Raw genomic sequence first — 288358 nt, forward strand, 5'->3', positions numbered from 1 at the left:
CCAAGGACAGGTTCCTCAGCTCCTCACCCTCACTCAAGAATGAGCAGGGCATCACCCACAGGTGATTTTACGAGACTCACAGTTCTTCAGCATACTCAGGCTGCTTAACAGCCGCTCAGGGCTTCTCAACTTAGCATCGGTGCCAGCTTTTGCCTTCTTAGTTGGCTTTTCTCCTCCACCTGGCTGCTGGGCATGCACAGGCTGCTTTTGGCCTTCAAGGCCCACTGGCCACCCCCAGATTCTCAAAAAAAACATAACCTGCCAAGGTCCTCCGCCTTTTGGCGGGATTGTCAGTCCAAGATCATCAGTTCATCAGTCTATCAGTCCAAGTCCATTGGCCTCTCCCTGCTTCAGCAACGGCCTGCTGCCTCAGGGGTCATTGGCTGGTCCTTTCCGGTGTCGTTGGCTGGTCCTATCCGGTGTCGTTGGCTGGTCCTTTCCGGTGTCGTTGACTGGTCCTTTCGGGCGTCTCCTTCACACCAGGTCTCATCCTGTAGCTCGTGGACGTATCCATCTTCTATACCGCCATGGCGCCTCCAGCGTCGTCACAGGCAGTCTTTTACTCCTTAGTCCCTCCAGGTCTTCGGAGGGCTCCAATACCCGTCTGCATGGATCCTGCCGACTTACGCCAATTGTAAAGGGCAGGAATGGACGCGGTGCAGGTTTTCCGATCCCATGCAGACCGGGTAAAGGAGGAGTCAGAGTCCTCAGTTGTTTTGCAGGTTTTTTATTTGGGGTTCACCAGGCATATGGCAGGCAGGGGTGCTGGCTGGGGGGCTGGGAGGCTGGCAGACCTCCCAGCCCCCAGCAAGTCTTCACTCTATCTGGGCTCTCTGGCGTTCTCTGCTTCTGCTTCGGCTTCTCCTTCAGATTCTGCTGCTGCTGCTACTGCTGCTGCTAGCTGGTGCTGCTGGCGTCCCCCCGTGACGCCGCCCTTAAAAGCAGTCTTAACTCAGCTGAATCCCATCTACCTATGCCCACACCCTATTCCAGGTGCCCGCCATCAGGCATGCATTCAGGACAAGGATCCATCATCTATCCTGATGGCGGAAGGGCAGAAAAGCCTGACATTTTCTTTACCCTACAGGGGTATGTGAGTTTTTTTCTTTCTTTTTCTTTTTTAAAGATTTATTTTTATATAAGAACCGGGGGTACAGGCCAGATGCGTGGGAGTATGAGAGGATTCACCAAGAGAGGGCGGGGAACAGAACAGGCAGACTGATGAAATACACTGCTGAGGGGAGCGTGGGCAAGACAGGAGAGGTCTGCTTTGCCATGTGGGATTCTTGTTGGCCAGCTGGATCGAACTCATGCTGCAGAAGCTGCGGACAGCTTCAAAGTGCGACGCTCAACAGCCTGCGCCATCAGAGAGCCTGTAGGGTAAAGAAAATGTCAGGCTTTTCTGCCCTTCCGCCATCAGGATAGATGATGGATCCTTGTCCTGAATGCATGCCTGATGGCGGGCACCTGGAATAGGGTGTGGGCATAGGTAGATGGGATTCAGCTGAGCTAAGACTGTGCTTTTAAGGGCGGCGTCATGGGGGGACGCGAGCAGCCCCAGCCAGCAGCAGCAGAACCTGAAGGAGAAGCCGAAGCAGAAGCAGAGAACGCCAGAGAGCCCAGATAGAGTAAAGACTAGCTGGGGGCTGGGAGGCTAGCAGGCCTCCCAGCCCCCCAGCCAGCACCCCTGCCTGCCATATGACTGGTGAACCCCAATAAAAGACCTGCAAAACTACTGAGGACTCTGGCTCCTCCTTTACCCGGTCTGCATGGGATCAGAAAACCTGCTCTGTGGCCTGTCCTGCCCCTACAGAGCCCCTCTTTTTTTTTTTTTTTTTTTTGTTTTGTTTTGTTTTGTTTTGTGCCCTTCCACTGTCTTTATGCAAGTCACTACTCACTCCTCTCATTCATTTAGGCCTAACTTTTTAAAGTTGGCAGGTCTTTGATAAAACCCCCTGTGTTAGCAGATGAAACACTAACCCAGAGAGGTCAAGTAATGAATGAGAAGGCTGGGAAATGGATCCAAGCAGTCAGTTAGGAGCAGGGCACCCCAGCCCAGGTGTCCCAAGACCATTTATCAATATGACTGAGAAACAATTGGTGGGAACCAGGAGGGTGCCCCAAGTCTTGGTGTCCCAGGTCCAAGTACCTCAAACCCATCCATCAAACAGGAGGAGAAACAACCCATGGGAGTCAGGGTGACCCTGAATTCAATTAAATGAAATGTTCAGGAAAGCAACAGACCAAAGTTGGTTCCAGAAAGACAGGGAGACTCAGTGGGCCTCTGTAACCTAGAAGACCCCATGGGCCCCAACCAGTCAGCAGGAGACACAATGCCCAGTGACTGAACCCCCACTCGTTGCCCAATATACCCATATAAACATCGACTTCTCACCCCTCAGTGGCCAATCATTTGGGAGCTCTCTCTGCTTAGAGAACTTCCCTGTCTTTCCTTTTTTCTGTCAATAAATTTCTTGCTTTGTGGTCTAACTCTGGTCTCGACGTTGCCTAGACAAGAACTGAGAGGAGCCCCTTCGGGTCCCCAGGTCCCTGGGTGCAACTGAATGCAATTCTATCAACTTCCCATCCAGTGCTCTTTCCAATCAATCATTCTTATTACACATGGTTAGAATTGTCCTTGGGGGCTGGGTGGAGATGGGGCATCACCTCCTCTCACTGACAAGGCTCTAGGAGGAAAACAGACCTTTTCTCACATTCATATTTTTTCTAGAAGATGTCAGTATATTGATGCTCCTTAGTAGTTCCTTTTCACGAAAGATAGGAGGAGGCAAACAGTGCATTGGTGAAGGAAGACAAATCTTCCTTGGGTAAATCATGAAAACTTGGAATGAAAATGAAAAGCACAGGATGAGTTGGCTCTGCCTTTTGCAACTTGCGTGAGTGGTAGCCTGGAACTACAGTTGGAATAGAGGGGAAGTGTCAGAAGGCTGGTGGAGGGGACATTGTGGATCAAGTAATCTCTCATCCTGTGAAGGGAGGGAGGTTTGTGGCTTTGTGGAGAAGCCTTGGCTGTAGATATCAATTTCTGGTCTGTAAGTACTCCAGTAATCATGTTTTTGTAACCAGGTTGGGATATAATTTTTTATGTCTTCAGCTTTTAGTGGATTTCACTTGCTAACTCTTAACCGATGTGCTAACTCTTATTGATGTGCTCCAGGAACTTTTTCCACAAGGGGTAGAAAGAGTACTTTCCCCTTAAGATTTGATAAAGATGATGATTCATTTTGGATGACATACTTATGGAATGGACATACCATTTACAGAGAGTTAAATATAATTTAGAAGCAGAACTGCAATCATGACATAGTGTGATTTTTTTATTACCTTATCTCTCCTTACTAAGAAATGGCAAAAATTTTAGACATTGCTAGTTTATTTTTGGTTTCTCTTCTTTTAACTTTGGTTTCTAATTTTTTGTCTATGTCCCCTACAGTTTGCGTTCCATACTAGAGTGCCTTAGCATATCTTTTTTAAAAACTCGAATGACAGATTTTAATATCAATTAAGCAAACATTTCAGTGTCTTTGCAAATAATTACTCAAATTCAGACTGAATTTCGAATAAACTCTCTGAATAAACTCTCTGAATAAACTCTCTGAAACTCTCGCTACCTTAATTCCCACCCCTAATGTTCCATTTCATGTTTAAAATTTCTAATTCACACTTTAGGATATTTCTGGTATTGGCAAAGACTGTTGGGTTTTGTATCTCTGAGCAGGGCTGGCCTGCTCAGTGGATTTTATTCTGATCCCCTAAATCCAGAAGTAAAATATGTCCCCTTTCCCCCCACCCCAACATCTACTATGTCCCTCTTCCAGCTCCAATCAACTTTCTAGAGAAGGGTTTCCTCAAGTTAAACATGCCTGAGAGATGCCTGAGGATCCTGATTCAGTAGGTTTGGAAAGGAACCTGAGAAATATATATATATATTTTTGAAGATTTATTTATTTATGCATACAAGAACTGGGGTACAGGCCAGAAATGCAGGGCGTGAGAGGATTCACCATGGACAGAGTGGGGAGCAGAACAGGCGGATTGACCGAAGTACACTGCTGAGGGGAGCAGTGGGCGAGTCAGGAGAGGGGACCCGAGAATATTTATTTCTAACCAGCTCCCAAGTACTGTCGATGCTGCTGACCACTTTAACTGTTAGTACTTGAAGCGGTACGTTGTAGTGATCAGGGTGTGTTTGTACATACATGTGAATCTTTGCAAGTGCTGTTCATCCACATAAAGAATATGGAAAAGGAACTGATATTTTCTGAGCATTTTCCATGAGAGGCAGAATCTTTTTCTTTCTTACAGCTGAGAAAATTGTGGTTAGAGAGGATAAGTAACTTAGTGATAACAAGCGAAAGAGATGGAATTCACACTCATTTTTCCTCATGCCAAATCCCGAGTTTATTCACCACACTAAGTAAGGTCAAGGTCTTTCAGGCCCATTAACTGAGAAGTGGCAACTACACCCTGGCCACATTCTGAGTAACCACATGGCGCGTCAGCGGAGTTGCAAGGCGACATGGCCATCAGGCTCGTGGTCAGCGTGGCACCTGTGGATGAGATCCCCTTGGAAACAAGACACCATGTACATGGAAGCATTTCAGAGTTCTTTGCCTGCTCTGTAATTTTCTCCAAATTATCCAGACTGTGTAATCCTCTGTAATTTTCAAAACCCAATAGCTTTTAAAGCCTTTTCCTATTATTTATTCATTGTTCTTCTGATTGGGGTGTTTAGCTTTTAGCCAAATGGCACACACAGATGGGTGCTGAATGCCAGGAAATAGCCCTGTGGGACTAGGAAGAGTGTTACTCCCTGCTCTTCCCCCTCACTCTCTATTTCCAACCCTGCCCTACATTCTGACCACAACTGTGGTCTTTTTTTTTTTTTTTAAATACATATATATTTAAGATATTCAATTCTTCTTCTTCTTCTTTTTTTTTTTTTTTAAAGATTTATTTATTTATTTATATAAGCCCTGGGTACCGTCAGAAGTGCGGGAGGGTGAGAGAATTCACCAGAGCCAGAGCTGGGAGCAGAGCAGGCAGAAGGACAGAAGTACACTGCTGAGGGGAGCAGCGGGCGGCAGGAGAGGTCTGCGCGCCATGTGGCCATGTGGGACCCTCACCCGGTTGCCGGGGATCGAACCGGTGCCACAGAGGCTGCGGGCAGCTTCGCAGCCCAGCGCTCAACTGCTGCGCCACCAGGGAGGCTCACACAACTGTGGTCTTTTTGTGGTCTGGGGAGTGGAGTTCTGCCAGGTCATTTAGCCGTGCGCAGGGTCTGTTTCACACACTCATCTTCTGGTACCTCCTTTGCATAGCAGGGGCTCCCAAATAGGGCAGGACTGCCCTGGCCATTGATTCCCTGAAGGTGCAGCAGGAACAAGTGAGCTCAGTAGCTCTCAGATCCAGCAACTTGTCAGTCACTTTAGAAAAATCCTGATTCCTAACCTTACCCAAACCTAGTGATTCTGAATCTGTGTAGATGGGGGTTCTGTGCTCTGAGATTTTAGCAAAGATTTCTAGGTGCAACTGAGATAGCTGGTTCTCTGACAAGCCATCAGGATCCTTGTGTGTAGAAGGAAAAACCCCTTACAGCAGACTGACAGTACAGGCAGAGCCCTGTCACCTGTTATCCCTGGGCTCTTGGGCAGATCATTTCCCCCATTCTCGGCCTCTTTCCAATCTGTAAAATGAAGGGGCCATGTTAGGCAATTTATTTGGCTTATAGTTTGAAAGTCTTAAGACTCCATTGGGATTTCTCTAGAGATAACACAGAGTGGTCTCCAAAAAGCCATCACCAAGGATCCCCCAAGGTGTGGCTCCTCAGTTAGCCTTGCTTAGTATCCCCTCTTCAGAAACAAGATGGAGTTCTTCCCCTTGGAGTGTCAGGAGAGGCACTATTGGCTTTATTCACTGCTAGGACTTGCTTCCTTCCCCACCAGTCACGTGGAGACACTAGATATTACTATTTTCAGGAGAGTCCTATTTTAACAGGCTTAATTCAATTTGGCCTAAATTCACTTAACATTATGATGTGTCTAGCACTCTGCAAGTGTTTATGAGTGACGATTCCTGCAGATGAGTGTCTTTCCATCTGGCTGCGGAAACACAATGTCAATACATTGGACTCAGTGGTGACTACAGACAGGATCGTAGGTGTTCAGGCATGGAAAGATGAAAATGGGCTGCAGGAGTGAGTGAGGTTTCATGGAGAAGCTGCTGTGGTTTTAATAGTTTCAAGGCCCAGGTAGAAGTCAGAGATGAAAGGCAGAGGCTGAAAGAGGAAGACAGCCTGGGTATTCTGGACACATACTCTTGGTTATTTGTAGAACAGATAGAAACTGTTAGCATTTGTACTGGGGAGTGTGAGATGAGGATGGGGAGGTAGATGGACACTCAAAAGAGTTCAAACACTGTCCTGTGGCAACAGGGAGCCATGGAGAGTCTTGAACAAGAACAAGGTAGGGATATGATAAAAGCACTATTCTGGGAAGATAGTTTTGGGTAGAGGTATATATAACATCTAGAGCCAAGGATAAATAATTAGACAAGGAGCTCATCTGTGGCTGTGGCCACTATCCTTGGAACCCAGTTCTGGGTCTTCCCTTGGTTCTTTGACCTGATGAAAATTCTTTACCTCGGGTTAGTTTCTCCTGGTGCACTAAGATCTCAGCCAATTCAATCCATCCACATTTATCAAACATTTATTATTTGCAGCATTTATTACACCTGGTAGAGAATATGAAGATAATTAGCACAGGTACACTCATTTCAAGAAGATTGTAATCTAGTAGGTAGTTGTGTTTCTCACTGCCAGCTAGGTCCTTGCCCCATGCCAGTGAGTTCAAGATTTGTCTGTTTGGCATCTATTTCTTTATCCAGTCTCTGAGTACCTTACTGTGTATCAAGAACTTTCAAAGATCTCAGGGGAATTCAAGTCACTAAAAAATAGTGGTAAGCCTTGAGTCTGTATGAAGAAACCTGCAGGCTTGGGATGACAAAATTACCACCTGGTAACTTGTGAGCTATATGCTCCAGGTGGAGTAGACACCAAATGGGGAAGACCACATAATGATGAGAAAGGGGAAACGAGACTTTGCAGGGTGCAAGCATTCATCTAGCATGGGGGTAGGATGTGCCCAGGATAGCATGATACAAGCCATGCAAGTCTTTCTAAGTTTTCTAGTAGCCACACTAAGAAAGTGAAAGAAACAGATAAAATTAACTTTAATATATTTAAAAAGTGTATAATTTGAGTGTTTTATATAACTCAGTCCAAAGTATTGTCATTTCAACATATAATCAATACAAAAATAGTAATGAGATATTACCTTCGGGTACTAAATCTTTGAGGTCTGGCGTGTACAGTTCAGGAACACCACATCTCAATTTGGACTAGCCACATTTCAAGGGCTCATTAGCCACATGTAATTGACAGCACAGGAAGATGGGGGGTGGGGGATAAAAGCAATTCCACGTAGCTCTTGTGAGAAGATAAACTGAGCATATTAAAAAATGTAAGGGCTTACTTGAACAAAAATTTATTCAAATCATACAGTGCCAAACCAGAGTGGTGAAGAACTCTGAAGACTGGAGTGAGGTAGGGCTGGGGAGCAGCACAGGGGACTAATCTAGAGGCAGTACAGTAGCAGAGCTATAGCTTAAAATCTAGTTGTCTGCTGTGACTGACCATCTGTAGCTTAGCATTTGGTTGGCTTACTTAAGGCAGGGCATTAAGGACATATTAGCCTAGTAGTCCCCTTGTTTAATTGCTTTAACTCTGTGTTACCTCTAAGTATATGATCTGGGAGCTGGGGCTGAAGGGAAGGCGGTACCTAGGTGGGTAGGGAGAGGTCTAGGTGCAGCTGTTATAAGCAGGAGAAGCCCTGGGCCAAAGAATCAGATGTGCTGTAGGAAAATGAGGAGTGAAATAAGTGTTAGTCCCAGGACTTCAAAGATTTGGTGCAGGGAGGTACTGCATTTTCTGACACAGCGAACAAATTCTAAATGGCTCTGGGTGAAAAGAGGCCCTGAATAGGAACTGTATTTCCAGAGAAACGAGAGTCCTTAAAGCTGTCTGAATAGAAAATAAGGTTATCATTATGCCTTATCATTAGAAGAGAGAAGAATATTAAAAGGACTCAGTTCAGCTTGAATAAAAAAGATAAATTTCAAGTAAACTGGCATACAGTTTATCCATGACTGGATTTGCTGTAATAAAGTCAGTGAGGGAATAAGCTGGGTGATTTACAGGGAGCCTGCTTCTGTAAAATTTACAAACTGCTGTGATAAAATGTCACCTTTTATGATGCATTCCACCCGGGCTGCATATATAAAGGGCACTGCAATGGAAAGAGTTGCAAAAACAAAGCAGTCGCCTGGCTCCCCAGCTGCCTTTGTCTGCTTTTCCAGCAGAATTGGGGATTTATAGAAAGATGACCCAGCCACTCGCCTTTTATGGTTGTGGATTGCAAACTGCCAGTGAAATGGCATCATTTCCCTTAGTTTTTATTTTGTCACCTCAGGGACTGCTTTCAATAATTTAGACTAGGAAGCTTGGATTGCAGTGGGAAGGTGGAATGGGGTAAGAGGAAGACCCCTGATTCCAGGAGTTCATAGTCTAGTGGCGAAGGCAGGCCTGCCCACCAGCAGTTTAAACAAATGTTGCAGGTATACATTTTAAATACAATTCATATTATAATCCTTTACTTTTCTAGATGAAATTTTATCTCCTATGAATCCCCCCCATCTGTCTGTCTGGTAGGAAATTAAATCTCAATCATCACTGGGGTTCCCTCTCTATGAGATCAGAGACAAACCCTGGACTTACATGATGTCCCAAACCAGGGAGGTACCGTGGGATTTCCAACTTCACATATGCCCTTTTGCCCACACAGCAGCCCCAGGAGAGTGATTATGCCCCTCTGCCTCCCAGTCGTTATGCTTTGGGGAAACTACTGTGCTAGTGACCACAGTCTGCCCTCCCATAGTTCCCAATCTCCTGTCCCTATCCACCATGGCACTGCCTCTGGATAAGGTCACTAGAATCTTCTTTTTGATATGGTAATTTCAGGTTTTCAGGTCTAGTCTCCTGGCTAGGAATGGATTCCAGGCTGCAGAGGCAGCATTGAGTCCCAGCCACTAGACCACCACAGGCTGGTGTCTCATGAATCCGCAGCAGGAACTTCGCTGACACTCAGACAAACCCTCCAAAAGAGGCAGATTTGTTTAGAGAAAGAAAAAGTTGGGCCTCCCTGCTGGCACAGTGGTTGAGCGATGGGTTGCGAAGCTGCCCGCAGCCTCTGCAGCACCGGTTCGATCCCAGGCCACCGGTGAGGGTCCCACATGGCGCACAAACCTCTCCTGCGGCCTGCTGCTCCCCTCAGCAGTGTATTTTGTCAGTCTTTCTGTTCTGCACCCCGCTCTGACTCTGGTGATTTCTCTCATTCTCCTGCACTTCTGACTGTACCCAGTGCTTGTATAAATAAATAAATAAATCTGTAAAAATATATATATATATATATAATCTTAAAAAAAAAAAGAAAGAAAAAGTTTATTGAGGAGAAAAGGAACAGAATAAAGTGGGACTCCCAGGCCAGTGAAAAACCAGGCCAGGGAAGGGCAAGGAAGCCGAAGTGGCATCGTGCCCCAGGGGATATAGACCTTCTCTCCCTAATTATTCTAAAGTTCCACCTGTCTCTTTGTGATTGGTTAGTTCTTGGTGGTCTCATTCACTGCCTAAATGTCTTTGTACCCAGAACTAAGTCTCTCTGTCAGCCCTATCTAAGCATACTTTTCTTTATCATCCTTGTTCTGGAATGTCCTGTTGCCCCTAGTCCTGGGGTGTTTGATTAGTCTCCTTTGGAATTTATTGCCTTTATCTCTGGCACCCGCCTTATTCCTCCCAGGCTTTTCCTATTCTATTCTGGATCTTAAGGGCTCTTTGCTTGCCCTGTGTCTCACTTTAATCCCTGTTGCAAAGGAAACAATGCTTCCTAGGCCCTTGGCTTCCCCCTTTAGGCTTTAGGTCTCCCCTTTGGCTACCCCGGCTCAGTCTTCCTCAATGAGTCTGCAATATAGCTTTCTGTAGGTATTTGTGTTTGTGTGTGTCTGTATATGTGTGTAAAGATCAACTTGAATTAATTTCTCCCTCAATAATTGGCCTAGTGATACTGGGTGTTCATGCTCTAAGTGGGACTGGAGGCAAAATGCTTACGTTATCAAGGATGGAGAAGGAGGAGCCAAGGAAGACGCCAAGGAAGAGGTGAGATATGATGAGTGCTGTGATGGAAAGAAGCTTGCTCTGTAGGCGGGTCAATTCAGGCCGAGAGGAAAGCTTGGGCAGGCCAGCAGTATGGGGAGCTGGAGTCCAGAAGAGTGAGTCTGGTTTGTGTACAAGTGACGTGGAAGGCTGGGGAGGAGGAAGTGGGACTAGGAAGCTAATACATAAAAGAGGGGCTGAGGGCTGTTGTGTGGGTGCTAAGTGGTATGAAAAAGAACATGGCTAGATCAAGACCTCAAGCTTGTCCTTGGCAGTTCACAAGTGGTGTAAATAATTCAGCTTTATAAAACTGGCTATATGTGTGGCACTGAAAACAAAAATACTTGTCTGAGACACTACCACTAAAATGTTTGTCTACCACATGCAAGTAAAAAATCCAGGCTGTCATTGCCAAATAGGCTACTTGGATAACTTTATTCAAAGTATGTTCCTTCCTACTAACTTACGTGATACCCAATTCTCCGTAGAGCTTGGGATCAGGAAGCAAGTGTCATTAAGATCCTTCCCCAAACTGAAAGGGAACTGCTAAGCAAATAAAATCTTTCCTGTTTCCTGCTAAAGAGTCATAGGCCTGGTGCAGTAAATAATGCAAAGTAAGTATAAATAACAAGTTTAATAAGCATGTCTAAAGGAGGTGACATTCTAACACAGTCAGACCACTTACCAGGCTGATTGCTCTCCCAGGATATCTGCATTTTCCCCCCTTTTGTCAAGAACTTTTGTGCTCACTGACTGATGTTATCAATGTAAGATGGTTATGTATAAAAGAGACCCTTTGGGGCCTCCCCTTGTGGTGTAGAGGTTAAGTGCTGGGCTGCGAAGCTGTCCGCAGCCTCTGCAACGCTGGTTTGATCCCCTGCCACCTGCAAGTGTCCCATGTGGCGCGCAGACCTCTCATGCCACGCCCGCTGCTTCCCTCAACGGTGTATTTCGTCAGTCTGCCTGTTCTGTTCACCACTCTGGCTCTGGTGAATTCTCTCACCCTCTCACGCTTCTGACTATACCCAGTGCTTGTATAAATAAATAAATAAATCTTAAAAAAAAAAAAAGACCCTTTGTCTCTAGACCAGTGCTCAGACCTTACGGGGCTACCCATGTCTGAGACCTTATGCATGAGTAATAAAGCTTCTCCTGACCTCACCATTCCTGAAGTACCGCTTGTTCTTCCCTTGCCTGGGTAAAAGGCTAGAATTTATTTCTGCAACAATACTTCACCCCTCCAGATTCCTACCTCACCTTCCCTCCATCCTGCTCATCAGCTCTGGACAATCCTGGGAAGGGGGAGACTGTTCTATTGAGGGTCAGAACACAGCAGAAGCTCCTGGGCTTGCTCTAGCCAGGAAGCAGCCTTTGCTGGAATGGGATCCTAGGATATAGTAGTGGGAAAAGAATGATTATGGGAAGCACTGAGTTGGGAAGACAACAAAACAAGCAAGGGGTTCATTTAAAGCAGCTGAGAATTGAAAGCAAGTTAGTCCAAGAATGGGGTTCAAGGCTTACTTTACCAGCAGGGACATATTTAATTCCTCAGTTATTAATTCTTTTAATGCTGCTCAGTGTATATGGTACTGGGCATGTGTGGGGATTTGCAGGCACTGTAGACCTAGTTTGCTTATTGGACATGACTGATTTGAACTCGAAATTCTCTTGCAATCTGCTCTCCCTTGGTCAGTAGGTACCTGAGGGTCTGGTCAGAGCATAGCCTGGACAGTCCCATTTCTGTAATCAAGTTGACCACATCTGGATAGGACTCCGAATCCAAACTGCTGGGCTCTGTCCTTCTATGCCTTGGTTTCCTGCATTCTACTGTCCGATAACGATCTGTCACTTGCAAAAGATCTATCTCCCAAATTAAGCGTTTAACTAGATTTCATTCTGGGAGCTGAGCAAGAATTGTCAATAATTTAGCTTATAAAACTGTAGTTTAATGAAAGCGTAAGACAATAGGCTTTGCAGAGGCTTTTTACTATTGTTAAGAGGAGAGTTTCTGTGGGCTGTTCCGACAGATTTACTGTTGTTTTAACTTAATAAGCTATTTCTGCTTTAGCGTTGTTATTGTTTCCGCAGTTACAGGACACTCTGTTTTGTTTTATTATATTAACCCCCCCTCCTCAGGTTTATGGTGGCATTTTTCTCTTTGCTTGGCTTGTAAATACACACAGCGCCTCTGATCCTCCCAGCTCTCCTAGGCACGTGCAGCAACAGTGACTGGGATGAAATTTGCCCCAGCCACGGTCCCTGATTTCCCTCTGCCTCATAAAAACAGACTCCTCTTGAATTCAGTACCCTTCCCCAGATTATTCTCATTTATTTCCTCAGGTCACTCAGATAAAAATAACATTTTTATCTTTATGTTTATAAAGCGATTTTAGCTTTAATTTCTGTTGTCTGATGTGATCTTTATGACCGCGCTGTGCAGTGCACCACACTGAGGGCAGAGATGTATAAATATCTCTATTTCACACATTGGAAATGGAATTTCAAGAGAACAAATAAGCAGGTGAGACTTTCCTAGCAAGCTAGTGGCAGAGCCTGGACCAGAACTCACATTTCTGGCTGGTGGTTCAGGAACCCCCAAGATGGAAAGAAGGACCTGGTGAAGGGCGAAGGAATCTTCCAGCAGCAAGGGCTGATCCTCGAAGTGGTAGCCTGTTAACCGTAGAGCACTCCATCACCTGCTCCTTGACCAGCTCAACAGGCGATGCAGATCTTTATCTTCCTCTTTTTATCTCTTTGTATTCCCCAAGAGAGAAATGGCAGCTAGGAAAGAAAAGCAAATTTAAATCTATCTCCTTCATTGTCACTGGGCAGAGGTAGTCAATGTTTGCTAAGCAACAAGGTGGTCAAAATCAGTGAAGAGTTTTAATATTCATTGAGGACTGGCTCATGGGGAAATCTCAAATCAACTAGGGTGAGGAATAAGAAAAATAATACCTGTGCCAGATACATTGTCTCAGTTAATTCTTTTAACAGTTCTGCAAGGTACAGGAGTCCCAACTTACAAAAGACAACCTGTGGTTCAGAGAAAGTCTGAACTCCCCCCAGAGGGATGTCTTCACTATCAAGCAGAGCTGGGACTCCTTTCTTCTTTAATGCCCATGGTCTTGACGCCTGTTCACCCCTGTTTCTGCCTTTCACCCTCCTCGGGTACCCAGGAGCCCATACTGTTATAGGGCAACCCCGGTATAAAACGGGTTGCCTGGCTGTGGGTCCTCACCCATGCGCTTAAAAGGGACTTATTAATACTCCACTGCAGGCACACACAAAAGGTTAATAAAAGGTTTATTTACAAGGGAAAGGGAATTAAGGAAATGTACAACTCAGGGAGAAATTAGGGAAATAAAGTCTTTAATGTGTCCTACCCGATCCGCCGACCTGGAAACCCAAAGGCACTCTCAGAGCTGGCTGGACGCTGCGAGCTGGCGGGGAGCCAAAATGGGGGATCCCTCCAAAGCCCATGTGTCTGGCTTTATACCACACCTGGCTGCTTAACCCCACCCTCAGGTCCCAGCCACCTTCCCTTTGGTGGTGATGGGATTTGGAGTTCCCAGTGTCTTTTGGCTTTGGCCTGGGGTGGGGGTGGAGTCTACAAAGCCTGTATGGAATTAGCTTTTGGACATCCTTTTCCCCCTAACAATACCTTTAGTGAAGAAGAGCCCATTATCTCCTAGGATTGGGGATTAAATATCTGTCAACACCTGGTTAAAAAAATCTTTTGAGGATGTAACAAACCTAAATCTTTTTGCTATATTTGGATTTTAAAGATTAAGTAAATTGACCCTTTGACTGATCTCTTTTGAGAAGACAATCTGGGACAGGAAAGGTGAAATGCCATAGGCTGCCAATCAGGTCGGGACTGCAGGTCCTCAGTTATCCATGTCCATCAGCTTCCTATTCCTCAGATATAATGTGAAGATCATTTCTGTTCTGACAGCCTGTGTTTCCATGACTGATATTGTCTGAGCTAACCTGTCGGGGCTTGGCGCCCATGTTCCATTCAGGATAGGCGCACACCTTGTCTGTGCTACCCATCTATAGAGTTTCCATTTGTGGGAATTGGTTCCCTACCCAGTGCACCTCCGCCTTCCTCTGAGCATTTCCTGCCCGAAACCAGACCTAGCTGAAAATCCAGAATGTGGGGAAGAAGAAAGTCTCAGTCTTTCAGGGTCTGCATTCTCTACTATGTCTCTGCTTTCCCTTCCTTCTGTATTCTTCAGTCTTAGATTTCTGGGATGTGAGTTTAAGAAGGATAGGAGAGAGTATTTTCCTAGAGATTGGAAATTCTCTTTGACATGAAAATAACTACTTTATCAAGGCTTCATTCAGTGTTAACTTTCTTCTCTTCTCTGTTTTCCCCTTCTCTCCATCCTGTTCTTCTTTTTCCTTTGACTCATGGTTTTTATGGAGAATTTTTTTGGAGGGAGTATCAGAGGGAATGCTAAGCACGATGGATAATATAGGTCATCCTAGGACCATTCTGGTATTTTTAGGGTCCTTGCTCAGCATGGTTCAGAAGTGCCAGAACAGCTAACTTGGGGGTCAAGCATCTTGAATTCTTACATTGCAGGAGAGTATTTTTACTATTATTATTAGCATTCCTTTTTTTACTGTTTTTTTTTTTTTTCCTTCAGTATCAGCATTCCTGGCTCAGGGTGACTACCTGATTTATAACCAATATTTTAATTTTAGCCAATTCTGCTATTTCTTGGAGCCCCAACTCAGCATTTTCAGGTTTCGGCATCATAATTCTAAGAGGAGATAGTGTACAGGCAGGATGGACACAGAGCAGGTTTTCTATGATTCGTCAGACCAGGTAAAGGAGAGTCTTGGAAACCTCGGTGGCTTTCTCAGGCTTTTACTGAGCTTTACATGTAGTGCAGCAACCAGGTACATGGCAGGCAGGGGTGCCAGGGGGCAGGAGGTGGGTAGACCTCCAAACCCCCAGCAAGTCTTCACTCCCTCTCTGGCCTGGCCTTCTCTCCTGTTCTTTGTTTGCCTTTCTCCTGCCTCTGTTGGCGAATACCTCTCTACTGCTTGTCATGCATGGCCCACAGAAGTAAAGGACATAACTTACAACAATGTAACAAATGCAGGTACCCCATTAGGCAGGGCAATCCTAATGAGGAGGGCAGAAAAGCCTGAAAACCATTTACCCTACAGATGACATAGGGCATGTGCCCAGCCTCCAGTATGGTTATTGACAACTATGGTAGTTAATTTGTAAACATTGAATTGAATTGTACTAAAAACAATCCTCCCACCCTCCAGGCCAAAGACAAGAGAGGTTTTAGGCAATGATTATGGAAACAAAAAACTGCCAGAAATTTTGAGGAGAGGACAAATACAGCCAATATATTACTTTACAAAGTATTTACTAAAGTTTTGAATTACTTCAGGTCAGTCACTGTGCTTTATTCATCTTTGAATCCCTAGTGTGGCGCTCAGCACTGAGCATGTAGGGGCATGAATGCTGTGAGTAGCGCTAATGAATAAATGAATGAATAAATATGTACAGGGCACTGATTGTAGAGAGGAAAAAATCAGAGGCTGAGAGCATTTTCAAAAGACCTTTGTAATAGTGAGATAAAATGACATGGTGATTGATCACACATGGAGGGAAGGGAATAATAAAAACTAATTCTAAGCTTATTATTGAAACTTTGGAGAATGGAGATATTAAGTCTTTAGAAACAGAGAAGTTAGGTAGGGAGCTGGATTGAGGGAGGGAGAGGAAATGTCAACATTCAGGTAAACATGTTGAGACTGAAGTGATGAGCCCAGAACAGATAGCGAGATAAAAGCTGGGGAACCAGGCCAGGGGTTACACCTGGGGGTGAGGTTGCTGGAGTTCACTTTTTTTTTTAAATTAATTAATTAATTTTTTATTTAAATAATAAATTTTATTTTTATATTCCCCCATACAATTGCAAACCCCCCATTCTGACCCCAATCCCTCCCCTCCCGCCCCACACCCCCCAAAAAGTGTCTCTGGTTCATAGTTTTTTGTTGATTTTGATTTTCACTTTCTTATATTCATTTTCCTGGTCCCTTATTTAAGTTTTCTAGATTCCTGCTATGAGTGAGACCATCCGGTATTTTTCTTTTTCTTTTTGGCTTATTTCGCTGAGCATGATCCCTTCCAACGCCATCCATGCTGCTGCAAATTGCATGTGTTTATCTTTTTTGAATGCTGAGTAATATTCCATGGTATATATGTACCACATCTTCTTGATCCAGTCATCTATTTTTGGGCATTTGGGCTGTTTCCAAAGCTTAGCTATTGTAAATAGTGCTGCTATAAACACAGGGGTGCAGGTGCTCTTTGGAATTGATGTTTCTGTGTCCTTTGGGTAAATACCTAGGAGTGGAATTGCTGGATCCTATGGAAGCTCTATGTTTAGTAGGTCCAGAAATCTCCACACAGCTCTCCATAGTGGTTGGACCAGTTTGCACTCCCACCAACAGTGCAGAAGAGTTCCTTTTTCTCCATACCCTCGCCAACATTTGTTGTTGCTAGTTTTTTTAATATGTGCCATTCTCACTGGTGTAAGATGGAGTTCACTTTTAGGGGGTGGTATTGTCTGTGGGTGAAAGTTAGCTTTCTGAGGGAGGGAATGCAGAGAGAATAAATGATTGAAAAATGTAACTTGCTGGAAAACTACTATTAAATCCTTAATTGGACTGATGGGTTGGTTTAAATATGCTTCAGGGACATAGAAAGCTAATTTAGTTATGAGACCACTTCCAATGCTTACTCCAATTCCTAATGACATAAAAGTACTTAAAAGTACTTCTGTCCTAAGTACTTAAAAGTGCTTTCTGTCTGAAAGCAAAGGATGAATTTGTACATGTAGGATAAGGATCCACCCATTCATTTACCTATCTATCCATCCATCCATCCATCCACTGACCATTCCTGTCCACCTACCTCACCATCCATCTATTCACTCACTCACCCACACATAATCTCTCCAGTGTTTGTTTTTTCCACACAAGGATAATGAGCAGAGATCTTTGAACACTATGGATGCATCTTAACACCTAGCTGATATTAAAGTGAGGGCTTGGGTCTCCCCTGATGGCGCAGGCGGCTGAGCGCCGCTCTGTAAAGCTATCCGCAGCCTCTGCAGCACCTGTTTGATCCCGGCCAGCAGGCTAGCCGGCGAGGATCCCACGTAGCATGGCAGACCTCTCTGGTTGCGCCTGCTGCTCCCCTCAGCAGTGTATTTCGTCAGTCTGCCTGTTCTGTTCCCGCTTTGTCTCTAGTGAATCTTCTCACCCTCCTGTGCATCTGGCCTATACCCCAGTTCTTGTATAAATAGATAAATCTTAAAAAAAAAATAAAGTGAGGGCTTATTTGGAGCAAAATTGTCGAGTATTCTTAACCCCTGAAACCAATATCTGGGCCTTTCTGCTTTTACTTCTGCAGTTCCTGGGGAAATAACACTGAAGAGGGATTTCACAGCCATTGGAGATCAGATGTCAGCTCTGAAAATGGTTTATAAGCCTCAGCAGTGAGTTTGGACACTGTGCCCTTTATTCTGTCCCTCAGCAAGTCCTTTCTTCCTTCTTTATCCCCAGGTCTAGAATTACATCATCTTCTTGTTTATGGAAAATACAGTGATTGATATCTTCAATATGGATGGGATCTGAGAACAAAAGAGTCCAAGTTGGTGGAGAGGGGATGCATTGTTTTGTGGATAGTTTTCTGAAAAGACTAACGTGGAAAATGTGCAGGGGTGAATTCATCCACAGAAATAGGAGGAGAAAACTCAACCTGGCCAGTTAGTTAGGTCTGGCAAGGTGGGGGCCTCGAGCCATCCCTGTCTTCTTCCTCCTTTTTTTCTTTCCTCCTCTATCTTCCCTTCTCTTTTCCTCCTTTCTCCTGGAGTTAAGTCACTCACCCCTTCTAGCTTAGCCTTCTTGGGATTCAGAATGAACTGTGTCCTTTCTTTGGTGGGGATGATGCTTTGGACAATTCAGTGTATAGCTCACGTGTGCCTTTGGTCTCTGTCCTGTCACATGAAAAGGGGAATTTCAGGTATCTCCATGCCTACACCAGGGTAGAAAACTCACCTCTTCCCTCCTTACAAGTCACTTTAAGGAACCAGCCATTTAGGGAAAGTAAGTGAAGGCCACATTTGCACTGAGTCTGCCCACATTGTATCCCAGTAGCACCAGTCTTTAACCGGATGTACTTCATTTCACTTTTGCTCCAGAGCATACAAAAACATGACCCCCAACAACCAACAGCCCCCAGTGACCTGGTATTGCCCCTTCTGTGACTACTTGTCCCTCTTGAGCCCTCCTATTACCATCTTAGTGCAGCTCCTGCTCCAACCTGATCTTCCCAGATGATGCCTCCCTCTCCAGTCCAAACCCCCCTCACCCACAAAACCTAGAACAAAGTCTCTAATCCTGAATTTTATTCTCTGGTGATCCTTTTGTGGCTGGCCATATATGTATTAGTTGGACTGGATGGAAGGGGCCTGCTTTACAGAAGGAGCTTGCAGTGAAATGCTTTCCCTTGAAGGACTCGTAGGCACTTTGGTTGATCATGGGGAGATGTGTTGGATGCAGGCACTTTCCTTCAGGCTCTCTGTGATACCTACTCTGGCAAGGCTGCTCTTTGCATAAGTTCTAGTGGTCAACTGCATGGATCTTTTTTTGAAATTGAACAGGCTTGATTTGAATCTGGCTTTGCCAGTTTCTATCTGTGTGTTCTCAGATACCTTCTAAGACTTGGTTTCTACGTTACCAAAATGCTGATGATAATTATCTCACAGGGCTGATGTGAAGGTAAAATGGGACAGTAACAATAACTCTTGACTCTGGATGCTTAGTATATACCAGAAACCAGTCTAAGTGATCTCTATGGGAATTGGGTTGCTTACTCCTTACAAAAACTGCATTATCCTCATTTGGTAGCTGAGAAAGCTGAGACTCAGATGGGCTAAGTAACTTACCTATGATCACATAGCAGGTGGAAGAGTTGAGTGTGACTCCAACAATATGAACCTGTGGCTGTGCGCTCAACCGGTTCACTGTACTGCCTCCTAGATAACGAGGGTTGAGCCCTTGATATGTATGTAGCACACAGCAACTGTCAACAGTTATACAAACACCTCCCTTAAGGGCTATATTCAGTGCCTGAACTCACTTATTCAATCACTCACTCAATTTATAGAACATCAACTCCATATGGGCAGGCATAGAGTTTTTTCCTGTTTTATTCTGTGTACCTGGAACAGTGCTTGATATAGAATAGACACAAATTAATAAATCAATGGGTCTATTCATCCATCTATTACAAAGGTACATGGAGTACATACTACATGCCAAACTCTGTGTCAGGCACTGGGATAGGAGAGAGTCTCTGACATTGGGGAGCTCATGATTTCGTGAGTAATACAGACTTGTGCCCAGTAATTCAATTCAAGAAGAGTGCTGCTAAGTGTTAGGGTCAATGGAGAAGACGGTTCTCTTCCCTTTTAGATGCTGCCTCATTTTCATTTAGTGTTGTCACCTGATATTTCTTTTTTTTTTTAAGATTTATTTATTTATGCATACAAGAACTGGGGCACAGGCCAGAAGTGTGGGGGGTGGGAGGATTCACTAGAGACAAAGTGGGGGGCAGAAAAGGCAGATCGACTGAAGTATAATGCTGAGGGGAGGTCTGTTGTGCCATGTGGGTAGCTCCCTGGCTGGGGATTGAACTTGTGCTGCAGTGGCTGCTGATAGCTCATAGTGCTACGTCTTAAACCCTTGTGCCACCAGGGAGGCCCCACCTGATATTTCTTTAGTCAACAAATTCCTATCTATTCCAGTAAGCTCACAGTCAGCTGGATGAGCTGCAATTTCCTGCAAGGAGGGGGAGGAGGAGGCAGGGGTGAGGTTGGAAGCATTTTTCTGTACAATCTCTGCACTTCACATCTTTAGAAGGTGCTATTAACGGAGACTCTGATGGAAAAGTTGCCATTAAAATGTAATGTGGAGGCCATATGACAGCTACCTTGAAGGTCACTAGGAATCACTTCATTAGGCCTGGATTGGAGATGACTTAGATAAAGCCTTTGGAGTCATTTCCCAGTATATTTTCTAGGTCTAAGTCACCTGTGTGGAGAGCTAGGGCACCATCTAGTAAACAATGTGAACAGACTGCCTTGCTAGAGGGAATTAATTCCTTTGGGGTCGCTGCTGTTTAAGCTAATTGGGTGCGGGTCACACTGACATTGTTGACATCAGGAGGGACATAGTTGTAGCTCCAGGCTTCTTCTTCTTATGCAAACTTAGGCCCCTTTTCTCTGCTTCATACCCTCCAGCCCTGTCCCATGATTTAAAAGCTGTGCCAGCCTTGTGCAATTTAAATGAGCAGGTTTTTGTGGTTTTTTTGTTTTTTTTTTAACAGCAAGTTTTCTCAGGCTTTCCCATGTTCTTCTACTGGGGGTTAGGGGAGCTTCTGAAACTCATTACTCTGGGATGGTATGGACTTGATGCCAGGGCTACCTAGGTTTTTAACAAAAGGCTTTAGCAAGCAACAACGCTTGCTGACTAAGAGAGGAGGGTGCACCAGTGATGGGGTTTAAGTCTTGCCAACTAAGCTGGGTTCCCCAAGACCTTATAGATGTGTCCTGTTTCCAGGTGTGGGGCTCCTCATAAGGTTCATGCCTGTTCCTTGTGCCAGGAGTAAGGCCACCATACAGAGTTTTGAAGGAAAACCCAACGTGTGACCCTTTCCATGACACATTCTTGTCTTTCGACTTAGGGTCTCCAAAGAATGGGTCAGAATTTCGGGGTAGAGTGGAAAAAATTAGAAAACTGAGCTCTAGATTTGGTTTGCCTGCATTGGCCATATAAGTTTTGTGCAAATAACTTCCCCTTTTTGGGGTCACAATTTCTCCATCTGAGAATGGAATCATCAATTTTGATAGCAACATCACTTAGGAGGATGGCCTCCTCGGAGAGCTCTGATGAAGATAAAGTGAGATTAGGCATGAGAAGCTGTTTGAGATGGCTCTTGTGCTCTCAGAGTGTGGGTGCTGCCTCAGTGGGACTGATGGGCCTCTCCACATAGGCCGGTGCCTTTTACTTTCCAGACATCAAGGACTGAGCCTCATGCCATGGCAAAGCATATAGCAGCAGTGAAGAGCACCCAGAGCTTCCTTTGGACTGAAAAGCAAACCTTTCATTAAATCTGTATGCCTAACAGGCTCTATTGGCTGCTATAAGAAATAAAACCCCAAATTATCAGTAACTTCAAAGCACTAGTTGATTTCTTATAAACAATCAAATACATGAGTCTGTCACCAGTGGGCGGGTTTTCTCCTTGCGCTGTTTGAGATCCAGGTTTCTCCCATCTTGTGGCTTCACCGCCTGCCTGCCTTGGGTAGTGGTTCTTAGTCCTGACTGACCACTAGAATCACCTGGAGCTTAAAAATCCACGGTGGATTCCTGTCCCCAGAGATTCTGATTTAACTGATTTCTGGTGTGGCTCTCATGCTGGGATGTTTTTAAAAAAGCCGCAGATGATTCCAGGGTTTAGTTAAGATTGAGACGCACCAGCGCTTCTGGCGTCCTCTCTGTCTGGCCATCAGAAGGGGCAGAGATGGAGAAGTTGTACATCTGCTTCTTAGAAACTTCTGCTTGTGCTTGGCGAACCTCACTTCTGCTCACATTCCATGGACAAGAGTGGCCGTGTGGACACCCTGCTTGCAAGGTAGGCTCTGAGATGTGGTTGCAATGGTGCTATATTCCAGGAATGGCTGCTCGCTCTGGACGGGAACAGGTGTTTTGTTTGGTTATTTTGCTGTGTCCTGGAGGCTGACAGGTTGACCTCCCAAGGCCTTGTGAGACCTTTCGGTGGCACCGAAGCTCATGCAAAGAGCCTTTCCCAGGAGTTGGGAGAGGAATGAGTATCTCCTAATTGTTCTGGATTTAGGAGCTGTGGGCGCCTACATTTGTCCTCTCTTCTGGTATTAGAGGACAGTTTATTGTTGTGACTAAGAGCATACCTTTGGAGGCGGGTGAATTTGGTCAAAATCCTCACTGCTTAGTAGACTTGTGATTTTGGGCATGCTAATTAACCTTTCATTTCCCAAACGTAAAATAATGTATAATTATGCCATGTTGAAAGGTTTCATAATAATGCAAAAATGCCTACCTGACCTTAAATATGGTAATGACTGCAGAAGTGCTGAAAATGACAGACCTAGGGCAGGGTGGCATCCCTGTGGAATCTCTCCTCACTGAGGGAGGAGGGCGGGGCCCTCTGTAATGCAGAACCAGGGTGTAAGGAGAGAGACTGTTTCACTGCAAAAGTAGAGATTTTCTATACTTCCCCTATCAGATTGGAATCATGGGACCGTCTTCCCCTAAAAGACAGGATCACCCAGAAAGTAGGGGGACCAGGCTCCTCATAGTCCGGGGGCACCAGGTGATGAACTATCACCTCTTTCCTCCTGTTTCCCAGTCCCACCTCCCCCAGCCAGAAGGAAACCTGGCTCCTGGAGCCCCAAGCAGTTTGGAGGCCAACTATGACCTGGGTACGGGAATGTTCCCGCAGGGTTAGGGCTCTGGAGCCTGCCTGAAGGTCTACTTTGGGGTTGCTGCAGCTCCTGCCTGGGGCCATTAAGGGCAGATGATGGAGCTAGCAGGAAGTCTTCTGTTAGTGCCTTGGTATACCTGGGCACAGGTAACAAGGCTGTGGCTTAGCCTGGAGTGTGATGAGATTGGCTTTGTGTGACTCCAATTAATTATGATTGTGTCTAGTTGGTGTGTGGGGTGATGCGACAGTGAGTGGAAACTGGAGGAGAGAGAATCTGGATTTCAAAACTGAGATTAGGGGGTTTCCCATTTCCTGTCTTTAGCACTTTTGGATCCCACCCAACACTTTCCCTTGGTTGGCCTGGATGGAGTGAGTTGGGGTTGGGGTTACCAGGTTCTTCATGGTGATGATCTGTGAGCACCCCAAGACAGTAAAGGTGAAACAGCCTCTGTTCAGCCATTGCCTGCCAGTTCTAAGCCAATGGCTGCAGCACTGCATCACCAATACCGGGGAAGATCCTTCTCACATTGTGGCTTATCTTTCGGGGTCTGTAAGCCCTCATCTTTCAGTTTCTCCAGGGATGCAAGAATGGGCAGGTAGAGCTTATGTGGTCATTCATACACATTGCTGAAAGTGATATCAACATCTAGTATGCGCGGTGCCCTGGGCTTGACGGTTTTTCTAGTGATGGTTCAAACCTCACAGCGGAGAGTTCCTATTTTTACAGATGAGAAAATAGGCTCAGAGAAGGTAAGGAATGTGCCCAGGGTCATGTTCAGAGGTGCTCGGTTGTCTGGTTTGAAAGCTGCCTTCTCCTCGCTCTGCTCCTCAACTGACTTTTTGAAACACCTTTGTAGATGAACAATGGATTATTATATATATAAGAGGGCTGCTATTTTATGAGCCAGATTTTGACAGACCTGAATCCAAACACATTACCCCTTATCCTTTTGGGAAAAAAATATGGCTCTGTAGCAATTAAAATATGCCGAGGGTATTGTCTTTGCCCACTATGTCTCCGTCACCCTATTTTGATACTGTCTTCAGCAAGTTCTCTCATTCCCCACCCCCCTAAACTACCAATATTAAGCAGCTTCATTTTATTTTGTTGCTTATTGTTTATTTGAGGTTGCTGTTGGTTGTTTTTGATTTTAACATAAACATGTTTCTAACTATGCTTTCAGCTAGTTCTAAGTTGGGACTCAACCAAGAGTTTGGGGTGTGGTGAGTGTGTGAGCTTCATGAGATGGAAGGATCAGGATATCTGGAGAGTACCTGTTTTTAAAAAAGACTTGTCATAGTCACAATACTTAACTGGCTGTGATAATAGTAGTTATCACATTGGTAGTTGAAAAAAATACATTGAAGACATGCATTGAATACCTATGTTTATCAAGAAGGAACATAGTTAAAGAAATACAATAACTCATAATAACGTGTGAGTGATAACATAGGATGTCTGACCTTTCCCAGAATATTTTAACATGTGTCTATGACAAAGGAATACTGAGATTTCTGTGTTGGGCAAATCAGTAAAAGATGAGGGAGAGGGAAGTTTTAGGAGTGGAGGGGTTCCTGAGAAGCACCCCTAAATCATCACCTTCTACTGAGTTGAACAATAGCTTTGAAGGCATGTTGGGGAGAGTAGTCACCTGATCCTTCAGGTGTAAATCTTTCTCCACTAATGCTCCTGGAATAACTGCTGTCAGGTGTTATTTGTGGTGGGGGAGGTGGGTAATGAAGGAGAGGAGGTCTTGTTTGGAATGAGGAGAGAATCCACTGGAGCCTTATTGTCTAGGAGGCCCTGATTACAGGTGTATTCATTGTGATTCATAAACTGGGGGGGAAAGAGAACACCATGTTACCTACATTTAGTTTTAATTCAGTAGGGAGATGTTTCTCTGGCCCTGGAGGAAAATTCTGGCAGGCTCTATGGTTATAGGCTCATCATTAGGAAATATAGTCGAGTGAACTCTAGCATCTGTAGAGACTCAATTCAGGAATTAGAATATCCAGTCTAACATGTGTATTAAAATTCTGAACTTCACCAACATGAACTAATCCCCTGTCCCACTCCTAAAACTGGAAGCCTTACTGTGGGAGTCTTCATGGGAAACAATTTTTGCCCTATGATTTTCCTTATTTCTCTCTCTTTTGCTGCTATTTTGATCCCCAAGGGGTAAGTGTAAAGAGGAAACGGTGGCTAATTTTCATTGGTGGGGTGGCTGTTTTCTTTCTGGGCCATATCTAACCTGGATATGGTTAAAGAAAAGTCTCCCCATTGACTACTACTGGGATTTCCCTACTGTGTCCCTTTCCCACACTTCCAAGAATGCCCTTGGTATCCCTTCTTCAGTTCCTGGACATGCGTGCACCCCCAGCCTCTTTCAGCTGAGGTCTCCCCCACCCCCTCCTACAGGTGCCATCCTCAATAACCTGTCAGCTTCTTTTCTGGATGGTTGACATGGAAAACAGGGGAGCTCTCGCATTCCTTGGGAGTGCAGGCTCCCCATGTAGCAGCCTCTCCCAACTCCCTCCCAGTCCTTGCTCTTTTTTTAGAGTCTGTTTCCTGGGTAGGAGGTAGACCTCAGGCTACCTTCTTATGATCTTCTAGGAATGAGCTGGATGTCAGTCTTTAGACCCCCTCACATAGCACCAACTAACTGCAGAATCGGGTACTTCAAAGCATCCTGAGTGCTTTCCCTGGAGGCCTGCTCCAGGAGAATTGTTCAAGGTATTTCTATTGCTGATATGAACCCCTGAGAATGGGATGGGGAATCAGCCTACAAATTCTCCCTGCAAAGAAATCTCCCAACCCAGTTTCTCCTAAAAACCTTCTCTCACCCAGGTTTGTCTCCTTGATCTTGCTGAGGAATCCACACACCGGGGACCTTTACAGGCTTACAATCTGTGTCTGTCTGGGAGGTCTGCTTTTCACTTCTTTTGATACCCTGATGTTTTTGATAGATATGCCACCTCCATCAAAACTGCAGCAAAAAGTGCTGCTGATAGGCAGGGGATGATGCAACTAAACTGGGTATTCTTCAAGCAGACTATTTTGGCTGAGTGGAGACACAGTGGACTTGATGGTGATTGATGTGAGGATACCAACCACAAAGCAGTAGAGTTTGGGGGTGGCACAAAGAGCAGAGCAGAGATGAGCAGGGCTGGCAGAGGGGCAAAGTGGATGTAGGAAATGGTACCTGACATCTCTGTGTTCTAGCTGAGGCTTTGATCCCCTTAGAGCTGACTGCAGCCTCCCAAGGTGTGGGGTATAATCCTATATCCTTATAGGTCCAACTGCCCAGCCCACAGAAGCTCAAAAGTATGGTGACCCCCAAACAGTAGGAGGGGGTTTCCTGGGATGCTAATACTTGGGATGCTAATACTTTCACTTCAAGCCATGCCCTCCTTCATGGTTCTGCCCTGGTGTTTTCCTCAGCAACTTGTGAGTCATCCCCCTGCATCCTGTTGAAGTCCAATAAAGATGGGTGCTCAGGTTTAAGTAGCTCTCAGGCGCAGAACCTAAGGCTGAGACCAGGTAGCCTGATGCCCAAAGCAGCAAAATTGCTGCAATGTTCCGGTTGATGGCAAATCACACAGCTTCTGGCTGTGCAGGGCCTCTGCCTGGTGCAGGCCTCCACCCATCACAGCTAGGGCCCAGTGCAGAGCTCCTGGGAGGCTTATAAACTCCTTTAGGACCTAAGCGCTTTGGTATGTGGGATCCTCACAGAGGAAAGCAGCACTGCACAGGGGTAGGGACTCTCTTGAGTGAGTTGACTTAGGTATGACTCTACCATTTAAATTGTAAACTGTATAAATTTGAGCAGGTGACATTTTTTTCTGGGCCTTAGTTTTCCCATTTGTAATGTGGAACTAAAAGCAGCATGATTAACTAGACAGTGCATGTGATTACATAGCATGTAACTATTTCTCTCTAACCATTATTATTATGAAAGTTCTCTGTAGAAACCTCCAGAAAGATAATATTTGGTACTTGGCAAACACTCAACTCCTACTTCTGAGCTCCTCCTGTTGCTTGCCACCTGCCTTTCCTCTATTTTGTCTCCATATATCTTTTTTTCACACTGGCATGTAAAACTATTCTTAAATGAGTAGTTGAAACAAAAACATCAAATTATTGATTTCTTAAAAGTGGCCTGTGTTTATTCACCAAAATAAACAAAAAAAGCATAAAAGCAACCCTATATAACCCTAGCCCTAATCCCACCCCAGCCCATATCCCTTCCTCACACCACTCTTCAGGTGACCCAAGTCATGGAGAATGTCTTGGGGATAGGCCCTTACTTTGTCAATCAATCACAGAATTAATAATATTCCCACACCATGGTTTGGGCACAGGAGGTGCTGCCCTGTTCCACTGGAGTGCAGATTATTCTTTCTTAGAATTGCGTCTCTCTAAAAGCAGCCTGGATTAGTGAGCAAAGGGCAGTGAGAAGGAACTCGGATATACTGGGCAATCTTGTTTAGAAACCATGTGTTTAATTCCCAATTCTCTGCTCCCACATCCGTAGTTCATCTACCATCTTGTTAATATTTATCGTTGCATTTTGCCGCTCTGGTAGAAAAAGTCAGAAGTGCTCACGGATCGCCTCATAAAAGAAACTCAATTTAGAAAGTCTTATTCACTAAGGATTTATTAGTTCTTCACACTCTGGAAGCCTGGAGTTTTATTTTGTCTCAGAGTGGGTTGTGCACCCAAACCAACTGAATAATTCTACCCTGGAGACAGCAGACCAATTGGAGACAATAGTTTTTCAGCTGTCAGCAACTTCCCCTTTGATGATGGCCTCCAGGGAAAGGGGATGAGCAGGTGGGTTGCAGAGGGTCTTCTTCCCCTGGGTTACAGTCACCCAGATGTGTGCTTCCAAAGAGAGTGGGCTCGAAAGCCCTAAGTTCTAATTATTTTTTAACTTCAAAATTTTTAAAAAATTATATTTTTTACATCATTCTTCATTTTTATACAATGTATGCTTTATTGTCTCAGGTGTATTCCCCATGGAATTCCCATCACCAATTCACCCATGTACCATCACCATAGTCCTTTGTGCTCTTCCACCCCTGTTTTGATTTAATTACTGAAATGATGAGGATGGTAGTGGGTCCGATATTTCTACATATTCATCATCTAAGAAGATTAATGGTAAAATGTTGACGGTTGTATAAGTTCCATGGGTGTCCAGAGTGAGGGTGGAACAACGAGGAAAAATCCCACTTGAAGAATTAAATGGTTAGCAGGAGGGAAACTTGTTAAGTAACTGTGAGCGAGCATGTCCTGAAGAGTCAGAGCTGTGTGTTGTGAGCAGGACCAGTCAGGGTGCAGTGTGCTGGCTGGGAAGACTCCAGGGAGAAGCAGGATTTGAATTGGGCCAATAGGCCTGGGTTTTAGACAGGCAAAAAGGGAGGGGAAGCACTTCAGGCGAGGATTATTAAAAATACTTCCCTTTGTTTTGGGTTGCAGCCAGGACTTGTCTACCATTGAAAGGGAGAACTGTTAACAGGTTTCAGAGTGATGCTCAGTTTCAGCTGCATGTATCCACATCATGTATTTGGAAACAGAGAGAAAAGTGGAATAATCAGAAAGTCATCTCTAGTGTCTCCTACTTTCTATCTGGCCCCCAAAAGCTTAAGAACTGAATGATGAAAGCAGGTCCAAGGAAAAATGAAAGGTGTAAGGCATATATGTGTTTAGTAACAACCACGTCAGGTATTCCTGAATTTTGGGGGTTCACTTCAACAACCTTAAAAAAAATGTACAGAGGAATACCTCTGAGGACAAAGGAACTGGAGATCTCTCGCAGGGAGAGGCAGCAGGGCATTGACTGCTCAGAACTGATTGTGAGTTACAGTTTTGTAAAAATTGAGGTGGCTGATGAGGCAGAGTTGGAAAAAGGAAAAGTGAGTAAGGGCGGAGGGAGCGCTGCTTAAAGCTGACACTGTGAGAAATTTTCTAAAGGAGGAAGAAGTAGCAGAATTAACAATCAGAATTTTGCTATGGAAGCAAACTGTCATGTTTCATTAATGATATTGAATAATCAATGTCAAGATTAGGTTAAAGTCAATATCAAAATTAAGGATATTAAAGAAAGGTTAAGAGATGTACATTTTATTTTTCTGTTTCATAAGCCAGGAGAGAATTTTAGAAAGATTTCTTTAAAAGTTGGTCAATGATGTAATAGCAAGTTATAGGGATGTGCTGGATGCCCACATGGGCCAGAGGGGACAGGCCTTTCCTGGGGGCTTACTGTGTTCGGTGCTCGGTCATTGTAGGTTTGCTCATCAGAACTGCGGTGAGATATTCTTGTTCCATCTTATCTTTGGGAAGCTGAAGTTCAGGAGAGATTAGTTAACTCACTTGTAGTCACATAGGGTAGCCGAGGAAGGATTCAGACCCACTTTTTAGGCCATTGTAAATCATACCACCATTTGTATAGGAACCTTAGTTTTCAATAATGTGCATCGCAGGGATTTTGTTCTACTTTCTATGGGCTTTCTGCTGGCTTCTCCCTAAAATAACATCATCTGAGGACAGACTTTGTCATGGTTTAATGTGAAGAATAGGTGCCTTGTACCATCTGATAATTAGTAAAGATTTCTAAGGCTAGATGGAGGATGAGCTGTGAAAATTCATATGCGGTACCTTGCATATAAGAATTCCATAGTTGTTATCTATCATGACAATAATGATGATGATAATGAAGATGATTAAACAGTTTCTGCCCAAAAGGATTTTCACTGACAGACTATTGATTTTAGCAAAAGAATTGGCCTGAAAGGGTAGAGCTTGTCATCCGTGTCATTAATTATGAAACATTTATAAAATGGAGATGAGGAAACAGATGCTGGAGCCCAGAGCTTAACCTCCATGACCTGTTGCCTCCTACCAGTGCTCCAGGACTCTTGCCTTTGCTTTGGTTTTGGGTTTTTGAGGCAATGAGAAACACTGAAGTTTCCCTCTGCTCTTGGCAGAGATAACTTAATTATCTAGCTGGGACTTTGGAATATCCCCAGCCTCTCTCGCTGACTGACAAGTGTTCTCAGGGCCTGTAATGATCTAGCTCTCCTTTTGCATATTGATCCAGCTTCCCTTGACTTTTACCCCTGCCACCCTCTCTGTGAAGATAAAATCCTGTGCAGATTTTATCTGGTGAAGATCCATGTGGAGCTGAGGGAAGGAGAGGGGGCATGTTTTTGCCTTGATTTCTGTATGAGAACACCAGAAAAGGAATAATTACCAAATAAGCGGTGCTAAAAATATATAATTGGTAGAGGACTTCAGAGAAGGAACGGGATTTATACCTGGCCTGGGGCAGTTAGGTTGGCTTCTTAGAGAACCTGAAGTGGTAGGGCCTGAACTGGTCCTTAAGGACTGACTGCTTCTTCATGGTAGACTTTCATTTTGAATCTCAACTCTGCTACTACTAAATGTGTGACTTCGGTAGTGTTAGAGGAACAATAAGTAGTAAACTCTGATCCAGTGATGACATCCTGCGTGAATTCCATTCCCTGATGACTTTATGGACTCAGCCCTCATCTCTATTCCAAAGAGATGACAGGTGCCAAGAATTACAACTCGCATCATGCCATGAAATTGACTTCCTGAATGGGGGAGAGGGGCTGTTGGGATCTAGGGCTGAAGCCAAGCAGCCATGCTTGACATATAACTGAACACATGCATATTCTTGCCCTCTTGACTTTCTGGCTTCGGCTTGCGCTCTGATACTGCTGGGAGAGACACATAGAAGGAGATGTGGAGGAGAAACATGTAGAGACTCTGGAAAAGATACTTGGAAGAAACATGTGGGTGAGAGACACAGGGGAGGTTATTCCTAGTCTTTGGCAAAGACAACGTCAGTCACTATCTTGACCTTGTCTTCAATTATGTGCTTCATTTTGAATGTTGAGTCTCTCCTAATGCCCTAGCTTTCTGGAACCTGCCTAACACCTGTCCTGTGATTCCTCGGCAAAAATTCCCTTGGACATATGTCAAGCTTTCAGGCCTCAGCTCCTACTTGGGGCTAAGCCTATTTGGCTGGGCTTTTGCCCACAAGGGGATGGGTAATTTTCAGTTTTCTGTTATCTGAAATTCTTCTCTTCCTCTATGCACATAAATTATGTTTAAAAAAATCATTCATACCAAGAGTCTGCTGCTTTTGCCTTTGTTAATGCAGATGGGCCAGATCCCTTTTAGAGCATGTATCCCTTAATAGTTTGGGGTCCCTGGGTACCCCTCTGTCAATTGTTACCAGGTTTCTTAATTTTCTGAGCCTCATCTGTAAAATATGGAAATAATAGCACTTGCCTCATGGGATTGTTATATAAAATGAATTGTTATCAGTTTGACTTATTTTCTAAGGCTATTTCATAATGATTGACATGAAAGGGCTTAAAACATACAGTGTTGCACACACTTAAATTATCATTGTTATGATTTCAGTGGGAAATCTGACAGTGCTTTGGGAAGGCTGATGGATCGTTCAGAAATCTGTAGTAATGGGGGTAGGTGAAAGTGAGTGATTAGGCATCAGCATCATGAACATTATCTTTAATGCTTCCAATGCCATTATTAGAAGGAGAACCTCTGCTCATAGTGGTGGACAGAATAGAGGTCACCTATGCTATCTGGTCCCCCATCCCAAAGCTGTCCCCCACCTACAGGTGCCCAAAAGGTGCTAACAGGCTGTGCAGAATAGATGGAGACTGTTTTCCCTGAATCCCAGATATAGAACATCAATCTTTGCTGTTACTTTTTCATTACTGGCTTATAGTGATCACTTGGTCAGATGGCCCAAACAATAGGGATGCTGTGACAGTGTGGGGGGATGGGGTGGGGCAGGGGGCTTCACTCAGTAGAGAGGTGAGGGAGAGGGTTTCAGAGACAAGCTCCAGGAATCCAATGTGAAGATGGCAGTGTGGTGGCCAGAAAGGGCAAGTAGTCTTCCACTTTCAAGTTGTCTTGAAACTTGACTGGTTTCAAGGTCCTCTCTCTTGTGACCTTGACTGGTTAGTTTCCTTCTTGTAACCTCACTTTCTTCTGGAGATAATAACAGCTCCAATTTCATTGAGTTGTGAGAATTACTAAAAGGCAAGAGCATGACATACAAATATAAAATGAACATGTGTCAAAGATTTTATATAACTCATTAATTAGCAAGGGAAGCGGTAAGATGATACAACTGGCTTAAAAGAGATTTCAAAGAACCACATATGATATAGGCAATAATGAAAGCTGAAATGAATATAAAAATAGGTGCAAACTGAGTCTATCCACAAGGCAATAATCAATTGAATTCCTCTGGGCACATTCATTTGCATTTCAATGGATAAAGTTATTTGCAATGTTATCAGTTTTGTTCATCTTACAGAGTTGTAGAATAGCTCAAAAAATCATAACCCAGATCATGCCTAAATTTCAATTGAAGACAGTCAGTAATCTTTTTGGTCCATTTCAAAGTCCTTCTCACAATTTTCCTGCACTTAATTAAATAGGGATAATGCATACAGTGTACTGGGCAAAAAGGAAGCGTTCAATAAATGCCAGCTAGTACAAAAATCACTGAAATTAATAGTAATAATAAAAATGCTGTACTGCTGGCAGTGTTGTCTACCTAATGCAAAATTTTGGTCATGATACCTCCTTCTCAAAAGCACTCAGTGACTCATCATTGTCTCTAACACAAATTACACACTTTATAGATGGACATTTAAGGTTGTTTTATCTTGCCCCCACACACTTGCCCGCCCATGTCCTACCCGTAACTCCCTGCAAGGTCTGGATCTCTCTGTGTCCTGATAGGGGCTTTCCTGTGTGCAGTAGGAGAGAGCTCTTGGTGCCTCTTCCTCTTAGTGCTGTGGGATCAGAGTCCCACCCTTAAGGCAATTTTTTAACCTTAATTATCTCCTTAAATGCTCTATGTCCAAGTATAGCTACATTGAATTTCGACATATTGAGTTTCGACATATGAATTTTAGGGTGGGGAACACACTTCAGTCCATAACAGCAAGGTACAAGAAAATAGAGGGTGATCCAAAATGGAGACTGAGACATTTGACTTCACACTTACACGGTGAGCCTGACCTCAGGTTTTCCTTGTGAGGTGAGGGACGCTCTCCCCTGGAGCACTCTGACCCAGATTCTCACATCCCAGGACACTGGCATTTCCTGGGTTGGCTGGTTTCTTTCCTGCTATATTCTCAACCTCCAGTTGAGAGGCATCCCACCTGAGCTAACCCCCCCACAGTAGCTGCCTAGGTCTGTAGGAAATTCTTATTAAGAGTGAAAATGTCTAGAAATGCTAATAGGTTCTCTGTCAGAATTCTTAAGATTCTGTGACTTGCTTTTTGGGGTAGCTGAATATGTAATTTTCTTTGTTCTTACATTAGACTTTTTTTATTTTTTTGGTCCAGGCATGTTTGTTTTAAAGAAGTTGTCTTTTCATGCTGCTTTTTAGAGACACGGTAGGACATAATTTGACTTAATCACAATAATCCAGTCCACCTTGATGCTAATAGGTGAAAAAAAATTAATTTAAATATTCATATGCTTTTTGGTAGCTGGGCACCTGGAATTGGCTAATGAAGCTTTCATCTTGGGAAAAGTTTTATTTTTCAAAGTGTTGTATGCTAAACTCTGTGACTGTGGTTTACACGGAGATATCTGGGTAATTTCGGGGTATGTGCTATCATTTGAAATTGTCTGCTGAGTAAGTAGATATCATTTCCTATTATGATTTATTGGAAACCAACTGGGAAGAGACTTTTAAGTGGTGTGTACGTAAATTGAGATAGTGAGAAAGAAAGGAAAAATGTTGTATGCTGGATTTGTAGCGGAATAGATTAGAGCTTGTCACTAACTCTGGGACATTGGGCAAGTCATTCTAGGCCAAATTCCTTATCTATGAAATGAATGTTGATGACTTCTGAGATTATGTATTAGAAGAATTTTAACTTCTATAACAAACTCCACATATTCCTTTCCAAATTCCTCAAAACAGCCACTATTCTGGCTTATAATACCATGTTAGTTTTGTTTGTTTTTATACTTTTTTTGGTGAATGGGATCATAGAGGATAAACACTTTTGTGTTTGGCTTTTCTGAGATTAGTTGGGAGGCTCATATATTTTGTTGAATGAAGCAACAGTTACCAGTTTTGCTTGCTTCATGATATTCTATTGTGTGACTATACCAGCATTTATCTGATGGATATCTTATAGTACTGCTACAAACATTATAAATACATGTGTGTACACATACACACACTCTCACATATTATCTGTGTTTTTATATACCTTCATTTATTTGGTATATACTTAGGAATTGCGTTGTTGAAAGATAGTACCAGACTTTTAAAGTGATTGTATCGGTTTACACTTGTCCCTGCAGGATGTGAGTGTTCCTAGTACTCCTCATTGTCACCAACACTTGGAATTGTTAATTGTCTTAATTTTAGCTACTTGGTGGAACTGAAGTAATACCTCATGGTATTTTTAAATTGAATTTCCCTTAGGACTCAGGAGGTTAAGCAACTTTTCAGCCATCTGTTAGTCCCTTAGATATTCTTTTTTCAAGACTTCAGTTTCCATACCCATTTTTACATTGGGTTGTTGTTTATTCATTTGGTAGGTATTCCTTATCGCGGATTTGAACTCTTTGTCAGTTATGTACATCTGTATTGACTTCTGTTTACTAGTTCCTTTAATCTTATTCTCCCTCTAGTTTTCTTTGACTTGGTTTTATTAATTCCTTGTATTGGAAACTTTTTTAACTCAACAAAAGAGATACAAAGGGTAGACAAAGACGGCAAATAATGGCCCAGGTATGGAAAAAGGGAAACCTTGTGTACGGTTGGTAGGAATGTAAATTGGTGCAACCACTATGGAAAAAAGTATATGGTGAACCTTCAAAAAATTGAAAGTAAGGCTGCCATATGATCCAGCATTTCCACATTTTTCTGAAGGAAATGAAAACACTAACTGGAAAATTGCAGTATTATTTGCAATAGCCAAGATGTGGATGCAGCCTAAGCATTTATAAGTATCGCTAGTTTTTCTTGGTTCTCATTTATATTTTTGAGTTGTAAGTTTATTTCATTTATTTTTAATCTTTTTTCCCAAATGAATATATGTAAGGCAATGGTTATTATTTATCCACTGTGCTATTAATACTGAGGAAATAGAAAACATATACATTACCTATAATTGGTTAGATCTATTTTGTTATGTTACTTAGGTATTTTATAACATTAATTAATTTTTAATCGAGGAAGTAATATTAGGATATCCCTATCAGGTATTGCCACTATAGTGTACCTACCACCAAATCATCCATAGCCTATCACCGGTCAATTTTGCTTCCTTTCCTCTTTTATAACTTTATTTTTTATTCCCTTTTTTAGGGACTGAGATGAGTCTGCTGAGACTTGAGTATTTCTCTAGAGTTCTTACAAGTTCACACAATTTTATTTTCTTTGATATTTGTACCCTTTGGCATTAAAAATATATCATCTCTCACTTTGTTAAATACTTTTTGGTTTAAATCCAACTTTGAATAAGATTCAGATTGTGATTTTTTATATGCATTTATCTAATATATTTTTAAGTTTTATTTCTTTTTAAATAATCTTTTAATTGTAACCTTAGGATTCTCTCTATCAGGTTGTCTGATACATTTTTGTCCATTCTATTTTAACCTTTTCTGAGAACTTTTTTTTTTTTTAAAGATTTATTTATTTATTTATTTATTTATATACAAGCACTGGGTACAGTCAGAAGCACGGGAGGGTGAGAGAATTCACCAGAGCCAGAGCGGAGAGCAGAACAGGCAGACTGATGAAGTACACTGCTGAGGGGAGCAGCGGGCGGCAGGAGAGGTCTGCGCACCATGTGGGACCCTCCTCCGGTGGCCGGGGAGCAGCCGGGGATCGAACCGGTGCTGCAGAGGCTGCAGGCAGCTTCGCAACCCAGTGCTCAACCGCTGCGCCACCAGGGAGGCCCCTTTTCTGAGAACTTTTATTCAATATAGACTTGCATTATATATTGTGATCCAAACTGAATGCTTTTCTTTAAAGAGGTCATTTTTGAAGCTCATTTACATTAATTGATGTGACAAATACAAAATACCCCATCTTCTATTTTTAAAATTAAGTATCTATTAATTTTCCTTCCTGACCAATGCATCGATTTGGTGTATTTTATTTTCTTCTGTTTCGCCTCCAGATAAAATTATGCTTTCTTATGTCTTACTTTTGTCCCTCTGACCCAATTTTATTGATTCGCAACTGTTTATGCAATTATGTAATTTTGGGATTATAGCTTCACAACTTTATATGTGCACATATGTCCCTTAACCTGCACCCAATCTCCAATGCCAATACCCAGTCATCTTCCCTCCACTTACTTCTGTTTCTTCCTTCCACCCTTCTGGTAATCGGTATATTTTTCAATCTAGGAACTATTTTTGTTGTGCTTGATCAGTTTGTTTTCTTTATTTATATTCCACAGATGAGTGAAGGCTTCCAGTAACAGTGTTTCACTTTCTGACTTATTTCGTTTAGCATAAGCACCTCAAGATTCATCAGTTTTTGTCCCAAAAGGCACTATTCCATCTTTTTAAATAGCTGAGTAGTAGTCAGTTGAGTATATATTTTACCATTTCTTATTTATTTATTTATACAAACACTGGGCACAGTCAGAAGTGCGGGAGGGTGAAAGAACCCACCAGAGCCAGAGCTGGGAGCAGAACAGGCAGACCGACGAAATACACTGCTGAGGGGAGCAGCGGGCAGCAGGAGAGGTCTGCGCGCCATATGGGACCCTCCTCCAGTGGCTGGGGAGCAGCCGGGGATCCAACTGGTGCTGCAGAGGCCGCGGGCAGCTTCGCAACTCAGCACTCAACTGCTGCGCCACTGGGGAGGCCCTATTTTACCATTTCTTTATCAAGTCATCTATCTGTGGGCATTTATGTTGGTTCCATGACTTGGCTGCTGTGAATAATTTTGCTATGAACTTAGGAATGCATAACTATTTTTATATTCATGTTTTCATATTCTTGGAGTAAATACTTTGCTGTGGTATTGCCAAATCACATGGTATTTCACTTTTCCTTTTGTTGAGAGAAATACTACTGTTTTCTGCAGAAACTGCACCAAGTCACATTCCTATCAACAGTTCCTTTTCCCTCCACATCCTCACTAACATTTTTCCAGTCTTTTTGGATAGAGGCCATTCTCACAGGGCAAGGAATATTGTGGTTAGACGTTGAAAATCTTGAGCATTTTCAATGTGCTTCTGAGCCATCTCAATGTCATCTTTGCAGGAGTGTCCCTAGAGGTCTTTTGCTTATTTTTTTTGAGTGGGTTGTTTAGTTTGTTGTTGTTGTGAGTTCTTTGTATATTTTGGAAATTAACCTCTTGTCAGATGTGTGATCTACAAATATCTTCTTCCAGTCTTCAGGTGTCTTAGTTTTTGTGGTTTTTTCTTTCAATGCAAAACCTTTTTAGTTTGATGGAATCCCACCATGATCCTTTACATGATTCCTCCCCATCGTCCTTCTGCATCCCCCAAACATGGACAGTGTTGTGTTCTCACTACAGAGGGGAGGGGGGCTCTGTTGCCATGATAAGAATAGGGCTTTGCAAAGTTCTGTGCTTAGTAGGCTCTGCACTGGGGTTAGGGGTCCCCTGTAGAGTTTGCTTGAAGAAAACAAATAAGTTAAAAATAACAAGCTGGTAATTCACTTTCTCATTTTATCAGGTTGTCAAGAAACTAGCGTGTGTTTTTATAATTTGAAAAGCATATCTGAATCGTTCTTGTCAGAATTGATTATTTTGGGACTTTAAAAGCAATGCACTCAATCAAGGAGCAAAACTGTAGAAATCCTGACTTGAAAGCAGATGGTGAGATTTCTTACTCATTTGGTGCTCAGGGAATCCTGGCACAGTGTTGGTGCTCCCGAAAGAGAAATAATGTTATTAGGGTCATGTATCAATTTATCTTCTCCAGAGAGGGACACCAGGAAATGTAAGCAAGGTTTAGTTAAGGCGCATGATCAAAACTCTAAAAGTTGGAGTCATGGCATTAGCTTCAGAGCTTGACATGAGAGAAAACAGGTTTTGTTAGATTGAGAGACAGACAAGTTAGGCAGTTAGACCAGTGACCCAGTTTATGTATTTTACATGTGAGAAAACTGAGGCCCGAAGAGTGAATAGACTTGTTCAAGGTTATACAGTTAGTGATATGATTTCTTATATTTTCACATAAATTACAATAGTCATGTTAAAAAAAATGCAGATGCTGATTCAGAAGGGCAGACATGGCTTGAGAATCTTCATTCAAATATACTCTCAGTATGTGATTCTGATGGGTGTATGTGCTGGGCAGTGCTGATTTATTAGGTAGCAGGAGCTCTATCCTAAATCATGCCTGAGTACCTTCTTCACAGAGGATGCTGGATTAAGGCATGAAAAGACAGAGAATGCACTCGGGTGGGAAAGAATCAAGGTATTTGAAGTCAGCTTGCTAAATAGAGGAGGTTCTGATCAGGCTTATGGGTTCTGACAATTCAGATCCCTTTTCCCTCATCCATTCTGTTACTCTTGTCTTGCTTCTCCCATGGAACAGAGTGTCAAAAAGATGGGGTAACTTGTTAATAACATCACAGAAAATTGTGAATGATTTTTCAATGAAAAAAAAATACTGGTATCCTATGGAATTCTAGATGTTGTTTAACATAACCCTCTGGATGATCTGATTCTAAAATGGTGTGCTCTTATAGTCTTTGAGCTGAGTTTTATTCTCTGTACACTGTAGAACTCTTCAGAGTAATGGAAATGATTCTCATCTGTGGAAATTCATATTAATTTTGTCCATGAAATAGAACTGATTATTGCTATTTGGATATTGGTCACCTCGACTTATAAATTCATTTCAGCTTTCCTCATTGTCTAGATGTGTGTTCTTGGAATTCTTGAGCCGATGGTAACCTTGTACTAGTTCCTTCATTGTTTAATGAATTAAACAAGTATTTGACATGTGTTCTTATTATATTCTGTTTGTGCAAGAGGTAGATTTTATCCTTTTAAAATTATTCTACAAAAATCAGTTTATTTGGTTAAGTATCTTCTCTAAAACAGGGAGAGAAGCAAGAAGGTCAACAGCAACAAATAAAACCCTGTGGAAGAAGCTCCAGAAGGCAATGTTCAGATCTGCAGAGCCCACTACTTACTGTTCAATTCAAAATTCACAAGAACTGGTTATTGTGTTAACTCCTAACTGCTTAGGTTGGGAGTTAGGAGGTTGGCAACTCTCTCCTATGTACTCCTTTATGTTAGATTTAAGATCTTAACTTACAACATTGATATAGCATTTCTGTAAAATGGGGTAGCCTAATTTCATAGAATCATTGCCAGGGGTTCATGAAGTAATATGAGAAGCACTATGCAGTTTCTAGTCAGTATTCATTAAACATCTCTTCTTGTCCCTGTTTTCCCTTCACTTTTGCCATAAAATATATTCATTTATTCATTTATATTTAACAGTTTACCCAGAATCTTCTTGATTGCTCAGTGACATTTACTGAATATTTACTGTGAATTCAGCCTGGTGATAGGGACTATGGGATGCACATAATGTAACTGTTCCCATCCCAGCTTTCCATGAATGCACAGCCTAATTAAGAGAGGTAGTAACAGAACTTGAAGAAATAAAGTCATCAACCCAATAAGAACTTGGAGAAACAAGGCGTAATTGAAGTTTACAATTCTCTCACCCTCCTGCACTTCTGACTGTACCCAGTGCTTGTATAAATAAATAAATAAGCATAATTGAAGTTTACAAAGGGCAATTTTGGGTACAGCATGCACAAAGCAGAGGTGGGGCCAGGGAGGGTCTGGGGTGGGAAAGGAACTGGTGAAGCGGTAGGAAAGGTGATGGTAGGCAGCAGTGGGGCGCAAATGGGGAAAGTAGGCCTGTGCTGCCCTGGAAAGGCCCTTGAGTGCCAACCTAAGCAGTTAGGAGTTGACGCAGTAGACAATAGCCTGTTCTTGTGGATTTTGAATTGAATAGTAAGTAGTGGGCTCTGCAGGTCTGGACATTGCCTTCTGGAGCTTCTTCCACAGGGTTCTATTTGTTGCTGTTGACCTTCCTGCATCTCTCCTAGAGGTCAGATAGTGCTGTATGCTACTCTGACACCAATTTAGATGCTGCCTCCTGGGAGTGGTGAGGAGGCCGTGATTGTGGGAAGAGATGACACTTCAAATGCCCCATGGAGGCAGTTCCCCCCTATTTCTGCACATCATGCTCACTTCTCTGAGTGCCGGCTCCTCTGATTACTTTGAGCAGGAAGATGAACAGGGAGATATTATCTGTAATTTTTCATCAGAAGTCTGTTTAATTATCTTTTTTTTTCCCTCTCTGGGGCCTCAATTTAATGAAAAGTTATAATTTTGACTGCTAAAAAATTGAGCTTTGCTGTTCTAGTCAATATTTTTCATTACCATTGTCATTTCTAGACAAGCCTCTTGATAACGGAATTGCATATGAACACTTTATGAGGATTTTGACAAACTTCCATTAAAAATCAAGGCAATTGCAATGACTCAGGGACCAGATGCACTGAGCCTTAGGTAGCAGGAGTGGGCACAACCGTTCTTCTTACGGATGCATAACTGCTGAGAGTGAGGCAGGCAGGTATATGATATGGCTGGTGAGTCATTAGGGCTGTGTATACATATTCAGCTGTGAGAGAAGTGGGAGGCATTGAGTGTAGAGCAAGGCGAGATGGGAAATATATACCTGAACCACCTGGGAGGAGAGATGAGAGGCCATTTATGGAGATGAGATGCAGAATGCAACTGATAAATGATAATGATGGGAACAAAGCCAGGGCAGCTACAGCCCCTAGAGTTACCATCATGATAATGAAAAATAAAAATAAATACCTTTGAGTATTTCACATACACTATTTCATTTTTATTCTCGTAGCAGTCCTCAAAGGTCGATGTTATTAATCTGATTTTATAGATAATAACAGATCTGGGATTAGAATCCTGGTATTTGAGCCTGAAGCTGAGCACCCTGCTGCATTGTGCTGTCTCTCTCTAGGAAGACATGCCGAAGTAGTAGGACTCTTACTGCTTAAGGTGAAATTGTTCTGATCTTAGGATTTGAATGAGTCCCAGGAAATGGTGGGTTGTCCTTGCTAATAATCTATGCATGGGGGCCAGGGGCCATCTGGGAAAGAACTTCTTGGGAGGGAAAGGCGAAAAAAGGGAAGCAGGGAAGGAGTACATTGAGTCCTATCAGCCAGGGTTGGAGTCTTCCAGCTGAAATGGGGTGCTGAGCTTGAGTATAGCCAGCAGTGGACACTCAGGCCATTCTCCACTTCAGTCCCCATAGAATAATACCTAGATACTGGGAAGATAGAGTAACAAATATTGATGGGGTGAATTACATTGCCGAGATCATAATATATCTACAGTGGTCAAAGGCATTTGCTCTTAGGACTTATTAAGTGAAATGTACATAAAGTTCAGGGAGCGAGATTCTTTCCTGCTTTTTTTGGGTAACATAGACTGCAGAGCATCTAGAATATTAGCGAATTTGTCCAAGATATGAGTCCACTCTTTCATCATCTGGATTGGTCATTTTGGCACAGAAATTGGGCAAGTGCCACAGAAAGGAGCTTTTGGTAGGTGCCAGGCATGGACAGCAGGGCCCTTGTCAATGTAAAATGCTAGACCTTGTTAGGAATAATTGAGAAACAACTTTGAAATGGGCAAAAACATTGATGGGGTCCCATCAATGAATTACTAGATATTGTACAGTGCCTCCTTCTGGACTTTATCTTCTTCAGGGAACACATTTTTCATTGTCAGAATTTGAGCCATTTCAGCATTTTTGATTGTCTTTGATTCTCCTCAACATTTAACATCTCAGACTTCTTCATTAAATAAGTTAAATAAAACTTTTCATACTGGTCCATCTTGTATTTGTATGAATAGTGTGCTTATTCCTTTGCAAAATTATCCTTTAACAGCTCACTTAAAATGTTTAGTAAATACCTATCTCTCATGATGGGTCAAACTATTCAATATAGTCCAGCCTTTCTTGCATTTATTCTGCTAAAGGTGGGGAGATGGGAGTTCTGGCTTGGCTTGTTCAGTTTCTTCTCTGGCTTTTTCTGAAACATTGTTCTTCTTCTCCTCTCCTGACCCCAATTGCTGGTTAGATTTTATAGATTTTTGTGCTATGGTTGGGTAGCGGGTACAGTGATGAGGGAAACAAGATGAGTAATGGAGGTAGGGATGAGATTTTTGAAAGGTTAAGATTTGAGAGGTACTGTTTGAACTGCAGATGATGGGGAAGGAGAGGACCTTTCAAGAGATTCATCCCCATTCACAGTATTTGATAAACACAGTTATTTTGAAAATACATTTTGTTTTATTGCACTATCTCTCTTTAACTGTGACTTCTCTTCAGGGAGTCCTCTGGATTAGTCATGGTTTTGTAGGTTTTACACCAACTAACGTAATACCTGGGATGGCATGTCCACAGGGTACTTTAGTATAAGCATCTATTCCTAAGCAGAAAAATGGGTTAGTCTCGCTTCAAAGTCTCGCTTCTGAGTTGTGAAGTCTTAGCAAAATCTAGAAAACAGAACCCTATTTTTTCCCTTTCAGTGGTCTATTCCTAATTTTCCACTTTCATTTCCAATAGTGATCCTAGTTGAAATTGCAATGCAACAGCAAATTCTGAATGTTTGTTGTTGCATGAAGTCTATCTAACTGGTGATTTTATTGGCTACACCTTACTTGTTAGATATAACAAGAACAATTGTCTTTTTCTTGGACTGACCAAGAATAAGAGACCAGAATCAATATTCTTTTTTTCATAAGTCTTTCAGCCTCTCAGAAAATATAACTCACCCAAGTAGAAAAATTCTTGAGATGCTGAAATGAATGACCCAATATCCTTCTGTGGGGCCTGCAGGGGGATGAGTTGTTCCAACACCTCCTGGGGGTCCATTTGGACTAACCCCTTGTGCTTGCACTTCAGTGCAATGGTCTAGGTTATCTGAAATTTCTCCCAAATAAGCTTTGATTTGTCTTTAGCCAGCATTCCATCTCAACACCAGATTCCTTTCCTGACTGCACATTGGAGACCAAGTATTAGAAAAATATCTATGCATCTAAGGCAAGTAAAAGATCCTGCCGATCATCACAAAAAGCTCAAGGTGGAGCCATCTCTGCCTTCTTACATGGCATTCCTATTGTAACACAGGTTGTTACAATGAATGATGTGAATTTGGGTAAAAATCTCCTTAGGTGTCTTTTTTATCTTACAGCACATGGACTGGAGAAGATGATTTCCAGACTATTTTTGAGCTACTAATGCTATAAGCTTCAGTGGATATTCGGTATAAACAGTAGGTGATTTGGGTCTTCCTCTAGTATCCTCACTATGCTGCAGCCCCCTGCAGTTCTGACGTTGGTCTGGATCCTTTGTTTACTACATAATAAAATTAACCGAGTGAGAATATCTGCTTTGACAATTTTGGCTAATTAAGATTTCTCTGTCAAGTTCACCCAACTCCAAATCTGTCCTGGGAATGTGGGCACACATCAAAGCAGGCAGGTCAAGACCAGTGGCTGAGGAGGATGATCGCAGTTGGTGGCACCCACCATGGGAATAACACTTTCCCAGTGATTCTGGACATCGCTTGGGAACTCCACATTTGTGGCACAACAGAACCTATAGGCACTATGAAACTGGGATGGGAAGGGTAATGCTACAGAGTTCAGGAAGGCAAGTGAAGGTCCTGAAGGCAAGATTTGTTGACTTCATGTCTTCTGGGGAGCCAGAAACCAATTAACTGGAACCAATGATCCAGGACATTCCCAGTGTGTCCTATGTCAGTCGCTTCAGGGCCACTTTACCCACCAGAAACCTGGGGTCAAGGCCAGGTCTCCCTCATCTTGAACAGAGTGATACTTCTTTTCCCAAGCCCTTTGGTGGTCACGGAAAAGTGTCAGCCAGGCATAGAGATGGCTAAATGTTGTTTGAAAACTAACACTTATTTTCTGGTGATAAAAAAATTGTCTTTCTTTCATTATTGTTCCATCAGCTCCAACTCACAAAAGGGCTTCGGTTTCCGAGAGCACTCACATAATTGCCTGCCCCAGTAATAAAGAGGTCATGTTCTCTTCTGTTGTGATGGCAACAGAAGATTTTAGGAACAACTTCTCTCCTCTGGCTTTTCTACCTGTGCGGTGTTTGTTGGGGGAGGGAGTCTAGATCTGACTTTCTTTGCCCATTTTCTAAAATTAAATTCCCCTTACTTTTGCTCCAAATAATTTAGATGAAGGGTCAAGATTCTGTGCTAACTGGTCGATAGTAGTCCAGTTTCTAATTTTGCCTGGAGGCATTTTGAAACCACTTTCTGGGGGAATCGGGTTTAACTGTACTACTCTGTTCAGGCTTTCAGAAATACTCGCCTTTTCCTTTAGTCTTATTTTTCCCATTTATTTCTAGTGCGACCATAATTTGACCATTATTCTGCTGTTCTGTCCTTCCAGAGCACCCTTGTATCACCACCAGGTCCTGCAGACTCAGTATAGATTCCTGTTGTAACAGAAAATGGGCCTGAGAAGTCTGGGTTGGTGGAGGTGGCCACTGTTTTTTTCTCTTCCGGTTCCTTTTTCTTCCAAGTTCTGCCAGAGCATAGAGACCATATAACATCCCAAATGGGGATAATATTTTGAGTATTTCTACTGATAATTAGTTATTGTTAATTACCTGGAGAATAAGAACAAACCAGAACCATCCCAGGTGAACATATTGTACCTAACCTAATGGATGAGGCATATTTTTGGTCCTTGGCCTTTGTATATACTGCAGTGACTGCCTGGAATATTTTCCCCTTCTCCCAGTTAGATACAATCCACTCATTCTCTAGGTTTTGGTCAAGATGCTACTTCTGGGCCTCCCCTGGTGGCGCAGGCATTTGAGCGCTGTGGAGCTGCCTGTAGCCTCTGCAGTGCCAGTTCGATCCCAGCCTGCCAGAGAGGGTCCCACATGGCGTGGCAGACCTCTCCAGTCTCGCCCGCTGCTCCCCTCGGCAGTGTGTTTCATCAGCCTGCCTGTTCTGTTCCCTTCTCTGTCTCTGGTGAATCCTCTCACCCTCCTGCACATCTGGCCTGTATCCCGGTTCTTGTATAAATAAATAAATAAATAAATAAATAAATCTTTAAAAAAAAAAAATGCAGTCTTTTTTTTTAAAAAAAAAAAAAGCCACGTCTGCTAGGAAGACTTCCCTGATGCCTCAGTGCAGGGTTAGAGGCCCTGCCTCCCAAACTTCCCCTTCTCCCTCAAAGTCACTGTGCCGTGTTGTAATTTCCTGCTTACTAGTCTTTCTCCTTTATGGAGACTTGCCAGGGGCTAGACACTCGTCACCTGCTTTCCACAGCACAGCACCTAGCTTGGCTGTCACCACTCAATAAATAGTTACTGAATTCTACACTGATTCTCTTCCTCTCCCTTCTTCCTTTTCCTGGTGCTTTGGGTCTTTGATGTCTTCTACAGTGTTTGCCTGTATTCAGATTAGTCTTGGTATCTTTCTTCTGCTATTCCTTACCCCCTGATTTTTCTTCCTCACTCTCTCTAATTCCATCAAGAGCATTTCACCACATTTTATTTATTTATTTATTTATTTTAAGATTCATCTGCTTATACATACAAGGGCTGGGGTACAGACCAGAGATGTGGGGGAGGTGGTGAGAGGATCTACCAGAGACAGAGTGGGGCTCAGAACAGGCAGACTGACTGAAATACACTGCTGAGGGGAGCAGTGGGCGAGACAGGAGGGGTCTGCTGCGCCATGTGGGTTTCTCCCTGGCCAGCTGGGGATCGAATTTGTTCTGTAGAGGCTGTGGATTACTTCATAGTGTGGTGCTTAACACCTTGCGCAACCAGGAAGGCCCATTTCACAACATTTTAAATGCCCAATAATCACATGTGGTTTGTAGCTGCTGTACATTTTCATCATCATGGAAAGTTCTGTGGGTCAGGCCTGACTAGCTGTTCTGTTCTTGTTGGACACCCAGCATCATGGTTTTGGTTGAGGGATTAGGATTAGAATGAGGTACTTGTAGTCTTCCCAGCACATACCTGTCAAAGGTGGTATATACAAGTCTCTATCAATAAAGGGCCAGCAAAATTTTTCTACAGAGGCCAGAGTAGTTCTGTTGTAGCTACTTAACATGACTATTACACAAAAACACCCAGAAGTAACTAACACATACTGAAAGAGCCTGTCTGTGTTCTAATAAAACTTGGTTTACAAAAACAGGATGTAGGCTAGACTGGCCCCACAAGCCATAATTTTCCAATCCTTGATCTATCCAGTTATCAAGTTTTTTTTTTTTAATGGAATTAGGAAATGTATCTCAAAAATATGATGTGGGTACATTTTACAGTTACCAAATTCATTCTATTTTAAAAACATGCACATTTTTAAGCAGACATGAAATGAAAAAAGAACAGTACAGTGAATCTCTATGTATCCATCACCCAGTTTCAACAACTATTAATATATACAAACCTTATCTACAGAAATGCTCCTGGCCTCCACCAAAACGAACTCAGGATTTCTGTGTTCTGAAGAATTTTTCCCACAGCATTATTTTTGCAAGTGTTTTAATTTACCAGCACTTAGCATGCCTAGAAGAGGTTAGAAAAAGAATCTATAGAATTAGACGTCTAAAAATAGAAGAAAATACCCTGAGCATTAAAATAGAAGAAAATACCCTGAGCATTAAAAAATTCCTCATTCAAACAGGTCCTGAGTTGGATTACATTTACCTAAAAAAAAAAAAAATAAAAAAATAAAAATTAGGTCAGAAATGCTATATTTTCCAACGCAGATATTCACCTTGGACTTGGCTGGTGAAGCTTCCAGGCACCCTGTGAAGGACAGGAGAGGTGCCATTTGCTTGGGCAGATTAGGCAGGGGTCCAACCTGGCTTATGAAGCTTTATAAATATCTCTTAAACTCAAATCCCTGGATTCTCAGAAGGTGATTGTCTTAATCTGATTCTCAATACTTTTAAAAACAAATAAAACTTTTTCCTGTAAGATCACACATAAGCATTTCCTGCTTGTGGATATCCAGAGAAAGCGAGTATGGATTTGATTTAACCATTTAGTAAGTGACTGACAAATCAATAAACTGTGAGAAGAGAAAAAAGAAATGGGGTGAGGAAAGAATTAAAAAACAAAACAAAACACCACACCAGTTCGGGGCTGGAGCTGTGACTCCCTGGATGGCTGTGTGAGAAGTGACTGGAATCCTTGTCACTCCTCTGCTTGGCTGTGCACAGAGGGGACCATCAGCAGGGTCAATCTGAGGCGGGGGTGGGGGGAGACCTCTTGCTGTCACTTGATGGCTTTAAAACACCACTCATCTGCCTCTGGCTCTTCCACCAAACCAAATAGGTTTTTTTTTTTTTTTTTTCTGTCTGAGCAACTCTTTGGTATGCCTCACCTGTTTTAGCGTAGATGGCATTTGATAACTGCAAACAGGTTCCAGAGGAATCTCTCAGTGCCAGCTCCGGGCTTTAGCGCTTCCCCCTAGAGGCCCGCCTCCAGGGCCATCTGGAGCAGATGACCTCATCTATTCTTTTTTAACATATGAGAACATTGTGTTTCAAAATGGAAACCCATTTGGAAAAAAAAAAAAAATCACTAAATGAAATAGGAGAACTTTTAATCTAGAAAAGCTAGACTTCGGATATTTTCAAAAGCAATCTCATCCTCTGATTATCAACAGTGGCCCCTGGGAAGCAGGCATTCCAAACCTGCTTTCCAGTGGGGGGCTCTCCCCATCTTGGTAGTATAGGGCAGAACTGCATGTCAGGAACTTGCTTGGAGGATTAGAAATGAACCAGGTGTCAGGAAGCCTGGGGCGGAAGGCTTCTGCGCTGGGTGTTCTAGCAGCAACTGCATGGTCCTTACCGCCAGGGACACAGGCAGTCACAAGGCTGCTTCGAACTAAGCAGGTGAAAATACAGAACCCTTCCCTCCCCCCCTTACCCTAGCCTTCTCCCCCTCTAGCTCCACTTCTATGTGAGGATTCTCAAGGATGGGCTTTCCTTTGGTTAACAGAAACAGAATTGAAGTTATAATGGAGAAGGATCTTCGGGAGCTTGTAGTTCAACTTTCACTAGTGACAGATGAAGAAGAAAAGGGCTCAGTGAAGTGATTTACTCAAAGTCACACAGCTAGATTGTGAAAGCAGGCTCTAGAAGGAATCTGCTGGTTCCTGGTTGAGCATTGACAAGAAAATAATGCAGAGAGGGGAGTCCAGTCCAAAGTGCCACTGCTTTCTCCCTTGTGATTCCATTCACTTGGGGCCGATCTTGATTTTAACTATGGACTGTTTCCTGCCAAGGCATTTGTGGGTGACTACTGATGGTGTAGAGCTCTCAGAAAAAATTGTGTTTCATAGCAGAGACTCTGGTTTCAGAAAAAAAGATACCCTGATGCTGAGGACAGTGCGGCCTTCAGTTTGTCCTTTCTCTTCACAGTATCTTCTCATGCTGCTACAAGATAACTCTGATGGAAATCATGACCCCTCTCCCCTACCATGTACACAGACAGGTACTGCTCTACTGCAATTTGCTGAAATTGGTCTCCTAATATATGTCCTCCATTTCCAACACCTGCCAATCTGGAACTTTTAACTGAAGTTACACTTCAATTTCAACCCAAATGCCTCTTTCTCAGGATTTCCTTTTTACTGGTAAATCAATCAGCAAACTTGATGACAGAGTGATTCCCTGCATCCTATGCAATTAAAATGTTATGCTGATGACACCTCCCTGCCTAAAACCCTTCAAAGCTTTCTCATTTCCATTGAGATGAGAGATGAACTCCTTGACCTGTCCTCAGGCCCTGCATGCTGTGCCCTGCCCACTTCTTCATTCTCCTCTCACACACTTTCCATTTTGCAAGGGCAGCGTTCAGTTCTGAAAGTTCTACCTCAGGAACACAACTGCCTAGACTTTTGTTTCCTTAACTTTTCAGTGGATTGATTGGTATCTTATATTTCCTCTCAAATATCATTTCGTCAAAAAAGTCTTCTTGAAAAGATTCTAGATTTGGCTGTTTTTATTAGGCTAGATAACGCAAGTTCTCATGTTTTGTTGATGTAATAGTTTCCTCTCTACCTAGACTGTCAGTTCCATGAACAATATGACCACAATTCATTACTTCATTACTAAATACCATTACTAAATACCTAAGCCTGGCATATGAGGTACACCCAGTAAAGATACATTTGATTGTTTCACATCAATTTTTACCTAACCCCCCCCCCCCCCACCTTTCCAGCCAGGCTGCAAGCATTTTGTTTTTGGGAATCAAGATATCGACTTCTGTTTTTACCACATTGCCAAAGTACAGGACTCTGTCAACAATTTTCAATATACAGAGAAGGGACCTTAGGGATCACAGTTCAGCGAGAAGCTGTTTCTCTAGTTTTGTGGATTTCTTTTATAAAATATGATGTCTTAAAAAGTACTGCATCATAGCAAAATTTAGCAGAAAGAAAGTTCCCATATATTCTCTGACCACCCCCCATACCCACAGCCTTCCATACTGTGAATATCCCCCAACTGGAGAGGCGTGTTTATTATACTCAGTAACCTACATTGACAATCATTGTCACCCAAAATTCATTGGATCCACCCAAAGTTTATATTGAGGATTTGCTCTTGGTCTTGTACATTGTATGGCTTTGGACAAGTGTGCGATGCCATATAGTATCCTTACAGTATCATACAAAATAGTTTTGCTCCCTTATAAGTCCTCTGTGCTCTGCTTGCTCATTGCTCCCTAACTGTTCATCTCTGGCAATCACTGATCTTTTCCATTGTCTCCATAGTTTTGGTTTTTCCAGACTGTCATAGTTGGAATCAAAGACAACTTTTTCAAATTATCTTTTTACTTAGTAACATGCATTTGTTTCTTCCACTAATATGGATTTTTAAGCTATAGTATCTAAGTCAGCATTTCCTCAATGTGTGTTTTGTGGAAGGTCATGAGCCTGTACATGAAATGGTAATCATGAAAAATCAGAATGGAAAGGCTGAACACCCTTTCTTCTGGGAGGGTCTAGTTTACATGGATATTATTAGCATTATTTAACCTGTTGTTAAATTGCTTTAGGGACTTTTCCAGTAAGAGTGATTCATTCCTTGCCCCAGGATGTGGTCCATGAAACCCATATCTTCAACTTCCTCCAATAAAAATAGTACCAGAAAGTGCTTTCTAAAGTAATATTTTCACATTAACACATGTTCTCTGCCAAATTTAACTGTCCACTTGCTGTTGAATTAACACCATAAACAGTCAAACATTAGATAACACAAACCAGCAGGCAGAACTAGTTTTTTTTTTTTTTTAAATAAACTCATTGCTGCCTTGGGGACACTGGGCACACCAATGGCGTGTTCATTTATTTGGGGGAATTGTGAAATAGTTATGGGGAAGCCATTGTCGGAAAGCTTTCCGGTAATTTTTGCTTTTGGAGCAGATCTGTGTGTCTGTCTGACTGTCCCTTATGGCCATCAGTCAGTGGATCACATGTCAGACCAGCAAATGCGAAAACTGATACCTGCCAATTTTGTACATGGCAGCCATGTGGGCACTCCTGTTCGAGTCTGACAGCTGTTTTATTCCCTCTTTCTTACCTAGAGTAGTAACTGTGCCATGGACAGGCAGCTGGCCTGGTGGATAGTGACCTAGGGCACCACACCCCAGAGCACAGCTTTTTCCTTCAGCAATAACCTTCTTTATAGTGACTGCAACGGCCTCAGGGGTTAAGTCTCAGTGCTACCAAGCTATCAGCAGCCACTGAGGCCTGAATTTGATCCCAGGCCAGGGAGCTAACCCACATGGCACAGCAGACCTCTTGTCTCACCCGCTGCTCCCCTCAGCAGTGTATTTCAGTAGATCCACCTGTACTACTCCCCACTCTGTCTCTGGTGAATCCTCTCACCACCCCATACCTCTGGCCTATACTCCAGTTCTTGTATGCATAAATAAATAAAAAATAAATCTTTAAAAGAAAAAAAAAAAACCCTGACTCGAGCATCTCTTTGGTGAAGTTTTGCTTGACTACGGCCATCTTCTTCCTGCAGAGCTTTGAGTTTCTGTTGTAACTTAGCTCACTGTTACACAAATCCTTGTCATGCTAGACCAAATTTCTTGAGGATAATTATGATTTAATATTTTGCTACCTGAACTGTCTCCTTGTCTGGTAGGTAGTATGTGTTCTATAAATGTTTGTTAAGTGAAAGAAAGAATAAATGAACCACTCAAGTATAGGAAGTCTTATAAATCAGCAATTAATACTGAGAATATGAACACAAGTCTTGTTGATTGCTTTTTAGGCCAATAAGCATCAATTTGCTGGGCCAATACCTCCTAGTAATGGCTATAAACATAATTTAGACTTTTAGGCGTACACTACTAATTTGCCTCTAGTAAAAAAAGCCAGTTGTTTAGCTATGGCAAGGCACATGTACAATTTTTTGCCTAATTAACTCCATCCACCCTCAGAGGCTTAGACATTGTTTCTTAATTTATGAAAATGATTTTAAAGTTAAGCAAGAGTTTAAGATATAGGGAAACAATTCAGACCTTGCTTTTTCCCTTTTTGTTACCAATTCTGCAAAAGTTTGAATTTCTCTGAGTTTCACTGCAGGTCACTCACAATGGGAGGACAGAATAACTAAGAAATGAAAGGTTTGAGATGATAAAGATCAGTTGACTTAAGGAGACAAGGTTAAGAATGATTTTCTTTATGACATTCCTCAGACCTCATACGTGTTTTCTCTTCCCCTACAATAATAAAGGCCCCATAAAAGTAAGGCTGCTGTCTTGTTCAGTGCCTGCTGTATTCACAGTATCTAGTAAATTCCAGGCACATGATAGGTTCTCAACAAATAGACAATTGACTATAGTAATGATTGAAAGACATGGTCAATGGAAGATAATGAAGCCTGAATCAGAGTCCTGACCTGCGGGGAGAGGAGAGACAGTGATGGTAGAGCTCGCTGTAGCCACAGGATTGATGACTTCTGGGACTCATCAGATGAAAGCACATTGGAAAGGAAGGGGTTAAAGGAGCAGCAGATATGGAGCTTGATGGATTGAAATGATTAGCAAGGAGAGTTTGGAGGTAAAGTTGCTGATCTTCAATTGGTAAATCGAGTCTGATAGTCCAGTGGGAAATAACCACTAGGCAGCTAAAAAAAGTGAAACTAGAGCTTAGAAGACAGTCAGGGAATGAGATATACTCATGATAGTTGAAGTCACAAGTGTGATAGATTTTCAAGAAAAAATGAAAAGGAAAGAAAAGTTAGCCCTAGGCTAGATGTTTTGGGGGATATAGCCCCTGAAAGAGGCATGGGATACTAAAAACTGGGGACATGAGAGAGGTAGGTGTACAAAAGAGAGTCAAGGAATTTAAGAAAGGGTTTTAGAAACTCTTGGTAAATGGTGCTAAAGGTTATGGTGAAAAGTAAATAGGAATTTGGCATTTAAAACATTTGTTTAATACGAGAACAGATTCTGTAGAATAGTGAGTGGTAGGTAAAAGCAAGCTTGCTAGAGGATTGTTCAATACTTATCTAATACCTCATATTAGTTTTTTTTTTAGCCTGTATGGGGTGTTCAGTGAATCCTTTGTGAGTGGAATCTGAAGTTGCATCCTTAGAAGTTTTGGCTGAGGAGTATTTGTGTGATTCCCAAGGAGCGGCTGTGATTGACTGTAGAGCTCCTTTTGTGAAGCCGTGTAGCACTTTCCTCAAGTTGTAGCTATCAACAATTATTCGCCCCAAGGTTCATTCCTACTGTTCTCTTTATGCCTCCTTGTATATCAAGTTCTAGAACAATCTGCTGGCACAGTAGATCATTACCTATACCTGAATCTAAGTGTATTGACTTAACAAATGTCGAAATAGAAAAGTAATTTCAAAATTACCTTGGGTTTATGTAATTGTAGACTTCTGATTAAATTTATATGATTTTTCTGGGAGTTTGCTGAAAACAACGGCCAGGGTGGGGGATGGGCATGGGGCTAGAGCAGAGGGGATGCAGACAAAGTGTAAGTTGTGCTGTGTAGCCTGTAGTTAGTTGCTTTTACCACCAGATGGTGATCTTGTACTGGTCTGGTGAATTGCCAATTAACAAAGGGTGGCAAAAAGTCAACTATTGGTTGAAACCCACCACAATGAAATTGAGGAAAGTTAGTTTTTCAAATGTTGTGAAATAATAAAATGATGGATGAGATTTGAAGTAATAAAAGAATAAAAGTTCAGGAAATCTGTCCTCCAGACTTGGTGCATGCAGACTGTGATGAATTGAGAATACTTGAGCATCTGGTTAAAAACCTCCTGTGCTGGAGAGTGGGAAGAATACTTCAGAAAATATATATATAAAAACCTGCAGTCTAGTTCACCCTTTGCCACTTGCTTGCTTGTGAGATATTTGGTAAGTCATTTAGCTTCTAGGAACCTTAGTTGTTTCATCTATAAAATGAAAGATGATAATACTTGATTTGTCAGTAGGTGGTCACATTTTTTCAAGATATTTTTTTTTTATATGAAAGATGGGTAAAAGAAGTTTACTTTTAGTGCTTCTTTGGAAGGAAAAGAAAGGACTGAAGAGTCTTGATTGGTTCTTGTCTACTATTTTTCCTAATGTTGACGTTATTTTCTGTGGTCACGTAGATGGTATCTTAGATCTTTCTCACTGGGAGACCCATGAATATGATGAGTTTTTTTGGCAAGGTTGGGAATAGGGAAGGAGATAGAAGTAAAACCTGGAGGGAAAGTGTTCTCTAATGGTATAGTGGACTCTTTGTGTGTCTGCTTAAGGGTAGAGCCATAGAAAGGAGGAGAAATAGGAAATGCTCATTGCTGGGAATTAATATTGACAGATCAGGACATTTTTCATTGTCTTGGTTTCTCACAACAGACTGATGATAGTCTTGTCCTTGTTTTACAGTTGAGGGGCTTGGGAAGTTTTATGATAGTTACTGTGTTAAGGATTTATTTTCGGTCACATCATTAATATAATTAACAAAGACAACATTTTGACTTTGTGTTTACACGAAGGGTCTTGTATGAGGGACAGTTTAGCCATCTATCTATGACTGACTTGGCTTTTGAACTGATACTGTTTCTTTGGGAGAAAATAATGTCCCAGCAGGACAAATTTCCAGGAGACTCAAGTCATGGCTCTTTTCCTGTTTTCCATAGGAGGCTCTGTAATGTTGTTACCATTGACAGAAAAAAGGAACTTGATTCTGCCCAGAACTTCCATAATTATTGCCATGAGGAGTGTCTTGCTCAGTCTCTGAGGAATTAGTGTTTACCCAGATTCACTGAAGGAAGTGGATTGTAGCGTTTCTGATATAAGAACTCACAAAAGACTTTTTATCCTAACCATTGTCTGTATCTTTTAATTGGAACATAATAAATAAAATTGGAATAGATGACCATTTGGTATTTCAGGGAAGGAAAGGAACAGAGAGCACTATGGAAGCTTAAAGATATATGAAGAGAAAAGATGAATTAGATGAGGGCAGGGACTACGTCCTCTATAAGCTATATTTCTGTGACTATTCAGTTCTCCCAGGATTTACTGCCTTTGAGCAATTGTTGAAAGTAGTCAAATATTCTCTCTAGTGCCCCTGGTGAGCTTTGATTAAATTAAATTGATTCTGAAATTCCTCTTGGTTTGAGAATGGTCAGGAAATCTGTGTAGCCTGAGTTAAGAACTGACATGCAATCCAGCGCTGCACACAGACATCAATACCCTTGACTTACAATCTATGTGGAAAACCTTCTCTTGACAAAATTTAATTGTATAGTTTTGCTATACCTGGAGTCCTGTGTGGCTTATTATTTGCATAGTGTTGGCTTTGTTCCCTAAACTCCACAATAGAGATGTTGCATTGCAACCATTTTCATTAACTAATACAAAAACCATGAGAACTCTAGGGAGATGAAAGCGTTTCTGCATCCAGGGTGGGAGAACTGACAGCCTGGAGAGGAAGAATCCCAGGACACCCAAGGGAATGACTGGCAGAGTGATTTCTAGTATGTCCTTTCTCTTCCCCACATTACATGGGAACCATCACCTGTCTTTGTGGACATGAAAACAGGAAGACCAGGGAGAAGTGGCAGGATAGCATCAGGGCAGCCCCAGGGCCAAAGTGAAAAGGCAGTAGCCACAATATACCTGTATACCCCACCCTCCAAACCTCCCACGATCTGCTGTTTCCTTCCATTCCAGCAGGCCAGACTACTTTATCAGAGGCTGTCAGTGCTTCTGAGAACATGCCTGGGAATGAGTTGATGAAATGTTCTCTGGAGGGCAGAAGAATGCTTGGTGGTGGTGGAAATGGGTCATGGGCAGATTGGGTTGAATCCATATTGCAATATCTGAGATTTTACATCTTAAAATCCCTCCTCCTCTAACTCACTTAGAGAATAGCACGGTCTAAGCTTTTGTCTCTCCAGGGTAGACATTTTCAAAACAGTTGTTAGTCCCAAGGGAATAAAAGATGAACTTACAATGAAAAAATGGCAAGCCATGTGAGGAGTAAAAGTTCTATGAATGAAATTTAACAAAATAAGCTAAAATCATGGGATGTGTGGTATTAGAAGACTCAGAATGGTTGTCTCAGGGGTGAGGGCTTGACTGGAAAGGGGAACTTTCTGTGGTGATGGATGCAGTCTGCTTTGTGTTGATAATTATACAGATGTCAACAGTTATGAACCTACAAACTGAAGACTTAGGATCTGTACATTTTATTGTATGTCAATTATACCTCATTTTAAAATATCCCCTAAAAGAAATCTGATTGTCTTCCTTTGTTAGCAATTAAAAAATATTGTACAGGGCCTTCCCTGGTGGCGCAGTGGTTGAGCGCTGGGCTGTGAGGCTGCCCGCAGCCTCTGCAGCGCCAGTTCGTTCCCCGGCCACTGGTGAGGGTCCCACAAAAAAAAAAAATATTGTACAGAAGGGAAAACACCCCTCACAACAGCAATAAAACCTGCTAAGTGTTAAAGTACATAGGAATAAATATGGCAAAAGAAGTATAAGCCTTTCAAAGAACATTATAAAACTTACTGACCTCAGTGAAGATAAAATATGTTCACCAGTGTGAACTTTCTGTGTTGTAACGACATCATTCACCCCCAAATGAATGTAGAAATTCAAACCCACTCCAATGAAATTCTCAACTTTAGCTCAAAGGTAGGGATTTGTGGAATTTTAGAATCTATCTAGCTATATCAAGTAAAGATGCAACTATCTTAAAACTTAGAATTTCCACTTCTAGAAGTGTGGTCCAAGGAAAAGTCTTATGCTTATGCAGAAAAAGACAAGTATTCGCTAAGAACACCTATCATACATCAATTGCTTTTAATGATTTCTAATCATTAAACTGTTTCTTTGCTGTTGGAGAACTGGTTTGTATGAGGTTGATTCTTTTAGTTTAATGGTAAATACTTCATGGACTAGTTTACTAAAATGCAAAATGTGTTCACCTATGTAAATTTTCAATGTTGCACTAAAAGTTCTGTTTGTCCCTTATTTATTTACCTTTCTTCCTGGATTTAATTGCTTCCTCCCAAATGAATTTCACTTACAACTGGAACACAGCCTTCAGGAGTTCTTTCAAAGTGAATCCTTGTTAGTAATTACTATGACACATTGCATGCTCCCAAATGTCTACATTTCGACCTTACATTGAAATAATATTGTATATTCTGAAATTCTAGTGTAACTCTTTTCTTCAACACTATGAAGAAATTAACTCAGTACTTTTCCCAGCTATACCTAATATAGCTGTTTATATGATTATACTTATATAATTTATATGAAGTATGATTTAAATTTTTTTTTTTTGGTCCTTTGTATAATATGCTTTTTAGCTTTGAAGGCTTTTAGAATGTTCCTCCTTTTCTTTGATATCCTTTCATGTCATTATGGGGTGTCTCCATGTGAAGTTCCCCCTCCTGTTCAGCACTGGGTCCTTTCAGTTCAGGGTCTTTTTTTCTTCTTCTGTGATCCCGTTGAGGGAGATTTATACTTCTACTTCAATCCCAACTTACATTCTTTCTCTCTTCATCCTTTCTCAGTGCCTGCTAAGAAAATTTCTTGTTTCAGTATTTCAGTCTACAAATATGTTCTTAGGCTGTATTCATTCTTAAATGCAGTCTGTCGACTAAGGTCTTTATTTCAACAATTATAATTAAATATCCAATATTTCCATTTGGCGGCTCTTTCTATTTGCTTCTTCCTGATTTTTCAATATTCTCTTTTATCTCTAAGGATAATACTCTGCTTAACTATAAAATTATTGTCCATTCAGAGTTCAATACGTTCCCCAAGTAACCTTTAATTTTAACTGGACCAACATTCATAATATTTGAGTAGTTTTTGACATTTTATTCACATATTCCAATTCATATTTCCTTTCCAGAAACAGGCTATTTCCTCCACTTTATAGATACAGAAAGCGAGCCTCTAGACAGTGATTTCTTCAAGGTGGCAAAATTAGTGAAGGGTTTAAACTTCATAGTAGGTCATTGACCGTGTTCCTTGCTCTTTTCACCCATAGAGCATTGAGAGGGTGGGATGAAGGAGAAAGGAGATAGATTTTGAGCTTTACCTGCCTTCAAATCCCATCATGGGGGAAACTCCTGCAGATGCATGCCGCCTGAAGGTCATCGTGCCTTAGCTAATTCATCCACAACAGGCAAAGCATGTATTAATAATATATTTTCTTATGATTCTTCCTCTTTGGTCATGCAATACCCTCATATAAGCACAGGGTATTGTTGAGGGAAAGAAGCATTTTATGAATTCTGCAGCATCCTAGGAAGAGAATCTGACCGTTTTTGGCAATTGGAAACTTTGCAAATGTTAGAGTAAGTTGTTGAATGTGTGGAACCAGAGTGGGTTGTTGCATTAAAGTACAGAGGAACACTGGAGGGATGGAAAGGGTTATGGAAAGCACTGTGCTTTGTAACTGGACAGATCCTTGATCATGCTATCTCAGAGAGCATCCACCCTCTCTGCTGATTCTGCTTAGATCCTTCATTAATTATTTATAACGCTGAACCATCTATCATTATGTTGCTTCTTTCTTGACTTCATTGCTTCTTTCCCACCAGAAGAAAAGTTCCATCTGGGCAGTGAACACCCTGGCCATTGTGTTCAAATCTGTATCCGTGGCTTCTAGAATAACAACTAGCACATACTAGGAACTCAATAACCATTGAATGAATGAGTAAGAGAATCTTAGCTTCATTATTCTCCATTCATGTAATTCTGAACAACTTCTTTTGAATTTCCAGCTTATTGAGATAATTTGAGTTATACTATTGTTGAAATGTACAACATAACGATTTCATGTATGTGTACCTTGTGATTTGCAAATATTTCTTCCTAGGCCATAGCTTACTTTTTTTTTTTTTTTTGTTGGTAATTATTTTTACTTTTTATTCTAAAATGTAGTTACTTTATTTGTTTTGCCTTTTTTTTTTATCAGTTCAGGTTTAATAGAAACTACAAAAGTGATGTCTCATTACTATACACATCAGTTGGCCTACCCCACAGCACGGTCTCAGCACAGGAAGAAAGGTTGGTTCTCCCAACCCTGTAGGGAAGGCCTGTTTTGCTCCATACCACATCTGAGCTGAGTCTAAGATCTTGTGTTAATATGGTCATACTTAAAAACACAAGGCCTTAGACTTTAGATTCTTTTGGTCTAAAGTGCTGTTCATATCTACTGTTTCCTTACTGGTTCTCTGTATGATCTATCCATTGTCGAGAACTGGCTACTAAATTCCCCAGCTATTATATTACTTTCATTTCTACGTTTACTTCTGTTAGTATTTCATTTATTTTTATTGTTTCCACACACTTCATTTTTCTCATGTATTTTTTCCCTAATTTGTTTAGTTATCTATGTATATATGCTGGTAGTTAGCCAAATCTGACAAAGGTTATTCTCAACTCTGACAAGTCACAAATCTCCATTTAGGTCCAGTTATTAGCACTATATTAGTTTTCTTCGGTTGTGGTAGGTTTACCTGAGTTTTCATGATCCTTCATAATACCAATGACTACTTGCATTGGTATTAGTGTATTTGAGTGAGTAGCTTCCTCTTCCAGGCTTTATCGGTTTGATTCAGCAGGGACAGTCCTTCATTAGTCAACTCAGCTTGGGGTCTGGAATGGTCACTTGGGTAGTATCTATGGGCAGATGGAGCTCGCATATTTGGATGAGGCTCTTTCCATTTTCTGAGGTCTGGAGGGCTGCCACTGGCTGGGAACAGTTGGATAGTACTGCTTGCTGGTGACTGAGTGTGGCTGTAGGATAGATTTCCACAGATACTTAGATTTTCTGGTCAAATCCCTTAGTTGGCAGGACTGGATGCTCTACTCAAAAGTTGGGCAGGCTGTGCCCGATGCTCTCACTGCAATGTGGAAGCCATTGCGATTGTAGTTTGTATATCAAAGGTATTTTAATATAAAATATGTTTGGTTGGTTAAAAAATAAAAAAACAAAACAAAACACTTCATCTAGAAAAAAAAAAGTCCTTAAACCTTGAGTAGTTTTCTCAGCAGTGGGGATGGAAGGGCACCAATTTATCTCTACTCCTTAAATAAAACCATCATTAGCATCTGCAGGGCTTAGGGAATGGTGCAAAAGGAGATACTGGCCCACAGATTTTCCCTTCTCTTTGTGTCCTGATGCCATCCAGCATGCAGGCAGCCACCCCAGCCTTCACCGCTAAGCTTCCTCTATACCTTAAAAATAGCAATCCTCAGGCCTTGCATTATGACATTGGGGTGAGTACATAATAAGGAGTACAAGGCAGACCTTGACTATTTGGGCAGGAGAATTTGGGACCCTTAAATGTTTAGTGCATACTTGGTGGTCATATCTCCTAAGCATTATGGATTTCTAGATTCCTGAGCTGATTTCTAGATTCAGTGCTCTTAGATGAAGGCTCGACTGGGTGTCTAGGGCAGGTACCTTGCCTGCCAGGGCTAAGGGCACTTCTGCCCTCACATTGGTTCATTTTTGAAATGAGTGATCGCCCTTTTATTGCCACAGTCTGTGCAATGGTCTTATTCTTTTCAAACAAATGGGTGAACAAAAAATACACTTAAAGATTAGTTCCTCCTCTAGAAAATACCTTAGTTTCAAAACTTCTTCTTGAGTCATACAGCTGTAGGCTAAGTTTGGCCCATGGTCAGGGCTCTCCTGGGAGAGTAGCTTCATGGACTATACTCCTACTCCTCACCCCACCCCCGACTCCCCCAGCCTGCCTTTTGCTGAACCCAGGTGCATGCCAGTCAGGGTGGTTCGGTGCTTAGGACTAGGAAAAATACTGTTATGGGGAATTAGTAAAAGTTCTGCTCTCCTGAGTGTTAGGCTTTGCATTATGACTCCATTTGATTAAATCCACAGCATCAGGGTTTCACTGTGACATATGAGCATTACTGTGCGAGAAAGTAGTACCTGGTAAGTGCCAGTCACGTCCTGCCTGAGGGGCCTCCCCTAGGTCCCTGCCCTTCACTCATTCTACTAGTTTCCAGTGCTATTATGAAACTTTACAAAGGGGGTAGCAGGGAACTTGAATTTTAGTCTTACTCTGCCTTTGGTTAGCTGTGTAACCTTAGATAGGTCACTTAACCTCGGAATGCTAATTTCCTTTTTAACTTTCCTACCTCGCAGGAAAGTTTTGAGGATCTAATGAGCCTGTGCAAGTCAAAGTCTCCTAGAATGTATAAAGCCCATTGAAATTTAAGAGATTATTATCACTGTGGTGTGGACCATTTATCATATCCTTTCCAAAGTGACAGCTCTGCAGGAGAGCAGCTTTGCTATGGGGGAGGTGGAGAGATGATGATGGAAAATATAAAGGGGGGTGGGGAGGCCAGGAGGTGGGAGGGAGGAAGAGGAGATAAAACAAACTGTTACAGGGAATGAAAGGTGACTAGAATTCATGATCTCCTGTGTTCAGACCAAGCTAGGAGTCTACACACACTGACTTAATGAATACCTATGCAACCTTTCAGACAGTTTCCTGCCCCTGTTTCCTAAGGAAATCAAAATGATCTGCTTCCCTGCACATCCTTTGTTCTTGTCCATTACTACTCTCTCCTATCTCCTTTTCTTTGCTCCAACCACACTGATACTATTTTTCTGGAACATGCCAGGCTCATCCTAATCTGAGGAATTTTGTTGTGTTCTCTGCTTGGAAGGAACACCTTCCCCTCAATATCTGCATATCTTAATTTCTACTTCCTTCTGGTCTTTTCAGGGAGGCACTTTATTACTTCCTGACATATCATACCTCCTTTGATATGGGCTTGTCCTTAACATTTGTCACTGTCTAGCATTCAACACATTTTACTTATTTAGCTTATGTCATCAGTCACACCTGTCATTCCAGGAGGGCAGAATTTTTGCCTGTATTTCAGACTGGAATAGTGTGTGGTCAATAGTAGACACTCAAAAAATATTTATTGTATGAGTGAATGAATGAATGGAAGACACAACTGTGTGGGCTCCTTTAGCATTATCTTTTGATTTCTGGAAGTGGCCACCAGTGATATGATTTATCCCAACACCAAATATTTGCACGATTATAAATTATGCCTTTTGATTTAGACTTCCTCCCACAAGTAAGGTAGTTCCTGAAATTTGATCTATAGCTATTTACTGTAATGCATAGAAAACTAAGCTGCCTTGAGTACTCCTAACTTCCCACGAAGAAGGACCTAACCTATGAGGTTGACCTACAATCAATGCCCCATTAGCCCAAAAGGTGGAGTGAGGTCTTCCTGGGTCATTTCCCGAGGAAGCACTACCTTGCCTTGTGGCATTGGGGAGCTTGGACTGGAAGCAGTTTGTGCTTTACTTGGAATAAATGGAGAGAAGAATTTTGTCAAGATTTATGCAGGGATGTGGTTTCTTTAAGAAGAGTTGCCATCATTTCATAGACAGAGACAGTATATTTGTGCTGGCATTTTAAGTTTTTTCCTTTCCTTCTTCATTTTTACTCCCCATTTCCAACACCTTATGGAAATCAGGAACATATAACCATTTGGTAGATTCATTTTTCAGAGACAGGATCCCTGTGGTACAGCTTCTGCTGTTTGTAAAATAACTTAAAACCTTCTCTACCAAGACCTCATCTTTATGCAACTCATTAATACCTGGAAGCTTAAATGACCCTACCTAATGATACGTGGGGGACAAATTGCCTGAAAGTTCTCTAAATGCATAGCTGAAAATGCTCTTTGCATCTTATTATGTGGAAAATATCACTAAAAATAAGATGATTTTTATGTTATTCTTCTTTTGTGTTTGTTTACATGGAATGGCTCAAGATTCAAGGAAGCCTGTGGTTGTAAAGAAAACGGATAAAAGGAAATAAGAGCGCAAAAAAAAAAAAGAGTGCTCTTACTAGTGTAGGTATTTAACACATTAGGGACAGAGACTTGGGGAAAGAGCCCATCTATCCTGGAAATGAATGTTTAAGGGGTATAGGTAATGCTATTAGATAGAATAGAGTATTATGAAAGACTTTGATCATGTCTGATGTCTGCAGTAAGGAGGCTTTGAGGACCTTCAGTAATATTTTTTCATTACTCAACCTTTAAACTAGATCCTGGGAACTCAGGCCATCTGGAGGCCTGGGAAGCCTAGAACATTTCGGCATGATCAGTGGCCCTTTGTACTGGAATCCAAGGCTGAGCTGAACTCTGCAACAAGTTTTAAAATTTAAAAAGGGTTTTAAAGCTTAAGTGGTTAAGTGTCAGCCCCAAGGAACACAAGCAGGTCCTGGCTGCCTTCTAGAGTGCCCTTTTCTTTAGTTATCTTGCCCTTTGCCTTCTCCTGTCTCCCCTCTTCCTATCCAAATGTATTTCCTTTGTTATTTTTTTCCTTTCTCTTGCTCCTTTTACTTTTCTACATCTTGCCTCAAGCAAGGCATTTCTTACATGATGTCTAACTGCAGTGGTTGTCTCTAGCTCTAAGCAGCTTCTGAGTTTGTTCCAGATGGGAATGGAACAGACTACCATGGGGAGGATGAGCTAGGCTACAGGCTCATAATCAGAGCCACAAATGTGACTCACATTTATAATTCTAAACATTGTAGTAGCCACATTACAGAATGTAAAAAGAAGTAAGTAAAATGAATTTTTAGTGTATATCCAAAATAGTATTGTTTTAATATGTAATCATTATAAAAACTATTAATGAGACATTGTACATCCTTTTTTGGTTTGCACTAAGTATTTGGAAATCTAGTGTGTATTTTACACTCATAGTAAGTCTGAGTTGAGAGGTACCATATCTCAGGTGCTCACTAGGCACCTGGGTAAGTGACAACCATATTACACATCACCTCTCCAGACTATATCCAAGGATGATTATTCTGTTTTCACTTGATATGCACAACAGATCGAGATATTGCCAAGTCACATAGGCAGAGATGATTGCTTTCTCTTCTAGCCAATAAGGACTTCCTTGTTAAAGCATTTCGGACCAACTTTTGAAATATTTACCATAGGGCAAGAGGAGGAAGGATTACTTTCGCTATGGAAAGAGTACATTCTGAGAGGAGACTCAGCTTTGTGGGCTGGTCACTGCACAGTGCTTGGTAAGGATTTATGGTTGGTATTTATGATGCAGATTATTTAGGTGGGATGACTTATGAAAACAGGTGTGAGAAGTAGTTATTTTCAGGAACAGTATGGTGTAATGGAATGAGTTCTACATCAAGGGTCAGGAGAACTGGGCACTACTCCAGGAATTTGTCTAGGAGGAGAAAAATTAACATTTCCCATGCCAGGTATAGCTTGAGGCACTTTAATACTCATTTTTATTTTAAATTTTCACACTAAGCCCTATGTCTAGGCAGTATAACCACCTCTGGTTTACAGAGGAAGAAAGAGCTCAGAGAAGTGGAGGCCTGGCTCATCATATAGTCAGAATAAAATCTCAACTATGATTCCAGAGATGCTGTGTTCTTTTTTTTTTTTTAAAGATTTATTTATTTATGCATTCAAGAACTGGGGTACAGGCAAGAGGTGTGGGGGGTGAGGGGATTCACCAGAGACAGAGTGGGGGAACAGAACAGGTAGGTCGACTGAAGTATACTGCTGAGGGGAGCAGTGGGTGAGTCAGGAGAGATCTGCTGCACCATGTGGGTTGCTCCCTGGCTGGCGGGGGGATTGAACTTGTGCTGCAGAGGCTGCGGATAGCTTCGTAGGTTGTGTCTTAACCCCTTGCGCCACAAGGGAGGCCTGATGCTGTGTTCTGACATTATGAGTGCCATGTAAAAGGTTGTATCTTCTGTCAGTTAGGTTCAGTTAATGAAGCAGGACCAGTTATGTGTGTGGTAAATACTTGTTACAGGGTTTGGCTTATGCATTTGTTGGGGTTGGTCAACCGGTCTTTGTAAGGATGTGGTCTTTATATCTGATGCTGGAGCTTGAAGTCCACAGGGCAGGCAGTTGTGACAGGCAGTCCACCATTATGCTGGGAGATGGCAGACACGAGCTGAATTCCCAGGAAGACAAATTGAGCCGTTTCTATTCTTGCTGCTTTTGACTTTGGTGAAAGTATCTTTCAGAAGTGGGGGCCCTTCTTCATGAATCTATACACATACACCTGGCCCAGAAGTCAGAGAACTTGGAGAATCCAGGAGAAGGTGGAGTGATTGCAGGTCCAGCTGCTGCTGCTCACTGCAGTGAGAGGAATCAGCAGATCAGCCACAAAGGTTCATGATGGCTACAGCTTCTCTTCTGCCCTCCGATTTTCCCAGGAATTTTCTTTGTGACACACCCTAATGGGAAACAAGAAATCCTGGGAAATGTAGTTCAGCCTATCCAAAGTGACACATAGCAAAGTCATCACATGCATGTTCAAAGAATGCTTTTTGAACAAATGAATAGATACTGTGCTGCTTCTCCTGTTAAGTTCTCTGAAAGTCCCAATACTTGCTCCTGACGAGGCAAGCGGTTTTGAACAAACTACCTAACCCTTCGAGTATTGGTTTCCTCATCTATAAAATCTATAAAACTCCAACATTCACACCCTGTCCTGCTTGTTTATAGGGCTTTTTCTTTTAAGATTTATTTATTTATATAAGAACCAGGGTACAGGCCAGATGCGCGGGAGGGCGAGAGGATTCACCAGAGACAGAGCAGGGAACAGAACAGGCAGACTGACGAAATACACTGCTGAGGGGAACAGCGGCTGAGACAAGAGAGGTCTGCTTTGCCATGTGGGATTCTCGCCGGCCAGCCGGTATTGAACCCATGCTGCAGAGGCTGCGGACAGCTTCACAGTATAGCGCTCAGCCACCTGCACCACCAAGGAGGACCTTGTTTACAGGACTTTTATAACAATCATTTGAGATAATCTGAACAAAGCACTATAAAGCATAAAACAAATGTGACATAACATTGAATTATTGTCCTTAATACTTGAACTTCCTAATCTACCACATGGAGTTAATAGTTCCTGACTGATTTACCTTACAGGTATACCAAGAAGATTAAATTAGATGTATGTAGCAGCTCTCTGTCAGTATCTAATGGCACATTCTTCAAAGGTGAGACTAAATTATCACTCAAGACTTAGATAGATTTGCATATTTTGGTTTAGTTCTGGGCTACATGGCTTAGAGGGACAAGTGTATAATTGGAACCATTGGTGACCCTGTGAGCTGGAGGGCAGTGGCCATTCCGTGGATGGGAGTGATGGGCAGTGGATGAGGTTTCTGTCCTATATAGCTGGGCTTGCATTTCATACCAGCCAAACTTGCTCAGCAGAATGAAGAAGTCCCTGCGGAAGTTTTTGGTGAAGATGGCGTAGAGGAAGGGGTTGGCGCAGGAGTTGATGGGGTAGAATAGGACCAGGAGGATCTTTGATTTGGACACAGTGATGAGGGGTACCTTGAGGGAAGCTGAGATGGCAAAGAAAGAGATGGGTGCCATGCAGAGGAAGTCCGTGAAGATGAGCATGGCCATTCGCTTGGCAATCTTGGTGTCACTAGAGGAAGACACGATGTTGGGGTTCCTCACTGTGAGGTAGATGTGGGTGTAGCAGCCACAGATGACCACAAAGGCTAGGACATTGAGTACAAGGAGCGACATTACATACAGCTGTGACAAGGGGCTGTCAATATCCATAGGCAGGCAGATGCTAACCTTCATGTAGCTACTGATGCCGACAATGGGAAAGAGCGCAACTGTAAAAGCAAAGACCCAGCCTATCAGCATGATGCTGACAGCATGGCGGAGCTGCACTCTGCAGTCTACCTGCATGGCATGGGTAATGGTATGCCATCTTTCCAGCGTGATGGCTGTCAGAGTGTAGACTGAGAGCTCACTGGCAAAGACAGTGAAAAAGCCCGCAGCATCACAGCCAGCTCCAGTTTGCCAATCAATGGCATAGTTGTGGTATTGGCTTTTGGTGTGGATATCAACTGATGCTATGAGCAGCAGGTAGACTCCAATGCAGAGATCAGCAAAGGCTAGGTTGCACATAAGGAACCGGGGAACTGTGAGTTTATACTGGCTGGTAGTCAGAATCACCAGTACTACGATGTTCCCCGTGATGGCGAGGACACTTATAAACCATATCAAGACTCTGAGAATATCATACCCCATGATATCTTCACATGGGTTGAATGCATCTGGCTTAGGAGAGCAAGTCACATCAACTACTTCATTGCATAAGTCATAGTCAAATTCACCATACATTGTGTCATATTCTTTGGTGTAACTGGACTCATCATCTTCTGCCAAAGAGACTCTCTGACCCCTAGCCTGAGTCATATCATCAATTTCTTGCCTTAAAATAGATTTGTTGCAAATTGGATGAAGCTCAGAGCTGGAAAAATACAAAAAGAAATAGAATCAACATCCTGAACTCAGAAATGGCAAATACATCACTGTCTATGCATAGGGTAGAAATGATGGGGTTTCTTTCTGAGACATATTTTTTCCTCCTAATAGTTTGCCCTTGAGGCTAAGCTCAAGGGTTAATGCTGCTTACTGTAAATGAACAAAACAACTCGTGTGTATATGTCTAGAGCTGGATGACCCACTGGGGAAACCATCTGGCCACAACCTGACTGTGGGGAGGAAGGCGCCTGGGACTAGCTAAACCTTGCTGTTAAGTGCAAATAATTTACAGACCTGATATTAGCTCCTCTACCTTCCACCCCCCTCAGTTATCTCTTAACATGCTGGAGCAGGGTCTACCCCAAATCCTTTGCTTCACTCTAGTCACTGGAGATCTGGACTGTTTACTGACTCAAATAAGAACTTACTTATTCTTTTATCTACATAAATTAGAGGATCAGGCTCTGCAGTTAGTTCCCAGCCAGCCCCTGCCTCCTGGTCCTGGGCACTCAGGCTTCTAGGAGGTCAGCTAATTTGCCTGAAATGTAATGGAGGGTCCTACTCTTTATTATCTCACACCCCAGGGGCCACAAGAGGCCTCAAGCATGTATTTGTCTACAAGATAAGCCTGACTCTCTCATATTAAGTAGTTCCCTAGCGAGTGCCCTAAAGAGCAAATGCAGGTTGCAGTGGGGCCTAATTTATTCTAAGATTATAATAACTTATCCCCTGGGTCGCCTGGCTCTTCTTGAGCTCACTTTTCTGTCTTGGTTTTCCCTTTAAAACTCAAATGTACAAGAGACCCTATCAACAGTATAGAGGCACTTTCAGAAGAGATTTGGATGAAAGCCAAATGATAAATATTCTACCCAGACAGATAGCGCAGTAGAGACAGAGAAAGCAATCATAGTTCTGTTTTGAAGCAAAGGCTTAGGGAATGAGGATATTTTACACTGGACTCTTCAGGATGAAAAACTAAATCACATCCCATTCCCTCCTCTCCCTCAGGGACAAGCTCCCTACCATGTTAAGTGACTGCATCACTCTCACATCTTAACATAGTCTCAGAAATGAGCATTTGAACCCTTCAAAGACGCCCTTGAAGAGGAGAGAGTGGAGGAGCTAAAGACCCCACTTGGGGCTGAGATGAGCACCTAAGCGCTGCAGTGTGAATAGCCTGAACTCTCTCCCTTCCACCCCTCTGAGATGGGGCTCATAGGAGCAACCTCCTCCTCCCTTTTCTCACACCCCAGAAATGCACTGAATTGTCAGGAAGTTATTTTCCCTCACCATAAGGGACCCTTTTTGCTGGAGGATGTGTCATCTTTTGTTTTAGAGACTGATAGAGCTGCTCCCACCTGTCATGGTTGCACTGAAGAGGCTAAACCATCAATACAAGTCATTAATAAAAACATGCATAAAACCTTTGGCTTAGTCAGAATTCTTAAAAGAAAGGCAAGCTCACAGATGGGAAGAAAGGGAATAAGAGGATCACCCTGTGGTTCTTAGTCTAATCCCTGAGTCCTAAATCCTCTCCTGGGAAAAGGTGGAGCCCTAGCCTAGGCTCAGAAAGGAAGTAATCTGACACCTGTGGACTGTGATGTGGCTCACCAGAACAGGTCTGGCCCAACATCTAGAGACAGTATTCACTTCCCGGGGCTTATTATGGGCTCCTGTGAAGATCTGTATTGTTGATATTGCTACCAACACATTTTAAATATTGATGTTTCCTTTCCTGAAACAGAAGTGACCCAACAACATGAGTGGAAAAAAGGTAAAGAAAGAATGTCCTTGAGAAAAGAACAGGAGAGAAAAGAAAGGGAAATGGAGGGCTATAGAGTCTTGCTTCTGTGGTATCTTGGCAAACTTAAGTATCCAACAAAGAGCTGGGAATTTGGTTTAGAAAGTGGTATTTTTGGTGCTGGATCAGTCAATGAACACACAATTGGAAAGTGCTTAGCAAAGTGGCCAGTGCCTGAATTCTGGAATCTGGCCGGAGGGTGGAGGGGTGGGATTTGATCTGAGTTTGGTCAGGTTAGTTATTGTTGGGGGTACTGGGAACATATGCAGTGATACATCAACTTAAAATTTAGCTGGGAAATAAAGACCTAAATATAAGAAAAGCAAAACAATAAAAGAACAAATAGCTATGCAAATTGAGCACAAAACTGTAACTAGGAAGTAAGTGACTTAATAACAAATGAGGAGTGTGGTTAACAGAATCTTTCAGAGAGAATCCAAATGGTTCATTAGCTAAAACCTCATAGTCACAAGGACTTACCATTTATACTTTGGGCATTGTTCCAAATGAGGATTGGAAGGACAATTTCATTGTATGAGTACAAACTCAAATCTCATTACTAAACCACGCCTGCTATGATATACAATAAATTGATGCTATTTGAAAAATAGGTTGTGTGATTATCTTCTGAGCAGCATAATGCATTATTGCATCTGTGTGTGAATTTGTTAAATATAAAGTTTAAATGCCCATTGCAATTTTTGTTACTCCATTTGGGTATGTCTCCCTAGAAGAAGTATGGGGTTCTCCCTTGCTGCACCTTGACAGGCCTTGATGGTAAATGACAAGAGGGACCTAGATGAGGGGAGAGCTGGCTGGACTGGAGGGAGATGGAGGACCATTCATGGGAAATGGAAGACCAACTTGGAAATTTTGAGCTATGAGAGACCTGAGCTACATCTATACTACTAGGAGGTGGTAAGACCACAGGAGTCTGAGGAAAAAACTTCAAAATATATTTCTATGGTATATGGGTGCCACACAGCTTCCACAGAGATGTATCATCCTTTGAAATTTCTTTAGTTCCTGGGCGACTCAATGCTATTTCTTACTCTGGCTGGAAAAATTCCTGTTGGACTACAGAAGAGGAAAGCCTTTTGCCTCATCCCAAGTCTTTAAGAATTCTTGTCATTGGGAAGAATTCTCTGTCTCTTGAGCTAATTTGTGCCATGTCCCAACCTTGCATGATATATCTGGAAATATCTGCTATATCTGCAGCCCCTTTATAGAAAATCCTTCAACTGGATCAGAGTGTGGGCCCCTAGATACTTTGAAAGCACTTTAGGGTATATGGACTGTTTGTTGTTTTATTTTGCTTTTGAGCAGGGGATCTATCAATGGGCAGGTCAGTGTGTGTTAAAGGTTAAATAATAGAGGCAGCTGCAATGAATGGTATAAATAGTGAAATATCACAGGGAGCTGAACTAGTACTGGCTACTGCACAAGAGCAGTACAAGGCAGCTTCTGATTGAGTGCAATGGCGCGGTGTGGATCGTATTGGTAAGTTCTGGGGTGGCTGAGAGCTTAGAAAGCTCCTGCTATCCAATAAATTCTTAGCTCCAATGGATGCTTGAAATGTCTGGAACATGTGCAGTTTCCAAAGTCACTTCCCTCTCGACTCTCTCTAGGTACTGTCTGTGATTACTTTAGCTTCTTTAACCAGTTAGTTGCTGGCACATGGCTCTGTTTGGATTACTCTCTTTAATCTGGACTTCCTCGAACCTGAACAACCTTGGATATCAAAGTCATGTCCCAATCTTCATCCTCCCTGTATTGTGCTAAGATCTGAAGGTACATTAGAGAGACTCAGAATGGTTGAGATGTCTTGTGGTGTGTGTATCATTCTCTGGGATAGCTTTTATGCTTCTCCCCTCCAACCTGGACTTAGGGACATTTTATGGGGTGCAAAGTTTGAGACCTGAAGGATCTATCCATATGGGTACAAAGGAAAAGAAGGAATGCATATTTAATTATCAGGCCTGTGTCGGACCCTATGCTTGCTCTCTTTCATGTGATCACATTTGATATTTAGTAAGTGTTCTGCCATGCAGGCAGTCCTCTCCTGTGAACACATTTTCAAAGAAATTAGAAGAGTGAAACCTTCCTCACCTATCACCAAATGAAATCTTTGATCTAAAATATACTTAAGAACTTTTTTTCTGGGAGATCTCCATGACAGATATGTAGAATATTGTGACTGAGTTCTGCTTTGGGGGTACGCTCAAGCCCTACTCAGGGGATGGACATGGGAAGACTCACGTTTGCCGTCTCCAGTTTGCAAAGGCACAGCAGTGGCTGGGGTAGGTGAGACTGGCCTCCATGAGTGAGACAAACTTTTCCAGACTGGGAAGTTTTTTTAAGTTGTAAGCCGACCTGGCCCGTAGCTTCTTAAGATTTTCTAAGCCATAGCTAGGCAAGGAGCGGATTCTGGTTCTTGAAATATCTCTATAAGAAGGAAAGGTAAAATATAATCTAATTACTGTGGGGCTGAGATTTCCTTCTCAGCTAGACAAAACAGCAGACACACTAGCGATATTCTTATGTGAATGCGGGGGGAGACTCCACTCCATCTACACACCATGGTCAGATCACTTTAGGCCAACAGGACTTTTAGTTGGGTAGGTTCCTGGCCCTGTGCTTGTGATTGGAGGACCTAGATAGCAGTTGACCCTAAATCCTGGATATATGCACGTCCTGGCTGGTTAGGGTTTGCAGCCATCCCCTCATCTATAGTTTATTTGTACCCACTAATTTACATGAGGATGAAGTATTGAGACTACTTCTTCCCTTTGCCCCTCCACCTATTAGATCAGTTCTGCCACTTCTTCGTGTCTGTTTCCTCAGATGTAAAAAGGGAATGGTAATAATCAGACCTACTTAGAGGGTTCTGCAAATGAAATGACTTAGAGCATGTAAAATACATTCTGCTAATACAGAGCACATAATGACTGGCAGCTATTTCTAGTAAACAACACACCCAGAAGCAGTTGTTCTTGCTTGGTAGGAGGGGATCTTCCTGGGTAAGCCAGCAGAGGTGTAGGTGGAAGTCAGCATACACGGACCACTGAAGCAGGTCCCTGTCCCTGGAGGACTCTGAAGTCACTTTCTTATAGCAATGCCAGTGACATGATGCTTTTCTGATGTTGCTGTAGCAGCAACCCTCGAAACAATCAAGACTAACTGATGGGAGCAAGGAGACTTAAATGGCACCAGCTCAGACCCATTGGGACCAGCAGCTTAGTGTGAGGTTGTACTTCTGATGAGATTGTAGCTACTGACAATCAGGAGGGGTTCATTTCAGCACCTTGGTGGACTTGAATCTACTTGGGGAAGGAGAACCTTTTAAAGTCAAAACAGTGGGCACTCAAAGAAGTGAAACTTGGGGTTGTGAACATATACAACCTACTCCACATATTCTCAGTCTTATGAAATTGTTTTCAAAACCTTGTTTTCATTACATCATTTTGTTGCTCAAATTTATAATGCTTTGTATTATCCAATGAAACCCTAATTATCACTTTCTTTTCCCCATTCAAACTTTTGATACCAGTTACCTATACCTGATGTCACTATTTCCTTATCTTACAATCCAACAACCCAGTTTCTTCCATCCTTAGAAAAACAAGGGTCACTAGGGCCAGATCTTAGACCTAAACTGGATTTCCCCATGACATTCCACATTAAATCATTCCTTCTTTCCAAGACTCCCCCTTAGCATCATACTCTTTAATTTCTTCTGACATCTTCTTAGATTTGTTTCTGATTTTGCTTTTCTTTCTGTTCCTTGAAATATTGGAATTTCATCAAACTCAGGCCCCCCCCTCCCCTGACTATCATAAACTGATGGTCACATCTACTTCCTTGGTACATGCTAATGGATACATGCTGATGGCTTCTGTATGTATATTTCAGTTCAGATTCTACTTCTGAACCCCAGGCCCAGATAATTAGTTATCCATAAGACCTACCATTTTTATGACTTGGAAATATCAAAACTGAATTTATCGTCTTCCTTATAAATATGTTCCTCATTTTATCTTTCCCATCTTATCAAATGACTCCTCCATTTTATCCTTTTCAAGATAGACACCTGGACATCATCTTGAGCCCACTTTCTCTCTCCCTCACAAGCTTACCTTTTACATCTGTTTCATCAACTCTGCCACAGCTCAACCTGGGTGACCATAATCTCTGCCTAGAAAAATGCAAATCTCATAACTTTTTTTTTTTTTTTGTGTGTGTGTGTGTAAGCTATTGGTCAGGGTTATTCAGAGAAATAGAACCAATAGCATATATATGTATATATATACTATATATAACCAATAGCATATATATGTGTGTATATATATGTGTATATATTTGCTGTATACACACACACATATTTAGAGGGCTAGCTAGCTAGACAGATAAGAGAAGATTTATTATGGGAATTGACTCATATGATGGAGGCTGATAAGTCCCACATGTCCTCTCTGAATGCTGGAAAACCAGGAAAGCCAGTGGTATAATTTAGTCTGAGTCTGAAGGAACTGAGAACTGTGGAAGAACCAAGTATATGTTCCTGAGTCTGTGGGACCAAGAACCAGGAGCTCTGACCTCCGAGGACAGGAGAAGATGGATAATACAGCTCATGAAAAAAGCAAGAGAATTTGCTTTTCTCCACCACCTTTATGGTTCAGACCCTCAGGGGATTGGATTATACTCTTCGCTCACCCACATTGGGGAGGATGAATCTTCTTTACTCAGTCTGCTGATTCAAATGCTAATCTCTTTGGGGGCCTCCCCAGTGGCGCAGTGGTTGAGCGCTGGGTTGTGAAGCTGCCCGCAGCCTCTGCAGCGCTGGTTCGATCCCAGAGGAGGGTCCCACATGGCGAGCAGACCTCTCCTGCCACCCGCTGCTCCCCTCAGCAGTGTACTTCGGTCCTTCTGCCTGCTCTGCTCCCTGCTCTGACTCTGGTGGATTCTCTCACCCTCCTGCGCTTCTGACTGTACCAAGTGCTTGTATGTATAAATAAATAAATAAATAAATATTAAAAAAAAAGATTTAAAAAAATGCTAATCTCTTTGGTAAACAGCCTCATGGACACACTAGAAATATTTTATCAGCTATCTGGGCATTGTTTAGCCCAGCAGAGATGACACATAAAATTAACCATCATAACAAATGGTCACTCTCTTCAGTGCAATCCTTACACTGTAGATTGGGTAAGAACTTGAAAATCCTAAACAGATTATGACTTCCTACTTAAAAAATTTCAGTGACTTCCCAATGTATTTCTGATGAAGTACGAAGCACTGGCAGTGATGTGCTGATCATCTGCCTGGTTCCTCTCATGCCCATTCTGTACTTTCTCTGTGCTCTGCTTTATATTGCAGGAAGGAGGTTCCATCAGGTTCCATTTCTCAGGTTCTACCTTGTCAGTCAACTTTTAGTTGGGTCCAGCAAATGCCAGTGGGAGTTAGGAGGCTTGAAGTTTAGGGCATTTCTCATGTCTCCTCTGCTTCAGGCTATAGCTCTTCTAGTACTCCAGTTCTCTTATTGTATAGATTTGCTGAGGATCCATCCACTACCAGTTGCGCCAGTTCCTGTGCTTCCAAAAGGACATACTCAGTTGACCCTCAGATCCTAGGACTCTAAGTATTTACTTACCATTGCTAAACTCTGGTGAGAGCTAATGACTACTTTTATGTAATACTTATATATATTTACTTAGTCCTCTCCTTGATACATCCCATGTAGTTCAAATTTGTCCATATAGTCATCCTTGGGAATCCATGGGGGATTGATTGGTTTCAGGACTCCTGTGGATGTCAAAATCTGCAGAGGCTCAAATCCTTTATATAAAAGATTATTTGCATATAATCTACACACATCTTCCTATATACTTCAAATCATTTCTAGATTACTTATAACTAATAGAATATAAATTCTATGTAAGCAGTTGTTATACTGTGATGTTTTGTGGATAATGACAAGAATAACAAGTATGTTCATGGTCAGTCCTTGATACACAGTACATATTTTCAATCAATAGCTGGTTGAACCCATGGACGCAGAACCTGCAGGTATGAAGGGCTGATTCTACTCTTGTTCATAGTTTGTACGCTTCCTGATTTTGTGCTTGCTTGTTCTATCACTACTGAGAGAAGTGTGCTAAAACTTCCACCTATGATTTTAGATTTGTTCACTACTAATTGTAGTTTTGTTTATTTTTACTTTATATATTTTTGATGACAATTTTTTGGGTACAAATCTAGAATTTTGATATATTCCTGGTGACTAAAAAAAACCCTTAGTGACATTTGTCTCCTAACTCTTTGGAAAATTTCTTCTTGCTGGTTTCGCCCTAACCACCAACTGCTATAGTACTCATGGGCTCAGTGCCCAGACTTCTTTACTCTATCTTCACTTACTCCGTAGGTAAATTCATGCAGTTCTGTGATTTAAATACCATTTATAATTTGCTGATGCCCTCCTTCTCACCCCTCCACGTTTTATCTCTAGTTTGTTCTCTCCCCTGAACTCCGGATTCGTACTCACCTGCAAACTTATAATCTCTCTTTGGATGCCTCATAGACAGGTCCAATTTTGGATATTAAAAGTTGAGTTCCTGATCTTCTTAGAAAAATTAACTCATCTGCTGTCCTTTAGTTGTTCATGCAAAAACCTTGAAGCCATCCTTGTTTCCCTCTCTCTTCTTTCCCTCCCTTTATTTCCTTGCTCATATCCTATATCTAAACACTCAGCATAATATCTTGGCTTTACCTTCCACATATAGCTGGGATTTAATCACTTGTCACAACATTATAATTATTTAGAGTTGAGGTGCTGGGGATGAGTCAGATCCATGAGCCTTTGCTCAGGCATGAGTCTTGCCCCTCTGCTGCTGAATGAGGCAGCTATTCCACCTTCTCTCTACTTACATTTCCCATTGTTTCAGAGATTCTGTCTTTCTCTGGCCTAGAAATTTTTTTTTCTAGTTTCTCTCATTAGATAATTGTTCCTCTGAGCAGTTCTGCTACTAACACTCACTCTGTTCTCTGTGACCAAGTTCTCATTTCATCTGGCATTTGGGTTCCTGGCATTGGATGGGAGCAATGACTGCCTGTTTTGTCTAAAACAGTTCAGGGACCCCGCCAAAGGATGGGATGAAAGCATAAAAAAGTCCTTTGGGAATAATTGGAATTGGGCAATCATTACCTGCATGAACATTTTTCATAGTTTCAAAGGCAAGCAATATAAAACAGACAATTTTTTCTTATGCCCCCCTTGTTTAGAATATTAGAGAATTACATTAATTGAAGATTTCAAAAATAAATTTATATATTCCATGCAGTACCAGCCTATTATATATTCTGTGATGAATTAAAGATGACTGAAAATTCTTTATACTCTTCCCAGAGAAGGTCTATTTGCCTTCCCCTTGACTCTACACTGAATTGCAATGTCTTTGGACGATAATGGAGTATGATGAAAGTGTTACTCTGCCACTTCTGGACCTTGTCTTTAAGAGCACTGCCAGCTTCTGTACTGGTTTTGTAGAGCCCAAAGCTGCCATAGGCAAACTTGGGATACTCAGAGGCCATCCTACTGGGAAAAGTCTAATTCATTTGTAGAGATCCAGGAGGATCTAGATATGTACAGATGCTGTGTGTGTGTGTGTGTGTGTGTGTGTGTGTAAGGTGGAAGGGGAGAGAGATACCAAGGAGCACAGATCTACCACATTTGGGCATGGAGGGAAAACTGGGAAGTAGAACATCCAGACTCAGTCACCTAAGCTGATATCATGTGGATCAGAGACAAGCCACCCACATTTCTGAAGCTCAAGAGTGTAAGCAAAATGGAAAGATTGTTTTAAGTCACTAAGCTTTGGAAGTTTTTATGCAGCAATGGAGAACCCAAACAGACTTTCATTGAAGTCTTTGTGATTCATCACCTGTGTGCCCCTGGCTTTCTCTGTATCACTTTGAACAACTGTAGAGGTATTTTTCCTTGAAAGCCATTAAGTGTGCAATAACATTATTTTCTGTATATGTTCTGCATTTCTTACCACTTGCTGACTTTTTGTTTCATATACTCACTCTTTGATTTGCATTTTATCTCTGTGAGGGCAAAGGACTCCTTGCATTCTCACCAGGATCTTTCACACATAAGCACCCAGAAAATGATTGTTTTGTTTAAAGATATGTTGGGGGGTAATGCTGAAGGATGACTGGGGAAGAGAATGGCTCATCCTTTCGCACAGGCTGTGATGCCTTCTGTTCTCTAGCAACTGCAGAAAAATCATGTGATTTGTGTTATCTATTGTTTTTGTCACCTCAGCCAGATTTCAAATGTTCCAAGAATAGGGATTAAGATGAATTTGGGTTCTATATCATATTTGGCACATGACTGGCTGGGCTTATGAAATCTATTCAGCATATAGTTGCCTGATGAACAGAGATGTTGCATTATCATAATAAAAATAAGCAGCCAGAGCAACCCTTACAGGAGAGTTATTTTTGAGGGAGAAGGGTGCAAAGCAGCTTGCATGCTACTGGGAGTGTCAAAGGCCCAAGAAAGGGAGCGAACTTGTACACAATATGAGATAGAACATGTGTTCAAGTACCAGCAGAATAATATGTTGGGTTCATTGACTTGAACACAGTCCCAGGGGGAAGTGATGATAAGAGAGAGATTCACTTAGAGTTTGGTAAAGCAGAGGGCTTTAGCTAAGTGGTTCCTGGATAATAGGGAAGCCAAAATATTTGTAGAAGTGTTTACCTAAAGCTTATTGAGTACTTGCTAGAATAAGCAAATGTAGAACTTGTCAAGACTTCTAAGTTGGACAGGCAGAAAATATTTCTCTAGCATCTCTATGAATTAGAAATTTATATCCGCAGAGCAAAGATAACTATAAACGGATACTACTCAGTGTGGTCTGAGACTTAGCTATATATATTCCCATTTTGCCCTCTGTTATCTCCAAACACACACACACGGCCTGGAAATGTAGACTTTCCTTTGTACACCAACGTTAGCATGCAAAAATTCCTGGGGGTGTAAAAATAAGGCATTGCCCATTATTCACTACTCACATCTTCAGGAAGTTGGTTCTTAAGGATTTGGCTAAAGCTAGGCTTGGAGAGGCCCAGAAATCAAAGCAAGGCAGTGGCAGTGAGGAGTATGCAGAAGTGTTATTCTGGGCAGTCCTATTTTGAGGACTAAAGAGAACCATAGGATGGGATTAGATCTCCACGCCTTGAAAGCTGGAAAAAACTTAGAATTTATATGATCAGGGAATTACTTGCTGAAAATGGTGATTTTTATAAGATTACTCTTGAGCACCTTGAGCCTGGCACATAGTAGGTACTGAATAAATACTTGTTAAATGAATTAGAAGGAGAAAGGATTGACAGTAGGAAGGGGGTTGCAGAATCCAGATAAAGGAAAAGAACTCTCCTAATCACTGATACTTCATCTGTCAAAAATCACCATACCACAGGGTGACAGGAATTATTGGGCAGCTGCCATGTGTTACTATAGTTTTCTATGAAAATTTCTGTAGAATTTAATGTTCTGGGAAATGACTTAATTCCTCTATCGTAATGAGAAACTTTAGGGAAGCACTGTTTTGTCTTTAAATCTCACTTAAACTTGGCAGGGTACTATATCCTCATCAGCATCCACTGAATGAATACAATGTGAGCTCTCACAACCTCAGTGAATAATTGAGAAAGTTTACTTGTGATGATGTTTCAGGAGCTGATGAGCTGGACAATTGGATAAGAGGGTAGCTGTGAGCTGGTGATTTTAATCCTTGTCGTGTAGACTGGTCTAGTGACTGCAGTGTCTCTCTTTAAGATGTCAGTTTGGTTAACATTTCAGCACCTGCTATATTCTGGCAGTGACTGGTTTTGAGAATTTAAATCCTGAAAAATACCAACAGGAGACACCACAGGAAGATGACTGTTGCAGAAGGGATTTAGTAATCCTAAATTGTTTGAGTGTTGTTAGGATTCTTGATTTTGAGTTACTTGGTGGAAAGGGGCACAGCAGTCGGTAATAGGATGCTGACTCAGGAGAGGCAGGAGTTAAATAGCATTCTGTGCCCCATTTAATAAAGTGTGTTAGAGCCAGTGCCACAAATTTGATTTGAACAATTTCTATTTTTCCCAGTAAAGATGTTATTACAGGTCAATCATTTCCATAAGTGAGAGCACATTTCTGGTGTATACTACACTGACAGATGGCTAGAAGACCTTCTCTTTCATGATCCCAGGCGGGATAAAAAGGCAATTTACTATCTATAGGACTGTGGGTACACTGGTAATGGAAGAGAATCATTCTTATACAAATAACTCTGTGTTTGAATCTGAACTATCAAATGAATCTGAGCTATAGCCAAATCAATTTGATAAACCATCAGAATATGATTGTACTGGCTCCAGCCTGCAAAGGCAATGCATTAAATTTTCCCCACAGGAAACTGTTTCCCAAGGAAACAGCAATTGCTCGATTGCTTAAAAAAAAAAAAGCAAACTTGAGTGAGTTCAGAAGAATTTCAGGTGAAACTGAGATGGCTGCTGATGTTCAAGGTCAAGGCTCATGAGGGCGAAATCAGGATGCCGGGCTACTCCTGGGAAATTTGACAGAGCTTGTCTGTGTGCCCCTGGCTTCCTCCAAGACTGTGTTCTTGCAATGGCACATCTTGCCCTCGCAGCCTTGGGGATACAGAGGCTCCCTGCTTTTCACACAACTAAAAATTTTGCCTTCAGGAAAGGAGTTATCGTTGATTTGGGTGTCTTCTCAAGTCCCTTGGAGTCCCTTGCATGTATCTACTGGGGACAAAGAACTGAGGCTGTCAGAGTAGAAGATTCATCAGTTAGTTCATAGAGGAGATATTTTAGAGACATGGTGAAGCTTCCCAGTTGCCAGCATGGTTCTAGGACTGTTCTCAGTGTGGTTTCTGTACCACAACATCAGCTTCATTGGGGAATTGTTAGAGCTCTCAGGCCCACCCTGACATACTCCAAACCAGGGGTCAGGATCAACTATCTAGGATTTTACAAGCATAGTAGGTGCTTTTGATGCACCATCAATTTTAGCACCACTGCTGAAGGGCAGTTGTGAAGCACACACCGTTGAGGTCATTCATTCATAGCTGAGTTCTACTCTGGGAACTGACCTTCGCTCACTCATCCAGGAGTAGGCTCCTCCCCAGGGACAGCCTCCACACAGTGACTGCTGATGAAGAGGCATGGCCCCTTCACTTCATTCAATACAACATTGAAGGATTATCTTAACTATATAGCTCTGCATGGGAACAACTGAGGTTTACCACTAACCCTGATTCTACTTCCATCAAGCATCCTTTACAAACTCCAAGAGCACTCCCTAGAAAACCACCTGCATGCAGATACCCAAATCATAGTCTTACTTTGGTGGTGGGGGAGGCTCTGATCCAAGGTGCAATCACACCCCTACCCTGAGCAGCATCGACTGCTGACTGAGCAGTCTGTGTACCCTCCAGCTCTTACCCATTAACCCAGAGCTCCCAGGTGGGCTGGTCCTCTGCACATACCTAAACAAGTAGCTCTTCAGATCAGGGTTTAGCTGGGTTTTGCTGCATCAGGTTGCAGAAGTGGGGATGGGAAAGGACATAGAATCAAAGGTCAGCAAACAGGGGCTGGAAGGACACCCGTGGACTAAACTGAAACCCTCAAAAGGGAGCCTTGATGTTAAGGTGATCAATCCCATTGGCCCTTAAGGGAGGACAAAGAGACTAGTAATTATAGATCGGGCTTTTGGCTAGGATCTTGCACATATATCCTCAATGCACTGAGAGCAAAACATGAAGAAATGTATTATCACTTTCTCTCCTTCTAAGCCATAGCAAGTATTTCATAATTCCTTCAGATTTTCTGTAAATTTTATTCACTTTATTCTGGCCAGATATGATCCTGTGGCAAAAAGAGTGAAAATGAGCCTGCCACTCGAGGACCCTACAGAACGGCTCGTGATGGTGACATCTCTCTGACACAGCTTTCCTGGCAGGGCTGGCCAGGAGAGCCGTGTTTGTGACCCCATGACACTCTGCGACATGCAGTGACTTGGCCTGGGACTTCCTTACACAACTGCAGGAGATGTTCTATGCTCTATTTTGGTTAACAGTCAATTGCAGGGATCTATTCAATAACTTTCAGATGTTTGATTAGACATTTCACTATGTTGAGTATGATAATATGATGGCACCACAGGAGACTTAGATTCTGTTCTAGCTCTGAGCTTACGAGGGGTGAGCTTCAGCAGGTCACTTACTATTTCTGGTGCTGCTTTTGTCAGCTGGATGAGCTAGTTGGGGATCCTGTCCAATTTGAACATTCTTGGTAGCAGACAGTGGCAAAGGTACCTATTATTGATGATGAAGGTTATGTTGTTAATGCTTAATTGATTAATGACCAATGAATAGGGCAGCTGGTACAGGTCACATATGGAAACCTACACCATCACAGATAGATCCTGTCATAACAGATGGTGGTACCTAATCAGGAACATTTAAAACCCTTAGGGCTTTTAGCTAAGTGAAATAGACAAATGGCTGTCCTGGTAGTTAAAAAACATCCAAAGCACTTTCTTGAAGTCCATTTGTGGAACATTAACTCAACATTAAAAGTTCCAAGTTCTTGTGTATTTGAGCACATGGCAGGATGCCCAGCTCTCTTCATGGTGATGCTATGTCCTTCCTGGTGCTTCGCAGCACACTCTCTCACCTGATATATTATATGTTGAACTGACTCCACCTTACAAAAATATAAACTTTCTTTTGTTCCCTGTACTATACGTAGCATGTAGCGCAATGGTGGTGCTTCTATTTAATGAGTAACTATACAAAAATAGTATATGTTAACATATATATGTTAACATATATAAAATATATATGTATATACACTTATACACCTATATGATAATGTTAAGCCCCAAACAATATTATAAAATAGGTATTTAAGTTTTTGCCATATTTTAGGTGAGGAGATTGAGGCTTAGTAGGAGAGGAACTGTAACTATTTATTAAAAGTTAGTGATTATTGTTGTTACTTCATTGAAAGTCAAAATGTGGCTCAGCACTATATTACCCCTATGTCTTTGTGGATGACACATAAGAATCGAGCAGCATTGCCAGCCCAAAGTTTCTCAGAATTGGTGAAGGTTGATTCAATTTATTCACACTGAGCTCTTGCACATGACAATAAGGGAAGCTACTCACAGAATGACTGGTCCAGAGGCTCCCTGGAAAACATCATTAGGCAGTTCTTCCAAATGATTGTTATCACTTAGATTCCTGGGGATGGAGTTGTGGAAGGAAGGGAAACAAAAAGCCACATAAACATTGCTGGTCCAAGAGCTGTTTCCCTCTAAATGGCCTGGAAGAATGGTCAGGGCTACTTACAGCTCATCTAGCTGGGTTCCATTGAATGCACAGTTGTGTATTTCTTGAATCCCGTTTTTATTCAGCCATCTGAAATAAAAGGCCCATTAAAAAACCAATAATGTCAGATGCAAACAATACAGGGGTTTCATAATTGGAAGCACTGGGGCAGAGTCAGATAGCACAAGTTAGTGGCATAAATAAAATGCCACCCTGAAGGCTCTGGGACAGGCGTGGGAGGGAGATTGATTTATCACTGTGTAACCTTTTGTACCTTTTGGGGTTTGCAGTGTGTGCATGTGTTACCTATTCAGAAAAATTAATGCAGTTTAATTTTGAAAAATACTTAGGCATAGCTTTGGGTCCTGTCAGGTCTTTGCACACAGCATTTGTGTGCAGGGACCATACCACTGCAGGGAGCAGTTGAAGATTTTTCCCATCCTGAAGGACAGAAGTTATACAATTATTGAATAAGTGTTTCTAAGACAGACCATTTGGCATCACCTGTTCGAAGGCGTTAGGCCTCTCACCCACACTCACCCACAGCAGTAGGCCTGGCTGTCATCAAAAAGTGATTGAATTAAGCTGTCAGACCACCTGAACATCTCCTGTGACCTATATGGAACTGGTTACTGGAGGTTTGTGAGGGTGGCTCTGGGTTAAGCCAGCAAGGAGGAGAAATCAATTACAGAGACCGTGGGCCGTGGCAGGGAAGGTAGTGGGGACGGCATGGGAGTGTACTCTGGGGGCAGTGGGCCTTGACATGAAACAGTCATCCTGATTGTGCAGAGAAAGCCAGTGAGTGGGGCTGCCTGAACCCAGGAAACCAAGGACACCCTGGGCTGACAGCTCTGCACTACTGTGTTATTGGATAGATCTGAAAACAGAAATAGAAATCCAAGGTCGGGAGAGCTTAGCCCAAAGAGCTGCTGACCACCTGCTCTGATTTGCTGTCAGGTTTCTGACCTGTCAGGCTTGTAGGTTCACAAGTAACACTATTCAAAATGCTGACCTAGAAGAACTCCTGTGTGCTCAGGACTCTTTCCCCTGTTGCAGTGGGTAGCTAGAAAATGCTTGCAATCACAGGATGTGACTGTAATGTTCTTTTTGTTCTTCTTCTGGAAAGCCAGTTAGTTAAAAATCCGTAAAGAGCTAGGTAAACCTTTTAAAACATTAGCAGCCAACTGGTGGCTTCTGATGGCCAAGAGGTAGCTCTGTGCTCCGTGTCCCTCAGCTGACATTTGCCGTTGAATAAGCCCCTCCCAGGAGCATGCAGCCTCCTGGTTTCCTTGTCAACTTGTACCTGATAGTGAAGTTTCTCAAGAGCTGCCCCTAACCTGTGAGACGTGCCTCTCTGGGAGAATAGGATCAAAAACAGAAGGCAGCAAACTTTTCCTAAATGGCCAAGTAGTAAAATTTAGGTATTGTGGGCAGAGGTAAAACTGATGATACCACATAGGTACTTAGAACACAATTGCAAAAACTTGTTAGTGGCCAAATTAAAAATCTAACAATTGAGAATTTAAGTAATACTGGTCTACTGTTTAAAACAACTTAACTCCTTTTCTTTATTGGAGGGAGGGTTAGCATTTTACTTAAGTACTTAAATAGGTTCAATATTTGTGTCCCGAAACAAAATAATCATTTGAAAAAAGTGGTCCTTTCTTATCAGGCAAATTTGGCCTAGGGGTAGTAGTTGGCTGATCCTTAATACAACTGGTATACAAATACATGCCTATTTTTCTGTAGGCTAGACAATTAATATTTTCGTGTTTTTTTTTTTTTTTTTAAAGATTTATTTATTTATTTATACAAGCACTGGGTACAGTCAGAAACACGGGAGGGTGAGAGAATTCACCAGAGCTGGGAGCAGAACAGGCAGACAGATGGAGGACACTGCTGAGAGGAGCAGTGGGCGTGGCAGGAGAGGTCTGTCATGCCATGTGGGACCCTCGCCTGGAGGCCGGGAATCAAATCGATGCTGCAGAGGCTGCGGGCAGCTTCGCAGCTCAGCGCTCAACCGCTGTGCCACCGGGGAGGCCCAGATAATTAATATTTTCTATACATAGATGTTAACCATGATTAAATAAAATGTAGGCTAATTTAAAATAATTGCTGTTTTCAAAGTAATGCTTTCTCTTTATAATTTTCTTAATTAACAGATACCATCATATGGGGAAGGGACTCCAGCTTTTGATGTTGACAATAGATCATTACATAAAAAGCTGTCCAGAACTCCTGTCCTGGGATTTATATCAGAGGAAGGGTCTCTTAAACTAACAAAGAGTACTTAAAATTATTAAGTATACTCATACTTTCTTTTTCTTTTCTTTTTTTTTTTTTTTTGTGGGACCCTCGCCTAGTGGCCGGGGATCAAACTGATGCTGCAGAGGCTGCGGGCAGCCTCACAACCCAGCGCTCAACCACTGTGCCACCAGGGGAGGCCCCACTCCTACTTTCTTAAGAGGAGTGCCAAATTTGATACTAAATGATGATGATAATGGAAGCCTAGGCATTCGCTTAGCTAAGGAATAATTGCTTCATGGGTTTTCCTTAATCCTTTTGTGTCCCTAGGGACAAAATGAGTGTATTCACTCAGTAGCAGCTCAGAGGGCTGCAGATGAAGTGTGCTTTCATCTTCAAGGGTGAAGTTGCTGGGGTGACCTGGCCCATGACCTTGTTTACTTTCTTCTGAATGAGGCCACTCTGCTCATCGGCCACAGTTATCCCCATTCAGATTCTTTGGGTACAGGGGTGGGATGGGAGCCAGAAGGGCTCAGAGACCTCAGTGTGATGGCCTTTTATTGCTTACGTACCGGTGAGGCACTAGCCAAACCCTTCATTGCTGGGCTGTTTATATATATACTTAGATTTATAGTATATTTTTTAGATATATTGAGATATATATATATATATATATATATATCTCAATTTATTTAAGGCCTCAAGGACTTGACAAATGCCAATACACAAGAAAGCTTTTTCAGTCATCAGTGCCACTTTTTTTCCTGAGTGCACCTGGACATCCCCAGTGGGAGAAAGTGTCCTGCATCCAGACACGGCGCACACACTTGGAAACTTGGAATAATTGGAGAGTTAAGCTGTGTTGAGTATGGATCTACTGATTCTATTATCTATGGATTAAGCGCCCATCTGATGCAAGAAAAACAGATGTTGTTCTCAGAAATGTGAATTTATCCTTTAGAAACATGTCTGAGGAATGTTGACTCTTAAGGAAGCACCTCTTTAGGAGAGGATGCTCTAAATTCTAAGGAACCACATGGGGTCCGTGAACAAAAGAGTCGGTGAAGAACAGCTATGATCTGTACATCTGCCTCGTAGGTTTGAGTTGGCAAGGCTTTGTCGTGAGTTCTTTGCCAAATTCTTTCATCCACTTGTGGAGAGTTTAGACCAGAGAGGAGTCAGGTGCCTTGCCTTCTGTCTGGACAAAACAGGTGTGTGTCAGCATGCAAAACTGGGTATATTAGTACATTCCTACTTAATTGTATATTTTTAATAAAAATGTTCTGTTAATTTTGCCAGAGGACACATATTTGTAGAGTAAGATTGAAAGCCCCCAAATCCCTGTACAAGCGACCACATCTAGCATTAATGCCCTCCCTCTGTCACATAGTCCAGGAGTCCTTTTACTGTTATGCTTGTGTGACAGCCTACAGTCTGAGGCTGGGATCACCCAGGTGCTCACCATTTCCCAAAAGCTTCTTTTATTTTATTTTTAATCCTCTTAAATTTTGATTATTCTATTTCCTCTGCTTGCCCTTTGCCAAGGCTCTGGTTAAATCCTGCTCATCTTTAAAGTCCATCTTGGACACACTGCCCTTCTCCCTCTGTCCCTTAACTCTTCAATTCTTACATCGTAGGCTAGTGAGAATAAGTCATTTCTCCTTTGTTCTCAGAAGAGTTGCTTTCATTTTGCATCATTCATTCTACTTATATTTTAATTCATTTCTTTCACTTTTCCATTCTCTCCTACCCCCATACCTCCATCAACTCATTCCAAAACACACACACACACACACACTCTCTCTCTCTCTCTCTCTCTCTCTCTCCAAATATGAGCATATTAAGTGAAAGAATTAGGTATTACCTATGAGTTTTTTTTTTTTTTAAAGATTTATTTATTTATTTATACAAGAACTGGAGTATAGGCCAAATGTGCAGGAGGATGAGAGGATTCACCAGAGACAGAGCAGGGAACAGAACAGGCAGACTGATGAAATATGCTGCTTGAGGTGAGCAGCGGGCGAGACAGGAGAGGTCTGCTGCGCCATGTGAGACCCTCACCAACCAGCCGGGATTGAACCGATACTGCAGAGGCTGCAGACAACTTCACAGCGTGGCGCTCAACTGCCTGCACCACCAGGCGAGGCCCATACCTATAAGTTTTATCCTACTACTGTGTCCTCTGAATACATGCCTTTGATTCGATTTTTCCCTTTGCATATCCAATTTCTTTACTACTAGTCTCTTTCAAACCATCTCCACGGTTCCTTGTAATTATTTTACATCAAATAACATGCTGCGCTTTATTTTCACTATGTTCTCATCTGTCTATTATTCCTCTCCTCTCTCTCTTATTTTTGCTACAGCTTGGCCTCTGAATCATATTAATTTTTGGAAAGGACTAAACTTTTTACACATTGGCATATTAAAACACACATGTATTTCTAAAACCACAATAACTTGTGAAATAGAGAAAATGCTTTCCTGACAGATTATAAGTTCCCCAAATATAATTCTATACACCTAACTTCTATGGACCCCACTTGGGTAGTTCCCAGTGTCCCGTTTCTTGACCATCCTGGGAAGTGGGCTAAACTGCCCTAAAAAATTAGAAGGTAGTTCATTGGCAATGCAGAGTGCATTTAAAAAACTTTCCCAAAAGTCAGAGGGAGTAACTCAAGCTCATTAAAAAACACGAGTGTGCCAAGAAAATGAGAAGCCATCTTGTGCTCAGCATGGCACTGAGCAGGAGCTGCCTGCATGGTTCGGAGGGGATAGCTATGTCTTCCCGATTCAGCCTTCTTCTTTGTCTTTTTCTTTGGGCAACAAAAGCTTTGCCAGGCAATAACTAGCTTTACTGATGCATGAGTTATTCTGTCCTTCGGAACAGATGTTGCATCACAGGAGACCATCATTCAAAGAGCAATTTTAAATACTTGAAATGCACCACGGAATCATAAATTATTAACATGACTCCATGTTGAGATTCTGAAATGTAAAGATGGGAAATGAGAGGAAAAACACAGAACCAGAGAGAAATTTAAATGGTGAAGTGCCAAAGTAACCCAAACAAACAACGACTATCCCATCATGAGAAAGAGCTTGTTAAATGAAAAACTGAATGTTACTCCATTGCATTTTCTTTCTTTACTTACAGAATCATACTTTCAAAACTCAGTCCCACAAAAGAATTTCCTTCAATTGTGTGGATGTTTATGTTATCTTGAATATCTCTAAAAGAAAGTGCAGACAAATTAGATATTTATATCGGCTCCACTCACGTAACTCTCCCACATTTAGTTTACTTGCTTTGATGGAGTCTTTAGCTGTGACGCTTGAATAGTTATTTTTCTGAAGGATAACGACTTCCAAGTTTGGGAGAAGAATGGCATCTAATTTATATTTTGCATATCAGCTCTTAAAAATGGAAGTGCAGACATTCAGCCTGCTCTCCCAAAAAGTCTTGCTAGCTAATTTCACTGTCAGGATTCTCTCTACTGTGTTCATTATTATTCTTGCTCCACGCTGGTGTCTACTCTTATAAACAGGACACTTGAGATGAACTTTCACCTCCACCACAAACTTCTCTATCCTCTCAGCTGTAGCTTCATCTTCCTCTCATCTCAATCCCTTTTTCATAGTTCATTTCTTCCTCTGGTTCTGAGTCCCCCCTCCCCCCCGCCACAAATTTCATCATTGATTTATCTCTTTCCTGAATGAAAGGATAGAGAAATTCTTATTTCTCTGTCTGTGTCCCTCATCCTTCTATCAAGCTTCTCTTGTATTTGCTATACCACATAAATGTAGAAGAGGTAACTGGTTGGAGCAATTTGAGAAATTCTGGAGAGTCTTTATTTTTCTTTCGCTCCCATGGTTCCTCCTCCTTGAACTTCTCATACTTCTCCTCAACCTCTTCCTTTCAGGTCTGGTCACATTCTTACAATCTCACTATTGAAAACAAACTGGCCATTATATATCCATTGCTGTTTTTCCTCCTTTTTCAAAATACACCTTGGAGAAAGGCAAACACATCATGTCAGTAATACTTTAGAGCAAATTTGTTTTCAGGTGGCTTCTTCATGCCTAGGGCAGTATGGGAATCTTAGAGGGGGAGAGGAGAGAGTCATATAGGTCAGGGGGAGTTATGGGAGAAGGTAAATAAGGCATTAAATAATGAAGAAATGAGAGGCTTCTTGATTTGCTACAAATTGGCTCTTTTGACAACCGTTGTACTGAGCTGAGCAGTCTGCTAACTTCCTCCAAATTGAGGTTAGTTGGCCTTCAGGTAAAACCAAGGGCACTTGCTGTTTTCCCTCCTACATCTGCTCACCCAGAGCAACACATTTGGACAATGTGGACCAAACAATGCACATTACGGCCCCAGAGGCTATAGACAGCTATTGAGTAAAGATTTGGCAACTGCTCAAGGAAAGACTTACAGTAGAACCTTCTGGAGAGATTGAATCTTGTGAACAGCTGGCAAGTGCTTAATGCCCGTGTTGGATATTAACCTAGAGAGAAAGACAAAACAAAAGCGAGGAAAAAATGAAGCTGGCTATTTTAACAATTGTAGCATTTAAGATTTCCAAATTCAAAATATTAATTTAAGCTATCAGTAAAATTTATCAGAAAATCCCCCAATGTAACCTGAATCATGCTTATGTTTTCTATTTTAAGGCTCTAAGCAGGGTCTAATAAATAATTGCTTTATACATGGGCTAGTATACTACCATGCACACTTTTTTATGTTTGATCAGTTAACATCCAAAAGCAACTTGCAACTAGAATATCTCCTGTTTCTAACCTCTCTCTACTCCTTGGAGAACTTCCCTCTTCCTAATCCAAGGGAAGAGGGAAGGATCTTGTTGGAATTAGAGCCTGATTCCATGCCCTTTGACCCAAGAATGCATATGGGATCTAAGCTGAGTTAATCAGACTCTCCCTTGAGAAGAGGTTAGAGGTTTTTTAGAACTGAATCCACTGATGCCATGACCCTTAAGAGATGGTCCATAAATTTATATAGCTGAAATCTCCAGAACTATGTTGGGTCTTTCTGATGTTGGATTCCCCAGGATGCAGAGCCAAAGATGAAGGTTGATCTACAGGTAGTATACTCAATAATTTGAGTTCAGAGAGTTTGGGATGGAGAAAATGAAATAGGGAAGAAGAAAAACTAATAAATACAAGGAGTTACTGAATTAGCCACCACTACTGGTGGCTGGTCCTTAATGTCAAGGGCTTGATTTAGGGGATTTTCAAATATGGATCCCAGAACTGTTGATCTAAATGGAGGAGCATTTATCTGTAAGCTATTGTTTTTTATTGGTCAAATGTGTCCCCTCCTTGATGCTAACTTTCCACTTCTGGCTGGTACATTTGTAAGTGCCGAGGGAGTGTCTGCTGAGCACTTCTTCCAATGGTGTAGAAAACACCCCACAGAAGGCAGTAAGAGCTGTATAAGACCAGGCTAGGTGCATCCCAGTTGCACTTGAATTCAGCTGGTTGAAATTTGGGTGGAATTGGATGCCACAACAGTGGTGAAGAAGATTTTCAAGTGGCAGATGAGAGTTCTTTTCATTTCTCCAGCATTTCTGTCACTCCTAAGAGTTACTCAGAATCCATCCACTATCTTCACAGTCTCCTTCACTTTCTGTGCGTTGCTTACCTAAGCCAGACTTGATCTTGGTTGCTTGCAGTCTAAAGAAACTTCACTGGTATGCTTAACATTGGGAAGGACTGTAAACCATTTTGGGGTATATGATTCTCTAGTGGACTTTGGTGGCTTTTTTCTCTGCCTCAATATTCAGAGAGCAAGAGGATTCTACCTGTTTCCATTTGTTTTCCAATGATCCATATAAAACCTATCTTGGTCAACTCTTCTTTTGATTACTTCAAAAGACCCCGTGGTGGTCTTAGTTTTTTGTTACTGTATTTTTTTTTAGGATTTATTGAGTTGTTAAATGGTTTACATACAGAAATAGGGCCTTTTTGGTGTAGAAAACTAATTTAAAACAAGTACATACAACTGTGTAATCACAGTACAATCAAGATAGAGAATATTTCCATCATCCTTCAAATTAGTTTCCCATTTATTGTTAATATTTCCTTCTACCTCCTATTACTAGCAGTAACTGATCAATTTCTATTCCTATAATTTTGCCTTTTTGAAAATATCATCTTTGCAATTAGGTAGTATACAACTTTTTGAATCTGGATTCTTTCACACATATAATGTATTTGAAATTGTTCCATATTGTTATCCGTATTACTAATTTTGTTGTTTTTATTGCTGAGTAGTATTCCATGACATGAACGTCCACAGTATTTTTATTCATCACCATTTGAGTGATTTTTCCCCCAGTTTTAGAGATTATAAAAAAAAGCTACTTTAAACACTTATAGTGTGGGCATGTGTGTGTGTCTGTTTTTATTTTTCTTGGGTAAATACCTATGAGTGGGATTGTTAGAAGGTATACTTAGTGTGTGTTTAACTTTGTCAGAAACTGCCAATAATTTTTCTAAAGTGGTGGTTCTATTTTGCATTGCCACCAGCAAGAGAATTCTAGTTATGGTACTTTCTTTAGTATTTTAAAAAATTCTTTGAATATAAAAGTAATACAAATTTATTGTTGGACTTAAGAAAAAAATGGAAACATGCACAGAAGAAAGTAAAAATAACCTCGTCTCAGTATGGAGAGATAGCTTCTGTTAACACGTGGAGTTTGACATATCTACTAAAACAAATAAGTTTCATGTTTGCTCTCCATACCACTAGGATTCTATTCATATTCAATCCTAAGAAAACATTGCCATCCATTAGCTTGACACAGTTCTATCCATATTTGTTATTTAATCACATCCAGCCTTCTATTTTTAGATTTCTTCCCATGTGTTTATGCAGCATTCCCTTAATGAGACATCAGAGCAGGTCCATACTTAATATTGTCTGACAATCTATACTAGTCAGTGCAGATTCAGAATGCAATATGTGCTCATAAAATATTGAGTTAATTGGTTAATGCTTCAAAAACGTTTCTTGCTTCTGTCACCAAGATGTATCAAAACTGTTCATTAATTTAGTTGCCAGGTATTACTGCTACTTGGAACAATCTTAAACCAGGGCAGAGGGGTCTGCAGGTGAGGAAGTAGGAGAAGTTTCTATACACCAACTTTGGTGTGAACTATACGCAAATTATCTCTTGTCTGAAAAGGATGTGGTAGGGAGTATGTGAATAGCCAGGTAGACACTGTATCAAACACTTCTGTGCACTGCTTTACATCCCCCTTGTTCATTTTTTTCCTCTAGCTTTTACTACCGCAACAAACTGCATAGAGAGTTGACTTGGTAGATATTGGACTCAGCTGCACACATTACCTCTCAGACTCTGTCCTAGGCTTCTTTGCTTCTTCTGAGTGAGGCACTAACAGGAATCAGCTCAAGCTTTCTAAGGCATGTGCAAATCAGGAAGCACAAGGGAGTTAACACTCATTAAGGAAACTTTTACTAAAGGTAGACCCCATTCTATTCACTGGGGGAACATTCTGGATATGTTCTAGATGACACCTTAGAAGGGCCCTTGTATCAATATGTTGAACCCCTGCCTGGTAGTGAATACAATTTCGAGTTGGCATTCCCTGTTTTCTTCTCAGTTATTTGATGCTTTTTCTTGGTTTTGGAAGCAAAAATAAACTGGTTGTTTCTAAGTCCTTACTTAGACTTTTTTTTTTTTTTTTTTTTTTTTTTTTGAGCGCCTAAGCTAACCTGGATACCAGCTTGGCCTGAATTTCACATTTTGCAGATTTGATGATGGTTGGTATTTCTGCTTAGACCACACTTAATCTCCAGTTACAACCCAGTTCTCTTCCTCTGCCACTTTTTACAGTGAAGTTTCTAGAAAGAGCTATCTATGTATGCAGTCATATTTTCTAATAGCCCTTTGACTTCAAATTGTTCCAATCTGTTTTCATTCCCCATCACTCTATTGTAACTATTTTTGTCATGCTCCAAATCTACCAGCCTACTGACTACCAAATCTAATGAACATTTAAATTATCATTAATTAGATCTTTTAGTAATATTTATTACTCATTATCTCTTTTATTGGTTCTTGTTATCTTGTACTGTTATTTCCCCTCTTCCTTGGCTAGACCTTTTTATTTTTAATTTTTTAATTTTATTTTATTTAATTTTTTTACCTTTGTTGATGTCCACATCCTTTATACACTGAGATGTCTCTCTTTTTTTTTGTAAGTCTTGCTGGAAAGATCTTATTTACCCTAGCTTTAAGTACTATCAGTATGACTACAACTCAGATTCATATTTGACTTATGATAAAGTCTATTTCTAATTAAAGTTCACTTCAGATAATCCTTCTGAATGCCTCACTGACATAGCAAATTAAACATATTCCCTCTGTTACCATTTCCACCAATCCGGTCTTCCTCAGTTCTTCCCCATAAATGGCACTGCCACCTAGCAATTGTTTTTTAGAAATATAAGTTAGACTTAACTTCTTTACCCTCATTCCTCAATATCTAATCTATCTCAAAATCCTCTTTGATTCTGTTTCCAAAATACTTGATTCTATGCAACTTCTTCCATCACCATTGACACCACTCTAGAATAGGTAACCGTTACCTTCTGGATTTCTACAGGTCTCCTGCTTCCACACACTTAATTTTGACATTTTCTAATCATTCAATATTCAGTACACAGAGCACTCTTTAAAAATATATATCATATTGTTTAATTTCCTCTTTAGTTCTTCCCAAGAGAACTCAGAATAAAATTTATCCTCCCTTTTGCCTACCTTTGCACCCTTATCTTATGTCATTCTCCTAATCTCTTCAGTACTCCTTTCTCTCAATTCCTCAGATATACTAAGTCATTGCCTGTCTCCAGGAATTTGTACATGCTCTATCTGGAAGTCTCACCATCTACTCCTCACCAGTCCAACCTCAACTTCTCCTTCAGGGTACACTTACAAACATCATTTCTTCAGAGAAGAGCTCCCTGAGTTAGACTGCCTATCTAAGGTAGGGTCCCCAACTTACTCTATCCTTTTTAGAACTCATCAAAATTCTGAACCATTTATTATTTTGTTTGTTTTTCAGTCTGTCTCTCTTTAACCAGAGAGTGAATGGTATGAGGGAAGAAATCAAGTTTTCCTGAAAACTTAAGTTGATAGAGTGGTCGGGCATATATAATGCATGTTTATCAAGGTTTAGGTAATGTGCCAAGAGCATTAAAAAATAATACCTGTATTCATCATACCTAACTTACTTGACATTATATGGGTAGCAACTTGGCTATCTCTCCTAGTAAATAAGAATTTCATGCAATTGAAGGAGGGAAGAATATGTGATTATCAATGAGACTGGTGCAAATATATTATTTCATATCATGAGTTGTCAAACTATTTACTAAGGGATATCTACAAATGTCTGTAGGTGTACATTGAAATCTTTGGTCTTTATTGAAAAGAAAACACACAGGAAAAAATGACTAAAATTATTCCAGTAGTGCTGAATTTAAGACACTTAAAAAGATCTAGTGACCATCTAGTAAGATAGATTATTGGTGATAATGCTATAGCTGAGACTCACTATAACCCCAAGATAACTCAGGAAATGGAGTTTGGATGAACACTTAGTTTTCAATTCATTTTTCCCCTTTGGTCAATAAATTCATGTCTGATGGAGGCTGGAAGTGTGTAATCAGCTAGAACCTCTATGTCTCAATGGGTTTGCTTTGGTCAAATGACTGTTTGCTGCAAAACTATTTTGATTCACTCAACCGCGGTTTATCTTCCAAAACAGGTAAAGACCTGAGGATAAAATGTCAGCAAATTTAAGTTCTGCAAATTGATCTTCTAAAGAAAGGTAACTGGCTCACAGTTCTTTCATCTCAACAGCCAATTGCACATTCTGAGCTGGTGTTAACATCTTTCACGCTGACTGTCCCTAATCTTTAGATTGTAATAATCAAGGTTAGCACTTCTTCTCTCAGGGTGAACTTAATGAGGTCCTTGCATAGAGAACCAGTCTATGTCCTGTCTCCTTATATGATAATATATTGCTTCCTATGTACAGGTGACCTTACAGTTCTAAGGCTCATTGTCCCAAGTAGCGCTATTGTTTTCATTAAGAGTGCTGGTGGCTTTGATCATTCTTAAATTAGCACTGCATGTCCTTGTTTGTGTTGCATTCCACTGTGTGCTTTCCTTCCCTACAACCTCCATCTCATCCAAATGAGGACACCCACGTCGTTGCCTGGCTTTTGGCAACTTGCTAGTGAATAGAGGAGTTTGAGTAGTCTAGATGGAGCACTCAGACTGGTCTATTAAGCTGTATGTTATTGACTGTGAGTTCTGAAAAGTGGAGAACAATTTAGTTTGGAGCAGTCAGGGATGGCCACTTACAGGCAGAGCGAACCAAATTTTTGAGAGTATACAGCTTACTGGCCTGAACTAGAGAAGAGACTATAATTGGAACACAAGAGGGGGCTCAAAGAGCAGAAGTGGCCATATTTTCATCATCCCATTACCCTGGAACTTCCAAGTAGTGGTTAGAACAAACCAATGAATGATTTTAGAGAAACCACTATATAACATACTGAAGGGAGAATAATATATCTATTTCCATTAAATGTTTCAACCAAGGATAAAATTATCTCTAGTCCACCCAAATCCACCATGCTAAGGAATAATCAGTTCTAAAACTGTGCAAGCCAGTTCTCTTTCAATTTGTGAAGTGAGGCAGATGTGAGTTCAAGACATGACCTTAATGGCCCATTGAGATCCTTTAGGTAAATTTGATATGGGAAGGGGATGCTGGCAATTGTGTGTTCAGTTTAGGATCATTCCTTTTTACCAAAACATATTTGCTAGAAGCCAAGGCAGAGGGTTTTTCTACCTTCTAATTGGCTTTCCCTGGTACAGAATTTGCAGCTAATTTGAATTTTCTCTTTCCTTTTAAAATTTATTTTACATTTTTAATTACACTTTTTAGTCTCCTGGATAAAATTAGCTCCTTCCTCATGATCACTCTGGGAAAAGTTATCCAATGATTGAGAAGGAGACTGGACTATGCTTAATTAAATATATGAAAGGACTCCTTTATGAGGTTTGTTGATAATAAGATTTCTTTTAACTATAGAGCTTTATTGACTGGGAATTTGCATTTCTACATACACCATTATAAAAGATGCTAACATATACTTTCAGAATCACTAAAGATTTCCTTAGTTGTAGAATCATAGTCTTGGAGTTAGATGGGAGTGTGTGTAAGAAGCTGTGATACAATGCAAAGGACTTTAGACATAAGGTTAAGGATCTTAGAGTCAATTGCCCTCCTTCTCGCTAGCTGGATGATACTGAATGGTTCTCTTAGCTTCTTAGAGTCTGTTTCTCTTTCTGTAAAATGATTTTGTGTAAGGAATTACATGAGACAGTAGGAGAGTCTGATTCCCTGCCTCCCCAATCTCATGCCTTCAAAACTGGGACTATTAAACTTAGATTCAGCTCAAATGTGCCATAATCTCCATGGAAACCAGACTTCTTAGCAATGGGGAAATTTAATGAACCCAAGGCTGGCATTTTGAAGAACTCAGTCCTATCTGTCTGGCTACTGATTCTGTTTTGGCTTAATATTTTTGTTTTAGCAATCAGGCTGTCATCCTATTCTGATAGCTTCAAATTAGTTACTTTGGTTCTGGGAGATCCAGGTTCAGGTGCTGACTTTTAAGATGCAGAGCCTTAGGGATTAGGTGAAGCCTCTAGGTCTCAGATACTCCATTTTTCACTCAGGAAAATAACGCAATAGCACATGCATTCAGGCACAGTTACTGCTGTGGTTATGGTCCACCCTTCCAAGATGCTAGTTCTCTATCCCTGCTGTTCCTGTGGGAAAGCATGAGCAGGCTGGTCTGCTATTTGCTGCTTGATTTTCCTTGTGCCCTGTGGCAACCACTGGAAGCCACAGAGGAATTTCCTAGGTTCCTCCTGCCTGGGTTGTTTTTTTTGTTTTTTTTTCCTAATTTCCTCCAACTTTCTCTGATAAACCTTCCTGGATTAACTTTCTTGCCTGTATGATTATGTTTAGTTTCTGGGTCCTGATTATACCATCACCTAGAGGTATGTTGGTCATTTCAAAGAAAATTACTATAAAGAATTGGCAAAATTAAAGATGACTTACATGTTTTTCACAAAAATACAAGTGATCTAAATGTTGCCCTTTTTTTGTGATGACAAATGTCAAAAATATTACAAAGGAGATATTTTCAAATTAGACACAGTTGATTTTTTTTTAATGGTAAGTCAGATGTGTTAGTAAAGAGGAAAAATACAACAGCATTTCAAAGAAATCAGTGCTACAGAGAGCATTTTGTATGAAAATGGTTAATTTATTAAAACATGTAATTTATGAGAACTCACATTGCATATTTTAAAAATAGGAAATACAACTTTCTAACTTAAAATTTTTTCCACTGAGTTTTAAACACTTTCATTAGAAATACAAAAATGCAACATCTTTCAGATAGTTTGTAAGAACATATGGAAGGGAAAAAAGATGACTAGTTACATTTCATAAAACTAATTGAATTAAAAATGACAGTTCTCCCACTGGATCTACTGTTTTAGTGAAGTTTTATTCTCAGCTTTGATCGTCATGAAATCTAGTAATGATATGACCTGTGAATTGCTTTTCTGGGTGTTTAAGGATTAAAAAATAATGAAGCACAGTCTATGACATTACTTTCTCCACAACATTGTTATTATAATATAGTGAGTACAAAATAGGCTTCCTGTGCCATATGAAATGGTATGTAATAAAAATGTAAATTCATATTACTCATCTTTTTTCCTATTTTAAGTTACATTTTGTATATATTTTATAATGCACACAATACTGCAACTATATATCATATATACTTTTTATAGTACATCTACTTTACATATATATGTATATATAAAGTATACTATATCTGTACCATATTTATATATATATATATATATCACACACACTATACATTTTGTAAAAACTTATTTTGGGGCTTATTCTCGAGGTTTTTTTTTTCTTTTTTGCTGATGAGGTGAGAATGAAGACCAAGTTGCCTAGTGCATAAGATATATTGTCTGGGAATAGAAACTTGTCATTTTGAGGGGCTGCCAGGTGGAAATGGTAATAGATTTATGCTGTCCTGCTTTGGAAAGTAGGTATAGGATTAATAATAATAATGGTGAACATTTATTGAACACTTCCTATGCATCAGGCACCACACCAAGCACTTAACATTGATTATTTATTCCTCTCCTGTACCTTCAGAGGCAGGTGTTATTACCATCCTCTCCTTAGAGTTGAGGAGGTTCAGCTGAAAGGCATCCAGGAACTTTCTGAAAGCCACAAATACAGAGGGCAGAGCTAGAGGTTGAATCCACTTCTTTCTTATTCTAAAGTGTGTGCTCTTTCTGGCTACTAGAATGCCTGATTCTAATTCATTATGAAAGTTTTCCCACTGTTAAGCAGTTGGTTCCCCACCTCTGGAAATGTGCTCAACTGTGTGGAAAGTTTTCTTCATAATGGATGTGATGTCTTGACTTACAATAAGAAATTCATCTTTCAGACACAGGCCTCCTAAAATTCTTAGAATTTCCTAAGTGAGGAGAGCAATTACAGTGTCTTTTGTTAAGTTAATGAAACAACTTTTGGAAAGCCCCCAGGTAACCTAAGGGTGGACTGGTTGCCAGGGAAACCAACCAAGTGTTGGAGGGTTGAAACTTTTCAGTCTCAACAGGGAATGAGAGGGGTGAGAGGCTGAACCAATCACCAATGGCCAATGATTTGATCAATTTTTTTATCTATGTAAAGAAACCTGCATAAACCCCCCAAAAGGACAGGGTTTGGCTAGCTTGCAGGTTGGTGAGCATATAGAGATTTAGGCATCGTAACACACTGAGAGCGCTTGGATGTTCTGTGCCCCTTTCCTCATATGCTGCCCTAAAAATCTCTTGCTTCTGGCTGTTCCTGAATTATATTCTTTTATAATAAACTAGTAATGAAGTGAATAAAAAGGTTCTCTGAGTTGTATGAGTTGCTTAGCAAAGTAATTGAACCCAGAAGAGGGTCACTGGGACTTCTAAACCATAGTCATCCTATTAGAAGTATAGGTGACAACTTGGACTTGCATTGACATCTGAAAGGAGAGCAATCTTGTAGGACTGAGACCTTAAACTGTGGGATCTAATACTATCTCCAGGTAAATAGTGTCAATTAAGTTGAATTGTAGCATGTCCAGCCGGTATCCAAGAATTGCTTGGATGTGTGCTTGGAACTGGGTATAGAACTGGAGGGGGAAATTGAAATCTGTGACCTCTCAGATTCTTTCCAACTTAGAAACTTGAGCATTCTCTAGAACCATTATTTCCAAAGAATATAAATGCTTTGTTACAAATGAAAGGCTAGGATGGTCAAATAAGTTTGGGAAATGTTGTTCTTCATTATAGATGTCCAAGAGAAGGCGATAGCATGCTGACTTCCCTGAACACAATGTCTTTGCCAACCCCCCACCCCCATAGTAGAACATTTGAGTTTGGTATTTTTTAGTTCAGTCTTGGAAGCCCTGCTAGAAAGGAAAACATGCATGCGGGTTTCTTTTACTGTAGATGGATTTACCCAAAATGCTATTACCTCTAGGATATGGTGGGCAAACTCTCTTAGGCAGAGTATTCTCATTGGTCAGCAGCCTCCATTTCTCTCTGATGAGGAAGTCAGAAAGTTTACACTAGAAAGTCAGAAATGCAGTGGTGCAGGGGCATACTGTGGCAAGTGAACTTTGATTCACTTTCTACCTGCAGGTTCAGATATTCTAGGCTGGTATCCTTTGTATTATATCTTGGAGAGTAAGGGGAGCGCTGAAAAATTTCCAACAGTCCCAGGATGACTGTTACACTATTCTGCCCCCAACACATACTGTATCTGGATAAGAAATCATGTTCTCTAAAACCAAACTGAATCAAAATGGAACAGAAAGAAATCTTTGATAAAACTGGCCTGACTGGGGGAAAAAAAAAAGTTTGTGATGGGTTACTCTAAAGCTCTCACTATTGGGGTTTCTTGTCCTTTCCATCTGGAGAATACTGTAAGATCCTTTATGGCTAGGGTACATCTTGGTATATTAGGATGTCGATGCTGGGGTTTTGGCTGAGAGACACCAGGTATATGACAGTATACAGGAGTCTAGAGGCTGACTATACAATTCTTCACCTCTCTTGCACGATGGGCCTGGGGAAAGTGGAGAGGCCTTGTGAGAAGAATTTCTGGAGACAACTGAAATTCCCCTTCCCATCTCTCTACCCTTAGGATTTCTTGCTCTATACTAAGGTTGAGTGATGGACTTTAGGAAGACCACATGGCAAGTTTCATAGCTGTCTCCTCTTGCCTGGGGACACAGTCATGGGTGTCCGATCTAGGCATGAGTGAGATGCTGGCTGAAGTGACAATATACCTGAGGATGGAAAGTATTGGAAGTCCGAGGGCTTGGTTACACAGGTCACAGTTTTCACTTGACTTTTTAGAAGAAAAGGTTGGCAAAAAACCTTGCCTTATAATTGTGTAGCACATATGGCTGATAATTATCTCATATTATCACATTTGACTTGTGAGATTCTGAGATGAGCATGATGAATCCCATCTTACAGATAAGAGAGGCAGTGCTCACAGAGAGTAAATGAAACATCCAAATCTATAGATTGAGCTAGAAAGAAAACTAGTTAATACATATCAATGACCTTACCACACCATTGTGAAGGCCTTACCTCTAATGAAGTCACTAAATCCTACCCACAACTCTGAGGATGGTACTCTTGCCAGCTCCATTTTCTAGATAAGTACATGGAGACTTAGAGAATTTCAGTTAACTTGTCTGCTAAAAAGTGGAATAAATGAGCTCTGGCTCACTTTTGATATCCTTTCCATTCTAGCACACTGGTTGTATAAGGACTTTTAAAACCTGACACTCTTTCTATGTTAGATCACTGCTACAGAACATTGCCAAGTAGCAACCTTTGGGGACTTCCTTGGATGCCAATGTAAGAATAACTTTAATCAAACTACCAATTTGTGGCAAGCAGTTACTTTTAAATTACATAGGGGAGTCGCAAAAGAGTTAATATTTTAAACAGTTTGCACACCCTTCCCCACAACTCATTTCTAACATTAATTATTTAGAAAGCTATTTCTTAGGTACACTTCAACTTAGCCCGAGTAGATGATCACAAGTTCCAAATGGCAGATATTACTAAGGTGTCCCTGTTGTGCTCAGAGCATGGGGTGGGTTTCCGTTGGCTTCACCCACACCCCATACTCCCTTGGCTTTGCTGTGCTAAAACTTGGGGGAACTGTGTTAGCCAGACCTTCTTGGCTTCAGTTCTCATTTCTATCAACCGAGTTTCAAAACCCTCATCTATAAATTGGGGTCAGTAACTACCTTACTGTTCTGGAAAATTGGAAGATGAGAAGTATGAACAAAATACCTAGTTTAGGGTCTGCCACGTTTTCTAAGTATTAGTTTTCCTGTCCCTCCTACCCCATGATCATGTTTTCATCCTGTTTTATGAGCTTGGGCCATTCAGATGGCATCTCTGAACCTTAAAGTGGAGATGCAGAGTAAAGTGGATGCAGAGTAAGTGAACATGCAGTGCAAATGCCTTCTAAGTTAGGGTCCACCCAGCGGGCCTTGGCCCTCAGCCCTGTTCACTGCTTTGAACATCCAGGTGCACGCACACTCTGTCTCTTCTCTTCCTTCCCCTTCTTTACAACAACCTGCTGAATGAGAGAGGGCTGCTGTTGTTCTTTTTTCTCTCTGGGCTGAGGCCCAGAGAGGACTGGTTACTTGTTTACAAGTTCTCACAAGCAGGACTGGGCTGGAATCTGTGTCTGTAGCTGTCCTGCCCAAGAAAAGCTTTTCCTCCATGTCTTGCTGAGGGAAACTATCCACGTGGCTCCTGCAGTTTGCCCCTTGTTCAGAGAGACGGTGCCGGGTGAACTTTGTGAGGAAGGCTGCCAAATGTTTTCCCTTTCCCAAACATCCTGCTCTCTCTTCCTAGCACTGCTCTCTTTGAATCCCAAACTGGTGAGGGAGGAGCATGTTGGCTTTTGAATGAGACATTATTTGTGGGGTATTTGCTGTGGGTGAGCTCATGATTAAACTGCAGTGGAACATTTTTATAATGTCTGCTGGAGATGAAAATATTCTTCCTTAGAGCATTTATCACTTCGATGTTCATACTCTGTGACGCCCCAAGATATTTCTCTGAAAACAGCACCTGCTTCCCTCTCACTACTCAAACAGAAAGGTTCAAATCTGGGCCCACATTTTCCTGAAGGGCCTGCCGTGTGCTGACCCTGTGTTCTGAGGGGACCCAGAGGTGGACTTGATGTAGTTCTTGCTTAGGACTGGATGCTAGTGGAGTGCAATGGTCTGGTAGTGGTGACATCTGCCCCTTCTTGGCTTCTCAGTCCTGTGTCAGCTGATCTGACTGGTGAGTCCTGGATTGCATTCCTCCTGCAAACAGGCCCTTGGGGAAGACATCATCTTTGCAGATGATGTCCAGAAGGCTGGCTATTGGGTTCAAGCATGACTGTGTTCATGTCTGTGTACTTAGCTTACAGCCTGAGAAAACACACTGGGAAAGATCAAGCAGGTGAGATGAATGAGAATAGCAGGGGAAAAGTGGGCCCTTCAACAAGTGAGGTGACAAGCTGCTGAATGAGAGGTCTGAGTCACAGCCATCATCCTCCAAAGGAGAAAAATTTAGCTGAGAACATCTTTTGTGCCATGCACTGGGGTACAGTGATGAAGAAAGTCTGATTCTCACAGTGGGATAGCACAGAATCTGGTAACTAGACTTCACTTGGCAATGCCTTCCTGCTCATTTTCCTGTTGCCCAGCTCCCTCCGGCCCATCTCTGCTTCCAGGGGCTGCCCTGCCGCTATGGGGATGGGAACTGACACTTCCAGTCTCTTCATGTGCGGGCTCTCCCTGTGACAACTAAATCTAAAAGGGTCTGTAGGAGCAAACATCCTTTAAAACCTCCCAACATGGGGGCTACGTGGCAGAAGAGGAGGCAGCAATTTAGTTCCTACAGGGGTGGGAGCTCCCAGATGCTGCTTCAGATTCCACCTTGCAAACAAGCCTTATCCTCTTTTGCCTGTGTCTTTCCTACCAGAGCTTTGCCCCTTGCAGGCCAGCTTCGATGGCTGCTGGGCGCTGTCTGCATCTTAATCCTCACCCCACAGCCACCACCTCTCAAGCTGGACTGAGGCAGCCTGTATCATCTGAGGATGAAGGGCGGGGATGCCTCCTATGTTTGTTGTTTACCTCCAGGAGTTGAGCTTCTGCTGCATTTAATTTAGGAATAATCTACAGTTGGTTTGAGTTGCTTAATATACCCCAGGATCTCAGCTACTAAAGGGTCTGCTTGAATCTTGGACATGGGGAGAGTGAAATAAAGTTATCAGTAAGAAGCTACCTTTTCTATCTTTTAGGAGAATTTCTCCTTCTATACAAGGCCCTTCATTCTGGGTCTCAATAAGTTGAACTTGGGACAGGCAGTGACTTTGGGAGCTCAAGATCCAAGAAGCTCACAGTTTAGACACTAAGCACTTTAGGACTAGAAGAAATCTTAGAGGGTGTAGAATCCATTTTCCTTGTCTGACTACCCTATCAAAGCTTATTTCATCTTGCAGACGAAGAAACTGAGCCTTAAAGGGATTCATCCATCACCATCTGGCAGAAGGTGAGGGTGGTACTAGTAATGAAGCAAAAATCAGGGCTGGGCTTCACTAGTTAGTCTGAAAGTTGGTTCTCTCCAAGCCCTCTCTAGAGTTGTTCTTCTATCTGATTTCTGGTGATGAGAGAGCCAGATCTTATTTCAAAATGAAGTGATATACTTACTTTGTAAGAAGCTGTATCCTGTGAAAATATAATTTACTGGAACTGCAGGGGATGGAGTTGATAGCTACCTATGTGCTATTTGAGTGGCTCCTGTAGACTTTCCCTCTCTCATCCACATGCCTGAATCTACCATTATCAATTCCTGGGTTGGCATTGCCTTTTCCAAACTCTTCTTTTAAAAATACAAATTCTCCTGTAAAGAATATCAAGATCTGAACATGTTGCCATGAATTGATGTATCTAATAATTGTCTTGCTGATGGAAACGACGTGGGTGGCTTGCAGAAGAAAGCACTGATCAGGTTAGAGGGACAAGGAGGGAAGGTTAGTGACATGGTAACATCACCATCTTTATTCTCAGAACCTCAGACCAGAGGAGGCCCTTGTCTTCCTCCTGCAGAAATCTCATCCTGAACTTCAATGTTCCAGAAGAAAAATCTGGACATATTTTCCTAGAGTTGTCAATGGCAGACAAAGTTGGCTCTGCTAGAGAGATTACTGATAAAAGAAGTAATTGTGTAATTTCCATTGTGCCCAAACATCCTCGTAGTCATGACAACATCCTTAGCTACTTATAACACTGACAGCTAGTGAGATGGCTAATAATTTCATCCCAATAATCACAGACCCTGTGAAAGGTGACTTCTGGCCCTGTGTCATTCTTGATGAGTGATGTCTGCAGAGTGTTTCTGTGTGGGAAGTGTTTAGCGGGGAGGTATTAGGGGAGGGAGGCTTCTGTGGGTTACTAGAGGTGAGCAGGGCAAAAATTATTGCAGTCCCTTGGTCCCTGTATGACCTAGAGAAAAATCATAAGCAATGCTCCCTTTTTGGAAAAATGTCCTTCATTGAGCCATGCCTTTCTATTCTGTAAACTGGCTACCATTATTTACCCCTGGATTATGGTAACTGCCCCTTTGCAGGTTTCCCTTGATTATGGTCTATACTCTGCTTGAGGTCAATCCAGTCTAAATTGTTGTCATCATGTTACTCTGCTATTCAAGAATCTTAGAGCTTACTCCTTACTACTGTTGGGCCTAAACTCCCCAACCTACATTCCTTTCCCCACCCCATTCTATCAAATCCGATTCATCCAAATATAGTCTTACTCCTTCTCAGTGTGCACCTTCTTTATAGTTGGTACTCAGCTTCTCCCATCCTTTGATAGTCTTTGCATTTACTCATTTCTTTCTTGAACAGAAAATTTCTTTCCCTTTTCTTTTCCAAATTATATTAAACCTTTAAGTTGTGATTAGTTCTTCTACTCCCATGAAGCTGTTCCTGACTAGTCCAGCCCATGGCTTTGGGCCCGTTTTCTTACACATGACCATGATCACACAGCTCTATAGATGTGTTTGTTATTTTCAGGGGTTAATGGATGGTGGTTTGTTGTCTCAAATGACTGAGCTCCTTTGAGGAGAGAATTGTCCAGAGATGTCTCCTGTATCTGACAAAGTTCTCCATCCTTTGCCAATGACCCTTTCTAAAACATTACTCTCTACCTTTCTCACTATTTTTCTACATACCATTGTAAATTCTTCATATTACCCAACCTATTTGTTCCTTCAACTAGAGTGTAACCTCCCTAAGGTGAGAGACTTCATCTATCTGATCATCTCTTATGAACCCAGCTGCCACAACAAAATCTGGATGGTAGTATGTGCTCAACAAGTGTTTGTTAAATGATTGGATGAATTCTCACTGACTGGCCAGATCACACTGGGTAGGCACTGATCCTTTTTACCATGCGTGTAGCTGCTATAACCTAAAAGTGAACCCTAACTGCTATTTTTCCAGTCATTGTAGAGAGCCAAACATTACTGAACACCTAAAATAACAGAAGAATCCAATTGCTGGGGCCACTTCATGTTCTTGTCAGAAAAGCCTTGCAATGAGAACTGAGAGGCAAAGCCAGTTTACTTCTATAAAATGCATGTGCTTTTACTGCCCTGCCTACTTGGGTTATTGTGAGATTCATATGCAATGAGGTAGGTTCAAGTGTTAAATTGTAAATCAACATAAAAGTGGGAAAATTATCCAACCAGCTGGTGGTGTGAAGAACTGGAATCAATTTTGGTGGTGATGGCAAGGAAAATTATGGTTATTACTGGGAGGGGTTAGGGACCCTCCATTGGAATGTGCAGGATAATGTAGCTTTGCTTGTTGGAAACATCTTTCTGGATAAGTCAGTAATTCAGGAAGGAAGGATGCCTTTGTCCTTTGATAAGCACAAATAGTACATTTCTATATCTGAATGCTGATCAGTGAATCCTGACCAAAAGAATCAGTTAAAGAGGACTTCAAAACCTTAGACATCACCAGCGCTATTATGATTGTCATGAAATTTAGCTTTACAACTATATCAAAATATTGGTATTTATTAAGCAGAAAATAAAACAGATACAAAGAGATGAAGTCCCTTAGATGGGTTCCCTTAGCTAGTAAAATACAGCGTGAGGATTTTTACAAGAATTGCTAACATTTACTGAGAATTTTCTAAAAGTCAGTCACTTTTTCTAAGTACTTCATTTAGTACAACTCAAAGATGCTGGCGATGTCTTTCATATGTCATAGAAAGAAAACCTAGACTTGGAGAAGTGGAGGCAATTACCCAAGGTAACACAACTGACAAGGGCAGAAGCCAAGGCCTGAGTCCAGACAGGGGAAACTGGAGCCCATGTGAGTTTCAATGCTCTGTGCTGTCTCCTGAGTCCCTGTCTCCTGTCGACGTCCTGTGAGATCACCAACAAATGCTTCTACTTTTACATCAGAGAAGCTACTTTCATTACTCATATTAAACCAACTGAGAGAGAGGGACTTAAGAGAGGGCTGGAGAGTAAACAACTTGAATTACTAAAAATCTTCTGGAACTATCCCTGGAGAAAGCAGATGGCATGACTGTCATTAACAGGCAGGCTCAAAATACCCAGCAGGCCACATGAGGTGGGAAGAATGCAGTTAGTTGGAAGTGGGGGCCCATCCAGCTGCATGAAGGGTTTGCTAAGATGGAATTATGGTTTATTGAGTAGCAAAGGGCAGTATCAACTGCCTGAGAATTACATTGACAGGATGCAAAGGCAAGAGAAAATTGTATAAACCTTATTTACAGATCAATAGATAGTCTTTCATACACAAAGGTCAGCTCTGGAAAGCAGAGCAGTAAAGAAAGAAATATTGCCTACAAATACAGTATTGACTGAAAAAAATCCACCCAGATGATTCCCTTGAAGTATATTCTTCTAGTTAAAGTACATTACTTTATTTATGAGTTTTTTTTCCCCCTAACTGCTTCTACTTCCTTCATGAAGTCTGAAGGCAGTGGTCAAGATGCTGATTTCTAGTTGTCCTGAATTCTGTTCCATCAAATGGTTAATGTGAATTGCAGTCAATGCTGATAATTAAAAAAATATATTTCTAAGTGTGTGCATGTAACAATTAAGATGCTCAAATCAAATAGCAACTCACCCCTACCCCTGGTAATTTATTGCTTCGATGTTTGGGATGATAAACATTTATCCTGGCTTAAGGAAGAAAAAGCAACTACTCCATCCTACTGTTCCCCTCTGGATTCTATCATCCATTTTGTGCTTTTTCTTTGCCTTGAAGCAAGTAGTTCATCTTTCCAAAGAATATCTGAAATCGTTGCTATCCACCTGTACCTGGCTGCTGGATCGCAAAGCTGTTTATGACTGCTGCTCAGACAGGAAGAAGGATGCTCAGCTGAGCTTTGTTTCTATGACATCATCTTTCAGATTAGAGGACCAACTATGAATGTAGGTGATTCCTCTTAGTTTGGAAAATATTTCATAGGGCCACAGCCCGAACAGATGTATTGCTGGTAGAAGTGAGAGCAGAGTTGCTCCTGTTCCCTGGGGTACCGTGAGCCAGATCCTTGGGGGGGTGAGAGGTATGTGTGTGTGTGTGTGTGCGCGCGCGTGCGCGCAACTAGGGAAGGTCCACCCTGTGCAATAAATCAAAAAGCTTCTGATAGACACTGCTTTCTTTCAACATCCTGATAGTGATCAGCATAGCAAGGGATGGGAAAGAGTTATATACATTATAGATTATGTAGATACAATGTTTTCAGAGCAACAAGGAGTATCTTCCAAATTGCTTACAAATTATTTTCTTTCCCCCAGTTAGGAAATCTTCAATGCTCTGAGAACAATGACCTCTTCTTAGGAAGGATGTAGCTAGAATCTATCACCTCCAGTTTTGGGCAAAATTGGGAAGGCAATCTGAGTGGGGGGTACTGGGGACTACAAACCTTGAGAATGATAAAAAGGACACAAAAGGGAGGCTAAACTCCATGACAAATGACAGATTTCAGTCTCTTCAGAGCCGGTCAGAGCTTTGGCCACTCTGATCTGCCAGAGCTCCCCGCTTCCTCTAGTCTGCCTGCCATCTATGTCCCCCAAGTTCTTTTCCAGTCTTCATCCCCTAGAGGGGGGCACTGAGGTTGCTTATCAGGAAGAATGCGTGGTACTTGTCACAAGACAGGGGGCCAAATTCTGGACCTGTTGATTTCAAACTTTATCATCCCCACTCACCTGCTCCCAGCCCAGCATTCTCAGACACACTCTTGTTATCGTGGACTGTGGAATATGTGTGTGAGGGGGTGGCTGTCTTCTTGGATCTGTCACTCGCAGGTGGGCTTTTCCTGGGCCATCTGGGATAGTTTGTAAATTGGGGTTTTCGTTGCATGTTCTAAGATGCTTTTGTCTGTTACTAAAGATTCTGTGGCACTTGTAACCCACTCAGTCTTTTTCTAAGGATAACGGGAGGAGGGAGGGAGGGAGGCTGTTGGGAGGGAAAGGAATAAGGAAACTAAATGGGTAATAGGTGCTTTATATTTGCATTCTTTATATTGCATACTAAATATGACTTTCAAAATGTTTTTTACATGTATAATCTTGTTTTTCATAACCACCCAATTTATGCATTAAGAAACAGTCTTGGAGAAGGTAGCTATGTAGCTGGTGTCTGTATTCCATTTGCAATCCAGTACTGACATTGTAGATTTTTCCACTGTTTTAAAAAAATGTATACTGCTCCATTAAATGTAAAGGTGTCTCCTCTCCTTGAACCCAGGCCAAATACTCTGGGCCTTACTGGCTTCCATAACTCTTTTTTCAACCCTTATTTGGCTTTTTGTGTGGATGGACTGATGGTTTGACTGGTTGACCAGAAATAACAGTCCCAGAAATACTACATTTATTAACATTTTTGAGCACTTTGTAGTGTCAAATATTTTGTCAAAAATATTTTGACATATATAAACTTCATCTGAGGCACCTAGAAGCCCTGTGCCTCTTTGAAATCTGGTGATTGGCCCAGGAGCAAATGGGGGAGTCAGGAGGAAGCCTTAGAGTTTCGGATACTAAGACCCACTGATACCCATACTTCCTACACTGTTACTGTGTCTAAAACAGGGAGTCCTGCAGAGAATATAACAAAGTCCACTTAGGGAGTCAGGATTCCAAGTCTGAAAGTAGAAGAACATAGCCCTGCTCTTGCTCCATTATTTGTGGGGTACAGTGCAAAGTGAAAAGGCAAGGCTTGTTCAAAAATATTGAAGCACTTCCCGATGGGGACAGAATGAAACCTAATGTGAGGCCCTCTGATGTGGGGTCCCTGTGTGACTGCAGGTTGCATGCCCAGGAAGCTGGTCCTGCCTCTCACATTAAATCAGCAGTGGATGACCTTGTTGAGAGCAGAAGTTCTACATCATGAACTCTCCTATTAAATTGAAGCAACATTGATTTATAACATATAGGTTTTTAAATCATCATCTGCTTATGCAACATTATGTTTGCCACCAGAATTCTAGTTTCCATCTCTTTTATTCTTATGGTCAAAAGGTTTGTTATTTATTTCATTTGTTTTGTCTCTTTATCTTCCACATATGAGTGAACTCATATGGTGTTTGTCTTTCTCTACCTTGTTTTACTAAGCATAGCACCTTCTAGAGTTCCATCCATGCTGTTGCAAGTAGCAGGATTTTGTATTTATAGCTCAGTAATATTCCATTGTGTATATATACCATGTCATCTTTATATACTCATCTGTCCATAGGTTGTTGCCTACCCTTAGATATTCTGAATAATGCTGCAGTGAATGTATTAGTGAATTTCTCTCTTCAAGTTAGTGTTTTTGTGTTTTTTCAGAAAAGTATTCATAAGTGAGGTAGCTAAAATATATGGTATTTTTATTAATATTTTGAGGAATACCCTTATTTGTTTTCCACATGGCTGTACCAATTTACATTCCCACCAACAGTGTGTAAGAGTTTTCTTTCTGCCAAATCTTCACCAATACTTATTGTTTAAATCTGTTATTCTTTCAGTCAATCTCCACTAAGGCACCTAACTCCAATCCTCATGGACCAAAATTTAGGAACAGAGTCATATTAGTTACTAGTGATATTTATTGAGCATTTTAGGTGACAGTATGCAAAACTTTTTTACATGCTTTAAATTGATTGCAGAGATGGTCTCCATTCTGTCCTTTCCTGTATCCACATACTTTATATTGTGACTGCATTTTTTTTCCATCAGGAAATGCAGTCTGTCTCTTTCTCTCTCTCTTGATCTGGGCTATCTAATCAATTGATCTAGCTGATAAAATGCAGCAGAAGAGATAGCGTTTGGATCTCAAAGAGTTGCAAACTCTAGCTCTCTTGAAACCTTGAGGCTACTGTGAGAACAAGTCCACACTAGCCTGCTGGAAATGCGCACCATTTGGAGGACAGCTGTCATCCCAATGAGACCACACCAGCAGCCAGCCCCCGGTTGACCTGCAACTAACTGCTGAGGCATGAGTGCTTAGCTGAGCTCAAATAGAGACCAGGTCAGAAAAACCTTTCCACTGATCAATTCACAGATAGGTGAAAGATGATAAATAGTTGTTACTTTAAAACTCTGTTCTTTGGGGCTAGTTGGTGATACATTATTGTTGTTCACATCCATCATCATTATTTCTATTCTTTTGATGAGGAAACAAACTTTTCAAAGTTACATTCTTGCTTGTGATTAGTTGCTCATAAATGGACCCAAAACATTTGACTCTAGAGCCCTAAATCATATCTGTTATTTTTGTGGAACACCATCACAGTCCTCAAGGCTTTGTCAAGCCCTCAGTAACTTGAATGCCAGTGGAGTGGAGGAAGCAATGTTTTTGCTGTTGGGACAGGGCTGAGGGATGGAGTTCAAACACTAGGAATCTCTTGGCAGATAAAAAGCCATGTGGATTATAGTGTTTTATAGTGTAAATTTTGGTTAATAATCTAACAGAGGAAAAATGCACATATGCAGAACAAGAGCAACAATGTCTTTGAGGTCAAGGTCACAAGCTAAATGCTAGCAGAAATTCTGGCTGTATCTCATTAACACTAAATTATGACAGTTCTCTAAGAGGTCTGTGTGACAATCCTATTAATGCAAATGGCATTCCTTATGAAGTCTGTTTTTTAAATGAAAACAAAATGCAATTATATTAGTGAAATTCACTCATTAAACTAAACTAAAATCTACTTGCAAGTGGTTCCTCATCTCCACTTGCTCTACATCTTTGATAAAAAGTAATTGTTCCCCAGAGTAGTGAGTGGACATTTTGCTAAAATAGGAACACACAATTTGATCACAGAGGGGACACTAGAATACATAAACTCTTACAAATATCGGAGGTTGGGAAGGTTCTGGAAAGCCTCAGGGTCGATGTACAGCAAGTTGTTGGCTTTTTCAATTCTACTGTAAAAAAGGAAGAATGGGCAAGTGAGCTCAGCAATAAGGAACACTGCAATATTTTTCACATTATGCAAAGACTATCAATAAATCATCGACCCATCAATTCAACAAATATTGAGTTTGCATGCAGTGCTTTTTACTATACTAAACTGTGCAAACTAAATATTAGCCCTGTCCCCTTTAACTCTTACCACCAAAGTCCTCTGGGACCTGTCTACAAAGGCAAATGAAGCAAAGTGGGTGAGTTATTTCCACCGTGGGCATGCATGGCTGCGTCTTTAACCAGTAAGTGTCTCCCAGGATCTCAGGAGGCTAAGAGAAAAGGAGCAAAACTAATATGGGAAGCAAGATACTATTGTCTGGTCTCAAACTAAGAGAGGGGTGTGAAAAACAACAAAGGAGGGCAAGAAGAAGATAAGGAAGGGTGGAAGGTGCAGGACTAAGGAGCTAGAGACAGAGAGGAAAGAGATAGGAAAAATAGTGGCTGACTCAGGTTTTGACCATGAGATCCCAGCGGATAGTAGGTGAAAATGTGCCAGTAAGTCCCTCTAGACTGAGGTTGCTTGTGGGAAGTGGTGACTTCTGCCCTGCGTTGAACTGCACTATGTCGCTGGAGGTGAGCGTGTTCACATTTGGATTCCAACAGAAAGAGGCTGCCCTTTCCTCATCTCCCTGGATCAATGTATATTTGCAGAGATGCTCTGTGTTAATTACTTCCTCCCTGTTTCATTAGCTTTTATGTTGCTGTAACCTGTAGCTACCCAGATCCAAGTACTAGGCAATTAATCATTTTAAGTACAGTCAGTGCTACATGGGGGTGAGCACCTCTCCAGGCAGGGAAGAGATGAAAGGGCCATCCCATTAGCTCCACTGCCCACTGAACTGCATAGAAGGACGCCTGCTTGGCCCTGTGCAGAGACTTGATGCCCTTTGGTTCATTCCTCTGCTATTCCCTGTGGGTTCTGAAGCCCCAGCCAGGTCTCTTCCCAATCAGGGTATGGCGAGGCCAAGTAGTAAGAGAAGGACGGTACCTGAAAGCAGTGGGTAAAAAGGAGGAGGAATCAGTTGTAGAGACTTAGTGACAATGAGGAAGCGTACGGGCATCAGCCAGAGTGGAGACACTGTGGTTCTTAAACACAGTTGTGTACGTAGGTGTGTGCATGAACACGTATACGGAGACATGTATATACATGTGTGTGCATGTCCGCATATATATTTCCTACTGATACTTAGCAAGTTGCTAAATACCCTTTAAAAAGATACAGGAGTCAAGAGATGTATGTTCAAGTTTTCGTTCTACTGTGGATTTGGCTGGATGACTTCAGATAAGCCTCAAAACTTCTCTGTGCCTTTCATTTCTCATTTGTAAAATTAGGAAAGTGGTTCATTAACTTCCCTAACTGTGTTTCATGGGAATTTTATGAGATGTTAATCAGTGCTCCACAGAAGAAACCTTTTCAGTGACATGAGTTGAGAAACACGTAATACAACATCCTTGGAGATTTCAAGTGTGTATTTGCATTTTACAGGCTCTGAGATGTTTCCCAGAGTGAGTATATTTATCTAACTATTTGCTTAATGTTTCCTAATCTTATTTGGCCACAGAATATTTTCCCCTTTATTTTTAACAAACGCTTAATTTCCTGATTATTTAATGATACCAAAAATATAGTTTAGAAAATTCTGGGCCAGACAGTCTCTAAAGTCCCTTCTGATTTTGGTATTCTATGAGTCTATATATTTATGATAATGATAGGCAGGTATGAAACAGACATGTGTGAATATTAACAAGTATGTAAAACTAGAATGTCAACAAGAGAAAGAAAATTTGGTTGGAGGAGTTGAGGAACCAAGTATCATTATGAAATACTTTATGCCAGTTGATGTGTTAGATCTAATTTACATTTATCTCATTTATTCATCACAGTGATCCTATGAGGCATGCAATTTCATTATTCCAGTTTTACAGATAAGAAAATTAAGTCTTAGAATGAATTTGTATCTCAGCCAAGGTATCATGGAGAGTGTATGTCCTATTTAGTATTCAAACTAGGACTGCCCGTTTTCAGCTCCATCACATGATACTTGTTTTGGGCTTCGACTATGGAATAACTTTGAGAGGATGAGATAATGCTACTTGCTCCGGATTACAGAGCAAGGTTTTTAGGTCTATGAAGCAAAAATTACTGGGAAGGAGGGAACAAGATAAGACTAGGCTCTGGGCTTATGATGCCTGAACCACCTGGCAGAGGAACACATGATGGTGCCTTTGGAGCTGACTTTGACCTTGTTAGGACATGGGAAAATTTTCCCTTCTGAGTTTGTTTGAGGCTAGACAAACAAATTAACATCAAACAGGTTAGCAGGAGAAAAAGTCAAAATTTAATGACATACTCATGGAGAACTTATATAGCTATAGATTCTAAAGTAAATAGGACAGCTGGGGGTTTGTTTCCTGTACTGATGGGCTGAGGGCATCAAGGAGGGATATCACATAACAAGGGGAAGATGATGCCATATGACACAACCTATGTCATTTCCCAAAACCTTTGCTCTGTCTTAAGGTAGATTTCTCTGATAAAAAGGTTTTGGAGAGATCCCTAAATCTAGGTAACCTGCATTCTTTAAGAAATTGTAGCAGTCTCAGTTTATCTTACTACCACAGGCCAAGGTGACATATTAAAAAGGTCTTCTCTGGACATCTTGGGAAATGCCTATTTGAAACTCTTGAGAAGACTGATCCCACAACATCTTAAAATAAATTCTAGGGCTTTGAGGACTGAGCAGAGCTAGGCCTCCCAGGAATATAAGTGAACCTTCAGGCTATTTATTGCCAAAAACAGTCATGAGCAAACCTGGCAGGTTCTTGCTTACATTTCATGTAACTTGGGCAGATTGGAGAACACATTGGCCTCTATCACTTCCAAGACATCATTCTGTGAGATCTCTCTGCAAAATAAAAAGACACATAATTCAAGTCACTTCCGTTATTCTCCATAAATGGATGTAGGGCTCAGCATGGAGCCCTGTACCTAGGATGCTTCACCACTCATACAAACTCTTTCTGCCGAAGAAGTCAGCTGTCACAAGACAAAACTAACATTAGATGCTAGTACATATTCAACAATGGAAGAATAAAACCAGGGTGATGGCTCATTTGGAGAGCAGTTTGGAGGCTATTCAGCCTCAGTGGAAACAGGCCTGAAGAGGAGAGGAATCTGATTAAACATATTCAAGGGAAATGCAGGAAGAGCATAAACTTTAAGTTCCCTAGACCAGAGGTCAACAAACTTTTCTTTTTTAAAGATTTATTTTTATTTATGCCTACAAGGACTGGGGTGTAGGCCAGGGAAGTGGGGGTGGTTGTGAGAGGTTTCACCAGAGACAGCGTAGGGAGCAGAACAGGTGGTGGATCTACTGAAATACACTGCTAAGGGGAGTAGTGGGCTAGACAGGAGAGGTCTGCTGTGCCATATGTGGGTTAGCTCCCTGGTTGGGGATCAACTCTGGCTGTAGCAGTGAAGTGCTGAGACTTAACCCCTGTGGCACCAGGGAGGGCCCCAACGACTTTTTCAATAAGGCCTGACAGTAACAATTTTTGAACACTGTGGGTCATTTGGTCTCTGTAGCAACCACTCAACTTACACTGTAGTACAAAAGTTGCCATAGATAAGAGGTTGATGAATGAGTAGTAGGACTGTAGTTTAGTAAAGCTTTCTCTATCAAAGCAGGTTGACAATCTGGATTTGTCACATGGACTGTAGTTCAAGGACCTGCACTATATCATGGCGTTAAGTTTATCTTTCTGCTAATCTGGCCTTGGGAGATGAAAACCTCACTTCAGACTCTTAAGTCAACATGGATTAAAACCACCCCCCTCTATGTCATTACTCAAGTGATGGCTGTTATTGAAAGGACTTTGGCATTATTGTTGTCTTGGCCTAAAGTACGCAGGAAATATCCTTGAGGTCCCAGCTTTTCCCCTCTTTCAGTAAACTTGAGGGTAAGGGATAATGAAGTCACTATGTAGAAGCCTAGAGCTTGTGAGGAGAGAGGGTGTCTTAATAAGTTAATGTTTATAAAGTGGCTCACAGACGAAAAGTGCTATTATCAGGCCTCCTGAGGAAGACTCATGCACTTTTAATGCAGCAGCTGAGAGAGTCTCAAGAAGTCTCATAGGCAGCATGCATTCAAATTGGCTGAGGCAGAAGCCCAGTCCCCTGGCCCAAGGGCCTGCAGGGCAGGCAGGACAGCCATGTCGGAGAGGGAGGCGTGATTGTTAGTAGTAGCCATTTCAGTGAGGTGGGGGTGGTTGGCAACATCTGGGGCTTGTCAGCTCAGGTGATGGTAGGGTCATTTCTCATAAGCTCCCATGAGTGATGAGACTTTACGAGAGAAAAGCCCCTCTTACTCTAGGTTAGTTCTCTCAGGGCCTAAGACAGACTGCCCCAGGGTATGCCTGATGGACATGCTGATTATTTCAAAATAAAAGAAATTGAAAGAAGATCCAACAATGATGTTTTTGGGTCTAATTATCTCCCTAAAATCAGGAAATAAGTATTCTCTGAGGTAGTCTCGGAGGTGTGAGGCAGCCTTATCTCACTGCAAGGTCTGTCTTAAGTGCCTATGTAGATAACCCTGCAAACCTTTTAAATTGCAAAATTTCTTGTGTCTCATCCCAAACTTTTTACCTTTCTAGAAACTGTATAGCCTCAGTGCATGAGCAGATCATAAATTCCATCATTCTATGTAAAAACGGCATGCGTGTGACAAACATAAGTTTGTCTTTTACTAATTTCTCTTTGGGTCAATTTAATTATTTTCCAGTCATATGGACCTAGGTGGGTAGAGAAAGACCCACTTCCTCTCCAGTAGCGTCGTCGTGATTAATTCTGTAAATCTGAGCCTTCGCGATTTTCACAGCTGAACATGGATCAGGGTGGCTGGCTGCCTTCTTCCTTCTCTCCCTTCCATCCCCAGAGCTTGCTGATCAGTGGCTATTTATTTTGTTCCTCTGTCCACAAGTGGAAGGAGGGGTGGTAGTAGGAATGATGAGAGGAGGAGTGGCAGATCTACACAAAGACAGGTATTTGAATTTTTGAAGTCTAGTGAGTCACACAGGGAGAATAAGGCACAGAGGTAAGAACTAGATGACAGAGTTTAAATGCTGATGGTGACATTGTTAGGGGGAAAAGGATGTCCCAAAGCAAATTCCATACAGGCTTTGTGGACTCCACCCCCACCCCAGGTCAAAGCCAAAGACACTGGGAACTCCAAATCCCATCACCACCAAAGGGAAGGTGGCTGGGACCTGAGGGTGGGGTTAAGCAGCCAGGTGGATACAAAAGGCAGACACGTGGGCTTTGGGGGCTCTCGGCCAGCTCGCAGAGTCTGGCCAGCTCTGAGAGTGACTTTGGGTTTCCAGGTCGTCGGATCGGGTAGGACGCATTAAAGACTTTATTTCCCTATTTTCTCCCTGAGTTGTACATTTTCCTTATTTCTTTTTCTCTTGTAAATAAACCTTTTATTAACCCTTTTGTGTGTGTCTGTAGTAGAGTATTCATAAGTCCCTTTAAAGCACGCGGGTGAGGACCCACAGCCAGGAGCCCGTTTAATATCGGGGTGGCTCTATAACAACATCACACCCTCCAAAACAATTTCCAGGTTCACAAATAGTTACCAATGGGTTTGGTCACTATGCATGGTAATTTCTCAGTCTAATATTTCCCAAAAGTAGACCTTTCTCCTTACCTGAATTCATATACTGAGAGTTCCCTTACCTGAAATTTTTTTGTTGTTGTTAGAGAACGAAAAATCATTGCAACAAACAAGTTGAAAAAACACCTCTAAAGTAGTTGAAGAAGGTAGTTCCTGTCTTACTGTCACAGCTTCAAAGATATGAAACGGGGATGGGAGGTGAGCTTTTGGGTGTGGGTTGGCAGGAGGTGCTGTACAGTACCTGGCGGAAAAGTACCTCTCTGAGAAATCCGGGGCTATCATTTCAGTCCAACCCAGTTTTGTATCTAGTAATTTCTATTGTCATTCAGTAGATGATATTAACCGCTCTACATATATTCTCTCCAGTGCTTTCACCATGCTGGTGAAGTTGGTATGTTGATTTCCATGTTAATAAATGGGCATCTTGCTGGGCCTCTAATTCCTTTTTATAAAATTAGGAACAGGGCCTCCCTGGTGGCGCAAGGGATTAAGCACTGCATTATGAAACATTCTGAAGCCTCTGCAGCATGAGTTCGATCCTCGGCCGGCTAGGGAGATACCCACATGCATGGCACAGCAGACCTCTCCTGTCTTGCCTGCTGCTCCCCTCAGGAGTGTATTTCAGTCAATCTGCCTGTTCTGTTCCCCACTCTGTCTCTGGTAGATCCTCCCACCCCTCACATCTCTAGCCTGTACCCCAGCTCTTGTATGCATAAATAAATCTTTTTAAAAATTTTGGAACATGTTCCAGAAGAACATAATTTAATGAACTTTCAATCTTAAATGTAGAACCTCCTTTTTTGGGAGATCTCTTTAACATATGTGCCAACTACTAGCCAGGATTCTTAGGGATTAAAGATAGGGAACAGTTTTATTCTTTTTAATTTAAGACAATTCCAAGTTTAGGACATTTACTAAATATCAGATATATGTGTCTGATGGTTGAAAAGACCCTAGAGATTCTTGTTCATCATGCATTTTATACAGAATGTCTATAGCCTTGGGTAGGGAGTGGTAAAGCACCTTACCTCCTGTTTACAAGGCTGCATGAATTCACAGGAGAATCCATCTGCCTTCTATTAAGCCAGATGTTAAAAATTTTTGCCAATATGTAAATCCATGGCATTATTTTTTTTTAAAGGTGGTTATTTTGCATAACAGCTATTTCTTTATAGACATTTATTTTAAAATAGACTAACAAATATTTCACCATTTTAATTTCCAGTATGGTAAATATTGATAGCTATAAGTCACATAAGCAGATATCATTGGTGTCTTTAATAACTTAAGAATATAGAGAGATCCTGGGAACAAAAATATTGGGAACTGTTCCATGTAGTTAGTGAATGCTGTCCTTTTCAGGTGAGGGATGCTGACTGTGGAAAAGTTATTTCCTGAGATGCCCTCATCTTCTAGGACAGTGCTTCTCAAATCATTCATGCATCTATGAATCATCTGGGCTTGTTAAAATGCAGATTCTCAGTTGGCCTAAAGTTTTGCATTTCTAATAGTGAGGTGATGGGGATGGTCCTGGTACTTAGCCCACCTTTTGAACTGCAAGATTCTTGAGTAGAATGGCAATAACTTTCTCCCTACCACAGAGATGGGTGGGTATGAATAGCATGATAAATAAGCTCAAGAAGAGTGAAATGCTTGGTTTTAAAAACCCTATATCCCTTCTGGAAAGTCTTCCCTTATTCTCTATCATTGATGTTTTTTCATCCTCTAGAGCCTCACAAGACATTTTGAATTTCTCAAAACAATTTCCATATTGTTTTGTAATAGCTCTCTTTTTAAGAGGCGGAGGGCTGGTGTTAGGGTGCAGGAGAAAATTCCCCTATTCTTCTGGGTTCTTCTAGGACTGGGGGGAGCAAACAAATTAACACCAGACAGATTAGTAGAATAAAAGAACAAATTTAATAGCTACACATGGAGAAAGTAAATGGGAAAAATTGGGGATTTATATCCATGCCAAGGAATGGGATGGGTCCTGAGGCATCACAGATAGAGAAGGGGATCTCGTATGTCAATGAGGGATGACTTAATATGGAAAACATTGTCTGTAAATGTTTGCTCTGTCTTAAAATAGGTTTCTCTGTTAAAAGGTTACTTCTGGAAAGGTTTCTAAATTTAGGTAACCTGCTTTCGTTCAGGATATGATAATTTATCTGGAGACCCAGAGGGGCTTGATTGACCTTAGTTCTACATAGCAAAATGATACATAGACTAATCCTACTCTGGGCATCTTGGGAAAAAGTCTGTCTGGACATTTCTGGAAAGACCAGTCGTACAGTCCATGCTGTCTAATTCCCCATTCTGATTTTGAGTTCCTGAGTGGTATCTTATTTATCTATCTTTGTATCTCCTTTGCTCGTGGTAAGTTGACATAGTGTAGGTGCTCAACAAATGTTTAGGAGATAGATGAATGGGTAGAGGAAGGAAGAGAGAAGTCATTAGTCCTGAAAAACTGCAAGGAAGATGACGTTTGTCCTCAGTATTCTTTAACCCCCTTCCCTGCAGGCACTGTGCCCAAGCGCAGTAAATGACAGACAGCCAAGTCTAGTTTGTCTGAGTTAGGCTTTGGTTCCAGGGATTTTTACATTTGATATCCAGCATGCAAGGGGAGCAAACACATGTTTTGCTGTGCTTCACTCATAGCTTCTGGATGCCATTAGCCCTACCTCTTTGGGTCACAGAATCTCCCAGCCCCTTACTGGCTCCCAGATCAAGTGCTTAAATAGAAAACAAAGGGAATGAGTGGTGTAACTATAATAGTTCTTATAGCATTTGGGGGGCTAGAGAAAATGACTTTGAAGGTCCTTTCTATGCATGAAATTCCAGATTTCTTTGAAGGAAGGGCAGATGTACTTGCAAGAGATACTAAGGTTATTGGGACTCTCTGGGGTGAGTATTAAAGCCACAATTAAATTCTTTTCCAGATATTCATTCTTCTGGTCACTGGAGTGGTATAAGAACATTTGATGAGGGGAGGAAGGATTTGAAGGGCATCTCTAGTAGTGAGGATTTTAAGAAGTGAGCATTTAAAATTCAATCAGATCCAACATAAAATTTCCACCTATCATAGTGAAATTAATTTGTCCATTTCAGCTGATAAGAATTTGCCAAATGTTAGGATTATTTTATTCAGATCAAAATTGCTATAGGTTTATAGGGTAAGGAAAAACTGAAGAATTGTGACCCACAGTTAAAAGCTTCACTGGAATTTTAAGCATTTTTGAACTGAAGAACTGAATGAAATACAAACTCAAATGCAGAAATGTTGTCTTTGCTTTCTTTCTGATATAGGAGATAGTTTCTACTCAGGTCTTCACCATCTTTTCCCTCCTCCCCTCTCCACTAAACATTTTCCTCCAATATACCCCTCCATAACTCAGCACACTAGGGCATTCGATTGCATGAAAATATGCTTAATATTCACTGAATCATATTTCTTTCTGTTTTTAATAACCTCAGACTAATTTTAGCTGATTATTTTCCTTCCCGAGCCCCATGTGGTCTAATATCTACCCTCCCCGCCCCCCTTCTATCATGGCCCTTCACAGATAGCTCTGGGTTTGCATTCTGGTCTCCTTTGCTAGGAAAAGAACTCCTGGAGGACAAGCAGCATTGTTTTTTATCTTAGTATGCCTGCTCTCAGCCAAGTGTTTGCTGAATGAATGAATTATCTTTGAAAGATTAGAAAAGATTTTCCACCTTTGCTTCTGCACAATAAAACTGTGTTCTTGAAAACTTGCAGTAAACAGTGTATTTGCAAATCAAATTGTGTATTAGCACAGGAAGGAAGCCTCTTGTTTAACTGAAACTTGGAGTGAATCTTTAAAAGGGAAAATAACTAATTCAACAAACATTCAACAAATTTTGATTAAGCAGCTTTTGTTTCAGGTACTAGACCTGGGGCAGGGAACTAAAGATGAATTAACAGGATCCTGGGTTTTATCAATCATCTCTAATTCAGTATATCTAGTATTTTACGCCTTCCTTAATTAGGTACTATATAGGTTATATATGTCATTAGAGAAAATAAAAGGATTATTGGTATGTCATAGTTGAACATAAGTACATACATAAAGGTAACCCTTATTTTGTGTATTGTATATAATACACATATTATACACACATGTAGAATATTTATGTGCACACATCAATAGTGGTTTTCTGTATTCTACCAAATATCTACTCCCAATCTTCTGAAAACATAAAATAGTTTAAATGAGTACAGTAAATGATATATTAAAATTTCTAGGAGATGGAATCTAGAAAGATTCATAATATATAGTTTCCAAATACATATGCCCACTCTCATCTAGATTTCCTTTTAAGGTCATATCCAGAGACTTATAATCCACCTCCTTTATTACTAGCTGTAAAATGGGAATAATAACTACCTCACATGGTTTTAAAGACATTAAGATTTTGTGTGTGAATGCACATGCAAACTCATATAGCCACGCCTGCCTTCTTCTCTTTGTGAAGTTCAGAGATGAATTCCTCTCTACCTGCCATATACTGGCCTAATTAACCACTGTGTTGAAGAAATCAGTGCTAACAGGAACTGTAGGAAAGCTCCTCTTAGCCTCATCTACACATCATTGAAATTCTCAAACCAGGCTATAGCATTATCCTGAACTCTATTCGGAGTCTCATCTGCAGTGAGACTACGGGTACACCTGGCTATCTGGTCCATCAGCCAACAAAGGATTTTACACATAGGTGCCCACTGGATGGCCCCACCCCTGAAGTCAAAACCTAAAGAGCATGCTCTTTCCCTTTGCCAGGATATTGCCAAAAGTTGTTTCTCACCTCCTCAGATGGCAAGAGGGAGATGCCTTCCTTTCCTGACGTCTCCCAAGTCTGCTTCCTTCTTTGGGGCAAAGTGAGTCTTTGCTGAAGATGTGTAGATGCCCCCCAAATGAGACAGAGATAAAAGCACCCTCTGTAACTCATTTCAGACAGCTGAACTCAACTCACTTTCAGCTATATCAGCCACAAGCTATTGTGTTCATTCTGTTTTATCTTAATTTAAAATGTTCAGCCATAATCTACATTGGCATGTTTTCCTCTCCTTCCTTTAGCAGATGAGGAATGGGAGTAAAAACACAGTTATAATAGTTAACTCATATACTTAGTTCATGCCATTTATTAAAATGCCAAATCCTGACTTCAACCCGATGAGGTAAGGACCATCCTTAGAGGGATTAAGAAGAACAGAAGAGTAAAAAGCACGTAGAGGTTAATTTCCCCAATACCATGAAGGCAGTAAGTGAATTTTTGAACTGGAATATGAACCCACCATTAATGGGCCCCCACAAGGATGGAAGAAATTGGAAAGGTCCTCTTTCCAGTAACTTTAAAAATCATTTCCACTGGAGAATCCTGTTGTTATGGTTTTGATTTCTAATTGGGCAGAAATATGTTGGGGAGCCATAGACCTAGAAAACAGCTAAATACTATCCTCTTTTTCATGCTGTGTAGTGCTTGAGTTCTGGCAATATAAAAAGTCAACATGCAAATTCACCTTCCACAGATAAATTGAAGTCCCAAGCAACAATTCATTTGACGAGCACTGTTAGTGCATTCTTTGTGCAACTATAAAGTATATAAGAATGTCCTTTTAAAATTCTCCAGTTTGGTCGGATAGAAGCAATATGCATGAGACCTGGGGAATGCAAAGTCAAGAGAAGCACAGGATAATTGTGAACAGGAGGGCAGGTTCCTCACACAGAACAGGGAAAACTGGTGGGGGGAGGTCCAATACATTTATTTTATCTCCCCATATACCATATTTTCCCTATCACGTCCTCTCCAAATGTTAGAATTTTTCAAGCTCTATCTCTCAAGCTTTAACTGTTGATATCTCATGTTTCTTAGGGACAATCTTTTGTCTTAGACTAGAGTTCTATGTCTGCAGCTGCCAAAGCCACATTCTATCACACAGCCTGTGACTTCTTCATGGACATCTAGTCTACAGCAGACCTAGAATTCTCTTCTCCCACTGCACTCCCCTCCCCAAGCATAGCCCCAACTAGCAGCTCCATCTGTCATTCCTGTTAGAGATGAACTCAGGATTTAAAACTCAGGTTCAATAAACCTAACTTCTTTTCAACAGCGAATGCAGATCCTGAATCATTTCAATTACTTTTATTTCAGTACTTCTTAAAAATGTCCCTTCATTTCCCACCATCATCATTATAGTTATGGATCTTCGTAATTTCCGCTAGACCAGCAGTTATTAATAGTCGTGTGATGACTCAGGAGTGGTTTGATGTGGGTCATGAGTCATCTTTTCTTTGAACAATTAAGTGTCCCAATGATTTACTTAAAAATATGGAGTATAGTGAAAGTTTTGAGTATAATATGCAAGAAAATCGAGTTAGTGAATAAAAGGGTGGAACAGAAAAGGGTGACCTAAGAATTCATCTCTGCCAGGACATGGAAACGTAGCTAGCTGATGTTTGGGAGTCATGACTAGGATTGTTTGGGAAAGCAAATGAAATTAAAAGATGATAAAAATGAAGGAGAAAGAGAGAAAAAGAAAGCAATTTTATGGAGGTAGAATGAGATTTGAATTAAAGTTAGAAAAAGGTAGACAATTGCTTTATTATTCTCTGGATGCATGTCAGAAATTGTTTAAACAGGAGTTCACTGAGCTCTGAGTGATGGGAGACAAGGAGCTGGAAGGTTATAAGGGACCAGATACTGCATGTAGAGGAGAAAGAAAAAGACATTAACAGGGTCACTTGGCTTCAGTTTGGCCCATCAGCTTTAGCAAAGCCAAAAGAAAGAGGGGTAGAAAAGTTGGAGGGGTCTCTGACACACTAGACATTAAATTGTGTGTAGGTTCAGGACACTTGCAAGTTTAAGGTGTAACCCAAGGCGGCAGGAATAACAACAGTAATAATTGACCTTTACCAGACATTTGCTGTGCAGCAGGCATGGTGCTGAATGCTCTCGTAGTCATCTCACTAATGATCCAGTCTGATCAGGGCCCTTACCTCATATACACACGAGTGGCAGCATCAACCTGGAAGCCAGAAAGGCCTGGTAGAATTCTAGGCTTATCACTGCTTGGTTGTGTGACCTTAGACATGTCAAATGTTCCTATGAAAGTTATTTCTCTCCATGGATATAATTATACTGCTTAGTAGTTTTATGAGACATAAGGAGATGATTTATCATGGAAGTGGATATCTAGCTGTCCACCAACAGCCATTTCCTCCCTCTTCTTCCTGGGTACAGGTAGGCTCTATTTCCTGGCCAAGCTTGCTGTTAGGTGTAGTGTAGTGGGAAGGCAACTTTTCATGTGATGTGAGCAGAGGTGATGTGTGCATTCTGGTTCACAACCCCTCATGTGCATTCCTTCATGCTCTACTTTCCAACTAACTTGGCTGGATGCAGCCGGGGCACCCTTGGAAGTCAAGATTGAACATGGTGAATCTGCGGTTGGCTGAGATCCTAAAAAAAGCATCGAGGACCACCACTCTAGGCCAGTAGGTGAGAAGCTTGTCCTGAAAGTCTGACATTTCGCAGTTGTTGTTATTTACCCACCTGTAACACCTAAGATAACAGTGGCAATGTGCGTGGTGTCTAGTGTTCATTCATTCTAGTGTTCATCTGTCAGGGTCAGATGAAATTTGTACCTACCATCTAGTTAAAAAGATGAATATGTATACAGTAAGTGTTGAGTAAACTATTGATTATTTAAGTAGGAGGCAGGCGGGAGTGATGGTTGACCAAGCTGGAAGGAAACAACCAACCAAAATATACCCCTCCCGATTAAGTCTATATTGCTGTCACTTAGCAAGAAACCTCTATTCCTTAGTGACTCAGTAGTTTCTACCCGTGAATGTGCTGTCTCCCCTCTTGAGATAAGCGTGTCAGGTAGGTGTTCCTTATTGAATTATGGGCCGCCTCCCTTTTCCACTTAGTCCGTGGGATAAAAAACACCCCAGCATGCTAAAAACAGCACAGACTCTGGGAGGATGCTCAGCTAAGAAATTTGGACCTCTTTCTCTCTCCATTCCAGAAGGCAGAGGTGGGGTCCCTAGAGTAGGAAAGAGGAAATCCTTCATCACTTTGGCAAATCACCAGAACTCACTGTGATCCATTTTCCTCAATGAGATGTTGCTAAGGCTGTCTGTCCCTCAGTACATTTTACACTCAGTCCTCTGTAGTTGGCCGGGCTATTGAAGATCACATGAATAATGCATTTCATGCACAGAGTAAAAAGCATGCAGTGTTATGCAAAGGTCATGCTGCTTATTATTTTTATTACTTCACTGGAGTCAGGAGACCTAGGTTCCAGTCCTGACTCTGCCACACTAATTAACCACTGTCCTTGAGTCAAATCAGTTACCTTCTCTGGGCCTTTGTTCCTCATCTATAAAACAACACTGTTGAACCAGATGATCTCCTGAGTCCCTTCTAGCCCTAGAATTCTGTGATTTTGACTTTTTTCTGTGATTCTGTTATTAAAAGACAGCCAGCCATATCACTGGCAGTCCTCCATGACAGAAGTTTGCATTCCCAACAGACTGGGGCACAAAGGGGGTGCCATGGCCCCGGCCCTATTTGCTGGGGAGCAGCTCTGTGGGCAGATTCTGGAGGAAGAAGTGGCAGGGCAGCCAGCAACGCCATTCTCCCTGAACCCTGGACAGAGGGAAAAAGTACCCTTAGCCTGAGTCATTATTATCCTGAAGACTTTTTTTTCCCAATTGTCAACTTAAGTCTCCAGTACCTCCCAGTAAACTGGTATTAATTTTCTGCCTTTTTACCAAAAAACACCAAATGTCAGTGTATGTGGCAGCTAGTGCAGACTTTCCTATCCACTTCTGTCACCCAACAACACCCCCAGAAGTTTATTTAATAATTATTCTGGGATCTATTGTGCCTTTTAGTGGCCCTCACCACACCTGTAATATAACCTGCCCTTCCTCAGCTGACTTTCTTTCTCCTCCCAGCCTCTGTTTCACTCTGTAATTCATAATTACTCTCTTTTATGCCCCTCCATTTCCTACCTCATTAACTCTCATTCTTGGCACCAAAGTGCCTCCTTTTATGGGTCACAGTCAACAACAAGGAACTCACATTTGGCCGCTTCTGAATTTGGGTCACACTGATTGTCTTGTTTTCCTCTTTGAAATGCCTGAGTGTAGCACTTCGAGAAGCAGGGCCCTGCATGCAAAGCTGTCATCCATTCTGCCTTTTGCTGCATTTTTTTGAATTTCTTTGAGTTCAGAAATCCAGGGGCCTATTTTCACTGACTTCCTATTTGATTTTGTATCCATTGCTGAGCAGTACATTTTCCATCCCATCCCAAATGGTCGTCAAAAACCTCCTTAGTCTCACACTGATCCTGAGAGTGTCCAGTTTTGACAGCAAAAGATCTGTATGGTCAGGGAAAGGGAAGGAAGTTCTAAAATGGTTCCTATTTTATGAGACTTTGAATCTACCTGGAGAAAAATCCCATCAATTCTAGAGAGTGATGAGTGAATTCTCTCCCAAGGTGAGTCTTTGGACTCTGCTGGGTAAGGCCCCCGGAGGTGTTGGGAATCATCAACCTAATTTAGTGTCTGTTGAGACCTTGACTATGCCTTTGAAACCTTTGTCAAAACAAACACCTGGAAAGTGGTCAGCAAAGTTAGCAGTGGTGGGAAGGCTGTTGTTGGAGATGAGGGTGTTGGCTGTGTGGGACAGATGAGCACTCGGGTTCCAACCCCCTTAGCAGCTTCTGTAGGGCCCTTCAGTGCTCATGGGCGTGTGCTTGAATTGTGAAATACACATTTGTCCTTGACTAAAGTAATAAAAATTCTATTAAGAAGATATCTTTTAAGAAAATATTTTTGTTTTGTAATGCTTCCTGAAGGAAGATTTCAGCAAGGAAGAAAGGGCCTGTATTAGCTTTTTTCTCCATTTACTTTCTAACATATGTCATCTCTTTTTTTCTCAAGCAGAAAAAGTAAAAAAAAAAAAAAAAAAAAAAAAAAGGCATAGGAAGCTGTGATTACATGGGTATACATCCGAATGAATTAAGGAGCTGGTCTGGGTTAAGATGTGATGCTAGGAATGTATTTTCATTCATACACAAGTCCCATTACATGGGTCTCTTTTCTGGAGCTAGAACCAATGAGTAAGAGCTGACTGACCTACAGGAAACAGGATCCTTTTCTGAGACAGACAACTGAGCTAGCATTATAGACCCACACAAGCTATGTGATGCTGGCAAATTTACTTAACCTCTCTGTGCCTCAGTTTTCTAAAACCTAAAATGAGGACAATGCTATTTACCTCACAAAATTTGTGAAGACTACATATTAAATATACATTTATATCCAAAGCTTACTCATAGAAAACAAATAGTGATTATTATCACTGATGTTCTGATTGCTATTTCTCTCTAGACTCACTCTAGTTACTGAGACTAGAGTTTTGTTACCTGTGACATTCCATCAATGGGATGAATGGACAGGTGACATCTCCAGGGCTCACTGTCCTTTGCTTTGTATTGATTAAAGTAAATACTGACTTTGCCCACACATCAGTGGAGCAGGAAGGAAACCCATAACAATTTTAAGGCCCAACCATGGAAGCTTTTCTGCAAAGATCCTTTTCTAGTCTTCCAGGACTAAGACATTTGCCCTCCTCTAAGCTTGTCCAGCACGCTGTCTATATTAGAGTACTTTCTCATAGTTGACTACTAGTCATGCTGGCTGGGCTTCTGTCCATGGGCCCCTGAGGCCTGAAACTGTGGTCACTGTCAAACTCTCCATAGTGCTAGGCCCACAGCATCACACTCAGGGGGCTCTCAGTTTGAGTCAAAGCAATGGTTATTAACAATGCCTAGTATTTTTTGGCACCAAACTGCACATTCTTTTACAGATCTCTTCTTAAATATATTTAAAATAACACATTTTCTGCCTTCGGGGAGTTTCTAATCTGATAGGCAATTACACTGTCTTCTCCACTGCCACAGATTTTCAAGGCTTCTGTTCAACAAGTGACTTCTGATTGACCGAATTAGTGAAAGATGCAAAAGCTATTATCTTGCTTGTCAGGGGAGAGTGATAAAGCACAGAAAGGTTAGCTGATTAACCTAAGGCCACACAGCGAGCTAAAGATAGAGGGAGGAATGTGCCTACATTCTTTAAAGCATGTGTTATGATGTGCTTGATGTTATGGAGCACATACCTAACTTTAAGCTGTGAATAATCCCCTCCTTTCTGGATGTCTGAGATGTATTTTTAGAGGAAAAAAATGCAACAAAAGAGGTGTAAGTATTCAGAGGAAAAGATAAACATTCTGGCCAAATGTGCCTTTGGTAGAAATACTGGGACCAATTTATTGCATCAAATCCTGATTTAGATTTCAGAATTCATTTGAATATATTAGCTTCACAATTTGTACATCTAATTATGTTTTCCTCTGTCACCAACCCCAAGCAATTTACCCCCTTTTAGGATTATTGTGTCTTTAAATGTAAGACATAAGACACAGGCATTACCATAGCAACTTGCTTTCCAATTAGACTGCAATTGCTGACAATCAATATGATTAGACAAGGTCAGTGACTGAGTAAGCCCCGTAGTAGGTAAAGGGTGTTGAGGAGGCGCAGGCACAATGAAGAAATGAGCAAATTATTGGAAAATCTCTAGATTGAGCCAGAGTCCTTTATTGCTTGTTGCTTATATAACCTGAAGATATGTCTTACAGAAACCAGTTTATAACCTGCCAATAAGAACGCGGGGATGTTGGGTTTAGTTTGATTTTTTTCTTTTATCCCTAAATACTTTACAAATTTAAAGTCTGAAAATCATCAAGTTGAAAGTGAGGATAAATAGTAGCTGAAGGCAGAACTAATGAATACAAAAAAAAGAAAAAAACTCTTTGCAGTTCAGGTAGGAAATGAAGGTATTTGAGAGGAAGAGGGACAGTCCACAAGCCAGTTTGTCTAGAGTGGGGCTGGGTGTGGGCTCTGCGTGGCTCGGGTGGGAAGTAGCCTGGGAGGCTGTGGCCTCACACCCTGCATCAACCAGGCTCCTTCTGGTGCCTTCCTCTCTCCTTTCCTTGTACCTAAACCAGACTCTGCTTCAAAGAGGAAAACTCATTCACACAAGAGTGTCAGCATCTGACAAGTGATTCAAATGTAATTAGGGGGAAGGGATTACATTTTAATAGGGAGCAAAGCTTGAGTCATGACTACTGAGCACAAGGGATCAGAGATTGGAGGTACTTTTAGAGTCTTTCTGGAAACCCTGAAAGCACATCTGTGACCTCCATGATTTCATAGCAGACTGGCTAAAATGAGCTCCAGGGTTTCATCCACTCAAGGAAAAGATGAAAGTAGGTAATTGTTCCTTGGACCAATGATAGCTGCCTCTCAGACACAATGCAACACATGGAAAACACCATAAACGCATGCTCCCTGGCACAGTAACAACAACATCATATAGACCCCGTCACAGAGACCTCCATCATGTATTTATAATCAATCAAGAAAACCCTATATTAACTGTGAAAAACAAACTCAAAACCATCTTCATCAGAGACAATCTTCCTGGCTCTACAACTGGCCGAAGAAAGGCCAGCCATTTGCACGTGCCTTGTGAAACACTACAAACTGTGTTTTGGGGAGCTACTTGGTAAAGCTGTTGCTTCTTTTGTTTTCCTCCTCCAATTGCTGTAAGGTTATTTTAGGACTAGGCCCAGAGCAGGGCTGGAGAGGTGGCCATGGGTATTATGGTCTGGTGAGACCAAGACGGAATTCGAGCAACTTCTGGGAGGCCGTCCCTCTAACTAGCAGAGTAAGTCATCCTAGACAAAGCAAAGTATCCTGATACTCCTTAACCCACTTGAATTTTTCTCTCCTACCACCACTCAGAACTGAATCTTCTTACTCTATCAGTTACTTGAGTTTTCAAAAAGTTGATGGTTGTCTTTGTTCCAAGGGTCTCTGTTTTGGTCAGGGTTGTCTCTCCAGAGTCTAGCACATAGCAGGTGCTTGGCAAATGTGTGTCAAGGGAAGAAATATGATGTCTTTTTGTATATAGGGAGAGATGAAGCACTGAGCGCTCAGTATGAGAGGAGATGAGAAAAGAAAGTGCATGGATGTGGTGTCATAAGGAGTCTGACCTGGTGGGCAGGGAGTTCCCTGGAGATGAGTAGTAGCAAGCTAAGCTGGATGGTTGGGCTGGGAGACAATCAAAATGAAAGGGGAGCTCACTCAATGAATGTGCTGAGCACAATGCGGGATTTCCTACTTTGGCACCGAGTCTTAGGGCTACTGCACTGATACAGAGTGGACAGTCTCTCACGCCGACTTGTTGGAAATGAGAAGTGGGCATCAGTATAAAATTCAGGAGTAGGATGGGTTGTTTATTTTATGTGTGATAATAGTTCTAGAGTCAAACATTGAGGGTTTAAAGCCTTTGCATTTGGAATCATTTTCAATTCAAATCACCAGACAATGTGAGACAGCTATCCTCCTGCAGAGACAGAACACTTAAGGAGATACAGACCTTTTTCTGTAGGCTTTTCTGAAACTCTAAATGAAATGAATCTATGCCTCATGCTTAGCTCTGATTTTTTCCTATGGTGCACTTGGGAGGCCCACCATGAAGATGTATTTGAGCATTTTGGTGGTGCTCATTTGTGATGAGTATGGATAGAAATGAAATTCGCTCCATGTAAAATGTTTCTATGCTACAGTGAACACGCCTTTGCTATTTCTGAAAAGAGACAGCACGTCTTTTGCTTAGTCCAGCCTCTGAGAGTGACATGTCAGGGAGCTCCTCCTACCATATAGAAATAAGTTAATTAAAAAATGGAAATTGCAATTGCAATGGGTAGAATAGAGACCCTATCTCTTTTCCATAAATGTGCAAATCTCGTTATAAGATTTCCAGGTTGTATAAAAGAATGATTTTGGTCCTCATGTTATTTTTGATTAATGACCCTGGAAAAGCATTTCATTTTTTTTTTTTAATTTAACGTAACGTTGGTTTACTACACTGTACATAATTCACCTCTCAGGTGTATGTGACCACACCACACCCAAGGCACCCACAGTCCTTACCGTAGTCCATCGTGCGCCCTCCCCTTTCCACCTTCTATCTCTCCCTCTGGTAGCCTCAGTTTTAGAGACAGATTTTTAGGGTTTGTTCTGATTTGGTTTCATTTGCCTCTTTTGTTTCTCTATATTCCACATGAGTAAAACCATCTGGTATTTGTTTTTCTCCTTCTGACTTCTTTTGCTTAGTATTATGCCCTCTACTTCCATCCATATTGTTACAAATGGCAACAGTTCATCTTCTTAATTCACTCATCTGTCCTTGGGATTTAAGAGTGTCTATTAGGAATGTAGACTGGCCTAGTCCCTATAAAAAACAGTATGGAGGATTCTCTATATAATTCAGCAATGCCACTCCTACGTTCCTTCCCAAAGCATGTGAAAACACAAACTTGAAGGACTTCATTAAAACATTTCTAGATTATATAAGGAAGACATAAGATTGAGGTTGCTTGGAAATACTGTAATGAATTACATTCCATAATGAAAAGGAAGTCTAGTGTGATGCATTCTAGGCCAGGAAAATGTGGGTTTCTTTGTGCTAATCCCCTTGACATATTAGCCTAAAAGAAAGGGAATAGACTCTTACAGACTCAGAGAGAGCTTCTTTCCTGTCTCATTCACTTTTACAAAGTGAAAAGGAAGAATCTGCTGGAGAAATGGTGCAATGCTAGTGTTTTAAAGTACCTGAATCACCTCCTACCATGTACATACTCATTTTGGAAATATTGCAAGGCACATAAGGCAAAGCAAGTACATTCTTCCATCCCAGATTGTATTCACCAGACTCTAGAGCTAGTGATCTAGAAATTTTACATTCCCATATTTTGCCCAGTGTCCTGGTTCTAGGGTATTTAACGTGTGGTTTACAGGTGACCATCTACCCCTCTGTTTAAAAAGTGTTTGGAGAACCAAGCCAGAGTATATGTAATGGGGCATGAAAAAATATTGGATGCTAAAGAAGGAATGATAGAAAAAGAGCAGAGAAATAGTGCAACCTGAAATCAGGATTGTCAGAGCAGTATGGTAAACCTCATGAGGGAACAGGGACAATTTGATCAAAGTGGGAGTCAAAATTCATCAATGTCCCTGATAAAGAGCAGACAAACTCATTGCCATCAACATTTACTCCCCTACATAGAATGTACAGAACCCACACATGTTTGTGTTACTGTATCTTTCAAAGTCTTTCAGAGGACATAGTTTTGTTTTTAATCATCCATTACTGAATGTTAGGGTAGCAATTTCCTTTTATTTTTTAAATATTTATTTGTTTATGCGTACAAGAGCTGGGGATCAGGCCAGAGGTACGGGCGGTGAGACGATTCACCAGAGACAGAGTGGGGAACAGAATAGGCAGAATGACTGAAGTACACTGCTGAGGGGAGCAGCAGGTGAAACAGGAGGTCTGCTGCGCCATGTGGGTTGCTCCCTGGCAGGCTGGGGATCAAACACATGCTACAGAGGCTGCAAATTGCTTCACAGTATGGTGCTTAACCCCTTGTGCCACCAGGGAGGCCCTCAATTTCCTTTTTTAATGGCTATAAATGTAGCATATTAAGTTCTAAAGAGCCAATATGTCTCTAAAGTTGGTGGTCATCCTTACACTCCGTTGGCAGGTATAGGTTAGGACCAAAGAGGCAGCGATAATGAGGCAGGACCAAGGAAGTGACATATTTAATTCAGTCAAATCCTGTTAGTTGCATTGTTTAAACAGAATTGCAAGAGACAGAGATAGGCTGTAGCATTGCCACCTGTGAATTCACTGAACAGACCCAGCCTGTTTTTCATCCTGATATTCCAACAGTTTATGAAAAAAGAAAAGGGGAGGGGAGAACATAGCAGATCTCAGGGGAGAAAACCAGGCTTGAGAATAGGAACCATTCACTGGACTTTCTCCAGACGAGATTGGGAAAATACTGTTTTGTGGGTAGATATAGAATGAAGTCCCTTTCTGACTTCATTCCAAGTTTAGGGGTGCATTGAGGAGTTTTGCTCTGTCCTCAGGAAGAAGTACTTCTTGAAGCTAAAGCTCTGGTCACACAATACTATCCCACTGTGGTTTGCCACCTCTATCTCTGCTCGGAATGGGATGCATGAGTAGTCTAGGTTTATTGAACTATTCTTTTTACAATTGCCCTGATTTAGCTATTTCATTAGGTTAAGATAAGTGGACACATACAATTCTCTTATGTCCTTTGGTTCTGCATAAGCCCAGCTTAAGGGACTTTTATTTATTCTATAGAGAACTGACCTCCTTAACAACAGCTTTCTGCGTTAAAGACATTAAGCAGTTATAGATGTAATCCAAGTCTGTTTATCGTACATAGACCACTACACAAGCAAGACATTGATGGACCGGCTCTTAGATCTTGCCTAAAAATCATGGTGGCGCATTAAAGGAGTCAGTATTCTGGTGAATTCAGATGCAGTTTTCCAAGTGCATGGAGTTTCTTTTTTTCTACCCCTGTCTGAATGTTCATGGCCCAGTGGGAGCCCATTATAGGTAATGTGATCAAAGAACAGACTCTTATAGGGAGAACTTAGATCACCATTATGACTTTGAATATGTTGCATTAGTATCCACCACTCAGAAAGCTGCATCTTCTCTCCATGGACTATGGAAAAAATTGTGCAGTCTCCATAAAGCCTCTGGCTTCTCTGCTCATCACTGATCCAACTCCCACCTCTGCATCAGCACCCAAGGTCTGGACAGCAACATGTAAAGTTTGCTTATGTTAGATTGTGTCCTCTCTTTCACAGCAATTCCTCTTGATTCTCTAACTACCTTATAAACTTCTTAGGGGTGGGGGTAGAACCAAGTCCTACCTTCTCTTTCAGCTCTTAATATAGAAGACTGACAAAGATAAATGAATAGATTGATTGCTAAAAGGAGCTTAAGAACTTCTCTAATAATATTGAATCTGAGAGTTCAAGTGATGAGTTGTTCTTTCTGATTACCCAAAGTCATAAGCAGGTGGGGGAGATGCACATTTCCAGTTGGCAGGGATCACCTATTCTGTTTATTACCTTTCCCTCCAGGAACCTCGTACCCTCCCACCTTTCCTCATTCCTTTTATACACCACACTTAAAATTGGAGGCATAACCTTGTTCAAGAATGTGCAAAACAGGAACATGGTAATGAACTCTTGTTGCTGCTATAAACTTGATGAATGGCTTGTGTAGGAAAGGCATTAAATGGCAATCTCAGTCCAGTGATTAGCTCTGCAGCTTTCCTCCCTTGGAACTCATGCAGACCAGCACAGCTTTTGCTCTGCTCTAGGTTTCCTTTGTGCCCCAATGGGTGTGCCAGGAACATTTCTGGGTCTTGGCTGTAAGGGCAAGCAGCAAAAGTCTCTTTATAGCATTCCCTCTTCCTTCCTCCATCTTCCTCCAGCCCACTACACAACTCTAGCTGTGTTTGATCTAAAAGAAACTATATGCTACCTTGACTACGCTTTCCCTCTGACTTTTACCTACCTGAGGACTTAAGTACCTAGATGCAGTTAACCTGAGGTACAGATTTCCTGCCACAAGAAGGAATGTTCCATCCAGTGGGTTTACTCCTGAAACAGTTATAAGTGAACTACATTTTTCAGTGTCCAGTTGTTTCCACAGCACCAACAGAAGGGTTCTGAGAAACAGACACTTTTGCAAGTGATTACACTAAAGAGTAAGGGCCACTTTATTAATAGTTATCTGACTATGACAAAAAAAAAAGATTTTTCTATTCTCTATCATTTGGTTATAGCAATGGAGTGCATGCTTATGCGTTTGTTCTGTGCTTTCCTCTAATTATTCATGTGTATCTTACTGACAGCTACACTGCAGCAAGGGCTATATGTTATTTCTCTCGGATCTTCCATATCCTTCTCCTTACATAGGATTAGTACTTTTAAGACCCTGTTACTTAGTATGGGCTGTATATTTGCAGGGTTGGTCTAACCGGGGGGCTGGTTAACAAGCAGAATCTCAGTCCCACCCCAATCTATTCAGTCAGACTCTCTGTATTAGTTAGAGCCTCGGGTGACTTGTATTCACTTTAAGATCTGAGATGCCACAATATAGGCGACAAAGAGCAGGAACTCATAAAATGCTCACTGCATTTAACAAAAAGAAAAATCCTCTCTTACAGAGATGAAACCCTATATTTGGCTAAGAAGTTATATTTGAATCTACATGTTACTAGAATAATAATTCTAAGAGAATACAGTGAGAAGTAAGCAAAAATAGCAAGGAAAAGACCCAATAAATATTGATTTAGGAAGGAAATTTCCTTTAAAAATGATGTTTTGATGAGAGAGCTTGGATCGATGTTTATAATGGACACACCCCATCAGAGCATTTGCTCTTCAGCATAGAAAAGGTCGATTTTTCATTTAGATTTTCACTGCTTGGGTCAGATATCCATCCACTTCTAGGGCACCCTTTTCCCCATTGCCAAGTGCTCAAGAAGTATGAAAAATGCTGAACAAAATCACATATATGTGAAGGTTGTAGTCTTGGCAGTAATATAAGGGTTGCTTTTTTCTTTTGACTTGGACACTGGTACTATCCTTACTAACATCACTGTCAGACCCTCAAGATGAAATTTCTAATTACTAAACAAGAGGCAGCATCACAGACAGCACAATGTTACATGGAGAAAAAACAGTTCATGGGATGTGGCCTCTGAGAATCATCACTGCCATGACTTCCAACCCGTTGATCACAGGTCACCAAACTTCTCAGCTTTACTTCCTCTCACCTGTGAGACAGCCACACAGAGTTGCTCCAGCACTAAAGGGTGGGTGCAGAGATGAGCTGATAGGTAGGAGGCATTGTGCAATTGCACAATAGGAAACCAATCCACAGATAACCAAACTATGACTACTTTGAATAAAGTAGAAGGGAAATCTGTGAATTTGTGTTTATGGATATATCCTACTTCTCCCCATTAGAGAGCAAACTATTGCCCTCCTGCGTGATATATACTAGCTGGGCTATGCAGGTATTCATAGACAGTACAGAATGATAGACATGGGCTAGATAACACATAAGCATTCATTTCAGGATGTTCTAGGTTCAAGTCCCAGCTATATCACTTATTAGAGGTATGTTGAGCTAGTCACATAACCCCTTTGGCTTTATCTCCCTGTAAAATTGTTATGGTAATAAGGTTGGTAGCTTATATGTGGAACATAGAGAAAGCAAAGTTCAAGAAAATATCTAAACTAGCAAACTGACCCTAGAACTGAGACATACAGCAAAGGAAGGGGGGCAAAATAGGGGAGGGATAAACACAAGGTATCATGGTGATGGTTCATGGGTGACACAGTGGCAAGAGAACTATCAGGACTACCATGATGAGAAAAAAAATAAAAATGGAAAAAAATGAGGTTGGTAAGAAAAGTAAGATAATTTGTGCATATTATAGTGGTTTATCTTGGTTTCTGGCAAAATAATCAGTCAACGATATCATTCCTTAAAACCCCAATTCACCAGCATGGGAATTCCTGAGAGCAGGGATTGTGTATCTTCATTTTTATTGCCCAGAACATCTAGCAGTATCCGGCCCATAAGCTTCATCAAGTCTTCCCTCATTTAATTAACATGTATTTTGTGGCTCAAGAACAATTTACCGAGTTACTAACTGGTGGGTGGCTTAGTTTCCCTGAGCTTATTTGGTCCCAGTGTTGTCACAAATGGACGAGCACAAACAACATGGACACTGGTTACAGAGAGGTGTCCCGCTCGAGGACTGAGCTGCACTGGCTGCATCCACATAGGTGTTCAGGGAATGATGGAAGTCACAGTCACTTACTCCATGAACCTGATCTATCACTTGATGGATTAGCTGGTGTCATTCGTCAACCTGCACTTGTCTCGAGTACCAGACTGAAGTCTATAAATCTCCCTTTAAAAAGCCTCAACCAGTGATCTCTGATTTGGCCTCATTTCCTTGAAGTTAGTGTGGTTCTTACTCTCCTTGCAGGATTTTTTTTGTTGTGGAACTTGGTGCTGCAGTAAACCACTCTCCTTTTACTTCTCAAGCAAGTGTCTGCTTTACTAAATACAAAGTGACATACTAGGTGTACATTTTTCAATCCAGTCAAATTAAGACATCTATATGAGGAGAGTCAGGGAAGGCATAAGGGAGCATGTTTTAAATTCATGAAGACTGAGACCTCAATTATGATTATTCTGTGAAGAAACCTTTCCGCACCCCCTGCCCTCAGTCCTGACTTCTCCACCTGGTCAGACAGTGAGGGGACACACACTCATAAGCAGAATCTTGCAAGTACTATTGTCAGTGTGATTCCAGGAAGTTTCTCCTTCCTTGAAGTTCATATACACATGGACTTTTCAGTCCAAACAAGTGAGTCAAGCTAGATATGATTTTTTCATGTATAAAAGCAAATCTCCTTAAGCACATATACCACACTGAATAAAATCCCCTCACCAATTCAATTCTTTAGAATCAGCAATACTATTATCCACTTCATGTTTTTTAAAAATGACAGATTGTCTTGGAGGAGCCAATTAGTGAACTCTTTAGAATTCTGATGCCAATACATTCTTCACATCATTGCTGGGAAAAAGATGAATGAAGAACATTTAAAAATATTAAGAGGTTAATTTAGGGAAGTGGAAGTTCTGAAAAATTGGGTAAAACCCTAAGAAGTAGATCACAAATTCTTAAACTTTGCTGCCATTGTCCTTCCTGGTGTGCCTAGCCTTGTGCTCTGGAGGAATAATGGATGAGAGAAAGGCAAGAGCAATGGTTGGTGGTGGTTGGGCTGAGACACCACGAGTGGGAGACAGAACAATATGCATCCATTGTTCATACCTGGTGCTTGTATGTTCTTTTAACTTTTCAGAACATGCTCACATGTAGTGCAAATTTCATGTTTGTAAAAATACTATCTCTATGCCCACACTCTCTCGGAATCTCAGATTCACTGGGGTGGTTAACTTCTCCTTTATTCATTAGACTTCTTTGGGCTTTATCCCTCACTAGTACACTTTTTCTCTGCTTGTTTAACTTCTGGAATGATTTCAACTACAAAAACATGCTCCTGCTCATTTGATTTCCATACAGTCTGGCCAGGGTGAATCTGAGCACCAGAGGAGAGGTTTTTGAAGTGTAATATTCAGGTAGTTTATCTACTGGGGGTTGGGCAGCAAGTGGGTCCATATCCTATTTGAGCCTTTTACTGTTTAAAGCATCTTATTAAGTCATAAACAGCCCAGATGGATGTGGTTGTGATGGGCATGGGATAAATGAGGAAATAAAAATAAATAGTTTGTGCATCGATTGGAGCTTGCGTTTAGATTGCATCTTGCATGTTTTTATTTTAATACCTTTAAAAAAAAACCTAGTAAGAGACTCCAGAGCAGTGCCATGGGGTTAATTTTAACTTGAGTATTATGCTGTCTTGAGAGTATACACAAGCATTGGGTTTATAGCCAGAGAGGAAAAAGAGTCAGTTCATTTTCTGTAATGTATGTGAACACCCACAAACGGGACGTTTGAAGGGTTCACCCACAGCTCGCCCTATCAAGAAAGGTCACAAGGGCAAGCAAGGCAGAATTCTTAAAAGACAGGGTTGATGCTTTTGCTTGCTTGTTGACCAGAAAATGGAGAATCAGTATATTTGATGGCAAAGCAGAAAATCCTTGTTTGAGTAACCTCCGTCAAGTCCTGCCACCTAGAAGTTTTTAGCTGCTGAATAAAAGGTGCCAAGCAGAGATCACCAAGGAGCATGAGAGCCTTGGAGCTTCCAGTGGCCAAGAAAGTAGATCTTAGAGATGGAAGATGTAGAGAGCACAGATACACCTTCACAATATACCTCTTTATAAGCTTACTTGTTCACAAATGATGCTCTGAACTGAATGTTTTGTTCTTTCCCCCTGCCAAATCCATATATTGATGTCCTAATTCCTTTAATGGTGTTTGGAGGCAGAGACTTGGGGAAGTAATTGGACGGGGTCATGGGCTGGAGCACTCTTGTGGGATTGATGCCCATAGAGGAGGGAGAAGGAGCCCAGCGCTCCCTCTCAGCCATGTGTGGGTACAACAAGAAGGCAGTGATCTACAAGTCATGGAGCTGGTCCTCACCAGAAATCCAGAAATTGACCAAAGGGCACTCTGATCTTGACTTCTAATTTCTAGAACTGTGAGAAATAAGTGTTCCTTGTTTAAGCTACACAGTCTTAGCGTTTCATTACAGCATCCCGAGCTGACAGAGTCAGTGGGGCTCTTATTTGTATTCTTCCAGTATCTTCTTCTTTGCAATCCCTTCTAGCAAAGGAATTCTATATTGCCTTCATGGAGAAAGCATAGAGAATAAGATTTGGAGAGTTGTAATGAATAGGGTGTGAGGGCATTCGAAAAATCACTCTATCTTAGGAATTGTTTTCCCTATCAGACTCATCTTCCCCTAACACACACAAAGAACTCAAAGTCAAAACAAAGGAAAACAGCAAGTTAAAACCCCAAGCATATAAATACAAAGCTAATAAGATTATTGTCTCACACTGCTGGGCAGCTATTAGGTATTATAGCCTATTTTAAGGACCCACCTAGAAACACTTGAAAATAAGGACACTTAATGGAAAACACTAAAACCACATCAACCCAAAAAGTGACAAGAAAACAGCCTCTTGTGTTTTTGTTTGAAGCAATAAATATAACAAAAATACTTATTTTCAGAATATTTATGGAGAACAGGAAATGAGATAAGTACTTTCACCTTCTAAACACTAACTCCTGTTTGACCTGGGTCAATAATGACAACTTAATTGACCCAACTCTTACATTTCCCAACTGCTGACTAAGTTAATTTGCAACTTAACAGGCAGCTCAGTTTGCAAATCCTTGGACTAAAGCCAGTCTCAGCAGGAGCTTTACCCAGAAATGAGTTGGCACACTGGAACTTAAAGGCAAAAATGTTCTGAGAGGTTTCCTCTTCTCTCTGACTGGCCCAATAGAAAATAACTAGTTACTGGTTGATGGAAGTCCCAAGTACACAGGTACAGAAGTGCTCACCTCTAATAATAAATGCATAAGCAGCAGCTTGCACAGCCTTAATCCTCCCCTTTGTCACTCATGCTTTGGTAGAATGACTTTGGAAAATTGTAGATGCCAATGAAAAGGAAGCCTTGTCTAGCAGAAAGGACCAGACCACCTTGCATTTAAATCCTAGCTTCACCAGGAAAGGCCTGTGGGTTCCTTCCTGAAGGTCAGACTCCCTTGTCGGTAGAGGGCAAATTAGGGCAGAATAACTGAGATGTAGTATTTAAAATACCTGGGCCCCAAGTAGGTGCTGAATAATTTTTTTTTTTTTTAAATCAACTATTGAGGTTTAACTTCACAAATAAGGAGCACTCATTTTAACCCTTTGAGTTTAAACAGATGGTACCTTTTGTTACAGGCCACCACATCTCTACCAGCAGTAAAAATTCCTGTTTCTCCCTCCCCCACCCCAGACAATATCCACTGGCAACCATTCCTCAGCATCCTGTCACTATAGAATAGATATCCTTAAAGTTTTGTGTAGTCATGTGTACATATTTTGTATCTGGCTTTTTTGCTTAATGTAATGCTTTTGAAATTCATCCGTGTTGTGAGCATTCAGGCTATTCCTTTTTATTACTGCTTAGTATGTTGTTTGTGAACAGTGTGAACACAATGTGTTCACTCACTGGGTGATGAGTATTTGGGTGGTTTTAGTTAGGGGCTCTTTATTAAATCTTTGTGAAAATAATTAATCAGGTCTGTGTGTACACACATATGCCATTATTTCTCTTGAGTAAATGCTTTATAAGAAACTTTCAAACTTTTCCAAAGGGATTGTATGCACCGTTTTAGATTTTCACCATAAATGTATGAGGGTTCCAGTTTCTCCACAGTCTCAACAATAAATTAGTATTATTTTCAGCCATTTTAATGGGTATGTAAGATATTCATGGAGGTTTTTAAATTGTATTTTCCTTTACCAGGACAGGGTCCTCTGACCCTGGGTGGTTACTGATCCTTTCTGAATGGCAGTACCCTTGTCTGTAGAGGGCAGTCAGCTGAAAGTTTGTTCAAATTGTGTTCAGCTGAAGTCGAGCATATTTTCATGTGCTTTGTGCCCATTTCTTTATCTTACGTTTTTAAATTTGTGCTCATATTTAAATATTTTTTAAATTTAGGTGTAACTGACATTAGTTTCAGGAGTACAACCTAAAATTCAACCTTTGGGTGCACAAGTCATCACCATGTGTGATCATATTTTTTTTATAATGAGAATTTACAATTTAATGTTAGCAACTCAAATATGCTATAGAGAACTAATTATTAGTCATCATCAATTAGTTACCCTGTGGATGTCTAGTACATCTAAATGACTTATTTTATGACTGGAATTTTGTACCTTATAACTCCCTTTGCCCAATTTCTCCTGCTTGGCAATTCCCCTTTGGCAAGCACTGGTCTGTTCTCGTTTGATAACACCAATATATAAAAAAAAAAAACCAAAACATAGAATCTTTACTTATATAAACCCCCAAAATCACTAGCAAAATCTTATGTACGAGTGACCTTTACTAGAACTGAGTTGCCAAAATTAACCCATTTAGCTCCTATCACACTGTGATATTCAAGCTTGTCTCCATGGCCTCTGAGGTGCTGTGATCTGACCCCAGCTGTTTCTCTGAATTGTCCTCACCTCCATCCCTTGTATTTATTCTGCTTCAACCACACAATGTAGACCCATTATGTACACTCCTGACTGTCTCCATGAATTGGATTCACACTGAAATACCATCCACCTTTCGACTGTGGATCTACATTAAAATCATCAAGGGACCTTTAAAAAGTAATCAATACTTGGTCCCATCCTAGACAGATGAAATGAAAAATCCCTGAAATGATAGTCAGGTCTGTGGATTATTTTAAGAGTTCCCCTGGGGATTCTAAAGTGCAATCTGACATGAGAACCACTTACTATTATCTTTTTATGTGCAGGGGCTCAATCCCCTACTTCCTGCTTTGAGATCTGATGGGTCTAACACTGGTTTTTAGGTTTTTTGTTTGTTTTACCAGGAGGCTGTAGAGTTAGCCTCTCCTTTATTTCAGTAAGTAGGATTCATTCCACCCCCCCCCCCCATTACCTTTTGGAGTCACAGATGGTTTACCAGGAAAGGATCTGCAATGAATAGCTCAGAGACAAAGCAGATCAAAGCCTAAATTTTCTAAAGCTATTGTCACTATCTTTTTAGTTACTTATTTATTTCCTTCCCTTTATCTGGGCTGAGTGAGCACAAAGAACTGAGAATTGGGAGGGTACTCAACTTTTTTAGTGTGTTTGCCACAGTTTTCATTCAATAAATCTCCTCCACTGAAAGTCCCTGTGCTAAGTTAACTTTCCTTCCCCCAATGATTTGGGAGTGGAGGCTGGAGTGTCAGACTACTGTTCTCATTTTTATATGCAAATAAATCATTTGATTATATTTTTTGTCCTTATGTTATCATGAATATTTCAAATGAATTTTATATGGTTCATATTTATGGTTTGGGAACTGTTTCACATTTTGGCTCATTGCCGTCTCATCTGCATACACCATATCTCAGCTGATGTTGATTGGTCTCATTTACATATTCATCATGCTCCTATTTTCAAAGATATTTTGTTATAAACTGACTTTTCTTCCCCCTCCAGTGTTATAATAGCATGTAGATGTGTTTTTAAATTGCACTCATTTCCATACATAATTTTTCTGGTTACCATAAATCACCACATTGTCACCTACTCCCCCCACCCTATTCAGTGTAATCTTCACACTTTATACCAAGCTGACATATGGCTCCAAAGTAATTAAAGACAATGTAAACAGTTTACAGTGCACTTTGCAAAGCCACTTCACATTGCAGAGAGTTTAATGATTTCCTTTTCTCCTAGCCAGTCCTAATGTAATGAGGATAGGAGGTGATGCTGCTTAAAGCTAAGGTGATAAACATGGGCCATTCCATTTCTAATGGAGAAACTCCTGTTCTGTGTTCTACCAAAAAGGCTCCTTTCCTTGTTGACTTCCTATAGAAACAGATGGGGCTGGGTTCGGCTGGGTTAACGAATGAAGAAGAACTGACATTAGTTGGGGGAAGTTATGAATTCTTTCAATCACTCTAACAGGATGGAGGAGGAAGAATAAAATTAATCAAATATCCATATAATGTCAACACTGAAATTAAGTATTTAAGGGCTTTGACAACCCTGTGAAATAGACCTTATCATTTTACAGGTGAGGTAAGTGAGACTCAAAGTAAAAATGGGTGAAACTAGAATCTCTTAAAAAATCTGGTTCCACCCAACTGGAGGTAAATTCTGTTCTGCAATGTCTCCTATCACTTGTCCACTGTGCTACTGCGGACAGGGAATTTGATCTCAAAGTCTGTTTCCTCACCTGTAAAGTGACCCTAATGATGATACCTTGAATAAAACTGGGGGCAATTAAAAAGAAATGATGACTGTAACAAGCTCCAGTCACTGCCTAACACACAGTAAGACCTCAATAAATTTAACTATGTGACAGTAATTATCATGAACATCATATAATATCAAAAACTGCCAGTGCAGCTCCTACCCATCCTTCCAGTATTAGTTTCTGTGGCCTAGGTAGTTGAGGAACTTTCTCTTCTGAATGACAATAGGATCAATTTTAATTATGGCCATTAGTTGTTTAACTATCAGCATCTAGCCTTTTGTTTTTTTTCTAGCAAAGACCTGTGTGTGTGTGTGTATCTGTCTGTCTGTCTCCCTTCTCCACTTGAAGTTCATGTGGCTGGGGTAGGTGTTTTCAACTATAAGAATAGAACCCATGACCCAGGCCAAGCAATTTAAATATCACACTCTTAGGTGCACAGCCGATCCAGGGATGGTTGCTTAATCTAATCAAGTGAGACTAAATCTTTAGACATCTATGGACTGAGCAAGAAAAATGTCAATTCCTTCCATCTGCATACAACTTAAGATGTGTGAAGGCAAGGCTTCTGCTGCCATTGCCACCAGGGGCTAGGGCTAAGGGCTGAAACCAACATAATGGAAGGCAGACCTCAGAGAGGGAGGGAGTCAGAGTTAATGACATTGAACCTGAATAGAGCGGTTTCTAAAGCCACTCTTTCTTTCTGACCATCAGGTTAAATGAGCCATTAAATCCCCTTCTTTTCCTTAAGCCTGTATGAGGTTTATTTTCTTTTGCCTCTCACAACAGAAAGAGTCCAAAGAAAATGCAATGTTTGTATCATTTATTTTGAGCATATTACCTTGTGCTTTTTTCTCCTGCTTTATATTTTAAATTATAACTGTGTAACTGCCTAGATCACAGTAGTTTCACAGCCAGTGTTTATGTGCCTATCAACACCCACATTATTTATCCTTATCCTGTTATTTAGTATTTTCCTTACATATCTGGATGTCTTGTTTTCCCAAATAATTATATTTCTAGTATTCATGTATTTTCTGTATGTAGCTAAATCTTTGCAAAGCACCGTCTACCCAATAGTGAGTAAAAACATATCCTTGTGTTCATGTCATTTAAAGCCCTATAGAAGAATTAGAAATTCATTAAATTGTCACAGAGAGAAGTTAAAGTTATTAAAATGATAGCTGCCTCATAGAGAGGAAGGATGATGTGAAAGGGTAGACAGTAGGGGATTTTCTAGTTGGGGAGGCCAGAAAGGGTTTCCTAGATAAGTGACACTGGTGTGGGAATCTTAAGGATGAGGAGGAGCTGATGAAATGGCAGATAAGAAAGGACCTGCTGGTTAGTAGGAATAGCATGGGCCAAGGCTTATCATGGGCAGCATAAGACAAACTAGTAGAACAAAGGAGAGAATGGAAGAGGTCTAGTTTCTGTTTTATGTTCAGAGCAATGGTAGGGATGGAATGAGAGAGAGAGAGAGTGTGTGTGTGTGTGTGTGTGTTTTAGTGGCAGGACAGGGGTTGGAAGGCGGCATGAGTAGATATGAACTTGGCAGCCATCACTGACTGCTGTATAGAGAAGGGTGGGCACGAGGGGAGCATGCTAGAGGATGAGGCAGCATAGGCAGAAGACTACTGAGGTTATCCAGTGAAAGATTATGGTAACTGGAGAAGGAGCTACATGGAGAGATTAGAGGTCTAGTAAAGAGATAAAAATAATAGGACTTGGTGTTTTACTTTAACACAAAGTAAGGTATACTCCTCCCTGAAAGAATAAGCAAGGCTCTGGAATAACCTGTAAATTCTCCATGCAATCTAATAAATGTGCTATTAATGCTGTGAACACATCATTGTGGCTTGGATCCACTGGCAGTTAGACATGACAGAAAAGCAAACATTCCTGCTGGCTCCTGGAGGACAAGCAGGAGTCTACCTAGAAGTAGTATTAAAACAGAAGGACAACATCTATGTAGACCAGGATAAACCACATTTTGTTCATTCACCTGCAACTCTGAATAGGGCATGGCACACAGAATCAAATCAAAGAACCAGCCATCACATTCTAAATAAGCCACATTTATCTGGTGCTTGGGAAATGGAAGTTTGTTCTACCTGCTGAAAGTGAATTACACAGTGCATATGATTGGTATAATGGGCTTTGATTTATTTGCCAGAGATCTAAGCAATGAGGGTCTCTAAGAGATTGGGGTTGGGATAGGTATGGCAGCAAAAGTGAGAGGAGGGCTGGATTCCAGAAATATTTTTGAGGGGAAATCAATGATCTTGGATAAACACTTGGAGAGAAAAGATTTATAAGGTGTTTGAGTTATGAGAGACTTTGAATTTTCTTGTTTGGAAGACTGACAGATGGTGATGTTATTCACTGGGCAATACAGGAAGATGACAAATTTAAGGATGAAGATAATGAGTTTGAAGTTTGGATAGACTGAATTTGAGATAACTTTCAGTTTACTAAATTGTAGATGATCAGAAGTCTCTCTTTCCAAGCAACAATAATGGCCTCAGAAGAGAGTTGGGAGTTGCTGCTAAGAGTTTTAGAGTCCCGGTAGTAAGGCATTATTTGATGAATTATGATTTTGGAATAATGATTTGGGAGTGTGACTATAAAAAATGGAGCACTGGAATAGATAAAGTTTTGTTAAGCATCTGAGGAACAAGATAAAGAGAACAGGTTATGGAACAGTCTGAAAGGTTACGAGGGCAGGGAGGTGGGTGTATAGAAATTAGAAAGGGAAAGAGTATTGAGAAGAATCAGAAGATTAGTCACTGAAATCAAAAGCTAGATATAGGTTAAGTACTAAGGAGACAAAGTAGAATTCATTAGACCTGGCAGTTATGGTATGATGGGGACCTTTAATAGAATAATTTAATCATGTTAAAGAATTTGTAGCCAAGTGGGCAAGCTGAGAAGCAATTGAGCCAAAAGGATTAGGGGTAGTAAATGCAGGCTGCTCTTTGAAAAGAGTGGGTAATGATGGGAAGGAGAGGAAGGTAAATGGAAGGCAGGCAGAATTTATACAGAAAACTTTTATTCCTTTTATGAAAAGGTTATGTGAACCTGGCCACATATGCAGAATGAATAAAAGACTATGATTTATAGAGAGGAAGCCATTTACTTATGATGTTCGGAAAACTTAATAAAAACTAGAAGAACGAGATGAAACTTATCAGTGCCCAAGAATAGAAGGCGTGACAATGGAGGAAGGTGAGCAGAGGGATTGAAGGGTAGTCTCTTCAGAGTTCACTTGAGTCACACTCTACTAAGGAATGTTTTCGAGGCCTTAGGATCAAAAGAGTATTGAAAAATAAGATTGGTTTCACTTTTAGTATCTCACTATGTCAGTTAAATCTATTGATAGTTAATAAAGACATGAGGTAGAAATGGGTAAGCTGTGTCTGAGGAAAATCAGGAGTTTCTGAGCCAGTTGCTTTGTCCCTGGAATTACTGCTCTATCAGTTCAGCCCAACCATTTTTATTGCTACAAGATTGTCTCTTTGGATATCCAATGAGGACTCAGTCACATTTGCTAGATTTAATTAGATTAAGGAGGATTATTTGGGATATCTGGCATGCCTGTCTTGAGGGTAATTTCTATGCAATCGTATTGGGGCTATGGTACTTATCAGGGCCATGGCTGATCCATTCAGGATACATCTTGAACTCAAAGCTCTCCAACTCTATTGTTGCTCTGTTTTCCTTGGCGAGTGTCCCCTCCTCCCAATTCCTGTGAGTGTTGAATGTTCCTAGGAAGGTACACTTTGAAGACTGAAGTCTTACACTGGACTCTCATCTAACAGGGGGATACTTGCATTAAGAAATTTGAGATCACAGAAGGATCTCCCCCTTTCAAATTCTTAGTACATGGATAAGAAAATAAGACCCTGATAGATAAGGGACTTAACCAAGGTTATGCAGGAAATTTGCATTAAAAGAAACACTCAAACCCAGGATTCTGCCACCCTCCAGGCAGGTGGCTTAATTGCTAAAACCTGCAGCCTCTTTTCTCTGGTCTGTGTTCCATCAATGAGTCTCTACCACTTCCTTAGACCTCAGCTAATGTTCTTCCTAAAGAAGGGTTCAAAGAACCAAAAGGAAAATTTATGGGGCTTCAAAAATGCATATAATTTAGGGAATTAATAAATAATCTATTTACTGGCATTTAAATTCCAAATTGATGACTCCAAAGCACAGAACACATATCCTCGGCACAAGATACTTCAGAGAAAAAAAAACTTACCTTAAGTATGGGAGAATTTCTTCAGCTTCTTATTCCTGTACCTCCGCTTTGAGAAAATCCTATTTGGTTATACTCTTTTATTCAACTAAACCAATGAAAAGTGAATATTTGAATATTTGCACTCATGAAGGATAGTTTCAAAGAAAATATCCATGAGTGCTGTAAACTTAACCAATACTTTTAAGTGTTTCTGTATCAATTACCATTTGTCAGTATATGAACAAGAAGTCTAGAACTATCAATTAAAAATTAATCAAGACAACAGAAGGTATCCTGAAAAATAATTAATGTGAGCAAAGGATCAGGCTTTGGTTTACAAAAATTCAACTCATAGGTGCTTTGGGAGCAACACCTTATTTAAAAAAAAAAATGAGCATTGTTAAGATTGACCGTATATTCATTTCAAGCAGCCACATTCTGAAAGATTTCCTTATTGTTATTTCCTAAATAGTAGTATGGATAAAATTAGAAGAGGTGCAGACTGGTTTCTAAACAAGAGAAAGCATCAAGCTAGACATAATCGGAGGCTGCTGCCTCTTTGAGATATCATCACTCACAGCATTGTTGGGGGTTAGGTACATACATTTTCTCCAGGTCCACAAATCCTGAAAATGCTCCTTTGGGGATCACTTGAAGTTTGGTGAGAACAAACCTCCTGAAAAAGAGAATGCAGATAAAATATCACAACCTACCCATTTATTGATAAGTAATTGAATACCTGATGCGTATTAGCTAACAGCCAACATATATTAAATGCTTGTCACTTAGTGATGGTTATGATTGCTTCACATGATGTCTCTTTAGCCACACCACAAAGTAGTGGTGTTGGCACTATTGTTGTCTCCATTTTGCATAAGGATACTGAGGTTTAGGGAGGTAAGAAAACATCCAGGTCATATGACTAATACGTGGCAGAATTGGAGTATGAACTTTCTTGTCACAGTACTTCATGTTGTCTCCTGCAGCCCTATGTGAGGCTCTTTTTCTATTGCACCCCTCAATGCCTCCCCCTTATTGTCATCCTTCCCTATTCCAGACAGAGAAATTGATCCTAACAGAAAATAGCTTCCTCGAGCTCACATGGCTCTGTCACAAATGCATCTGCACCTGGACTCATCCACACCAACTTCTCTCCTGTTACCTGTCTAGGGTCATGACAGAACAGTCCTCACCATCTCTTCCTCGCTCTTCTAATCGAGGTAATCACTATAGCAATTTGTACCTTTAGTCCATAAATTTCATCTGCCTATTTTTGCTTCTCTGCTGTATCCTGCTCATTAGTGAACAAAAATGCCATAATTTCTCCCATCTTAAAAAGGCTCCTCTTAGCCTCAGTCACTTCCACTTTTTTCAACTTTAAATATCTGTCACACATCTGCTTCAAGATTCCTGCCAATGGTTCCTTATTTTAGGGAATGATTGAGACTGTACACAGTAGCCTACTGAGCTCACAAAAACTCCCAGCTGCCCCTTCCCAGAAACGTACTAACCTCCACCCCCCTTTTCTCATCCCTATTCTTGTCACAGTTCTTTCCCGCTATTCCTTGGACACACCGGGTTTCTTCCTGGATTGCTTCTTCAGCCTGTTGTTTACTCAAATGTCACTTTCTCAGTGAGAATTTCCTCAACCATCCTATTTAAAATAATTTCAAATTTGCCTCCAATTCCTTTTCCTGCTTAAGTTTTTCTTTATAGTACTTCTGGTATAATTCTATGTATCTATGTTTGTACTGTACTTGTTGCTTACCATAACTAGAATGCAAACTTCATGAGGGCAGGCATTTCTGTGTCTATAGCTATATACTATATTGTCTAGAGCAGTGCCTGGTACATTACAAGTACTCAAATGTTTCTTGAATGATTGAGTGGATGGTTATTAAACAGTGTGAAAGTTCTATACTTGAAGCTAGAATTACAAGTGACCATGGCTTTTTCCCTCTGGCTTTCTTCTGTTTTGTAATTGATTAGTAGGGATTTGGTTTTCTTTCCATTTTAATCCTTCCTTCCACAAGGCAGTCTGTTGGTGGGAATTAAACACTAAGGATTTGAATAGTTTCACAAACCTTCATTGCTCCATTTGCTTATTTGTTGGTACTAAGGACATTGTTTCAGACAAAGTGATTATTCATCCAAACAGATCTTTTATGTTCACTTTGTTAACATTTGGCTGTCACGTGGACCAACTCTGGTGAGGGACCATGTGTGTTGTTCTTGCTCTGGAGTTTACATTCTTGGGAATGTCTAACTGAAAACTTTGGACTGCCAGAAAACAGTTGCAAGATAAAGTGGATGTAATAATTATGACCATTACACAGGATTAAAATGAGAAAAAAATCCAAACTACATAAATATATACAGGAAAGAAGGAAAAGAATGGGCAAATTTTGAACCTGGGCTGCAAAACTGTTATATCATACTGAAAGAATAGTCTTTGGTAAGTGATTTAAATAAAAGCAATGTAATTTAGCATTAGGTGTGATGGATCTGGGAGAGTATCTACCTCAAGAATGCCTATCTGAAGAATCAAGGTTAGCTCATACTCATTTAATTGTACTTAACCTTAGTTATTATACAAATTCATTTTGTTTCTATTTATCACAAGGCAGAAGAATGATGAAAACAAAGCAAATAAACCTGCTTTCCTCAAATTGTCTAATATTTAAGAGAATTGAAATTTTGAGGTAACAGTGAGATGTACAAATAGTGAAATCTTGGATAAATGACTTCTTAGTGGCCCTTTTTGATTTGATTCAATGCTAGTAGCAGGCACATTTTCTAAAACTTTCAATGCCTGTATTAAGTGGTTCAAACTTGTTAACATAGTTAAATCCTTTTTGAAGATTGAATGTATGACTTCAATTTCCTAAAATGTTATTAATTACTAATCTGATAATATTTCCACTAAAAATGACTTGGAAAACTTCTATAAAATATTGTTTTAAATGCATAGTTTATAAGAGAAATCCTTAGGTGCCCAAAGTGAACCAACTGAGTATCAGATGGAACCCTGAGTGTGTCCCAGTGAACCAGAATTCTAAGAGATGAAACAGAAACCAAAATATCCTTGTAGGGAATTAATGAACTAGGTAATTCAATATTTTGTATTTTGATGCTAAATTGATACCAAATTGATGAAGTGAGACATGGGAGAATGCAATATGCATTTCTGTCTGTCCATCTATCTAATATGCATTCTAGAACATAGGTACAGAAAATGGAGGGCAAGCAATTTCCAATGAGGGAACATCTTTGTTTCATAATTTATGAAAGATTCTGAGTCTCTGTTCAAGGAAGAGGAACAAAAGTAAATCTACACTTGTCAATTAAAACTGTAGAGATGTAAAATAAATTATTTGAAATGCAGAGAGAAAAAAGTCTTTGGAAAAAAATTCAGAAAACTTTGTAAAAGTATCTTTGAAATTATTAGGGAAAATTACTCAATTTAGAATCCTATAACCCAAAATTTATCATCACATGTGAGAGCAAAATAAAGGCACTTTAGACAAATTTAATTAGCCGAGTAAGTTTTGGCAAAGGAATTCCTTTAGAGAATAAGAAAATTCAGGGGAAGCAAAACAACACAAGGAACAAAGAAATTAGCATTTCTTATTCAATAAGGTAGGTTTTCACAATAGTTGGAAAATTAATCTATGTAATAAGTATAAAAAATTATTTTCTTTGAAAGTGATGCAATTATATTACTTAGAAGTAAGTAATAGAAGACAATTCTTTCCACCTCCAGAAAATGTACACATATTTGGTAAGTCAAAACCAAATCGATACCCAGAGAAGCCATCTTTTAAATTTACACATGGTCAAAGAATGAAAATAAACAATGTACAGCTGAACTGCTACATAAAATATCTTTATAATTTTATTCTATCAAAAAAGGAAACAAAAGATGCCAATGACAAGTTTCCAACACAAACTAGCTAAAGAACAGACTGGAAACAGAAAACTATAAAGTCACTATTTCTTTATGCTATTTCTGGTTAGAACTTAAGATATAAACGCAAAAGTAGTTTCATAGGAAACACTGGTAAAATAGGGATGTGTTCACGAACACTCAGCTACACATTGTAATTTGAAATACACTTTTAAAATTTAATCTATTCTAGATGACTGGATCAAGAAGATGTGGTACATATATACCATGGAATATTACTCAGCATTCAAAAAAGATAAACACATGCAATTTGCAGCAACATGGATGGCGCTGGAAGGGATCATGCTCAGCGAAATAAGCCAAAAAGAAAAATACCGGATGGTCTCACTCATAGCAGGAATCTAGAAAACTTAAATAAGGGATCAGGAAAATGAATAACTATAAGAAAGTGAAAATCAAAATCAACAAAAAACTATGAACCAGAGACACTTTTTGGGGGGTGGGGGCCGGGAGGGGAGGGATTGGGGTCAGAATGGGGCATTTGCAGTTGTATGGGGGAATATAAAAATAAAATTTATTATTTAAAAAAAAAATAAAGGACAAAACCTCCCATCCTTGAACCAAAAAAAAAAAAAAAAAAAAGCTAGCTACAACAAATGTTGGCGAGGTTGTGGAGAAAAAGGAACTCTCCTGCACTGTTGGTGGGAGTGCAAACTGGTCCAACCACTATGGAGAGCTATGTGGAGATTTCTTGACCTACTAAACATAGTGCTTCCATATGATCCAGCAATTCCACTCCTAGGTATTTACCCAAAGGACACAGAAACACCAATTCCAAAGAGCACCTGTGCCCCTATGTTTATAGCAGCACTATTTACAATAGCTAAGCTTTGGAAACAGCCCAAATGCCCAAAAATAGATGACTGGATCAAGAAGATGTGGTACATATACACCATGGAATATTACTCAGCATTCAAAAAAGATAAACACATGCAATTTGCAGCAACATGGATGGCGCTGGAAGGGATCATGCTCAGTGAAATAAGCCAGAAAGAAGAAGAAAAATACCGGATGGTCTCACTCATAGCAGGAATCTAGAAAACTTAAATAAGGGACCAGGAAAAAGAATAACTATAAGAAAGAAAATATCAAAATCAACAAACAACTATGAACCAGAGACACTCTATGGGGGTGGGGGACGGGGAAAGGAGGGATTGGGGTCAAAATAAGGGGGTTGCAATTGTATGGGGAATATAAAAATAAAATTTAAATAAATAAAAATAAATAAATAATAAAATTTAATCTATTCTACTTTTTATTTTACAATTTCACAACTATAAGGTTGTTTCTCCATAAGTTTATTGATATGATTAATGAGCTTTCTTACAGTATTGTAAGGTTTATTGTGATAGTTTCAAGCACTCCTGCCATAACTTTAACACCAAACTGATCATTATAAAAAAAAGTACTTATTTGAATGTTGAAGAAAACCATTTATCACTTAAACTTTGAAACTATTTTTCATAGGTTCACTTTAATGAGCAACAACCTAATTAATGAATTGGCAGCAAATCTGAACAGTTCATCAAAGAGGATATCAAGAAGACCAACAAACATGGAAAATATACATCATTCCTGAAAACAAGGAACATTCAAGTCAAAACCACAATGAGATATCTCACACCCTTGAATAGCACTTATTAAGAGGACCCCAAACAAGAAGTGTGACAAAGGATACTGAGAAAAAGGAACTCTATTACACTGTTGGTGGGAATGTAACTTAGCAGAGTTAGTTTGGAAAGCGATCCGGATTTGCCTTAAAAAATGTGAAAATGGAAAAAACCACATGACCCAGCAATCCCACACTTTAGTTTCTATTGTCTCCAAAGGACATGAAACCATCAAATAAAATATTGCAGGCTCTATAATGTTCATTGCTGCATTATTTATACAAGTTAGGACATGAAAAAACCTAAGTCTCACTGATAGAGGGTTAGATCGAGACGATGTGACACATCCACACAATGAAACACTATTCAATTTTGAGGAAAGGAGATGGATGTTCAAAGAAATCATGTGCAGTAAAGCCAAGTCAGGATGACGACGACAAATATTGGACACTTGCATAGCAGATGATTCAACAAAGAAAATGCCTATGTAAATGAATGGGCACTAACAAATGAAGTGATGCTTCTAAGGTAAAGAGGGAGACCAGGCCAAAAGGTATAAAGGATGATGTTAGGTAAAATAAAGTAAATGAGTCCTTCCAGTTAACTTTAAAATACATTGCTAACTTTAAGTTTGCCTTAAGGAGAGTAGGAAAAAATGTGAAGTATAGAAATGAATTAAAAACAATAGGGAGGATCAACAAAATAATGATGTGTTGGAAAGATTAAAAGAACAAAAATATCTGGCTATTTTTGTAATAATTATGACAGAAAATCCTAATTTAAGAGGTTTGAAAAATGGCACTTAGCTACAGATTATCAAGCTTTCAGTTAAAAAACTGTAAGAACAATTTTTTAACATTAGATTTGAAAAATGCACTTGCTTTGGATAATTTTCATAGAAGCATATTCTTATAGAAACTGACTTAGAAAAATATAGAAAAACTGACTGGATTAATAATTTAAAAATTATCCACCAAAAAATAAGGTTAGCATCATATGATTTTAGGAGCAAATTCTACCTCTTTAAGGTAATTTAAAATCCAATCGTATGCAAATTGTTTCAGAGACTATCAAAAAAAAAAGAATCCTCTTCAACTCAGTTTGTGGGTTAGTATAACAAATATAATCACTTGTGGAACACTGGTATCAAAAACAGGGGCAATAAAAGAATGGATATTTAGGCCAATAATGTAAATGAAAAAAGTGAAATAGTATAGTGATAATGTATATCCAACAAAGTCTAAACAAATAATGCATCATTATAGTTTGGGTTTGTCCTAGAATTAAAAGGTTTGCTAAATATTATAACACTACTGAAGAAAATTTCACATTAAAAGAGGAAACCTGCATTATTTTTTTAATAGGAACAGACAACATATTTGATAAAAATTCCCCATTTATGATAACACTTTTTGAGAAATAAGGGAAAAATTAATATTCTTAATCTAACAGGGGTAAAGTCTGTCAAACACTACAGACAACATCTAACTCAATGATGACATATTAGATACATCCCTTTTAAAGTTAAGAATAAAGTAAGGATGCCTGCTGCAACCTCTTCAATTTAATATTGTGCTAGAAGCCCCTTACACAGAAAAAGAAAAGGGAAAAGACAGATCAGAATTACTGATATTAAAAATTGTCATTATCTATAGATAGCAAGTAACAGCTATTAGAACTAAAAGTCTTGTAAGGTAGCCAGGTATATAATAAGTGCACAAAACTATCTGTATTCATATATCATTTTAAAGTCATATCAATTTCAATGACCACTAAATTTATGTAATATAAATTTGGGAAAAAGAGGCATTTATAGAAAATAAAACTTAAGTGAAAGACATTAAAAAGAAACTCCAAACAAAAATAGCTTACTTGTAAATAGGAAGTTTCAGTATTATGAAGTTACCCTTTTCATCCACATTAATAAATTCAAGGTAGGGGGAAAAGGATGTCCTAACGCTATTTCCATACAGGCTTTGTGGACTCCACCCTCCCACTCCAAATCCCATCACCACCAAAGGGAAGGTGGCTGGGACCTGAGGGTGGTGTTAAGCAGCCAGGTGGGTATAAAGCCAGACACGTGGGCTTTGGAGGGGGGTCCCCCATTTTTGGCTCCCCGCCAGCTCTCAGAGTCCAGCCAGCTCTGAGAGTGCCTTTGGGTTTCCAGGTCGGCGGATCGGGTAGGACGCATTAAAGACTTTGTTTCCCTATTTTCTCCCTGAGTTGTACATTTCCTTTTTCCCTTTTCCCTTGTGAATAAACCTTTTAGTAACCTTTTGTGTGTGCCTGCAGTGGAGTATTAATAAGTCCTTTTTCAGTGCGCAGGTGAGAACCCACAGCCAGGCAACCCGTTTTATTTTATATCGGGGCTGCCCTATAACAGCAAGACTGTCTAAGATGCAAGAGTGTTTGGTTTGGTATTGTGTGAAAGGAAACTGACTGAATTAATATTTACAGGGAAGAGCAAGTTTCCAGCAATAGGCAAAACTCTTTGAAGAAGTAAAACAAGATTGAGGGAATGGGCATGCTGGGGCAATAAAGTTTTTATAAAGATGCAGTGATTATAATGCTGTAATATTGACAGGGATTTAAAAACAGACCAATATAAGAGTAAACAGCAAAGAAACAGATCAACAAAAGACAATGATCAGGTAGAATTAAGGTCACTGGAGAAAGATACTGCTGAATAAGGGATGACGAAATTATCCTTGTGGGGACAAAAGTGACATAAGGTCTTTGCTTATTACCATATTAAAATCTCAATTTTAGGCTTTCAAAAGCCCTAAATGGGAAAAATAAGCTTTTGAAAAATGAGCTTTAGAACAATATAACATTCTGCTCAGAAGATTGCTTTTTTAAAGAACATAAGAAAATTCACATCAAAGTTGAAAAGTTTATAAATTTGACTATTTAACTTGAAATTTCTGTAATTCAAAGATACACAAAGGAAGTGAAAAGCAATAGAAAGGAGAAAGATATTTGCAACACACACAACCAACCAAGTGTTAGCATCTAAAACAACTCAGTTCCACTCAGTAGAAAAATTGGCAATAGATATCAACATATCTATAAGAGAAAATGCAAATAGCCAATAAACATATGAAAAGATGTTCAACCTCACTAGTAATCAGGAAAATGCAAATTTCAACATAATTACATATCATTACATGCCATCATATTGGCAAACATTAAAAGGGAAATCATACAGGATCAGTGGTGATGAGGAAGCAGAACAATAGGACATTTTCTACTCTCTAAATGGCAGGGAAATTTGCTACAGGTACTTAGAACAGCCATTTGGCAATAGGTGTTAAAAGTGAAAGACACAAATGCGTTTGAACCAGTTATTCCATGTCCTTCTGCACAGGTGCACCTGGAGACTGGTAAAAAGATTCATCAATATCTTTTGTAGTAGTACAACACTGGAAATAAATGCTTATAAATGATAATGAATAAATAATAACGGTGGTATATGACACAATGCCAAATTGTAAAATAGTGAAAAGGAACCGAGTAGAGCTGCATGCAAGAATCTGTTGGTGATCTCTCTCTGTATGTCTATATCTAGTACTGTATGTATACTTAGAGAGCTCAATACACAAAATTAAGTCTTATTATGTATAAATTGTGTATTTTTGATGCTTTGACATCCAGAGGCTTTGCAGACCCTGAGGTGACTACACTGAGTTCTAGAGGTAGCAACAAAAAGTCTGTGATTGTGTCTTTGGATTGCTTTATAAAATTTTCCATATAGAGTGTTATATCATTTGCAAATATAGTTTTACTTCTTTACTTACTTAGATTTCTTTTATTTCTTGTTCTCTGATTGGTCTAACTAGAATCTCTAATACTGCATTAGACAGAATCTCTAATACTGCATTAGACAGGATGTAAAAAGACATCCTTGGATAATTTGATTAAACTCTCTTTTCAATAGCAGTTGTCTCCTGATGCCCTCACCATCCCGAATAATAATAAAACCTGTATTTTAAAACATGTTTAGTGATATATATAGTAGGTATATATTTATCAAAAGCAAGCTTCTGAAAGTGATCAACACCAAAATCAGTATAGCATTTACTTCCTTGGCAGGAGGAAAAGCGGTACGTACTATGTCTTTTATTATATATGTGTGTGTATACATGTATTTATGTACACATACATGTTTTTTAAAAAGATGAGCATTATGAGTAAATCTTAATATACCATACTATTGTGCAAACCTTATATACTATTCTCTACATTTGTGTAAAATAGTTTATAATTTTTAAATTATCATATCATGTCCCAACAACATTTGTTTTAAAACAGAGCTATTTAAAAAAGCACCATCATACTATTCTTGTCAGATGGCACCTTTATTCCATTTTGTAAGAAGGCATAAAGCCCCTAAATGTTTTCTGTAAAAATTCACAATTCATCAAGATGGGTCTATTAAGAAAATTTTCCTGGGCCTCCCTGGTGGCACAAGGGGTTAAGACGCAACCTATGAAGCTATCCGCAGCCTCTGAAGCACGAATTCAATCCCCGGCTGGCCAGGGAGCAATCCACATGGCGCAGCAGAGCTCTCCTGTCTCGCACGCTGCTCCCCTCAGCAGTGTATTTCATCAGTCTGCCTGTTCTGTTCCCCGCTCTGGTGGATCCTCACTGCTCGCACCTCTGCCCATGCCCCTGTTCTTGTATGTATAAATAAATAAATCTTTTAAAATTTTTTTTTTCCTCACTATGTTGCAAGTCATTTAAAGTCTCTTCCATGATAAATGGGTGGGTGGGATTTACATTTTTCTTCCCTGAAATTGGGAAGTTTTAAGATTCCTTGAACTCTGTCTCTGTTAGAAGCAATTCATATCTTGGGCAGTTCATTCACCCTTGACCAAATTTAATTTCCCTCTTTGGCTTAAAGGAGAATGGTTTAAAAGATCCCATAAACAGCTTTCTGGGAGTCTGGAAAATAGCCAATATTCTTTTCTGAGAAAGCTGCCTTTTTATGATGGCCCAAGTGTAAACGACTCAGGACTCTGTGTTCTTTGAATTTCACACAAGTTTAAAAATTAAAGTGAGAACAGCTTGGCAAAGAATATACAAGAAGAAATTGATCATTTTCCTGACCTCAAAATGCCAGTTTTTTGTGCTCCACACTCTGTAGGTCAAACTAACTTTGTTGTTTAGGAAAACTAGCCAAAGAGTCTAGTAGAATGAACTAAATGAGCAAATCATCAGGAAAGAACAGTTCAAACATCTTGATTTAGTTATTCACCATAACCCCCTCTGCTGTCAGAATCGCCTGGGCATATAATTGCTTGCATTTTTATGTTGTAATCCCTGGGTCTCAAAGCTTGTGGGGCACAGAATAGCAGGAAGGAATAGGTGGGAAGAGGAAACTCCCATATATAATTTGACTTTTAATTAAACTTAAAGAAATCTCTCTATATTTTGGTCTAGTACAATGCAATGGATTCAAATGTCCTAAACCTTAATGGGCGGTAGTGTCACGATAAAATGCAGAGAATTGATTCAGCTAGCATCCATTTTCAGCAACTTCAGATTGTGTAGTTAAGTGAGAAGGGATTCTTTGGGATACAACTGTTAATGTTATTTGTTTCCCTTTTCCAAATGTAGGAGGTATTAGAGAACTAGTTAAAGAGTTGTTATGAATTTCTTGCAATTTGGGGGGTAAAGAGCCTGGAACATGACTCATGCTTTACCATAAAGGTGGGAGGTGGCCAGCTGCTTCGGGAGAGAGCTGTAGTTCTACAAAGATGCGGGTTTCCCATGTGCCAGACCTGAACCCAACAGAAGGGAGTTGGCCGGCTTATCCTGAGAAAAATGTAGTTTCCTATATAGTGAACAGACCCCAAAAGAGAGTCTGTGTGGAGGAACCTGCTAGAAACCAGTGGGAAGAGGAACTGTTCTCTAGGAACTCCAGATGGAGGTCGCCAGAGTAAGAAGATATGAGGAGCCCACAGGAGCTCTCTGAGAATAAGAACATTTCAATATTTGCCACTTCCAGAAGGTCCTCTGTACAGCAAAAGAGACAGCAACTGAAACAAAGAGACACCCCACTGATTGGGAGAAATTTTTTGCATACAACACTAATGAAAAAGGACTGATCACAAAAATCTACAAAGAGCTTGTGAGACTCAACAAAAACAAAGTATATAATCCAGTCAAAAAACAGGCAGAAGAGGTAAAAGAAACTTCTCCAAAGAAGAAATGCAAATGGCCAACAGGCATATGAAAAAAATGTCCAGCATCACTTGTAATCAGGGAAATGCAAATCAAAACTGCAAATCAAAACTGTAAGATACCATCTTACACCAGTGAGAATGGCACATATAAAAAAAGACTAGTTACAACAAATGTTGGTGAGGATGTGGAGAAAAAGGAACTCTCCTGCACTGCTGGTGGGAGTGCAAACTGGTCCAACCACTATGGAGAGCTGTGTGGAGATTCCTCAACTACTGAAGATGGAGCTTCCATATGATCCAGCAGTTCCACTCCTAGGTATTTAACCAGAGGACATAGAAACATTAATTCAAAAGGGCACCTGCACCCCTATGTTTATAGCAGCACTATTTATAATAGCCAAGCTATGGAAACAACCCAAATGCCCCAAAACGGATGACTGAATCAAGAAGATGTGGTACAAATACACAATGGAATATTACTTGGCAATCAAAAAGATAAACTGATGCAATTTGCAGCAACATGGATGGAGCTGGAAGGGATCATGCTCAGCAAAATAAGCCAGAAAGAAAAAGAAAAAAAATACCAGATGGTCTCACTCATAGCGGGAATTTAGAAAACCTAAATAAGGGACCAGAAAAAAAGACTAATTATAATAAAGTAAAAATCAAAATCAACAAGCAACTAGAAACCAGAGACACACTCTTGGGGGGGGGGAGGAGAATCAAAACAAGGGAGGGTGGGAATTGTATGGGGACTATAACCAAGAAGAAAATACATACATTCTGCAAAAATGAAAAATGTAAAAAATATATAAAATTAAAATAATAATAAAGAAGTTCCCAAAGCCACATGGTCACTGAGCCATCACTGTGAGAGTCAGTTCTCATCCTTTCAATCTCTCTCCTGGACCCAAGCCAGGTCAGAAATAACTGGGGGAGGAGGTAGAACAAAGTAGAAGAAAGAAAATTCCTTGTTCCTTACTAGTTGTGAGTTTTTGAATCTGAAGCAGGCCCCACTATGGAATAGACATATTAATTAGGATGTGAGAGTGGAGGTCAAATAAAACATAACCCTGGAATCTTATTATACTTATGAGAGGGGGGTAACTATGGCAACCAAATAAAATTTCATCTGGGGTGGGGAAAATTTGGTCAGCAGGGTATTTGCCTGGCAGTGGTAGGAAAGAAGAGACTTTCTGGTTGTGTCCTACTGAATACATCTTGATCAACAGATCAATAGTTGTGCTTTACCCTGAGTAAAAGAAGTATTATGAACTTGAATGGAAGAAGGAATGGAGAGGCACAGAAAGCATTTTTGTCCTTCTATTTCTTATTACATGGGTGACTAATGACCAATTTGGGATGGAGAGGGTAATTTCATTTTACCTTTTGGCACAGCTTAAGATAACTCAGGGACCCTTCCATGGGGATTGCTTATATAACATCAGATGCTTGACTAAAGGAGGGGCGACTCAATTGTATAGATGTTCATTTTCCTTAGAACATCTATTCAGTTAAACATTCAGGTTATGTCTCATATAGACACTACCCCAGGCCATTGTGTTAACTCAACGATGCCAGAGTTTTGTTTAGGAGAGAATGTTTATATGTTTACATGATTGCCAACTACGCCAATTGTAGGGTCAGGACTGGACACAGTGCAGGTTTTCTGATCCAGCAGACCGGGTAAAGGAGGAATCAGAGTCCTTAGTGGCTTTTTTGCAGGTCTTTTTATTGGGATTTACCTGGTATACAGCAGGTAAGGGTGTTGGGGGGCCGAGAGGCTGGCAGGCCTCCCAGCTCCCAGCAAGTCTTCATTCTATCTGGGCTCTCTGGCCTTCTCTCAGCTTCTGCTTCTCTTACTTCTCTCTTGGCTTCTCTTTTGGCTTCTTCTGGCATCCCCTTGACGCTACCCTTAAAAGCCCAGTCTTAGCCCAGGTGAATTCCATGTACCTACGCCCACACCCTATTCCAGGTGCCCGCCATCAGGCATGTATTCAGGACCGCAAGGATCCATTATCTATCCTGATGGAGGGAGGGCAGAAAAGCCTGACATTTTTCCTTACCCTACAATGATATAAACTTATAAGGCAGGCACCACTCGAAACACAGCTCCAATCACACCTCCTTGTTACCTGAATCAGTGAGATTTCCCCTCAACAACCTTTCTTTACCTCTACTATCTTGCAGTGAACAGGGCATTTTCATAGTTGTTTTGAATTTTCTTCCCTTTGTTTCTACTTAGGCATCCTTATCTCAACATCTGTACTAGGCTGATAAAAGGGATGTAGGCACTACTGCCTTTTACCACTGCTTTTTATCTCCTCCTATGTACAACCTTCACATCAAGGTTTTGGAGATTTTTTTTTTTTTCTGACACCCTCTCCCATTGTTTCCTTCAAATGGTCAAGAAATTACTCTCTACACCATTTTATCACCTGTTCACTTTTGTCTTCTTACCTGTATCTTCTAACCCATTTATATGAAAGTTTGGGATGAAGTAACAATGTAGTAAAGAGAAAAAAAAAATTGAAATCTGGTCTCCATTCTGGCTCACCTGTAAAGTATATTAATGACTGAGGAAAACAGTTGTATCTATAAATTGAGGATGACAGACCAGATGATCTCTAAGGCCCTACAGGACAAATTTTACAATCTGACTTTAGCGTGGAATCCCCTTCAAGTGCCCTCTCATTTCAGTCTTATTCTGTCTAAAGTAAAAAGACAATTCTATGTACGTGCTCCACACAGAATTAAGTCCATGGTATGGGATTACTGAACAATGGCTGGTCTTTCTTTCCCTCTAGTCAGGGTCAACATTGCTGATCCTACCCTTCCCTTCGCATCCTCATGCCACTACCCAGGCCAGGTCCTCATCCTTTATGTTTGCTGCCTTGACTGTGACCTAGTCACAAGGCATCTTCCTCTCGTTCCTATTATCCCATCTGCTTCATGTATTGTGGCCTGCTCATCATGACATCCTCCTACTCAAAATAATTATGAGACAAACCAAAAATATAAACAAAAATTAAAAGCATACAAAGTCCCTTCACTTGTTCACCACTGCCTCTAGGATGGAACCTTAACTCATCTGTGAGCCATTTGAGGCACTCCACAATTGCCTCCATGTCCTTTTCAGTGAAATGGTTTACTTCCTACATGTAAACGCAAATCAAGCCAGACTCATAGGATTAAAAAATGACTTCTGTTATATTTTGATTAAAATCCTATGGGTCTATGTCCTATCTCCATTAAGTATATATTTTTATCCAGCAGGAACAATGCCACTTATCTGTATTCCAAAAGACCCTGTCAGTGCTTTGCATACTTCAGGTATTCATACATATTAATAGATGGGGTGATGTTTACAATGACAATAGCTCAAAATTTAAGTCATCTGAATATCTCACACCTTAATCACAAAATTTAGGACCCTTTAAAGTTATTTTAATCATACCAATCAATTTTCGTCAAAATATCACCTAGAAGATAGATGAATAGTAAAAAGGTAATCTAACTTTCTAAGAATTTATTACAGACTTTGTGAAGAATACAGAAAGGAGTTCTTAGGATATGGGAGAGCATCTGGTATAAAAACTGCAAATTATTGGTTCATGACCGGATTCCAATGTAAGATATATTTTGTTTAGCAGAGTATTTTAAAGAAATCTTATTTGGTTGCCAGCATTTCAAATTGTGTAAATTCATCTTAAATTATGATTAATGGTTTTTCTTGATGATTTAGAAGATCTAGCAACGATGGGCTACATTCCCACATACTTGAAATTGACTAGGGTTAAGTGATGACTTCCACCTTGGACTTGGCATTAGCTACCAGTTGTTCAGATTCCTTGGTTAGGTTTTTCTTCTGTCTTGTGCCTTAACACTTTGAGTTTGCAATTTCTGGTACTGGAGAGGTAGTCAGAATGGCCTTGCACCCTTTAGAAACCAGTGGTTGTTAACCCTCGATGCATGTTCGAATAACCTAGGAGGGTGATTCGAATGCTGCCTGAGTCTCACCTTACAAGGTGTACATGGGGGTTATGGCCAGGCATCCTTATTTTATAAGGTTTCCCCCTCCCATGATTCTTATGTATAGTAATAACTGAGAACACCTGCTTTTAGAGAAATAGCACAAATAATCAGTAGCAAGACACTTTGTTCAGGGTTGTGGCAACTACCTGTCCTCATACTAAGAAAGGTTTTTACAAAGATAGTCCTATACCAAATCTCCTGTATGTCTTTCCATAAATTGTTGGGGCATGAACTAAATAGTTTCTTATAATCAGGGAGATGTAGGAAACAAAGTGTTTTATTAGAATAACAAAACAAAGAAATCATATATGTGCACAGAGCTTATGTTTCTAGATGCTGGGATAGGATCAGGGTAGAGAGAACTATTTCAGAAGGTGTATAGTACAGTGAATAAGAGTAGTGTATATCATAGTAAAGAAGAAAAGCAACTAATACACATGAAACAAAGTCAGAGAAAGGCAAGTCCAAGGTAAACAACCCAAAGCAGATTTGAAGGTCAGAATTAGAAAACACCCATTTGTTTCTTTGACAAAACATCCATTTGTTTCTTTGACAAATTTTATGTTACTGTTTGTATGTCTGACACTATTTTAGGCCTAACACTGTTCTAAGGCTCTGATGACATAATACAAAAAAGGACAAAGTGTTTGCCTTAATGAACTTATATTCTAGCCAGAGAAATAAGAATGAGATATGACTTAAGAGGTATGCAGAGCCATGGGGACAATTACTTGGGATGAAAGGAAGGTTAGGCATGCATACTGTAATAGATAAAGGATAAACATTCCTAAAAATTACAAACATGCATCGTCATAGATACAAGAGAGACCTACCATGTACAATTATTTGTTTGCCAATTATTTATTAAGATTCTACTATATGACACACAATATCTAACGTTCAGGGAAAATGGTGGGAAATTTACATTTTCTACTCTACCAACTTAATTCTATTTTAAGAGCTATGTATACACCTAATAATTATAGTACAATTTGTCCTGGTGATGATGTAAAAAAAGTAATATTTTAACTAACATAAAAGATGTCATTTGAGCTATCTATTTTTCAAAATCATCTTGTGAATTAAGTAACTATATTTGTGTCCACTTATAAATGCAGGTAGTTGGTGGAAGATCCTACTCTTAAACTGAAGTCTTGTCCTAAAGTCCTTGCTTGCTATCTATCATCTATCTCATAAGATTAAGAGAATGGGACCTAGGGCTGGTAAGATTTAATGGGAGCCAAGTGGGGTGAATGACTGAAAATAAAAGATGTAGGACTGTATGTTTCTTTAATAATACCAGATAAATTACTTCAAAAGTGGGGATAAACAGTTATATGCAATAGTACTGAGAATTTGGGGGAAATACAAATATGCCTCAAGAAAGTAAAAGGAGAGATTTTACCAGAAATTTCTCTGAGGACCAGTCTTATTAAATTAATTCAGAATTGGATTTTTGTTACTTTAGATTCTGGGTCTTGATCTGGATAGAATTCAGGACTTCCCTTATTCTTACTCTGTCAGAGTGAATAAAAAGAATTTCATTTTAATGACTCACCTGGGTATCTGACAGCATCTTGATAAAACAGCAAATACATTATGTCTCTAAAGCAATTCTTCAGTCCCTCAGTTAATGTCAACCTGATTTAACTGTGATTTTTATTGACAACATTTAGCTCAAGATGTAATAATGAAAGGCGACTGTCACAGAGGTTAGTTTGGGGTTATTTCTGCTCAGATATAGGAGGATTAACTGGGGATAAACTTCCTTCTGGAATCTGTGGGCTCTGACTCACTGTGATAAATACTGAAAATGAAACCACAAGAACACCACAAGAAAAGCTGATTACTGCTCCACTGAATGAAAGATAAACTTAGATCTTCAATAATGCACTTAAGACTAATTTATGTTTCCTATTAGAAGTTTCACACATTTAATCAGAAAGCATGGATGTTGATTAATCATATTTTACTGTGTAAAATGCAAATGTTGAATGTTCAAATGAACTCTGTTAAAGACAAATAAATGCATGTATTATTTAAGGTCTCAGAAATGCAAACAAGACAGTGCTCATAATGCAACCATGTATCTAAATTTAAATTTACTCTTTTTCTAATAAAGGTTATTTATTACAGGATTTTTAAACAATGATTTATTTAACCTCTTAGGCAATGACCTGGTAGCATCTATACCTCATCTTTAAGAGCAATATGCATTTTGACAGAGGGAAAGATTCCCTGAGAAATATGTGGGGATGAAAAGAAAATACTTAGCACTGTTTCTTGTAAATATGGGCAAGAGATTTTACCAGAATGTCATATTAGCTCTACCTTTAGGAATATTTTCAGAGTACCAAGAATTCTGATTTGAAAATTATCTTCTTTTAGAGCTTAAAAATGTTGTTCCTGGACTGAAAACTAAAACATGACATATCAAACATTATGGGATAGAATGAAAGCAGTAATTAGGAAGAAATACCAAAAATGTATTTTAAAAAATCTAGTCATATTGTAAATTGAAGGAGTAAAATATGTTATGAGTAATAACATACTTTCAGTTTCAGCAATCAAACTGAAAGATAGTAAAGATTAGAGCAGATATCAAATGAAAAGTAGAAAAAACCAAAATTGACAAAATCTTCAATTGAATGACAAAGACAAAATTACTAAATTACTAAAGCTAGGGATAAAATATAGGATATTATTAATTTATAAAATAAAAGGGATTATATGTGAATACTATGAAGAATTATATGCCAAAAAGTAGATAACAAATTACTAAAACTAATCCAAGAAGTAGAAAATCTGAATAGGCATAATAAAGAGACTGGGTTAGTAATGAAAACAATTTCAGAGAAAAGTTCAGAACTGAGTTACTTTACTGGTGAATTCTACAAAATATTTAAAGAGAAACTAATATTACTCATTCACAAATCTTCCCAAAAGATAGAAATGAATGGACACATTCTATGAGACACTGTTACTCTGATACCAAAATCAAACCAAAACATCACAAGAAAAATAAAACTACAGATCAATAATCCTCAATGAATACAGATGCAAAAATCTTCAATTTGAGAATTTAATACAGTAGCAATCATTCTGAATGATATAGCAGAGAGCAGAAATTTTTAAGTGTTTAATATATCGGCAAATCAAATCCACAACATATATAAAAAATACACCATGAGATGAAGTGGAATTTATCCCATTAACACAAGATTGACTTAATATGTGACAATCAATGTGTGATAGCTTATTAAATGGAGGGGGGAAAAAGTCCCAATAGGTGCAGAAAAAGTATTTGAGAAAATTAACATAATTTCCTGAAAAAACTTACTCAAATTTGGAAATAAATCAGGTTTTCCCAGCCTGTTAAAGTCTGCCAATGAACACTCCATGACTAATAGCATACTTAGTGAGCTAAGACAGATCATTTTACTAAGATCAGGAATATAACAAGAATGTCTACTTTCAAGATTAGAGGTTCTATCTATACCAATGTAAAAGAAAAATGGATAAAAGGGCATTCAGATAGAAAAAAGATGTAATAACACTTTTGACTCACAGATGACATGATCTTGAATACAGAAAATTCCAAGAAATCTACAGAAAATTGTAGCTAATGAGTTAATCAAATTTGAACAGAATACATGATTAAAGCACAAAAATCAATTGCATTTATATATACTTGGCAATAAATAAAAAAATGGAACCAAGAAAATAATTCCAGTAACAATAGCATGAAAAATAAAATACTTAATAAATTCAACAAAAGTATTAAATTTCTACTCCGTAAACTATAAAACATTGTTGAAAGGAACCAAGGCTTAAATAAGTGGGAAGACATCCTGTTTTTATGGAGTTGAAGATGGAATTATTTTTAACATGGAAATATTCCCAAATGTCATCTTCAGAGTTAAAGCAATCTCACAAAATCTAAATTGCCTTTTTTTTTTCCCCCACAGAAGTTGCAAGCTAATTCTAAAATTGATAAAATACGCAAGTGACCCAGGATAGCACCTATAGTTGAGGACAATTTTTTTTTTTGTATTGTTGGTCATTTGTCCGCAGAAAGGCATGTTATGTACACTTGTTTTAGCAGAACACAGTCACCTGGGCTCAGGGGAGAAAAAGCAATTGTGGCAATTATCTAGCACCATCCTCCTGCACAGACTCTCTTCCATTTAGTCCTTTACTGGGAAGGTAGAGAAATGGGATGATATTAACCAAAAATGATGATGAGAAAATAAAGTAGAAGTTCAGTGAGTTCAAGCCCGGATAGAAAAAAGGGAAACTGGATGCAGGTCACAGCCTGGAAGAAAATTAAGGGATCACACAGTGGGAGTTAGTCAGGTGGTCAGAATCAAGGAGTATGGTGAGATCAGGTAAAATGGCAAGGTATGAGCATAGAACAGACAGATGGGGTTAAATGCCTGCTGTGATGGACCAGTGCTGAAAACTAAATGGAATAGTGATGTGCCCTGGAAGTGGTTGTTGAAATTTAGTAAAGTGAAAGTCTTGAGTATTATTTAGCAAATAGGAAGTCAGTTGTCCAATGAGTCAGTTACACAGACACTGAAATCTAAGATGATGTGTAAACTAGGTCATAACTTTATACCAGATTGTTTCTACTGTAATAGAAGAGTACAGATTTATTATTTTAATTCCAACATGTAAATATTTCCACAAAAAAATTCATGATTTTCAGGATCTATATTAACTAAAGAATTTTCAGTCTCTGACATAAAGCTTTAGTAAAAGAGGACAGAAAATCATGTTGGGAATAGACAGTAAAGGCTTTCATTCTGAAGTAGTGTTTTTCTACTTTTTTCCCATTATCATTTTCCTAAGGTGCCATTTTTAGAGACTTTTTAAAAAGATTTATTTATTTTTATACAAGAGCTGGGGTATAGGCCAGACTGGGAGGGTAAGAGGATTCACCAGAGACAAAGCGGGGAGCAGAACAGGCAGACAACCAAAATACAATGCTGAGGGGAGTAGCGGGCGCTACAGGAGAGGTCTGCCATGCCATGTGGGTATCTCCCTGGCTGGCCGGGAATCGAACCCAGGCTGCTGAGGCTGCAGACAGCTTCACAGTGCTGTGCTCAACCCACTGCCCCACCAGGGAGGCCCAAGAGACATTTTCCTTCTAATATTCTCTTGCTGTCCCATGAAATTTTAATACCATAGATACATCTGTTTGTGTACTATATGTACATCTGTTCTGTAAACATAAAAGGAGAAAGAACTGCCTCCCACATCTGTCAAAAACCACTTTTTCTTCCTTGGGATCAATATTGTCCCACTAAGTAAAAGTGTTATAGGTAAATCAGTATGGACTTTTCTTGGGAGGAAATAGGGATCCCTGAGGATTTCTGGGAAATTTAAGATGTTGGTGTGACTCCTCTAATAATGTCAGTTCTTTCCTTCTGCAGAAACTAAAGGATCATCAGCCAAGTTAGCCCACACTGAGAAGTAGGACTGGCAAATATCTCACAACAGAGTACAAGACAAAATTTAGAAACAAAGAAAAAGTCTGTAGCAAGTATGATCATACAGACTCCCTTTTGCCCACTTTTCCCAAAGTTGAGAACTCAGTGTTTGTTTTGTGATCCCTTGCGACTGAAGTGGACCTCAGCACTGAGGATCTAGGGCTAGGTAGTAACTACCATGTGAGGGCAAGGATACACTGCTGGTGGCATATCCACAGACGGCATCAATGTGTGGAGTAGTAGGGGAAGAGTTGCCAAGCCAGTAACTAGTATTCTGGATATAATAATCATCTACCCAAAAGCCAGGGCTTAATGCTCATTGTATTATAGATCAGATGTGAGAAAGCTCACATTCATCACTCTTCCTAGGATGAAACTTGAAATAAAGACAGATTAATTTATAATACGGTGAGTGGGGGACCCACTGGTTTTCCCTGATCCCTTATGCTTTGCTTCTCTTCTCTCTTAAAAACAATAATTAAAGAACTTGCCAAGATCATTCCAATTTCAGTTTGTAAAAGCTTAAGGAGATGACAGCATCAGTGATGATGTGAGTGGAGAATAGTGTTAAAATGTACATGAGATCTGAAGATCTTATGAGTAGCAAGTCATATAAATGACTTACTTCTTTACTTTCACTTTACATATAAGCTATCCTGTCACATTTTGCCTTTGAGTATCATACCAGTTTCATGTTTGAAGTATCCCTATTCAGTTGGCTTTTGCTCAATAAAATACATGACTTTATTACATTTTCTGGATTTTGTGTTATGGGTGTCAGAAAAGGGATATAAAGAAGTTTCTGGTGAACCTTGCTATAAGTGAGTAACCAGTGCTGGCACCCATGAAGTCCACTGAGCACATGTCAATGTTAATTCTCTCTCAGATCTGAGCATGATCCCCTGCTTTCAATGAATTATGTTTTTTGATGTTTCATGGTCAGTCACACTTCTGTTTATAAAGGGAGAAAACCTGTGATTTTTAGTCAGCATTACAATTCATGGAATTGCCACAGATTTGTTATCTTAGGGAATCTAAAGACAAAAATGGGTACCACCTGGTCCAAAATTCAACCAGGATGGTGTGTGTTTCTGGATAATTAGATGAGATGGTTTTATTAGATATTTACAGGGCATTTTACCCACAAGATAACAGAATGTACATTCCTTTCAAATGCACATGGAACATTCTCAAGACTGGACTACATGTTGGGACATAAATGTTAGTCTTGGTAGATTTATGAAGGCAGAAACCATATTGAGCATCTTTTAAGATCACAATGAATATAAAATTAGAATTAACCAAAATAAGAAAAACACAAATACAACTATCAAGACAACAATGGAATCAAGGGAGGAAGTCACAAATACCTGGAGGCAAATGAAAAGGTACATAAGAATTAGCAGCACCAATAGAATACAGAAAAGGAGGTACTAAGTGGAAAATTACAGAAATATATGCTACTTTAGAAAACAAGAAAAATCACAAAAATCTAAGCTTATACCTCAAAGAACTAGAAAAAGGAAAGAACCAAAAGTCAGTAGGAAGAAGAAAAAAAAAAAAGCTGGAGAAATTCATGAAGTAGAGATCAAAAAGTTCAAAAGATTACTGCAATAAAGAGTTGGTTCTTTAAAAAGATAATCACAATAGACCTTTGGCCAGACTTATAAAGAAGAAAAAGAAAATTCCAATAGAATGAAGAATGAAAGAAGTTTCAACAGATACTACAGAAATCAAAAAGTCAAGAGAGTATCATGAACATCTATATGGCAACAAATTGGATAATTTAGAAGAAATGCACAGATTATTACAAATATCTCATTTCATGATTTACTGAGAAAGAAACAGAAAATTTGGACAGATGAAGAGTAACAATTTAAACAGTAATAAAAATCTCTCCCCAAAACAGCCCTTGATCACATGTCTTCACTAGTGAATGCAAACAGTTTCAAAGAAAGATACACATATCATTTACAAACTCTTCCAAAAAAAATGGAAAGGGGTGAGAACTTCCAAACACATTTCATGAAAATGTGAAAACAGACTTTATGATTCCATAACCAGACAAGGATGTTAAAAGAAAATTATAGACCAATATCTCTGATGTACATAGATGTAAAAATCCTTAAATAAAACCAGCAAACCTAATTCAACAATACATTAAAAGACCCATAAAAAGTGGGATTTATTCCAGGAACACAGACTGGTTCAACATACACTAATTAATGTGATCAACAAGAAGGATAAAGGTCATATGGTCATCTTGATAGATACAGAAAAAACATTTGGCAAGATTCAGCATTCATTTATGACAAAAACCCTCAACAAAGTAGGTATAGAATGGATATACTTCAACACAATAAAATGGATATAGGGGGAACATTTCAGTATAGTAAATCTGAAAGCTTTTCTTTTAAGATCAGGAATATGACAAGGATGTCCACTCTTACCACTATTATTGAACATAGTTTTGAAAGTCCTATCCAGAGCAATTAGGTAAGAAAAGGAAATAAGTTATCAAAATTGGGAAGGAAGAAGTAAAACTCATTATTTGTAGATGACATGACAATATACATAGAAAATCTCAGAATCCAGTAAAAAAATAGACATAATAAATGTATGAAAAGATGTTCATCATCTCTTATGAGGGGAATGAAAATCCGGACAAATATGAGCTAGCACTTCCTACCTGTGAGAATGGGTATTATCAAAAAGACAATTTGGAGAGGATGTAAGGAGAAGGGAACCCTTTTCATTGTTGGTGGGAATGTAGTTGGCCAACTGTTATGGAAAACAGTATGGAGATACCTCAGAAAATTAAAAATATAAATTCATTCAAGCCAGTTGTTTCACTTGTAGGTATCTGCCCAAAGAACATGATAACACTAATTTCAAGAGATCTTGGCATGCTACATTTAAGAAAATGTAAGGAAACAATGGCAGTTGTTATCAAAAGAAAGCAGAGGTGGATATATTTTTAAAACAAAAATAATCTAGATTTTATTCCATCATGATGGAAAAAGTACTCTGTATGTTTTCAATCATTTTTTCATTTATTGTTACTTATTCTATTGCCTAACACATGATATAGCCTGAAGAATGTTTCATGTTCCCTTAAGGAGAATGCATGCTTTACTGTTAGGTGTAGTGTGGTGTATTGTTGTGTATGTGCCTGTGAGGCATAATTGATTTTTTAAGATTTTTATTTATATATTTTTTGCATCATTGTTCCTGAAACCATAAAATACATAAAAGAAAATATAAGTAAACACTACAAGACATACATCTCAGTAAGATCTTTAAAGACTCATCATCCAAAGCAAAGAAAGTTAAGGAAAAGATAAACACCTGGATTACATCAAACTGAAAAGCTTCAGTACAGCAAAAGAGACATTAGCCGAAACAAAGAGATACCTCACTGATTAGGAAAACATCTTTACACTCCATACAACTGATAAGGGACTGATTACAAAGAACTCACACAGACTCAACAAAAACAAAGTAAACAATCCAGTCAAGAAATGGGCAGAGGACTAATTATAATAAAGTAAAAATCAAAATCAACAAGTAACTATAAACCAGAGACACACTACGGGGACGGGGGTGGGGGCAGAGGAGGAATTAGGGTCAAAATAAGGGGGGGTGGGAATTATATGGAGAATATAACCAAGATGAAAATGCATACAATGTGCAAAAACCAAAAATGATGTGTGTATATAAATATGTGTGTGTGTGTGTGTGTGTGTATATATATATATATATATATATATATATAAAGAAATGAGCAGAAGAATTTAAAAGACATTTCTCCAAAGAGGAAATGCAAATGGCCAACAGGCATATGAAAAAATGTTCAACATCCCTTATAATCAATCAGGGAGAGGCATAACTGGTTTATATTGCTTTACAGAATTTTTAGTTTCTTGTACTCACAACAGTTGGAAACAACCAAAATGCCCATCAATAGATGACTAGATATAGAGGATGTGGTACATATACTCTATGGGATACTGTTGAGTTAAAAAAAAATAATGAAAACCTGCAATAACATAGCTGGACATAGAAAGTATTAAGGCTCAGTGACAAAAGTCAGATAGAGAAACCCTTTTTCTTAGTGACAAAAGTCAAGTGAACACGTTCTCTTGGGGGGTGGGGAATAAATTGGATAAAAGAGGTCAATTGTCATGGTGAAGGATGTAATTTGACTTAGTGGTGAGCAAAGTGTACTAAAGTGTAGTATATACACATTTTGATTTATAGTGAGGTGTACCTAGAACCGATATAATTTATAAATTATTGTTACATCAATTTTATTTTTTACAAGGAACCCTTTAAAAAATATAATTAAATCCTGTCCATGAGAAATTCACTTCAAATACAAAGATATAGTTGTTGGAAAGTGAAAGAATGCAAAAAGATACAAAAGACAATTTTTAATCAAAAAGAAAGTGTGGGGGTGGTTGTATTTTTTAAAAAGAAAACTAATTTAAGATTATAGTTAGCTACTTAATGTCTAAGCCAAGCATATTGCTACAAAAAATTAAAACAGATGTAAAGAAGATGAAAGTTTATACTAGGTTAAATTAAATGACAGTCACTGACTATCTGGACCCAATTAAGATAATATACTGAAACATTGTTAAACAAGCTTATCTACTTTTAGCTTCTCAGTTTTACAGAGACAAACTATTAGTAAATGTCTTTAATCATATTAAAATAATATACTATAAAGCATGTCTGTATATTCATGAATTTGCTAATCTATTGCAAAATGTTATATGCCAGTTCCAAACTGCCTGCTTTCCTTCACTGGAAAAGAGAAGTTAGAGGATAACTGATACATAAGAATAAAATAAAGAGAAAGAAAAAAAAGTGAGAGGAAATAACTAAGTATGAGAGGAAAATAGGATGCATTTAAAAAAAAAGTATTCAAGGAATACAGGATATTTTTGTAAAAGGAAATGAAAGTACATTTGTCCTTTATTAAAATGACTGAAATGTAATGAAAAGAAAAAATGAAATGGGACAAAATATAAATGGATATCTGGAGTTGCAAAGGTTTTGTAGAAAAGGAATTTTATGTTGCAATGTCAAAGCTGGCTAAAATTACATGGATTTATTTATAGGAGTTTTGAAAATGAGCTCAATAAAATACTGATAAGAAACTGGTTTAATTTTCTCTCTGTTAAAATGACAAAATTCCTTAAATTATAGGCCTTTTCTTAGTAAGACATTGTAAAAGATTTTCCTTTGATGTAATCTGCCTAGGAAACAAAGATTCTACATGTTATCAAAATAATTTCCTGTGCATATTGTATTAAATTGGGTCTTTGATTACCTAGAAAAATTTAGCCCTTTCAATATTAAAAGAGCTGAGGGTTTTTTCAACTGTGATTTTCTCTATTTGCTCTTGAAATCTTTAGTTACTTTGGTTGAATGGATAACTATGTTTTGTTTCACAGTAACCTGTGATCCTATTTGAACAAATCTTTTGACATTTTTATAGACTTCCCCAAACCAATTTTGAATGAAGTCTTCCTGGGATTTTCCAGAAGGTCCCTGGAAAAATATCAAAAGAATTGTTCTCTTCTAAGAAGAGAGATGTTAAATTAGGCTTATTTGATATTACATTAAAAACATTGTCAAATCAAAGTGGTATTAACCTTCTTGAGGTTATATTTGCATGGGTCTGTGCTACTAATGTTCACAAAATTATATGTACACTAAGACCTTAACACATTTTTAGGAATTTTGTCTAATCAGCCGTAATTCCAGTTATTATATCTTAAAATATGTCACAAAAATCACCAAATTTCTTTGCCAATTATATTATAATGAGCTATCACCAGACCCTTAACTATGGCTATTTTAATTACAGATAGTTATTGTTTTACTTTTCTGCATTCTTGATATCTTTTGCAAACAGTTATAGAAAATTACAAGAAATGAATGGGGGAAACCCTGGTAAGCTCAGAAAGCCCTCACTTATTGTTAACTTTTTTAAAAATTATGACTTTTAGTGAAATGACTAATGAACCCAAGTTCCTGAATAATGTATTTGTTCAAGATGAGCCAGGATTGTTTTTTCTCACCAGTGTTACAATAAACAATGGTGAATAAAATGACTGTATTTGAGGACCTACTGTACTCTAGAGCATGGTTTCTGATAACTAAGACTGTAACATTTTGAACTGGGTTAAGGATTTCTAAAACGCTACTGGAAAAATTTGGGTGATTCTCGAAATTGCTAATCAAGCAAAACAAGAATTACACAGGCCTGAATGAACTGATGGGGATGATTACAGTATGCTTTTGTTTGAAACATTGCCGGTTCTTTAAAATTTTGTTTTCCAGATTAAAAAATTCTTCCTTTTCCTTTCCCTTCCCCCTCACCTACCCACAACGTGACAATTTAGTGTATTTTATAAAATAAATGAATCATTTTACTCTTTACCTGATTCCCCCAGAATTCAGAAACTCTTAATGAGTATTCTTATTTTCATGGCTGTATAGATACGAAGATAAGTTTAATAAGAATGTGCTCCTTATAACAAGACTCAATGAGGTAAATCCTTAATTTGGTTTCTTAGCCTAAAGAGACTGCTAAAGATGTGCGCTTTATTTTTTATTACCAGTTTAGTAGAACTAAGGTGACTTTCTGGCACCAGTAAAACCCTTTTGATTTTGCCAAGACTGCAACTAGAATATCATATTGAGACTATGCATTGATTCACTATTCCTGTTGCACATATGTAAATTACCAGACCAAATATAATGATGACCTTTGATAAAAATGAGCAAACTATAGAAAAGAATAAAGTTACAAAAGAAAACTATTCAGGGTACCTGTTATCAAATTCTAGTCCTGTCCATTGTTTTTGAGGTTCTGTTGTTACCTATAAAGTTCAGACAAACCACCACAGCAGATTATGAACCTCCTTCATACCTATTTCTGCACAAGTCATTCAAAAAGTTCACTAGATCACCTCATGGCATGGTCAAACACATTCAAACTGCAAAGTGGGAAAATACATCCAATTGAAGCTGTCACTCCTATCATTTAATCTCGTCAAATCTAGAAGTTTTCTCAACTGGCTGGTCTCTAGATTCAAAAATGAATTTTTAACGTGTTTCACTATTAACCTTTATTTTTCTTTTGTTTCCATAGATATGCCTCTTATTAAATACCTGATCACTCACAGTAGAGTCCTAATTTAAATGGGCACTCACCGCGATGTCACCTCCCCAATGAAACATTCTCATCCTTATTTACCCTAAATTTACCCTAATCATGAAATTGTTCAGTACTATAAGACACCAATACAACATTCAAAGACCTATCTCTAGGAGGTCCAAAAAGCTTGCTGTGATCGCTTCTAAAAGAAGATACATACCAATGAAAGACTACACTCAGCACTCTTTAAAAGAGACATTATCTATTGCAAATTCTCTACAAAACAATATCTGTAAGTTCTTCAGCCAGAGTTTCCTAAGATAACTGCATGGCCTTCGAATATTTATTGGTTGACTACAAAAGAATATATGTTTTTGCTAATATATTAAGTTGTTCTTATGTAAATTACTCAAGAGAAAAAATTAAAGACCAATTTTACATTCTCTAAATATATACAGATAGGCTTGGAAAAATAAAACCTCATTTTTATTATAAACTATTTGATATTTTTAGTTGGTTAAATTGGTTCTTGAGAATATCTACGTTGGGGATTTTTTCAGTCTGTTGTCCTCATAGTAATCATATTAACTTCCCAAGTGCATTGAATTCCTGGTAAGGGTTTTAATTGCCTTTTAGCAGCCACTCACATATCAGATGACATCCATCAAGATTACACAGATAGAAGAGCTAAGCGATAGGACTATGCTTGACTAGGGTAACTATGTAACTATCAGCAAGGGTAACTCCATCTGGCCCTCCATCTCTGTACTAAGTCAACAGTGGTACCCAACGTAATGCTGTTCTCTTTGGTCACATCCTCAATGACTAATAAAGGGGGCATAATTAAATGTAATAAAATGGAGAGCAGGTTTGAAGATCCTGAGAGCAGGCAAAACCAGTGAAGCCATGCAAGTGAAATAATCTGGCATAATTCATGAACATAAGTGAAATTTAATTTAGGTTATTTCTTGTAAATGCCGCTGATAATCATAAAGGAAACTGAATCATCTTCCTAAAATGATATAAGATAATCACTTTTAACAAAACTCTTGCATGCAGAAACTACCACCTGTAATAATCACTGGAAAGATAGAAATATGCTCAGTTTCAGCTTTTTTCTAAGCTATCCTGCAATGTCATTATGCTGGGAGTCATACCAGTTTCAGGTTTGCAGTATCCCTATTCACAAACAGTTGTGTTTTTTGCACAATAAAATATTCATATCAAGTAAAGCTCTGAATTTTCTTTTGACAGCCAAAAAGGTCAGTATCCAGCAAACTCTCTCATGGAGGAAGATTAGATTTAATCTTTGCAAAACGTTGACCCTGGGCCCAATGACTCCTCAGGGAAAGGGGTGGTCCTTGAAGCAGGGAGACTGCCCTTCTCAGCACTCCAACAGATTAGATTAACAGTCATGCCCTGACTTTTTGGTCAGCCATTCCATTTCCTTCTGGCACAGATAGAGAATTGCTATGTATAGAGTAGGAATGTGTAGTGCTATGGAGAGAACATCTGAGGCCAAAATTCTTTATGAAGAGGAAAGAGCAAAAACATGAAGGTAACTTTGGTTAGAGTTCAAAACAATTTGCCATGGAAAAGTTGCTCTGAAAGACATTCTACCTCTATTCTTTCAAAGCGAGGCTTTTTTTTTTTTTAACCTGCGGAAAAAACTTTAAGAAAATATTTCTGTTCCATATTTTTCTTTGCATTTTAGTCAAGCTATAACCTTGACAGAAGCAAAGATGAGTTGCAGAATTAAAAAGGGAAACATTGTTTGCAGAAAGAGATCTTGTTCCCAAGGGCACATGACATGGTATGAAAATGTGGTTGGAGGTTGTATTAATGTGAAGAGGAGTTGCTTCACTTGGGTCTTTCTATTCCTGTTCTGACTGTTGCCCTCAAAGATGCTGGGTAGAGAGAGGAGGGAACAATTACTCCACTCTCACCACTCTGCCGGGCAGCCTGGCTAGTCCAGCACTGCTTGGTCCCAGCCTTCTGAGCTGCTCGGTCATAGAGCAGGGGCACTACTAGAAAGCATGTGCCAAATGCAATTTCCAAACTCACATGGAGAGGGTGAGAAAGCCTCGAGCACTGGAGAGTCCACAAGTAAAGTTCAGTAAATCAGGTAACAGAAATACCTGTTTTGAGGAGGAAAAAAATCCAAAGATATGAAGACTTCAGGAAGAGTGTCTCTAAGTCATCAATCCTGGACAGGATGAGGGAAGGGGGCCAATTGCACTTGTGCTTCCACAGAAACACAACGCAAGCATAAAGATTGAGTGGGTGCCACCAATAGAACCCAGTTTGGCTGAAGATCAGGAATGGCCTTGGAAAGCAAACAACAAGCAGCCTGTATTGAAAGAGCAGAGGTAGTTTCCTCCCCTTTGCCTTGGTGTGCTGTGGGAGGGCTGATTTTATAAGCCAAAAAAACTCATCAGCATTGTCTCCACCTTTTACCACCTCAGTTACTCTGGGGCCTGGAAAGCCTAGATCCTAAAGTCAATGAAAAGGGTATGGTCCCAAGAAAGTTCACTTTAGGTCACTTCTTATATTAAAAGACTAGACACCACCCCTTTTGTTCTTAAAAAACAGAAGTTAGTAATTACACTTTAAAAGTCAGGAGGCTGACACAAAATAAATGAAGATTTAAAGGAGAAAAACAACCCAAGTTTCTGCTTTTCTCAGAAAGATGAGACTCCCTAAACTGACTCTCATCAATGCACTTTTTGGTTCCCACTCCCCAAATGTCCTATCTCAGTCTCAGCACAGATACTTTGCTTTGCGGACAAAGCACCTCTGTCCTTGTGAGCTGTACTCCCTGGCAGCTGGATGCTGCCAGATGGACTCAAGGCCACCAGGGAGACAAACAAAATTCAGTGAGTCGAGTAGGTGCCCCCTGCTGTATTTTCCTTCACTCACCACGTGGGGCTGCCTGGGTGTCCAGAGTAGAAAGGGAGTTGCAAAACTGACTCCAAAAAGCTTCACAGCACAAAAAAGGTACCCCTCCCACCCCCGCAACAATCAGCAAAAGTGAGCAGTGTTAAGCAAATCAGTTAACTCCTCCATGGCTCAGTTTTCTCCTCTGTAAAGTGGGCTTATACCTATCTCCTCTGCCTTCTGACCAGGTTTTTAGGATGGTCCAAAGAGGTGATATTAAATATCATACAGGTGTTTTTAGAGACACTTTCCTAGGGTGCTTTCAAGAGTGTGAAATCACCTTTCTTTCCTGAGCCTGGCAGCCTGAAATAACTTGAAAAGGAAGAAAACCTTCATGCTTCACAGCGGGGAGCTATCTGAAGTGCAAATACTGCTAAGAGAAGATGTGCAATGACAGATTTACACTGGGGATGAGTGACCTCATCGGAGGTGTCTGGAAAGCAGGTGGGGTAGGGATAGAGAGAATGTTCCTGTGGTTGGCTCACAGATAGGGAGGGCTATGGGTGCATATGGAAGGATGAAGAAGAGGCAAAACAAGATTTTCAGGAGACTTGTTACCATTTCACAATTTGGCTGATCCTGCCATTCAAGGGTTTTCTTCAGAGATACAGATTAGGATCAATTAAGGAAAAAAGACATTTTATCCCACCCTACTTTTTTTTTTTAAAAAGGATTTATTTATTTATACAAGCACTGGGTACAGTCAGAAGCACGGGAGGGTGAGAGAATTCACCAGAGCCAGAGCGGGGAGCAGAGCAGGCAGAAGGACCAAAGTACACTGCTGAGGAGAGCAGCGGGCTGCAGGAGAGGTCTGCGTGCCATGTGGGACCCTCCTCTGGTGGCCGGGGAGCAGCTGGGGAGCAGCCAGAATGGAACCGGCGCTGCAGAAGCTGCGGACAGCTTCGCAACACAGTGCTCAACCACTGCGCCACCAGGGAGGCCCTATGCCACCCTACTTTTTCAGGAGGTTTTATACCATAGACATTTATCAGACTCCACTAACCCCAACCCATTGGCAGGGAGCAACATTCTTGACACTACATCTTTGTCCCTGGCTGTTACCCATATCTTTCTCATTAGGACTCAGACAAATCACAGTGCAGTTAATTCTCCAAGACATGCCTTGCCTGATGATCTTGCCTCTTCTGGAACCCAGAGCTTCCTACCCCTGTGCCACCTGTCACCGGTACCTGTCACTGGTGGACCATGAGGCATTGATGTATGTGCAAATATGTGACCCTTTTAGCCCTTTGGGCAGATGTGTGGGGCCCTGGGAACCTTAAACACAATGAGTCGTTCCTTTCTTAGCCTATGCTTGCCAAGATGTGAAAAGAATGTCAGAAAGCATTACTCTAAACCATTTTCTACAAAATCTAAAGACAACTTTCTAAATGTGAGCCCTACCCCATTGCCTCTCGGTGACCCCGTTACCCACAGGATACAGCTCGAGCTCCTCGTGTGACAGTCATGCCTGAGTGCGATATGATGGGACTCCTGTCTTACCTCCAGGCCTCCATTACCACTCAAGCTGCTTGCTGTTTCTTATCTCTGTTTCTTTTGAACAAGCTATTCCCTCTATTTGAAAGGCCCTTCCATCCTAGTTCCCATTGCGATTCCCTCTCTTCCTTTAAAATTCCTCCCCAGTATCTTTGGGCAAATGTCTCTCACCTCCTTATACACTACTAAGCCATCTCTTTTTGTGGAGCATTCACCAGGCCTTGCACATGTCTATCTTACAACACTTATCTTGCTGCTGTGACCATTTGCTGACCTGCCTGTTTTACTACACTATAATTAACCCTTGGAGGACAGGCTCTGTATTCCATTCATCTGTACCCTAAAATAATAGGTACTTTATTTAAAAGTACCTGATGGAGAATAATCCATCTAAATAGTACAGAGAAACTTTATTTAAAATTAAAAAAAAAAACTGATTAACAATGACTAATCAAAAACTTCTCATTAATATCTACTTTTTATTGGGAATCCACTATGTGCAACAACAAAACTGGAGACTTTATGTGCCTACATCATAGTCCTCCTGATAACCCCACAAAGCAAGCATTACTATATTCAATTTTAAAGATGAGGAAATGAGATTGAGAAAGTCTTAGAGACTTTTTCATGGTCACATTATTATTTAGGAGCAGAGGTGGCATGCTGGCAAATGCATTTCTGACTCCAAAGACAGAGCTTTTTCTTTCCCCCCATTGTGCCTTTGAGATGCATATTAAGATATATTTTGATTCAAATTCCTTACCTAGACCCACCAATACAGATCATTTGTTGAATACATTTGCCTTCCAAATTTCATATGCCTTTTGCTCCCTTTTCTATTCCTAATTCTGGACAACCAAATATGGGTTAGCTCTCTGGAGTCTTGGGATCTAGTTTTAAAATGTACAGAGTCGGGGTGGGGAACTCATTAAGTGTTGACTATGTCCCATGTAGAATATACTGAACAAACCTGTTGTGCTTTCAGAAATGGAAGCAAAACAGAGCAAGTCATACCTTGGAGGGAAAGTGGTGTCACGTGTACTTTGCAAGCACCAAGACTAGGCTGAGGGGAGAGCGAAGGTGCGGCCTGAAGGAGTAGGTAACTGAGGGTGAGAATGATGGGACATACTCCAGAGACAGCTAAACAAATCTACAGTTTAGGTACTTAATTAGATTCAGGGCATTGAAGAGTCATTCATGCATTCATTCTGTAAACATTTATAACCTAGAAGTACAAGGAGGGGAACAAAAGGATGATTAGGACAATTGGGGGAGAGGTAAGGAGGGCAAACCATTTTTAGATACATAGAAAATACTGAGAGTTGGTCAAAGAGAAAAACCACCTGCCATGGGAAGCTTCCTGAACTTGTCACACTCCTGCACAATTCAGTATCACTTCATCCAGGAAGCCTCCTCCCGACCTTCAGAGGTTAATAGCTTTTACCATGATGCGGAGATGGGAAGCAGTTTTGTCACATTAGGAAAGTAAAAATAAAATTTTTAATTAGGAAAAGAATAAAATATCCTTCAGTATGAAAAGATTATTTTTTCCCTCCTCTAGGAAATCAAGACAAGTCCATGTGGATGGGATCAAAGTTGAGTCAGAAAAAGCAGTTTTCTAGGATGAGTGCATGGGCCACACAGGTGGCAGGTGGCGTGGGCGCACATGTGAAGCAGACGGCGAAAGCTGAAAGAGGCAGCCAGGAGGCAGCCAAGAAGAATGGATTGGGGAGCAGCATTTGCATGTTGATGGTTTGCAAAGCAAGTCATCAAGCGTTCTTGTGTTTACATGCGGTCTACTCCTTTTATATTTAATACACCATTACCCAGTAACAACAGCCAACATTAACTTGGTGTTTACTCTCTGCCAAGCATGGTGGCTTTACCTTTATAACTCATTTAATCCTTTCAATAACCCATGAGGTAGGAACAACCTCCATCCTCATTTTATAGGTGTTCTCACTGAGGCACAGTGCAGATAAATTTTGGAACATGTCAGACTCAAGATGTGAACACAGGCAGTCCACTTCCAATAACAACTTTTAAACACTTACTATACTGCTTCTGCTCACTGCATTCCTTAAAATAACTTTCCGGTTATTCTTGTCTGGTAAATCTTTTACTAGTGGGGAAACAATCTTTCATGAATATTCCAGCAGAGTAAATTTGCTGGCACAATTCAAGAAAATATGATTGGAGATCCAACACCTGGTGAGCTCTTAGTTGACTGCATGTTTGTCTCCTCACAGGGTTTCAGCCTCTTGAGGACCAAGCATCCTATTTTCTCTGTCTTCTTTATAAGGGTGGTAGAGAGCTTTGCAGAAAGCCCATGATCCTACATACAGTCACTTTTTACCAGTCCTGTACAGTTTTCAAATATATCAGGGTGGATCAGTGTCGGTCAGCAGCTGCTGGTGCTACGCTTCAATGTTACAGGGTCATTGCTGGGCAGTGTCTGCCAGCCCAGGACAATATTTCAGGCCCCTTGCATCCTGGTGGGGCTGCTTGGATTTCTGGAAATGAAATGAAGTGCAAGAGCCACCCAGTGAGGGACTTTGGGGGAAGGAGAAATAAATTTTTGTCATATTATGCCACCATGATCTGGGGAGGCTGCCCGTTACAGCAGTGAGCCTAACTTATGAATACACAGTGATTTCTTTAAATAAAAATTAAAAAAAAAAAGTCTTGAGTCTTGTTTCGCAGATGGCCTTTGGCCATATAGTTTGACCGGAGGCAGAACCCCTCTGGGGACGTGTCTTTGTCCTGATTAGTTCAGATGCTGCCATCTTGTCCTCATCCAATCATTAGGACACGGGAGAGCTCATCTTCTGAATGTTAGAGAGAATGGCAGCCCCAGAACACTTCTCTGACAGACAAAGGGCCATTGTAGAACCAACCATTATTTTATCCCTTCCCACTGCCTATTCTACCTCCTGTTCTTTTATGGGCTGCCCCTATGAGGAAAACAGGGGAGGGGAATTTTTGTTTTAATCCACTGTCCATTCTTCTCCCCAGGTGTTTTTGCCTTTAAAATGCCTTTGGTCTTTGAATTCAGACCGATCATAGTTTTTGTTGAAAGAATAATCATCTACTTGCAGCTCAGCTGGTCACTTCGTTTCTCTGGCCAGCCGGGGAAAGTATTATTATTAGACTATTTCTCTTCTCTCTGAGGGGAAAGAGCAGTGATTTGTTCCTCTGTTCAGGTCTCAAAAGAAGGTGAAAAATACGCTTTTTTTCTGGGGGCTTTTGTGTCTGAACACCCTGCACAGAGGAGGAGGAAGCCATCATTGCCGAGGCTGGCAGCTTTATTGATTGAGATCATATCTGATGAGGCCTCTCCTGACACAGCTCTGCAGCTGGAGCGCTCCATGGCTCCTCAGCAAGTGTCCATTATGAGCTCTCACAGAAGCTGCAGGAACTGTTACAGGAGAGCGGCAGGGAAAATCTCCATATGCTCTACATACTCCTGTTGAGCTCTATTTCTGCAATGTGTTTTTTGTTTGTTTTCACGCAGTAATTATTTATTACACTTGAATAGCACTTTGTCTTTACAAAGTAATTCCACAGAGATCACCCCATGGGACTCTCACAACGTCTTGGTGAAGCAAGTGGGACAGGCATTATCCCCAATTTATAAAGGAGGAAATTGAGGAAAGATAAAACAATTTACTCAAATAACAGTTTCAAAGCAGAATCTTGTGCACATTTTTTTCATTATATGGTGCCATTTCTTGATGAACACTTTGGTTATATATGCGGGCTTCCATTCATTGGAAGCCTCAAGTTCAGCAAAGAAAAAAAATTCCATTCTGTGTGTTAAATTTCAAAAGGCATGCCCAAGGTGCTTCAGCAGAATGCATATGTATTGTAATAAGGTGAAGCTGAGTAAGAGAAATACCATTTTTCTCTCATAAAATACACATGAGAATGTTCATGAATGAGATCATTATGTCTGGGATTTTCTTTAAATAATAGAGTAGAGGATGAGTTGGGGGAATGTGGAAAACAAAGATGAAATAGGATCTACCATTTATTGATAATTGTTGAAACTGGGTCTTAGGTACATTGGGGTTATTATGTTATTACATTTTTTGTGCACATTTTTGAATATTTAAAAATTTTCATAGCAAAATGCTAAACATATCAAGATGCACTGGTGGGTGGAGAAACCTTCCTTGGGCATCTTGAAGCAGACCTCTTGTGAGTATGGACAAGAAAGCACCAGAGGAAAGGACCCCAGCAACAACTAGAATCCAAAACTGACTGCCACTGTGATATTATTTCAGTGAGAAAATTTCCAATACTTAAAGAGGATGGTAAATCCTTCTTTCCCCCATAAGCTATTGTTACTGTGCACAGTGCTTTATTAAGTTAAGTTGTACCAAGGTATTTTGATGAGCTGGGCAGGCATGCCATGCATTGAAAGATGTACCAATGCAAAAAGAGTCATTAGGGATATAGCTCTGAAAACTCTGATTCTTGAGCAAAATCCCAAATGCCCTACAGGGGGAATGTGTTTGGAGGGAAAAAGAAAGTCCCTGGGTGTGAAGGAAGAGAGACCCATTGGCAAAGCATGTTCCAGCAGTAAGAAGCACAGGAGGCAGACAGGGATCTGGGAGCTGTGACCTAAGTGAAGACAGATTCACTGTGGGGCAGGGGCCCTTTAGTACCAGCCTTAACTACCTGTGACCTTGAGGGAATGCCAATGCCTCCAGACCTATGAGACGGGCAGCTCCCAGAGCCAGTTCAGCCTGACAGGGCTAAGCCATTTTAACATGTTGCTTATCCTGCTGGCAAAACACAGGATGGAAATCTCCATGCAGATGGCCTTTTGCAGCACAGTACAACTCTGGGAGGCATGGGAGTGAGAGGCTGAGCTCTGAGAACGCTACATTCCGAGTGCCTGTGAGTTCTTGTCTCCTCAGTGCCCAATGTAAAAGAATGATTATTTATGAAAAGAGTTTATCCAGCAACATCCCCACCTTATGTTCTGGGAAGCTGTGGATTTACACAGACAGGGAGAGAGCTGATGTTAGCTCAGCAGGTTAAGAGACGAGATTTAAATTGAAAACCATTCAAGCCTTTTTTTGTCTTCCTTTTGCCCAAATTTATTTTTCCCTTTAACTCAGAGATAATGACATAGGACCTGTGAGAATCTGAGTTGTTTTCTTTTCTTTTTTTTTTTTTTTTGCTGCACAACCTCTCCCCTACCACACACCCCCCCCAAGCAACTAATTTTAATTGAACTGAATAGTATCACTAGAACTGTGGCTGCTAGTTCCTTTTTTGACAGTGAGATTTATGGGAGGTGGTTTGTGAACTAAACCAATGAAGAAAAAAAAAAAAAAAAAAAAAACGGAAAACACCAGGACACCATAAAGGAAGCCTTGGAGCTCAGGTACACAAGCCAGATACGGATACCAGGTGTGTTGGCAGAAACTCTCCTTTCCATTGATTGTATACAGTGTCCTAAATGTTTCACACCAAATGCCTTCTGTCATTCTCAAGCGACCTGTGAGTTGTCTCAATGAGCCCTAGCATTCCCATTTACAAGATGGAATAATTAAGGTTTAGGGTTGCGGTAGAGTTCGTCAGGAGCTCATTCCTCCAGACCCCAGAGCACACCAGTGAAGCACATTGCTGCTCCAGTCAGCAGCATTCATGCGCTTTCATGCCTCCCTCACTGCAGACTGGCTCTCCAGCAATTCCATCCTTTACTTCTCTCTTTGGTTACCAGAGGGTGATACAGACACCACTGTGCAAATGAATAACTTTGGAACCCCAGTGTCTCTGCATTGCCAGTAAAACCACCTGCACTGTGGAAGCTTTCCCGAGTCTCACATCACAGAGCTGAGTGTTATCTAAATGCTAAACATGGTGATTGGGGAGCAATCAATTCTGCATCCTGGGGAGCCTCTGTGGACTCATACATTCATTCTAAATCAAGACAATAGTCTCTAAATGCTTAACTTTAACATAATGTCAGAACTTGCTATATTTTCCTTTGTTTATAAACCAGCCTGATATTTTTTTCCTTTGTTTATAAACCACAGTCTTGCCTTGGGGGAAGAAAGAAGAATCAATAAGGAGGTTTGCACATTAACTTGGAGTCCCATGTTCAAACTGTGGCTCTAATACTTAACAGCTCTGTGACCTTGGGTAAGTTACTGTTTCTGAGTATCAGTTGTCACAAGTGTAAAAAAACAAAAATGAAAGTAGGAAGCTTCATAGGGCTATTGTGGTACTCAGGAGAGACAACACAATTGAAAATATCTTGGAAAGTATAATAAAAATAATGTAATCACAATACTTTTATATTATTGAAGAATTAAATTGGAATGATTTCCCTCTCCATTTGCCTTAGGAAGGCTGAGGCACCCTGAATTCAAATAAGCCAATGCTTTAGAGAATTTATTAAAAACATACTGGACTCAGTAGTGTATTATAATGATCTATACATGTCTTTGGATGTGGAACAAGGTAAACATGCAGGAATGGGAAAGGTAAGAAGAGGAACAGAAAAAGTATTACCTAACACTAAAATACAAGACAAATTTCATTTAAACCATTTGTTTGAAAACTTTGTTTCACCTCATTTTTGCCCTTAGGGAATGATTTCCTGTAAACCCAGTTCTAGGGAAGAGAACATATGTAGAAAGCAGCTGGCTCCCTCTACCCCAAAGTGATGAAGACCTCACTACATGAAAAGGGGAGCTAGGAAGACCTGGTTATAGGATGAGTCTTCATGGCTGAATAGTTGGAAGGGTCAGGGCAGATGGAGATTTTACAGCTGGACGCATTACCTTAATATCTCACGACATATTCTGAACATGAACCCTCAAGCCAGCACCTTATACATTTGAAAGTTTTATGCTAGAAACCCAAAAATATTTCCTTTCAAACTCAATCCACATGATGGCCTTCCTTTTTTGCAACAATACATTTTTAATTCCTGGTTTACTTTCTTTGAGCAAATCTACTAGCATTGAACTATCTTACAGGATTCTCATGCAAATACTATACAAACATTTATAACAGATTGTCACTGATATCCAAATAACATACATCATCCTCAAATATTCTTCCCTGCAGCTATGATTATTAAGAGATGATTTTGATCCTCTTTGACCCAGCAATACCTCTCTTAGTTGTCTATCCAAATAACATAAAAAATTTAACACAAAATGATAATAGCTATAACTATGTACACAGCAGCACTGTTTACAATTGCCAAATCATGGAATCAACCCAAGTGCCCTTCAACAGATAAATGGAGCATATAGTCAATGAAATATTACACTGTGGAGCATATAGTCAATGGAATATTACACAGCTGTGAAGAAAGATGAAGTGGTAGCATTTGGCACACGTTGGATGGATCTTCAGGTGGTTGTTGAGTGAAATAAGCCAAAAAGTGAAAGACAGATTTCAGATGGTTTTACTCATCTGCAGAATACCTAAAAAACAACTACAAGCAAATAATAGAAGAATTAAATATCTGGATGTGGTTGAAAGGAAGATAATGATTATCAGAGAGAAAGGAAAAAAGGATTGAAGGGAAGGGGCATGGACGCAGATGGGGGATGGGCAAAGGTGATTTGGTGGAGGCAAAAATAATTAACAAAAAAAAATGTGAAAGCCAACAACAAAAGATGATTTTCAACAACAACAACAACAACAAAGTGGACAGAAGTATAGACAAGGGGGCCTCCCCTGGTGGCGCAGGCGGTTGAACACAGTGCTGTGAAGCTGTCCGCAGCCTCTGCAGCACTTGTTCAATCCCGGCTGGCTAGCCGGCGAGGGTCCCACATGGCACGGCAGACATCTCCTGTCATGCCCGTTGCTCCCCTCAGCAATGTATTTCAGTCAGTCTGCCTGTTCTGCTCCCCGCTCTGTCTCTGGTGATCCTCTCACCCTCCTATGCATCTGGAATGTACCTCAGTTCTTGTATGCATGAATGAATAAATCTAAAAAAAAAAAAACAGTTATTTTTTTTAAAGTATAGACAAGGAACAACAAATGCTGACTTAGGGTTTGTGTACCATTTTGCATTTGAGTTATATGAACCAAAATGTTGAACAACCTTGTTGAACCTCAGCTTCCCCATCTGCCATCTGGGACTAAGGCTTTCTAGATGATACAGTCCTTGAGGATAAATGAGATAATGGAATGAGAGCTATGACAAGAAAACAGAGGTTCTTCTGCAAAAAAGTAAATGGTTACAGGTTTGCTCAAGGTGCAAAAGTCTTATAACTAAGAGAAGGTATATAGTGAAATACACTATGACTCAAAATTGGGGGGAAATGTAATGATAGATCTGGGTGGATAATACTGATGAATTCTGGTAACTGTTCTTGGACAGGTGGCTATTTACAGTTAACTGACATTTTAACATAAGTCAGAGAGAATTACATAAATGCAGTGATGTAACCTATAATTAAAAAAGTTATACTTTGTTGGACTAAGTAGCATTCCATAGCATTCTAGCAACCTCTGGAATCAACAGGTACTGTGCTATGGTTGAAATAGGATGAGCTTGGAACCAGACACATTTTCTGTGATCAAATGCTAGCTTAGTGGCACACTAGTTACACCACATTCAGATAAGACAGCATTCCTAAGCCTCATATTCTTCTGTACCAAGAAGCTATAATGTTAGCTGACTTTCAGGGTTGTTTTAAGGGGGCTACTAGATGGTACAGTGTATTTCTGACAGTTGCTGACCTATCGAAGATGCTGGGTAAAATGTTGGTTTCCTTTCCATTTTGTTTCCACATATTAATTTCTAAGCCAGTATTATATTCAGTATAAGTTAATCGAGTATTAGAATCTAAAAGCAAAATGCACTGCAATGCAGCAGCAGGACACTGGTGAATTTGGATTTTTCTTCATGGTTTAATAAATTAAAGAGAATTGAAGTCCCCTGGAAACTTCCAGGCAGAGTGATAATGAACTACCATAATGTACTTTACATGGTCATCCTTTGAAGGAAGAATTTCTAAAGTGTCCAACAAGCTACTGTGGTGAAGTTATGTGTTGGGGTGTCGGTGCTACTGAATGAGCAGCGTCAACGGGTCAGACACTGTGCTGAGTAACATGACCCAACTATGATATTCACAGTGACCTTGAGTTCAGATTCCATTTTCATCATTTGTAAATTATATACCTTTGGGTAAACCATCTCAGACCTTCAGTTTTCTCATCACTACAGCTACTTACTGTTAAGGTTAGAATGTTGTGTCTCCCTCCCTGTCCATATGTTGCAATCCTACCCTTCTAGGTGATGGGATTAGGAGGTGGGGCCTTTGGAAGATGATCAAGTCATAAGGATAGCACTCTTATGAATGGGATTAGAGTTTATAGGAGAGCCCAAACAGATTCCTCCCTATTTCCACCATATAAGGATATAGTGAGAAGCTATAAAACAGAAATAGATTCTCATTAGACACCGAATCTGCTCCTGCACTTCTCATCCTTCAGGACTGGGAAAAATAAATTTCTGTTATGATTCACCTGGTTCCTGGCATTGTGTTGTAACAGCCCAAATGAACTGAGACCTGCCTCCTCCCCCCCCCCCCCCCACGCCAGCCTCAGCCCTGGCATACCGTAAGCCACGATGATGCGTGTCAATGTGCTCGTGACTATGCAGTGCTCTGTAAATGTTGGCTAGTGTAATGAATTCAAAGGATGGTCAGAAATATAAACTTGGTCTGTTTTGATGTCTGTAGAAGCCTCTAGCCTGGGAAGGAGCCTGGTCATTTTTGGCATTCTACTACATTCCAGGTATTCTGTGAGGGCATTTATTGGCCTGTCTGAGGTTCTGGGTGCCAGCAGTAGCTTCCTACGTAATTTTAACTTCCGTTGTCATTCAGAATTCCTCACTTCTTGTGAAAACTAGAAGCTCAGAGGCAGAGCTACATGCACAGCAGCCTGAGCCTCAACATCGAAGTCCATCATAGGAAGACTAGGAACCACCCAATCAAAATCCCCAAGTCTTTCATTTTAAATAACAAGGATCTTTTTTCCTGAAGAAAAACAGCATAAAGTAACATCTTTCTGCCTCATCCTTTCGTTGATCTGTGTCATCAGGACAAAAATGAACACTCTTTCTCTTCAACATGATGCTTTCCCAGTTATTTATTTATTTGAGAAAATTTTCATCTAAGCACTTCAATCAAATCTCCTTTTGTATTTCCCCTCCCGATGCCTGCTCAGTCAGGCAACATGCATGCCACTGCAAATTGCTCCTAACTAAAGAATCAGAGCCCTTGCTAGAGCTTATTTTCTTTTATCCACTTCTCGGTGCTTTCAAAATCCTGGCATTGATGGCATGAGAGGTGAACTTTTTTTTCTTTTTCAGCTTTGGGATAAAATATGCTTTGCCTAAAGCATGCTCTGAGCATTTTTCTTTGTACCTTCAGGATGGAAAGAAAGAACTGAAAACAGACTGACAGATGCACAGGCACATGTTCTTAGCTTACCAGTGGAATGAGCTGATGCCTCCCTGATCTGGCTGACAGATCTGTCATCCCACTAATGTGGGCGTGGGGATTGCTCTGGCCTCCACTGGGAATGGCTCCACAGGTTACTAGAAGCTCACTGAACAGCCACCCACCCTCCATGGTTACGATAGCTATGGTCTTTGACTTGTCTCTGTTCTTAAGCCTCATAACCCAGAGGTCTGACATTTTCTTCCCTGAAAAATTCTCTCGGACCCACCTTTTCCTTTCCATTTCTAGTTTTAATCGGATCAAGATTTATCTTCACCTCCATGACTAAAAAACTCAAATGGCTTTTGATCTGTCTCCTTTTCACCAGTTTTCCCCTTTTCTAATTTGTCTTGGACATGTGCATTCTAACAACCAATTCAAACAGATGATTTCCCACTCCAACTCCAGAGCTGACAATGGTGTTCCACTGCTTGTCATATTCAATCACCCTCCCTCTGCCTTGCTTTACATGTCTCTCCTGGTGAGGAGGGTTCACTTCTGTGAAAGAGTTAGGTCTAAAATTGTGGGTTCCATTCTTACCTTGCCATATCCTGGCTCTGGTTCTTTGGAAAGGTTGCTTCTTTCAACTCTTCCATTTATAAAATGAAGGAGGTTGTTTATATGGGGAATCTACCTGCCTAGCCCACTCTGCTACTTTTCCCTAAGGACTGCAGTATTCCTGGCCCCTCCTTACTCTCAGTTACTTCCTTTCTCCCTTTCTCTCTCCTTTCTTTTATTTGCATCTTCACTTGAGATAGGACAGATCTAGGTCAGGAAGCATGGTTTGAGTCAGATAGAATCTATGCTCTGTGTTAAGTCTGCACCTCTTGTTGTAAGAGGAATCATGGCCTCCAAGCAAGACTCAGATGTTAGAGACCTCCGTCCAGAGTTGCTCTCTAGTGAAGGGCAAGAGGGCAGGGAGGGAGGGAGATGAATGGGTAGAGGCACCGCAGATTTTGCCAAGGAGATGGATTCAGCAAAGAATAGGGGAGTGTTGATAAAATGAACATATTTACAGTGAACTTCGGGGAGGAGAGGGTTCTTTTATGTCATCACTAGAGAAGAGGGTGTATGAAGTTTGTAGCTGGAACTAGTGTAGGTCTTAGGTACCATTTTTAAAAGCTAATTCTAAGGTATAATGTAATTATTCAGAAGCTCTTTTTTTTTTTTTTAGTAGATTTTTTGTGTAACGGCTTAAGCTCAGGGGGCCAGCAGAAGTCTAGCCTGCGTGGCATCAGAAAACCAAAATTAAATACCCAAATCACGATCTTTAGATGACGGAATAATTTTTAAAGGTATAAACCCTGTCTTCCCTAGCATCACGTCTGTCTCATGGTCTTTACCCACCTCTTCCTACCCTGTTTCTCCTGAGCTTTTCTCCATCCTGGGAAAGGCTATTCCATTTTTCAAGTTGTTCAGGGTTATTACCCCATTTCTATCTTTGACACTATTTTCCCTCACATCCCATATTCAATTTGTTTGTGATCTTGTCTTTACCTTCAAAATCTGCTGAGAATCTGATCCCTTCTTATCATTTCCATTATTATCATCTTCACAGGAACTATCATCTCCCCTCACATGGGTTACTGTAATAGGCTCCTCACTGGTTTTCCTGCTTCTGTCTATTTTTAATAATTCTGTTAAAGCCTAAATAAAACCATGTTCCCCCACCCCCATGATTCCCATCTGGGGTCCTCACAGGGTCTACAGGCCTTTTTGAAGGCCTTTTTGAAAGCAACTTTCTTTGACTCTCAGCCTTATCTTACATTGTGCCCTGATTTACTTATCCATTCCAGTCACTCTGACATCTTTGCTATTCCTTGTATATGCAGATGAGTTCCTGCCTCAGAGTCCTTGTTCTTGCTGGCTCCAATCCTGGAATACTCTTCTCTCAGCTGTTCACACTGTCCAGCCCTGGTCAATGCATTTACCAACTCTGACCCTCCATTCATTTTCCCTTTCCCTATTTTATTTTTCTTAGTAACACACATCACCATCTAGCATATCTTATTGTATCTATTTTTCATGTTGTTATTAGTCAGTTGCTATAGAATATAAACTCCATGAGAGCTTGTCATCTTCCTGTAAAGTGTTATTTGCTGTATAATAGCATATAAAGCAGTATATGGCATGTACTAGGCAAACAGTAAGTATTTGCTGAATGAGTGAATGAATGAATTAGGGCTCACAAATCTTCACTTTCTTTCTTAGGAAATGATGCTCAATTATTTGAGGAATTTTAAGGTCATCTCTGCTTCACATGTGCAGTACCAGTGATTTTAAATATTGGACTTAGAGAAAGGAAGCAGAAACAATCATGCACATATATTTGAAGTGGCCCTTGCTCTGCAATCTTGCTATCAGCGATAGTGGTGCAGACAAACTGTCAGTTGCTAACAGACCTAGAGATTAGGAAACCGCAGATGGTTGATGAACTCAGTTAACCTCTGCTCCTCTTCTTTCTGGGGCAGGATGTAGAAGGTAGGCTGTCACAAAAAGATACTGGATCCTTTGGCTTGTTCCTTCTGTCACCTATCATGACAAGCCAAAGAGACCAGGCCCGACCCCTCAAAAACAAATTGCAGGATTTTCACTGTGCACGTGAGAGTTCTGGAATCACAACTGACAAACCTATGATGAGTCTTTGGAAGAGGTTGGCTGGGAGGACAGTGAACTAGACATGAAGCTGGTTAGATTATTAAAATAGTTGAATGAACTAATTATAGTTCATTCTCAGAGCTCAGGTTTTCTTTCTGTATAGTGGGACTAGAGTGACTTTAGGGATCACTGTATTCAGTTCTCTCATGTTATAGAGGACAAAACTGAGGCCCAGAGACATTAAATGATTATCTTAGGTAATATAATGGGTTTTGGGGACTAGAACTGAAATCCAGGTTTTAGGGCCTCCCTGGTGGCACAAGGGGTTAAGCACCATACTATGAAGTAATCTGTAGCCTCTGCAGCATGAGTTCGATCCCCGGCAAGCCAGAGAGCAACCCACATGGTGAAAAAGACCTCTCCTGTCTCGCCTGCTGCTCCCCTCAGCAGTGTATTTCATCAGTCTTCCTGTTTTGCTCCCCATTCTGTCTCTGGTAAATCCTCTCACCACCGCCCCCTGCCCATTTCTGGCCTGTACCCCAGCTCTTGTATGCATAAATAAATCTTAAAAAAAAAATCCAGGTTTTCTCATATTCCACATATAATTTGGCCTCTTTGCCCTATGATACTCTTTGCAGATGGTAGAATATGAGGGTAACAAAGATGGCCCACAGGTCTACTTCACAGGGGGCATCTGTCCTTTATATCTGCTTCCTGAATTCACCAGAATTCAGGAATTAAGCTGACAGGAAAAAAAAAAAAAAAAAAGGTGAACCACCAAGGTTGAGTTTGGTCAATTTCAGTGGGAAAAAAAAGCAGGGAAAGACACAATTCATTATCTTGGGTGAAAAAGAGTCCTAAGCTAACAAACATAATTGAAATATTAAGCATAAAAGGAGTAAGAAATGCAATGGAACAAGTGTATACATTTAACTTTTCTGTGTTAAATGAAAACTGAAACAGTAATACTCTTTTTTTTCTTTGTTCCTCTTGGAAAACCCTACTTCTCCATGGGGAAAAAAAAAAAGACCAACACACACACACACACAAATCCACTTCTCCATCTTCCCCTATCTAAATTTTTCAAGGTGCATGAAGCCTTCCTTCTCCCTGTCTGTCATCCTCCAATGCTGTCTCTGGTACCTGCCTCTTCTGAGCTCTCAACACTTCTATCTCTTGTGCCCTAGTGATCTGTATGCGGTTTACTCCAGGCTGGTCTGTTAACTTATTGAACTCAGATCTGTGTCTGGTTAGTCATTCTTAAGCTCCATACCAACTGCCTCAATAGACATTTGTTCAGTGATGAGTAAAAGAACGAGAACATTCTGTCAAAGTATAAAATTATGAAGATTTATAACAGATACTCCACACAAAAATTGAACAATAGGCCAAGGAAACATCTCTAAAAGTATTGCACTGAAGTAGTCACACTTGCACAGAGAAAAGAAAATATAAAATAAAGATAAAAGAGGGACAGGAACCTAAATCCTAGAGTGTGTTGGGATGGAAAAAAATTCTAAGACCTACAAAGATTTTCCATCTATACTTAGGGCTAGAAAAAAAGCCACTAAGCTATTGCTATTGCAACACTCACAGATGACAAGAGGACACAGAATTGACTGACTCCCACCTTTTTAATCAAGGAGAACAGTCTTGCAAGTGTTGAATAGTCTTTTGTGGTATTAGGAGTGAAGCTCAATATAGAAGAGATGAGAGGGAGGGAAGAACTAGCTGTTTCCATTAAGTTTCTAGACACAGATGAGTAGGATCTCAAGACTCTGGATAACTTGGATTAATGGAAAGTTTTTAATTTATGAAGAATTACAAAGAATAGGAGTGAGGGCCTCCCCGGTGGCGCAGCGGTTGAGCTCTGGGTTGAGAAGCTGCCCGCGGCCTCTACAGTGCCAGTTCGATCCCTGGCTGCTCCCCGGCCACCGGAGGAGGGTCCCACATGGCACGCAGACCTCTCCTGCCGCCCGCTGCTCCCCTCAGCAGTGTACTTCCATCCTTCTGCCTGCTCTGCTCCCTGTTCTGGCTCTGGTGAATTCTCTCACCCTCCCGCGCTTCTGACTGTACCCAGTGCATGTATAAACAAAAAACAAACAAATAAATAAAACATGCCTCTATTAAAAAATTAAAAACAAAAGAATAGGAGTGATATTAGAAGACTGAAGAGAAACAAGTAATGACCTGTTTTTTAGAGAGGCTGAAAACAGATTCTATAAACTACAGATAAGAAAACTTATCAATTCTGTTCATATTTTTCTAGAATTTTACAACTGATAAATAAAACTAATAATTACTAGAAACTAGTTTAGGTCCATTAAGAACATGACATGACAATCCTAATTTCATGAGCTCATGATAGATGATGGTTAAAACATATAAACCGTCAGGTAATTTATCTATTTCCTTGTATCTCCACTCATGTCTTTCAAACTTATCACAAATGTGTATTTCTAACTGTGCTCATCTTCACATTCCTCCTTCCCCGCAAAACTGTCCCTATACAACCCAATAAACACCAGTGCTCTCCACTAGGTTGTTCATGCCAGAGTTGGGTGGTATCCTGCCATAGTCACTTCCTCACGCCTCATATCAAATCCACCATTAACACTTGTGGACTCTGAGCCATTGTCCACCTCCCTGCCTCCACAGCCACCCCACAGACCCTGATTCCTAGTGATTATGGACTACAAGTAACCAAATAATATGTAATGACTTCTGTGGACCTAAGAGCTCAGATCTTGAAGAGTAGAAGTCAAAATTAGAATCCCACTCAATTAGTCCTCACTACTGGGAGTAGAAAATGCAGAAGTAGACAAGTCTTTTGGTATATAGGTTAGGAAGATAGTGCCAGATCAGGATTCCTGAACACTTGGTGTCCAGATAGAGAAGGGTCTTCAAGTTACATGATATTGATTGACAATTTTCAACATTATGGAGCTTTATTTTGGAATGTCAATAATATGAGATTTTGTATTAAGTCTTTAAAATTCCCATAAATTAGATTCCTACACACTTAGAAGAGTCTGTATGATAAGGTCTAATGGATTCTACTAAGGCCAAACTTCAGAAAACCCATTGGAACAGGTTTATAATTTCAAGTCCTCAGGAGTGGGAAAAAAATCCTCTTTTTTTCTGTTTCTCTATTTTCTTAAAATTTTCTTTTTAAAAAACTCTTATTTAAACTATATTGTAAATGCTCTTCCTCCAGTGCTTATCATGTCTTGAAATGGTTAAGAATGTTTTGATGGATTTTAACAAGATTTATAGCATTGATCACTGCACAGTAGACAAATTTTAAATCACTATGTTGCTTCAAAACCATGTTGTTTGTCAACTATACCTCAATAAAAAAAGCCCTGAGTTTATCAAACACACTTCCTAATAAACCTAACTTCTATAAAAAATTCAGATTAATTCTGAAATTATAAAATGAAAATAAAGAGCAATATCATGGGGTCCCAAACTTGGATGTGCCATATGGGCAAGTTACTTAACTGTTTTCTGCCTACTTGCTTTATCTGAAAGTGATAATAATGGTGGGGTCCGCTATGATGCGTTGCTATGAGGAATGAATGAGATGATGCAGTGAAGCTCTTAGAAAGTGTGCCTGACACATACTATGTGCTTAATACATACTCAATGGAAGCACAATTACTTATCTGTATTGTTATGTTTTCTGGAGTTTTTGCCTCCCATTTTGCTATCTGTTCTTGGAAGTTCACTTATCCTTTCTGAATAGTCTGGCTTCCCTCATCACTCGAGGCTGACTTTGATGAACTGGTGAATGGGACACCCTGACCTTCTTTTGGCTTTCATGAGAGCTACTGTGTCAGTCCAGGGAAGTTCAATTCATTTCAGTCCATTCCAACCCAAGTCAATCATCAATTCAATTTAGTGAAAGTCACTCATTTCATTTATTCAAAAATATCTCCTGACATGCACAATAGTTGACAGACCTAAGAGACCGTAACGAAACATGGGACTCCTTTTTTTGAGGGTCTTACAAATCTGAATGCTTTCAGTAGCTTCACATCTTTCTTAGAGGAGACAAAATGAGAAAATCTCCCTCCCCTTAGAGAATTAAAGGACTTTTCCTTTGATTAATACTGAAGAAAACATCTTTCCAGTTGCTGGAAATAGAATTCTGAAATTAAGTGATTCTAATTATTCCCTACTCTTTGGTGGGGGGAGGGAGGGCACATCCTAAAGACTGGAAAATCTTCCCCTGAGGCTGCAGCAGACTATCAATGCAACTTTAGTGAAAACAAGAGAGTTGCTGTCCCAGGGTTCAAACAACAGCAAAATAAACAAATCCCCAATTACAATTTCAGGGAGGTAGACTAGGCTTTTCTATATAGTCCAAAGGAATTGATTGGCCCCTGGTATGTCACTTACACCATAATGATTATTGGAAGGGAGACAATTTAAGTGACTGATGCAAAATCAAAAATTAAATGGGCAATGAGATCGGTAGCTGATTTTGACTGCTCATTTTGAAGCAGTTAGATAAATACAATAAAAACAGAGATAGGATAACTGAATTTTTTTTCTATATTTAAATATTCATTTATTTTTTTCTATCTTATAAAAAAAAAGGTGAGTTTTGGGGAATCAACAACCAAAATCATAAATTCAGGTTAATTCCAGGAAAAGTTATTTTGATCTAATTGGGTATAAAAGACTTATGGTATAAGAGATATAATTAACCCAATGTTTAAGGAAGTTTCTCTAGAGGAATTATTTTGGCAACAAACTTTAGTATAAAGAAACTTTAGCCATAATATGATCTCAGCTGGTTTCTACTCCAAGACATTGAAACAAAAAAATGCATAAAAAATTAATTCAATTCAAAGAGATTTTTAGTGACTTATTTGCATTGCTTAACTGCACACTGAGACAGGTTCTAATTTAGTTTACATTAAGCCACAGACATTTCAAAAGTCATAAGTTTCTGTAAACCATACCTTGGTTTTTTCTACCCAAACTTCTACAAATAATTTAAAGAGATTTTCATATTTTTCCCCCTACTATTCTTTTTTCAATTGGAATGGAATGTGCTCCAACTTTCTCCATGTTCATCCAAGGGCATATTTCTAGAAATGATCATTCGGAAGCAATACTAATTCCTTCAGGAGAGAAAACTATTTCTTTGATTTGCAGTTATTTAACTAGCTTCTTCAGGTTTCTTTCAACTTATGCATTCTCCCTCCCTCCCATATATTTAAATCTTTTTGATATACAGCACATCTCGCCTTTGAAAGACAGTGCCCTGTGTTTATTCTCCAGACTAAGTACCTGCCCCTTCAAAGAACTTACACAATACTCTCACATTGTGCTGTAGATTCTATTATCGTGTTCTGACTTAGTATCTTCAAAAGTCTTGCTCTCTTTTAACTATGCCTGTGTCTGTGCTACATTGAAAGGGGCTACGGGCTAGGGCTGTGTCTTTGGCTGTCATATTTTAGCAACTGCCTGACAGTGTTCAATAAAGACATGCTGCCTGTGTAGCAGATAGACAATGCCTTGCTTTGTTTAAGATCTAGATTTTTCTGTGAAGATGCTGAAATCAGAATTTCAGCATAGTACTTTTGGCTTTCTATCTGGTGCATGCTCTCTATTGGTGGAATTCAGTCAATCCATTTCAGTCAAAATGGTCTGGACTGTAAATATACAGGGAGATGGTCATTTTGTCTCCATCCTGTTCAGGAGAAAATAAATCCATTCTTTTCCTTTCATCTAACAAACCGAAGCAGCCCTTGAAACCATTTTTTTCGGTAGTAATTCGATTCCCACATGTTTTATTTGCCATATTACGGTGTTTAAGAAATTGTTATGCCTGCCAAGGAGAGCAGTTAGTGGCCTTATTTTGTAGGTGATAAGAACCATTACCATTCACCAGTCCAATATTTAGGACATGCATGCTGAATTATTTAAAACGAATGTACATAAAGATGTTGAAGTAAAAAAAAAAAATGGGATGAAGAACTTCTTTGTGATAATGTTTATTTTCTCCAGACTTGCCCACTGCTCTCCCTTTCTCAAGGGCATGCCAAAGAACATGAGAGGTGATAATCCTGGGTTCCCACTGCTTTGCTGCTTTCAGCCACACCCCACTGCCCCACTCCCTTGCCTGATCATGAACAAAGCAATGGAACTGACACCCAGAATCACAGGGTGAGGAACTCTGCTGACCTGCTTTGCAGTGAAAGTGGTGAAAATTACTGAAGTAAAGCAAAGCAGATAAATAAACAAAACTGTTCAAAGTCCCTGAAAATATCCTAAGGGGAAAGAAAAAAGAAGGAAAGCTCTATTGAAGGAAATCTATAAAAATTCAGTAAAGAAATGGTGAGAGTCAGTAGTATTTGAACCATACTACTGACTCTCTCCCCATCACCCAGGTCAGAGAGGTGCATAATACTGCAGCCCAGAATACACAGTTCCTGCTCCTCCCAGCTTCCCGGTGCAGGTTTTACTTTCCAGACCAGCAGGACTTCTGCATTTCTCATCCTGCCTACTGCTGCCTGCCTGTTGCAGACATAGCACAAGTATGGCTGGGATATGGAGGCTCCTTTTTTATTAAGCCACAGTTCCGCAACAAAGTCTCTATCAGGCGTATGACCTGCTAAAAATATTGGTGCTCCCACAGAACTTGCCGTACTCATTAGGTGGTGGTTCCATATGGGAAGAGTCAAGCCAACTGGGTCTGAGGCTACTACTCCAAATTCCACCTAGGATTAGCTCCTAGAATGGATGTCTCAGAAGCTTGTCATTAAATCTACTCCTGAGTCCTCCAAAACCCTGACTGAGAAGTCGCCAAGGACAAGAAGCAAGCTGTGTAATGGTCAGCTTCTATTCTTTCCCAAAGGAACTGATTGGCAACAGAGCACGGACAAGTTATGCTTACCTTGGAAAATCTTAAAGACTAACAACAAAATCCGAACAAGAAGAACACAAAACCAACTAGAAACAATACAGTAAAGTGACAGGGTACAAAAAATCAATAAACAAAAATTATTGCATTTCTATAAACAGTGAATTAGAAGGAAAAGAAGTTCCATTTAATTTATTCGAAGAAAACAATCCCATTTACAATCACATAAAAAAAGATAAGATACCTAGAAGTAAACTTAAAGGAGATAAAGAAACTATGCACTGAAAAACGATCCGACATTGTTAAAATAAACATAAGGTACAAAGAGATGAACGCTATCCAGTGTTCATGGATTATAAGAAAAAATATTGTTAAAATGGCCATATTACTTTTAGCAATTTACAGATTTAACACAATCACTATCAAAATCCCAGTGGCATTTTTCAAGTAAATAGAACAATTTTAAAATTTGTGTGGAACCATGGAAGACTCTGAATAACTGAAGAAATCCTGAGAAAAAAGAAAAGTGGAGAAAATGCTATCAGCCTCCCTGACTATACTACATAGCAACAGTAATCAAACAATATGGTATTGGAACAAAACTAGAAATGGTATGGTATGGTATTGGAACAAAACTAGAAATACAGGCCAATGTAATAGAATACAGAGCTCCTATATTAAAAAAAAAAAAAAAAAAAAAAAAAAAAACACTAGATATTTTACACCACACAGAAAAACTAATTCAAATGGACTAAAACTTGTATATAATACCCCAAACCATAAAATACTGTGATAAACTCATTGATTGCAAGCTCAGTGATGTATCTGGGGACTCAATTTCAACAACAAAGGAATGAAAAGCAAAAGTAATCAAATGGGACTACATTAAACTGAAAAGCTTTTGCACATTGAAAGGAACCACTACAAAAACAAATAGGCAATCTCTGACCAGAAGAAGATATTTGCACATCATACATTCAACAAGGCACTGATTTCCAAAATATATGAAGAACTCACACATCTCAACAAAAAAGCAGCCTAGTCAAAAAATGGGAAAAGACTTGAACATAAACTTCTCCAAAAAGACTTAGAGATGCTTTACAGTCACATAAGAAAAACGTTCAATATCACTTATTGTAAGGGAAATGCAAATCAAAACCACAATGAGAGATCACCTCATATCTGTGAGAAAGACCTATATTAAAAAGACTACACTCAACAAGTATTGGTAAGGGTATGAGGAAATGAAATAATCATCGGTGGAAATGTAAATTGCTGTAGTCTATGGGATATGGTAAGGTGATCCCTTAAAAACTAAAAATGGAAACACCACATAACACAGATGCTGCTCCTAGATATTTATCTAAAGAATATACAAATACTAATTTGAAAAGATATATGCATCCCAATATCCACAATATCATTATTCACAATAGCCAAGCCATGGAATCAACTCGAACGCCCGTTGTTAGATGACGGTATAAAAAACTTTTTGGTATATAGACACAATGAAATACTACCAGCTATTAAATGAAATCTTACTTTTTTTTTTCCAATAATATGGATGGAACTGGAGGTTCCACCATACTAAATAAAAAGTCAGAAAGTGAAAAACTTACCTTAACCAAAACAAAAACACTGCCAAAAAACAAAAATAACTCAGCCTCTGTAAAAATATGGTGATTACCAGAGGGCAAGGGGAAGACGGGAACAAAAGGTAGAAGAGGTGAATTTGATAGTGTGATGGCACTACAACTTTGGTGGTGCACACGTGAAGCATACAGGCAGAGAGAGATGTGAAGTTGTACTTCTGAAATCATGTACTTCTCAAATTTATATAGTAAATTAATGGCAGATTATTAAAATTTGATTTAAAATAATTCAAATTATAGAGGGACAAAAAATGAGATAGAAAACCAAAAGCCAAATGGTAAATGTTAGTCCAAAGTTTATCAATAATAACATTAAATGTGGTTGGATTTAACAATCCAATCTTAAGGCAGTAATCATCAAACTGGATTGAAAAATATGATGTAACTGTATGTCTTTAAAGGCACATTCAAAGACAGCTTAAATGCACATGGATTCAAACAGATGTAATTGCAATGAAGAGAGTGTGGTACTGACCCAAGGAGAAACATAGATCAATGGGACAGAACTGAGAGTCCAGAATTAAACACATACCTCTGTGATCAATTATTTATCAACAAAGGTGCATATGTCATTCAACAGAAAAGAAACAGCTTTTTCAACAAATGTGCTAAATCAACTGGGTATTAACATGCAAACATACAACTTGGACACTTATTTATCATATACAAAAATTAACTCAAAATAGATCACAGATTTATAAACAAGAGCTGAAAATATAAAAGTCTTAGCAGAAAACAGCACTAAACCTTTGTGACCTTTGATTTGTCAAAGGAACCCTATGAAACCCAAAGCACAAATACAATTTAAAATGCCTGGTTTTTATCAAAATTAAAAAAAAAAAAAAACAAAAACTGCTTCAAGGCAACAATCAAAAAAATAAAAAGTGAACTCACAGAATAGTACAAAATATTTGCAAATCATGTATCTGAAATGGGACTTGGATTTAGAATATAAGAGAACCCTCAATGCTCAATAATGAAGACCAAGTACAGACTTTAAATTATACTGTCATAACGGAAAAACAAATCTGGAAACCTTAGAAAAGAGAATGTAAGGTCATATGAGATCAATAAGAATGTTTTTTTGGGGGGGTGGGGAAGACTCGCTGATGTTTTTGAAACATTATCGTCAAAGTTCAACACTCTATGAGGACCACTGTATGAGGACCATTATTGTATGAGGACCATTATGGCAGTATCTGCAGAGATTCCTAAGTCCTCACCCAGAACTCCACTTTTCAGTTACTGCATGTGCTGAGGGTTAAATATTTCTGGGAGACCATCTTCACAAAAAAAGCTGTAAAAAGCAACAGAGGACACAACCTCACCGACTCCCTCCTCCAGAGGCAACTTTTTAGTATTACTAGACAACTTCTGGTTACTTGGCAACTTATCACTGGAAATGGCCATTGGCATTTATTTTTCAGTGTAACTTCTATTTATCTCCCACTCCTTCATTTTGTCTTTTTTTTTTTTTTAAGATTTACTTGCCTATGCATACAAGAACTGGGGTACAGGCCAGAGGTGCGTGGGGTGAGAGGATTCACCAGAGACAGAATGGGGAACAGAACAGGCAGATTGATGGAAATACACTGCTGAGGGGAGCAGCTTGTGAGGCAGGAGAGGTCTGCTGTGCCATGTGGGTAGTTCCGTGGCAGCGGATGGAACTGCTGCTGCAGTGGCTGCAGACAGCTTCACAGGTTGTGTCTTAACCCCTTGTGCCACCAGGGAGGCCCCATTTTCTGACTTACTGTCTCTGTCCTTACTGAGCCATCACTGAGTGCCCAGACTTGGTCTGGGTATAGGAAAGGGGTGCAATGCTACAAGAGTTATCTGTATTCGAGAAACAAGATAATATGTAAGTTTTGCATTATGGAGGACATTACCACTGTACTGTTCATTTTTAAGTTCAGATGAAGAATTTAGATTATTTTTGCTTTAGGAGTTCAGCAGACAGGGTTTCTTTCTCCCCCCACCCCCCACCCATGGTTATTACAAAGACTGGACACTTTTTAATCAAGAATCTCAATTTCATTTCTGACACTGAGGAGCTCAGTAACTTTGGGCTAGTATTTCCTTTGATTCCATTTTTTATTTCCAGAATGGGAACACTGTTAACCACTACAGTGCAAGACTTTGGAGAGCTCTAAGCCAATGGCAAGGTGGTATGGTATGACTTAATAGATGTTTGCCACACCCAATCTTTCCTTCCAATTCTCATTTTTTAAAGGGGCTTGTCATTTATTCATTCAATTCGTGTGTGTCTCAAGCATCTACTCTAAAGCAGATTCTACATGCTAGAAGCCTTGCCACCACGGAAATTTTAGTTCTAGTTTCTAGTGGGGTGAGAGAAATAGGTAAGCAAAAATTTCTAATTGCATTATGGTAATGAAGAAAGGGGTCACATGCTAGAGATACAGGGGATGCTACTATGGCAGAGGGGTCAAGGAAGAAGATCTCTGAGGAAGTGACCTTGTATAGAGACCAGGAAGATGAGAGATTATAGAAAAAGAGAAACATTCTTTCTACTTCAAGAAGATGTGGTACATATATACCATGGAATATTACTCAGCATTCAAAAAAGATAAACAGGGCCTCCCCGGTGGTGCAGCAGTTGAGCGCTGGGTTGCGAAGCTGCCCGCGGCCTTTGTGGCGCCGGTTCGATCCCCGGCCGCTCCCCGGCCACCAGAGGAGGATCCCACATGGTGCGCAGACCTCTCCTGCCACCCGCTGCTCCCCTCAGCAGTGTACTTCAGTCCTTCTGCCTGCTCTGCTCCCCACTCTGGCTCTGGTGAATTCTCTCACCCTCCCGCGCTTCTGACTGTACCCAGTGCATGTATAAACAAAACAAACAAATAAAATGAATAAATAAAAACATGCCTCTATAAAAAAAAAAAAGATAAACACATGCAATTTGCAGCAACATGGATGGCGCTGGAAGGGATCATGCTCAGCGAAATAAGCCAGAAAGAAAAAGAAAAATACCGGATGGTCTCACTCATAGCAGGAATCTAGAAAACTTAAATAAGGGACCAGGAAAATGAATAACTATAGGAAAGTGAAAATCAAAATCAAGAAGACCAAGTTTTGGCATGAGATGTATGAAGAAAACTAGCTTGGTGCTACAGAGCTGAAAATACAAAAAAGTGTCTCAAGTGATAAGGAGTGATGCGGAGTTTTCCTGGGAGGCAGGTCACATGTGAACAGGAAGAGATCATTGACTCTGCATCTGAATTGTGGGCATTCCTCTTTTATGCAAACGTTCACTTTTTTTATTTGAAAAATAATATAACCACAGTATAAAACATACTGAAAATAAAAAGCTTATGGTACCTGTGACAAGAACATTCTCAGGGGAAGAATGGGAAGAGAGCCAGAGTGAGTGGGTTGAATAATTAATAGAGATTCTTGGGAAGACAGGGTATAGTAAGCAAATAACTAAATGGCTTATTTAGTAAGGGATTTTTTAAAAGTATAAAGCCGTGAGGACAGAGGAACAAGAATCACCAAATTTTAGGATTGTAAACAACCTGGCTGAACATGTTTCTGAACTAGTAGTGCCAGCATCTCCTGGGATCTGGCTAAAAATGTAGAATTTCAGGCCCATTCAATTTACTGAATCAGAATCTGTGTTTTCCTAATATATTCCTCCAATTAGCATGTACGTTCAAATTTGAGAATTGCTGACTTGTCTGGCTTAGAAAATGGAATCTTCAGTCAATATGAATTACACTGCACAATTCCTAAAACACTAAGGAATTGGAGGTACTTATGTCCCTGGAAGAGGGAGTAGGAGGAAACAGACTGAAGTGGATAAAATAAAGAAGATAGAACGTTCATTTAAGTGGGATCCATACTTCCAACTTGGAGCAGTGGGGCAAGTTAAGCTCAGCCCCATCTGAGGAAAACACCAAAGATTTTTTGTTTTCTCTTAGTTGAGATATTTGACATATGACATAATGCAAGTTTAGAGGGTACACCAATTTGATCTTTGGATATTGCAATATGATTGCCATAGTAGCAGTCATAAAGACCACTACCACATCACATTATTATCCATCCTTCTTGTGGTAGGAACAATTAAGTTCCAGTGTCAACAAATTTAACATTTTTATAGTTTGTTGCCTACAATCATTGCACTTTGTATTAGACCTCCAGGACTTATTTATTAGTTTTAAGTCTGTACCCTTAAACAATATTGCTCCCAATCTTTAAAGAGAGTAGAATAGACAGTTTCTGGACTAGAAGATACCAGGGATCACTTACGACTATTGGATACTGAGACAGCCATTTTCTCTAGCCACTAGAATGCTGAAAATAAGAGTATCACCCTTTAGATTGGAACTTGGAAAACTCTTTTCCAGGAATTTGACTAGCCTGTGAGGCAAGATCTAGACACCAATCAAATACCAGCCTACTCAGAGATTCCCCAACTAAATGACCCAGCCATCTCTTTCCCTAGGGTGCCTGTAGATTTTGTTGCAATTGTTTTGTCTGTCTTCCTCCCAGATTTCACCAGAGTTGGGCTCCTAGTGTTGCTTTATAATTTTCCTATCTGGCTATCATAACTATTTGTTCTTGTACCACTTGACTCCAGTATTTGTTTGGGAATCAGATGCCATTCCAAGACTTTATGTTCTTATTGAAGGAGTTCAACAGATTTTCATAATCATACCTGATAAGCAATTTTGCTACTGTCTGCAATATTCCAGATGACCTCTTTGCTGTTAACCATAATGCTTATATTTGCTTATACTGCCCTTCCAGATTTTTTTCTAAATTATTTCATATTGTATTTTCTGCTGCCTCTCTTCCACTCCCAATATATTTACTCACAGAAATTGTACACAATGCTCCACAAAGCAAACACCAGTCTAATAAAGGTTTCTTCCCTTGCTGCACTGACCAGAAATTAGCCTTGGTGAGCATACTGAAGTGACAAGGTTTGGGGCTGACTGTGTTGTAAGGATGGAGAGTGATCTTTCTTTTGCATCCAGTTTGTTTTGTATTTTAACCATAGCCATACAAAAATAGTTTGAAATTAGAAGGAAATTGCTTACAAGTTCAACAACATTCAAGAATTCTTACTAGTTTCCACTCTTATGTCAAAGCAGAACTTTTAAAGGTGTGTCGTTTTTAGAAGCAATATTTGGACAGTGTTCAGAGTATCTGTGTGATCACCAGATTTCAGAGATGACACGCAGCTGCTCTGAGAGGGGAAGGTGACATATATAGCCTCTTGACACATAAACTCCTTTTACTTTCTCTCCCCCAGTATCTACATGAGTATTCATGAACACAGCAGCTTTGGGAAAAATTATGAAGCTGGCAAAGGAAACTATGCATTTGAAGCTTCCCTTTTAGATGCTGTCTTCCGCCTTCTGTGCCATTCTCTTCTATCCCAACTCAAAGGATCCAGACCCTTATATTTTCACAATTTGAAAACTTCCGGTCATATTTAAATGTATGGACTTTTGCCAGTTAAATTGTATCAGAAATCTGCTGGTGTTCATTTGTTATTCTATTTTAGTTGAGGTCTGTGTTCTTGTAAAATAAAACAAGGATTTTCTGACCTTTTAAAGAATGGGGGTATCTGGAAGTAGCCTTGCACAGATACTGAAATCAAGTCTAGGGAGGTCAGAAGGGCATTTAGACGAGCTAGGCAGATGCTAGTCTTCTCACCAACTTTCTTCTGGCATCCAGCAGGCAAGCATCTTCTCATTGACTTTCACTAGGCATCCATTTCTTCTAGTTCTCTCAATCTATGATTTCAGATTGCACAAAGCAACTTGCAATTAACTGTCCAAAAAATAGTTTTGACAATGACTGTTCTGAGTTCTGAGGACAATTTTGATTGTTGTGGGTAAAAGTGAGGAAAAACATTATTGTCATTACTTAATGTTCTTCTCTCTTAGCAACTCTAAGAGCAGGTGCTGTGCCTCTCCTATTGATTCTTTTCTCCCAAGTGCCCAGTACAGTGCTTGCACAAATATAATCAATAAATGTTTTCTGTTGAGAGAAAACTTCATGAAAAATGAGCATCCTTACATTGGTCTCGGAAGCTAGATATTACTGGTACAGGAGAAAGTATTTCAGGTTCGAGAAAATAATAGTATATGGACAGGGAATATAAAATATATTTGGACATGGGAAATAGAAAATAGCACACAGAGCAGAGGACTGAAAGGATGCAAGATTAGAGAGAGAACAGGGGAGTTAATCTGAGGCCAAATATGCAAGATCTTAACACTAAACTTTTGATTTTGGACATTTTTCCTGAAACTGGGCATTGACACTCCCAGAGGAATTAAGTCAGTGCAAGAGCTGGGAGGACGGAGCTGTGAGGGAAGCAGACCAGAGGTACAGAGACCACTCCAGACCTGATAATATGTGATGATGGGGAAAGCACAAGTAAAGGCCCCTCTGTCTTCCAGGGATGGATCCAATCTTCAGAACCAAAATTTAGAGGACTTTCTTAGAAGGGACAGAATATTTTACATTTGAGGCAATCATGAAAATCTAGTGCTCGGGGCTGTGGTCATTCCAAATGTGAAGGGTGTCATTTCTATGCCCTTCTTAGTCAAGAGGATTCTGGATGAAATGTTCCATGACAGCCTGTAAATCTACCTTTCTTAGTTGCCAAGGCATTGTTGGAACTGGGATGCCTCACAAATTCTTTAAAACCCTTGCCAAATTGAAAAAAAAAATTTTTTTTGGAGGTAGATGCGTCTATGTGGAAGTATTCTGTGCTGCTTTTCAAAATAGCACTAGTATCCTTGAGTCTAAGTAACCCTCCTCAACACCAAGTCCTAAATCAGAGAAGTTTAGAAATTTCAAGTTTAGGATTCTGGGAAATGTGAAGATGTTTGTAAAATTGGAGCACTTTAGAGTGGAATGAAACTTCAGCATCATTATACTTCAAACTCTTATGAATCTACTGATAAATTTTCTCTCTGGTAGCCTCAATTAATCTTTGTTTCATTAAAAGTTAGTGGAAATCTTTAGGTCTTGATTTCTTTGAGATTTCCATCAAGCCTGACATTAGGAGATACAAAAATTTTCTACAATTTATGACGGTAAAGTTTGATGATGGCCCTGTTTGCTCTTACTGGAAAAGGTTTTGGAGAATGGACTCAAGCCCTTCCTAAGATGAAAGATATAATTAAGGTCAAGTCTATGACAAGGGCTTGGTCATTTTATTCAAATATTTTTTTATTCATCACTTGGTTTTCAGATCACTTGGCTTATTCTATATGACAGAACAAGGTAATGACATGTTCAGGTCAGAGACACAAAACATGCTCTGAGATGCTTCAGGGAGAGGTCAGATTAAGAACAAACATCCAAATCTCATTATATTCAGATCTGAAGCAATTAAAAATAATTACTCTCTTCCCTAACTGACCTTGTGGGATATATAAGCTAGATTCTAGTCTAAATAAAGAGAAATTGGAGAGACTAAATCTAACAGCTTAAAAAAAAAAGTATAGTCCAATCAACCACAGTTATGAGATAACCCAATTAGTGGCTTTGGAGAGGAATAATCAAAAGCTAAATGAATTTTCCATTTACTGCTAAGATGGCCTCCTTCTGAAACTTAGGTTTCTTTGGTAGATGACTTGGGTGAGCAAGGACAGTGCTCATCTTTAGGTAAACAGGGGTTTTTATCATTCCCCAACAAGTGCAGCTCTGTACTCTCAAACAGTTACTCTTCAATTGCTAATAATGACTCTGCGAATTATAGCTCTTAGCCAATTCTCAGGCTAGAGTTCATCTTTTACTTTAAAGGATTCTTTCCCTGCAATATAATTTCTACTTTTTCCCTTTCAAGGTACTGCATTCTATTGCTGTTCCTTTAGTCATTTTTCTGATTCCTCTGCAGGGAATATAAACCTCCCTTACCCCCAGCCCAATTAAATTCCAAGTGTTGGACATAGACATATCATTTTTCACTAAAGTAGGTATAGGGTTTTGTTTTTAGAGGAAGGATTATGTATGCATTAGCATGAACACTCTGCTTTTTTTTCCTTTCAAAGAAATATCTAAGCAAGGAGTAGGAGTTACTGGATGTGGACATCCAGGGCAATCTGCATGGTGGGGTGTTTGCTTTTGAGAACCCCAATAATCAAAGTACATCTGGGAAGCAGAGGAAACCTAACATTCAGTGTTTGGAATGTGATCTTAACTAGGAGAAATTATATTTCTTTGAACAGTGCCATCTAATTTTAAATGATTTTGTTTAGGCAATTTCAGTCATCCTTTCAACATTCTTGTTAGAAATGGAGAGGCAGGCATTATAACTTAAGAAAACTGAGTGATGTGCCTAGAATATAGAATATTCTACTTTTAATTTAGGAGACTTTATTTCCAGTCTATATATCTCTTTCTGAATAAATTAATGGATTCTGGAATGACATATAGGCATTTTCTTAAACACATAAAAAGGCAAGGAAAGCAAGGAAGCTATCAAATCCTATAGTAGTTCACCACAGGAAGAGCAATAATCATCTTTTATAAGAAACTATTTTCAATACAAAGGAACAGAGAAAAAAAAAAACAGATGTAATTCCCCCTGACTTATTGTATCATTTGTTCTACACATAATTGAGGGCAAGGAATAAACATTGCATTGAATCAGAACCATTAAGAAGTGCAAAAGAAATTTCTACTACTATTGAGGAAATAAGAGACTTGGGAAAAATTAAGGGTAAAGCAAGATTAAGTGTGAAATGAACTGCACTGAGTTCAGATAAAATCAAGATGGAGTAGTCAGGGAAAACTTCATGAAAGAGGCAATCTTTGAGCAAGATTATGATATGGAGGTTGGATTTCAGAAAGAAACTGAGGATAATATATGCAGAAGTCAAAATATAAAGATGCAGGGAGACACTAATGAACAAATTGAGCTTGAGAGCAGGTCCATATCAGCCTTAGTGGGTAGAGAGGAGCATGGTTAGAGGAAAAGTCAGGAAGGCGAGCCAGTGAATGATTTCAACTGGGGAATCATAACATGGGGGCAGTCTAGTTTTATGGACCAAAGTGGAACGGTGGTGCACAGGCTGGTTTGGAGAAGAGGAGAAAGGTTGGAAAGAAAGAGAAATAAGAAAGTAATTGTATAATCCATGCTTTAGGCATTCAGGACTCCAACACAAGATGATGGCAATGAAAAAAGATGGAATTATTGCTCATAGTAGGAGAAAGGAGTCTGTAAAACTGATTAAATAAAGGGCATTCCAAATGTAAAAGCTACATGAGGAGAATTCATCAATATTCAAAAAATGATGTTGGGAGTTTAGTCATTTGGTAATACACTGTTAAGTGTTCATTTTCTTCAAGTAACACCAAGAACAAGTAACACCTAAGTTTCCCTTTGACTCCAGTCAATACTTCAGAACCCTCTACACGTCAAGAGAACACATTACATTCTTAAACAGCTACTTCTCAGACACCAGGCAATGAAAACCCAGCCCTAGCTCATCTCTGCTGATGAACCCAGTCCACCTCTAGTTGCTAACAAGCACTGCATTGGGAGTCAGGAAGTCACAGATGTGGTTCACATTTCACAAAGGATTTGTTCAAGTGGGAGGGGGTGGATAGAACCACCTTGGGACCAACTTTTACCAAAATATGTTCCGCAGAATGTTAATTCAAAAGGTACTTTTAGAGAAAAAATTCCAAAACTAAATGAGTTTACAAACATTAAAACTCTGTTTTCCTCTTGGGGTTCAAAGAACGTATTGGTTTAGCAAAGGCTTTGCTTTTGTTTTGACACAAGACACTGGCATTCCTTAGGATTAAGGGGCTATGAAGGAAAGACTGAACTAGACACATTTTAAAGGTCCTAACTGGAACAATAAGCTATGGTTATAGGATAAAGAGAGTGATTTAACTCAAGACAGCAAAACAAGGAATGTAGGCAAAAGAAAATACAAAGGGAAAAATGCAATTAGGGGGCCTTCCCTGGTGGCGCAGTGGTTGAGTGCTGGGCTGTGAGGCTGCCCGCAGCCTCTGCAGCATGGTTCGTTCCCTGGCTGCCGGTGAGGGTCTCACAAAAAAAAAAAAAAAAAAAAGGCAATTAGTTAATTACAAGTAAGTGTTGATCAACTGAGCTTGCCATCAAACATAAGAACTGGCTGTGAGGAGAGGGGCCACACAGGAAGCTTATAATACAATCAGTGCATCTCCCTCTGCCAAGTATGATCATCAATGGCCTCTTCTCTCCTCTTAGTATTTCAGTCATCTCACCCTGCTCAAGAAAAAGATAACCACAGCCATATAGTCTCTTAGAGCTAAAACTTCAAATTTAGAATGGATGTTCACATTCTCCTTAGAACTTGTAACTCCAGAAAGAAAAAGCAAGATCAAAGAGTCCTTTCTAGATTCATTGACTGCCTCCAGGTGAACCTGAGTTTCTAGGGTAAGTCAGAAATAAAAATTCCTTTGACTATCATCAAAATGAAACCTACTCCCTAAATTTTTTTCAAATATCAAAAGCCGTAAGGATACACTTTCTTAGAAATTAAGTGTACAGAGAGTAAGTGCTATAGTCATTGGAAGGAGGAGGTCACTTTTAAGTAAGTGGGAGGCTAAGTTATCTCAGAGTTATAATAGTCTTCATATCAGTTTTTGAAAACATTTTCACACCTATTGACTCATTTCATCACCACGAATGTCCTCTGAGGTAAGCGGGTTTTTCCTAGTATTATACAGACAACAGCAACCACCACCACAACCTGATAGGCTAGATGTTTTATTTATATTGTTCTATTAAATCCTCATAGAATCACTAATAGTAAGGTGTGCAGGACAACTTCCCTTATACAACCAACAGTCACAAGATAGAGCAAAAAAAAAAAAAAAAAAAAACAGAGCCTGGGTTTAATGCCAGATGTCTGGCATTGGCCACACCCTGCATCTCTGACTTGCCAGAACCAGTTAAAGGCCCACCTGTGAATCTTACTTTAGAACTATTCCTATTCCCTGCACAACTCTGTTCAGTTTAATACCAGAATATGAGGCCATGTTGTCTCAGGTTGCCCAAGTAGGGACTTAAACCAGTGATATTTAATCACACTCAGCTTTTGCCTAAATCAGAAGTTTAAATTTCAATGTCCATCAATAAGACTTTGGCCACATTCATTCAAGCTTTGTCAGAGGCAGCTTTTCTACAGCTACAGTAGAGTAGCTGCAACAGAGGTTCTATGGCTCATAAAGCCTAACGTAGTTATTATAGAAAAAAGATTTGCTGACCTATCGCCCACATTATAAAGGACTTTTTTTAAGAGGAAGAAATAGATTTTCATTGTACACAACTTGCAGCTTAAGTCTGGGTCCCTGCCTATCAGAGAGCTACAGGAGTGACCCTGCCCAAATTACTCAACTTTTCTTTCTTTGATTTGCCCCATTAGAAAAACGAAGCAATAACACCAACCTTGCGGTTCCACTATGAAGTTTTCATAATGTAGTATGTGTAAAGCTTAATGCAAAGAGTAGACACGGCTTAGTAAATGGAATCTACTGCCTTCTTGATGTCACTGTGTTATTTTGGTGTTAAAATTGGCATGTGCAGATGATAGGGAATTAGAACTCTTTGGCAAAAGGGGTTATGTAAAATAAAACTGCTCTAAGGCGAATGAAGCAATAGGATAAAAATGTACATGATAAAATGTAGGAACCCTTTCCCCCAGGTGAACCTAACAATGAAGCTTTGACATGTTAATGGATGAAGCAATTGAAGTAGTTGAAGCCAGGCTATTCCTTCTACCTACACCTGATCATTGTTAAAGTCAATGCCCAAACTTTGAAACTGTAAGGTGAATTAGAAACATTTAGTTGAACGAGTCATTTCATCTTTCTTCTGCCAATATTCCATATAACCCTGATTCAATTCTTTTTAAAGAAGCAAAAATAATTGCTCTTTCATTTTAGCACAACATCTGAATTCTAGTTTACTTGGCATTTTATCAGCTCTTCAATGATTAACAAGATCTTAAAACGTCTTTAAACAATTATTTCTAACAGACAAACCAACATTTTCCTTTTTCTCAACATATCTTGCCAAGAAAATTGCAAAAGTAAACTTTAGAAAGCTCCAACTCACCGCATCCTGTAGTTGAGCACCATATCCTGACACAACACATCTTCCCCACAAGCTTCCACGCGGCAAACTACTTATATAACTCCCTCCCCTGGTCACCTGGTCTGTAGTTTTGCCGTAAACATCTTTGCTGAAGGCACTCTTGTCGCAAAAATAATTGGTCGTAAAGCAATTTTGTCATTAAAAAAAGGAAGTGGTTGAGCTTTGGTTTTATTTTTCAGTTCACCTATTCATCAGTTACTTTTGGTCAACTTTTAATGTATTGAAGCCAGTTGTCAGTTTGGCTTTGCATTTCCATTGCAGGAGGACAAAATCTAGCTTTGCAAATGGTTGTGTTCTTTTCTAGAACAGCGGTATTATGCTGTGATTGCACACGTCCAGGAATGTTAATCGCTGAAAATAAATGTGCTCAAATATTTTGTCTTTTTCACAATATATTTATATTCAAATATTTTGTATTTTGTCCTTTTAACTTTGTTATTATTAATTTTTCATGTTTCATAATGTCTTCTGAGTGCGCCTCTTTTCTCTTTCATTCCTTTTTGCTCTTTGACAAAAAAGGAAAATATTCTTTATGCAGTATTGCCAAGAAGAATAAACACAAAGAGAAAAAAGTCTTTAATTTTGTGACTAATTTTTCATGTCTCATCATATCCTTTTATAGCTAATTAGTTATATCCTTTCTTAAAGGCCAATTAAGTTATATGGTGAAAAGGTTATAATATGTCCTTTTGAATATTCCTCCTTTTTTTGTTCTTTTCTCTTTATGGCAAAGCTTACTTGCAGTAAAGATGTTTATCTTTAAAACAAACTACCTATAACCCCAACTCACACCCCACTAGTGAGGGAAGCACAGAAAAGAATCTTCCTAAGATTAGGGATCTGGGAGAACTTCTTGAATCCTTAAATCTCTTAAATCACCTTACTCATCATTCAAGGGGAGAAAAATGCCAACAACTGGCAAGCACTTTCTTTCCGAGATCTAGTTTTCTGCTTTGTCCTTTGTCACAAATACCTAACCCAGGGCTAGCCTGTCAAGTGTGTGAAATTTGTTTCTGGGGTTCTGCCCAACATGGTCTCCCCTACAATCTTTTTCCTTAGTTGAAAAGTGCTCTTGGGCAAAGATGTGCTTTAGTCATTTATACCATAGTATGAATTATTTTTTAAAGACATACTTTTATCCTCCCATGCTAAGTCACACATAATCCCTGAGGTTTGAGGTTTGAGGGATTTCCTTCCTCCTTTTCATCTTTCTCTCTTCCTTCTCTTATTTCCTCTGTTTTATATGCAGAAAAAAAGTCTTGTGCTAAGAAATATCAGGAAGCAGATAGCCCAGAGTAGAAGGCAATTTGGTGGGATAGAGGGATATCAGCCTAAAATTCAAACATGTTAGAGATATCTGCTTTAGCCACTGGTTGACACTGCTTGGCCCATAGTGAAACAAAGGGAAAAATGTCTGTGGTTTATAGTTGCTTGTTGCTTGTTGATTTTTACTTTATTATAATTAGTCTTTTTCCTGGTCCCTTATTTAGGTTTTCTAAATTCCTGCTATGAGACCATTCCGTATTTTTCTTTTTCTTTCTGGCAACGGAGTGGTGGGGGGAAGGGAGTAGGATCAAAACAAGGGGGTGGTGTGGGAATTGTATGGGGACTATAACCAAGATGAAAATGCATACATTGTGCAAAGATGAAAAATGATGTAAAAATACACTAAAAATAATAAAAAATAAAGGACTGAGTTAAATATGGCAAAAAAAAGGGGAAAAATGGAGAAAGACTAGAGAGCCTCTGTAGGGTAAGGTAAAAAGGGGCGGAGAGTGGGAGTGGGGCTGTGTCTGTTGGGGTTAACAATAACGCAGCTGTGCAGGTTATATTAAGAGCATCTTAGAAGTGAGGGACAAGGGCTCAGAGGGGGGTGAGTATTTGTCAAATTCTTTTAGGAACAAGTGACTTTTTACAGGGACTCAGGCACATTGACCTTCTCCAGTGTTTATAATGATCTAACACACCAGGCTGCCTTTTGTACATGGGCACAGTCTCGTCTATAATCAGGAATAACTGTCTCATCTCAGGCAGTATAGCCAAAACACAGAGCTGACCAGTTATTTTTTTTTTCCTGTTGCTACAACCGCCTCTGGTTAGGAACTGAGAACTCATGATGTCAAGGGAAAAAGTTGCAAGCAAAATCAACTAAGGCTGCCACGATTTGTCTCTGAGTGAAAATCTAAAAGGCAACACCAACATGGTTAGGTGTGGATATGATAATCAGTCATCTGAAAAGATGAGCATCTTCTGCAAAAAAATAAGAGCTATCAGTAGTTTTAGGGGACCAAGAATGAAGCAGGTCTTCAGAATTGTGACTTCTGTTTAAAATCTTGTAATAAAAACACTGAGGATATCTATAGTCTCTGAGCCATAATGTGCTAGTTCTCAGGTGAAGTAGTAATTAGACTAGTAAATTAACTAGTCCTGCCTCCCTCTTGCTCTAGTGCAGTCAATCATGGGGAAAGAACATTAAGCAGACTAAGAGTTAGAAGACTTAATTTCTAGTTTTGGCTTTGCCTCAATTTATCGTGAACATTTGGACAATTCTCTTTACTCTCCAGACTCCAGATTCCTCATTTGCAAAATGAAGAGATAATGGAAAATGATGTCTAAGGTCTTGTCCAACCCTAAAAATTTATCAACTTCCTATTAAAATAATTTAGCAATGATGCAAAGTCAGAAATCACATTTTTCCCAGCTGTATGAAAGATTATCCTGTATTTTTCTTTCCCTCTTTTTCTCTGCTTTCTTCTTCATCACCTCCACCCTGCCCCTCCTTCCTTTACTCCATCCCTCTTTCACCCTAGAAGTAGTATCTTAGTTTAAGAATTATTTGCTGGTGGGCCTCTGTAGGGTAAGGAAAAAAATTATCAGGCTTTTCTGCCCTCCCTCCATTAGGATTGATGATGGATCCTTATGGTCCTGAATGCATGCCTGATGGTGGGCACCTGGAGTAGGGTGTGGGCATATGTAGATGGGATTCACCTGGGCTAAGACTGGGCTTATAAGGGCAGTGCCATGGAGACGCAAGCAGAAGCAGAATCACGAGAAGCAGAACACTGAGAAGAAGAACAAAGAGCAGAACCATCAGAGAAGGCTGGAAAGCCCAAAAAGAGTGAAGACTTGCTGAGGGCTGGGAGGCCTGCCAGCCCCCCAGGACCCCTGCCTACTGTGTACCTGGTAAATCCCAATAAAAGCCTGAAAAGCCACTGAGGGCTCCAGGACTCTCTCCCTCCTTTACCTGATCTGCTGGATCAGAAAACCTGCACTATGCCCTACCTGTCCTGTCGCTACAGCCTCCCTGGCGGTGGAAGGGGTTAAGTCTGAGCACTATGAAGCTATGAGTAGTCACTGCAGCAGGACTGAATGCCTGGCCAGGGAAGTGACCAATATGGTGTAGCAGACCTCTCCTGTCTGTCCTGCTGCTCCCCTCAGCAGCGTATTTCAGTTAATCTGCCTTTTCTGTTCCCCACTCTGTCTCTGGTGAATTCTCTCACCCTTCTGCACCTTTGGCCTACACCTCAGCTCTTGCATGCATAGATAATAAAATAAATCTTTTTTTAAAAAAGAAAAAAACTTAAAGAATTATTTGCTGGTGCCTACAAAGCAACAGTAATTTGAAGTAATGAATTTAATGTCCTCAGGTGATATATATTGTGTATTCTACTTAAAACTATTTCTGCCTCCAATTCTAGGTCTTCTAAATTTCTACTTCTTAGTTTTTACTTTCTGTGGTCCCACCAAAGAGAGTATGGAATTCAAGAGCAAATGTGATGAAAAGACTAAAAAGTGTCTCTTTGCCTTTGGATTCAAGTTTCCAATTGCCCTTCCCTCACAAATGCTCAGACAAACTTCTAAGATTCTTGGAGAGCCACAGAGTAGGAGTGTTGGGCTGGGGAGTTTGTTATATTCAAACCTTCAACCAAGGCAAAAGAATTTAGCCCAACAGTTATCAGCCCCTAATGTGAAAATAATAATAGCACCAGATGCACAAGTGCCAGGCACACAGTTGTTCCCACTGCCTCTGATACTCACAGTTCAACTGCATTCCTGGGCAGGTCCGAGGGAATCTCTGTCACCTGGCTCTCTTGGCAGAGGAAAACCCTGTTAGAGCAGTGACAGATCTGATGATGACATCCGGACCCCAGGCTCAGGAATGCCAGTACGGAGACCAGGAGCAAGGCCATGCTTATCTATCCATCCACCTCCTTTCTTCCTACATCTGCAGAGAAAAATCATGGGTTTTAGAGGCTCACACAGAACCCTTATGAGAAGAGATCTGCCTTGAGAGCTGTAGAGTCATGTGACCCTCCAAGGGACTTATTTATTTATTTTTTTTTTTGGTCACTTCCAGATGAATAGCAACATTCCTGTGTGCCAGCAGTGATTTCCGGGGCAAGATAAGCTACTCCCTTATCCTTAGAGATTGGGTTTCTTACACCCTGACCCAATGAAGACAACAAATAGAACCTTGATGCATGTCTGCACTAGTTTACATTATTTTGTTGCAGAAGTGCTCCTGCTGGTCACCAGTCTCTTCTCAAAACAGTGACATGATTGACTTAAAAAAAAAAAAAGATACGACATAAAATATGAAACACCTCTAGGAGTGTCACTAAGCAAAGGACGGGGACCTATTTCTAGTCTTGACATCAACTTCTTGCTCCAGCGTACTCTATAAAAACTAGAATTTCTTTTTTTTATTATCTCCAGTGATAATAAACTCATTACCAATTGAACCTCCCCACCCATCATCTTGCTCCCAAAATTCCCACTTGGATTATAGATAACTACAATTATGATTAGTCACTGTAAAACAAGCAGAATGTTTTTTATATTGAAATTTGTTTTTTATTTTAAAACTATGCCATAGTCTCAAATTACAGATCCCCCCCACACACATTTTAAAGGGGCAGGCTTGTTAGGAAAAAGAAAATGAGAAAGGAGAAGAAAGCACCTGCATAGATGCAGGTGGGCAGTCTTGGGATGAGAGCTATTATAGATAATATTTGTAACATAAATTTAAATAATATTAAACAGTTGCAGACAGAAAAAATACAATCAGTGCTCTTGGTTACTCCCTCTAGGAAACCCCACTACCTTCAGCTATTCCTTATCTAACATAGCTTTGAATATGCTAGTTTATCTGCCTCAGCAGTTTAGAATAACCTCCAACCTGGGAGGTAGAACTTGAAATGTTTTTCTGGATGTTCTATGTGCTATAAGAGTCTGGCCAAAGAAAAGTGTTTCAAGGAGTGAATATATAGAGTGACCTATTCTCAGAAAAAACTATCTGGACTCTTGTATTCTTCTGGCTACTTATATGATATTCAGAAAGATGTGCATAGTGAATAAAACAGAGAAAACCTGGGGAAACTCATGTTGACCAGTTGGCGGGTCCTCACCTGCATGCTTACAACTGAAGGATATCACTCAAAAGTGGACATATGGTGAGAAATAACAGTAACAGGATACTTATTTTAGGAATATATTTTTTTAGGAATTTAATATGTGGCCAAGTTTCTGCCTCTTGATGGGAAGAACAGTGGAACATTGCAAAGTGGTATCAATACACACAGGTGGAAAAAACTGTAGCCATTTTTGGCCAATATTTGCCACAGTTACCTAAGCCTTTTGCATATATCACGGTCATGCTAGATAACAGAGATGCTGACAATGATAATTTGAATATTAATTTTCAGTTTTTCATAGCTGTTCTATTACAAACTAAGCATGCTGCTACATCAAGAGGGAGATGCTACATCAATAAGAAAGGTTGGTATTTTTTTTAAACAATGACATTATAAAATAATTGGAGGCATTCATTCTCCATTCAGAATTCTTATTTTATAGGTTTACATTTATTTTTCTTAAAAAACACATTCCTTTTTTGTCTTTTTTTAATATTTATTTTACTTATGCATATAAGAACTGGGGCGTATGTCAGAGGTTCAGGGGTGAGAGGATTCACTAGAGACAGAGTAACGAGCAGAACAGGTGGAGCCACTGAAATGCACTGCTAAGAGGAGCAGTGGGCAAGACAGGAGAGGTTTGCTGGGCCAATGTGGGCCAGCATCCCGGCCGGGGATCAAAGTCAGCTGCGATAGTATGATAGCGCTGAGACTCAACCCCTATACCACCAGGGAGGCCCCCTTTACTCCTTTAATTTACTATGATGCTATAATTTCAGTTGCTAATATGAATCTAATGTAACCTCTTAATATAACACTGTGGACCTTATTGAAGAACTTATGGCAGGAATAAAAATTCATTGTTATATGTCAAGAGCATAGGAATTACTTGTAATTTTCAATAAAACACAATAACCTTGAGCACTAAATCTTTCAAGTAGCATCCTTGATTTCACATTATTATCAATATTATACCATTTATTAGTTCCTAATATATTTAATTTTTGCACAGTAAGCTATTTGTTGACAATTTTTTTGTTCTATCATATACTAGTGAGAATTAGATGGAATTATATAAAGTAATAGGGCATAATAAATGAGCCTTACACGAGTTCTACAACCAATCATATCTGGCTTGATGGGCCATGGCACACTTTTTCCATTCTAAGAAAGGATGATCATGTACCCCATAATGTTAATGAAACTCCTTAAGTTGAGCAGTGCACAACATGCACAACTGCACCTGGCAGCCATGCACTGGAGACTCATAATGGGAGCTACTGGTGAATGTTTGACCTAATGAGGGTAAGTTTATTTGGTATTGGTAGTAGAGATTGAGGACAGGCACTTCTTAGGGTGTGGGGGAGGTGTTCCAAAGGAGCATTTCTTAGGATGCAATGCAGCTGATACATCTGCATTATTCTTACAGCAAGGGAAGGAAAAGTGTGCTGGGGTTAGGAGACCTGGGTTCTGGTGACAGCTTTGTCATTACTGTAAGACATTGGGAGATTTTTCAACATCTGAAAGTCAGTTTCTTCTCTTCTAAATTATATTTATAAATACTTAATTTATAGGACTCCAGTGCAGTGCGGATAAGATGCACATGAAAGCACTTTGAGAGAGCCTGGGGTGAATGTGTGAGATTCTCTTCTATTTTGGAAGAGTGATCCTTTCTGGTGAGAATTCTCTAGTTTTCTTAAGTCATTCAATGGTATGTGGTCAACTTCAGTTGCATAATTTTTTAAACCTCCACCCCACTGATGCGGCCTGAGCTGGTCACCACACATGTACCTTCTCCCCTTTGGGGCCTTTCTCCCACTTGGGACTTGAGGAGTTCATAGACAAGCTGTTGTGGACAAAGGGATCATGTACCCTCCCCAGCTTGTCCTTGACTACTTTGGATAACAAATGGAATGTACGGTCAAATTTATATCAACAAAAATGTTACTATGAAGACTAATGATAGGTGATGTGGAGGCATTTCTGTAAGCCTGGTGGGCAATTTGGTGTTGTTTTTGTGTGAACAAAGTAGACTTTAAAATTCTTGCATTAGTTTAATATTTCCTAGATAGAGAAAGTTTCAGGCTCTTTTAATGGAGTGAATTTAAATCACACTTTTGTCACTGCATGCAATCTTTGGGTCAATGTTTTGACCCCCAACATTTCTAGGCTTCCAAAAAACAGAAATTAAAAGGCATTTGGGGGTACATTTATATGAATACGAGATACCTCATATGTTCAGACACTAGGCAGGGGCTAGTGGGTAGTGGGGTCATGACTATGTCTAGTCATTAGTTTGATCATGGAAAGTTTCATAAAATTTCAAGGGAAATGAATAGTCTCAGGAGTGCTGGTAGAAGAGCCAACATTAATGTTAAGCTACCGCTGATATCTACCAAGGAAGTTTAGCCCTAGGAATTGTGCATACTCAAGTCTAGGATACAGTCTCTTCCTTTAAGGAGCATAAACATTTAGTTATGACATGATTACAACATGACATTCTTTACTACACAGGAATACAATCAAAAATTAAAGTATAGGGCCTCCCTGGTGGCACAAGGGGTTAAGATGCAAACTACGAAGCTATCCACAGCCACTGCAGCATGAGTTTGATCCCCTGGCCAGCCAGGGAGCAACCTACATGGTGCAGCAGACCTCTCCTGACTCACCTGCTGTTCTCCTCAGCAGTGTACTTTGGTCAACCTGCTTGTTCTGTTCCCCACTCTGTCTCTGCTGAATTCTCTAACCCTCCCGCCCTTGTATGCATAAATAAATACATCTTTAAAAAAAGAAAGTATAGTGTCATATTCATTTTCAAACTATATTTGCTACAAGACTTGAGGAAGCACTGATGATAAGTCTTCTCCAAAGCAATAGATCTAAGTTAATTTGGCAATTTTCTGATTTATCTGGTTTCTACATTTATATTTCTCCATGAAACCCCCAATTAAACTATATATATATATTTATAATTGTAGCGTATACACATATTCAAAACAAAGCAGCATCTCAAGGTAGGCCTGTTGTTTATGAACGTGAGTGCCAACTGCCAATAACACAGCACCAAAAGCTGAAAACCCAAGGCCTGTTTTCTGTTCTCATTCTTTGGAATGAAGAAAAATAATAGTGACATTCCACTATTTATAAACATGGTTGAAGAAAAGAGAAGCAGTGAAATTCATTGCTTTCAAAGAATAATTTTTTTGAATCAACGTAGGGGCACCAGAGTTTGCCTCAGAATGGCCGCTTCCCTGCTGATACCTGGCAAGACTAGGCTATGACTCTGTTCCTTCCAGGACAAGGAAAAGAGCTGGCAGGCCCCAGCCATGGGTAGTCACTGGACCTGGGAGGCACTGATTCATTGATCAGGATTATATTTAGGCCTGCTCTGTGCCTTGCATTCTAGAATACTGGATACTGTGGAAAAAACTGAGGTATAAAGTGGGGACTCTGTCCTCCAGAATTTGCTGATTCACAGGACTGATGAGAGCAAGACATTTAAAAATAGGGACCCATTTATAAGAAAATAGGGACCCATTTATAAGAAAAGGAATGTAATAGAGTAAGTTGTTCAGAATTCAGAATTAGGCTATGACAACAGCTTCTAATCATTTTATGTTAATGTTGCATTAGGCACCAGGCTAAATACCATACTTTCATAATCTCTGATTCTTATACTATAACACCACAAGGCAGTCCTGATCAGTCTCATTTTGTGGATAGGAAAACAGAGGCTTACAGAGGTTAAGTAATTCTGCCCCAGGGCATGCAGTGATCAGTCCAGAATTCAAAAGCCAGTGCCCTTCTGCTTAGGTATGGCATTGCCATGGAAAGCAGGGACAGGTGGGAGAGGGGCCTGCACATCAGTTCGAGCCCACCTGTGGGCTGATACAGGACTGTGCTGTTCTGTGGTAAGTGGCTATCTCAGTGAAGAGGGGCCCTTCCTTCCCTCTGTTTTTTTGGTGACCCTGGAAGGTAGTGATTCTTCATTTTTTCTCTGCCAGATGGCCCTGCTCAATCACTCTAACCTTACTGGAGACAGATTTCCTGCATTAATGCTATATTTTTATTTTTGTAGGCCTGTCTTAACTGAGAATAGCTCAGCTTTAATGCTATTTTGGAGTGAGGTTTTTTTTAAAGAAACCATGTACTTTATCACGTAAACCATGGCAATTTTGAAAGTGACAGGGGACTCTGTTAACAATTATGCTGGGATGCCCAGATCTTATGTTCAATCTAGCCATAAGGGATTAAAGAATACAGCTAATGGAAGTAAGATCTACACTATTCAGAGAAAATTATCAGGAAAGGGAGCAGACAAGTGGTAGTGAATATCATCTACCGCAGCTATGATTATCTTCTGTCTGATACTGGGGCGGGAATTTGGGCACATTCCTCACACTTCACCCACCCAGCACTAAGCTAAGGCAACTGATTTACCATGTCAGAGTGACATTATTATGTGGAAGGAAGCCTCTGGCTTACTGTCAAAATTAGTAAATTTGGACTGTTCTAACTTTTAGGAATTAGAGTACTACTTGTTCTTAAGACCCTTGAAATTTTTTGTTTAAAATTTATAAACTGAACCATAACAAGAGATGCTGGAGTTTCTCTAAACAAATAATCTAACTAAAGGCATTGTAAGATTCTGGAAAATATCACTTATTGCTGAACTGGGATCCAAAGAAAGGAGATGAGGTGTGGAGGGGGGGATGGGTGAGAAAAGAGAGGTCATCCCAAAGGCTTTGAGCTGAAATAGCCAGGAACATCATCCAGTGTGACAGTGGACTTCTACCTAGGTCCCTCCTCTTTTCAATCCCTGACTCCATTGTCATTTGTTCTCTTTGGGCTGACAGGTGTTGATTCATGACAGCATTATAGATCAAATGACAAGTCCTCTTGTGTTATGTCTGGTAATAAAGAAATATAAAAATGCTTCTTGGATTAGCTTGACAGTATCAATTTAGAAAGTAGCTTTCAGTCCTAAATCTTTCTGGGAATGACAGAAAATACCTTTTGTCTAAAATATGAATGTTTTTCATCACTAATGTAAAAATAATGTCTTTGAGACAAGACTATACAACAATTTCCAACCTACTACCCCAAAAGGGGGAAGGAGGTGAGTTTTCCCAAAGAGAGCCCTGATAAAGTCCAACTTTTTCAGACATGATTTTATATTATAAATGTATGCAAGATTTACATTCTGTTTTACAAGGTATCTGTTTGCCATCAAATTCTTCAAACTGTCTTTAGTAAAGTTCTATGCAAAGATGAGTCATTTTTGTTCTGCAATTGCACATCATCTTTGGTGTAAAACCACATCCTGCATGTTAGGAATGAAGGGATAAAAATCACCCATAGCAGGTGACAGCAATAAGGAGTTTATTATTTTTAGAGTCATAGTTCTAGAGTAAAAGTTAAATAAAAATTAGCAATATTAATTTCATTGTAAGACTTCTTTTCCCCAAATCCTTCAGCAGACCAGAAATATAGTACCAGATAAAAAAGATCTTCTGATGATATTATTGGACACAATATTGACCTGCAAGGACCCAGGGAGAGTAAATAAGAAAAGAAATACCATACTACAATCTTTCTGCTAATCAAAATAAAACCTGTATTGACTCTTTTCTCCCAAATGGCTACATCACCCCTACATGCTCATTGGTTTTACTAGAAGAGTAGTTTATAATTTGAAATTTCAGTATATAGCAAAATTAAACAAAGATACAAAATTTTATGGGACAATTCATACTAACTCTACATTTGTTTTCTCTTTTCTGGGGAAATGTTTTTTCTTCTCTGAGGTAAGAACACATGGATATGAACTTTGACACTCTTTGAGTAGATTGAAAAAATAGTTGCACTTTCAAACTATTTTAGTCTTCTGATAAAAAAAGCAATTAACCTCAGGATAAATCTGTTCACATAATATTGTTCTTTCCTATTTGTTACTATCAGCATGCTAACAACAAGAAACAAAAAACAGAAAATAAAGACAAATCCTAAAACCAAAATAAGCACAATAAGACTGAAGATATTGATAACATTAGGAAAAACTTGATTTTAGAAAACATTTCCCCATTTTCTTTAAATTTTAAGTAAATATGTTAATATAGATAATCAAATCTGTCTTCTACAATGCAATTCTTCTACACTGAATGAGCCCCTAGAATCTAATCTTGTTACCTGAGAGGTTTTGGTCCCCAGAATACATAATACCATCTCTACCATTTGCACTGAGAATGACTGAAAACACAAATCACGAATACCATGTAAATGCCCTTCATTCATTGCCTAGACTTTAACTGAGTGTCTCCCATGTTTTAGGCATTTGATTCTGAATACAGTTTGCCTTTACTCACACAGTGGAAAATCTGCATCTAACTTATGGTCAGCCCTCCATATACAGAGGTTCCACATCTGGGCATTCAAACAACCAATATCTGTGAAAACAGAACCCATGATGGAAAAAAAAAATCCCTTTATTCATCATGGACTTGCGCAGTTCAAACTTGCGTTGTTCAAGGGTCAACTGTAGTTGAAAACAGATGACACATAGCCCTTGTCTTCTGATATCATAGTCTAGAGTAGACAGACAAGTAAGGTGTGCTAGAACACCTTTGGTCACTTTTCCCAGGATAACCTGCCTGACTGGTTTTCCAAAAGAAGAAATTGCATGCTATTTGGCTGACTATGAAACAGAATTCACTGCTCTTAGGTCCTCATTGTCAATTATGGTAACAAACTGCTGCAGAAGTGTCTGAAGAACTCCAACTTGTTCTCTCCTTTGCTCCTCATTCACCTTGCTGTCAAACAATGGATCCAGACGTTTGGTGAGAACCACACAGGCTGCATCTGTGAAGACGCAAATTCTTCTGTGGATGGTGGCGGGGGGGGGGGGGCAGTTTCCAGAGACTTCTCCATGAATTTTCTCTTTGTAGTCCCACTTTGATGTCTTCATTGATTTTTCTTTAAATTCCAACTTGTTCATTCTCACCAAGGGAGCTTGTTAGTGATGGTTTGTCTGGCTCTCCAACTTCCCTTCTAAATCATCTCTACTTCCTCAGCTCCTGGCATATTTGCGTAAAGTCTAATCTTCCAATGAATTCTTTATTTACATATCATCTAGAGTGAATGGGTTTTTTTTTGTCTGAATCCATTTGAAACCATTATAATCAGACCTTAAAATGAAGGTAAGTTTTGAGCACAAAGAAAGATCAGAAAGGAACAACATCTCACCCAGACAGGATGGTGCCCAGAGCATAGAGGGAAGACTTCTAGGATTAGGTGGGGCTGTCCTGCCGAGTAGAGAAGGGATTGTGAAGAGAGACCATGCAAGACTTCAGAACTGCAACTAAATCTGTATGATCAGCTCACAGATATCTGTTAAGAGGTCTAATGGGAAGTTTGGAGAGATTCAGCATCATTAAATCATTTTGTCCCTGGCAAAGGAATCTGTTTTATAGACAGTGGAGAATCTTGGAGTGCTCTTAAGCAAGAAGTTTGATAAAATTTTCTTTGTAAAATTTTTTTGGCTGTTATGTAGAAGCTGAATTGGAAAGGAGCTAGGTTACAAGCAAGAGGTCCGGGAAGGAGAATGTTGCATCAATCAAAATTAAAACACACGCACACAAATAAAATAATGTGAGCCTTGCTAATGCAGAAGAGGAGACAAAGTGAAAGAGAAGAGGGAGATAAATGAGCTGAAGGAAGAAATTTGTAAAATTTGTGAAGGAGGTCTCAGGGAAGTTTTAGGAGAATCAGGAAAGAGTGGGAACAAAGGAAAACAGAACATTAAAAAAGGGAAGTGCTCAACAGTGTACAAAAATCAAAAGGACTGAAAATTGCCCATTCCTTTTTTTTTTTTACAAGATTTATTTACTTTTATACAAGAGCTGGGTACAGGCCAGAGGTGCAGAGGGTGAGAGGATTCACCAGAGACAGAGCAGGGAGCAGAACAAGCAAATGACAGAAATACACTGCTGAGGGGAGCAGCGGGCACGACAGAAGAGGTCTGCCACACCATGTGGGATTCTCTCCAGCCTGCTGGCCTGGATTGAACCCGCACTGCAGAGGCTGCGGACAGCTTCACAGCACAGCACTCAATCCGCTGTGCCACAGGGAAGGCCCACCCATTCTTTTCCTAAACCAGGTAGACATCACTGGTGACCATAGATGGATGTATCTCTAGTGGAGTTTGTCCTGCTTTTCTTTTACTCACCTGGACACAGGAACTCTTGAGGAAATTGTGTTGTATATATAGTGAACTTTTGTACTTAAGGGAACAAAGCAGTCGTGGTCCCAGCGATCAACTAATTGTCTTCTTTCACAGAGTTCACCTCATCCAAACAAAAGAGAGAGTGCTAATCAAGGTCTCAAAAATTACCTCTTGGAACTCCCTTCAATTCTGACTCTTGTAAGCAGTAGTAGTAGTAGTAGATCATTTAACAACTTTCAATATCCTGTCAATAGCGTGAATGATGATGAAAGAGGTGGCAAGACAGATGGCTTTTCCTAAATCTGATGCTTGCTTTGTTTTTGCCTCTACAATCAGAAATCATGTTTTCTGACTTTTCAGAGTGAGCTGTCATCTTTCTTCATGAGACATTACCCATGGGGTGGTTCTCCATCAATCTCTGCTGAAGGAATCCAGGCTGCTGCCTCAGTTCAGGCTACCTGAGGAGGAAGCTAAAGTGACTTCCTCATGTTGATGGGATTCTTTTCACAGAGGCTGAAACCCAGACTACTGTCTTCATCTTCCTTATTAGTGTATAGAGTTAATTATATGATACTCTCTTCTCTACGTTTTGTTATTCAGCTCAGAGCTTAATTTTTTCATCTGGATTCTTTGGATGTTTCAAGAAATGTTAATTTCTTTTTGTTAAACCTACTCATTTACTTTACAAAGAGTGGGATAAACTGTAGTTCCAGTGGAGTAATCCCTGCCACCCAGAAGCTATTCCTGAAGAGTGGCTCTTCTGTCTTTGCCCACTGCTCTAGGTTAGACAGAGGCTGGTTACATAGGATGAACATTTTGAGGCATAAAATGCCTTCATTTTGTACGGATTACAAATCTGGAAATGACAATGCATTTGTTGATCTCATACTATTAAAGTGTATTTGACACATAGTAATGATAAACATAATGGGAAGGTTCCACTTGTATTTGCTCCTCAAACATGCAAAATTGTCGTCTCATGATTCAAATTTTAGGAAAGGCAATCTTTCTCCTGAGTTTCTCTTTCTAAGGGGTCCCCAATGAGTGCTTACATGTTCCTCAAGCTAATCTTTATAGCCATTTGTTATTCTACCACTCTGCTCCAAATCATTGCTGCCCCCAAATGCAACAAATCACGTCTTATAATTCACTTCTCCAGGATGTTGGCTCTTCCTTTACTAAGGATGAACCCTGTCTTCTTGATCAAGTCTTCAAAAGCATAGGCTTATTTACAAATTGCTGGCAGAATAATGGAAGAGCAGCTATAAATTTATATGGACTGTCCAACCAAGAGCAATAGAGCAAATAGAGCAAATGAAAATAGCCAAAGAAGTTAATGTGAAATTATACATCAATACAAGCATTAGTGTTGTCATTGCTAATTATAAAGAGATTCCAATATTACATCTTTTTGTTGTATATCCTTTTCTTGTCATATTAATAATGTGGGAATCCCCAGTTTCTGCAAAGTGGGTAGATCTTTTACTCAGATGGGATAATGTGCTTTTTGAAATTCAAATATAATTGATGCATTAAATTCATTTTAGGTATATGACAAAGTGATTTGAAATTTGCATATAATGCAAAATATTCACCACTCTAAGTCTAGTTTACATCTATTTCCACAGTTAGTTTTTTTTTCTTATGATGGAAACAATTAAGATCTACTTTCTTAGCAACATTCTATTATGCAACACAGTATTCTTAACTATTGGCCACTGTGCTGTACATTAAATTATTGGCCACTGTGCTGTACATTGGTGGACAATTAGGTTGTTTACATGTCTTGACTATTATAAATAATTCTGCACATGGGTTCCTTTTTCTCTACATCTTTGCATTTACTATTTCTTGTCTTTTTGATAATAGTCATTCTAATGGGTATAAAGTAATATCTTATTGTAGTTTTGATTTAATCATTTCCCTGATGATTAGTGATGTTGATCACCTTTATATATACTTATGGGCTCTGAAGTAGTGTGTTTTCCCAGGAAGAGCATGAACCTGGAGGCCAGGAATCACGGGTTCATATTCTGGAACTGTAACTTCTCTCAGTAATGCTGGGCAAGACTATTGAGTTACAACACCCTCACCTATTCAAAGAGGGTGATGAATTTTGTATTCTTACAGAGTAAAACAAAACAAATCAAAGTAGAACTCAGGTCCACCACTCTCCTTACTGATGTACATCTTGTGGGAAAACGAGTGTGCTGGGAAACAGGGGTTTCCATATCTGTGAGTGGGGAATATGGAAAGAAGAAAGCGGGACTGCATTTAGGGCCAATAGAGGGGCGCTGAGAATGGAGACTTTGTGTGCAGTTTCTCCCAACTATCCAAAAATGGAACATTCCTATGAAAGCTTTTGCAAGTTGAAATGGTATAAAGTGAAGAAGCATTTACTATTAATTTCTATGAAAAAAATAATTACAGCATTCCCAGAACTGAAAAATAATCTACCAAATCATTCCCAATAACATATAAAACCTATGACACTAACATGTAGTAAAAATAGTAATGATATAATAAACAGATGTATAAAGGAGAAAGAATGTTCGTACAGCGCTGTTTTACTTACCAGATCAGGAAGGTGGCAAGTACACTGGATGGCTTAGAGGTGGTGATGATGGTGTGTTAGGCTGTGTTGTAGAAGGTCAGGGTGGTGGGATGCAAGGGAGACTGCAATGTAAGAGTGAAGCAGAGGGCCACATATTAACATTTCTTCATCAGGGGACCTGTGAAGGCAGGCAAGGCAAGTCATTAATGTCTGTACCCTCTTCTGTGTCTGTTTGCTTGGCTGTTGTTGAAGCCTGAAGTGCACACAGGTCCTGAAGAGGCTGCTGCAAAACAAATGTGGACACAACTTTTGCTTCTTACATTTTACTGTACAAACAAAAATACTCTTCCTGTATCTTTTGGTAAGCAAAAATAGTTCTTAAGGTAGGCCTTTTGTAAAAGTTAAGTGTTGTGGTACAAACTTTAAAAAATGGGGGGATACCTGTATTTGGAAATGACCCTAGAACCAAGCATTTTCAGTAGGAGAGAATTCTCTTGGGAGCTGCACCACTATCTATACACTAGATGCTAGAAATCAGCAGCCATGGTCCATGTTTCTCAAACTGGAATCCCTGGGCAAATTTTCAATAGTCCACATGTCTCATAGAATAATTTTTTCAAATATGTGTAGCATTTAGTGATAAATATGATAAATTAACAAGTATAGTCTAAATTATTTTAAGACTGCTCGTTCCAAGAACAGTTATGCAATTTCCACATGAGTATTTGCATTTGTTTTCATATATTTTATTTTTACTCAGTGAAATTCAAGTGACTTTAGGTAGTGATATACTAAATAAAAGTATCAAAGGGATAAATGTATTGGGAGAGATGAGCCATCAGAGGGCACAAAGGCCTATATTACATCAAATCAAAACACTTCTCCTGGGCAGGTACTTGCAAACCTCACAGACACTCACATCCCCTACAGAACCAGTCTTGAACAACTCAAAATGTCATACTCATTCATTGGAAGCATGGCCAGACATATCAAATGAGACCTTCTGGCAATTGGGGTTTATTTAATGAAAATTTTACTAAGGCTGCAATCATAACTTTCTTTTCAAATAAACACGACAGCATTACAGAGTTATCAAATGACACTTAATTAAAATTGACACTTGAAGATTGCTTGTTGGCAGCATTTTGAAAACATGTGAGGTCTATTTATTGTTAACCAGCATGCAGAGCCTTGAAATAATTAATAACATACTTATGCTAACAGGCATTATCTGAATTACTGAAGCCAAAATACATGCAAAAAAACGTATGAAACACAGAACTTGACCTGAGGCTCATCTTTCTTCCATTAAAACCCATGTTCACCAGCTAATTTCAATAGAACAAGAATGTTTACCACAACGAATTAATGTTTTTAATTTGAATTATTACATGTTTTAAATATATGTAGTTTTTGTTTCATGATTTTAAAAACTTACAGATTTTATATTTGCTCACATTTCAACATAATTATAAAAAATAATAAGTTGGTGCTGGAGATGCACAGGATTTTTATTTTCTTTAATGGTCTCTGTGCTTCATTCAAATTTGGGAGATGCTGTTATAGGATTTAAGAACAGAGGGTTCAAAATCAGAGAAACCAAGGATCAAATCTGAGCTCTGGTGCTTGGAAACTGTAAATGAGCCTGCTGTTTAATTGAATTGTACTTCATTTTCCTAATTTGCTAAAAGGTTGTCATATGAAGCTATTGTGAGGAAAACATGAAATAAAGGTCTGAGGGACCCAAGAGACTAGTGCAGAGACAGTCAAAAAGATAAGAGTCCTTGTAGGAGCAATTGCCAGGAACCATTATGTCAATTGGAACAATGCTGCAAGGCTTGCTGGGCTGGAGTTGCCTCTAACTCCCAGAGGAAGTGGCTTTTATCAAATTAGCAGCCAGTCACTACCACCCCATATCTGGAAGTGGCAGATCAGTCTGGTGAGACCTCATGGTCTGAAGATACCACCTCTCTCTCTTTTTAATTATTTATTTATACAAGAACTGGGGTACAGGCCAGATTCGTGGGAGGGTGAGAGGAGTCACCAGAGACAGAGCAGGGAACAGAACAGGCAGACTGACAAAATACACTGCTGAGGGGAGCAGTGGGTGCGACAAGAGAGGTCTGCTGCGCCATGTGGGACCCTCGCTGGCCGGCCAGGATCGAACTGGCACTACAGAGGCTGTGGACAGCTTCACAGCACTGTACTCAACTGCCTGCACCACCAGGGGAGGCCCCTATCCCTCTTTTATAGCCTGATTGCATGGTTATCTTTGAAGACAGCTACGGTTCAGTTTGTTGTCTCTTTGCTGCTTCCAGAACTTTCTTGATGTGTTCTGACTGGTTGTGTTCCCTGTGCTCTCACTGTCATCCTTGCATTAGCACTTTGGATAGACTTGGCTCTTAATTTTGCTCCCAAAAAGTCTGTGATGGACATTCAAAGGACATCCCAGCCTCACCTATTCTATTGTGGGAACCCCTGTGGTTGTCACTGCCTGTAGCTTTCCCCAGATTCTAATAAAGGAAACTAGAGACTATGGGAATAAGATGCCTGATGGGAAGATCAGCTTAAATTGTCTACTACCATTGTCCTCCTCCTCCAGTGCCTGAGGGTTTGTTGAGGTATAACTGTCAAAGAACTAGCAGAAATCCTGATCAGATTGCCCAGTGGGGTTTCCTCAACCCTGGCTGCCCCTACTGTTGTTAAATCACAAGTTTTTCAGATTTGGCCCAGACTTTCCAGACATGCTTCTCAGTAAAGCAGGGGGAAGAGGTGGACACAAATGGGTAAAGCTGACCTGGAGTAAAAAGAGACAGAAACCAGTAAGGATAATGGAGGAGAATGAAAAAAGGCAGGCTGTTTCAGTCTTGCAGACCACACAGAATGTTCACCGTGTGATGATTTTTTAAAAAACACTTGCAAAACTCACTGAACTCCCACAGAAAGCCAGCCTGATTCCTTCTCCCATGATTTGCAAAAAGATTTGCTGATCCAGACACCTGGTTAGAATCACATTAACATGTCCAACACATACCCGGTTCTTTCCAAACCCACAAACCCCGTTGGACAGATTTTTTTTCCCCCTTCTTCTTCCTAGAGCATCTCAAAGACTTTCTGTGATCCCAGAGAGCATGAATTATTCACTATATATAGCATCAGCCTTCAAAGTATACTTTTTAAAAAGTAAAACTGCCTAACCTCCCGATGCTTCGCCTGCGCCTTCATTTTCATTAACTGGACAGCATCTTTAGGATCATTACCTACCTTTCTTCCTGGCCACTTTGCTGTTGATTTGGTTTCCTTTCTCACCTCTCCCCACATCAATAATGTAACAGCTCATCTTAACTTGCCCAAGGCACAGTCCAGCGTGTGGTTTATACCACCATCAGGTTCCATGTACATGCCATCCTTTTCCTTCTCAAGGCCTTCGCGATCACAGGATGTAACTTCCCTCGCACAGAAAGTGTTGACCTACTGAATTCCATTAGCATTTACTAAGATTTAGGAAGCACCCACAGCTTAGACTGGCACTGAGGCACTGCCAATATTAGATCCATGCTGTCTGACCTGTGTTGTAGCATTCTGAGCTTTAGTTTCATCTACATGAAAATAAGTATTCTGCAGCAAGGTAAAGGAGAGCGGATGCAGGCCCAGCATCTGGCATTAAAAAAAAGGACTTACGTAGTGGTGCAGATGACTTCTCGACTCCTCAGTGGCTGTTGTTAATTTATGGTGTGTCCTAGTGTAACAGTATCTTAGCGTCTGGCTCCTGCAGTTGCAGCTACAGAAGGTGGAGGAGCTCAGGATCTGATATTCATCAGCTTTGAGTTCAAATCCTCTTTGACCACTTGACCATGTGACTTTGGGCAATTTATTTAATCTGAGAGTCATTTCATCTCTCCACGCTTATTTCCTCATGTGTGAAATGGAGACCATAAAAGTGCCAACCCAGTTGTTTTTTGTGATGATTAAGTAAGATATTGGATATAAAGTATTTAGTCCAGAGCTTGACACTGGATGAATATTTGCTTTTAAACTGCAACTTATATGCATTAAGTCTGGCCATTCTGTCCTTTCTCCAGAGCTGTAAAGAAAGGTTGAAAAACGTGTGAAGGGGAAGAGGGAATTGGCCATAGGCAAAGTGATCTGCTGTTTTCCAGAACAGCCCCTCTATATTTATTCTCATTTTAGACTGAAGAGTTTTATAGAGAAAAAGTAATAAATATAGCATAAATGAGCTATGAATCAGAATACTAAAACTCCTGAAAAAACAATAATGAAAAGCAACCTAAACTCTTAATTTCTATGTGTTTTCTTAATTCTATTTTCCTGCCTTCCCTCAGAGGTAACCAGCGCCTTTGTTTTATTCTTTTTTTTTTTCCCATGTTTCCCCATATGAATGTTTCCCAAAACATGTTGTTTACTTTTGTTTTCTTTTAGGCTTTTTAGAAATTATATTGTGCTGTACATATTCCTGCGAAACTTGCTTACCTTATTCAGCATTTGTTTGTAAGATTCATTCATGAGGTATGTGACTGTTCTCCCATTTTTATTACCACATAGTATTCTGTTATCTTTGTAACCCATGATTAAGTGAACCAGTCTCTTGTCAATGGGTATTTGATAGCTTCCAGGGTTTTTTTTTTTTTCCTGTTATGAACACTATGGCCATGAATATCAACACTGTCATTTGTGTTTGCTGTGATTCTTCAAGTCATGCTATTCAATATGGTAGTCACTAGCCACATTTGACTATTAAGCATTTGAAAGATGGCTAGTCAGAATTGATTTGTGCTATTAAGTATAAAATAAAATATACCCCATATTTAAAAGATCATAAAAATATAAAATACAGAATTAACATTTTAAAAATATTGACTTCAAATTGAACTGATACTTTGGATATATTGCATTAGATATCATATATTAAATCTGTCATTAAGAATAAGTTCACACTGGGCCTCCCTGGTGGCGCAAGAGGTTAAGCACAATACTATGAAGCTATCCACAGCCAGCCAGGATGCTACCCATGGCGTAGCAGACCTCTCCTGTCTAGCCCACAGCTCCCCTCAACAGTGTATTTCAGTCAGTCTGCCTGTTCTGTTCCCCTCTCTGTTTCTGGTGAATCTTCTCACCACCATCACCCCCACACCCACACCTCTGGCCTGTGCCCCAGTTCTTGTATGCATAAATAAATAACTCTTTAAAAAAGAAGTAGTTCACCTTTTTCAAAAATTATTTTTAATGTGTATTTTGGGAAAATATAACTTACATACATAAGTTGCATTAAATTTCTATTGAACTTGCATTACAATTCTACCATTATTAGGATATTCTTGGGAGTAGAACTTCTGAGTCATGGGATTATATTCATCAATTTTATAAGATGATGTCAATTATACGTCCAGTTGGTGGTATTAATTTGAATTTCCATTAATACATAATTCTCATTGCTCTACATTCTTGTCATAATTGGCATTGCTGGGTTTAAAATTTTTGTCATATTGGTGATTATAAATTGTACATCATTATCTTATTTTGTCTTTGATTACTATTTAGGGTAAATATATTCACCACATATTTATTAGTCATTTGCTTTTCTTCTTCTGGGAAATATTTGTTAGTATCTTTTGGCAATTTTTATGTAGAATTGTTTTCCTTTTTCTTATTGATTTTTAAAGATTTTTAAAAATATAATCCATGTTCTCACAATTTATGGCTTGTATTTTCATTTTCTTCCTGGAATCTTTTGGTGACTAAAAGTTCTTCATGTTAACATAGTCATTACATTTTTTTTTTTTACGTATGGTAAAATACTTTCCTGTTATGGTTAGTCCATGTTTGTCCACTCAGAAATCATAGAGATACATTTCAAGATTTTGCCTTTTATAATTACGTTCTTTGGTTCATTGGGAACTAACTGATTTGTATGTGTTGTGATTTTACAAATAAGATTTCAGTTTTTCCATATGGATAAGCAATTTTCCTAGCATCATTTGTTAAGCAGCCCCTCATTTCCCCATGTGCACTGGTGTGTTCTCTCTCTCTCAATCTTAATCTCTCTCCCTCTCTCTCTAAAGAGATTTTATTTTATGCTAGATTTTATTTTATGTAGATTTTTCACTGGTGTGATGTAGATTTGCCAGATATCTTTGTATCTTTGGCTAATATATTAGTTCTTTCTATCTTCAACATTTCTTTGTCTTTTTGTGGTTTTTGTTTTTATGGGGCTTGTTTCATTTAAAGGGTACAATTGCTTGATTTTTTTGTAATCAGGTCTGACAGTTCATGCCATTTACCCAGAAAGTTCAATCCTTTCTTATGGACAATAATTTCTGAAATACTTTGGTTTTTACCATCTTATTTTCAAGCTTTCTATTTGTTCCTGTCTTTCAGTGTCTCAGATTTTTTTCCTTACTTAATTTCTTTTGAATTGGAGTTTTTTCACCTGGATTCCATTATCTGCCTTTCTCAGACTTACTTGAAAGGTATAGACCTTAGTTCTATTTATCATTTTTGAAATTGCAACATCCACCCTTTATATATACATAAGTCTAAATTTTTATTCTCTTTCAAATGTATAAAAACACTAGAATAACTTTCTGTTTATCATGAGATAAATTTATAGGAGAAAATACATGGACTATATGATAGATATGAAGGGATAAGAAGGCCCCTTGCTTTCTCTCTCTGCCTCCTTAGAATTTAGTCATCTGATTTTATTTGTTTACTGATAGATTTTCTATACTAGCATATTGTATAGGGACAGGTATTTTTGACTGTTTGTTCACTCTTGAATACCCAGTAGATAAAATAGTTCCTACTTTAGTAAGTGCTAACCAAATTTGTTAAATGGATGAATGATATAATTACAAACACACAGTCATTTTTGAAATTTAATTGTCACTTTGAAATTAAAATAAAGTTAACTCAGTATTTTCTTAAAATAAAAAAATTATTTAAATTTAAATTTATTTTTGGTTAACATGTAAACATTTATTATTATTATTTTTATTATTTTTACTATTATACAAAAACTTTTTGCTTATTTAATATACATACCTAGCACTTTCTTTACTATCATACTTAAGTTCATTTTTCTTTTGTACTGAATATTTTATAACCCTAGTGTAAATCTGTAGGAGACAAACTCTTTTTTTTTTTTCTTATGTGAATATTTGGGGGAGATTTTTATGACTTCCTAAACCTAAGTGTTCATGTCTTCCATAAATTCTGGGAAAATCTCAAGCGTTATTTCTGAGTATTAACCATTTACCATTTCTCTTTTCTTTCTTTCTGACAGTTTTTAGATTTTGCTCCATTCCCCACATTCTTTGCTTACTTTTCCTACTTTGGATCTCCTTAATTCCCTCTGCAGCATTCTTTTCAGTTTCATTATATCTACCTCCACTTAGTATCTCTCTGACTTAACTCATTTAACCTTAACCCTTCGGTTGCACTTTTGTTATATCAAGGATTATATATTCAAATCTAAACATCCTGTTTGAATCTTTATCAAACCAGCTGTTCATGTTTGATGGTATTCTGTTATTTGCTCTTATTTACATTTCCTCTTTGATTTCTTAAACATGAAGTCTTTGCATGCCTGATTTCTTTCCTTTGCATTTAAATTGGCTCTCCCACTCTGTACAAGTGCAAGAGTTCTATGCTGAGGGGTGTTCCTCCTGAGAAATGTGCCTTTCATTCTCCAGGCATTGAGGGCATGGCTGCAGAACCAGGTTTACTCTGAATTAAAACTTTCAGCATGTAGTTGCTCCATTTGACAAAAATGTGTAAATACAGAGCCAAATGCTAATGGATTTCCCGGGTTCTGGAGCCAACAACAAAAACATCCTGTTCTTTGACTGGGTGAGTTTTCTTCTGGTTCACCATATACACCTCTTCCTGAGCTCTTGTTTTCTTCAAGGTACCTGAGGTTCTTCTCCGCTGTTGCGTGTGTGCACAGGTTTAGGTAAAACCATCCCCCTCATCTACTGATGTTGTGGCCACAATAGATCCCTGGATGCGTCTTGGTTTTGCAAAAGCTTATCTCCACAGATGTGCATTCCCTCCCCCTACTCCTTGCACTTAGAGGTATAAATTTACTTTATCTGGGTTTATTCATTAGTTTATAAAGTCCTTTAAAAATATTTTGACTAGGATTTTTCAATTTCTGTAACCAGCATGTTGTAGGATCTCTAATCTGCTGTATTAACGAAAGTCAAACTGTGGAACAATCTTTGCTGAGAGTCTTTCTTGAGAACATGGAGTCATCCACTAAGGCAGCGGAGGAGCAGGATAAATCACCTTATCCATGTGCTATTGACCATAAGAGCATGGAAACTGGACAGGGTTGGTCAGCATCTTCCTCCATTCTGTGACTTTGTCTCTTCTGTGCCTTCAACCACTGTTCTCCATTTGCTTCATTGATGTGACAGATCTCAGCGACTGTAAAATGCACCCCTCTGTGGCTCAGCATGTGCTATGACATAGCATCTGGAGTTAAGTTTTGACCGTAACAATTCTTGTTGATTTAATAGCTTATTAGTCAATTCTATAGGAGACCCACAGAGATGATTGTTTTCTCCCCCCAGTTCAGGAACTATGCTATTTACTTTGTTGCCACTCACCTGTGTGTGGCTTCATTCTATTTTTCAAACAGAATATAATCTGGCCAAGAGGGCAGAGAGGGCAACTTGACAAGGGTACTGCAAAAGACAGATTTGATTTCTCTACTAATGTCTATTCGGAAATGTATATATTTTTTGCCCCTTCCTCTATTTTACCATTAGAAGAAAATTCTTTGTAGGTAGGAATTTTAGCAAAGTTTTAGGTAGGCGCTTCCACTGTTGGTCATCACATGTCTTCTGTCTGGGGTCCAGGCTGATGAGGCAATTAGAACGAGGTGAATATTGATATTTTACCACAGTTAGGAAAGTAGCCAAGAAACCAGGGAAAATAGACAGAAAGAACCCCGTACTGACATCCATAGATGGAGACAGGGTAGGAGCCATGTGCCTTGTTTTTGATATCTGAGACTTGTTTTCAAGAGCAAATGTTCATGATAATGCCAGAATCTTTAGAAAATATAGATAAATAAAAAAATTAACTGAGTCCTGAAATTAGCACTTTACCAGGAAATTTAACTGTGCTTTATTTACTGAGCTCCTCAAAAGATAATCACCAATTTTCCCTATCTAGGATAGTAAAGTTTATGACTATGAAGAACATAGAGAGAGGTAAAAAATAAAGAGGTATATAGCTCCTAAGCAGACAATTGATATAGATCTTATGGGAACATAGAGAAACTGCAAGGATTCCTTTTGTTAGGCTAATTTCAATTTCTGTCACTGTATTTTAAAATTTATTTGCTTCTCCTCAAATCTATTTTGTTCTTTTCTCATGACTTTGATTCCTTCTTTAATTTCTGTAATTATTTTAAAATAGTCATTTTCAGTATATATTTGGTATCTCAACTATTTGAAGTTTGGGGGAAGCTCTAATCTGCTGTTTATGATGATTCATTCATGGTAGACTATTAACTCATTTATTCTGTAATTTGGATATTTGAGTTCATTTTAGAGGGTGTTCATTTGCTTGAATCCTGTGTGATATGTTGAGGATATATTCCTGCAGGGTAGTTTGTAATGTGTATCTACATCACTTACCTAAGACATGTTATTGTTCTAAGACTAAAATTATGCTAATTCTTTGGCCTGCTCTGTCAGAGTTTTCTGTGATGCACTTGCTGAAGAGAGACAGGGGCTTATGTCGGGAAGGAGAGAAGAGAACAGGGGTGCTGTGGGACAGACGGACACACACACACACACACACACACACACCATAAAATAAACAAAAATCCAGAGAGCAGCAGAAGCCAAACACTTCTGTGGTCATATATTAGCACCTTGACATTACCTAGAATAGACTTAAATGGTAACCCCAGCTAGGACTGCAGTGTTGGCTGTGTTTCTCATCCCATAGACCCTTGCCATTGTTCTCAAAGCCTATAAATTATCAGCTGTTTGACAAATGACCAGTGCCCATCATTTGGCTCTGGCAAGATACCTTGGCATATTTAAATTGCAAAGAAAAGCACTCTTGCATCTCCCTCTCCCCTTGTTATCTCCATGTGTCCACTTATTTGCCTTCTTTCTTACTACCCTATCCTCAAAGAGCAGGTCAAGGGATTAAAATCATTTGCAAAGATAATGCACAACTAGATTGTTGGAAAATACCTCCTTCTAATTTTCCATTCCCTTCTTGTCAGCATGACACCTGGGTATTCCTGGGGGGTGTCACAGTTTAGGGCTGTATTTGGGTAGGGCTGTATTTGTCTAAGGCAGAGATAAAATAAAACCATGTGGTAAACAACCACATGTTCTCACCCTGTTGTAGAAAAGGCTACAGACCATGGATGTTGCTTTCTCAGAGGTTTTTACTGCTGCCTGATCCCCGTGACAGCACTCATGTAAGAAATATTTCCCAGGTGTGAGCTGTGTGGGACAAGGAGGCAGCTAAGGCTATGTTTGCAATCACCACCTAGCTTTATATCAGGGTTGTTTTTCTTCTTTGAAGATAGACTCACTCAGAATTTATCTGAATGCTTATAGTTAGAGGTTTATGGAGTCACAAAAATATCTCAACATTCAGATGGCAGTGGATATCCTGACTCCTGGGGATAAGAGACTAGAAAAGTAAGCATTTTATGCTGGTTTCCTAGCCTTGCTTTCATGTCATCTTCGCAGTCATCCAGGGCCAGAACGTGCCAGTAGGAAGACATCTCATTTAATTTTGATATAAAAAAAATACATAATGTGGAGATATGACTAATTATAGCTAGTAAGTTACCTATAACTTGAGAGTCACAGAGGAAACTCGGGTAATAAGTTATCACCCATGAGGTATAGTAGACATTGCTAGAATAAATGGGACATTTGAGTGTTGAACGTAGGTAGAAAGGTTGGAACAAACCAAAGTGAAACTTACTGAAAAAAGGTAATAGAAGGTCAACTAAATGTTAAATACTCCAAAAGCACAGTTCTGGCCAGCCCCATGTTGATAATTATGTCATATCTGAACTGGCATGGCTTCCTCTTCTGGCCCATGTGTCCTCCTCTTCCCAAGACATACCATCTTGCTGCTTAGGGTGTTATTGGCCATTTGTGCCACAGCCAGCGGTACTTACCCCTGGGTCTGTTTGATAGACCAAGCTCAAGATTCCTGTCTGCTGAGCTCCCTTGTTTGCCTTGCGCTCTCATCCTCATCACCTCACTATTGACAAAAAAAAAAAAAAAAAAAAAAAAAAGACAGTGGAGGGAGGGAGAGGAGAGGAAAACAAGGAAAAGAGAGAACATTTGATCTTAGTATAAACCAGGACACAGTGCGGCCCTTCTACCTGCTTGGTTTATATCTTAGTTGTTTTAAGTTACCCTCATCTCTTTCTCATTGCTTCTTACTCTATGATTTGAGCATCGCAATTTGGTCTGTGAATCTTTCTGTCCTGTTTTCTGGAATAGATTGCCTGTAGAATACTTGGAGCATACTGGAACATAAACTGTGACATATTCTAAACACTTGGACAAATGCCAAAGCTAAAGGATGAAACCTTTTTACTATTGAATAAAGTTTCTTTGGGGGCTGGTATTTGCATCCTCTTACCATACATTTTCTATTTCTTTATGCTGTTGGAATAAATTACTAAGTGTCAACTCTAATTATCAAATGAATTTTGGTGTACTATTTCATTCATTCAATTGTTTATTCATCGTATTTATTAAATTCATGCTATGTAGTAAGTTGTGCACAGGGGAGACCAGAGGCAGTGTAGAGCTGAAAATAAACTTGATTACAAATTCTGTTTGGCAAACAAGTGACTGTGTGATCCTGGGTGAGTTATGAAAGTGCTCTACATCTGAATTTTCTTACTTGTAGAATGAAGATTAAAATCCTCAACTCACAATTATAAGATGAACCAAAAGGATAAATGAAATAATAAGTGCAAGTCTATATTGACATAAATGAGTCATCAAATAAACAAGTGAGGAAAAAGGTGCACAGCAGAATTCCAAAAACAAATATAGAAGAATTGAAGGAATTAAATTGCCATTAGATAATGGCTGTAGGCATGATCCACAGGTAAATGCTAGAAACTGGGTAAAACTTTAAAGAGGAATAAGATATTTGTATAGCATCAAAATATTTATTAAATAATGTGGTGGGTTTTAAGACATCTAAAAAATTAACTGATATTCTCCTTTCTAGAAGATCAGACTTAATTCCAGATTCAGACTTATTCCTAACAAAGAACATGGAAAGGGAATAATATCACTTTGCAGGGCCTCCCTGGTGGTGAAAGGGGTTAAGCACTACACTATGAAGCAATCTGCAGCCTCTGCAGCAAGAGTTTGATCCCTGGCTAGCCAGGGAGCTACCCACATGGCAAGGCAGACCTCTCCTGACTCGCCTGCTGCTCCCCTCAGCAGTGTACTTCAGTTGGTCTGCCTGTTCTGTTCCCACTCTGTCTCTGGTGAATCCTCTCACCCCCGCATCTCTGGACTCTATCCCCACTCCTGTATGCATAAATAACTAAATCTTTAAAAATAAATATAACTTTGAAGTGGAGAAACCTGGCACTACTCCATTGTAACTACATGACCAAGGTTGACACCACCACTAACAGGTCAAGTTTACATCACGTTCTTCCTGAGAAGATGAGACTGAAAGGGCCCATCACTTGCAAGGTATTTCCCCCCAAAACCCATAACCATAGCCTAATCATGAAAAACACCAGACAAATCCTAACTGAAGGATAGTCCACAAGTACCTGGTCAGTATTGTTCCAATGTGTCACAGTCATGAAAATGAAAAACTGAGAAACTGCAACAGACTAGTGGAGTTTAAGGAGACTAAATGCATTGTGGGATCCTTGATCAGATATTGGAACAGAGAAAGGATAGTGGAACATCTGTGATACAAATGTGAAACAAATAAAGTTTGTAATTTAGTTATAAACACTGCATCAAAATCAACTTCTTAGTTTTCACAGATGTGCCTTCTTTATATAAAATGTTAACAGTGGGGTGAAGCAGGGTGAAGGGGCTACCTGAATACTCAGAGCTATCTCTGCAACTCTTCTGTAACTCTATAAGTGAGTCAGAGGAAAAAAAATTAGGAAAAACACTGTGTGTCATAAAGTTGTTTAAAGAATTCCTGTAGTAATATTTGAAAATGCCTAGAAAAGGATTAAGTATCATACTTAAAGTAAAATATGAACCTACTTTTACTCTGGGGGAACAGGAATAATGTAAGGTAGAGTGGTTACTGGTTAATATGATGAAGGGAATTCTAAATGAAATTTTTAAAAAGTACAAAATCAGTGTCTAACTCTTGTTTATTATAACACTGGTCTCAAGAAGAGAGGTTTCTGTTTATTTCTTCGGTGCTGCTTTCATAGCATTACCACAGTGCTTAGGACTAAGCAAGGGCTCGATAAACATTGTTGGATGAATGAATGAATTTATGAATTGAAAGAAATGCTGCTTGGTCAGTTTTCCATCTTCAGGTAAAATGGAAAAGTACTGCCACTTGCCCTCTTTCAGCCACTAACTGCAGACGCGGTAATTGCAAGGAATGCAGAGCCCTACTGTATATCCGATATTTCTGAGTAAAATGGAATTTTCAAACCAAGCAAAGGTTTACTGAGATACCATAAAACAGGCCAGAGGACCCCAAAAGTATCAAAAAGGGTTTTAATGCAGATTTCCAATTTTGGAAAGGAATTGAGGTGATGTCTGGAAGATTGTAAGCCCCTCAGTACTTAGCCAATGAGAAGATGGGGCAGGGACTTGTGCACTAGAGTATATAAACTGAATAAAAATGTGTATTAGTGTGCCTGCCAATTCACAGACACCCACCCTGTAGGACAGTAAGTTTCACTTTTTGTTGCACTCAATGTCTCTGCGTCTGTTTTTTGAGGTTGGGGCAGGTGAGGTTACTTCTCTTATCAATGAATGACTATCGTTCTACATTGCTCGTGTGGGAAAGCAAGATTGTAATGTGCTGACAGCATTGAGTATAGATAAAAAACCCTCAGAGTGGTTAGGGTGTGGGAGAATAATCTGAATTCTAGTCTATTTGTTGAGGGTGAGGGACAAGGTCGAGGTCAGAGTAAAATGAGGTTTAACGGAAACCAGGAGTGGATGAAGGAGGTATCTTGGGAGAATCCGGGTTTAAAAAGCACCTGAGAAAGAAAGAATAGTGAAACTGCAGAACTTGAGGTCAATAAGAAGTGTGTGGAGCAGCTCTCAGGGACTTTAACCTTTTTTAAAAAATCTAAGACTACTCCTTACCCGGGTCTTGCTTCCTCTGAATCATTTGAGCAGGAGGTGCAAGTCTCTCTCAAGGCTGTTCTCCCTCCAGGAAGAGCTCAATGGCAAATGAGAGAGCTAGTTCCCTGTAAGTAAACAGGCATTTTTGTTACAAAGGACAGTATCTGGTCAGGTACATGTTACTTTAATTCCAGAATGATTAAGAGAATGGATTTCTGCCCCCCAAATTAGATTCCAGCTTCTGAATAATGTATTTTTTTTTAAGATTTATCTTATATATACAAGAGCTGGGTTATAGTCCAGATGCACAGGAGGGTGAGAGGATTCACCAGAGACAGAGCAGGGAACAGAAGAGGCGGACTGACGAAATACACTGCTGAGGGGAGCAGTGGGCGAGACAGGAGAGGTCTGATTGCCATGTGGGTTGCTCCGAGGCCGGCGGGGATCGAACCGGCACTGCAGAGGCTGCAGACAGCTTCACACAATGCTGCATTCAACCGCCTGCGCCACCAGGGAGGCCCCCTGAATAACACATTTTCTAAATCCATTTGGGAAAATGTCTGAGAGTAAGTTTCACCTGCCTTGGCATAAATGTCAAATTGCTCAGATGACTTCAAGTTTTTTAGTTGAGATCTGCTGTTTAGAATAACTAAACAAAGTGCAACCCAGGCAAGAAATTTTTTCCTCTCAGGGAACTTTTAAAGTCTGCGTTCTAGTTGACTAGTTAACTCATTCACAACTATTTACCAGGACTGGGGGTCAGCAGGTCAGCCATGTGTTAGACCATTTTTGGGCGAAACCCCAAGGTGCATTGGTACATTACCGTAGCCTTACAGAGTGTGGAGCCATCAGCCTCTTTCCCTGCCTATATAACTCTGAAAAATCAGTTCTTCATTTGCCTTCTTCAAATTGATTAAATTTCTCCTAAATTTCCCTGGCTGAGCGCTACAATGTGAGCTAAGGCCAGTTTCCAGAACTATGACCATTACTGTTAAGTTGCAATTTCCAGGAAAAAGTTAGTTTTTTCCAGAGTTGGTAGCTCAGCTGTTTCATATCATAATGGGGTGGCAAAGTGGCAGGCAGGCTGTCAAAACTGATGCAAATGATATTTTATAAAAAGTGGTTTAAATTGGCTGAAGCTGTTTTTAGACTGATCAGGTAAAAAGTATGTAGGGCATCCTTCTGACTTGCAGAAACACCGCTCCCCAAAATTGGATTTTTCATCTTATATTTTGGGAGAAGTTTGTAGGTAGGCACAGGCTGTTCATAAAAAAAAAAAAAAAACAGATGAGAATTTGTTCATGTGGGAATATGTAAATTGGGTTCTGACTGCCCTCCATTAATTGGAAGAGACTTGTGAGCTAAGTGGGGAAAACAATATTCGAATGAATATACTTGCATGCCCGGAGTGATGAGCTTTGTTTTTCCTTTCCCCTGGAGCTATTCAAAGACTTGCAGGAATTCTGCCTCAAGACACCTGAGAGAGGCAGGGCATCTTTAGCTCCCTGGGATTACAATTACTCTCCTTTTCAGCAGGCTATGGGAAGAGGCAAGTGGTATTTTGACTCTCAATGAAGAGATTTCAGGTGTAGCATCTCGCAACTGGGGTAAGCTAAATTTCTGAGTTCTGTGAAGACTAGATCCCTTGAAATTAGACAATCCAGAAACTCAAAATTCCACTGAGGAACTTTGGAGTTTGCACTTTATGTTAATATCTGGGCTACCCAAATGCCTTTCTTCTCTTCCTTTGCTCAAAGTCTGCTCTCAGCCAAGATCCTGGCTCAGGACCAGCCTAAAGGCAAGGAGTGTGCTCACCTTTCTAGAACACCGAAGATGTGCTACTGAACAGAATGGGGTTTCTGCCTCTCCTTTCTCTTTACAACTGTGGAACTAGGCTCTTTGGAGTCCATGTCTGGTATATCCAAATGAGACACAAAATATCAAACATATTCAATCACATTTGGTTCAACATAGAGTAGATGTTGGAAATTTATTTGAAAATGATTAATGTGAGGGTTGGGGTGGGAAAAAAAGAAAATGATATGAGAATGATTACAAAATCTTTCTCCTTCGTCTATCGAGAGTTCTAAATGGGTTTATTCATACTCTCTGCTTCTTCCCTGGATTCATTCTGGACATAAAGTGAATTGATGGGAGGGAGGAACAAGAAGAGATAACAAGAAGGTTTTGAGGCATGGCTTCAGGTAGTACTGAGGAAAGACCTGAGAGCAGGTACAATTTGTGCAATTTGCGCACTGAAGAAAGATACTAAGGAATTGCTCTTCACTAAAGTTCTTTTCATGGCGCTAGATGCTAGAGAAAAAAATTAGAATTGTAAATGAATTATTTTTCTATTATGTTGGTTGCATGACCCGTATTCTTTGTGTTAACATCTATCAAGGGCTAGCCAGGGATTCCAAACTGTTAAGGGGTACAAGCACTAAAAGGGATTTGGCTATCTAGGCACACAAAAGGCAAAGGAAGCATATTCTTAACATGATTTTTTTTAAAAGATTTATTTATGTATGTATGTATGTATGTATGTATGTATTTATGTATGTATGTATTTATACAAGCACTGGGTACAGTCAGAAGCGCAGGAGGGTGAGAAAATTCACCAGAGCCAGAGCGGGGAGCAGAGCAGGCAGAAGGACCGAAGTACACTGCTGAGGGAAGCAGCAAGTGGCAGGAGAGGTCTGCGCACCATGTGGGACCCTCCTCCGGTGGCTGGGGAGCAGCCAGGGATTGAACTGGCACCACAGAGGCTGCGGGCAGCCTCACAACCCAGCGCTCAACCACTGCACCACCAGGGAGGCCCAACATGATAGATTTTTAATAGAATTGATGTGGAGATGCAGGTGGGGGGAAGGAGAAGGAGGAGAAAGAATTTCAAATAACAGTTTCCCAATAAAACTCCCCAATCTACTCATCCCTACATGTACAAAAGCCCAATCAACAAAATTTGGCCCAAAGTGGGGGTACTGAGGCCCAAAAGCTTGCCACAAGTCTAAGGCACCTTCTGGAAAAGAACTATAAGAAAGGAATTAGGTATGTCCCAGAGTGCCGAGACAAAAGAAGTGACTCAAAATTCAAAATACGCTGCATCCAGAAAACAGTTGCCATTGTCTCTGCAAAGGACCAGGAGCAGTCTCCCCACATGCCTCGAATCCACATGTCTCAGAGGGGTTAAAATTTTTCCCAAGATCACATAGAGAGCTAGTATCCATAAACAGACCTGCCTAACTCAAAAGCTTGTGTGTCTCCTTTCTTTTTCCTCTATACCAATATCCTTGAGTCAGAGATGAATTCTTTTTTCTTTTGTTTCCTTCAAAATTTATTCCATCTTTGGCTGCTGTGTATGATCAATCACAATGTTCTACTTCACTGATGGCTAAGTCCTCCATTGGAAGTCTCTATGGACTTCATCTTCTTCAATGAACAACTTCCAAGGATGATCCATCCCATAAATTCTATTTTCTAATGTTCCACAATCATTAAAAAAATTCATAGTCAGGTTAATAAGAACTTCATACACTATGGCTCTCTAGAGAAGATGTAAGAATTTGATGCTTTGAACTCTACAGTTGAAAGTTGCTCTTGAAATATAAAGGACAATCACCTTATTTAATGGGTGAATTCTGCATGATTATTTATTGACAAGAACAAAAATGATGTCAGGCACTGTCATAGCCTAAACTGATATGAAAAGTTGCCCTTGCCCCATAACCATTCTGGGCAATGCAGAGAAGGCAATGTCCTGGGTACAGTGGGCAATGGTCAGCTCAAGAACCTTCTGGTTTCCAGTGTAGCTCTCTGTTCCTTTCTCTAAGAGGCTCCTCTGACTGAGCCTGGTTATTTTTTCTCCAGATCTGCTCAGTTAACTTTATACTGAAGCTGCCATTAAAAAAAAGAAGCACTAATCCACTATTCTAGGGTAAGGAACTTAAGCCTTTGAGAAGGCTGGTCTACAGGCACAATGCTTTTAATCCTAAAGAGTGAACATAAATTAGGATTGTTGGTTATATGGAGGGCTGGTAAGAAGGTTGATTTTGGCTGAGTAACTATATATATTACATGTAAATGGAGAAAATATATTTTTATTCCCTGTAGGTCTAGCTTAATATCCAGTGAATATTGTATATTAAAATACTAATTTCTAACTTGAAATGAGGTGGCTATGGGCTGAATATATATGGCCCAAACTAGGGGGATTTCACCAAGAGACCAAGTCATTTTGAGTTATGACCTTCCCTCTTTCAGTCCTACCTGCAGAACTTACTTTTTGTGGCTATCACAACTTTTCTGACTGTCATTTGCTTCATCAGATGTCACTGCCATTCATTCAGCAGCTGCCCCTATTCACTTGGCTTCTGCCCAGCATCCCTGTTTATTTTCTTTTATTCTTTTTCTGGCAATTACTGGTGAATGATTGAATCTCAAACAGTAATCTACTCATTCAGGAATGACCCTCAGGCACCCACTGTACACAACAGGGTAGCCTTCATGCAATTTTACCTGTTACCACCTATCTTTTTCAGCTAACAATGTGAGAGTCTATTTGCCAAACAATTGCAGCTTAGACTATGGTTTTGAATTATGTCACTAGCAAATGGCTTATTCAGCCTCTGGGGATGGCATCTCCTAATGGCTCATCTAATTCCTTAGTGTTTATTCTGTTCACTGCTAAAGTGCTTGCCTATTCATCTGCACTATCAACTTTCCCAATAACCTGTATTTTAAAATAGCAACCATTGTCTCTGTCTGCATTCCCTGAGGACTAAAAGGTAAAAAGCAAGTTTTCTGCTTCTGTATCATGAAGATGCTGACAGAGGAGTTCTTGACCAGGTCCCGTCTCTATGTAAAGCGGTATTATAGAAACTTGGCCAATTAAAGACTCAGGGGTAGTCTGATGGCCAATGCTTTCTCCTCCTGGAGGTTGGAGGATTTGCCCCTGGACATCTGTCACACCCACTTTTTCATACTCACTGTATACTCTGCGGTGGCAGCAACAGGGAACTCTGGAGGGGTCAACACACATTCATGTCCTTTAAGCAGTTTACAATTCAATCTATCCATTCAAGAGTATGTATGGATTACCTTTTATATACAATGCTGTGTCAAGATATTAAATGAGTAAGACATGGACTATGTCCTTGAGTGACCACAATATACTAAGATTAGTTTTGTACAGAAGACAATGTGATGGCCTATGCAATAAATGGACATGAGAATGTTATACGAGTTCAGAGGCAAGGATTACCCAGTTTTTTTGCAGGTATGCCACATATTACATATATAATGCTGAATTTATTGGCTTTTATGCTTTTTTTCCTACTCTCAACTTTGTTTCTCCTTTTGTCTCTTTCAAATAATGTCATTCCAGTCCAAACAAACACCCTAATATCAATCTTTAATTCCTCTGTTTACCACCCCTTCCCTAGTCACATTATGTTAATTCTATCTGATAAATTCACTACAAATGCCTTTTCTTCTCTCCACTGCCCCACATTTTCCAAGTACATTTTCTTTTCATTTGTAATTTGGGTTCTTGCAATAATTTCTAAGTCACTGATCTATATATAACTGCTCTTAATCTGATTCATCTTCTACAATGCTACCAGGGTTATTTGACTATTTTATTTCTTTAAGTGTTTATAGAAAAAAATGTTCAACTATAGCACGGGAGGTCCTATACTAGGCATTAGCAAACTTTTTTCTATAAAAATTTGGTAAATATTTTAGGTAATGTGGAAATATTATCTCTATCACAACCACTTAATATTTCCATTTAGAGCAAATTTAGCCCCTAGATAATACATAAGCAAATGGGCATTGCTCTTGTACCACTAAGATCTTATTTGTGGACAATAACACTTAAATTTCATATATTCCACATGTAGTAGTTTCTGTCATAAGAAGGAGACAAGAAGTAGTATCTTCTACATTTTTTTCAACAAGTTAAAAAGGGAAAAACCATATGAATCAAATGGCATGTCAAATTTGGTCCACAGACCAACCCCCGATCCTGCAGAGTCTGATCCTTTCTAACCTCCCAACACCTCATTTCCTCTACTCCTTCATCTTTGCTTCAGTCCTTTGTTTCTGCTTCAACAAAAAATTCATCTACTCATGTATATGCCATATAATTTTATACTTCTATCCCTTTGATTCTTAATTCTGATTGCCACTTGGGTAAGAATATTCAGTAGTGAATCCCAGGGCATCATGCTTTGTATTTCAGAACCATGTTCCCGTGAACATCCGACACTATCTCCTAAATTACCAAGAAGAGTGAAAGGGCTGAGAATTTACCTGCAAGTAACAAGGTAGTTGGCTACAGTGTCATGTGTGGCAGAACTTTATTAAAACCAGCAGCACAGGGCCTCCCTGGTGGTGCAGGCGGTTGAGCGCTGCACTGTGAAGCTGTCCGCAGCCTCTGCAGCACAGGTTCGATCCAGGTCAGCTGGCAAGAATCCCATATAGCGAAGCAGACTTCTCCTGTCTCGCTCGCTGCTCCCTTCAGCAGTGTATTTCATCAGTCTGCCTGTTCTGTTCCCCGCTTTGTCTCTGGTGAATCCTCTCACCCTCCCGTGCATCTGGCCTGTACCCTGGTTCTTGTATAAATAAATAAATCTTAAAAAAAAAAACCAACAGCACAAACATTGATATATTTGCATCAGTTCCTCATGAGGGTGAATCAGACAGGTCCAGATGGGGCATGTACACAGAGCAGTTTTCATAAAAGAAGCACTATAAACATGACTGACTTTTACTCTAGAGAAAGATGCTCTATTTTCCAAGGTTCCAATACAATATTGTTGAAATGATAATCTAGAATAATCTGGCAATAAGTGCCCTCATTCTTAAAATGTTAAGAAATGTGATGGCACCATGGAGGGTTACCTCTCAACAGAGACCTTAACGTTTATTGCATGAGAACATTTTTTAGCTGATGTAGTTTTTCTAAGCACTGAGAAACTGCTCCCATCTTTACATCATTAAAATATCTGATAACAATTTAATTTTCCTTTCCTTCTACAATAGGTAACAAAATCTTTTTGCTTGAAATCCCATATGGATTTTTTATGTTTTTCTTTGAATTCCAATAGTTTTAATGTTATATGGTTATCTTTCTTGTTCAGCTTCATTTTCTGTAGGAATAATGTATTCTTCCTTTCCCCCCCCATACTAATTTTTTTCCAGACTTCATCCACAATTCTCTGTTGTTCTTTTTTCTTAAAAAAAGATTTATTTATTTATGTATACAAGAACTGGGGTACAGGCCAGAGGTGTGGGAGGTGAGAGGATTCACCAGATACAGAGCGGGAACAGAACAGGCAGATAGACTGAAGTGCACTACTTAGGGGAGCAGCAGAAGAGTCAGGAGAGGTCTGCTGCACCATGTGGGTAGCTCCCTGGTTGGCCGGGGATTGAACTCACACTGTGGTCTGCTTCACAGCACTGTGCTTAACCTGTTGCGCCACCAGGGAGGCCCTGTTTTTCTTTTTTAGTGAGGTGAACACTCCTGTACTTTCACTGGGAGCATGGTCAAGTAAAATGATGTAGCTTCATGGCTGTAGAATCCCCACTTCTGTTGTTTTAAAAAATGTGGCCCTTCAAAAATAGATGACTGGATCAAGAAGATGTGGTATATATACACAATGGAATATATTCAGCAATCAAAAAAGATAAACTCATGCCATTTGCAACAACGTGGATGGAGCTAGAAGGAATTATACTCAGCAAAACAAGCCAGAAGGAAAAAGAAAGATAATGTATGGTTTCACTTAGAGCAGGAATATAAGGGAACCAAATAAGACATCAGTATAAAAAAATAACAACAGTACAAAACACAACAAAGCAAAAACAGACAATTATAAATCAGAGACACACTGCAGGGGAGGAGGAGGGAGAGCGATCAGAAGGAGGGAGGGAGGAGCACAGGGGACTGTGGTGATGGTGCACAGGTGCATTGGTGACGGAAATTTTATGGGGACTACACCTGAGGGGGTGGGGGGAAGCAAATATTGCTTAAAAATGAACAATTATGTAAAAAATTTAAAAAATTAATAAAAAAAGAAAAGAAAAAAAATGCCCTTTCTTTCCAAGGTTTATTGACTCTCTTTCCTTTACTTTTATCCACAGAGTCTCTTTCCTTTTCTCCCATTCTCCCTATGTTAATTAATTTGTATTCTACACCCAGAAATTCTATGAATTTTAAAAAAATTTCCTCCAAGAGACATTTTGTTAGTAATAATTTACAGAGTTCTTAGGCTCTAGATCATCTCATCATCATTTTACCATATTATCACCATTCCTTTACTACCTCATCCAAGATTTGAATTTGTAAAATTCCTTCCAGTTTATACTGTATTAATGTGCTGAGATTTCTAGTGAGTATTCTTGGGTTAATAAGGCTTTTATGAACTCATGTCCTGGGTGTCTGCACTGCTCACTTATCTTGCACAGTTGCTAATATACAGGTCCTATCATTACTTGTATTTTAGGGTTGCTGCTGATATCTTGTCACCTCATCTTGAAGTACAAGTTGTCTGTGGATTTTGGTTTTCTAGTTGATCTGCCTGTTTCTTTGGGGGGCGGTTAAGGAAATTCAACTGCTATGATGCTACTGTAACTTACTTCCCAGAGTCTTGTCATTTCCTTCTTTTGCTATTTTAATAGTATCCAATATGACCATCATTATTTATTTTTATTTTTTAAAATTTGTTTATACATATAAGAACTGGGGTGTAGGCCAGAGGTGTGGGGATGAGACAGAGTGGGGAGCAGAACAAGAAGATCTACTAAAATACACTGCTGAGGGGAGTAGCAGGCAAGGCAGGAGAGGTGCTGCACCATGTGGGTTAGCTCCCTGGCCAGGGATCAAACTCATGCTGCAGTGGCTGGGGATATCTTAATAGCACTTAGATTTTAACCCCTGGGTCACCGGGAGGACCAGACCATCACTGTTTTTCTTTGTCTGCAATTTATACTGAACCTCAAGTGTTTCCTTGTAACATGTCTTCCTTCCTTTTGTTATCTTTTCTAGTTTCTACATTTTCAAGACACCTTTCCTAGAATGTGGACATTTTATAAAGTGCTAACATAAATTATAATTAATAAGTTCTTAAATGCAATTCAATACCTCCTGTGAATATCATCTTGTACTTAAATTTTCCCTTTTAGAAATGAATTGAGTAATTTCTTATAATTTATTTTTACTACCTTTAATTTAAGAACAGAAAATAATATACTAGCAATAACAGGAAAAATTTGCCAAGTTATACTTTATAGTGTATATTAATTAGTACCTTAGCAATTTATAAAATTAATGAATGACCAGGTCACCTCTAAAAACAGTTTATGCTGAGAAATATGGTGAATTTCTGATTTGCTATCCAGCCATTGGAACTCATTATATATGCAGGATCATGTAGATTCTGTCAAGCCTCATGGACATTGTGAAGATGAAAGTACTTAATATTTATATCACAACAGTTCCCTTTTAAAATACAAGCTGCTGCAATATAATGCTTTTATGTTGAAAAAAAATCTCTGAAAACATGCTGAATTCAGTGGCTCTGATTATCCATTCTGAATCTGATGAGAATTTACTAGAAGTAGGCCCTGTTTGAATACTGCATTAGTTTTCTATGCTGCCATAAGAATTTACCACAAACTTAGTAGTTGGTTAGACATCTGGGTGGGCATGACTGGATCTTCTGCAAAGGTCCCAGGAGGATAAACTCAAGGTATTGGCAGGACTTTTTCCTTATTGGTGACTTTGAAGAAGAATTTGCTTCCAAGGTCATTCAGATTTTTCCCTGAGGTCAGTTTCTCTCAGTGATAGTATTGAGATCCCTATTTTTTGCTGTTGTTAGCCAGGTAGAAGTGGTAGAAAAGAGATCCCTATTTTTTGCTGTTGTTAGTCTGTTTTTAAGGACTCTCATAGGATAAGATTTGGTCACCTACATAATTCAGGAAAATCTCCATATTTTAAGATTTGTACCCTGAATTTCCAAACATTTTATTAGGTGTTCATTTCCAAAGTTCTCCTTGCCATGTAATACAACATAGCTGCAGATTCCAAGGCTTAGAGACTGGCATCTTTGAAGTGTCATTCTGCCTATTATGAACATTGTTACTATTTTAATTTCCTGGTGACTAGAAAACTTATTAGAATAACAGTGATTAAACAATAACATGAAAATAACTTTTTATTTATCATGAACAAGGATCCCCTCATTAGCTCCTTCATCATTCTTGTGAGTTATTCATTCCAGATTTGTCTTTTACATAGATATAAATAACAGATACCAAGAGTTAGTTTACAGAAATCTTTGGGCAATTTCAAGCACAAAAACCGAAGACAACACTAGAAATAGAATTTTCTTTCAGAATTTTGTACATCTCTGTCATCACAAACAAGGAGGGAATGAGAGAATTCTCAGAAATGACAAACAAATTTGATTCTAGCTAACTTAGGGCATCAAAATAATAACCAGAACTCATTGTGCCCTTTATAATTATTAGTCTGTTTGATGAGCTCTTCACATATATTATTTTTGACATTCACAACAGCTCTGTGAGGGAAATTATTTCTACCAGTATGTATCAATAGTTAAGAAGTTATTAAAGAAATTCAGTGACATACCCACATCTTATACACAGCAGAGCTGGATGCGAAAGTCTACATATAAAGCCAGTACTGTTTTGAAAACAATAAGAGCTTATTTTTATTAAAAATACACATGTTCTCATATGTTTTAACTCACTTCTTTTAAAAATATCTTCCATGTTCCATCCTGTCATTCTTTACATCATTTTAGACAATTTCCTCAGTTTTTCAAGACTTGCTATTATAGTTTTAATTCCCAGGAGTTTTTCTTTTTTCATCTTAATGCCACTGTTGTATGGCACATTGTTCTCAATTCTCTAGGATAATAATTTTATAAACGTATTATTATTATTATTATTATTATTATTATTATTATTATTAGGTTTTCTTTTTCCCTCAAGTTGCTTTCTCTGTTTTGGTTTCTGCTCTTCAAGTAGTTGTGTCTTCATTTTCTTGCTGATCCTTGGCTCTCTTCTCACTTTTAAGAGAATGGAAGCTCTCTTAGCATGAGCTTGTTAGTTATGGGCTCCAATGCATGGCATTAAAATGAAAAATCATTGGTGTCATAGGTCGGGAATTTTCTCTTAGGGGATTAGATTTTTCAAGAGTAATAAATAGCATTCTGAGGCTTGGTAAGGAAAGAAAGCCTCCCCAATGTGGGGGTAGGATATCTTAAAATTCCGCATGTGGGCCTTCTAGTAATACCATGTCCCTATTCTTAACAGTGCTGTCTATCCTCCAAATTAGAGATCCTGTTTTCTTCCCTGCAAAATAAATCCCTAGTCTGGGCTTCCCTGGTGGCGCAGCGGTTGAGCGCTGGGTTGCGAATCTGCCCACAGATTCTGCAGCCCCGGTTCGATCCCCGGCCACCGGTTCGATCCCCGGCCACAAGGCGAGGGTCCCACATGGCGCGCAGACCTCGCCTGCTGCCTGCTGCTCCCCTCAGCAGTGTACTTCATCAGTCTGCCTGCTCCGCTTTGCCTCTGGTGAATTCTCTCACCCTCCAGCGCTTCTGACTGTGCCCAGCGCTTGTATGAATAAATAAAATAAAATAAAATAAAATAAAATAAAATAAAATAAAATAAATCCCTAGTCTTCTGGTGGGGTGGAAGCATTCACTAAATCAGGGAGATGATCTTGGGGTCCAACTGCTCTGTAAATATAATTAGACTGATTTTTCCATTAGGAACCTCATCTTTACCCCACTTAGAAGTAACAGCTAAAGCCCTTTTCTAAACCTTTTGTGGGTCTTCAGAATTAATCAAGTAACTTGTCAATAGTCTCCACTGCATTTAAGCTTCAGCTTTTTGGACTTGCCCAAGTGTATCTGCTTACCAACTTTCACCATGCTGTTACTATTGCTGCCTTTCCTTATCTTTCTGAAATGATGCCTTTTGAAAATTCCTTTTCTGTCATTTCAGTAGGTCTTGAAAGGAAGCAGAGGTAAACACTTGTGCTCACTTGCCATCTGCCATCTTTCACTGTACCCGAGCCAATTGCATTATTGATCCAGGTGTGTTGTCCTTTTCAGCCTCTACTCAGTCAGCATTGGCAGTCAGAATTGTTCATTCAGATGAACAAATAAAGATCAAGGGTAAGGGCAATAAACCAGGCCCTTACTTACTCCAGGTCCTTGTAGAATACACTGCTGTTGAGTACAGATTTTCAGATGCAAATATCAACACTCACACTTGCTTCCCCAATAACAGGTTTCAGAAGCAGCTGCAACACTACCACTTTGCTTAGCAAAGACTCCTACAAGGACTGGAAATTGTGGTAGAGTGTTCTCAAGGCTCTTTAAGGAAGAGGACCAGAGACATGACTTTCTAATTGTTTCCTCATGAAGAAATCCAATTACCTGTACAAATCTAAACATTAAAGCAAAATGTGGAGGTTTTTTTCTCTCCTGCAGTAACCATGCCATTGACAAGTTACCAGGGATTCTGGAGGGTGATAGGAAATAAATGTTTTACAATAATGGGTGGCAGACTGTGGTTTAATTGGAAAACCTTTAGTTTTCTTGAATCTGTGCTTTTTCTTGAGTTTATCAGTTACTTGAGTCCTCTTACTAAGTACTAGCTTCTGGCCAAGCAGAGTGGGAGGTTTATGATGCTGGAACTAAAGAGATGTGGGGAGGAATATGCCTCTGTGCTCAGGGTACCTTGGTCTTCAATAAATACTGACTGAAGTGCAAAAGTAGATAATTCACTCCAAAAGCATATTCTCTACATGGCCAAAGATATTTTGTGAGCATGAACAGAACAAATAAAGCTTTAGAAAGAGTAATAATCAGATGAAAAGTAATTACTAAACTGACTTCTTTTCCATGCATGCTTATAAAACTTAACCAAATTTAAGGGACAGTGAATAATTGCCTGACAAAATGGTATGCAAAATATTCAAAGCATTGAATGCTGTCTGGTGTGGCTGCAGGTGTCAGGGCTGCACATCTGGAATCCCAAACAATTCTGTGAATAAAACAGGGCAAGGAAAATATTTGGATCTTAAAGCACATGTCTATTTTATGCATCTTTTTCTCTGTTTTTCAATGCAATGAGAATATTAAACTGGGCATACTAAACTTGTAGTATTATATATAAGGCAATTCTGAATAAGCTGTTTTGACTAGATTAAGTAATTGTTCAGTCAAAAACTACTCTATAACAAGCTTGAATGACAATTTAAAATCCTTTAGTTTCATATATGAGAAAATTGATATATTCTAGTTATCTTGTCATCATGTAAACACAATGGTATTCTGGGGTTTAATATGTAAAGCGGGTGTGAATATTCCAGGGATTTTATCCTGGAGTATTGTATCCTCTTGTGATAATTTTAGACTTGAAAAATATATGACATCACTCATAGGAAATATTTAAACTGTTTTACTATGTATGGCAGATATTACTTATTAGCACTTATTCACCTTTCCACTGGTAGTGCATTTCCCAGAGCTCTTTTCAGTTGGGCTCCAGGGAGATTTTGTCAATTGGACACCTTGATGGAGTCGTCAAAGGCACAAGGAGTAGTAACCATCTTGCTTCTACCACGCCTAATGCAGAAGCACCAACAGTGGTGACCAAATGGTCGTGGTTCTTGTTCAAGACTGTCAGCCATGGGCTCCTGCACGGGAACCAGTAATTTCTGTATCTCAGGTTAGTATCAACCTTTCTCTAGTCTAGCATTCACTCTCTCTCTTCCATAGGCTCCATACATAGGCCATGTAGAGTTTAAAGTAGTAGTCTCTGCTTTTTATCAATCTGGGTATCAGCTGATAAAGACTAGAATTTCTTAAAACTGAAATCATGATTTTCCTATGGCCTTTGATAAAGTATTCTTCTATAATTTTAGGAAGTTGGCTAGGTCCTCATGATTTTCCTAGAGAAAAAGTTTTCTTTTTTTTTAACTTTTGCTTCACTGCTAGGTAAAATACTGATGAAAGCTGGGCTTGTATTTAGTATATAGGGAGCCTAATGATTTAGCTTCAGTCATGATACATATAAGCTTATAAGCAATATTAACAAGCAGTCAAACAAAATGAGCTGTCTTCCTTTGCACTGTGGAATACACACTTATTCCTTGAGATTGCAATTAATATTAGTGTTTACTTGTGTATTTTATAAAATTACCACTATATGAATCACCTTAGTTATTACTAGTTTATCTGAGAGATTTTTTTAGTTCCAAAAGCACTTTAGGTTCTTCAAGTCAACCTCTACTCTGGAATCCTCCTCTAATGGTCACAGAAATAGAAAACGTGCCACCTGCAGACTTTCAGATAAACCGATTCCCATTGCCAGTGGGTGTGGAAGTGTCTACTTTTAATGGGATCTTTCAAAATTGCGTCATGCTTGCACTTTAGTCTCTTTCCTAAATCCTGATAAATGGCAAAGTGCTTTCTTTGCACAGGGGCAGGATTCTGCTATTAGAGATGTCCGTACGGTAACCCCATGCTATCTCTTACAAGTCCTGCCAATGCTTTTATCATTTCAAATCTAAAAAGGCCTCAAATGGCTTCGTTAAAACCATCTCTATGAAAAGTCAAAATCCTTCAAAAAGTCAGAATGAGATGCAGCTATATAAAGACATGGCACTTACATCATTTCCCAGGTAGGAAATGTATTGGCTATACTGTACCATGTTACAGTTGAAGAAGAAAATTGTTACATAAATCTGAGATATCAGCACATAAGTTTTAAATATACACATTAAATTATTTGGTGCAAGACTCTGCCATACATGAAGGCAGAGACAGCATTACCCAAGTGGTGAGATTTGAAGAACAGTGGGCAAACCCTGGACAAACCCTACTTGCAGCTGACTGGGATGCCAGTCACTCTTATTCAAAAGCCAACTCTATGGGGGAATTCATTTTCCACTTTCCAAATGCAGATGCCTCTGGAAAGGAAAAAAAAAGTGCTTTTTGTAATCACATTTTTCTCAGAGTGATTCTGAGATTTAAGGTGGGAAATTCCAAAGATAGAACTGGGAGCTTATTTTCTTAAGTAAATGGATAATTAAAGAGAGAATGAGAGTGCATTTAGCTCATATTTTTCCCCAAGGGAATTGTTTGGTTATCTTAAAATATCTGTCTTGCATGGTCTAGATCTTTTGGCATACACGATATACGAGAACTGTGAGGCACTGCATTTGATGATGTGACTTCTTTCCTTCTTAAAATGTTGGATAGGGCCTCCCCTGGTGGCACAGCAGTTGAGCGCTGGGCTGCAAAGCTGCCCGCAGTCTCTGCAGCACCGGTTTGATCCCTGGCCACCCAGAAAGAGTCCCATGTGGCACGCAGACTTCTCCTGCCACGCCCGCTGCTCCCCTCAGCAGTGTACTTCGGTCCATCTGCCTGTTCTGCTCCCCACTCTGGCTCTGGTGAATTCTCTTACCCTCCTGTGCTTCTGACTGTACCCAGTGCTTGTATAAATAAATAAATAAATCTTTTTTTTATGTTTATTATAAATAACAGTAATAAACACAATTAATATATTGAGTTTTAATTTTATTTCACATTAGATTGTCAGCTATTATATGCTTTATTTAACTATACTATACTGTATATATTTAGAACATCTTATAATATGACCTTAAAGGGCATTTATTTATTTATTTATTTTTTTATAATAAATTTTATTGTTATATTCCCCATACAATTGCAGCCCCCCCCATTCTGACCCCAATCCCTCCCCTCCCGCCCCCGCCCCCCTAAAAGTGTCTCTGGTTCATAGTTTTTTGTTGATTTTGATTTTCACTTTCTTATAGTTATTCATTTTCCTGGTCCCTTATTTAAGTTTTCTAGATTCCTGCTATGAGTGAGACCATCCGGTATTTTTCTTTTTCTTTTTGGCTTATTTCGCTGAGCATGATCCCTTCCAGCGCCATCCATGTTGCTGCAAATTGCATGTGTTTATCTTTTTTGAATGCTGAGTAATATTCCATGGTGTATATGTACCACATCTTCTTGATCCAGTCATCTATTTTTGGGCATTTGGGTTGTTTCCAAAGCTTAGCTATTGTAAACAGTGCTGCTATAAACATAGGGGTGCAGGTGTTCTTTGGAATTGATGTTTCTGTGTCCTTTGGGTAAATACCTAGGAGTGGAATTGCTGGATCATATGGAAGCTCTATGTTTAGTAGGTCCAGAAATCTCCACACAGCTTTCCACAGTGGTTGGACCAGTTTGCACTCCCACCAACAGTGCAGAAGAGTTCCTTTTTCTCCACACCCTCGCCAGCATTTGTTGTTGCTAGTTTTTTTAATATGTGCCATTCTCACTGGTGTAAGATGGTATCTCATGGTAGTTTTGATTTGCATTTCCCTGATGGCAAGTGATGTTGAACATTTTTTCATATGCCTGTTGGCCATTTGCATTTCCTCTTCAGAGAAGTTTCTTTTTAGCTCTTCTGCCCATTTTTTGACTGGATTCTTTTCTTTGTTGTTGTTGAGTCTCATCAGCTCTTTGCAGATTTTTGTGATCAGTCCTTTATCATTAGTGTTGGGTGCAAAAATGTTCTCCCAGTTGGTGGGGTTTCTCTTTGTTTTTGTTATTGTCTCTTTTGCTGTGCAGAAGCTCTTTAATTTGATGTAGTCCCAGCTGTTTATCTTTGCCTTCACTATCACTGCTTTGGGTGATGTGTCTGTAAAGATGTCTTTGATGTGCAAATCACGTAGTGTTTCGCCTATATTTCCTTCTATATATTTTATGGTTTCAGGTCTTATGTCTAGTTCTTTAATCCATTTTGAGTTGATTTTTGTGTTTGGTGTGAGGTAGTGGTCAAGCTTCATTCTTTTGCATGTAGCGACCCAGTTTTCCCAACACCATTTATTGAGCAAACTTTCTTTGCTCCAATGCATAGTCTTTGCTCCTTTGTCAAAGATTAGTTGACCATAAATCTGTGGGTTTATTTCTGGATTTTCTATTCGATTCCATTGGTCTGTATGTCTGTTCTTGTTCCAATAACATGCAGTTTTGATGATTATGGCTTTGTAATATAGTTTGAAGTCTGGGAGTATAATGCCTCCATTCCCTTCTTTTTTTTTCAGGAGAGCTTTGGCTATTCGGGGTTTTTTGTGATTCCAGATGAATTTCATCAATAATTGTTCTATTTCTTTGAAGAATGACATTGAAATTTTGATTGGAATAGCATTGAATCTGTATATTGCTTTTGGAAGGATGGCCATTTTAATAATGTTTATTCTTCCAATCCACGAGCAGGGGATGTCTCTCCATTTCTTTGTGTCTTCTTCTATTTCTTTTAACAGTGTTTTATAGTTTTCTTTGTATAGGTCCTTTACCTCTTTTGTTAGATTTATTCCCAAATATTTGATTTTTTTTGTTTCAATAACAAAAGGGATGGTTTTTTTGATTTCTTCTTCTTCAGATTTATTGTTTGTGTATAGGAAGGCTACTGACTTTTGCATGTTGATTTTGTATCCTGCCACTTTACTGAACTGATTGATGAGTTGAATTAGCTTTTCTGTGGAGTTTTTGGGGTTCTCTATGTATAATATCATATCGTCTGCAAATAGTGATAGTTTGACTTCTTCTTTTCCTATTTGGATTCCTTGGATGTCTTTCTCTTGTCTTATTGCCCTGGCTAGGACTTCCAGTATTATATTGAAAAGCAGTGGTGAGAGTGGACATCCTTGTCTTGTTCCAGATCTTAATGGAATTGCTTTCAGCTTTTCACCATTGAGAATGATACTGGCTGTTGGCTTGTCATAGATGGCCTTTATGATGTTGAGGTATGTTCCTTGTATCCCAAGAATTTCAAGGGCTTTTATCATGAATGGGTGTTGCACTTTGTCGAAAGCTTTCTCAGCATCTATTGATATTATCATATGGTTTTTATATTTCTTTTTGTTGATGTGTTGGATAACGTTGATTGATTTTCGGATGTTAAACCATCCTTGTGCCCCTGGAATGAATCCTACTTGGTCGTGGTGAATTATCTTATGGATACATTGTTGGATTCTGATGGCTAAAATTTTATTGAGGATTTTTGCATCAGTGTTCATTAGGGAGATTGGCCTGTAGTTTTCCTTTTTTGTGTTGTCCTTGTTCGGTTTTGGTATTAGTGTAATGTTGGCTTCATAGAACGTGTTTGGTATTGTCCCTTCCTTCTCAATTTTTTGGAAGAGTTTGTGAAGGATAGGCACTAATTCGTCTCTGAATGTTTGGTAGAATTCATTTGTAAATCCATCAGGTCCTGGGCTTTTGTTTTATGGGAGGTTTTTGATTGCCATTTCAATTTCGCTAATTGTAATTGGTCTGTTTAGGTGTTCTATTTCTTCTTTATCTAGCTTTGGGTGATTGTAGAGTTGTAGGAATTTGTCCATCTCCTCTAGATTGTTAAACTTGTTTCCATATAACTGTTCATAGTAGTTACTGATTATTCTTTTGATTTCTGCTGTGTCCGTTGTGATTTCTCCTCTTTCATTGATGATCCTGTTTATTTGTGCTTTCTCCCTTTTTTCCTTTGTGAGCCTGGCTAGGGGTTTGTCTATTTTATTGATTTTTTTAAAGAACCAGCTCTTGGTTTCATTGATCTTTTGGATTGTTTTTTTAGTTTCAATTTCATTTATTTCTGCTTTGGTTTTTATTATTTCTTTTCTTCTACTGGTTTTGGGGTTTTTTTTGTTGTTCTTTTTCTAGATCTTTGAGCTTCGAGATTAGGTTGTTTCTTTGAGTTCTTTCTTGTTTCTTGATGTGAGCTTCTATTGCTATATATTTTCCTCTTATTACTGCTTTTGCTGCATCCCATACATTTAGGATATTGGTGTCCTCCTTGTCGTTCAATTCAAGAAATTTTTTAATTTCTTCTTTGATCTCCTCCTTAGTCCAGTGGTCTTCCAGTAGTGTGGTTTTTAATCTCCATGAGGTAGGAAAGTTCCTTGCCTTCTTTTTATGGTTTATTTCTAGTTTGATGCCTTCATGGTCAGAAAAGATGGTTGATATGATTTCAATCTTGGTGTATCTGTTGATGTTTGTCTTGTGCCCCAGTATGTGATCGATCCTAGAGAATGATCCGTGTGCGCTCGAGAAAAATGTGTACTCCGTTTTTTTGGGGTTTAGTGTTCTATAGATGTCTGTTAAGCCCAATTGCTCTAGGTCCTTATTTAGAGCTTTGGTTTCTTTACTTATTTTTTGTCTTGTTGATCTATCCATTGTTGATAGTGGTGTGTTGAAGTCTCCCACTACGTATGTGTTTTCTGTGATGTCTGTTTTCAGAGAGGACAACAGTTGTCTGATATATTTTGGTACTCCTTTGTTTGGTGAGTATATGTTAATGAGTGTTATTTCTTCTTGAAGTATTGTCCCCTTGATCATAATGTAGTGACCATTGGGGTCTCTTTTTATCTTTTTGAGTTTGAAATCTGTTTTATCTGATATAAGTATAGCTGTTCCTGCTTTCTTTTTTGGTCCATTTGCTTGTAGGATTGTTTTCCATCCTTTAACTTTGAGTCTATTTTTATCTTTTGTAGCTAAATGTGTTTCCTGGAGACAGCAAAACGTTGGGTTTTGTTTCTTAATCCAGGCTGCAACTCTGTGTCTTTTTATTGAAGAGTTTAGTCCATTTACATTTAGAGTTAATATTGATATGTTAACATCTGTATTTGCCATTGTGTTTGTCTTTCCTTTGATTTTATTTATTTATTCTTTTAATAACTTTTTTTTTTTTGGCCTTCTTTCATTGTTATTCGTCCCACTGAGGTTCTGGCTTTAGGACTCCTTGTAGTATTTTTTGGAGTGGGGGTTTAGTTGCAATGAAATTCCGGAGTTTCTGTTTGTCTGGGAAGGTCCATATTCTTTCTTCAAAGAGGAAGGAGAGCTTTGCGGGATAGAGTATTCTTGGTTGGCATCTGTTTTCTTGGAGTCTGTTGACTATGTCCCTCCACTCTCTCCTTGCCCGTAGTGTTTCTTCGGAGAAGTCTGATGTCAGCCTGATTGGCTTTCCTTTGAATGTTATCTGTTTCTTCCCTCTTGCCAGCTTCATTATTTTTTCCTTGTCCTGGATTCTAGGGAGCTTTACTATTATGTGTCTTGCTGTATTTTTTCTTTCGTCGTGGAAGTTTGGTGTTCTTCTTGCTTCTTGTATATCAATTTTCAGCTCCTTCTTCACATTTGGGAAGTTCTCTTCAATTATCTCTTTGAATATTTTCTCTGTTCCTACTTCTCTCTCCTCTCCTTCTGGTATTCCTATAACTCTTATATTTCCTTTCCTCATGGAGTCAGATAGTTCCCGAAGTCTTTCTTCATTCTTTTTCCTTCGTACTTCTCTTTCCTTTTCTGTTTTGGTTCTTTTTATTTCTGTGTCTTCAAGAGCACTTATTCGTTCTTCCATTTCATCAATTCTGCTTTCATTGCTTTTCCCAGAATTCTTTAGTTCTTCCACTAATTCTTTGATCTCCTGCATTTCTTTTACTTCCCTCTTTAGGGACTCAATTTCATTCTTCTGATCATTGATTATTTTTCCCTTATCATTGTTTTCCTTTATGACTTCTGTCAGTTTTTTAATCACGGCAATTTTAAATTCTCTTTCTGGAAGGCTCAGAAATTCTTCCAAGTTATTGTCGTTGCACTCTGGGGGCTGGTTTTCTTTTTGTGGTGTGCTTTTTCTCTGGAGAGTTGCTAGGTTGCGTGTGGTTCTTCTCCTCCCTACTGTCTGTTTTCTAATTTGCCGTATGCGTTGGGACACTGTGTTGTTGGGACTGGCCGGCATCTTGGGTGAGCTTCTCTGCTCCCCTCTGGTTCCTCCAGGAGTCATCTGTCAGTTTCAAGCAGTCTTTATTGGAGAAAGGTCCCTGTCCTAAAATGTCGATGTGGGGACACACTCCCCTGTGCGCCTGGTCTGCCCCGGCGGTAGGTTCCTGCTCCCCTTCCGGGCTTGGACTGCAGGCCAGAGGGGGTCTGTCGTGGGTGAACTTCCCCCGCTCACCTCTGGCTCCTGAGGAAGCCTTCTGCAGGTAGTCTTTACTGAAGAAATGTCCCTGTTCTAAAATGGTAATGTGGGACACACTCCCTGCGCGTCCGGTGTCAGGCACACTCTTCTGCGTGCCTGGTCTGCCCTGGCTGTGGGTGCTCGCTCTCCCTGTGGGCTCAGACTACTGGTCGGAAGGGGCCCGGTGTGGGCTAACTCCCCAGCTGGCCACTAGCTCCTTCAGGAGCCTGTGCTGGCTTCAAGTCGCTAGGTGGTGCCAGAGATATCTCCTAGAGCCTTTGGGGAGCTTATTTTCCACCCCGTGGGACAGGGAGCAGAGCGCAGAGCGGGGATGGTAGGGTACACCTCAACGGCTTTGGGGTGCTGTGTCTGCCTTGTGCCCCACCGTCGTGGGGAACCCACGCCCCTAATTTCGTGCCCCGGGTCTCAGTTCCAAAGCCCTCAGTTCCAGGACGCGGGCTGTAGCCCAGTTCAGTGGCGCGGGAATGGCGCCTTTTGCACTGCTCCCGTGCCTGGGCGCCTGGTTCCTGCTTACTCAGGGAGGGACCTTCACCTCAGTGAGGACCTCCGCGCGTACAAGCCTAGGTCGTCTCCCAAGCCTAGGTCGCAGGCGCGGGGACCTGGGCAGCTGCTATCCCGGTCTGCACTTGCTTTTCAAGCGCGCCGAGCGCGCCCTTTTCCGCGCAAGCTTACCGGCAGCCCAGGCTGTGTGCGAGTCTCCCGGGGTCTTTGTTCTTCTCTAATGGTGCCTGGAGCCGTTCACTCCCCGCAGCGGCGAATCCTGCAGGGTTCGCCTCAGCTCCCGTTCACGGGGTGTGGTGGCTGCAATAGTTCCTTTCCACTCACAGTCCCGCTTGCTGCGTCCTTTGTTCTTGTTGGCAGTTTTGGTTTGTTGTTTCCCTCCTCTCTGCCAGTCGGAGAGTGCCGCCTCTGTGGGCGGGGGAGGGGAGCAGGGTTCTGCGCTTCCCTCCCTTCTAGTCCTCTTTTATGGCCACTTTCTTCTTCGGGCAGTTTGCTGGAGTTGTCCGTTTATCTTCCGTGTCCCAGTTCTTACTGGGACCTGCCGCTTTTCCTCCCTATTAACTTTTTTTAATGGGAGATCTTACTCGCAGCGTCTCCTCGCCGCCATGTTGCTCTGCCCTAAAAAGAAATAAATAAATCTTTAAAAAAAGTTGGATCAAACTACACCCTCAGTAGAAGAAGTAAACAATATGTGATGCTTGTATTAATAACCCTGAAACTTTAAGAAAATGTCAACTTGTGTTCAGTGGTCAACATATAAAAAGGCATTTCAGAAATATTTTTAATAGATTTATTTTGCCAAATAATTTTTCAGAATTCATTAATGCTAGCTCCTTCCTGGACATGTTGCTTAATTTTTAAAAATACCTAAGAGTTGTTTGGCATGATTCTTGTCCTCAAGGATTTCTACATTTGTTCATTCAGCAAATATTCATCAAGTACCTGGGCAGAGGTCTAGAGCCTAGAGATAAAGCAATAAACAAAATCTATAAAAAATGAAGATAGAAATATATTTTTTAAAAATCTAGATCACACTCACCTGGCAGAGAAGACACCATGATCACAAAAGTCTTTTTCCCAGAGCGAAGGTCATCTCTTGTATTCCAGATGTGTTGATCCCTGTGATTTCCCTACATGTGGAAAAGTCGACTTGATAATTTGTAGTAGTGAAGGACTGTATTTGCTGTCTCCCCTGGGGAAAGAAAAGAGTAGATGTAGTGCACAGACTGCTAGAACTGTAGGATTCCAGAAAGAAGGTAAAATACAGAGCAGCACAGTGTGACTTTAGCCACAATAAAGAAATGGAATGACCCAAACTATATAAGTTTCTTTACAACAAAATGAAAAGGCACTCTACTAAATGGTAGATCTTTGTACGTCATGTATCTGGCAAGGGGTTAATTTCTAGAATATATAAAGATCTCATAAAATTCAACAGCAATAAAACAAATATCCTGATTGAAAAATGGGAAGAGGATCTGAATAGACATTTTTCTAAAGCAGACATACAGATGACAACAGGCACATGAAAAAAAAATGCTCATCACATCTTATTATTAGGGAAATGCACATTAAAATAGTGAGCTATCACCTCACACCTGTAAGAATGGCCATTATCCAAAAGACAAGAAACAACAAGTACTAGAGAGGATGCAGGGAGAAAGGAATCCTTGTAAAATTGTTTATGGGGATGCAAATTTTATAGCCATTATGAAAAATAGTATGCAGATTCCTCAAAATTTGGAAATAGAAATTCCTTATGATCCAGTCATCCCATTTCTGGATATTTACCCAGAGTACAAAAACATTTATTTAAAGAGATATATGCACTGCCAAGTTCATGACAACAGTATTTGCAATAGCAAAAGTTAAAACAAACCTAAATGTTCATCAATAGATGATTGGATAAAGATGTGAGATATATATATATATATATATATATGCATGCAATGAAATATTACTTAACTATAAAAACAAAATTCTGCCATTTGCAACAACATGGAGGGTATTATGCTTAGTGAAATAAATCAGGCAATGAAAGACAAACATTGTATGATTTTATTCATATAACACATAAACAAACAAAAACAAATATATGAACTAAATCAAATAAAAATCAGCTTTTAGACTATATGATCAATTAATACTTACCAGAAGGGAGAAAAGGGGTAGGTAAATCAGCCAAAAATAATCAATTTTATAGTGAAGAATGGAATTAGACCTCTGATTTCTTAATGTGGTATATAAGCAGCTATTGATTTATAATGATGTATATCTGAAACCATGTAGTGTGGTACCCATGTTGGCTCAATAAAAAAAAAAATTCCAAAAGAGCAAACTGACACTTATGGAAAATTTACATGTTGCAAAGAGCTAGGAGAGAAACAAAACAAAGGGTGATTTTACAGAAGATGCATTGGAAGACCACTCGGATGATCTGACATTTATGCTTGAACCCTGACACACAAAAAAGAGTCAGGCATGTGAAGAAGCAATAGAAGAGCACTGCAAGCTCAGCATTGAGCTTTCAGAGGGACCAAAGGCAATAATGAAACAGGTGTATTTAATTGTAGAAACAAGGCTGGTATGGCAGATGCATTGGAAGAGAGGGTGACAGCCATGTGAGGTTAGAGAGATGGGAAAGACTAAACTCTTTACTCCATGGTAAAGAGCTTGGGTTTTATTCTGATCAAAGGAACTCACTGGTTGATTTGAAGCAGGGTATGATCCAATTTATGTTTATAGATAAGAAATTTATGTCTACAAAAATCATTCTGACTGCATGTGCACAATGGATTGATGAAAGAAGTGATGAGAAAGCGCTGAAGGCAATACCTTTAGACAAGGTGGAGGCATCACAAGGTTTTCTTTGGCAAAATTAGCAGCATCTAAAAGTCAAGTTAATAAGACTAAGCTGCCTTCCATTTGTCTGCAGCACTTACTCTTTTTATGGTTTAGAAATATTGAATCAACTCAGCAGTGGCAAATGACTTTTCTCTCGGGGTGACTCAATAAACTTTCAAAATCAGTATCTAGTTTAATGCACAATGAGATGTGGTTTGTTCTTTTTTAAACCAACTCCTCACTAGTCTCTTCCTTGTTTTTGTTGTCATTATTATGACTGTTGTTGTTGTTTCTCATCTTGATTCCTCCAACCAATATTCATTAGCCCATGTCACTCCTATTGTCCCACATTCTAGCTCAAAAAGGAGATTTTCACATTTTCAGTCATACAGTAGGTCTGGCGTTTTATGAGTTGGGTAGACTATGATTGCATTTAAAATTTTGTTGTACACACTTGGTGAGCTGGGTAAAATAACACTGCTTGAAGAATGCTGTCTTAACAAGATATTTAAGTTTTAAGATGCTACATGTTAACACTTTTCACTCTGGAAAAAAGTTGAAGCTACAACCTAAGATTTCCCTCAGCCTGTACAATCATTGCTTTGTTTATTTACCTCATCTAAGCTGGCTCAGACTCTCCTGCCCATTCTTACTGACATGATAGAACAGGTGTGCTTCTCATTTCCAGGGAATTTGCTTTTAGAAGAGTCTGAAGTAGGTATTTTCTACTATAATAAAAGAATTGCAGGTAAAAGTGGAGAAGATATTTGGGCTTGGACACAGGGGGATTTCCTCCTGCAAATAATCAGTTTTATATCCTGGAATTGCAATTTCCTTTACCACCAAAAGAAATTTAAATGCTCATTTCTCTCTCATGTAATATCTGTCATGAATGTCTCAATCTCTGGAATGCATACAAATCTATTAACAGTTGACTTGGGAATGGACTTCTAATGGTTCACCGGCTATTATTTGCCAGTGATAATGCCAGGACTAAATACTAAATCAGCAGCACAGTAATGCACAAACAGCCAGAACATCTGGAAAACATCAAAGGTGTAAAAGAAACAATTTTCCATGGCTAGGTCTCAGACTAATTCGAACATAAACAAATTCAATTTGATGATAAATTCTCTTTGGCTCTTGTTTTTGTGTTGGAAGCATCAAGTTCCTGCCAGGACAACCCCTATGGCTGAAAGGAAAAAGTTAAAACAGCAATTAGATGGTACTACTATGGCTCCAATATAATCCCTCCCTTGGTTTCAAGCCTCTGCCTGCCAGAGCTCTTGGCCACCATCCCAGGGCTTAATTGCATTTTGCAAGTAGCCGTAGTACACTTGCCACTATATCTCTCTAACTAATTTCAGACATAGGTCTCATATCCAATTCAGTAAAAAGGAAGTGAAGTAACTCTGACAGAAAAATGGAAGTGTAAAGCCTGACTTAATTAAGAGAATAGCTGCTTCTGAGGTAGAAAGAAGGGGGGCTAAAATAGATGGATAAATGACAGTATTGAATAATAGTATTTTTTGGTAAAGCAAAAAGATAATGATAACAGGAGACACTACTACATTTTCAAGTAGAATCAATTTTTAATTGGAATTTGGCCTTATGATAGTTGAAGGGCAGTGAAGCTTAGTGGAATGAACTCGGGTTTCATTCTAGAGATTATTGGCTGTAGGTCACATGCAGTGTATTTTTGTCTTACCAATGCTGATTACTAAATATATGAACTTCAGAAGTCATTTAAAAATATTCTGTCTCTATGGGCCTCCCCGGTGGCGCAGGGGTTGAGCGCTGGGTTGCGAAGCTGCCCGCAGCCTCTGCAGCGCTGGTTCGATCCCTGGCCACCGGGCGAGGGTCCCACATGGCGCGCAGACCTCTCCTGCCACCCGCTGCTCCCCTCAGCAGTGTACTTCGGTCCTTCTGCCTGCTCTGCTCCCTGTTCTGGCTCTGGTGAATTCTCTCACCCTCCAGCGCTTCTGACTGTACCCAGTGCTTGTATAAATAAATAAATAAATAAATAAATCTTAAAAAAAAAAAAATTCTGTCTCTATTTTCTCATCAATGTATTGAGGCTAAAAGTTGCTCCCCTTATCTATATGCAGGGTTGATTATTAAAATACTTGGAAAATTACGAAATGATACTAAAATCTAACTAGTAAATATTTCCAATAAAGATTTCAGGAAAAATAAATGTTTATCAGCTACAGTTTTCTATAAAATTGTGAGGAATTCTGAAAGAAGGTAAGAAAGAATATGAGATTTATGGTTCATAATAGGATGGATAAAAATATGACCTCCTTGAGCTAATTCTAAACAGAATAGGCAAACCCAATTTTCCCCCTAGACTACAGTGCAATGGGAAAGGAATTGCTAGTCTACCAATTGACATTTATTGAACATTTATGGTGTGCTTAACACTGTGCTAGCCAATGTGGGATTTATAGAGCATCCTAATTTCTTTCCTTAAGGACATCATAATCTAATTGAATAAACAAGACCCAGATATCATGCCACTCAATAAGAAAATTTGTACTTCTAAATTGTTAAGTATAATTTTAAGGGCAGTATAAGTTAGTCTTAGAAGAGAAAATGAGCAGAACAATTTGAAGAGGCTTCCTGAAGGAGAAAGAATTTGAACAAGACTTAAATGAATGGTTAGAATTAAAAATAGAAAATAGGGGAAAGTTTATATATTTCAGGAAAGGAGATAATAATGCATAAAAATGTAATGATGGGATAAAGGATAATGAGAAGAGGGGTAGCTTTGTTAAATAAAATGTAATTTATAATCTTGTCCACAGCTCCTTTGTAAGCAGATATGGCAGTTTCTCATCAAAAGGCATCATGTATTTAAATCCACACCAAATAATAATGCATATAATTCATAAATGTCTGAGTTTTCCTCAAAACATCATGGATTAAGGCATGCAGTAAGATCCTAGATTCTTTCAAATGATCATTTGGTTGTTTTTTTTTTTGTTTTTTGTTTTTATTTTTTTGTTTACATTTTCTGCTCATAACTGGATGAACAAGGCTGATCTGAAAATGGTGAAAATCCTTCAAGTTCACTAGAACAAAGGAAAATGAAAGGAACAGATTCAGCAAGAGCCAGAATCAGGAGTCAAAGTCAAAATAGAGAATCAAGGAGTTCAAAATCAAGGAGATAAGTTCAAACAAGTACAACTCTTTAGAGAGGGCCATGAAAAGACCATCTTCTGTCATCAAGACTTTTTCAGTGAGCTAGCTGAAGACACTCAGGAGTCTGACTCAGAGGCCTAGGAGTTGGGGAATATATGGTGGGAGCATCAGATCAGTAAGAGCTCTTAGTAATCAAATTCTATGTAGCAATCCTGTTCCCTTAAGATCCCAGTCATAGAAAGTCAGTCTTATGCTTACTGAGCCCAAAGAAACAGAGTCTGAAAGAGGTCTTAAACAGGCCTTCTTATTTTATTTCAGATAAATTGTTAATACCAATTAGTTGGGAGGAATTATTGGGAAGATTTGACTCTATAGATCAGAAGAAAAAAATAATTAAAATCAATTATGTTTTGAAACATCAAATTTTGACTTCCAGTAGGTATAGGGGCATGCTCATCCCCTACTGATAAAACTGAATTTTTAAGGCAGAGTCCCTTAAAACAAATGTCTGTTGGGTAGTCTCAGACGGATGTAGGAACACTCTGCAATTTTCTCTACTTAGTCTTGCATTTCATGTGTGATCTATAAATGTCCACTTTTGCAAAGGTAAATGCTATTAGTGCCTGTGGTAGTCTTCTAGCAACTTCAGCCTGAAGATTACATTTGACACAGGCCAGAAAACAAAACAAAACAAAAAACTATCAAAAAATAGTTGTTACACAGCTCAGTCACATTATTGAACAAATTTAGAAAAGTTAAATCAGAATATAGTAGTTAGACTGTTGCATGAAATGATGATCCAGATTTAAGAGTTAACTTTTTATTCCTGGTACCTTTGGTTCTGTCTTAGCTTCTTACTGCATTTCTCACACAAATTCCAAATGGACTGAAATTTTAAATATAAATAACAGATGCTTGAGAGGGTTAGAATAAATAAATGAAAAATTATATTATACTTGGTAAAGGAAAATTGACTAGGTGTCTCCCTCAAAACAAAGTTCATGGGGCCTCCCCGGTGGCACAGCAGGTTGAGCACTGCGCTGTGAAGCTGTCCTCAGCCTCTGCAGCGCGAGTTCGATTCCCAGCCAGCCAGGGAGAAACCCACATGGCATGGCAGACCTCTGCTGTCTCGCCTGCTGCTCCCCTCAGCAGTGTCTTCAGTCTGTCGGTCTGTTCTGCTCCCTGCTCTCTCTAGTGAGTTCTTTTACCCTCCCGTGCCTCTAGCCTGTACTCCAGTTCGTGTATAAATAAATAAATTTAAAAAAAAAACCAATTTCATAAGGGAAAATGGTGATAGATTTGACAACATGAAAATTTTAAATTTGATTAAGTAAATAAACGCATAGACATATGATTAAAAGGCAAGTCACTGTCTGGAAAAGCACTTATATATTTGACAGATAAAGGATTAATTTCCTTAATATTTAAAGAAATCATCTAGGTCAGTAAGAGATGACAATCCCTGTGGAAAAATAAAAGATAACCACAAGAAATAGTGTTCATTATAATGAGTGATCATATAAATGTTAACTTAATTAATAATAAGAAACATATTTTGATTTTGAGATTAGAAAATAAAAATACTCAAATACTCAGCTATGGTGTGGGAAAAAGACAGTATCAGATACAGAAATAACAGTGGTTTAAATTTTATCTAATACATACCGTGTGTCAGATCGCATCTTATATTTATAGATTTTTACACTTAATCTTCAAAATGACATTATAAATCAAGCGCTTTTATCTATTTTTAATATGTGGAAATTAAGTCTAGGTGTTCAGTAATGACCTTCTACCACAGATCATTACGCTAAATTTGAACTTAGAGTCCAAGAACACATAGTCTTACTTCCATTTAAAGGTACAAAACCAAAACCAAAACCAAAAAAAACTGTTAATTCTTTTCGGGAAGTTAATTTGGCAAAAACCAATTTAACTGCAATTTAAAAAAAATTCATATGCTTTTACCTAAGAATTGACTCTTTTAGGAATATAATAAATTATGCTAGAAGACTGAAAATTATATGTGCAATGATGTTTGTTATGGTATGGCCCACTGTAAGAAGATGATGCAAACATCAATGATAGAGGAAATGGCCATATAAATTTAAGGGACATCTATATTATCCATAGATTAGAAATGATGATATAGAAAAATAGGGTCAGGGAGTATACTTTGATTTCAAAAGGCCTGGTACAACTTCTATTGCATTCAATTTATTGTCACATGCCATTAAAAGCTCTTTTAAGGTAATAACCTTATTACTGTGTATAAAGAGCCCTCTTTGTACTAAGTATGTACAAAATAGACAAATATCTCTACTGTTATGGAGCTTATATTCTAATGGGGAAAATGGACTATAAAAAGGAAAATATATAGTATATTAGAGGGTGAGGAGGAAAAAAAAGCATATGTTGAGAGTGACAATTGAAATACAGGGAAAGTGATGAGAAAAAACTCAGAGATGACTTTTTAGCAAACAACACATATCACATGAGGAAACTGAAATAGAGGGTCATGAAGTAATTTGCCTGAGGTATCACACCCAGTAAGCACAAGAGGCAGAACACAAGGACCCTGATTCTACTATGCTAAAAATAAAGAAGCCGTTAGAATTCTCTTTAGAATTATTAATAGGAATTATTTATGGCAAGTAAGATATGTTAATTTTTTTGAACTACCATGATTGCTTATGTATAAGACACACGGGTATCTTTTGTGATGATTTGTGTAGCCCTGATATTGGTAAAGAAATAGAAGAGTAACTTACTAGTAATCTTAGATAATTTTGAATGAATTTCAAGGCATGGTATCTATGACTCACTTCTCTGGTTTCTGCAGCAGTTACCGTTCTCAGGTCAACACTGATTCTCATGATGATAATACATATATTCTAGATATGGGGTCTCTAGAGTGATTTCTCTTCTGGAATCCCTGTATGATGGTACTGCTCTCCAGGCCACTACATCTCTCCTTTCTTTACTCTTGACTACTCAGTTCCCACATTCACCGAGTGGCAGAATCTAATAGGTTTTAACTTCATAATTTCTTTATATTTTGACCTCTTTTTTCCATTGTCATGACCACGGCACCAATTTAGATTTTAATTTGCTCTCTGTCTCCTTTTCAAATATAATCACATTATTAATCTGTCCATATCTTCCCAACTTATCCAATCATGTCACTACCCTGATCATGCACTTTCAATTTAAGTTAAATTCCTCGTGGCTGGGCCTCCCTGGTGGCGCAGGCGATTGAACGCAGTGCTGTGAAGCTGTCCACAGCCTCTGCAGCGCAGGTTCGATCCCAGCCGGCCGGCAAGAATCCCACATGGCGCAGCAGACCTCTCCTGTCTCGCCCGCTGATCCCCTCAGTAGTGTATTTCGTCAGTCTGCCTGTTCTGTTTCCCGCTCTCTCTGGTGAACCCTCTCACCCTCTCATCTGGCCTGTACCCTGGTTCTTGTAAAAATAAATAAATCTTTTAAAAAAAAAAATTCCTCATGGCCAAAAATGACTATTTCTTATTTTACCATTTGCTCCCAATTGTATATATTTTACGGCATAATCATAATAGAGATTTAATTGGATTTTAAAAATTGGTTTGTTTTATTGTGTTGAGTTATATGGGTTTTTTATATACTTTGACTATTAACCCCTTATCAGATGTATCATGTCCAAATATCTTCTTCCATTCAGTAAGTGGACATTTCATTCTACTTATAATTTCTTTCATTGTGCAGAAGCTTTTAAATCTGATGTTGTCCCAAAGGCATCTGTGACACTGATATCATGAAATATGTGATAATTGTTTCTTCTATATATTTTATAGTTTCAGGTTTTACATTCAGGTCTTTAATTTATCCTGAATTTGTTTTTGTATATGGAATTAAAGAATGATACCCTTACATATTTTTCCTGTGACTGTCCAATTTTCCCTGCACCATTTGTTGAAGAGATTTTCCTTTCTCCATGTTGTGGTCATATCTCCTTTGTCATAGATTAACTATCAATAAATTTGTGGGTTTATTTCTGGGATGTCAATCCTGTTTCACTGACCCATTTGTCTATTCCTATTTTACTGGCATTTTGTAGTATAATTTGAAGTCAAGTAACATAATGTTTCCATTTTTCTTCTTTTTTCTTAAGATTGCTATAGGATCTTTTGTGGTTCCATATAAATTTCAGTATTTTGTTTTATGTCCTTAAAAATATCATTGGAATTTTCATAGGTATTGCATTGAATCTGTATATGACTGCCATTTTAATACAGTGAAAGGTGGCTACTTTAACTATACTAATTATCCCCATCCATTAACACTGAATATCTTTCAATCTCTTTGGATCTTCTGTATCTTTAAATAGTGCCTTATGATTTTCATAATATAGGTCACTTACTCCTTTGTTAAATTATTTCTAGATATTTAATTCTTTTTTATGCAATTACAAAGGTCATTAAAATAATCCCTTTTCACTTGTTGCATGTACACAGGAATGCAACAGATTTTTGTAGATTGATTTTGGCCTACCACCTTTTCATACTCATTTATTGGTTCTAATCGCTTTTTTAGTGGAGTACAGTGTTTTTTTTTAATTATCAGAAGTTCTGAAGACCAGAAGAGAGGGCATGATAAATTCAGTGTTGAAAGAAAAAAAAAAAAAACTTTCAACAAAAATACTCTAATTTGCAAGTTTCACTTAAAATTGAAGGATAGATAGAATGTTTTCCACACAAACAAATGCTGGAGGAGTTCATCAATGTTAACTAAGGTTAAAAGAAATACTTAAGGGTCTTCTTTAAGCTAAACATAAATGGCAGTCAGTTGAAACAAGATATAAAAGAAAAAATATCACTGGCAAAGGTAATGTACAATGAAGACAATGCATTAATCATGTATAAAGTTTGTGCAAAGGTTAAAAAACAAAAGTAGTGCTATTAAATTAAAGTAGACAATCAGGGGATACACATATGAAAAGATGTAAAATGTGACCTCAAAAATATAAAATATAGGGGGTTACAAAGATGTAGAGTTTTATAATGAACTCAAAATTAAGTTGCTATTAACTTAAAATAGACTGTTATATACAAAAAATATTATATGTGAACTTTATGGTAACCACAAAACAAAAACTTTTAATAGAAATATAAAGGAAAATAAGAAAGCAAACTAAATATAACACAATAAACCATAAGGGAAGTGAATAAGAAGGGAACGGAGAGAAACTATAAAAAAGCCAGAAAACAATTCATGAAATGGCAGTAAAACAAATACTGATCAATAATCATTTTAAATGACAAAGGTGTGACATGCATATGTATGCACATACACACATGTATACACACCTAATGGAGTTCTACTTAGCAATGAAAAAGGAATGAAATATTGCCTTTGTGACAATGTGAATGGACCTTGAAGATACTGTGCTAAGTAAAATACGTCAGAGAGAATCAAAAATCACATGAGTTAACTTAGATATGGAATCTAAAAAACAAACAAAATATAAGAAAACCAAAATTATAGAGACAAAAAACACATCGGTGGTTATTAGAGAGGAGGGTTGGAGGCTGGTGAAATGGGTGAAAGGGATGAAGAGATACAAACTTCCAGTTACAAAATAAATAAGTCATGGAGATGTAAGATATAGCATGGGAACTATAATCAACAATATAAATGCAAATTTGAAAGTTGCAAAGATGGTAAATAGATGAATTGTGTGATCATTTTACAATGTATACAAATGTCACAATACTATATTGTACACATGAAACCAATCTAATGTTGCATGTCAACTATACTTCAATAAAAATATATTTTGTATATTTGGGGAGCTAACTTCTCTATAATGATTATTTAAATATATATAATCAATACCCTTTAACCCTCTGATTCCATAGGGCTAGTTTCCCTTTTCTTTACTCTTTTCATCATGAATTGGTGAACTATTTCTTCACTATTACCTCTTAGGTCCTAGGACATTGCTTGGAATAAAATTAAATACTCCAATTCAGCTATATAACATGCTAGTGAATAAGTAAAGCTTCATAAACTATTATAGAATTAACAATTGAATTAGCTAAGATCTAATTGCTATAAGACCTTTAGACCTGAGAAGAGCACTCCACATAAGATGACAGTTTTTTAAAGTAAATAGTATCTTCAGAATTAGGGAAATGGAAACTAAATTTTCAAGAGGTGTTACATTTGAGATACACACACACACACACACACACACATACACATATGTTTATGCAACGTGTAATTTTGGCAGCAGCAACTAGGTAAGTAGCTGAAGAAGGCACATACCCACACACAGACACAGAAACACATACACACATAATTATACAAGTCTCCTCCAATTTAGGCTAAAATAGAATTAATCCCATATTCGTTGCTGGCAAATGCTGAATCTTTCCATATCAGTGTTTGTGTTTAAGAATAAGTCAGTATACACACTCTGTAATTGAATGTCAAGAAATATGAAAATATATTGTTTTATTGCTACTGTTCATTGATTTATCGAAGTGATTTATTGTCGATGGACATGCAGTACAACAAATCACTTTGCTGACACCATCAGCTGCCTTAACTAGGTTGTCAGTTCACGACATTAAAGGTAATGGATGGTGATTATTTTACAGTAATGGGTTTAATCAGCGCTTTGAATGACTTAGCAGTCATGTCAGAGTAGAGCCAACTCATCATTCATCAAGGCAGCATTTTGTTTACCAACATCATCTATAATTCATTTGATTGTTGACAATCATCAGCAAATACCTCTCAGGCAAAGTTTTATCAGAGATGGAAATCTGCACAGCTGCAGCATACTAAGACACCCATGGGGTTGCCTGAGCAGAGACAGGTGGGGAGGGATGCCCTTGCTCGAGACCCCCAGAAAGGTGGCTTCCACTAACTGTTTACTCTTTGCATCATTCCCATGGATTGAATTATTTTGGTTTCCTCCTTTTCAATCCCCCTGGGTCCATAGGTTTTTCAGTTCACACAGCAAGACTTTGGGTAGAAATCTGTAAGGGTAGGACAATGAGAAGCACATAATCTGACTGCTTGAATGAGCTCTACACAGATAAACACACGGTTCCTGCTGGCCACAGCAGGAATCTCAGCTACATCAGGTATTGAGGCTCAGATAGGTCTGGGCAGGTTTGAGGATCTGGTGGGACAGACTTAGCAAGTGTCTATTTTCATATGAGATTGTAGGACTTTGTACTGGAAAGTTCTACAAAAAGCTAGGACCTTTGAGAATCTGACATTTCCCCCCAACAGGAAATATCACATTAAAGCAATGTATTTATATATAATTTTAGTGAAACTGAAAACTCTGAACGCCAGCTATAGGCGGTAAGTTTAGGACCTTGGATTCATGGAGGTAGCCACACTTGGCTAGAATATCTTCTCTGACCATTATCAGAGCCTTTGGAGAAATGACTAAACATCTTTAAGTTCCATCTCTGCGTGGGGATCAATAATAAAACTGCTGTCAAGGGGTGACTATGCATATTAAATGAATTACTGTAAGTAAAGTACATACACAAAGCCCTGCATAGACTAAACTCTCCACAGTGTTGGTTTTTATTATTGTACTGTATTTTACTTGTGAATTCAGTTTCAAGTCCTTTTCTTAATGGAAATAAAATAAAAAAGTCATACTGAATTGAAATAAAGCCTAAGTTTTCTGAATTCATTGTTGTATTTTTGTACTGTATATCTTACTTATTTCAGTTGCAACTCTAGCAGGATAGACCAGGGAGAAAAATAGGAGTTATAAGAAATGGACAGAGTTGTTCTGCAATTTTACTGGCAGACTGTAAAACAAGTACACCACCTTGTCTTTTCCTTTAACAGGATTATTACAGAGCACATACCTTTGGCACCATAAAAGTCCAAGGGCATCAATAGAGAATGCAGCGCCAGTGGGAGGCAGTGGTGCCAGATGGGAGATGACACCACCAATGGGAATGGCAGCAAATATCCTCAACGGAAGCAGCAGTGAGACCTGGAAGATGCTATTGGACTTGGAGGAGCCTTGAGCCTAGTAGCATCCAGAGCAGGAGCCAGTAATTCAAATAATTGACCAAAGAGGGAGATGCGGAACAGAGAAGCCATGTAGCGGCAGATGGGACATTATGATTTTGAACAATGTAGGATATCGCTCAAGGACCCCCAGAAATTATTTTATTGAGGGGCAAGTATACTTCACAAGAGGCTAATACCCTAGACTAGAAGGGTGAGGACAATAGCCAGAGAAGCACTGGGCCACAGTAATTTGAACATGTCTTTGGTAGAGCCATTTCTCTCCTGGAATTGATTTCCTTCTCCATTAACTGAGAGTATTCAGGTCTCAATATATGGTCTCCTGGTAGGTAGACATATATGAGAGTCATCTTATAGCTGGGACTCTCAAAAAATCTTGTCAGTAGATCTGGTTAGTTTTGGTAGGTGTTGGATAGAATGAAGGTGGGAGAGTTGCGGTTGTATGTATGTATGTGTGTGTGTGTGTGCGTGCGCGCATTAGAGGTGATGGAATGTGCATTTAAATTTTTATGTTATTCTGTTTAAATCTTTTATAAACATCAGATTAGATCAACTCTGATTTCCTTTCAGTTCTATGAGTCTATAAAATTTTGCTCCATTAAGTCCTTATAATATGCTTTAGTTTCCTTTTATAGATCTATTCTTATTTACTCTTTATAGATCTATTCATGGAAAATGTAAGGTCCTCCAAGTTAGATACTATAGAAGAAACATTAGTTATGGATGAGAATTAGTTATGAATGCCACTTTCAAATTTGAAAAGTAACTATAAATATTATAATATTGAAAATATTTATTGAATGCTTACAATGCAGCAAACACTGTTCAAAGTGCTTTTCATGTTTTAACTTTTTTAATCTCAAAAAAGAACTAAGTATTGGGTGTAAATATTGGTTAAAAATTTCAAATATAAAGAAGTAAAACTGCTTGCCAAAGATTACCCAGCTAGAAGGTGGATGATCCAGTTCTTGAATCAAGGCATCTTATTCCAGGACATGAGATGTTAACTCCCTCCTCTTTAATACATATGTATAATCATTCATAGGTATGATTAATGCAGTGAATGAATAACTAGGAGTGAATAACTAGGAGTGAAATGACTAGGTACACTCCTCTCAGACCACAGTTAGCATGTAGGTGTGTTAAGACTTTCTTGCACTTTAATTGAATGGATGATAGAAAGTGCCCCTTTGCACCTTATGTGAGAAATGATTTTGTTAAGAACCTGAGGCAACTTCTTTACTCAGCATGCAACAGATGTACTAATAATATCCTCTTTGGTGCAGCAAGGAGAAGCAAAGTGTGGGGACAGGCTGGCCAGGAATCACAAAGGGACTATTATAGACTTCTAGGTTTGGAGCATGGAAGACAAATTTGCCTTCTTCAAATTCGGTTGGGAACAGAGTCCTCTTTTGAAAATTGGCAGATTCCTTTTGGCCCAAATAAGCATTCTTCTTCCTACACAAATCTGAGAGAATGAGGATCACATAAAGAAAATAGAGAATTTGAGAATTACCACCGAAGATGAAATCTACACCATGTTCCTCTTGCAGCATCAGGATACAAACATTGAACCCTGAAAGACTGGCAGGGGTTTTAAAAAGAAAGAAGAAGACATAAGAGACTTGTAGGGTAAGGTAAAAAATATCAGGCTTTTCTGCCCTCCTGCCATTAGGATAGATGATGGAACCCTGTGGTCCTGAATGCATGCCTGATGGCGGGCACCTGGAATAGGGTGTGGGCATATGTAGATAGGATTCACCTGGGATAAGACTGGGCTTTCAAGGGTGCCAGCAGGAGCAGAGAAGCTGAGACAGAAGCAGAGAAGCAGAAGCAGAAGCAGAACCATGGAGATCAGAGCAGCAGAGACCACCAAAGAAGGCCGGAGAGCCTAGACAGAGTGAAGACTTGCTGGGGGTTGGGAGGCCTGCCATCCTCCCGGCCCCTCAGTACCCCTGCCTGCTGTGTACCTGGTCAATCCCATTAAAAGCCTGCAAAAGCCACTGAGGGCTCCAGGACTCTCTCCTCCTTTACTCTGTCTGCTCGGGTTATAGAAATCCTGCTCCGTGCCATTCCTGCCCTTACAAGACTCTTAGATTCTACTTAGGATGCTGGTGGAAGAAAGCAAAATTGCTTATTTGATAGCCTGTATTTTATTAGATAAACATTCTAACAATTTTATCATCTGCAGAAATCTAGAAAATATTCAGATTTGAACAACTAGTATAAAGAAAGAGGAGTATAAAAGAAACTTTTATTGCTTTTGAAACAGCCCCATATTCTTATATCTCTATAGTTCAACAAGAGCTGTCTGCCTCAACTCTGGCTCCAGGAAACAACCTGTAGGTCTCCCTTCAGCCAAAACTATCTTCTCTCATCTCGAGACCATAGAATAGATGGTCAGGAAGGGAAGCGAGGAGGAGAAAGGATTTTCAAAAATGAATTTGTTCACTGGTGAGAAGTTAAACATACCACCGAAGGGATGTTCTCTCATTTACTATAATGCCTTCTTGCCAAATGCCCTTCACAAATCTCCAAGACGAGGGCACACCTGCTTAAACACCAGGACTCTCCACTTGTAAGGAGCTTCTTTTACCAAAAGTCGCATCACAGCTTGGGAGAAATGACAAGTGCTGATAATCAGGAAATCTCTACCTCTTTCCTACTGCAAAGGAAAGGATGGATGCTGAGGTTGCTCTTTACCTCTGAAAACCCAAAGGCTCTGTAATTGAAACTTGAAGGCACTTAAATAATCAAACTTTTATGTTCAAGTGCTACATACAAAGCTCAGAGCTCCTGAGAGATTTCAAATATTCGAGAAAGCACCGCGTTTGTAGAGGCCCCGCACATACATGTGATAAGCAATTAAATGACAATAGAAAGAAGGATGTAGCCAGGTGATCAAGCAAAACATGCAAGGCGAAGATATGAGGGCTTTGGAACAAAGTGGGCCTCAAGGAAATGATCAACCATAAAAGGGGTAAGAATAATCAGAAGACAAAAAAAGTCCATTAGCAAAGCTTTGATAGTGGGAGTGTTATTGAAGAATGAGGTGACCCTCAGGAGTATAACTTGATCTGGCTACAAGTGTGTGAGTGTATGTGTGTGTGTGTGTGTGTGTGTACTGCGTGTGTAGTTAAATCACTGTCTGAAAGCATGCTAATACTACTGTAATTTTTGATGAATAACCCAGGACTCATGTAATTCTCAAACCTTCAAAACTAAATTGATGGTTGAAGTTCAACAAAGCTGTGAAAAATAGAAATGATAGTGTTGCATTTTTTTTTTCAGAAGAATGAAGGACAGAAGGAAGACAATGTCTCTAGGTAGCACTTTTACTATAAAAGGTGCATCATTCAGCTATCTTAATGGTAGAAACAATTCTATATTGTGAGATGGGAAAATATTCACAGTTAATTATATTGGAACGATCTTATAATCTTCAATAGAAACAATGGATTCTATATATACTCTGTGGATTTTTTTTTAAATTTCCTCTTTCCCAAAGATAAACTACTGTCCCTCTTGGCCAAAGATAAATTAGTATTTTGGTGTTTCTCCTCCAGATTGTATGAGAATATATGTGTTATCAGAATATGATTATAATGGGCATACAATTTGCAGTACCTTATACATACTGTGGCTCCTAATAAGTCATCCTTCCTTATTCATAAACTCTGGTATAGTATCCTCCCACATTGCTCTTGGGACTAGCTCTGTAGCTTCCACTGGGCAATGAAACATCAGGAAATAAGATGCAAGCAAAAGCTAGCTTTCCTGAGGATAAGAAGACCACATTTATAGAGAAGTTCTCTGCTTCTTGATCTTTTAGCTAAAATCAAGTGGACAAATTCAATCCCAGATGTTTCAGACAACTCAAACCCTAGCTGAGCCTGTATCTGCATTGCATAACATTGCTGTCTCAGTGGTCCCTGAGGAAACATGCAGAAGGACTTCTTAGTCAACCAAAAGCTTATAAACTTAGGATATTGTTATTATAAACCACAAAGTGTTGGGGTATAACTGATGGAGTATTTTCCCCCTGATTTTTCATTTAGTGTAACATGAACAGGTTCTTATATTTCTTTTTTTTAAAAAAAGATTTATTTATTTATGCATACAAGAACTGGGGCACAAGCCAGAAATGTGGGGGGGGGGTGAGAGGATCCATCAGAGACAGAGTGGGGAACAGAACAGGCAGACTGACTGAAATACACTGCTAAGGGGAGCAGCAGGCAAGACAGGAGAGGTCTACCTTGCCATGTGGGTTTCTCCCTGGCGGGACAGGTATCGAACTAGTGCTGCAGAGGCTGCAGATTGCTTCATAATGTGGTGCTTAACCCTTTGAGTTACCAGGGAGGCCCCTTATATTCCTAATTAGAACTCAAGAACCCTATTTTTAATGATTTCATCATGTTCTATTACATGTATTACAACTCATCTAACTTATGCCTTGTTGTTTGACATGCTTACAATTAATTGTAAATGTTCAATTGGTGACTCCCTAATGCAACTTACACTACATTGGTTCAGGGAATGTATATTTATTTTAAAACAAGTTTGCATATCATTATATTCTAAGCTGTTTGTGAATGATAGCCACGAATTAATCAGTTTTTCCCCCATAAATCTGTGTACTGTACACAGAAAATAGCTGGTACCAAAAATATATATTGTTTAAAGGAGCTCTCATATCTAAATCAAAGAGAAAAACATCCACAAAGAACTGAACAAAAAAATAGAACTAGGAAATTAAAGGAAATATGGCAGTTGCAGACCCTCACATATCAATAATCACCCTAAATATAAATGGACAGAACTCACCAATCAAAAGGCACAGTGCCACTGGTTGGATCAGAATACATAATCCAAGTTTCTGCTGTCTCCAAGAAATGTACCTGAGCTCCAAAGAGAAGCACGCTCAGATTAAAAGATTGTGAGACAATCCTACAACGAATGGGACACAAAGGAAGACAGGGAAAGACTTCCTTTATCATACAAAATAGATTTCCAGCTAAAAAGTAACAAAGGACAGGGATGGACACTGTATAATGATTGAGGGAACAAACATCAGGAGGACATACCACTCAAAAATTTATATGCACCAAATGCAAAAGCATCAAAATATATACGACGGTTATTATTAAATCTGAAAACAGACAACACATCAGTGATAGGGGACTTCAAAACCCCACATTCCCCAAAGGATAGATGAACCAGAAAGAAAATAAATAAGGACATGATAACCTTAAACAAAAAAATTAGACCACATAGGCTTAATAGACATTTATAGGGCACTCCACCCCCAAAATCTGAACATACATTCTTCTCAAGCAAACACGAGTTATTCTCCAGGATTGATGATATACTCAGTCACAAAACAAATGCCATTATATTCATGAAGTTTGAAATCTAACCAAGTTTCTCTGATCACAATGGTATCAAATTAGAAATCAATGACAAAAAGAAGGAAGGAAAAACCTCTAATATGTAGAGACTGATAACATACAACTGAGTAACAATTTGGTTAATGAGAAAATCAAAGAAGAAATTTGAAAATACCATTAGACAAATGACAATGGGAAACAACCCACAAAAGCCTGTGGGGTACTACAAAAGAAGTGCTAAGGGGAAACATGTAACAGTGGCCCACAAAAGCAATAAGAGCTCAAAGAAATAATCTCATCTCTCACTTTACGGAACTAGGAGACGATGAACAAGTGAAATCAAAAGCCAGCAGAAGGAAGGGAATATTAAACATTAGGGTAGAAATAAATGAAATCAAAATTAAAAAAGAGAGTCCAAGATATTAATGAAAACAAAAACTGGTTCTTTCATAAAATAAGCAAAAATTTAGATTCATAAGGGAAGAACAAGAGACGTCTCAAATAAAAAGGATTACAAATGAAGGAAAATGAGCCTGCCTGATGGTGCAGAGGTTAAAATTCTCAGCTCTATCAAGCTAGCCAGCCACTGCGGCCTGAGTTTGATCCCAGGCAAGGGAGCTACCCACATGGTGCAGTAGTCCTCTCCTGTCTTGCCCACTGCTCCCCTCAGCAGTGTAGTTCAGTCAATCTGCCTGTTCTACTCCCTAGTCTGTCTCTAGTGAATCCTCTCACTCCCCACACCTCTGGCCTGTACCCCAGCTCTTGTATGCATAAATAAATAAAACTAAATCTTAAAAAAAGAAGAGAGAAAGAAGAAATGAAGGAGGAACAGTTACAACATACATCTCAGAAATTCAGAAGATCAGAAGAGATTACTATGAACACTTCTATGCTGATAAGTTTTATAATATAGAAGAGATAAATTTTTAGAAATATATTAATACAACTACCCACGACTGTAAAGGAAAAAGTAGAAAGCCTGAGCTGAGCAATTACAATTGAGGAAGTTGAAACAGTAATCAAAATTCCCAAAAAACAAAAATCTAGGACCAGACACCTTCAAAGATGAACACTTTCAAAAGATTGAGAAAGAGGGAATACTTCCAAACCCATTCTGAGGCACTTTGGTACCAAAAGCAGACAAAGACAACACAAAAAATAAAAACGGAACAATTTCCCTGATGAAAACAGATGCAAAACTCCTCAACAAAATCTTAGCAAACCAAATTCAATAATGCATTAAAAGGATCCTACACTATGACCTACTGGGATTTATTCCATGGATTCAAGCATGGCTCAACATCTGAAAAGGAATAAACATAATTCTTTCACTGATAGGAAAATGCAAATGAAAACCACAATGAGATACCACCTTGTACCTGTGAGATTGGCCCATGTCAAAAAGGACCAAAAACAACAAATGCTCAAGAGGTTCTGAAGAAAAAGGCAAACTTTTACATTTTTACACTGTTAGTCCAGCTCCAATGGAAAATAGTGTAGAAATTTCTGAAAAGATTAAAAATGAATCTTCCATACAACCCAGGAATTCTACTCTTGAGTATCTACCCAAAGAATACAAAAACATTCCTTTGAAAGGATATACGCAGTCCTTTGCTTAGTGCCACACTATTTACAATATCCAAGCTATGGAAACAACCTATGTGTCCAAAGACAGCTGAGGTGATTAGGAAGTTATATAGTATAGGCACACAGTATGTGACTATTCGGTTTTATATATATATATATATATATATATATATATATATATATATATAAACATAAACTCTTGCCATTTGCAACAATATGGAGCAAACGAAAGGGTATTATGCTAAGTGAAATAAATCATAAGGGGAAAGACACATACTGTACGGTGTCACTTATGTTATGAAAGATCAAGAAACGAAGCCAAGAGTCAGATAATGGCAAACCAACAGCAAACCCTAGGTATCTGACTGTAGAACTGAGGTGCCAGGAGCGGGGGGGGGAGGGAAGCGAACACAGTGGAGAATGTGAATTTTGGTGGAGGAACATGAATATTTTGGTGGTGGGTATGTTGTGTAATAGCACCTGAAGAGGAAGATCCTATACCTTTAAATCACATACTAAATTGTAAACCAATGTTACCTCAACAAAACAATAAAAAATTATTGAGTGAAAAAAATGAATAAATATTTTATAAACTTGAGAAATGTCACTTGATATCTTATAAATTTCGATATAGTGTCATATCTTAGCAAAAGGTTATGGGTAGAGTTTGGTATTGGTGGACTCTCTTCTTCTACCTATGATTTTCATGCTATTCAGAAGCACTAAGAAAGGAGTGTTTCCATTGAATTTGGTGTTACCACATTAAATCTTATTATTCCCTATGCTAAGTGAAATAAGTCAGAAAGAGGAAGACAAATACTGGATGATTTCATTCATATGTGGAAAATGTTTTAAAAATTTTTAAAAAGATTTATTTATTTATGCATACAAGAGCCAGAGCTGTGGCAGGTGAGAGGATTCACCAGAGACAGAGTGGGAAACAGACTAGGCAGATAGACTCAAATATACTGCTGAGGGGAGAAGCGGGCGAGACAGGAGAGGCCTGCCAGGCCATGTGGGTTGCTCCCTGGTGGGCTGGGGATTGAACTTGC

General features: G+C 39.6%; 1 protein-coding gene across 2 annotated transcripts; it reads right to left on the minus strand.

Annotated features, from left to right (window-relative positions):
* Nucleotides 1–65642: 65642 nt before the first annotated feature.
* Nucleotides 65643–218920, minus strand: FSHR (follicle stimulating hormone receptor; the record flags this gene model as incomplete). Of its 2 annotated transcripts, XM_084235113.1 has the most annotated exons (10): nt 218227–218920; nt 148131–148202; nt 113915–113989; nt 110969–111043; nt 88784–88855; nt 87500–87577; nt 82122–82190; nt 81939–82013; nt 70951–71136; nt 65643–66876 (listed from the first exon to the last, which is right to left on the minus strand). In XM_084235113.1, the coding sequence occupies exons 1-10, from the start codon at nt 218376–218378 to the stop codon at nt 65643–65645; spliced, it is 2088 nt and encodes a 695-aa protein (XP_084091239.1). In that variant the 5' UTR covers nt 218379–218920. The 2 variants fall into 2 exon arrangements, with proteins under 2 accessions (XP_084091239.1, XP_084091240.1); XM_084235114.1 differs by lacking the exon at nt 87500–87577.
* Nucleotides 218921–288358: the final 69438 nt, after the last annotated feature.

Source organism: Talpa europaea (assembly GCF_964194135.1).
Source record: "Talpa europaea genome assembly, chromosome: 6".
Taxonomy (NCBI): Eukaryota; Metazoa; Chordata; class Mammalia; order Eulipotyphla; family Talpidae; genus Talpa; species Talpa europaea.